The sequence below is a fragment of the Mustela nivalis genome (assembly GCF_964662115.1).
Source record: "Mustela nivalis genome assembly, chromosome: X".
NCBI lineage: Eukaryota > Metazoa > Chordata > Mammalia > Carnivora > Mustelidae > Mustela > Mustela nivalis.
In genome coordinates this window covers 30474121-30741872 of record NC_139040.1, presented here as the reverse complement: position 1 = coordinate 30741872, position 267752 = coordinate 30474121, and the positions used below count along the sequence as shown (strand labels likewise).

At 41.0% G+C, this 267752-nt stretch overlaps 1 protein-coding gene and 2 long non-coding RNA genes across 4 annotated transcripts; 2 read left to right on the top strand and 1 right to left on the bottom strand.

Moving 5' to 3' along the window:
• Window positions 1-71018: 71018 nt before the first annotated feature.
• LOC309855761 lies at window positions 71019-177088 on the bottom strand. The gene is made up of 4 exons (XR_014306979.1): window positions 177068-177088; window positions 175056-175203; window positions 122226-122257; window positions 71019-71141 (listed from the first exon to the last, which is right to left on the bottom strand). It is a non-coding gene; the product is annotated as an uncharacterized lncRNA (long non-coding RNA).
• Window positions 177089-177758: 670 nt separating this feature from the next.
• Window positions 177759-267348, top strand: WDR44 (WD repeat domain 44). Of its 2 annotated transcripts, XM_082716333.1 has the most exons (21): window positions 177759-178250; window positions 209405-209438; window positions 216144-216218; window positions 218766-218816; window positions 222418-223054; window positions 223482-223612; window positions 224693-224788; window positions 227350-227486; window positions 228314-228397; window positions 234010-234116; window positions 234886-235037; window positions 239121-239259; window positions 240506-240570; window positions 252976-253089; window positions 255379-255501; window positions 259601-259792; window positions 259973-260074; window positions 260295-260410; window positions 261267-261394; window positions 262357-262491; window positions 266212-267348. In XM_082716333.1, the coding sequence occupies exons 1-21, from the start codon at window positions 178174-178176 to the stop codon at window positions 266304-266306; spliced, it is 2790 nt and encodes a 929-aa protein (XP_082572459.1). In that variant the 5' UTR covers window positions 177759-178173; the 3' UTR covers window positions 266307-267348. The 2 variants fall into 2 exon arrangements, with proteins under 2 accessions (XP_082572459.1, XP_082572460.1); XM_082716334.1 differs by lacking the exon at window positions 218766-218816.
• Window positions 187983-189919, top strand: LOC309855763. Its single transcript, XR_014306982.1, has 2 exons — window positions 187983-189107; window positions 189344-189919. It is a non-coding gene; the product is annotated as an uncharacterized lncRNA (long non-coding RNA).
• Window positions 267349-267752: the final 404 nt, after the last annotated feature.

Sequence of the window (267752 nt, the reverse complement as noted above, 5' to 3'; positions counted from 1 at the left end):
GTACTTGTACAGAATCTTTGAGTTCATGAAATATAGTTAGAAGTCCTTGCCATAAAAAGAAAGTGCTTGCTGATCTGGCCTCCATATATTCTTCCAAACTTATTGTCCTCTACCGCCTTTCACACATTTTTTAAAAAAGATTTTATTTATTTATTAAAGACAGAGAGACCACAAATGGAGGGGAGAGGCGGGGAGAAACAGGCTCCCTGCCCAGTGCAGGGCTCAATCCCAGGATTCTGGGATCATGACCTGAGCCAAAGGCAGACGGATGCTCAACTGACTGAACCACCCAGGCACCCAACTTTCACACATTTTTAAAGGCAAGAAAACTTGTTTATGTTTTTCAGATGATCAATATTAGTGGTTGTAGAAGAAAATCTGCTGCATACAGAAAAGAATGAATTACAGATGGTCACCAACTTCCAATGGTCAGACTTACAATTTTTTGGTTTTACAATGGTGCCAAAGGGATATATTCAGTAGAAATCATACTGTAAATTTTGAATTTGGATCTTTTCCCAGGCTAGCAATATGGGGTATAAGGCTCTCTGGTGATGCCGGCCAGCAGCAAGCCCCAGCTCCCAGTCAGCTACACAATCCCAAGGGTCAACAAATGTAACCATTTTGTGTTTCACTTTGGGTACAGGATTCCATAAAGTACATGAGATAGTCAACATTTATTTTAAAATGATTTTTGTGTTAGCTGATTTTGTTCAACTGTAAGCTAACATAGGTGTCTGGTAAGCTATGCCAAGCTTTGTTCCTAGCTGTATTAAATGCATTTTTGACTTTGGTATTTTCAACTTACAATGAGTTTATTGGGACCTACCCGCATTGTTAGTTGACAAAGATATGTAGAGAAAAACCACCCATTATCGTTCAAAGGAAAGATAGCTACTATAAATATTTTTGTGTAATTTTTTTTGGAGTCTTTTACCTTTCATAGTAAGACTAATAGGTTATGGGGAATAGTGCCAAGTGCTTAAATAGATGATCTCATTGAATACTCACAAACACCCTATCATGCAGTTCATTTTATTATTTCCGTTTGACATTGAGGAAAGAGAAGACGAAACAGGTGGAGCAAACTGGCCAGTCACAGAGTACCTGGCAGACCAGTCTGCATCTGACTCCACAGACCAAGGACTTAACTGCACCACGGTACCAACTGCCTTTTCATGCCCTCTTTCTCTTCTTTGATGCTCTGCCCTCTTGAACTTCAACTTGTTGAAGACCTCTTCCTCTGCCCATGCCATTCCCTTTGCTCAGACAGCCCTTTTCCATCTTTCTGCCTAGCCAAAGCCTACTGGTCATTCAATGCCACCTACTCCTCAAAGCTTCTCTGACGCTCAGCTCTCCTTCTAGAAGTCCCAATATTCTCTCCTGTACTCCTCCCTCCTGTCTCAACCTCTTCCCCTTCCTCTGCCTCCCACACTAACATAGACAGCAGGAGATTACTATATTTGTCAGTGCTGAGTGACTAGTGGCTCTGCTCCAGTTCCCACGCTTTGGACCTGGGGCTAAGCACTTGCTCTGGGATGCAGCCACTGGGCAAGAGGGAGCTGGCTTGGCCTTCTGATCCTGAGAGAAACCAACGTTCCCATACACGCAAGTCAAAAAAAAAAAAATCATTTCTTCTGTGATCTAGGTAAAGCCGATCTGCCACCCCTCTTCCCAGGGTTGCCTGTTGCATTTTTCACTGCTTTTCCCCTCAAGGCTGCCCTTTGAAGCTGATTTCCTCCTGACAAAGTCGCTTACAGTGTGGGATAGTGCCAGCTTTCTGATCTGCCCTGGGTTCTGAAAAGGGAGCCTTGGTGGCTGAACAAGTTTTTGTTGTTGTTGCTGTTTATTCCCAAGTTTCTGTGCCCTCTCCCTCCCCCAAAGAGGCCATTGCAATGGAAAACCAAGGTTCTGGATCCTTGATGACGAAACTTCGTTCCATGGAACTGGGTTTCCAAGCTTCACAAGTCACCCCTAGGGGTCCTTGAAAGAAAGTGTGGCCATGTTTATCTAACCCACATGCTGAAAGGTGAAAGCCAGAGATTGTCTGTCCCCATGCCAACTGGAATGTGGCCTCAAGAGATGGGCCTGGAAGCCCTGAGCCCCCCGGAGGCAGGCCACCTTGAGAAAGACAGTTTGCTGATGGATCTCAGATGCAGCCCATCCTTCCTACAGGGATGGGGGAAATGGGACTCTCCAGCCAGAACTGTGCCCTCACTCAAGATCCACGTCTAGCAGACATCTTTACGTAGGTGTAGGCCAGACACAGCAAACTTCGCAGGGTCTAAGTAAGCCCCTGATATTCCCTCAACCTCTACACTCTCACCCCGGCAACCCCATCCTTCCAACTGCTCACATCAAAACCTTAGGGCATTCCTGGGCCTTCGCTTTTTTTCTCCTGCGCCATTTATGGCCCAGAGCAAATCCTGTTGACCCTCCTGCCCAAGTCTGACCACTGTTCACCGTCCCATTGCCATCACAGTGTCCCAAGTCACCGCCATTCCTCTCTTGGCTTTTTGCAGGCCTCCTGCCAGGTCTCCCCACCCTGGCCCATGCCGTGTTTTCAGTCTCTTCTGCATCCAGCAGCCAGAGTGATATTGTTGGCACTAAACAGAATCTCCTCGAAACCCTCCAGGGACTTTCCATTTGGCTCCTAATGAAAGCCTTGCTGTTCTCAAACATGCCAAGCACACGCCCACCTCGGGGCTTTGCACTTGCTCTTTCTTCCACCTGGAAGGCTTTTCTTAAACCAGATCTCCATGGGAGTAGAGGGGAAGGGGTCTTCTTCATTTCCTTTGGGTCTTTACTTAAAATTAATCTTTTCATGCAGGCCTTCCTTAGTCACCCTGCAAAACTGAAATAGAAATATCCTAGCAGGGGACCCTGGGTGGCTCAGTCCGTTAAGCATCTGCCTTTGGCTCAGGTCATGATTTCAGGGTCCTGGGATCAAGACCCGCATTGGGCAACCTGCTCAGTGCAGAGCCTGCTTCCCCCCCTCTCTGCCTGATGCTCCCCCTGCTTGTGCTCTCTCTCTCCCCTTCTCTGTCAAATGAATAAATAAATAATCTTTTAAAAAAGAGAAATATCTGAGAACCTCAGATCTATGTTCCCTGTTTTACAGTTCTCTGTAGGACTATCACTGGTGAGCAAACTATACATTTCACTTACCTATCATGTCAGTTGCTTGAGGACTTCATGTGAACATTAATTCCATGAGGGGAGAAAATTTGACCTGTTTCATTCAAGGCTGTATCAACACTGTCTGTCACAAAGTGGTCACTCAACAAATGTTTGTTCAGTAAACAGATGTTGAATGAGGAAAACATACCAGACCTGGATGAAGAATGGATTAACCCTAGTTTAATGATTTTCCAACTACTTTCAGAGTTCCAGTGTCCCCTTTACAAGAAGAAGGAACCCAAAGAGGTAAGGCTCTAGACACCCAGTCCCCTTCTTTAACCTGAATCTTACATATTGGCCTTCCATGACAGCTTTGTTTTAATGAAAACATAAGTTGGATGGGATTCTTTTTTTTTTTAAGAGAAACAGAGAGAGGGTAAGCACACAAGAGCTAGGGTAGGGGTAGGGAGAGGCACAGGGAGAGGGAGAGAGAATCTTAAGCAGGCTCCATGCACAGTCTGGAGCCCCACACAGGGCTCAGTCTAACAACCCTGAGATCATGTTATGAGCCAAAATCAAGAACTGGATGCTTAACTGACTGAGCCACCCAGGTGCCCCTACTTGGATGGGTTTTTAAGAACCGTTTGAAAATAACTGCCCTAAATCTAAAGAAATCAGAGAGCATAACCTCCTCAGGCTAAGAACAATGACCTGCTCCAGGGGATGGATACATTGGGTACTCTCTGTTCCACCTTCCTAAAATTGGGCTCTGACAAATTGGCCCGGGTGTCCCTGAGAAGGCCATAGGATATAAACATAGCACATTAATCTGAGCAGCTACTTTAGCTTAAATCTGGGAGCAAAAACTATGGGTGCCTGGGTGGCTCAGTTAAGCATCTGACTCTTGATTTCAGCTTAGGTCATGATTTCAAGGTTGTGGGATCGAGCCCCACATCAGGTTCCATGCTGAGTGAGGAGCCTGCTTAAGATTCCCTCCTTCACTCTCTCTCTCTCTCTCAAAAAAAAAAATACCAACTAGGAGTGCCTGGGTGTCTCAGGCAGTTAAGCCTCTGACTTTGGCTCAGGTCAGGATCTTAGAGTCCTAAGATAGAGCCCCATGTTGGGTTCCCTACTCAGCACGGGGGAGGGGGTCCACTTGTCCCTCTCCCTCTGCTCCTTACCCCTGCTCATGATCTCTCTTGAAGCTTTCTCTCTCTCTCTCAAATAAATAAATAAAATCTTCCTAAAACCAACTAATTTTCTACTGAAATAAGGCCGTAGCTGAATAAAAACTTCTAATGAATTTACAAAACAAAACACAAGCTTTTACAGAAATTCTGTCCATGTAAGATGCTACTTCAAATGACTTCATGACTTGCCAAGGTCCACATGTAACTCTTCTCCACTATAAAGACAAGCAGAATTGTTTGAGAAGCACCATACCCAGCTGATCTTCTATACCTTGGGAAGAACAGAGGAGCTAAGAAATAAAGAAGTGTCATCAAGACGGCCTAAAACTATATGACATGCTTACCTATGGACACTCCTTACAATAATGTTTTAACATCAGCCTGGAACACTTGCTGATCAGGCAGGATGGGCTAAGCCCTGTTTATATGGTGTACAGATGCTGTTAGAAAATATTCAAGTCGGAGCCCTTTGCTGTTGTGACTGCTCTAGAAAGTAGCGTCGGATTTCCTGCAGCTCAGGCCGTGTGTCCCCCTTCTCCTGGAAGTTCAGGACCAAAGGACAAAAACAAAAGCTAGAATCACAGTGAACTGTTTATTTCATCAACTATTTATTTCATCTATCCATATTTATTGAAAAGCTACTCCATACTCAATACCAAGATTTTTTTTTAAAGTATGACAGTGTTTTTCAAATCTAAGATTTTTTTTAAACCATTACCATGATCGTAGTTTTCTAACCAACTAAAAACTGTTGTAATAATAATTAGGGATGGTGAGACTTGTAAAATGTATATATATATATATATATATATATATATATATGTGTGTGTGTATCTTACAAAATGTGTGTGTATATATATGTATATGTGTGTGTGTATATACATATACACATATAAACGGTTCCCACTGATTATTAAGTCTGATGACTCTCCATTGGATGTGATCAGCTAGCAGCTAGGAAACAATTTTCACCAGCAACATTTTCTGGAATAGCTATCATTCTTGTGGGATTTCCAATATTTATGGGCTTCTTAGGAAGGCAAGTACCAGAGTCATGAATGAGGGGATGGCTGATCTCCACAAATGATCTATGAAACCATGACACATTAGGAAATAATAAAGACAAATAGCTCTGGATTGAAAAAAAAAATAAAATAACAGGAGCTCTGCATTCTATGAGCTCTGCCACAAAAACACTCGGCTACTTCTCTTCCCTGGGCCTCAACTTCCTCATCTGAAAAGTGAGGGCTCTGGTGGATAGTGTTCCTTCAAGATCTGAGATTTTCTGGAGTCTATAAAACCTGCATTCAGGGGTGCCCGGCTGGCTTAGTCAGTAGAGCATGTGACTGTTGATCTTGGGGTTGGAAGTTCATGCCCCACGTTAGGTGTAGATTACTTAAAAATAAAATCCTTAAAAAAAAATAAAAACAGGGGCACCTGGGTGGCTCAGTGGGTTAAGGTCATGATCAGGTCATGATCTCAGGGTCCTGGGATCGAGCCCTGCATGAGGCTCTCTGCGCCATGGGGAGCCTGCTTCCCCCTCTCTTTCTCTGCCTGCCTCTCTGCCTCCTTGTGATCTCTGTCTCTGTCAAATAAATAAATAAAATCTTAAAAAAATACCATTGACTATATTCCCAGTGCTGTACCTTAAAAAATAAATAAATAAAAACAGACAAAAAACCCACATTCATCACCAGGCCACTCAGCGCATATAAGCATTCTGAAAAAGTCAACAAACACCACCAACATGTAAGGACTAGAAGTGAGTCAATAAGCTGTCAGGGAAAGCCCCATTAAATGGACCTTGCTCCTCATTCTCATTTTCAACAGACATGAGTAAGAATTCAAAGTCCACGAAACTATGCTGCCCAACCCTTCCTCATACCACATTCCAATGCCAAATTACGCTCCAGGGCTTCAGAAGTCAAATCAGGGATTGACTTCACATCCAAATCCAATCCCATCTGCTGGCTGGCAGCTATGGTGACAAGCACTGAATAGATGTGAACTATACTCTTAAAGATTTGGATATGATTGGATTTAAGGCTATCTTGGAGAAGACTGGTCTAAATAAGAGGTCTGGAAGATCACTGGGACCAAGGAGGAGTTCAAGGAGACCTTCATGGAAAAGAAGTATAGGGGTGTCTGGGTGGCTCAGTCAGTTAGGCATCTGCCTTCGGCTCAGGTCATGGTCCTGGGATCAAGCCCCTCGTCAGGCTCCATGCTCAGTGGGGAGGCTGCTCCTCCCTCTCCCTCTGCCCCCTCCACACCACTCGTGCTCTTTCTCATTCTCAAATAAATTTTTAAAAAAAATTTTTTTAAAGAGAAAAGTAGATGCCTGCCCAGAACAGGTTCCTCTCCAGTTTTCTCTGGGAACAACAGCATTTATTTCTAGATGCTGTCTGGCTACATATTTACTTGGCCTCCTTTCAGTTTGGGTTTTAAAAGTACTACCAAATAATGAAAGGCCAGAGCTGGAGGGCTCTCAGAGAGAGGATCTAGGCCGAGGTGCCTGCCAACTGTTAGCAGGTGAGCCTAATTCAGCACACGGTTTGTGAGAACAGGATGGACCCCAAATCACTGTCATTTTGGAATACCTTTGGAAGGAGCATATACTCTCCCATTTCTGTAGGCAGCCCCCACTCCTGGACTTACACAGAGCAGACTGGCCCCAAAACACTCTTCAGTTTGAACTAAGACTCAAGAGACCAGACCTTTCCATGACACCATTGCTGCTTTCCAGTTTCCCTCTACCCATCTGCCCTATGAAGGATCAGCCTCAGCCTGGTCTCCAGCAGCCACCCAAAGCTAAACAACCCCAAAGTCAAATCAGTCTGAACCTTCTCTTTGAAAGCATTTCATTCAAATGTAAGAGAGTTTCGCCTGCACTAGCAACCCAGCCAACAGAGGGAGCACTTGGAAGTGGGCCTGCATACCAAGCAGTGGGCATTTCTTGCCACTGAAGATGGGGACTAGGAAAACAGGGAACTATCACAGGCAAGGGTGGGGTCAGCCAGGTTTTTCAGTGCCTTGAAGAAGAGCCAGAGTGCCCGAATCTCTATGTATCTGCAATTCACTAGAAGGCAGGTCCACGCAAAGGGTTTTCATTGCTGAGGTATTAAAAACCCAAACCACAAAAGAACCCAGGTGGTAGGAGACTACCACCTGGAAAGAAGGCAAAACAGTAAATCCCCAGGAGGTAACTCAAATGGGTTTTTATAAAACGTCTACCATGTGTCCTATATTGTCCTAAACATGCCCACACTCAAACACTATGTCTCACTGTCAGATCACGTGTCCCAACTTTTTGTTCAAGAAGTGTAATTCGTAGGGCACCTGGGTGGCACAGTAGGTTGAGTAGACAACTCTTGCTTTGGGCTCAGGTCATGATCTTGGGGTCATGAGATCCAGCCCCGCATCAGACTCCACGCTCAGCACAGAGTCCGCTTGGGATTTTTTCTCCCTTTCCTTCTGATCCTCGCCCCCATGTTCTCTCTCTCACTTGCTCTCAAATCAATAAATAAATCTTTAAAAAATTAAAATGAAAAGAATGAGGGGCGCCTGGGTGGCTCAATTTGGTTAAGCGTCCAACTCATGATCTTAGCTCAGGTCTTGATCTCAGGGTCATGAATTTGAGCCCCATTTTATTTCCATCTTTTCTTGAAAAATCAGAAAATCTGGCAATGTTGGGCCCATACATTCATGTGGTAATGATCAGCCAGACAGAGCTGACCAGAAGCTGCCCCTGTTGTGGGGACATGCAGTCTCTTAGTGGCCATGTTCCTCACCATTCCCTACTGCCTTCTCTACTCCTCTCCTGCAGATGGATATAGAGGGCCATTTATCATGACATTTGAGCTACTGTTTTTCTTCCGGTAAAGGAGATGAGGAGCACCTGGGTGGCTTAGTTGGTTGGGCGCTCCACTCTTGATTTCAGCTCTGGTTGTGATCTTGGGGTTATGAGACTGGGCCCCGCGTCAGGCTCTGCACTCAGCATGGAGTATGCTTGGGATTCTCTGTCTCCTTTTTCCCCTCCCCCTACTCCCACACTCCTTCTCTATCAAAAAAATAAATAAAAATCTTTTTTTAAAAAAGATGAACTATTTCTCCTATCTGTGTTTAACAGGTAGATAAACAAATGCTAAATATATGCCACTTGTTTCCAGAAAAACAAAGAATTTTTGGCAAAAACGAAGAATATCTATGTACTCAATAGGCCAAACGAATGTGTCTCTCAATAAAAATGTGTGTCCCGCTTTATTTACTTAAATCACATGTCTGCACCTCCAGTCATATGAGCTGCCACTTCTGCTTAAAATAAACAAATATTCAAACATGAGTCTGTAGGCAAGGAAAATGGATTTTTTCTACTACCTTCCCTGGTTCTTCAGCTGGAATTCCGGAAATTTGACTTGCAAAAGGCAGATTAACAAGAGAAAGCAAACAGGTAATAAATAACACACATAGCAAAAATACACATAGGGGAAACTCAGTGATGAGTAACTCAAAGAGGTGGTTAAATCTTGCTCTTATATAGTATCTTAACAAAGAACAATGAGTTTATACAGAAGGGACAAGACAAAGGAAAAGGGCTTCAGGCTCCCAAGGGCAGCAAACTGTGGAGATGCAAATAGATGAAGGAAATGAATGAAATAAGATATTTTTGGGAAGGCCCACGCTGGCCTCAACTTTCTGCCTTTTTCATGGCCAGAATCCTTCCTGGGAGATGGGACTTAGGGTTGTACTTATTCCTTAGAAGTTGCTCCTTTTAGTTAGATAAGGGAAACTCTGGAAGGTTCTTTCTGTATCTGTTGAATCTTACATGCCTTCAGCTCAAAATAATCCTTATGTTTTTATGCCAATTTGTCATGCCAAAGTGACACATTTTGGGGTGGCAGATTATGATCCCCTATAAATCCTAATGCCCTTTGAGGCTAGGAGGACTGTGGCTACTTAGATCCCAGGATCTTCTTCTGTTCTGTTAGCTAGACAGAGGCTAACTCAGGATATCAGGCAATAATCTTCTTTCCTTTTTAAGATGTCCCGGTAATATAGATGTATATAATCCATGCTGGGAATGCCATAGGAATACACACACACACACACACACCCTCCAGTTGATTTTATCTGTACGATAAATTTTCACCCTGAGGATAGATTTTAGATGATATTATGATGCCGTCTGGTGAGTATCTTCCAAGGTAACATGATACAAAGTACTGGGCAGGCACTGATATTTCTTTTTTTTTTTTTTAAGATTTTATTTATTTATTTATTTGACAGAGAGATATCACAAGCAGATGGAGAGGCAGGCAGAGAGAGAGAGAGAGAGAGAAGGCTCTCTGCTCAGCAGAGATACGGGACTCGATCCCAGGACCCTGAGATCATGACCTGAGCCGAAGGCAGCGGCTTAACCCACTGAGCCACACAGGCGCCCGGCACTGATATTTCTACACACTGTCCATACTTCTTTTATGGCGCACATCCCTGTTTATAATATAGTAGACACATTTTGTAACTCTCTCACTTTAAATTAAGTTCCTTCAGAATAAAATATCATCTAGTTCATTTTGATATTCCATGGAACATAAAACAGAGCCTTGCCCTGAGCAAGTACTCAAACCATATTTGCTGGCTGACTGACTGGCTGGCTGGCTAGATAACAGGATGAACCAGCTTCTCCCATAGTCTTTTCACTACTTAACCATTCTGATCTCTTTCTTCACCATTTCTCCTTCGGGGGCCTGCAGGTGGAGTTTAGCATCTAGCTATAAAGGGAAGTGAAGGTAGTAATTTTTTAAAAAAATTTTGGACACTTAAACCAGGCATGCATATAGCTCATTAGTCCAACATGGGTCCGGACATATAAGACCATTTGGTCATGATCAAAGCTGTTCTGGCAACCCTGAGGCCCACCCTCACCCCAGCAGACTGATCGGCAACCACCCTCCTGACTAGTTCAACCTCAAGACTATCTCCTATGAACTTCTGTCCTTAAAGGCACTGCCTAGAATTCTGGGCTCCACCTCCTATTCTACTCAGATCTGGCCCCAAAGACTTAAAATCCAATTAAGGATATAAATTCTGGAGACAACATGGTTTAATGGTGTTCATCTTCTGTCTTTTGATTCCTTTGAGAACAGATCACTATAAAGTTTGTGGATATTAATATACGCTTATTTTTATAGGTGACTTTATCTCTAATACAATCTTTTTTTAATTATTGGCCAACTCTGCCATGTGTGGACAAAACTGTAAGCAGTCATCAAGAATAAACCTAGTTCCTAGTTCTCATATTCCTTTCCAATCAATTTAGATGGTGCCTGTTTCCCTCCACTGAAATGTATATTCTAAATTAATCCTACATCATAGACCACAAGAGCTAGAAATAGCCTCAGAGATTGCCAAGCCCAACTCCTTCATTTTATAATGTCTCAGTTTCCTTTTGCTGCTATAACAAATAACCACAAATTTTATGACTTAAAATAACACCAATTCATTCTCTTGTAGCTCACCAAGACAGAAGTCCAAAATCAGTCTCACTGGGCTAAAGTCAGGGTGTTGGCAGGGCTGCTTTCCTCTGGAGGTTCTAGAAGAGGGAAGCATCCTTCCTTCTTCTTATCTTTTTCAGCTCCTAGTGATATGTATTCCTTGGCTTGTAGCACCTGCCACCGTCTTCAGAGCACATCACTCTAACCTCTGTTCCATCATCACACAGCCACTAACTCCTCCTCCCCTGAATCCTCCTGTGTCTTCTAATGATCACTATAATTACACTGGGCTTGCCCAGCTAATCCTGGATGATCACGCCATATGAAGATCCTTAACTTAATCATACTTGTGAAGTTTCATTTGACAAATAAGATAACATTCATAGCTTCTGGTGTGTTCCACAGGGAGCGGAACATTTTCCAGTTTACTACAATAAATGAGAGTATTGGGGCCCCGAGGCAGTGATCTAGCCCAGGTCACATACCTATTTAGCGGCAGAACTTATACTTTGTTTCTTGGCTTTCCAACCACCATTCACTACAGAGCCAATCTTCCCAGATTAGAAGGTCACATACCTATTTAGAGCAGAACTTAAACTTTGTTTCTTGGCTTTCCAACTACCATTCGCTACAGAGCCAATCTTCCCAGATTGGAAGGTTAACCCCTGTACCTTCCAATGTAACAATGAGTTCATCTGATAAGCCATCTTCAAATGGCTAGAATATGACAATCCTCCTCCCTTTTCCAGACAATGTTTGTATATTTTAGCATATCCTTCCAGAGTTATTTTAATGGTAGAAATTTCAGAGCAGATCAAGAAGAGAGGGTCAATAAAAGCAACATAGAGGAGCACCTGGATGGTTCTGTCTGTTAAGCATCCAAAACCCTTGGATTTCAGCCTGGGACATGATCTCAGGGTCATGAGATGGAGCTCTATGTTGTCCTCCATGCTGAGCTTGGAGCCTGCTTAAGATCCTCTCTCCCTCTCCCTCTGTCCCTCCCCCAACTCATGAACATACTCTCCATCTCTTATAAATGAATGAATGAATAAATAAATAAACAAATAAATAAAGGCAACATAGAGATGAGGTGGGCCAGACTAGAGTTTTCAGAATGATCTAAACTGAGAGAGGCTAAATCAATTAACAGGATTGCATAATTCTGAAAATTACTTTACACAAGTGGACTACAGTGTGTATTACTACCAATATATGAACAAATTAATAAATAGTATCTACTTTCCCCATTAGCATTCCTGAGAGAGCTGAGGAAATAAGTATGTTTCAGCAGGAAACACATAAAATAAAACACAAAAGGGAAGTGACTTCTATCCAGGGACAGTGAATCAAATTGATATAATTAAGCTCTTATCAAGACAGAGGTACTTTTCTCTTAATGATAGTTAATGAGAAAATTTTTAAATATTTTGAAATACAGTAGCAAGGCAAGTACCATATTCCTGAAAAATCTCCATCATACTGAAGTGGAATCCATAAATCTCATATTCATGAGATATTGAATTCTATGCCTCTTAACCCAGCTGTGACTTTGCTGAGAGCATAGTAGGAATACCAAAAACTCATTTTCCATTCATTCTGATTACCGCAGAGAAAGCATAAATTCCATTTACAATATAAAGCCATGACAAAGAAGCACTCCATCTCTTGGTTACAGTTAAATTCACACTAAATATAAAATTATTGATTGCTGCCCAGATGTACACTACAAAGCATAACTCTAAAGATCAATAAATTTAAATGGCACCAACTATAATGAGCATCAAATCAGCCAATACATTTAGTACAGTGCCTCCCTAAAGGGGAATTATTGTCAGACTCAACACTTTATCTCCGTAGGCAAACATGTCCCTACAGAAATGGTGCATTCCTCTCTATAGGCAAGCCACAGAAATCCACTTGATGTATTCCGTTACTGACAAAGAATTCACAATAAAAACAAAAAGTAATCTTTTGTACAAAATGATGGGGACTCTAAACCAAACCAAACCAAGTTTATACCTTCTCACGTATGTCTGATTCCCAAACATTAGATTCTTTTTGTTTCTGCTCCAAGTTCATCATCAGCTACTACTTACCTGTCATCAAAGATACTCAACCCTTACTTTGAGGGTTCCAGGTCCCAACCAAGTTTCAAAACCACGGTATACTCTCTTCAGTCACCTCAAGCCCAATCCACATGGTTCCAGGAGCTTCTTTATCCTACATGAGCCAAGTCATTTCCTCCATTTCCTTATCTGAAAAATGGGGATAAGAGAATAATAATATCTCATAGGTTTAGGGTAAGAATGAAAGATATAACTAATATAGGGAGCCAGGCTGGGCACTTGTTACCCCAGGGGTGATTATTAAAAAAAAAAAAAAAAAAACCTAGCCATAATAACAACACTAATAATCATAATGAGTTTGCTCCATTTAACTTCTCCCCTGTTGGACAGATGAGATCTTCACACTTGCTTGTGTTTCCAACAACTTAGATACAATCATCCCTCTCTTTAATTCCAGTTAATTCCAGTTTATCTGCAGAGCTTTTTACTTGGCAAGCCCTATTCCCTGTATCTGCCCTAAACATACCTTCTGACTAACTGCAACTCAGTCTTTACAGGATGAAATGAATGCTTCTCATGCCTACGTTTACAATGCAACAAAATCATGGGAATTTTAGAGTAGGAAGGGACCTGAGGACAACTCCAACCATCCTGTGGCCTATGACAGTGTTGACATTCTTTACCACAGAGAGAAGGAATAAGAAAGAGAAGGTGGGGGAAGGGCAAGACAGAAGTCAGGAGTCAGTTTGAAGTTCTCCTTTAACTGATTATGGAAAGTTCAGTCAAGCCCAGCTTCTTCCCATTACACAAAAAGAATCTAGGAGCCAGAGAGGTTAAGTGATTTGCTCCAAAAGTTAGCGGCACAACAAATTGAGTAACAGAGCTTAAATTAGCATCCAAATCTTCCAGCTCCCAGTTCAGGGTTCCATGTTCTTCCTCAGGCCCCTTGCTATGTCAGGGCATATCCTTATACTTGAATAGACGATACTGAGCTCAAGACTGTAAACAATGCTTACTATGACTGGCCTAACCCATTAGAGGTGCATGTTTACACAATTAAGGCACTTTTAAGCAGCCAAGTCAACCACAAATCAAACCAACTCCACACATAAGAAGGGAAATAATCAAGATTAGAGCAGAGATCAATGAGGTAGAAACCAGAGATACAATAGAACGTATCAATGAAACTAGAAGCTGGTTTTTTGAAAAAATCAATAAGATCGATAAACCATTGGCCACACTAATCCAAAAGAAAAGAGAGAAAGCCCAAATTCATAAAATTATGAATGAAAAGGGAGACATCACAACTAACACCAAGGAAGTAGAAACAATCATCAGAAGTTATTATCAACAGTTATATGCCAATAAGCTAAGCAACCTAGATGAAATGGATGCATTCCTGGAAAACTATAAACTCCCAAAATTGAACCAGGAAGAAATTGACAACCTGAATAGACTGATATCTAGTAACGAGATTGAAGCAGTGATCAAAAACCTCCCAAAAAACAAGAGCCCAGTACCTGATGGATTCCCTGGGGAATTCTACGAAACTTTCAAAGAAGAAATAACACCTATTCTCCTGAAGCTGTTTCAAAACATTAAAGCAGAGGGAAAACTTTCAGACTCTTTCTATGAAGCCAGAATTACCCTGATCCCCAAACCAGGCAAAGACCCTACCAAAAAGGAGAATTTCAGACCAATATCACTGATGAATATGGATGCTAAAATTCTCAACAAGATCCTAGCCAACAGGATCCAATAGCACATTAAAAAGATTATCCACCATGATCAGGTGGGATTCATCCCTGGGCTACAAGGATGGTTCAACATTCGCAAATCAATCGATGTGATAGAACAAATCATCAAGAGAAGACAGAAGAACCACATGGTCCTCTCAATAGATGCAGAAAAAGCATTTGACAAAATCCAGCATCCGTTCCTGATTAAAATGCTTCAAAGTATAGGGATACAGGGAACATTCCTGAACTTCATCAAATCTATGAAAGACCCACAGCAAATATCATCCTCAATGGGAAAAAGCTTGCAGCCTTCCCGTTGAGATCAGGAAAACGACAAGGATGCCCACTCTCACCACTCTTGTTCAACATAGTATTAGAAGTCCTAGCAACAGCAATCAGACAACAAAGAAAAATAAAAGGTATCCAAATTGGCAATGAAGAAGTCAAACTCTCTCTCTTCACAGATGACATGACTCTTTATATGGAAAACCCAAAAGACTCCATCCCCAAACTACTAGAACTCATACAAAAATTCAGCAATGTGGCAGGATATAAAGTCAATGTACAGAAATCAGTGGCTTTCTTATACACTAACAATGAAAATACAGAAAGGGTAATTAGAGAATTGATTCCATTTACTATAGCTTAGTAAATTCCATTTACTATGGAAATGGTTTCCATTTACTATGGAATTTACTATAACCATACTATGGTATGGTTCTTAAACCAAGAACCATAAGATAACTGGGAATAAACCTAACCAAAGAGGTAAAGGATCTGTACTCGAGGAACTACAGAACACTCATGAAAGAAATTGAAGAAGACACAAAAAGATGGAAGACCATTCCATGCTCTTGGATCAGAAGAATAAACATTGTTAAAATGTCTATACTGCCTAGAGCAATCTATACTTTTAATGCCATTCCGATCAAAATTCCACCGGTATTTTTCAAAGAGCTGGAGCAAATAATCCTAAAATTTTTATGGAATCAGAAGAGACCCCAAATCACTAAGGAAATGTTAAAAAACAAAAATAAAACTGGGGGCATCACATTACCTGATTTCAAGCTTTACTACAAAGCTATGATCACCAAGACAGCATGGTACTGGCATAAAAACAGACACATAGACCAGTGGAACAGAGTAGAGAGCCCAGATAGGGACCCTCAACTCTATGGTCAAATAATCCTCGACAAAACAGGAAAAAATATACAGTGGAAAAAAGACAGTCTCTTCAATAAATGGTGCTGGGAAAACTGGACAGTTATATGTAGAAGAATCAAACTTGACCATTCTCTTACACCATACACAAAAACAAACTCAAAATGGATACAAGACCTCAACATGAGACAGGAATCCATCAGAATCCTAGAGGAGAACATAGGCAGTAAACTCTTCGATATCAACCACAGCAACTTCTTTCAAGATATGTCTCCAAAGGCAAAGGAGACAAAAGCGAAGATGAACTTTTGGGACTTCATCAAAATCAAAAGCTTCTGCACAGCAAAGGAAACAGTCAAGAAAACAAAGAGGCAACCCACGGAATGGGAGAAGATATTTGCAAATGACAGTACAGACAAAAGGTTGATATCCAGGATCTATAAAGAACTCCTCAAACTCAACACATACAAAACAGACAATCATATAAAAAAATGGGCAGAAGATATGGACAGACACTTCTCCAATGAAGACATACAAATGGCTATCAGACACATGAAAAAAATATTAATCATCACTAGCCATCAGTGAGATTCAAATTAAAACTACATTGAGATACCACCTTACACCAGTTAGAATGGCCAAAATTAGCAAGACAGGAAACAACATGTGTTGTAGAGGATGCGGAGAAAGGGGAACCCTCTTGTTGGCGGGAATGCAAGTTGGTGCAGCCACTTTCCAAACAGTGTGGAGATTCCTCAAGAAATTAAAAATAGAGCTTCCCTATGACCCTGCCATTGCACTCCTGGGTATTTACCCCAAAGATACAGATGTAGTGAATGTACCCCAATGTTTATAGCAGCAATGGCCACAATCGCCAAACTGTGGAAAGAACCAAGATGCCCTTCAACTGACGAATGGATAAGGAAGATGTGGTCCATATACACTATGGAGTATTATGCCTCCATCAGAAAGGACGAATATCCAACTTTTGTATCAGCATGGACAGGACTGGAAGAGGTTATGCTGAGTGAAATAAATCAAGCAGAGAGAGTCAATTATCATAGGGTTTCACTTGTTTGTGGAGCATAACATATAGCATGGAGGACAAGGGGCAATGGAGAGGAGAAGAGAGTTGAGGGAAATTGGAAGGGGAGGTGAGCCATGAGAGACTATGGACTCTGAAAAACAATCTGAGGGTTTTGAAGGGGCAGGGGGTGGGAGGTTGGGGGAACCAGGTGGTGGATATTGCAGAGGGCACAGATTGCATGGAGCACTGGGTGTGGTGCAAAAACAACAAATACTGTTACGCTGAAACGAAATTTAAAAAAAAATTTTAAAAAAAGGATAAACTCTCAAATGCTTGGCTTCTGCACACCAGGACCCTAATCTGTTCCACTCCAAACTATGTTGGCCACTGGTTTTGCCACTCTTCCATTCTGTACCTGACTCCTCCTTTATAGCTGCACAATGGTATTTTCTTCCTAACAATAACCTACGGTTTTTTATCTCCAAGTTATGTAGCATAGTATCTGGCCTTCAGTAATATTTGATGCATAACTGCAGACTAAGTGACCAAATGAGGATCTCCAATGCTGACTCCTCACACTGGAAATGGAGTCTCATGTCTCCTTGGATAACAGCAAGTCTAGACTGACCCAGTTCCCAAGACCTCCTACCACTTGAGCAACTGTGAGGGCTAGAGGGCAGAGTCTCAGAAGCTCATGGTTTCAGGCAGGCAATGCTGATGTCACATACCGATGACTGTTAGGTAAGCTCCCAAGATACTTACTTGTTTGGATCCTGCAGGGTTGACACATTTAGGCGGGGTGATCTCTGGAGTCTACAGTCTTCTTTAAAGGCTGACCAGTTTAGCTTCTGCCTGATTTCCTCATTCTACCCGTCCTCTCAAAGCACTGTTAGCAGACCTCCTTGCAAATAGCAGGCATGTGCCCCACAAAGATTCAGTGAACTCAACTTCCCCTTTGTATCTGAAATCTGCTCCACCAACCTGCCCCTACTCCCTGCCCCCGCCAACATATGTGACTTGTTGTCATGTGCACTCCAGTTCTCCCTGAATTAAAACGAAAAAGAAAAGTGGTCTTTAGTATTAACTACCTTTGATGTGTTCAATTTTCAGCAGAACTGAGCTGTAATTTTTGCAGTGTTGACTGGGGAGTTTTATGTTCTACACTGCCTGATACCCAGGGCCTTGCCTGCCCTAAGCAGTGGAGGTGTGGAGAGCCCTCCAAGTTTCAACAATCCTTCCCTCCAATCTCCACCAGGCCATACACTCTGTGGCTTAAGCAGCAAGCTATTGAAATGCAGGGCTCTGAAGGCGGCCTGATGGGGGTCCTATTTTAGCTCTATCACTTACTTCCCAGCTAAGTTAATTTACTTCTTTACGCCTATGATTCCTTACCTGAAAAATAAAGATAGCAATCCCTGCCAATAGTAAAATAAAAAATCTATTTGGCCTTCTTCCCCATTTCTGGTCACCAAGCTCCTAACTGTTCCTGGAATTGTCAGAGGGATAAGAGTGTCTTTTGTTATTCTCCATGAGACCCTTTTACCTTTGAGTTAATGCCATTGGTTGACTCAAGGTGCACACTCAGACGGGGCATGGAAGCCCCGTGTTCCCCCGCCATGCCTTGCCCTGTTGCTTCTCTTTCATTTGGCTATTCCTGAGTTCTACCCATCATAAGAAACCGGTAAATCTAAGTCAGGTACTTTCCTGAGTTCTGTGAGTCATTTTACGGAACTATCAAACCTGGTGGAGAAGTCATGGGAACGTTTGAATTGGTTATCAGCTGCGCAGAACTATGAGTCACCTGCGGACCCCCCACCAATGGCAGCGGGTCTCTGAAGTGAGAGCAACCACGTGGGGCTGAGCCCTTCACCTCCGAAGTCGGAACTAACTGTGGTGTAGCAAGTGTCAAAATTGAATTGAATTGTTGGACACCCTGTTAGTGTCAGAGAATTGTAGAGTTAGTTGGTGTTGGAAAAGACAGCACGTATCTGATGTCAGAAGGAAAAACCAGCAGACCGTCTCATAGAGTTGTTCTGAGGATTAAGTAAAATAATCTGCGGCATGTGGTAGTAAGGGATTAATAAGAAGCAGCTTTTACTACTCCTTTCATGATTGTGTTTTCTTCCATAGTTTGTGAATCATATCCAGGGTCTTAGACTAGACCTGGAATCCTACCTAGAACCCCAACCAGCTTGGCTAGATCCCTCAGTCCCCGTCTGGCTGGCCATTCCTTCTCCTCTTATATTAGACCTGTCCTATTCTCCCTAGCTACTAGCTGAAATCCTATTAAAACCAGAAAGACAATCATACCCACCCACCTACCGCAAAGCATGGTATTTCCACGTGCTTAACTCTTCATTCTGCTTGCACTACTAGGCCCAAACCATGAGATGAAACCCTCAGGACACAAATACCTGTCCAATTCAAGGTGAATTTTGTCCCATCTCTTTAGATGCTGGGATTTGGATAGTTGGCCATCCTCCTTGGATGAAACCCTCAACCTCAACCCTCAACCCTCAACCGAGATTCAGCTCAATCTTCTCCTCCTCCCCATTCTAGTCTCAGTGTGCCTCACACTGAGGCATATAGGTTTGACTTAAAAGGCAGAACAAGACAGTAAGGTAATGACGGTCTCATGACTTTCAGAGCAACTTACATCCCAAGGGTCTTAATATTGACTTCGATTAGAATTCAAGATGCAGTACTAATCTTCCTGGGATGTTCAAGGAGGTCACCTTTTGTGTAAAAATGGCAGATCTTCTCCATGTGATTCACACACTACCAGAGGTTTCTGACTTCTTTTTGAGAATCTCAATATTCCAGCAAAAACTTTAAATACCACACTTTCTGTTAACACACCCCATGGAAGAAGTGAATAGAAAGGACCATTGAGACCATTAAGACTCCCATGTAACAAGAGTCTGCTTGTCTGAGACCACCACAGGAGTCAGAATGAATGGGACTTCTCAGTTGATTTTTTTTTTTTTAAAGAATCCTAATCCAATTACCTTCAGCTACCAAAGTCAAAATAAGACTTTCCTGGACTAAGATAGAAGTGAATTCATCTGGACAAGTGAAGTCTGTTAAATCCAAAACCAAACCCCAAACCATCATGCATATGTATCTTTCTTTATATAACAGACTTGTTTCTAAATGTGCTGCACGTGAAAAGCCTTTTTAAAAATAAATTGACCCATATTTTAAGCACACCAAGAGAAGCTTGCTATTCAAAGGAGTCTCTGTGAGTCATTTTGTAGAGCAAATAACCACTCATTAATTTATTTGTGAAATCTGATTTCCACACACTTGACTCTAAGAGAAAAATGGTAAGCACAAAGTCATAACCAATAGATCATGCCAGAATCTTGCCATCTCTACATTGTAGCTATAGTCAGCTGAAAGATCTGGATTCCCAGTCATTGACTCATAATGTCATCGAGTCTGCAAGGACCTTGGAGATCAGGAGCCTACTCTGTGACATATCAAAATAAGATGCCACCTCTTGGTCAAGATCATGAAAAATGACCAAGCTGGGCCAACAATATTTTTATGCCTACTTTCAAGCACACAGATCTGCAGATCATATACCAACTAAAGGCATATATTCTGATCCCGGAGATAAAGTGCTGGGCATGTGTGACAAAGGTGGCCCCCAACACGGTTCCGGGGCCCTCCCGTTCTAGTGCAATTGAGAGTGTGTGACCAAGTAAACATATGCCAGCATCTCCAGGAAACTGCAGCTATAAAAAAGTGTCTATAGGGTTACCTGGGTGGCTCAGTCGGTTAAGCACCCCTCTCTTGATTTCAGCTCAGGTCATTATCTTGGGGTCGTGGGATTGAGCCTCAGGTTGGGCTCTGCACTCAGCATGGAGTCTGCTTGTCCCTACCCTGCTGGTGCTCTCATGATCTTACTCTCAAATAAATAAATAAATCTTTCAAAAAAGAAAAGTGTCTCTAGGAGGCCTTATGAAGCCAGTAGGACAGCAGCAGCCCAATTTAGGGCCACAGAGATTGGGGACATTTAGAAGGGACGAGATGGAGGGAGAATATTCTCACCCCCTTTCCCAAGCAGCTGGTACCCTGCCACAGTCACAGCCCTAAACGTTCCTGTTTTTCACAACTTCCTCGTACTTCTTAGCACTTCAGAAAGCCTAAGTATCCACTGTTTCACACTTTGCCACAGCTATCTCTGCCTGCTCCAAGCCCACCCAATCAACTAACCCTTTGCTTTCCTCATCCTCGTTAACACAGACGTGGCACGAATTACAGAGCCACTCATTTTGTCTGCCCGAAACAGGAACACGCTTGAATTATGTCCGCACCTGTCCGCTCCATCCATCAAAGATCTGAGATAGCTTTCATGTAAACACACGATACAACAGACGCAAAATATAACCCAAGGTTATAAAGACAATTTTAAGAGGTGGGGAGGAGGGGAAGAGACCAGAGCCAAATGGCTTAGCACTGAGCTTTTCTGGCAATCCAACTGGATACAGACATAGAGCTTAGAGGATCCTGGGAACTAGATGGTTAATTTATAGTTTGGCCTCTCCCTCGGAAATATCAACTATCTCCACCAGACTTCTACTGGGAGAACATGGTTGTGCTTGGAACAGGCCTATAATTGCGGAGGGAGATTTTCACCTTAGGCAGTATATAATTAAGTGCCAAACTGAGTGGCAGGTAGGGCTCTCGAGTGATCAGAGGGAGCTGTAGTGACCGCAGAGGCTTTCTGGAGCAGCCGGAGGAAAGGCTGAGACTCTGCACATCTCAATTGCTCTCTGTCAATGAAGAGTGAGCTTCTAGTACTTACCTTCCACTGCTGTTTCTCAATGGTCACACCTACCCTTGGCCCCAAGGGGGCCTGCTCCCCATCTGGGAACCCGGGAATAAAAGAGCATCCACTCCCTTGACAATTTCACGGCATTAAATATAAATGTTCACACATGCAAGGTGAAACATTCTGTCCTTTGGGGTCCAGAGGAGCACTGCTCTATCATGTGACTTGGTGGTTATAATGACACGCCCCTCACTGGGAGGGAAGCCACTCTGGAAATAAGCTGCCATCATCTGTGGCCTAGGAAAATGATACTTCTCACTTCCTCTGGTGCATTGACTCTTGGCAAAATGAATATTCCAGAGCCCTGAGGGGCATACGGGATCAGAGATCCCCGAACAACCTGTGGATCTTCCCAAAGATGCCATTCTCACCCTACCTGATTTGGCATCCCTGGGAACACTCGTATTTACACATTTATCCCACATGGTTCTCACCAGAAGGATATATAATAATACAAATGCTGCCAATAGGAGCGCCTGTGTGGCTCAGTCAGTTAAGTATCTGCCTTTGGCAGGTCCTGATCCCAGAGTCCTGGGATCATGGCTCAGGTAATGATCCCAGAGTCCTGGGATTGAGTCCTGTCTTGGGCTCCCTGCTCGGCAGGGAACTTGCTTCTTCCTCTGCCTGCCCTTCCCCCTCCTCGTGCGCTCTCTCTTGTGCACAAATGAATGAAATCTAAAAAAACAAAAACAAATGCTGCCAATAATTTTTAAAACAACCCAAGTAACACTTCTGTAGCATTTACTATATGCCAAGAACTGTTCTACGGTATTTACATATGTTAAATCATCTAATCCTTGTGAGGGAAATGCTGCTATTATTGCCCATCTCACAGATGACAAAACTGAGGCCCAGAGAAGGAAAGGAACTTGCCCAGAATTCCACAGTTAGTACATGTCAGAGATGCAACTCCACCCCACAACTGGTTCCAGAGTCTTTGCTTTTACGATCCTGCTGTACTGCCTGATCTGCAGAGCAAGAGACAAAGGATGACCCTTTTCTACCACCCACAGAGGCCCAGGTGGAGGTAACATAAAGTCCAGATAGCAGGGCTATTCTCAGGAGAACACAGACTAGGCTGCCAACTATATGTTACCATTTGGGAACAACCATGCAGAATCTCCTGACCGAAAACATCCCCCACCTTCTGTAAAAATTCCCCAAATTTCCACCATTCAAAAGTCACTTCTCTACTTCTGAAAGGCTTTCACATTTTCAAGAATCCCTTACGAAAAGGTAAATATCAAAGGGCAAGGTAATCCCCTAAATCCTTATCAGACATCTGCAGTGTAATTAAAAAAAAAAAAAAAAGTTCATTGAACTTGCACTCCTAAGAGTTGGCTTCCGGCTCTAATGCTAATTACTACTTGTATGACTTCGGGCAAGACACTTAACTTCTCTGAGTCTCGGTTTCCTTATCTGTTCAGTGGCAATGGTATCAGTCTCTGTGACTCCCTTGTAGGGTCACTACAGGAATTTAATGCTTGCAAAAGCATTTTGCAGACTTTAAAGGACTCTACTACTATAAGCTGTTCTTATGATCGGCTAAACCCCTGGTGGGAAGATATGAGTTAGCAGACAACCAAAGAAATGTATGCAGCCAGGGCAAGACGGACAGACAAGGCATAAACTGAAATGAATCATAGCCCAGCCAACTCAGAACTGTCAACCTGGGCAGCTGAGCCTCTTTGGGGCTTGATCACAGCTGACCACGAATCTCCCCTGGCTTAGCTCTGGCTCTTCTTGACTTTGACTCCTGCGGCAGAACACTCCTTGGCTTGGCATTCCAGGCCCCAGGGCCCCAGACTTGGCTCTAGTTTCTGGGCCCTGGTACTTTTTCTTGACTTTCTTTTCTAGTATGTTGCTGCTGGCAGCACCTGTCCTCAGCTCCATTTCCACCTGTGACCTAACACACCTTCCCGCTGTCTGATATCCTCAACTCGCTCAACCCCCGCAGTTACACCAGCACCCGGGAACCTTGCTTCTCTGCCTCAGTCATGAAGTGTCTACTGAGCACCTAATATGGGACAGGCATAGCCCCCCTCCACCAGGCAAGTGGTTCCTCTGGCTACAATAGCAGGGAGCTGGGGGGTGACAGGCAGGGCACATGGGCACTGAAATGGAGGAGAGGAACACGGAAAACTAGGATGGAAGCTGAAAGGATAGTCTTCGTCTGCTTAGTCTTTTGCAGGAAAGAGTATTAACTGTCATAAAGAGGCCTGTTGATTAAGCACTCACTCTGCATCATGCATTTGGAATGCATACGTGAAAGGCACAATCCCTGACCTCAAAAAGCTTGACATACAATGAGGATGATGGGCAGGCAAAGAGACAAGGGTCTTTGCAGGGGCCCAAGCGCCTCTAAGGAAATACTGTTGGAAGGAAACTCTGTTCCTTTGGTCACCAATTTGTCCTCCACAGGCCTTAGGTAAAACATGATTACAATACAGCAGTTTGAACATGGGTGCCAAGCTTTGTTTGAAATATAAATTGTGATGGGCTACTTTTTCTGTTACATATATTTTCCCTTCAGTTTCTCTCTCTCTCTCTCTTTTTAAAATGGGATATAATATACACACAGTAAAGTGTACAAGGCTTATGTGAATCACTCAATAAATTTTTATTTATGTATATGCCAATGTAACCACCACCCAGACCAATATATAAAATGCAACAGCATACCAGAAGCTTCTCCTGTAACACAAGATTAATCACACCCCACCGCAATGAGGTTACCACTATTTTGATTTTCATGTAATAGGCTCTTTCGAATTTTTCAAAGTACTGATGAGCTATATGTGTTTGGAGAACTCAACTCTTGCCTCTAAATGCTGGATCTCCCCTGATAGACTTGAGCATCCCAGCCCTGAAATATTTACTTATCCTTATGCCCAATATGCTTATTATGCATATTATATATATCATATAATGTATAAATAGTGTATGTATATATATCACATATATAATATTTAGTTATCCTTATGCCTAATATGCTTATTATGCATATTATATATATGTATGTATTACGCCTAATATGTATCCCAGACCCTAAATATTTAGTCATCCTTAGCCTAATATACTTGGGCTACCCAGACCCTAGCAGTCTGGCTATCCCTCCTCCCCCATAATAACTAGGACAACACCTATGATTTAAAGAAGGGACACCTGATTCCTTTTACTATAGCACCAAGAACCATACGATACCTGGGAATAAACCTAACCAAAGAGGTAAAGGATCTGTACTCGAGGAACTACAGAACACTCATGAAAGAAATTGAAGAAGATAGAAAAAGATGGAAGACCATTCCATGCTCTTGGATCAGAAGAATAAACATTGTTAAAATGTCTATACTGCCTAGAGCAATCTATACTTTTAATGCTATTCCAATCAAAATTCCACCGGTATTCTTCAAAGAGCTAGAGCAAATAATCTTAAAATTTTTATGGAATCAGAAGAGACCCCAACTCGCTAAGGAAATGTTGAAAAACAAAAATAAAACTGGGGGCATCAAGTTACCTGATTTCAAGCTTTACTACAAAGCTGTGATCACCAAGACAGCATGGTACTGGCATAAAAACAGACACATAGACCAGTGGAACAGAGTAGAGAGCCCAGATATGGACACTCAACTCTATGGTCAAATAATCCTCGACAAAACAGGAAAAAATATACAGTGGAAAAAAGACCGTCTCTTCAATAAATGGTGCTGGGAAAACTGGGCAGCTATATGTAGAAGAATGAAACTCGACCATTCTCTTACACTGTACACAATGATAAACTCAAAATGGATAAAAGACCTCAACGTGAGGCAGGAATCCATCAGAATCCTAGAGGAGAACATAGACAGTAATCTCTTCGATATCAGTCACAGCAACTTCTTTCAAGATATGTCTCCAAAGGCAAAGGAGACAAAAGCGAAGATGAACTTTTGGGACTTCATCAAAATCAAAAGCTTCTGCACAGCAAAGGAAACAGTCAAGAAAACAAAGAGGCAACCCACGGAATGGGAGAAGATATTTGCAAATGACAGTACAGACAAAAGGTTGATATCCAGGATCTATAAAGAACTCCTCAAACTCAACACATACAAAACAGACAATCATATAAAAAAAATGGGCAGAAGATATGGACAGACACTTCTCCAATAAAGACATACAAATGGCTATCAGACACATGAAAAAATGTTCATCATCACTAGCCATCAGTGAGATTCAAATTAAAACTACATTGAGATACCACCTTACACCAGTTAGAATGGCCAAAATTAGCAAGACAGGAAACAACGTGTGTTGTAGAGGATGCGGAGAAAGGGGAACCCTCTTACACTGTTGGTGGGGATGCAAGTTGGTGCAGCCACTTTCCAAACAGTGTGGAGATTCCTCAAGAAATTAAAAATAGAGCTTCCCTATGACCCTGCCATTGCACTCCTGGGTATTTACCCCAAAGATACAGATGTAGTGAAAAGAAGGGCCATCTGTACCCCAATGTTTATAGCAGCAATGGCCACGGTCACCAAACTGTGGAAAGAACCAAGATGCCCTTCAACTGACGAATGGATAAGGAAGATGTGGTCCATATACACTATGGAGTATTATGCCTCCATCAGAAAGGACGAATATCCAACTTTTGTATCAACATGGACAGGACTGGAAGAGATTATGCTGAGTGAAATAAGTCAAGCAGAGAGAGTCAATTATCATATGGTTTCACTTGTTTGTGGAGCATAACAAAAAGCATGGAGGACATGGGGAGTTAGAGAGAAGGGGGTTGGGGTAAATTCGAAGGGGAGGTGAACCATGAGAGACTATGGACTCTGAAAAACAATCTGAGGGGTTTGAAGTGGTGGGGGGGTGGGAGGTCGGGGTACCAGGTAGTGGGTATTATAGAGGGCACGGATTGCATGGAACACTGGGTGTGGTGAAAAAATAATGATACTGTTATGCTGAAAATAAATAAATTTAAAAAAAAGAAAAGGGACATCCGGAACAACAGGACACAAATAGGGGACATACCATTGCTGGAACCCACTGACAAAGGTTATCACTTGGCCAGATGGCCAAGATAGGACTCAGCTTTGTTGAGAGCCCATGGGCTATTAGGACAAGTCCACTTCGCCTGTTATTCTGCTAACACCATGACTTACTCGGAGCAAAACTACAATGTCGCCCTTACTCCTCCGCCTCGGTTGAGGAATGTACCCTTATCTTCCCCAAGGGAACTCAGAAGAATGGAAAGTATTATCAGTGCCTGCTACTCTTCCATCCATAGACTGGAAATCTATGACCTGCCCTAAAGGTACACTCACCTAACAAGAAAGACTGCCCCTCACTTCATCTTTAAAACTAGGAAATGAGGGCGCCTAGGAGGCTCAGTCCATTAAGGGTCTGCCTTCGGCTCAGGTCGTGATCCCAGGGTCCTGGGATCGAGTCCTGTGTCAGGAGAACAACGAAATAATGTCGAGCTGGAGAGTGGCCTTATCAGATTTGGAGTTTTAGAAATGACTCAGCCGGAAGTGTGGAGAATAGAATAAGGAAGAGACAGAAGATGGCGGCAACAATCTAGGTGGGACATGGTGAGGAACCTCTAGGGCGTCCAGGGGCTGATATGCGGTCATCAGTTAAATATGTAGATTATGAATGAATACGGAGCTTAGAAGAGAAATCTAGGTTCAAGGTGAGGTTTTGGATCATCTGTACATAAATGGCAGTGGTTTAGGGGCACCTGGCTGGCTCAGTCAGTGGAGCATGAGACTCCTGATCTCAGGGTTGTGAGTTCAAGGCCCACATTGGGCATGGAGCCTACTAAAAATTTTTTTAAAAGAAATAAAAAAATAAATCAAATGGTAGTGGTTTAGACTGTCTAGGAAAAGCATACAGGACAGAGTACAAGGTCAAGATTAGAGCCTTGGGAAACAACAACACTGAAGAGTCCAGCCAAGGAAACAGAGCCAGAGGATGAGGTAAGAGGTAAGAAGAAAAAAACAAAGACAGTGGATTGGCATAGTAGTCAAAGGAAGGAAGATTTCAAGGAGGGAGTGGTTATTACTTCATACACTGTAAAGTGCTGCAAGATAAGTATACATTGGTTTGGCAGTCGAGGTGGCCCATGACCTTAGGGCGAACGGTGTCATTGCTGAATCACACCACATGGAGGAGTGAATGGGGGAGTGAGTTGGGAGCATGGAAGTGGAAGCTACCAGTTTAGAAGCTTTAGATGGAGCAGGAAGAAAAAAAATGGATGAGCGGGGGAATCTGCTATAGACCGAATGTGTGAATCACTCCAAAATTACTTTGTGGAACCCTAACTCCCAAGGAGACAGTATTTGGAGGTGGGGCCCTTGGCAGATGATGAGATCATGAAGGTGAGGCTCTCATGAATGGAATTTGTGCCTTTGTAACCGGGGCCCCAGAGAGCTCCCTCGCCCCTCCTGCCATCTGAGGACACGGCGAGAAGACAGCCATCGAGAAACCACAAAGCAGCCTCTTGCCAGACACTGAGTGGGCCAGGGCCTTGATCTTGGCCTTCCCGGTCTCCAGAACTGTGAGAAATACTTCTCTGTTGTTAATAAGCCACGCAGTCCACGGTATTCTGTTGTAGCCACCTGAACTAAGAACCGTAGTTAAGAGAGGTCGTTTATAAGATAAGAGAGACCTGAACCATTGCCAGAAAGTACTGTTCCGTTGGAAATATTGTCAGAGGGAATCAAGCATCAGAAGACAGACTGACCAAAATAACTTTTACGACTTAGACTCAGAGGTTTTATTATTCCTGCTGATAAGGGATAGAGCTTCCAACATAAAGGCTCTGCTCAGGTTCAGAGGAGCTTCCTCAACTTTCTATGCGCAACAGAAAAATCAAATATTTAAATAATGCTTTTCTCTTTTTCCATAAATATAGAGAGATGAATGGAAAGTTAGATGGTGACAAAAAGCATTTTTCAGGCCTTTGGCTGTTACATCCAGGTTAAGTAAAACCACACAACTTATGCTGAGGAAAGATACAAATTATTGCTGTCCCTAGGACTTTACCTAATTGGTGTATAGATAATAATTTTAAAAATCCCTCATGGAGGGGCGCCTGGGTGGCTCAGTTGGTTAAGTGTCAGCCTTCGGCTCAGGTCATGATCTTAGGGTCCTGGGATGGAGCCCCACGTCTGGCTCCCTGCTCCACTGGGAGTCTGCTTCTCCCTCTCCCTCTGCCCCTCCCCACTCATGCTCCCTCAAATGCACACACTCTCTCTCCTCTCAAATAAATTTTTAAAAAAAGAAACAAATGAACAAACAGGAGCACCAGGGTGGCTCAGTCGTTAAGCGTCTACTTTTGGCTTGGGTTGTGGTCCTGGGATCAGAGTCCTTCATCAGGCTCCCAACTGCTTCTCCCTCTCCTCCTGCCTGCTGCTCCATCTGCTTGTGCGCTCTCTCTCTCTCTCTCTGCCAAATAAGTAAAGAAATAAATAAATTTTTAAAAAGAGTTTTCATGCCTTTTTTTTAAAAGATTTTATTTATTTTAAAGATTTATTTATTTATTTTTTAAAGATTTTATTAAAGAGAGGCAGGCAGAGAGAGAGGAAGGGAAGCAGGCTCCCTGCTGAGCAGAGAGCCCCATGCGGGGCTCAATCCCAGGACCTGGGATCATGACCTGAGCCGAAGCAGAGGCTTTAACCCACTGAGCCACCCAGGTGGCCCTAAATTATTATTTTTTTTAAAAAAGGGGGCACCTGGGTGGCTCAGTTGTTAAGCCTCTGCCTTCAGCTCAGGTCATGATCCCAGGGTTCTGGGATCGAGTCCCACATCTGGCTCCCTGCTCAGCAGGGAGTCTGCTTCTTCCTCTCCCTCTCCTCTGCCTCTCTCTCCAGCTTGTCCTCTCTCAAATAAATAAATAAATAAAATCTTTTTTAAAAATTAAGATTAAAAAAAAGAAAGAAAGAAACAGAGTTAAAATTTTCTAGAATAGTCATATGCTCAGCCAATAAATATTTATTGAGCACCTAATATGAGCCAGGCATTGTCTAATAACTAGATATTAACAAAAAAAAATGTGTCAACTTACGTAATTCCTTCTGGAGCCTCAGCTGGAAGAACTGCCCTCATTTCCAAACTGTTTAAATTTGTGGCCATTTCTATCCTCAAGCCATATTTATCTTCCTATGGAAAGACATGGAATGTTACCGATGGAGGAACCTGAAAGGATTACGGCCTTGCCTATCCCATTTCACGAATGGCAAAGTTGAACAAAGGAGAAGATGAAAATAAATTTTTAATGAATAGAGCCAGGGCTAGATCTCAGAATTCCTGAATTCTGATTCAGTGTTTGCTCTACCAATGGAATCACATCATCAAAACCACATCTCTTCCCCAAAACCTACACCTACCTCTTTTGATCAGCTTTTCAATAATCAATCCTGCCTTTTTCTCTAAAACAGTGAAGTTTCTACGACCTGTGGGCACTCGGCCCAGATTTAAACATCAAGCCTAAGGACTGCAAATGTCTCTCATCCACGGGAGGCTAGGGGCGGGGGCAGCTAGCAAAGATCACCTAGCTTTGGGCATTTTGTTAAAGCGTCCAAAATTCCAGGATGATATTGCGTATGTTTTTTCTCTATTGTCTGGCTGCTAGGGAGAAGAATGTGTCGTCTTAAAATTTCTATTCAGAATTTTAATTAAATGGTGGCCTGTGGCAAAATAGAAAGGCATTAAAATCAAATGCTAGTGTCTCTCTGTTTATTTTATGAGCTCCCATCTCTAACTAGTTCTTGCTGAAATAATTAAATGTCTTTTCAGCAAATGGACTGTACAGGCTGTTTGGTTTAATGTTTCCTATAACCTGGTAAGTGTGTGCTTTATAATTCAGTTATTTCTGCCCTTCTCCACCCTGCCCCCCCCCCACCACTTTTCTCCTCTCTCACCACACAGGCTGACTCAAAGGTTTCTGAGGATCGGAATGGCATTAATGCACCTGCAGGCCAAAGCATGCTCGCACAGGCTAGCGGAGGCTGCTGGAGGCTGAGCGCACTGCCTTTGACATTAATAGGTCAGAGGCACTTCTAGATTGAAATTGCTAAAGGTGGAGAGGACACACAGGGTAGTCAATGAGGCCTCTTGGTCTGACACTGATGCATGAAATCTCTTATTTACTGACTCACTCTATCGCAGGAAAGGAAAATTGCTTTTTAAAAATTATAGAATCGACATGGAGCAGAGGACCACAGACACTGCTAACATTAACAATGACAATGGAGTTAACAATGACAATGACTGGAGACTGTGTGTGTGTGTGTGTGTGTCTGTCTGTCTGTCTTAAGAGGAGGGGTATGCTATTCTTCTGCTTCATAAAACACAGTTATGGATCCTTTGGGGATAAAAGCCTAAGCCTAGGGCAGAGTCTGAAATGGAGAGATTTAGTCAAAAGGGATATAATTGCCTACATAATAAAGTAGAAAAGACTTCTTTCTAGGAATAAGGAGATTGTTCCTGGGAGCAAGTATTTTCGGCTTCCTCTAAACAGAGCCCCACCCCAGAAATAGGAGATAGAAAGGGAGTGTGTGAGGGGACAGAGAGCTTAGGAAAGGAACTTTGTCATTCTGACAGCTAACTTGCAATGCATGTTCTCCGTGTTCTTCCAGGTACCAGGCTAAGTGCCTTTCCGCAACTGTGCCATGTAATCTTCCCAACAGTCTTATGAAATTGGTGCCATCAGTCTCCCCATTTTATAAATCTCACTGTTGAGGTTTAGCCATATTAAATGACTTACCAAAGGCACATAGCTACTAAGTCTCCAAGTTGGCCTTTCCAAAGAAAGGGGAAAATGGTGTGAACTAGTAAAATCTGAGCCTCCAAGCTTTTAGGCTCACGTAAACTGAATGACAGTGGTGCTGATAACACGGGGGAAGGGGACAGATATTGGGCACTTACAATATTCCAGGCACGGTGCTAAGCCCTTTATAGGAGTCAGGTCATTTAATCCTTATGACAACATTTGGAGAAAAATATTTGTCTTCGCTCTATTTTGCAAGTGAATAAACACTGTCTTCAAGGTTAAGGAACTTGTCCAAGGCTACCTAGTTAGAAAACAGAACAGCTGTAGAGTAAGAACAGATCTCCACAACTTGGGGGGAGGGGAGAGACACCAGGGCCTAAGGAGAGAGCGGTCTACCAGTAGGCCAGTCTCTCCTGTGAGCTGTGGCCTGGTGTATTTTGGAACCCTGATAGTTGAACACATTTTACACTGCTCCCTGTTTTATGCTGAGACCTAGCCTGGAAAGGGAAGCCATGGAATACTTATGTGTCACTCAGTGGGGATGTTATAAAGTCAAAAAATATTTGGTGAATACATGAATGGAGCCTGCTGTGTAGGTTTTAATTTTTTTCTTCTTGTGGCCCTATACGTTCCGTGTCTCTAGGATGAGCTGAATGTTTTCATTCGAGTTTTGAGTGTACCAAAGTCTGGAATAATAAAAGATAATGAGTAAGAGAAAGGACTTGTTTGAGTTTAGATAAATGGGAAGTGGAAAACTTTAAAAAGAAATCATCTCTCAAGGCCCTCATTGTTTTGGGAAGAGCAAATGTGCTGTGGGGCTAGGCGTCCAGGGAAGTAAAAAAGAGTTAAGAATGACAAGAGGAAGGGTGGTATGGGAGTTGAAAGGGTTCTGGCATTTTCCATAGCTACTATGTACTAGGTCCTTTAGTATGCTCTAGGTCATTTAATCTTCACATCTATCCTGGGAGGCAGGTGTTATTAACTGTTTTAAAATATGAAAATTGAAGCTTATAATTAAGTTAACTTGCCCAAAGTCTCACATAAAGGAAGAGGTGTGGAGCTAAGATCCCTTCTCTGATCTGATTCTCTCTAGAATATTCACTGCCCCTTCAAGTCAAGTTCAAAACAGAAGGGCATTTTAAATTGAGTGTGCAAAACAAAAGATTTCAGGTTTAGGAAGACAAAAAATATGGCACAGAATTTGTGGAAAGGCCCAAACCGAGATCAATGAGTTTTGAGGAACCTGTAAGAGAGGCCCTGACTGGATGAGATAATCTTCTGGAAAGAGGTATTCTATGTTCTCTACTAAATTACCCGTATTTCCTTGGGTAATTACTCGGCAATTGTAGCAACAATCTGGAGCAAGAGGGAAAGCTGTAGCCAGGAAGACAGACGAGAGGCAGCAATGCAGGATGGTGGGAAATAAAGATAACAGTGTCCCCAAGACCCCTGCTCGGAGAGCTTTCCCCAGCTTCTGGATGGTAGAAGGGCATGGCGGGACTTGCTGCTAACCCCCAACAGCCCCCAACAATGAGTTTTTGGAAGCTTCACAGCTTTCGGTCTTCTTTTACGTCATGCAAGTCAGATCTAGGCCCAGGAAGTAATGAAACCCTGTGATTCGAATGCCCACTCTTACGCGCGTGCTCTTAGGTCCTCCCCAGAAGCACATGTCAAGACAAAACTAACCATGGTAAGATTTTCACAAGAGAAGTGAGCATGTGTAAGGAAAGAGGAAGGGAGTTGTGACGAAAGCCAGACCCTGAGGAAGGGAGACAGGAGGGACGGTGGAATGGAAGTGGTCCGGACTACCATGCGGTTTACGGAAGCTTCTCCAAGTCCTGGAGCCAAAGGTGGCCAACAAAGCAGTCCACTTATCTCCCGGCAGTAAATGTGCCTTAGGCTCCCCAGTGGATGCAATGACGGGAGAGAACAGCCCATGGGAAGGGCCAGAACACAGCAGCTGAGGCCCGCAGGCAATTTACCTGTTCAAGGCAGTCTGCCAGTCACACTCGAAGGGCCCCCAACACACACCCCACCCCCCACTCCTCTATTCATAACAACATGGGCATATCTCAGCCAAAGGGTCATTTCCCAAGGGAAGTCTTTCCTCATCCCAACGCCCCCCACCCCAGTCAAGGTAAATTTACCTTTTTTTAAAATATTTATGTATTTATTTGACAGACAGAGATCACAAGGAGGCAGAAAGGCAGGCAGAGAGAGAGAGAGGAGGAAGCAGGCTCCCTACCAAGAAGAGAGCCCAATGTGCAGCTCCATCCCAGGACCCTGAGATCATGACCTGAGCCGAAGGCAGAGGCTTTAACCCACTGAACCACCCAGGTGCCCCTAAACTTACCTTTTTATATACCTTCATGAAAACCTGCTCCTTTCCTTCGGAGCACCTGTCTCAGTTTTGCTTCCATATTCATGGGTGTGGTTATAAGATTAATGAGCCCCTCTCTTGCTAAATCCCAAACTCCATGAGAACAGGAACCATACACTGACTCGTGCACCGCTTTATCCTCAGTGCCTCCCACGGGGACTAACAGTAGATGCTCAACGAATACATACATTTGGAATAAATGGGTGCAAATGAATACACGCCAGAGAGCAAATCTGAGCTGTACAATCAGTCCGAATCCCCCAACAATCGGCAAGGACACAGGACCCGGGGATGGGATCAGAGCTGGAATGGGTGAGAGTGAAGAGACAGGTTCAAGGCTAGGGCGGCCACAGAGGATCCTTAAATGGGCAAAGGAATTAAGGGAAGAAAAGAAAGAGTGAGGGGCACCTGGGTGGCTCAGTCAGCTAAGCATCTGCCTTTGGCTCAGGTCATGAACCCAGCGTCCTGGGATCGAGTCCTGCATCAGGCTCCCTGCTCATCAGGGACTCTGCTTCTCCCTCTCCCTCTACCTTTCCCCGTGCCTGTGCTCTCTCTCTCTCTCATGCTCTCTCTTTCTCTCTCTCTCCCTGTCTCTCATGCTCTCTCTTTCAAATAAAATGAAATGAAAAAGTGAATATACTTGGGAAGGGAGACAGATCATGAACATTAACCAAATAAGCACCCTTTTCTTGATCAAGCAGTCTGGTTCTGGAAATGTGGGGCCAGGGTTAGAGCAAACACAGGGGGAACCAGGGAAGTGGAAACCCTAGCAAGGCAGGAACCCAGCCACACAAAACAGCCTCAAGGGCTTCTCCGGAGAAGCGAGGTTGTGTCAACAAGGTCTTCGGATATTGGCCAGGTTTTCTGCTCAGGTCCTCTCTGGGAGACTCTCCTAGTCTTAAAGGGACCACATCCTCTGAGGACTCTGGCTGGGTTTGTGGGAGAAGCTCGGTGCCTCACAGCTGTTTCAGGTGACAGCCCTATAATCCTCCAAGGCCACTTGAAATTCTGCCTCTCTAAGCCTTGGCTTTTTCCTTTCAAACAGTGGGATAAAATTTAACCTCAGAGGATGAGGAGGACGAGAGAGAAGAGTATGAGATTACTCATAATAATATGGATGGGGTCCAACATGGTTTCTTGCAGACTCTCAGGATTTTTACACCAAAAAATAAAATTGAAATTAAGCAAAGCAAAAATTTCCCTGTACTCCGCTGGTGATAAAAAAAAAAAAAATGGCTTTGGACACACGACATACACAAAATCTTTAAGAAAATCTTTTCAAAACGGATAGTCCCTGATCTAGTCGACTCAGGAATAGCCTACGGGTCAGAAGATGGAGAAAATCATAGAATTCTGGGATTTCTGAGCTCTGGATTAGTCCAGTTTGCAGGAGGCAGCTGTGAGAATGCTGGGGATAATCACTGATTGTCAAATCCCACGAATCTGTGCATCTTCACTGAATTTCACTAAGTGGGACTTTGGAAGACCATTGTTACAATTCACTACCTTCTAGCGAGCTGGGGCAAAACGTACATTTGTTCCAGAGCCAGGTGTAACACAAATGAAGCAAATTTCGTTTGGCTTGAGACTAGGGTTTTAAACCCATGCATATTTGTTTGAAAAGTCAACCTGGATCATTCAGGTAACGAGTCAGTCAAAGCTGTTGTAAATCACAGTTCATCTCTTCTCATTTCTTTTTTTCCCCAGATTTTATGCATTTATTTATTTTTAGAAAGAGAGTGTGCCCACATACAGCGGGAGGGGCAGAGGGAGAATCTCAGCTGACTCCCTGCTGAACATGGAGCCCCATTGGGGACTCGATCCCACAACCCTGAGATCATGACATGAGCCGAAATCAAGAGCTTGAAGCTTAACCGACTGAGTCACCCAGTTGCCCCAATCTCTCAATTTCTGATTGTAGCTGAGTGGTTACATGGTCCTAGAAGTCAGAGTCTTGCTGTATTCTTGCCTGTTTTCCTGCCTCACTGAGTTGAGGGTGCTCACTCACTTAACCTTTCTGTATCTCCTATCTCATTTGTAAAATCTGGGCTACAATTACTTAACTGTATACAAAGCCTTTTTTTTTTTTTTTAACTTCACCACTGTCATTCACAGCATAACATTCCACCTCCTCAGTCAAAACAATCCTGCTTTTGTGAAAACACATTAACTCCAAAGATAGACTTCAACTGAATTTGATGATTATCTCTTGGAGCCTTTGCACAATGGGAAGACAAGTCAGAATAAAACACAGTTCTTGTCCTAAAATAGTGAATCCCAAACACCACTCCACGTACTGGGACTAGTACCTAACAGTTTACACAAGTCCGTGGCAAAACAAAAAGAAAAAAAAAGAGGATAATACAAGGAATGTTCCGTGACTCTACACTTCTATTCAATTTGAACGAATTTCCTTTATTATAAGTTTCTTATGAATATTTCCCTTTTAATATTTTCTAGGCACTGAAATGTTTTGTTTTATCCTATGGCGGGAGGATATACTTGGCCCCACTTCGCAAAACCAAAAAAAGAAAAAGGCAAAAGATCAGTTCCTTTTTGTCTTTTAATTTTATTGGACGGATAATTCAGAATGAATGAGACTTGCTAAATAACTTCCACCTACTTAAGTCACAAGATCAATCCAGTTTATAGTTTAGTCAAGAAAATTGCTTAAATTTGTTCTATAGAAGTTTCTGTTCTGGAAATTGTTTGAATTTATAATTAGAAGCTCCAAAAAAAGAAAACAGATTTGGAGCTCAAGCTTCGGCGAAAAACAAAACACAACAAAAGGAGCAAAGCCAGTAATAACCAAATGGTGCCTGGCACAAAGAAGGCCTTCAACAAATATTTGCTGAATAAGTAAATAAATTATCAAACAAATACAGATTTGAGTAGTACCTAGTCAGCACTACAAAAATGAACAAAAAACCCACAACAATAAAAAACAAAGAAACAACAACAATAACAACAAATACCGATAAGGGGATTTTCACTCTTCGGTCAGAATAACATGTAAAACGGCTTTTCTTTTCTAAGTTTTCTTTTCGGTTAGAGAGAACTCGTAAGTATTACATGCCTTCAGCCTAGGAAAGACCTATAGCTCACTTTTCTCTCTTGCCAAGAGGAAATAAAAAGGCAGTGAGGGGCGCCTGGCTGACTCAGTCACAAAAGCATGCAACTCTTGATCTCAGGGTTCTTAGTTCAAGTCCCACTTGGGTGTAGAGATCACTAAAAAAAGAAAACTTTAAAAAAAAAAAGGTGGTCAGAGGAAACTGAAAACAATTAGGAAATTATATAAACTCATAGAAGTTAGAGACCGAGAGTTAGAAATCACCAACCCATTCTTTTCAATTTATAGATAAGGAAACAGGCTCCGAGAAACCTGCCCAAGTCACCCATGATTTTATATTTGGACCTTGAGAACAAAACTAAGATACTTCTTTTTTTTTTTTTTAGGATTTACTTTTTTTTTTTTTTTTAAGATTTTATTTATTTATTTGACAGAGAGAGATCACAGTAGGAGAGAGGAAAGGAAGAGATCACAGAGAGGGGAAGGGAAGCAGGCCCCCTGCTGAGCAGAGAGCCCGATGTGGGACTCGATCCCAGGACCCTGAGATCATGACCCGAGCCGAAGGCAGCGGCTTAACCCACTGAGCCACCCAGGCGCCCCTAGGATTTACTTACTTATTTAAGAGAGAGAGAGAGAGAGAGAGAGAGCTTGCAAGAGCAGGGCGAGGGGCAGAGGAAGAAGGAGAGGAAATCCCAAGCAGATCCCCCCACCGCCCCACATGAGCCCCAATCCCATGATCCCAAGACCGTGACCCGAGCCAGAATCAAGAGTCGGACACACAATCAACTGAGCCACTTAAGTGCCCTAAAACCAAGATACTTCTGCCATTTAACAGCAGTATATCCTAATTGCAGAAAGAAGATAAGCATCATTGAAGACACCTTGGATAGTCAAACTACAAACTTAAAAGCTTTAAAATACATTCAGAGGACAGAGGAAACAAAACAGTAAGCTAGGAAAGGTTCACGTTAGAATTCATGTTGGAGGGTAAGAATTCTAGGGGCAATGGGCTGTGGAAGAACAAAGGTCCAAAGACTAGAGGGGGTACGATGCACTTGGGGGAAACTGAGAGACAGCAAGTTTTAAGTGACTTGTGTATATATCTGCTATCTTTAGGATTACTCCTGTGCCAGAATTCATCAACACTAGATTGGCAAAGAGCTTTTACGATTGACCAGCTACGAGGATATGGAAATAGTCTTGCTCAGCTGAAGCTCACATTAGTTAAGTACAGCCATGTTATTACACACAGACTGACAAAACCAAAATAGTATATGTGTAAGGCCATATGATGGAGAATCATTTGTAGTAGCAAAACACTGGAAGCAACTCAAAAGTCTGCCAGCTGGGGACTGCTTAAATAAACTATGGCACATACACACAAAGGGTACACTATTCAGCTATTTTAAAAAATTAAAGAATGAGGAAGACTTCCATATTCTGATGTGGCATATCAACAGGATCTATTACTAGGGGAAAAAGCAAGAGTAAAACAATGCTTCTATTATGACACCTTTTTAGTAGGCTAATCTGAAGGGAAACATACATACACCCCCATATACACACATTCACTTATAGTTTCAAAATGATACAACATAAAGAGGCCCCAGGTGGTTCGGTTGGTTAAGCATCTGCCTTTAGCTCAGGTCATGATCTCAGGGTCGTGGGATCAAGCCCCACATCAGACTCCCCACTCAGCAGGGAGTCTGCCTGTCCCTCTCCACTGTACCTCCTCAGGTTCACTCTCTGTATCTCCCCAGTGAATAAAATCTTTTAAAAAAATGATACAACAGAAGGATAAACAATAACTAATAAAGATGCTTGGGGGGTAGGGTAGACAACACAGGGATGATGTTGGGATTTCTTTAAATATACCTTGTTATATATGTTGACTTTGGAACTAAATTAATCAAAAAGAAAAAAATCCCTAAAAATAGAAAGCAAATGGAAACAAATGAACTGAACTTTATAATAAATTGGTGACAAAACAATATGGAGAAAAGAATTATTTCACCTTGACTTCAAAACACAGAATTTTGACTGGACACCGCAAACTGGATATACTGTCAGGACATAGAGAGCTACAAAGAAATTCTAAACTGCATTTGGTAGTTTATAATGGTGTTATTTTTATTTTTATAAGGAGTTATAGGCAACTACGTTAATGATGTTAAGAACCAAGATGTTCAAAATAAGAGAAAGGAGATACATATACAAATTCGAAGCTAGATAAAAACCCTGCAATGTTCAATTTGAATTGGAAATATCACCATAAATTCAGGTTTGTTAGACAAAAAGGTCATTTCTTCCCTGACCACTGAGGAGTCCCATTAGCAATGACCTCCTGATAGCAATGAGGAGCCGGACACAAATTATGATCTCTGAATATCATCCCCCACTAAATAAACAGGATTCCTTAGAGAAATCGCTGACTCCAGGTCTGGGACAGGGACTGTCCTAGATGAGCTGGGGAGGTCTTCTTGTGCAGGAAAGCAAGGAAGCTATCAACAACTGTTATGATCATGTCAAGAGGTCTCATGAGTCAACTTCTAAAGGGGCTCCCACTAGCCTACTATGGAACAATTGGGGTATCAAAGTGGAAAAAAAAATTACTGACTTACTGAGACACATCCAATATATAAAAATCTCTGAATTCATCATGAGCTGATAAAAATATGTTAGTCGCCACTGAAACTTACTTGGAAGCCAAAATCATTCCGAAGATTGGTAACCACAAGGCAAAAATCAAATAGTTGTCCTACCTTTCCTATAAAAACTGCATTTCAAGATAGACACTATGTTGATGAGGGAAATTTCTTCTTTATAGGGGCGCTTGGAGGGCTCAGTTGGTTAAGAGTCTGCCTTCGGCTCAGGTCATGATCCCAGAGTCCTGAGATCAAGCCCCACGTTGGGCTCCCTGCTCAAGGTGGGGGGAGGGCTGATTTTTCCTCTCCCTCTGTCACTCCCTCTGCTTGTGCTCTATCTCTCTGTCAAATAAATTTTTAAAATCTTTTTTTTTTAATTTCTTCTTTGTAGAGTTCTAGCTAATGCAGAAGAAATGATGGCATTGGAAAATAATCTCCTCCTTCTAATGAAATAATGGACCTAGGTCATGATCTTTGGTGACTGCTAAAATCAGCTTGAAGCTTGATAGGATACTATAATGCAAAAATCAGCCTGAACCACCTGAGTGAACCCCACTCATCAACCCTAGTATTATAAAAAGTGAGACCCCAGACAGTATAGGCCTCCTGATGTCAAGATCCAAAATAGGATAAAGAGCACCACCCACAAGGGATTCTTAAAAAGTGAGCCCAAGTCTAATCAAATCTCTAGAAAAAAACATACAGTTATGAAAAGTGTTTGATTTATACTCGAGAAGTAAAAAAGCAAACCAATTCGCATAGCTGAAGCCACTTGAGTAACCCAACCCCATGCCTATAGATTCAGCCAGCCCCCCAAGTTCTGGAACAAATCCTACTTATTTGTTAAGGGGAAATTAAGGAGCCTGAGTTCCATAACTCACATGACTGCATACAGTCAACCTAGCCATTGACCCTGCTAGAACACTGTGACTTATACCCCAGACCCAATTATTAGTTGCCTGCATTGGGTCCCGTGACTACGTTTCTATCTGGTTAACTTACCTATTGTGACAGTTGTTCTGAACCACGGACTCAGCTTTATTCTTACCATATTCCTAATTTGGGCCCTGACCTTGAATTCCAACCCAGCTCCTGGGCCCCACTCCATATTGCTAAGCACCTCCTTATACCTTGTTTCTTGCCTGCTCCCAGGCTGTCTGTTTTTAACTCCTTGCTATCTTATTAGGTGTTTCCTGACCTAGAAATCTTGTGTTAATTTGATCCATACTGGGTCATATTGGCTCAGTGGGTTAAGCGTCTGCCTTTGGCTCAGGTCATGACCCCAGGGTTCTGGGATCGAGTCCCTCATTGGGCTCCTTGCTCAGCAGGGAGCCTCCTTCTCCCTCTCCCTCTGCTTGCTGCTCCCCCTGCTTGTGCTCTCTCTCTCCCACAAATAAATAAATAAAATCTTTTTTAAAAATTTGAGCCATATGTTAAAATTCAGAGTGAAATTTAGAATAAATATCAGACTGTGTATTATTGCTAATTCGTAACATCCTCAGGAAGGTTAGGGACACTATCCTTGTTTGGAAATGGAACAAAAACATGTGAAACACTCGTTTCTGGCCCCAGAAGATATCCGGGGCAGCGCCGCTATAAACATCCTCAATCTATGTTACCTGGATTTGGCCCCAAACTACTGTCACTGCTGGCCCACTCCAACCATCTTTTCCTTCTCCACGCCACTCTACCCCTGCTCCAAGGGGAATGCTTTTTCCCTTCCTTTGAAAGCTTCCACAACCAGGTCAGTCCCCAGGGGTCTAGCTTAGCGCTTTGACTCTGTGGATAGGCCCTTCTTGCATTTTTCAATGCTTTATATTTTAAAGTAAAACAGATAAAGAACGCCACACAGGCATATGGCTTAATGAGTTCATATAAAGCAACACTCTTGCAACCGTCATCAGGTCAAGAACTAGACCTTTGTCAGTGACCCCAGGAGTCCCTTCCATATGAGGTGGCCGGATCACAAGTTTCTCCTTTACTCATACATACCATTGTCTAAACTTCTTAAAAAATATTTTATGTATTTATGCATTTATTTATTTATTTGAGAAGGAGGAACAGACTCCCCGCAGAGCAGGGAGCCTGACATAGGACTTGATCCTAGGACCTCATGACCCAAGCCGAAGGCAGGCACTTAACTGACTGAGCCACCCAGGCACCCCTTGTCTAGACTTTTACAGTCATCACGTCCATGCTTTTCTTTAGAAAGTTTTCTCACTTATGCGTGCATTCCTAGACACTATACGTTAGTCTTACCCATTTAAAAAATTACGTATGTCTTTCATGTGTCTTGTAATCTGTAGGTTCTCCGTGCATTCCCCTTTACCTCCTAAATATCTGTTGAAATACCCAGGCCTTTTGACTACTAGTTTCTCAGCCTGGATTTTGCTAATCAGCGTGCCAGCCTGGGGGCACCTGGGTGGCTCAGTCAGTTAAGAGTCTGCCTTCCGCTCAGGTCTTGACTCCCAGGATCCTGGGATCGAATCCCATGTTGGGGAACCTGTTTCTCCCTTTGCCTTTGCCTCTGCCTCTGTGTGTGTGTGTGTATGTGTGTGTGTTTCTCATGAATAAATAAAGTCATAAGAAAAAAATCAGTGTGCCAGTCCATTGGTATTTTAATGAACTTACTTTCCTCTCATCTCACTAGAGCAGGTCGGCAGCTCCGGCAGCTCTGTGGGAGCTGTCCTCACTGAACTCCACAGCATGACTGACTGAAAGAAGCCAGCTTCCCTGCTCACAGATGCTGCCAGCTAGGGCTCCGTCTGGCTGTTTGGGTGGCTAGCTGACACCAGATACGCTAGTGCTAAAGCTACCCCAGTCCACCTCATTCTGTCCCTTCTTGGTGAGAAGATCCCTGAGACCTAGAAATCCCTTTGATCCCTTTGATCCCTGAGACCTAGAAAAGCAGAAACAGATGCATCCAGGGTGCCCAGGTGGCTCAGTTGGTTGAGCCACTGCCTTCAGCTCGGGTCATGATCCAGGAGTCCAGGGATGGAGTCCTACATCTGGCTCCCTACACAGCAGGGGGTCTGCCTCTCCCTCTGACCTTCCCCCTCTCATGCTCGCTCTCATTCTCTCTCTGTCTCAAATAAATAAAATCTGAAAAAAAAGGAAAGAAACAGAAGCATCTGGACTATGGTTGAAACTTGAGGTCCAGGAACCATCGTTCCTTCCAATTGCTAGTCAATTTCTCGCAGTGCTTTTTGGGGAACTGAGCAATGTACAATACGCCAGCTGAGTTCCCAGATTGGGGCCAGGCTACTTAGGCTCCTGAGTATTTGGTATCTTTTGAAGGGATTTTGTACCCTTAAATGTACTTTAAAAAACTTAAATAAAGTTTAAAATCATAAAAAAAAAGTTTAAAATCATAGATGCAACAATATTTCAGTCACGCTGTGGGTGAAATTGAGTTTCTGTAGGCCCACCTTGAACCCTAATCAAATACAGCATTATTTCTGTGGGAAACCAAATGCCAAATTCCAAACATGGAACTTAAAAAGTATGGGAATAGATCTCTGCAAATTTGAGGGTTAGCTGTGCAGACAACTACAACATTTTAGACTCTGGTTTATACAAGCATAATGTGATATTACCTTCTTGAGATCTTCTCCTAAAGAAGGTTTACATAGTCTTAACCCTAACCACCCTCTCAAATGATTTAGAATACCATTTCTTCGTCTACTTCCAAATAACAAATAATAATAATGATGATGATGATGATGATTCCCTTTTTGTGATCTAGAAGAAAGGCCAAGAAAAGTATTGCTTCAGGCAGCTAATGTCCAAAATCTGACCGGCATACAGAAAGCCACAACACTGGCCAATCCCTAAAAATTCTAGAAGCTAACACAGTGATTATACAAACTGAGCCTCTCGTCACAGAAACAAACCCACCCCCAAACCTTCTAAATTTCCAAGCAATATATGGAATTATTTAAGACATAAATGTGAATCACTGGCAGCTGGGAAATTTTTAGATTTTGAAATGTGATAGTCTCCATTTGCTGGCATCCGGTTAATATTCTCTGTTCTACTTTAAAAGCATCACATCAAAGATAGAGGCAAAATATAATAACACCAAAAAAAGATCTATTTTATTCTGGAGCCCTATGGTAATGATTCTTTAGATTCTTAGACTCATTACAAATTAAATTGGGTCCAAGAAGACCAACGCATTTTGTAAGGCCTTTCAAAGTAGCCAAATAAGGGTATTCAGCCAAGACTCATTCATACTCAGATTTCTAGGACACTCTGATTTGTTAATGTATGTCCCATACAATGCAGTGATAGTTAAATCAGGGGTCTACTGAGGGTTGAGCCTCCCGGAGCAGAGCTGCAATTTAAAGCAACACTGTTCTGAAGGTTTCTATTTTACTAAATTTTCACTTCAAGTTCTAGCCCTGTTTAATAGTTTTATAATGTAAGAAGGGAGCAAAATACTTCAGCAAAGCTAGGAAGATTCAAAATTCGCTATGAGAGTTGGTTTAAGCCTCATGTTGGGTGTAGAGATTACTTAACAAAAAATAATTTGCTATGAGAAAATATTACGGTGGAAATATAAACATGTCATGATAACAAATACAAAAGTGTAGATACTTAAAAAACTCTTTGACATGTGCATGTAAATCATCACATCCATGCGTTTAAAAAAAACAATTAGATAAAAGTACACACAATTTCTGTATTGAACTAGCTGGAATTTAAATAAAATCTTGAAAGAAAAAAGTATAAAAAAACACATTTAGTAACTTAAATAAATTAAATACTTTGTGATCAGCAAAGGTGACATGCTTACACAAACAAGTAACTGAGGCTTCAAAGCTAGATTTTCAGAACCTAATAATTATGTTGAAGAAGTGAACTAATAATCATACTTTTAAAAGTACATATTTATATAATTTTGAACATAACAATTAAAAAATAAATTCATTTCAAGTACATATGAAACATAAAAAATTGACCCTATCTAGCTGTAGCAATCAGACAAGAAAAAGAAATAAAAGGTAACCAAAGTGGTAAGAAAGAAAGAAAACAGTCACTATTCTCAGATTATGACAAAATCCCTAAAGACTCCACCAAAAAAAAAAAAGATTAGAACTAATAAATGAATTCAGTGAAGTTGCAGAATACAAAATCAATATACAAAAGTCTACACTAAAATGAAGTGGACAAAAAAGAAATTAAGAAAATAATCCCATTTACAATTGTATCAAAAAGAATAAAATATTTAGGAATCAATTAAACCAAGGAAGTAAATGGCCTACCTTCTTAGAACTATAAGACATTGGCTAATGAAAAAGAAGATGACACAAAGGGAAAGATATACCATGTTCATGGACTGGAAGAATATTTTTATAATGTCCACACTACCCAAAGCAATCTACAGATTCCATGCAATCCCTATCAAAATGCCAACCGTTGGAGCACCTGGTTGGCTCAATCAGGTAAGGGTCTGCCTTTGGCTCAGGTCATGATCTCAGGATCCTGGGATCAAGCCCCACATAGGGCTCCCTACTCAGCAGGGAGTCTGCTTGTTCCTCTCCCTCTGCACCTCAACCCCACCACACACACACTCTTTCTCTCAGAAATAAATAAAATCTGTTCTTAAAAATCCCAACTGTATTTTTCACAAAACTATATTAGAAAAGTAATCCTAAAATTTGTATGGAACCACAAAAGACTCCTAATAGCCAAAGCAATCTCGAAAAAGAAAAACAGGGACGCCTGGGTGGGTCAGTCAGTTAAGCATCTGCATTCAGCTCAGATCATGATCCCATGGTCCCAGGATCAAGCCAGGATCCCTCTGCCTGCCACTTCCCCCATTTGTGCGTGCTCTCTCTCTCTCTCTTCTTCTCTATCAAATAAATAAATAAAATCTTTTAAAAAAAGAAAAACAAAGCTGGAGGTATCACCATCCTAGGCATCAAGCAATACTACAAAGCTATAGGACTCTAAAAAGTATGGTGCTTGTGTAAAATAGACACATAGCTCAACAAGACAGAACACAGATCCCAAAAATAAACATACGCTTATATGATCAATTAATCTGTGACAATGGAGGCAAGAATGTAAAATGGATGAAAGACAGTCTCTTTAATAAATGGTGCTGGGAAAACTGGATAGCTACAAGCAAAAGAATGAAACCCCCGGACCACTTTTTTATATCAGACACAAAAATAAATTCCAGATAGATTAAAGACCTAAATGTGGGCACTTGGCTGGCTCAGTTGGAAGTGTGTGCAATTGTTGATCTAGAGGTCATGAGTTCAAACCTTACACTGGGTGTTGAGATTACTTAAATAAATAAACTTGGAAAAAAAAGTTTTTAAAAAAGATCTAAATGTAAGACCTGAAACCATAAAACTTCTTTTTTTTTTAAAGATTTTATTTTATTTATTTGTCATAGAGAGAAGCGAGAGCAAGCACAGGCAGACAGAGTGGCAGGCAGAGGCAGAGGGAGAAGCAGGCTCCCTGCCAAGCAAGGAGCCCGATGTGGGACTCGATCCCAGTACGCTGGGATCATGACCTGAGCCGAAGGCAGCCGCTTAACCAACTGAGCCACCCAGGCGTCCCAATGAAACCATAAAACTTCTAAATGTAAGTATAGACAATTATCTCTTAGACATTGGCTTTAGTAATATTTTTCTGAATAGGTCTCTTCCAGCAATGGAAACAAAAGCAAAATTAAACTACTGGAACTACATCAAACTAAAAACTTTTTGCATAGGAGAGGAAACCATCAACAAAATGAAAAGGTAACCTGAATGGGACAAGATATTTCCAAATTATATATCTGATAAGGGGTTAATATCCAAAATATATAAAGAACTCATACAACTTAATACCAAAGAAACAAATAATTCATTTATAAAACACTGGATCTGAATAGAGGATCTGAATGGACATTTTTCAAAGGAAGACACAGATGGCCAACAGACACATGAAAAGATGTTCAATATCACTAATTGTCAGGGAACTGCAAATCAAAACCACAATGGGATATCATTTTATACCAGTCAGAATGGCCAGTATCAAAAAGACAAGTAACAAATGCTGGAGAGGATGTGGCAAAAAGGGGAACTTGTGCCCTGCTGGTGGAAAGGTAAATTGATACAGCCACTGTGGAAAACAGCATGGAGGTTCCTGAAAAAACTGAAAACAGAAATGCCATATAATCTAGTAATTATACTGCTAGGTACTTACCCAAAGAAAACAAAAACACCAAGATTAATGAATAAAGAAGATGTGGTATATACACAGACTGGAATATTACTTAGCTGTAAAAAAGAATGAACTCTTGCCTTTGCAACCACCTGGATAGTCCTAGAGAGTATCATGGCAAGTGAAATAGGTCAGAGAAAGACAAATACCATACAATTTCACTTATATGAAGAATCTAAAGAACAAACAAAAAACAGAAACAGACTCATAAATAAGGAGGGAAAAACTCGTGGTTGCCAGAGGGGAGGGGGTAGGGGAATGCATATGCGAAAGGGATTAAGGTACAATCTTCCAGTTATAAAATAAATAAATCACAGGGATATAATGTACAACACATGGATATAGTTGACAATATTGTCAACATTTTGTATGGTCATGTATGGTAACTGTCCTTATGGTGATCACTTCATAATGTATATACATATCAAATCACTATGTTGTACACCTGAAACTAATATAGTAATTGCATGTCGACTACACTTCAATAAAAAAGATTTCTGGGGTACCTGGCTGGCTCAGTCACAAGAGCATGGGACTCTTGATCTCGCAGTCCTGAGTTCAAGGCCCAAACTGGGTATAGAGATTACCTAAATAAATAAAACCTTAAAAAATTATTTTGGTGGGATGTTATAAAAGCCATATGGAAGAACAAAGAGCCAAGACGAGTGAGAATATTTATGAAGAAAAGCAAAATAGAAGAAATTTTGCTTTACAGATTTTCTATAGAAGTAGAGTTCTGGGGTGCCTAGGTGGCTCATTTGGGTAAGTGACTGCCTGGAGTCCTAGGATAGAGTCCCACATAGGGCTCCCTGCTCAGAGGGGATTCTGCTTCTCCCTCTGACCCTCCCCTATCTTGTGCACTCTCTCTCTCTCTCTCTCAAATAAATAAATAAAATCTTTTTTTAAGGTTTCGTGCTAGCAGGCTTCGTGCTGAGCAGAGAGCCCATATGGGGCTCGATCCCACGACCCTGGGATCATGATCTGAGCCAAAGGCATAGGCTTTAACCCACTGAGCCACCCAGGTGCACCAAATAAATAAAATCTTAAAAAAAAAAAGGAACTAGAGTTGTGACAGTATGGTAATAGTACGGGGAAAAATAGCCCAAAATAACCAAATAGAAAACTATAAAACAGACCTACACCAACTTAAAACACAACAGAAGTGAAATTACATAGCAATGGGGAAAGGATGACCCCTATGCAGTAAACGGGGCCAGTTATCCTCTGGGAAAACAAACAAACAAACTACAATTCCTACCTCATGCCACACACAAAAATAAAGTGCATGTACATGTAAAAATATAAATGTGAAAAATGAAACCTGAATTTGTTTATAAGAGAAGAGAGGAGATTATCTTAAGGCACCTGGGTGGCTCAGTCAGTTAAGCGTCAGACTCGGTTTCGGCTCGGGCCACGAGCTCAGGGTTGTGTGATCAAGTCCTGTGTCAGGCTGATGCTCAGCAGGAAGATTCTCTCTCTCTCAACTAAATAAATTATTAAAAAAAGAAAAGAGACAGGACTGTCTTTATGAAGTCATGGTAGAGATTTTAACAGGACACAAACTTATGAAAACATATAGGAAAATTATGAATTTGACTCACTGAAATCTAAAATGTATGCAACACTATAAAAAATGACAATATAAGCTACAGACTCAGAGAAAATATTTGCAACTCACGTAAGAAAGGATTTATATACAAATATGTAATAACTACAGATCAATAGCAATCCAATAGGAAAACAGGCAAATAATGCTAGCTAACACATACTGTGTACGTTCTCCTAGGCATTGTTCCAATTGCTTTACTTATATTATTTCATTTTATCCTTAAGGGACATGAATAAGTAAGCCACAGAGGAGGAAACTCAAATGCTCAATAAATTCATGAAAATATACTCAACCTCTCCAACAATTATTATATTTAAAAAAAATCAAAATCACAAAATAATGAAATTAATAGAAAAAGATAATTCTTAGTTATTAGCTTGACAAATGTTGTAAGATCTGACAATACCAACTGTTGATAAGGATGTGAAACAGCCTTAACTCACACACCACTGGTGGATTAAGTACATGAGTACAATTATGTTAAACTAGTACAATTAATTCGGAGAGCAATTTGTCAGTACCTGACAGAGTTGAGGATGCACAATTCCCACTGCTGCATATTTCCTAGAGAAACTCTGGCGCTCTGCACTATGTACAAGAATGTTTGTTGCAGCAACAGCAGCAACAGCAAAATTTTAGAAAAATCCTAAAAAAATCCATTAATTGGGGAAAAGATAAATTGTGGTATCTTTATACAATGGAATTTCATTTTAAACTACTGAAATTAATGAATGAAGCTCCATATATTGGCATGGATAAATTCTATAACAAAGGGCTGATTTTTTAAAAATATTTTTTATTTTTTATAAACATATTTTTATCCCCAGGGATACAGGTCTGTGAATCGCCAGGTTTACACACTTCACAGCACTCACCAAAGCACATACCTTCCCCAATGTCCATAACCCCACCCCCCTTCTCCCAACCCCCCTTCCCCCAGCAACCCTCAGTTTGTTTTGTGAGATTAAGAGTCACTTATGGTTTGTCTCCCTCCCAATCCCATCTTGTTTCATTTATTCTTCTCCTACCCACTTAAGCCCCCATGTTGCATCACCAGGGTTCATTTTTTTTTAAAAGATTTACTTGATATAGAGAGCAGGCAAGTGAGTGAGTGGGGGAGGGGCAGAGAGAAAGGGGGTGAATGTCAAGCAGACTCCCCGCTGAGCGCAGAGCCCCACCTGAGTCTTGATCCCACGACCTTGTTCTCAGGGTCAAATCAAAGCGGAATGCTCCACCAACTGAGCGACCCAGGGGTCCCAGAGTGGTGATTTAAAAAAAAATCAAGAGGCCCCTGGGTGGCTCAGTGGGTTAAGCCTCTGCCTTCAGCCCAGGTCATGATCATCAGGCTTCCTGCTTGGCGGGGAGCCTGCTTCCCCCTTCTCTCTGCCTGCTTGTGATCTCTCTCTCTCTCTCTCTCTCTGTGTCAAATAAATAAATAAAATCTCAAAAAAAAAAAAAAGAAAGAAAAATAAATAAATAAATAAATAAAATCTCAAAAAAAAAAAAAAAAAGAAAAAGTTGTAGAAGGTTCAGTACAGAGCAGTACCACTAGCAAGGCTTAAACCTATAAAAGAATATCATTTAGGGATATGGTCTTAGGTGTTAAAAGTACAAAAACATGCAAAAGAATGACAAACATCTAACTCTGGGTCCAGTACTGCTATTGTACATTTCCAGGGAGCGTAATTGACATTGTATTCCATAGAACTGTATTCTGGAAAGAGGCATTCACAGACTGGAAGGGAGGAGAAAGTCTCCAGCAAGCTTCCATTGTATGTACAATGTCCCCCCGCCACCAAAGTAAGTAAATAAAAAGTAGTAAAGAAAATAAAACAAATTAAGATTTTATAGAATTGAGTGGTGGACACATAGGTGTTCATGATGTTTTTCTCTATGCTTTTCTGCATTCTTATAATTTGTCATAATAAAAGATAAATGGGAATGGGGATAGGCACTCACTCAGTGGCACGGTTGCTAAACACAGTGCCAAACCATGAGACAGAAAGAGCAACAGTGAAATGAGGACTGCTCATCATTGATGGAATTAATTTCAAAAGCTATTTTTCCTTGATTGTCTTCCAGGAACTTTGTTAATTTCATTCTGTCTATGCGTACTCCCTCCTACAGACCTAGTCTTCCTCCCCAGAGCCACCCAGATATTTCCAGCCTGGGTGTTCCCAAGGTCCCCTCCTTCTGGTCTCCCTCTTCCTTTCAGTAGTTAGAAAAACAGTGTTTTGAGCCCCCGTTCCACAAACTGCTGGACGCCCCATGCTCTTTCCCAGAGCTAATACTCACCATGCACTGAATTATGTGTCTGGGGTGGTTCCAAACATTTTCTGACCATGATGTCACTTACTCATCACACAGAGAAGCTTGAGGAGATAGGTCCTATCTTTGTCCCCACTTTTAAGATGAAGAAATTGAGGCTTAAGAGGTCAGTTGACTTCCCAAAAAGCCACACTCTTAATGAGTAGCAGTCCCCCACTGGTCTTACTCCAGGACTCTGAGACTTCGATTTCTTTTTTCTACTAAGCTCATGGTCTCAGAAACATCTCGCTTCCGGTAGTCGTTTTTGTCTGCCCCATATAGACCTACCTAACCCAGAATGCAGCTCCTCCATGAATCTCCCTAGACACCACAATCAAGGGGATATTACACAGAGAAGCCTTTTGGAAGGAAGGAATCACATGACTCACAATATAATACATCCCCATCTACTGCCATTAACCCAAATTGTCCAGCTTCATTCCTTAATCTTCCTGTCATGTTTTACTTCTCCTTTCTCTTACCCATTCATTATACTCAACTTCTTTTCTTCTTCTTCTTCTTTTTTTTAATGATTTAGGTATGTGGTTTTTATTGTTAAAGATTGTATTTATTTATTTATTTGAGAGAGAGAGAGAAAGAGAGCATGAGCAACAGGAGGGCCAGAAGGAGAGGGAGAAGCAGACTCCCTGCTCAGTGGGGCTCGATCCTAGGACCCTGAGATCACGACCAGAGCCAAAGTCAGACGCTTAACCAACTAAGCCATCCAAGTGCCCCTATTTATTTATTTTTTAGAAGCAGGGGGGAAGGAGGGGCAGAGGTTGAGGGAGAGAAAGAATCGAGAGAGAGAGAGAGAGAGAGAGAGAGAGCGTTCAGGGGAAGGGGCAGAGGGGGAAGGAGAAAGAGATTCTCAAAAAGACTCCTCACTGAGTGTGGACTCTGACTCTGGGCTTGATCCCATGACCCTGAGATCATGACCCAACCTGAAATCAAGAGTCGGGAGCCAAACCAACTGAGCTGCGCAGGCTCCCCTCACATTCCTTTCTTCTTACACTATCTCCATTTGACCCACATTTTTCAAAGTCAACCTTTAGTATAGCGAGAACTTTCATTATTTGTTTTACTCTCTCCTTTCACACACAGTGCCCCCAGCAGGGGTAAGGGATGTGTGGCTCACCATTCAAACTCAAATATGCCATCAAGACATTTTTATGTGCTACTTTGTTTCAGGAGTACTAGAAAACTAATATGGTATCTTCAGCTTGGAACTCGGAGACCACTAAAATGTGGATGCAACAGCTCTGTTCAGTCTTCTCTTCCCCTATAGCTCTTTGACTACCGGAAACTCCAAGCAAACCACACCTCTTGCTTTTCCTGCACTTGGCTCCACCCCTTACCCCGGGACAAGCCTGTGCTCAGACTCTGCCCTCTTGCTTAGCAAGATCTTTGCCTACAGCTAACTACCCATCCTTTAGGGTCCATCTCAAATGTCACCTACTTCATAAAGACTATACTAAGTCACCTACCTAGAAACTTTGAGGTCAACCAGACAGATCTAGATATGAATCTAGCTCTATAGCTTACTAGCTGTGTGGCCTTAGCCAAGATGCTGAACTCAGGGTTATCCATGGGCATGAGAAAAAGTTCCCACTTCAATAATGTAAGCGTGGCAGGGACTGAGTGAGATGAATGAAGCATATAAAGCATTCAGCGTATTGCTTGGCACAGAGAAAGCATTCTGGAACTACAAGCTTTCATCATTTCTTTGACTGGAACCCCAAAGGCTTATATTCCCTCTCTTGCTGTCTTTCTCCCTCTATCAAATAAATAAATAAAATCTTAAAAAAATTAAATTAATAAAGATGCCATTATCATATTTCTTCTAATTCTTAGTAGAATACAGGAAATATATGTGTACATAGTATACTCTATGGAAGTTCGTTGAATTAAGTTCTGAATTTTGATTTAAACAACCCTGAAATGCTCATATCCACAGCATTGATCTTGGGGGGAAACCACATTTCTGTATGAAGTTAGAAGTGCAATTTTTTCAATAAGAACAAGTTTAAGGGACACCTGGCTGGCTCAGGCAGTTAAGCATCTACCATGGACTCAGATCATGATTCCCGGGTCATGGGATCAAGTACCGCATTGGGAGCCTGCTTCTCCCTCTGCCTGCTGCTCCGCTGCTTGTGCCCTCTCTCTGACAAATAGACAAAAATCTTTTTTTTTAAAAAAAAAAAACGTTTAAGCTATAATACTGTCAACAGCGCTAACAAAATGGGTTGGAACTATTCAGTGTGTATTCACTATTCCTAGAACCAATGAAAAGTGTTGAGAAATAATTCACTGGGTTGTTTTATTTGAGCTTCGTTTTCACAGGAGAAAATACGACCACTTAAAATTTTATAGTCTTTTCCTGGTGATCTGCAGCCAGACCTGGTAACACGAACTAGCCTCTATTTTTAATATCCTTTTTTTTTTCAATCTTTGGCATTGTCAGTGCGCCTTTCCTCTCACAGAGCTTCACAAGCAAAAAAAGCCTTTATGATATAATGTTACAAATGCAGGGGAGAAACTGAGCCAGCGCAGTTGCCTGGTAAGTAGCAAAGGGTCTCCGGGCTACAGTATTCCAAGGGGGGCCCATCTGAAAACCTAAACTCCTAAGAGACTTTTTTTTTTTTTTAATCTCAGTGGATAAAGCTGACAAGGAAGAAACACAGCAACAACAAAATGTCATTTCCACGCTAAAAGCAATTTCTTTCTAGTAAGTGGTGGGGTTGCCCATGCTCCTTTAAAGGGGGCTCTTCCTTTGTTCTGAGAGAAAAAAAAAAACAACACCCAGATATTAAACAAAGACTCTCTTCTGAAATGGAAATGGGAATTCAGTTTCCCCATTTAGGGATGACAATGTGAAAGTTACCCTGTCTGGGGCACCTGCCGGCTCAGTTCATAGAATGTGACTCTCGACCTCTAGAGGTCACAAGTTCAAGCCCCATGTTGAGCGCAGAGCTTACTTTAAAAAATTAAAAATAATAAAGGTGCCCTCTTTGGAAAGCAGAGCTGCATCTGTGGAGCAGGATACTTTGGGAAAAAATGTGTCTCTGGCATAAGAGGGAGAGGTGACATAGCATCAGTTTGCTCCCTGCCTGGTTCCCTGGACTTGGTTTAAGTCTTGTGTTTAGAGGAGAATCACAGTCACATTGTGACTTTTTCTGGAAAGGATTTGGAGAAAAGGGAACCCTCCTACATGGCTGGTGGGAATGCAAGCTGGTGCAGTCACTCTGGAAAATAGCATGGAGGTTCCTCAAAGAGATGAAAATAGAGCTACGCTACGACCCAGCAGTAGCATTACTGGGTATTTACCATAAAGATACAAATGCAGTGATCTGAAGGGGCACAAGCACCCAAATGTTTACAGCAGCAATGTCCACAATAGCCAAACTATGGAAAGAACCTAGATGTCCGTCATCAAATGAATGGATAAAGAAGAGGTGGTATATACATATACAATGGAATATTGTGCAGCCATCAAAAGACATGAAATCTTGCCATTTGCAACGATGTGGATGGAACTAGACGCTATTACTCTAAGTGAAATAAATCAATCAGAGAAAGACAATTATTATACGATCTCACTGATATGAGGATTTGAGAAACAAGACAGAGGATTATAGGGAGAGGGAGGGGAAAATGAAACAAGATGAAACCAGAGAGAGAGACAAACCATAAAAGACTCTTAATTTTAGAAAACAAACTGAGGGTTGCTGGAGGGGAGGGGGGCGGGGGGGGTGATGAGGTGGCTGGGGAGGAACAACAGGGAGGGTATGTGCTGTGGTGAGTGCTGTGAAGTGTGTAAATCTGACGATTCACAGACCTGTACCCCTGAAACAAATAATACATTATATGTTAATTTAAAAAAAGATGTGTAATTATTACAAATGACCTTTAGCAAAAGGAAATAAACCCAGTGGTAAATTGTTTTAGTGATGGGCACATACAGGTCCATGACAGAAGGTTTTCAAATTGGATAATGAAATTTGGTCATTTAGTCGGCTTTCTTTGTGGCCCTCTAGCAACTATTCTGATAGCGATGGTGAGGGCTAGCCATACTTATTTTGTATTTACTACGTTTTTAATATCGATAATCAGTGTTGCTCAACTTTCAGTTTTTCTTTTACAGTTTACAGAGAGAAATCAAAGTGTCAGCAAATAACGACCACTTCCGACTCCACTTTTGTCAATAGCTAGATCTTTTAGTCTGATTCTTGGTTTATTAACATTGGCTATAATGTAAGCGCTATGAAAATTAGTTTTCTTGAGTAAATAAAAACACATATGTTTTTAGATGGAAAATCTAACTAAAATAAAAATCATTTTAATTCCTCCAAAATGAATATATATATATATATAATTTTTTTTTTTGAGAAAGCTAGAACAAGCACAAGTTGGCGGGGGGTGGGGGGGTGCAGAGAGAAAATTTTAAGCAGGCTCTACACCCAGCACAGAGCCTGATGTGCGGCTTGATCTCACGACTCTGAGATCATGACCTGAGCCAAAAGTCAAGAGTCAGACACTTAACCAACTAAGCCACCCAGGCACTCCCCAAAATGAGTATATAAACTTAATGCAATTATAATTAGGATTCCATAATTTTTGTTTGCCTTATTTTATTATTTTTTTAAATATCTTATTTATTTGCCAGAGAGAGAGAGCACAAGCAGTGGGGAAGAGCAGAGGGAGATGGAAAAGCAGGCTCCCCATTCAGCAGGGAGCCTGATGTAGGGCTATGTAGGGCTCCATTCCAGGACCCCAAGATCACGATCTAAGCCAAAGGCTAACATTTAACCAACTGAGCCACCCAGATTCCCCTTATTTTATAAACAGAGCACATGATCTTAAAGCTTCAGTGGAAAAATACATACCTAAGAATAGCTAATAAAGTTATAGACAATAAAAACAGTATGAGATAGCTGGTTTTTGTTTTTTTTGTTTTTTTTTAAATTAGGCTCCAAGCTCAATATGGGGCCCAGAGTCAAGATCCCGAAATCAAGATTTGCGTGCTCCAAGGACCAAGCCAGTCTGCTGCCCCTATGCGATATCTGCTTTAAAACATTTTATATATATCATGAAGTCATTATAAACAAAATAGTATAATATTGGCATAGGAATAGACTAATAGATCAGTGGAACAAAACAAAACATAGAAACAGAGATGAGTATATGTGGGTCTTTGATATATGACAAAGCTGGTAATTCAATTCAGCAGAAAAAGGGCAATTTATTTAATAAAAAGAGACTGGCACAATTGCCTACCAATCTAGAATAAAATTAAACTCTCTACAATATGCCACTTGAAAAAATTTGAGACATAATAAAAACACAAGTTTAAACACTAAAACAAGAAAAACTGCAAGAACTTTTAGACAAACACATGTTTAACTTAATAGTTTCGGAACTCTTTTAACTGATATGGACCACCCGGAAGCTATAAAGAAAATTTTAAACTTATTTACTATGTGCTGTTCTTTTCAAACATTTCCATGCAAAAAAAAAAAAAAAAAAAAAAAGAACAACCATAAAAAAGGACAAATGATACACTGAGAAATAAAACTTACCATACATAGGCCAGATAAGAGGTCAATATCTGTAAGGCTCAAATAGCTCCTTGAAACTAATAAGACAAAAAAAAAAAGTAGGAAAATTAACAAGGAATATGAAGTAGAAATCCAAATGGTAATTAAACAATAGCCGTTCAAGAAACACAAATTAAAAACAAAATAATGAGGTATTTCTCACCCATTAGATTGGCAAATATTTAAGTACCAAAACCTACCAGTGGCAGGATAGGGAAGGAAGAGTGTATTTTCATAAAACTGCTTATGTTCATGTGACTGTTCTCAGCCTTTCGGGAAAGCAGTCTGAGAATATCTATAAAAATTAAAACTACATATACCTTTGTCTCAGAAATTCCACACCTGTGACTCTATCCCAAAGAAATATAAATACCAGTTTAAGGAGACTTAAATAAATACGTACACAATGATGTTGATAGCAGAAACAATGTCCTTCCATGGAGAAATAAGTGACTGAGTTATATATCCATACCATGGAATACTGTGCAGACATTAAAAGGAATTAATTAGACCTTACCATTCAAGTCGGAGAGTTCACTGTTGAGCAAGAAATGTTAAGAGATCAAAAAAAAAAAAAACATTTTATCACGTGATACCTCTTTAAAAATGAATAATGGTTTTTAATCCTCTATATGTGTCTGTGTCTGTGTCTAATTATTTTTAGCATAGTTATATGAACCTGAATAAAGAGCTAAAGGAAAGGTGCCTGGGTGGCTCAGTCTGAAGAGCATGTGACTCTTGATCTCGGGGTCATGAGTGTAAGCCCCATGTTGGGTGTGAAGATTACTTAAAAACAAAATCCTTGGGGCGCCTGGGTGGCTCAGTGGGTTAAAGCCTCTGCTTTCGGCTCGGGTCATGATCCCAGGGTCCTGGGATCGAGCCCCGCATCGGGCTCTCTGCTCAGCAGGGAGACTGCTTTCCTTCCTCTCTCTCTCTGCCTGCCTCTCTGCCTACTTGTGATCTCTGTCTGTCAAATAAATTAAAAAAAAAATTTAAAAAACAAAACAAAATCCTTAAAAAATGGGGCATTTTGGTGGTTCAATCGGTTAAGCCTCAGACTCTTGATTTCAGCTGAGTGTGGAGCCTCCTTAAGATTCTCACTCCCTCTCCCCCTACCCTTCCTTACTCACCCCACCCATGCATGCTTGCTCTCTCAGGAAGGAAGGAAGGGATGGAGGGAGGGAGAGAGAGAGAAAGAGGAGAGAAAGAGAGAGAGAGAGAGGAAGGAAGGAAGGATGGATGGATGGATGAATGAATTGTAGGGAGGCATGGGTGACTCAGTTGGTGAAGCATCTTCCTCTGGCTCAAGTCATGATCTTAGGGTCCTTGGATCAAGTCCTGCATCAGGCTCCATGCTCAGTGAGGAGCCTGCTTCTACCTCTCCCTCTGCCCCTCCCCCTGCTTGTTCTTTCTGTCAAATAAATAAAATCTTTTAAAAAAAAAAGAACTGTAAAATTGGGGTGCTTGGTGGGCTCAGTCAGTAGAGCATGCAACTCTTGATCTTGGAATTATAGGTTCAGAGGCCCACACTGGGGGCAGAGATTACTTAAAAATAAAATCCTTTAAAAAACATACAAATAAATAAAAAGAAAATCTTTTGAAAAAGAATTGTAAAATTACATTTATGTGTAAATATAAGAAATGAATGAAGGGATGATAGTCAATATATTAAAGGCAGTTATCCCAGGGTGGTGAAACTCAGGTGATGTTTTACTTTATTCTTTATATTTTCTGTATTTTATTTTTGCATACTGTGAATAAAGAGGGTTTTTTTTCCTTTTAGACAGAGAGAAAGTGGGGGGGAGGGTAGGGAGGCAGAGGGAGAGGGAAAGAATCTTAAGCAGGCTCCACACCCAGCTCAGAGCCTAACCAGGGGCTCAGTCTCTTGACCCAGAGATCATGACCTGAGCCGAAATCAAGACTCCAACATTTAATCAACTGAGCCACTAAACATGTTATTTTTCTAATCAGAAAAAGAATACACCTATTTTCATCGAATGAAAGACAGCTGGGAAGGAGAAAGTAGGGTTCAGTTTTTGAATAGCCACACACAGATGGATTTGGAAACAGCTAGAAACAGAACAATGTAACAGCTACCACAATAGTCTCCAGGTGCTTTGGGGATGATACAGGCTAGGATTATGGCCAATAGAAAAGAAAGAACTGGATATGTTTAAAAGTTATTTCAGGTAAGGGGTTAAGAATGGTTAGCAATTTGGGGGTGCGTATGTGTGTTCAAACCTACCACTTCGAAGCTTTAAACTAGTAGCCTCCAGGGGAGGGGGTTTTCAGCTCTGTGATTAACAAACAAATTGGGGCACCTGGCTGGCTCAGTCGGTAGAGCATATGATGCTTGATCTTGGGGTTGGGAGTTCCAGCCCCACATTGGGTATATGCTTTACTTAAAAAGAAATAAAAAGAAATAAATAAAAATAAAACCAATAACATAGGATTAACCCATAAAACTGTCTATATTTAAGGTGTACAACTTGATGTCTTCATATACATATACACTACAAAATGATCACCACAATCAAGCTAATTAACATACCCAACACCTCCCATAGGTACCATTTTCTTTTATTTTCTCCTCTCATATGTGGTGAGAACACCTAAGATCTACTTTCTTGGGGCGCCTGGGTGGCTCAGTCGGTTAAACATCTATTTTTAACTCAGGTCATGATCTCAGGGTCCTGGGATCCAGCCCCACATCAGGCTCCCTGCTCAGCGGGGGGCCTGCTTCTCCCTCTGTCTGCCACTCCCCCTGCTTGTGCTCTCTCTTGCTCTCTCAAATAAATGAATAAAATCTTAAAAAAAAACTACCTTCTTAACAAATGTCGAGTATACAATACTGTAGTGTTAACTATAGTGACCATGCTACATGTTAGACTTCTAGAACTCATTCATCTTGAGTTACTGAAACTTTGTACTCTTCGACCACCAGCTCCCCACGGAGAAAGACACAAGGAAATTCTTTAGTTGTGTGGGTCTCTGGAACCGTTGTCCCTGGCACTGAGGTTTCTGCCTCCACTAATATTCAACAAATTTGTTCCCATCAGCACAATGAACAAGGTTACATTATTTTTCCTTTCACTAACAACCTCAACAGTCCTCAGTCAAATATATTCCCTTTGCTCAAAGGAAAAAAAGGGGAAGTTTTTGTTTTTGTTTGGTGGGGTAGGGAACTACTCCAGTAGATTTTGCTTCGGGGTCATTTTTATCCATTAAGCCAATGTACAGATGCTAATTCATTACCTACTCATGTATGCCTATAGGAATGTATGGGAGTGCATAGATGTTGGCTTTTCCCATCATTTATCTATCTGCATACCTATCTATTTACTCACACCATTGCTTACTTGAGAAGGGATTTTAAGGGGTCATTAAATATACAACATTTTGTACTTTCAAGAGAGCTACTTCTTGAAAAATAAGTTCTTTCAGCCTTTACTTTCAGGCCATGCCCCCCTCTGTGTAAGGACCAGGAAATAGCATCATCAATCTGGTGACTTTGGCTAACCCAAGAGCTCAAGTGAGTCTTCTGAGAATCGCTCCCATCTATCACTGTCCAAAGGATTGTGAAGATGGTCAAACAGTCCAAATCCTTTGTGGAGCAGCCATTTCTGTCAATAAATGCTTGCTGAACTGAGCATTACAGTTACTGTAAGCAGGCATAACAACCCCTCTGCAAAAGCACATCTAAAAGGACATAATCATCCCTGAAGTACTTGGAAGTCAGGCAATCATGTTCAGAACTGAAAGGCAACTGTGCTGACCCAAATTCTGTCCCTGCCCAGCAAATCTTTTGCTTCTGCCTAGAGCATGTCTTTCCACGTCTGCACTGGCCCCTGCTTCTCCCTCATAAAGGCAGCTTGATAGAGCAGACCCAGAGATGCTCAAGTTCAAGACCTCACTGACAATGACGAGGTCCGTGGCCTTATTTGAGTCACTTAGTCTCTCTGAGCTTCAGTGTCCTCATCTGCAAACTAGAAACAAGAGTAGTATCAGGATCGCAAGTTCCACTGTAGGTCAAGTACATGGCTCTTGGCTCTGATTAATGTTAATTCACTCCATTCCCCCTTTGCCTTGAGAAATCCTACTCACTCTTCATGGCCCACTAAAAATGTCACCTCCCTTATGAAACCTTCCCTCACTCTCTTTACAGATTAAACCACTCCCTCCTCTGCACATTTATAGCACTCTGATCGGACCCTATTAGACCACTTTCCACATTAAATAGATTTCACAGGGGTGCATGGCAGGCTCGTTCGGAAGAGCACGCAACTCTTGATCTCGGGGTCATGAGTTCCAGCCACACGTTGGGTGTAGCCATGACTTAAATAAAACTTTCAAAAAATAAACCAATAGATTTCATTGCTGTCTCCATAGATCAGAGGCTTTTTGAGAGCCTGATCTATATCATATTCATATTAATATGCCCCAACCTCTTGTAACAATGCCAGTACTTGGCATATAAGAGATGCTTCGTAAATATTTGCCAGATTAATGTTTGCTGTGAGCAAAGAAATGATATCAGTTCAATAGTTCAAGTAAGTCTGGTGTCATGACCAAGTTAAGTGTCTTACTGTGGGGTTTTAGTGGTCTGTGTCATCATTCATCTCCAGAGTTCTCAAAGAGGGTAAATAGATCTCTTGGCCAAAGAGGAACCAGTGTGTCTACTTGATTTAGACTTTCAAAAGGCCTTTGACAACTAGGCACAATTCCAAGGGAAATATTTCCTGCAGGCAGAGAGCTGTCCCTGAAGCCTCTGCTATTCTGCAGGCTGAAATCCTAGCCCTCTCAACGTATCTTTGCTATCATCTCCTTCAGGAACCCCTTTTTGGTTCCTCCAAGCTCATGGGGCCCATCCCTCTTTTGAATGCCAAGGGTGTTTTTGCCTGTCCTCTCTTGTGGCACAGTATCATTTTCTTGGCATCTATTATAACACCGTGAATGTATGTTTAGCCCCTCTACGAGGCAGAGAGTGAGAGGCAGGAACCGGATCTTACTTCTGGTGTCCCTGCAGTGCCTACTGCGGGGCTGTACACATAACAGGCCAGTAATAGGCAATCAATGGACTGATTACGTAGACAAGTGTGCTACTGAGTAGGAGAGAGTGTGCGGGCAAAGCCCTGTGATCAAGGTCAGAAGGGAACTTCCCCGGGACACAGCAGAGAAAGAAAAAAGGGAAGGAAGGGACCCGCTTTTGTTGAGTGCCTCCTCCTTAAGCATTTTCATGTGCAGGAAGGGAAAACTGATCTGCACATCTGCTGTGTGCTAGGCTCTGTGTTACGTAGTTTGATGTACCTCGCCTCATCTGGTTCTCCCAGCCGCAAAGACAAGCCGCCTTACTTCTTTCCGGTACTTTTCCCCCTTCAACAGATGTGTATATTCAGCACCTTCAGTTATTTCAGACCCAAAGCCAAGGAAAAGGCACAGAACCAGAGGGGTTCATGAGATGAGCAAGAAGGATATCCACGTAAACAGACAATCATAATACAGAGCATTGAGAAGTTATTTTATAAAAGGTCTTGGAGAGGGTTCCATGCTTAAGAAAAAAAATTTTTTTAAGATTTTCTTTACTTATTTGAGAGAGAGACTAAGACAACGAGTGGGGGTAGAGGGAGAGGGGGAAGCAGGCTCCCCGCTGAGCAGGGAGCCCGATGTGGGGCTCAATCCCAGGACCCTGAGATCATGATCTGAGCTGAAGGCAGACATTTAACTGACTGAGCCACCTGGGTACCCCAAGGGGAAAAAAAAATGATTAAGCCTAGAATGTTTACAGCATCATGACAACATTTAAAAAAGTCCAGTCCCCCTTCCTGAAACCCTATCCTTCCTCTATTAGCTTTATTCTCAGATGATGACCTAGTCTCTTCACTATGAAGATAAGGACCATCCTGTCTGAGCAATCTAGTTGCCTTAAATCCCCTTCCACGCCTGGCCCGAGATAACCTGAGAATCACAAACTGGAAGCCTGCACAGGCCAAGGGGGCCACAGAAGAGTGCGAGGGTGGGTTCATGGTGGATTGGAGGGCAACTACTACATCTAGAGGGAGCAATAGCTACTCGGTTCCAGCTGACTGTGACCGTGAACATCCGAAGGCCCAGAGCAACCAGAACTTTGAGACTCTCACGAGAAAGCAGAATTTGGGAATTTCAAAATGTAAACTCTCCTGGCTTCTTTTTTTTAAGTTTATTGTTTTATTATTATTATTATTAGTAGTAGTAGTAGTAGTAGTAGTAATCTCTACACCCAATGTGGGGCTCGAACTCACAACCCTGAGATCAACAGTCGTAGGCTCTTCCAGCGGAGCCAGCCAGGTGCCCCAAAACCTCCTGGTTGTTAACTGTTGTCTCAAAATGCTTAGAATGTTGTATAGGCCAAAATAAGCACAAACACTGGTTTGTGTTCTTTAACACAAGCGAAGTGACACAAAAAATTAACTCGATTTCATTAACCTCTATGTTCTGCACCTGCTAAAGTTCTCTTGAACTCTACACACGAAAGCAGTGCTATCACTACTTCCTGCTATCCTTGCCCTGAGTCCTGGCATCAGTGACTTCCTTTGAGACAAATTCAGGGCCGTTTCTCAGCCCTTCCATGCCTTGACCTCTACAGCATTTAGCCAGCGCTATCCTCAGTCCCTGGTTAGTACTGCTTCAACAGGGCCAAGTTTGAATCTCCGTCTCTCCCCTGCTGGAACCTTATAGCCAAACACCTTGCCGTCTCCTGGACAAAAACTGGGGGTTTCTCCCACACTTTCTAACTGGTCTCTTGCATTGTGCTGGGGCATTCTGACTTCTCTTTCAATACTGTATTCTCAAAAACACTAACCTGATCATGTTGACTCCCTACTTAAAACCCTTCCCTAGTTTCCTGCTCTTTTCTGGCATGGTGTCCAAGGCCCTTCACCATCCTGTCTCTGCTTATCTCTCCAGCCTCATGTCCCACTACCACACCTCCTAATTCCTTTCCTTGCATCAGCTGAGCCATTGCAGCTCTAGAAATGCCATGCTCTCCGTGCCCCAGTGCCTTGGCACCGCTGTGTCCTCTACCTGGAAAAACCGACTCCCAACCCCCTGATCCAAGGATACAACAACTACTCCCATCATCTTCGGCTCGGAGGGCTGTCTTCCTTGAACGAGCCCCACCTCCAACTGCAACAATGCTGGCTGCTCCCCTGGCACCCTTTGTGAAATGATCAGAGCACTTACCTCACTATTCTCATTGTCTGGTTCCTCTACTAAACCATAAGTTCCTTAAAAAAAAGGAACTTATTTTTTAAAACCCTGTATCCTCCCTCTCTAGCTCAGTGCACTGCAGGACACAGAGCAAACACTTATCATTTGCCAAATGACTGTATTGATAAATGAGGGTCCCCATACACCCCCCCCAAAAAAAAAGCACACCTCTACTTCCCAGAGCAGCTGGGCATGAGAACAAAACATGGGACACATGGAAGAGGACTTGTAAGGCTTAGACAGGAAGAAAAGTATCAAAAACCCAGAGTGGTCAAAAACAGCAACAATCTCGAAGCCACACTCAGTTCAACGTTTCCCTGAATTCCTTATTGAAGAGGAAATTGGAAATTCACATCAGAATCCAACACTATTGGAACTGTAGTTTGATACAGATCATTATGCCTCAGTTTAAATTACATTAAAAGAGTTTATAATCCTTGGCTACATCGAGTCATTTCAGTTAAGTCTTTTTGTTGTCTTCAGGTAGAGTTAGCAGGACTACAAGGAACCCATCCGACACGGGCAGTTAAGATCTGTGTCCCCAGGGATGCACAGGGGGCTCAGTCGGTGAAGCATCTGCCTTTGGCTCAGGTCATGATCCCAGGATCCTGGGATCGAGTCTCACGTGGGGCTCCCTGCTCAGTGGGGAGCCTGCCTCTTCCTCTACCTGCTGTTCCCTCTGCTTGTGCTTTCTCTCTCTGTCAAATCAATAAATAAAATCCTTTAAAAAAAAAAAAAAAGGAAAGAAAAAGAAATCATCTGGCTCAAGCCTTCCTGTTCCACAGGACTCCTATTTCCAGAGCTTCTGTCAGCCTGAGGGAGAAAGAGCAAAGGAGACTAGCAAGAGACCAGCTCCTTAAATGCCTCAGTTTCCCCAGTGGGGGCCCTGGGGCCATCATTGGCACTCACTGGCCAAGCCTGTCTTCTTCTGTAGTTGCTGGTATCCATCCACTCTGTCCCTAACCTGCACTCAGCTCTGATGCTGGGGCCCAGAGCCTCCATGTATTGAGATAACAGAAACTGACACCCGGAGCCGTGATGTGACCTGCCCTAGGACCCCAAGGAAGCAAGGGGGCAGATCCGGGACTTGACACCAGACCTTGCACTGCAGACTTCTGTCTCCTACACTCCCAAAAGGGAGCAGACAATGGGGACAGGTAGAACAGTATCTGATTCCATGAAGAGCTTTGGTTGCCACAGATTTGAATACCACCGACTCAAATACGCCCCTCTTTGTTGAAGCTGTAAGAGGCAATCTCAACATCCTTAGAGCATGGAGAAATTTTGAAATCAAAAAGACTGCCTGTAAAGAAAGAAAAATGCAACCAGATATCTAAAGAGGAAAATTAGAGCCCAGGCACTGCTCTGGAAAGAGGGTGTGAGACCAACCACAAAATCACGTTATCAGTAAAACCACTCCTCTTAATTCTAGCTCCAGGAACCCTTTGCAACAGAAACAAGAAACACTGCACATGCTGCTGCCAGGGAGAGCCCGGGTGAGAAGTCAGCCCAGCTCATGGAAGGGGCAGGCCAAGAAGTCACAAGCTGTTAGCTTGAAGGGAACGGAGGACTACAGCTCTAAGCAGGAAGTGACAGAGCTCTGAGTCAATCTGGAGAGATTAACTGTGTCCTCATTAATTTCTGCTCGTTATAGTCCAGTAAGCGTTGTCAAGGGTTTTAAAGTAGATCATGACAGTGGCGCTGGGCCGTGCAGTGCTGCAGACATCAGCTGGCCCATCAGTGTCTCAGGAAGAGAAGGTAGCACAGGGCTATTTAATAGATATTTTATAAATATAACACCTGCGGGGGTGTCTGGTTGGCTCCGGCAGAAGAGCACAAGACTCTTGATCTTGCGGTCGTGGGTTCAAGCCCCATGCAGAATGTAGACATTATCTAAAAAAACAGACTTTTAATTAAAAAAAAAAAAATAGGGGCTCCTGGGTGGCTCAGTCATTAAGCGTCTGCCTTAGGCTCAGGCCATGACCCCGGGGTCCTGGGATTGAGTCCAGTGTCGGCCTCCCTGCTGGGTAGGAAGCCTGTTTCTCCCTCTCCCACTCCCCTGGCTTGTGTTCCCTCTCTTGCTGTCTCTCTCACTCTTTGTGTGTTAAATAAATAAAATCTTTTTAAAAATAAAATAAACAATAATAAATAAAAATAATGAATATATATATACATATATATATATACGATGCCTATAGATGAGAAAGTACATGTGTGTAATCATCTACAGACATTTTATCTATAAAATATCCATTAAATAGCTCTGGAGGTCCTAGTTCACAGAAGACACTAAATTGACACAGTATTAATAATAGCCAATACTAACTGAGCATTTTTCCATGCAGTATCTCCTTTAATCCTCCCATTAACCCCGTGAAGCCTTGCACTGTCATTACACTCATTCTACTGCTGCCATAGGAAGGTGAAATGACTTGCCCAGAGTCACACAGCTAGGGAGAAACTGAATTAGAGACTCACCCACTGGCTCCAAAGCCAAGGCTCTAAACGACTATGCCAGAAGGCTCTTCCCCTTTCTGGCTTTGACTTCTGCCTAAATACATTCTTCTCTACTTCTAAAAGAGACTGAAACGTAAAGGTTTTTTTTTCTTTATTTTTATACAGCATTGCTTCCAGGGGTGTCTGGCTGTCTCACTCGGTATAGTGTGCGACTCTTGACGGTGGGGTCATGAGTTCTAGTGCCACGTTGGGTGTAGAGCCTACTTAAAAAAAAAAAAAAAGTATAGCTTCCATTTATTGAGCATGTACTATATACCAGGCACTTTTCTAAGTCCTGCAGTATTTAATCTAACCCTTACAATGACCCAAAGAGGTATGTACTGTTCAAATCCACAAGTTACAAATGAGGATACTGAGGCCCAGGGTGGTAAAGAAACGATGAGAGACACACGAAGAGAAAACAGTAGGTTTGCATGAAAGCAATGTGAGAGATCACAGAAGGAATCGCCTTACTTAGAGTCACAGTTGATACAGTCAGCCAGGAGCCTGCTGATGAAGAGCAACGGGCTCTTCAGCGAAAAAACAAAGAGCCCTCTGTTCCAGACAGCAAGATGGAGTAAGCATACCCGCCCTGTCGCATCCACTTAGTGCGGCTACAAATGCAAGACCGATTCACAAGGCAGCTATTTGAAGACGCTGAAAAGCACGCGGTAACAGGCAGATTGAAGGAGAAAATCAGAAGGATGCCTGGGTGGCTCAGTTGGTTAAGCATTTGCCTCCGGCTCAGGCTGAGATCCCGGGGTCCTGGGATGGAGCCCTGCGTTAGGCTCCCTGCTCAGCGGGGAGCCTGCTTCTCCCTCTCCCTCTGCCTCTCCAGCCCCCCCACCCTCCCCTGCTCTTGTAGGCACACATTCTGTCTCTCAAGTAAATAAATCTTTTAAAAAGGAAGAAGAAGAGGAGGAGGAAGGAGGAGGAGGGAGGAGGGAGAAGAAGGAGGAGGAGCAGGAAGAAGAAAGAAGAAGGAAGAAGGCCAGAATCCAAAGATATCACCAAATAGTGGTGCGTTCACCATCTTCCCCCTGCAGCATTCCCCAGCCTAAACAAAACCGGAAAGTGAGCATCGGCAGGAACACAGAAAGCTCCAGGAGAAACCCTCTAGCCCGGGCTCCAGGACCAGGAAGAGAAACTCCTAATGGTCAGAAAGGTTTTCTTTTCTCTCTCCTTCGTCTCGTGGCTCAGACACCAAACAACTCAGCCGTAACAGTGGCAGAAGAGCCTGCATGAGCCAAACCCGTCCTCTGCGATCAGCCGAGCTGGGGTCCCAACAGGGTGGGCCAAACCCCCACTGCTTCTTGGCGGCTTGTGGGCACAGGCACAGAAGTACAAATTAGAAAGAGGGAACTAAAACCTCTGACTTCTGGCTGAAGGGATGAAAAAACGTAATGGTCCCAGAGAGGGCAGAGAGGGAGGAACTCAGGAAAATGACCTCATAGGGTCGTTTATAAACCCCCGAGCACCTGATCCCAATCACCCTGAACCTACTGACCACGATGACAACTTTGAGAACAGAACCATAAGAGAGATCACTGTTCAGGTCCTATACCGTGTACCACCGGGAGGCCCATAGCTGAGATCCAAACAGCTTTAAAAAATCAAACTAAAATTGGAACTACAGCCCACAGAGGTGGGTTAGAAATTATAGCCCAAACCTAACCAGATTGATTGCCGACTAAATATTAACATCTTTTATAGGACTAAATACCGAGCATCTTATAAACACAATAATCAAAATGTCCAGGATGCAATCTAAAAAATATTCAGCATACAAAACACAAAAAACAGGAAAATATCAATTCACACGGGAATAGCCAACCAACAGACGCCAATGTCAGAATGACATAGATGTTGTAATTATCTGACAATAATCTTAGAACAGCTATTATAGAGAAGGCTCAAGCAAAGCACTCATGAACGTTCTTGGAACAACCTGAAAAATGGAAAGTCTCAAAAAAGGAACAGAAGATATGAAGACATGTAACGTTTCAAATTGAAAAATACAATAACCACAAGTCAAAAACCCACTCTACAGGGTCAAGAGCAGATTGGAGAGGACAGAGGAAGGAGACAATAAACTTTAGGTCAACAGAAGGTATCCATTCTGAATGAGAGGGGGAACAAAAGATTGAAAAACTAAACGCCCCTGATTAGGAGTTTGCCAATTACCATAGTGCAAATAGTTTATCCTGGCTAAAGTTAGGGCACCACCTGGACATCACGGAATGCAGAGTTGGGGGACAGATGAGCATAATTGCGTCTTACCACAAACACCTGTCATCCCCTAAGGCAAAACCAACAGGGCTAGAGTCTTTCACCTTCTAACAACACACTCCCCGGGGCCGCTGATCACCCTTTTAGGCACGCCCAAGCCCATCTGAGCTGCATTGCAGTTCTCCCCGACCTAATTTGAAATGGATAAGCCTGTGCAGGGGGCATACAATGAAACCTCCAGGGGCCAGTCCCCCAGGCTCTCCGGGAGGCCCGTAAGTGTGAGACATTTCTCCACAAGGGAAACTAGGTAAATGAGCCCCGCTAAAACCAACACAGTATTTCTCAAACTGACAGACTGAGGGCTGACACAAATGGGAAAAAACGTAACCTAGATGAGCAAGTTCAGGGTAGGAACACGCCCTATACGGAGTGACAAAGCTGAGCTTTGAATTGATCCTCGGGTTCCATATTTTCATTTTTGGGCTTTTTCCCAAAAGCTGCTGGAACCTTCTGAATACAACCCTGTGTTAGGATTTTGCAACACCCTCCAAGAAAGGCTGGAAAGCAAGGAAGGCTGAAAGTTTCAAGGACAGGGATCCCATTTTGCCTAAGAATTTGCTTATTCAACAATGAGCAAGTTCAAGGTGGGGACAGTTCTGAGATTCTATTTTTTTTTTAAAGATTTTATTTATTTGAGAGAGAAAGAATGATGGGAGGGGCAAAGGGAGAGAGAGAATCTCAAGCAGACTCCCACTGAGTGCTGAGTTCAAAACAGGGCTTGATCTCAGGACTCTGAGATCATGACCTGAGCAGAAACCAAGACTAAAGACTGAGCCACTCAAGACCCTAGTTCTGAGATTCTTTTTTTTTTTTTCAAAGATTTTATTTATTTATTTATTTGACAGAGAGATCACAAGTAGGCAGAGAAGCAGGCAGAGAGAGAGAGGAAGCAGGCTCCCCGCCGAGCAAGGAGCCCGACGTGTGACTCGATCCCAGGACCCTGAGATCGTGACCTGAGCCGAAGGCAGCGGCTCAACCCACTGAGCCACCCAGGCGCCCCTAGTTCCGAGATTCTTAAACGAGGTTCTACTACATCTAAGGTCCATGATCCAGAGTTCCCAGGATGGCTTCTGACTGATAGATCCCCCAAAATCACTAATAGTCCCAAAAATAAACCGAACAGTCTTATTTGTACACATTAAGAAACAAAGTTGCAGAGAATAAACGACTTTCTCAATGTCACGTTACTCATGAGCTCCAAGAAAAAAAGGAGGTCTCCTGATTCCCAACCCCGTGCCTCTTTCTTGACATCACACTTCCTCTTACACTTCCTTCTCCGCCCCCGCCCCCCCCCAATTCATTTATCTAGCCAGTTGTAACAGTGCTCAAAAAACACTTCGTGTGGTTTGAGGACAAATAAAAAACGAGAGAGTGGGGCCAGTCGCAGCTGAGTTCGATCGCATGGAGGGCAAGCTCGTAGGACTGTTGTTAAGTCAGCTAGAGAATGCTAACTGATGACAAACCTCAGAATCTGGATGGTTCCTTCTAAGAGATTAGCAGGCATGCAGCTTTGGAAGGTGCTTGGGGTACAGCTGCAGGGTTATTAGAGCTATGGGGAAAGCTCGGCGCCCAAGGTGGCGAATGTAGCCTGGGTCCTCCCTGCCACCGCCCCGCCTCTGCCGCCCTCACTGCCAAGTCTGGCCAATTGTCTGGCAGGCAGCTGTGTGTGTGCCTGTTAATTACACTGTGGGGCACCAAAGTGCAGTGTCAGGCAGCTGCCTAGAATATCAAATGACTGCTCATGGAATAGGCCGGCTTGAAGGGTTCTCTTCAGCAAGGTCCAGGCGGCAGCTGATTTCCCCCTCCTCCCTCCTCCGCTGGTGCAGCCCCCTTGGAAGTCCTATTATGAAGTCTGCCCTGATGGATTTGCAGTTAGATTAGAATCCATAATGGGGCTAGTGTTGCTGATCTTTCTGACATGCCTGGGTGGGATGGATGTCCATGTGATCTTACGTTCCTGCGTCTCCTAACAGTAACAGCCCCTTCAAACCAACACACCCTTTGAATTAACGTAGTTAGTCCCATCTGATTTGAATGAGTTGGAAGGATTAAAGTTGCTTCCGAAAATAATGATGGCCAACATTTACACGAGGTTCCCTAGATGCCAAGCCCTTGATGCAGAGTAATTCATTTACTCCCTACGATGACCCCAGGTAGGTGCTATTCTTACTTCCATTTTACAAATAAAGAAATTGAGGCTTCAAGGTTAAATAATTTTGTTTAATATAACACAACTGGTACATAGTAGAGCTGATATTCAAACCCAGGCCATGTGGCATCTCCAAGCTCTTGACTCCACAGACAAAGCTCACAGTCTGGGACCATCATTCAATATTTATCCGGCATCTGTAATGTGACTATTGGTTCTTCTGTTCTACTTGCAATAAGCATTTTCTGTGATTCTACCCAGTACAACGAGGGAAAATTCACTTTGCAACAGGGTGATCATGTAAAGCTTCACAAAGGAGGCTGCTTTGGATTTGGATCTTGAAAGATCGGTTCAGTTTCACCTAGCAGAGATCAGGGAAGTCATGGGGCAAAAAGACAACTGTGAGCAAATTCACACAGGTAGGGAATGTTCATAGAAAAAATAGCAAAGCTGGGAGGCTGGGCTGCTGGATGTGGGCCTGGATCACAAGAGTTGGCTTCAGTATGAAGGATGGACTGATACACTGGTGAGGAAGAGGAGGAGGAGGAAGAAAAGGTAGCATGTACATCTGTGTGTGTCCGTGTGCTTCTGTATGTGTATGAAATAAAGAGAAACCAGAGAAGCTGATGGTCCTTTATTCACAATTGTTCCTCTCTCCCCGCTTCTTCTACCATGACTCTGTCTATCACATGAGTAATTCACTGCTAAGCAAAGGCCCAATGCTGCTGCATTCACAATTTCCCTGCAAATTAAAATCCAGGGGATCATAATTTAACTCGTGTTCCTCTAGAAACAAGATTAAGTTCTTATAGAGTTCTGATGGTGAACTGCACGCACTAGCTCCCTGAACACCCCCAAGACGTAGCCACGATAGTGTATTTTCCACCATTTTGCCCGTTTTTATTTTTATTTTCCAACATTTTGAAGCTTGCTTCTTGTTGATACGCCCACGTCTTTTTCTATTTTCCTTTCTAAAAACTGAGGTACGGGGGTGCCCGGCTGGCTCAGTAGAGCAAGCGATCATTGATCTCAGGGTTGCTAGTTCAAGCCCCACACTGGGGGAAGTTTACTTTAAATAAAAATTGGTTAAAATCAGAGGTATAATTTTCAAGAGTAAAGTTTACCATTTGTGATGTTAGTGTTGTGAGTGTTGACAAACCACGAACAAAATCAATAAATAGAATACTTCCTTCACCCTTCAAATGTCCTTCCTGCTGCCCCCTTTGTGGGCAACCTCTATCCCCTGACCCCATGAACTCCTGAAAACCACAGATCTTTTCTCGTCCCTATAGTTTCACCTTTTCCAGGATGTCACATAAATGGAAACACGATAGTCTATAGCGACTGGAACCTGCATTCTTCCACTTACACATAAAGCATTGGAGCGTCATCCATATTATGTGAATCGGGTATTTTTTCCCTCTCATTGCTGATTAGTATTCCATTTTGTAGATGCACTACAATTTTTTTGACCATTCAGAAGTTGCAAGATCGTTGGATTATTTCCAGTTTTCAGCAATTATGACTAAAGCCACTATAAACACCTGTGTACAGGTTTTTGCATGAACAAAAGTTTTCATTCCATTTCAGTAAATGCTTATCTGATAAAAGGCTTAGACCTGGAATATATGAAGACCTCTGAAAACTCAGTAATGTGGAAAAAGTAATCCAACTTTTAAAAAGGCAAAATAAGGACTCCTGGGTGTCTGTCAGGTAAGCATCTGACTTTGGCTCGGGTCACGATCCCAGGGTCCTAGGATCGAGCCCCATGTCGGGCTCCCTGCTCAGTGGGGAGTCTGCGTCTCCCACTGCCTGCTGCTCTCCCTGCTTGTGCTCTCTTTCTCTCTGTCAAATAAATAAATACAATCTTTTAAAATTTTTTTTAAATAAAAATGTTAAAACATAAAACGGCAAAATATATAGACACTTCACAAAAAAAGACCTACAGATGGCAAATAAGCACATGGAGAGATTCAACATTACGAATCAGGGAAATGCAAATTAAAACCAAAATGACATACCATTGTGCATCTATTAGAATATTAGAATGTTTAAAAATGGACAATACCAAGGGCTGACGAGGACATAGGCCAACAGAAACTCTCAAACATGGCTGGTGGAAATGCAAAATGACACAGCCACTTTGGAAAACTGTTCAGTCGTGTCGTATAAAGTTAAATGTAAACCTTCCATACAGTTCTGCAATCCTGTATCCAGATATTTACTCGAGTGCTTTTCACTTAATTTTTTAGGGTGGAATTTTTTTCCCGGCCTTCTAAATCAGATGAGGAATATAATCGTGTTACTTTTTGATGAGTTGAGTTTAGCATTAATCCAGCAATACTGGATTATACTGGGATCCTGCTTTCATGTCGACCTTCTCCAAATAGCTGAGTGTCTTTGTTTTTGTTTTGGGGTTTTTTTTTTTAAGGTTTTATTTATTTATTTGACAGACAGAGACCACAAGTAGGCGGAGAAGCAGGCAGAGAGGGAGGAGGAAGCAGTCTCTCTGCTGAGCAGACAGCCCTATGCATGGCTTGATCCCAGGACCCTGAGCTCATGACCTGAGCCAAAGGCAGAGGCTTTAACCCACTGAGACACCCAGGCGCCCCAAGCTGAGTGTTACAGGCTGTGTGCTGGGAATACATACAGAGAGGCAAGACAATTTCTATTCTTTTTTTTTTTAAGAATAGACATATTTTATTTTTTACTGAAGTATAATTCATATGCGATATTATAATGTTTCAGGTGTACAACATACTGATTTCACAATTCTATATATGACTCAGTGCTCACCACGAAAAGGGTAGACACCAATATTGACTACGTTCCCTATGCTGTACTTTTCATCTCCATGACTTACTTACTTTATAACTGGAAGCTTCTACCTCTTAATCCCCTTTAGCTATTTCATCCCTGCCCTCCATCTACCTCCCCCTCTGATATTTCCTATTCTTAAAAGCAGAGAGGCACTCAAGGCGTTGTGGGCCCACATGCTGGTTTGCGCCTTCACTCAATGGTCTCGGACTGCTGAGATTTTCTCAGCTTATATATATATATCTTCTAAAATTAGACTCCTCCTTTGAATTCAAACTTTCGGCCATTATTTCTTCTGGCTCGTAGTGGACCTGCCGCTGATACACTCTCATCTAATTTGCTGTGGGCCAGCAAGACAGATAATGAGGTCTATTAGAATGGTGTACAAAATAAGGTTACTGATTAAAGGTAGAATCTGACTGCCTCTCCTGATGGTAAAGGTAAAGTCCATGGTCTTTGGGATAGTTCTTTCAAACTCCCAAAGGCGTTCTTTGTTTCCTTGCGGACTCTGGCCACCTTCCAGAGAGGTCAGTTAAGATGGCTGGAAGTCTTAACTACAGATAAAGGCGATATTACCAGAGTTTACATCGATCTAGTCTAATCTGCTGCAATGTTTGCTCTTGCTCCGTGCTAGACAGAAGGACCAATGAACCTTCTAATCTGGGAGAACTAGGTTTGCAGAAGCTTAATGTAGTCAGCAACGGAACAATGGAGAACAAGCCATAACCCAAAGACTGAAAGCAAGCCTGTTTGAACAAGAATTTAAGGAAAGATAAAATAGGTGCCAAGTTCTGCCTCCTACACTCAGAAGCCTCTATTTCTCATTGGGAATACTGTATTTCAAAGGAAGTGCAGGGTGTTTTTTTTTTTTTTTTAAGTATGTGTATCCCACTTGTATCCAACTCAAATTGAAAGTCCTTCAGCACACATCAGCCTCTCACTATAACTCACAACTGTCCTCTTTCGATCAGAATGGCAAAGCCTCACAGAGGGGCTGAATTACAATTAAAATTTAGCAGTAGAAACAGTTGTTCTAACAGATGCTTTTTTTTTTTCCTCTTCCAGCTTGTTAGAGAAGAGTAAGTCTTCAGAAAATAAATTTGAAATAAAGAAAACATTTACCTACTAAAACAAACTCCACTCTACCAAACCCATTCAGACCTTCTGTTGTCTTTTTTTTTTTTTTTTTTAATCAGCAGGCTTTGGGCAAGGTCTGCTAGAAAAAAAAAGAACCTAAGACTCATCCTTGCTTTGTGCCAAATACGTGGTCTCAAATACATCAGCGATTTCCATTCCAAAGAAGGGTTCCGTCACTTGCTGAATAAAATAATTTTCCACAGCACAGGAAATGAGGAGATTGGATATTTTATCAGATGGGCAACTGAACAAACAGGGCTCCAGGTGGCTAATGTCACACGGATGAAGGCACCAGGGGAATAAACAGGCTTCTGGGTTTCGATGGCCTTCCCCTCCATCAACATCCAACATAATATAACTGCATTTCCACCATGAGAGCCTTTTTCCAACCAACCCCCAGAGAATAATCTATTCTAATATAATGCAGTTTCTTTAGAAGGACACAATTTATTGGGATACAAAGCCATTTTTTTCCTTCCTCTTTTTTATTCTCTCTCTTTAATCTTAGTCTTTAAAACAAACAAACAAAGAAAAAAAAAACCCACTCTTTCTTGGGCAGTTCCAGGAAAAAAGATGCCAAAGAGCCAAAGAAATAGACCCCTGTTATTTCCATGAAAGACTTTAAAAGGTTCAAAAATTATTTTGTCAGCTTTATTTTAATGAAAATCGACAATGCCATTTTCCCTTCTGAGAAACATCATTTCCAAGAGCTCTGGCTCTGATATAATCACAAGCTTTCTTTAAAAAAAAAAAAAATCTCTTAATGACTTTGTGTCAGTGAAGTGACTTACAGCATTCGCCACTCATAAAAAATGGTTCATTTCCATTATCTGCATTTAGGTAACTCTCTACACAACATCAAGTTCTTTCAATTAAATAAGGCAGCATTTTATACTTGGAAAGGCAGCCATCTTCTTTTCGGGGTTAGCACTGCCCTGTTCATGGCCTGCTTTCTTCAAAACCCTTAAATTATTTTTAGGAAATACTGTGGGTTCTTTTAAGTGTGGTTATGGTTTGGTATCGTGGTTATGTTTGTGTAAAGAATCCTTATATTTTAGGGCACCTGGGTGGCTCAGTTGGTTGGGCGACTGCCTTCAGCTCAGGCTGTGGGCCTAGAGTCCTGCATGGGGCTCCCACCTCCATGAGGAGTCTGCTTCTCCCTCTAACCTTCTCCCCTCTCCTGCTCTCTCTCACTCTGTCTCTCTCTTTCACACACACACATAAATAAACAAATAAATAAAATCTTAAAAAAAGGAATCCTTGTGTATTAGAGATACATACTGAAATATTTATGTATGAAATGATAGGTTGTCTGAGATGTCCATCAACATGATATGGCAGAAATGGAGCCTGTGGATGAAACGAGAGTGGCCATAAGAGCATGACTGCTGAGGCAGGGTGAAGGCTACAAAAGGAGAAGACAACATACTCTTCTGTTTACTTTTGTATATCCTTCTCATTCTTCATACTTAAAAGGCAAAGCCTTTTATCACTCTAATGCCTAGAGAAGTAGCAACCACTCAGTCTGTCTTTCCAAGCTTTCATGAAGCTTTGTATTTACAAAGTTAACTCTCTTTGAGGGATCTCTACACCCAACATGGGACTCGAACTCATAACCCCAAGATCAAGAATCTCATTCTCTACCGACCGAGCCACCCAGAGGCCCCTACAAGGCTAATTTTGGAACCTACTATCTCCCTATTCCCACTCACACAACCTATGCACCAACCCAACCGGACTACTGATAATTTGCAGAAGATACCCAGTCCATCCACACTTTCGGATTTTAGCACATTTTATTCCGTTGGCCAGAATGTCTTGCCTTTCCCACCTCTATTTCTTTCTTTTTTTTTTAAGATTTTATTTATTTATTTTACAGAGAGAGATCACAAGTAGACAGAGAGGCAGGCAGAGAGAGAGAGAGGGAAGCAGGCTCTCCGCTGAGCAGAGAGCCCGACGTGGGACTCGATCCCAGGACCCTGAGATCATGACCTGAGCTGAAGGCAGTGGCCCAACCCACTGAGCCACCCAGGCACCCTCCCACCTCTATTTTTACCTGTCAGATTCCAACCACTTGTTATATACCACTTGTTCCAAGAAGACTTTTATGATACACACATTAGAAATTGAATCTTACCACACCATTTTCCCTATGCATTATCTGTTTAGGTGACTCTTAGATGATTATCCTATTGAGTGGTAGATAAGTTTAATAGTAAATAGATCACAGAAAATAATGATTTGGTGTGGTTAAGTAGTCAAATGATATTATATCAAAATATTACCAATGGGACACCCGGGTGGCTCAGTCGGTTAAGCATCTGACTCTTGGTTTCTGCGCAGGTCATGATCTCAGTGCTTGAGATAGAGCCCTATGATAGGCTTTGCCCTCTGCACAGAGTCTGCTTCCCTTCTCCCTCTCTTTCTGCTCCTCCTCTGGTTCACCAACACATGAGTATGCATGCTTTCATACACTCTCTCTCACTAATAAATAAATAAATCTTTAAAAATACACATACACACACATATATATAATCAAATAGATATCAGACAAATGTCACTGTGACTCATTCCTGAAGCATTATATAAAGAACAGAATTTGGTCTCAAAATAAGCACATTTACATTTAACTTTTAATCAAGAATTTGAATGATGGGAGGAAAAGCATGATATTACCAATGAACATTTCCTAGATACCAATCAAAAATTATAAGACTTCCCAAAGAATAATCATAACCATTTGTACAAAAGTAGTTTCTATCACTTCAGAGCTCTTAAACTAAGCCTCAAAATAGATGCAGATGGGACAGACTCAGACAAAAAAAGCACTCAGATTTCAAGAATAAGCACATTTGATATGGGAAATTTTCTCATGATATAATATTAAGTTGAAGAAAAACAGGATACAGTGGCGCCTGGGTCACTCGGGCGGTGAAGCGTCTGCCTTCAGCTCAGGTCATGATCCCGCGGTCCTGGGATCAAGCCCCCCATAGGGCTCCCTGCTCAGCGGAAGTCTGCATCTCCTTCTTCCCCTTTCCCATATGTTCTCGCTCTCTCTCTCAAATAAATAAATAAAATCTTTTTTAAAAAAAAAGAAAAAAAACAGGATATAGAACTGTATATATAATATGATCCTGACTTTTGTAAGAAAAGAAGCTATGTTTCTATAAATACATAAAAAAAGAAAGAAAATATATTAACAGTAGATACCTCTAAATAATGGAATAATAGGTGATTTTTCTTTCTTTCTGCTCTTCTGTATCTCTAAGGTTTTTAAAATGAGCAGCTATCACTTACATAACCAGGGGACAGTTAAAAAGTATAAATTTATACTTTATGAAGAAGTTAAAAAGTATATTTGGGAAATTAAATCACCACACCATTCCTTATACCAAATGAATTAAATATTTTTATTATTTTTGAATTAAATATTTAAATCTGAAATGGCAGACCATAGAAATACTAGAGGAAAATATGGGTAAAATTTTTTTTAAGATTTTATTTATTTATTTGACAGAGAGAGAGAGAGAGAGATCACAAGTAGGCAGAGAGGCAGGCAGAGAGAGAGGGGAAAGCAAGCTCCCTGCTGAGCAGAGAGCCCGATGCGGGCCTCAATCCCAGGACCCTGGGATCGTGACCTGAGTCGAAGGCAGAGGCTTTAACCCACTGAGCCACCCAGGTGCCCAAAATTTTTAATAATTCCAGGGAGGGGTAAGACCTAACATGCCCTATAAACCAGAACCCATAAAAGCAAAGACTGGTTAATTTGACGATATAATCTAAAGTTACTGTGTCACGCACGCGCGCGCACACACACACACACAATCAGGAAATTAAGACAAACTGGAAAAAAACAGCAATATACAACAAAGACAAAAGACTACTTTTCTTAATATGTGAAGTACTCCTACAAATCAATAAAACTAAGATCAACAACCCAGTTAAAAATTGGTCGATGGATACATATAGATAATTCACAAAAAATGTAACACAAATTTCTCTTAAAATGTATGTAATATGTTCATTTTTACTCATAAGGGAAATGCAAGCTGAATCTAGAACATACAGATCTATGGGGACACCTGGCTGGCTCAGTCAGGGGAGCACACAACTCTTGTTCTTGGGGTTGTAGGTTTGGACCCCATGTTAGGTGTAGAGATTACTTAAAAATCCTATGACCCTGCAATTGCACTACTGGGTATTAACCCCAAAGATGCAGATGTAGTGAAAAGAAGGGTCATCTGTACCCCAATGTTCATAGCAGCAATGGCTACAGTCACCAAACTGTGGAAAGAACCAAGATGCCCTTCAACGGACAAATGGATAAGGAAGACGTGGTCCATATACACTATGGAGTATTATGCCTCCATCAGAAAGGATGAATACCCAACTTTTGTAGCAACATGAACACAACTGGAGGAGATTATGCGGAGTGAAGTAAGTCAAGCAGACAGAGTCAATTATCATATGGTTTCACTTACTTGTGGAGCATAAGGAATAACATGGAGGACATTGGGAGAAGGAGAGGAGAAGTGAGTTGGGGGAAATCGGAGGAGACAAACCATGAGAGACTGTGGACTCTGAGAAACAAACTGAGGGTTTTGGAGGAGAGGAGGGTGGAAGGTTGGTGGTGGGTATTAAGGAGGGCACATATTGCATGGAGCACTGGGTGTGGTGCATAAACAATGAATGCTGGAACAATGAAAAGAAATAAAATAAAATGGAAAAAAATAAAATCTTTACAATATATAGATCTATAACATACCCAAGATAAAGAAAGATAAAGGGTTAGGATAATACATTCTGTTACAAAACAGTAAGGAAATAGGCAATCCCATACATTCCTGATGGGATTAATAACTCTTCATCTCAATGGAGACAATTTGGCGATTTCTGTAAGAACTAAAAGTGCACCTACCTTTTAACCCAGTAATTCCCTATCTGGGGATTTATGCTTTAGATATACTCCCACATGTGTAAAAAGACTTTATAAAAATATGTATTATAACGATGTCTATAATAGCCAAAGATTGGAAACCATCTAGATGTCTGTCAACAAATTATCGATCAATCAAGCATTTCTATGCATACAATACAAACTACTTCCAAAATAATATTAAATGATAACGTTGGGTGTAGAAGAGCATATAAAGCATGTTATTGCTTGAATTGTATAAATGTTTAGAATGCCTTTGGAGAATAAGCAAGAAATTAATATTAGTTATTATTTCTGGGGGGAAGGGAACTGAATGCCTGGGATTAGGATGGGAAGAAAACTTTTCACTTTTTGAGTTTTTAAATTTTTTTTAAACTTACTTATTTTTTACTGTTTAGGTTTTGCACTAAGTGTAGATATTACTGATTCTGAAATTATGTTAAAATGCATAGAGGTTAGAGGCATCTGGATGTCTCGGTCGGTTGAACAGCTGACTCTTGATTTTGGCCCGGTCATGGCATTGGGCCCTGAGTCGGGCTCCACACTCTGCAGGGAGCCTGCTTGGGATTCTCTCTCCTTCCCTCTCCCTCTGCGCATCCTCCTCATCCTCCTCCTCCTCCTCCTCCTCCTCCTCCTCCTCCTCTCTCCCTCTAAAATAAATAAATAAATCTTTAAGGGGGAAAAATAGATAGAAGTTAAAAGATCACTAAAAAAAGTACATAGGGGAGAAGAATATCTCAAGCTCTGGAGGAAAGTATGAAAGCTTAAGCCTGCTGATCACAGATTTGTAGTAAAGCTTGAAATCAGGCAACGTGATGCCCCCAGTTTTGTCTTTCTTTTCCAACATTTCCTTAGCAATTCGAGGTCTCTTCTAGTTCCATACAAATTTAGGGATTGTTTGTTCCAGCTCTTTGAAAAATGCCGGTGGAATTTTGATCAGGATGGCACTGAAAGCATAGAAGGCTCTAGGCAGTATAGACATTTTAACAATGTTTATTCTTCTGATTCATGAGCATGGAATGTTCTTCCATCTTTTTGTGTCTTCTTCAATTTCTTTCATGAGTGTTCAGTAGTTCCTTGAGTACAGATCCTTTAACTCTTTGGTTAGGTTTATTCCAAGGTATCTTATGGTTCTTGGTGCTATAGTAAATGGAATAGATTCTCTAAATTTCCCTTTCTGTATTTTCATTGTTAGTGTATAAGAAAGCAACTGATTTCTGTGCATTGATTTTGTATCCTGCCATATTACTGGATTGCTGTATGAGTTCTAGTACTTTGGGGGTGGAATCTTTGGGTTTTCCATATAAAGTATCATGTCATCTGTGAAGAGAGAGAGTTTGACTTCTTTGCCAATTTGAATACCTTTTATTTCTCTTCGTTGTCTGATTGCTGTTGCTAGGACTTCTAATACTATGTTGAACAAGAGTGGTGAGAGTGGGCATCCTTGTCGTGTTCTTGATCTCAAAGGGAAGGCTGCCAGCTTTTCCCCACTGAGAATGATATTCGCTGTGGGTTTTTTTTTTTAAGATTTTTTTAAATTTATTTATCAGAGAGAGAGAGGGGGAGAGAGCGAGCACAGGCAGACAGAATGGCAGGCAGAGGGAGAAGCAAGCTCCCTGCTGAGCAAGGAGCCCGATGTGGGACTTGATCCCAGGACGCTGGGATCATGACCTGAGCCGAAGGCAGCTGCTTAACCAACTGAGCCACCCAGGCGTCCCTCGCTATGGGTTTTTAATAGATTTTAGAAGTTGAGGAATATCCCTTCTATCCCTATACTTTGAATCATTTTAATCAGGAACGGATGCTGTACTTTGTCAGATGCTTTTTCTGCATCAATTGAGAGAACCCTGTGGGTCTTCTCTCTTCTCTTAATGATTTGTTCTATCACCTTAATTGATTTGCAAATGTTGAACCACCCTTGCATCCCAGGGATAAATCTCACCTGGTCATGGTGGATAATCTTTTTAATGTGCTGTTGGATCCTATTAGCTAGGATCTTGTTGAGAATCTTAGCATCCATATTCATCAGGGATATTGGTTTGAAATTCTCCTTTTTGGTGGGGTCTTTGTCTGGTTTAGGGATCAGGTCGGTTGAACAACTGACTCTTGATTTTGGCCCCGGTCATGGCAATACTGGCATACTGACTTCATAAAAAGTCTGGAAGTTTTACTTCTGTTTTTATTTTTTGAAACAGCTTCAGGAGAATAGGTATTATTTCTTCTTTGAATGTTTGGTAGAATTCCCCACGGAATCCATCAGGTCCTCGGCTCTTCCTTGTTTTTTGGGAGGTTTTTGATCAGGGCTTCAATCCCATTACTAGATATTGGTCTATTCAGGTTGTCAGTTTCTTCCTGATTCAGTTTTGGAAGTTTATAGTTTTCCAGGAATGCATCCATTTCATCGAGGTTGCTTACCTTATTGGCATATAAAGCTTAAGCCTGCAGATGGAAGGTGGGGTCACTGAGTCCTCGGAATATTGAAAAGAGAATGTTAAGCTATAGATGACTTAAAGTTAAACAAAGATGATCTGAGAGTGTGTTATCGGAGACCACATGACACGAATGACACTGAGATGTAATAAGAGGAATTAAAGAGGCCACAACTTCCCACTGTATTTGGTATTGATATAACCTGCTTTAGGAGCTCTGACCCAATTCACTGCTCCAGGCCAATTCTATAATCAATGGGCAGTTCAGTTCTTCAGTGATTTGTGGTCAGACATGCCATGGAAAAATCTGTGATTTTTCTTTTTTCCCCTGGGGAATCAACCAAATGGCTGGCGCACGCGTACACACACACACACACACGCAAAATTCAATTTACTTTACTTTTTCAGTTGTTTTTATTTTTGCTCTCTTGACTCCAATGCCATGCACACGAGTCATGTCACACCACCACTGCCTTTAACCTTTGCTATGATCCTTAATAGAGTCTGACCCTTCTGTTCTCTCCTGCCAGATCCACCCAGTCTGACCCAGGAGCAAACCAAAAGAAGTGGAACTTAAAGGGAGAGCGGTAGTCCATCGGAAGGAAGCCAGTCTGTCTGAAAACAGAAAGCAGGTAGGATCTAGGGCAAGTGCTTTAAAGCTTCTAAATAAGCAAATTAAATATCACTGAAGACACAAAGGCTTCTTTCACATGAAGCCTAAGGCAGCTAGAAACAGGTATTCAGAAGAGCCACAAAAATTATCTAACTTACACAAAACCAATTAATAAAATTCCCTTGAGCTAGGCTGCTAAGAAGCTTTCTAGGTGAAGTGTGGTCTAAAAGAGCAAAAAGTACAGATTAAGCCTCAAGCCACTGGGAAATGCCCCACATACCCTCAATGGGCCACCATAAACCGTTTGAAAGAGCTGGCAGTATTTCATTTGGCCTAATGAGGACTCAGACTATGAATATGTACTTTTGTACTTATTCCCCCCAAATGGAGCATATTTATTATATCCCGTCTGCATTTTACATGTCAATTATGATGTCCTTTCTGCAGTTTTTGCTCTTGTTTCATCAGGAATGCTACCCCAGGAAAAGACTGACGCAGCCGGTAGGAGCCTTGACGTTGTCTCTGCTGACATCTAGTGGAGAGATACCAGATACCACAGTAACTCTATTTTTAGAGCCTCTGTTCTGAGTTAGGTGAACAGTAAATGTGTATCTTTATCCCTCTCATGGTTTCTAAAGATGATCTAAGATCTGATCCGATTTCGAGGTGAAAAGCAAAACTACGTATCTGCAACTGACAGGTCTGAATTTTACATATGTGTACACACACACACACACACACACACACTGTTTAAGTGTGTACCTACCAAATGGCCACATTTTCCTGTTTTTTCCTTAGCATGGCACTGTAATTCCATCAGCTCTCCTTTTGTAGGTATACAAGACAGCAAGACCTAGTAATCAAGCATTCATTTCCTGTGGTTGCCGTAAGAAATCATGACAAACTGGGTGGCTTAAAACAACATGTTTATTATCTTACAGTTCTGAAAGTCAGAAGTCCTAAACTTGAAGTGTTAGCAAGGGCTAAATTTCTGGAAGTTCCAGGGAGCTCTTTCCAGCTTCTAGAAGCTGCACACATCCCTTGACTCATGGACTCATAAGTCCATTGCCCCAACTTCATATTTCAGGACGCATATTTCAGGCAGTCACCCTCTCTTCAATGACACAGCAGCATTCGCTCGTCTTGGACCAATATCCAGCTTGCAGTGATCAATTAAATCATGAGGACATTCCTGAGGGGGCAGGCAATGCTCTGCTAGAGAACATTATCTTTAGCCCCTAAATGCTGTGTTTTTAAGCAAGTTTTTGAGGTATATAAGCCATTACACTGAGGTTCAGGAAATCTGGCCTCCTATTTCTAGATTTTCTATTTAACAGGACATGTGGATGGAATATGCAATGGCCTGACATGGCAGGTACCAGGAGAATTGCTGCTTACCTTCTCATCTCTCCACTAATTATTTCATGATAGCTGAATTTGAAGGAAAAAAAAGAAAAGGCAGTCGGCAGAAAGCCATTTATTCAGCAAATGGATAGAAGACTTAATATGGGGGCACCTGGGTGGTTCAGTTGGTTGAGCGTCTGCCTTCAGCTCGGGTCATGATCTCTGGGTTCTGGGATTGAGCCCCGCGTCGGGAATCCCTGCTCAGCGGGGAGCCTGCTTCTCCCTCTCCCTCTGCCTGCCTCTCTTTCTCTCTCTGTCAAGTGAATGAATAAAATCTTTTTAAAAAGACTTAATATGATAATAATCCTATAAAAAGATGACATTGATGCCCTCATGCAAATAAGAAATGACCTATATAAGGTTCTTTTCTGCAAAACGTGTTGATACAGAAGAAAGAGGCAGTCTGACTACCTGAGGGCCTACAGGCGTGAAGCTTTGGTAGAAGAGAGGTGAGGACCACTCACAAGCTAGTCAACTTCACACGGGTGCACATGGCTAGCCCCGTACAAGGAAATGGGGGCTGTGGAGATCTTCAGAAATAGTACGACAAATATAAAATCCTTATTGCTCCTGCGACAGGGACTCTGGGTATGAATGTCAATGTGAGGAGACATTCATTTGGGACTTCAGCAAGAAGTCCCTTGGCCACACCGAGAGAGCCAGAATTGTGGCAAAATTGGGGAATGACAATCAGAAAGACCCAATTACTTGTCCCACTGTAAGGAAAAAAATGGACTTTTGCAGGACAGGTGGCTTTCCCTGAATAGAGATCTTGGCAAAGTTTAATCAAAACAAAAGCTTTCACCCCGTCTAAAGTGAAGTCCACTTAGAGATGGAAAGGAGAGGCATTTCAGTCTTTCCTTGGCACACCAATTACTAAGTGTGACAGTGGCCTAGGAAAAAATATTCCTTCCCCAAGGCCTAATGTCTACCGGGGCTCAGGAGGACAGCTTCCAAAGCAACAATCTAGGTCTTCAGCCACCCCAAGGTTGTTCCATTCTGTACAAAGTTGCAAAGATCATGAGACCTACTGGGACTCGAATTCTGGGACAATTAAAATGGTAGAAAGTGTGGTTTCAGGGCATTCACCTCTTTTACAGGCCAACAGTCAGGCCCATTAGTGTGACAAACCAGTCAGCACTGACCAGACAATGGGGACCCCCGTCTGCGCTATCATTCACCAGGACGTTCATTATTCCGCAGCGAATGACTCCACAGTCCAGGAATGGAGCCAGACTCTGGGTGATCAAGGTGAACAAACTGCCGTCAGGGAGGGAAGGACAACTGCTCACAAATCCAGTAGGAGGTGGTGGGTGCCAGAAAAGCAGTAGGCACTGAGAGGCGAAGCAATGTCAAAGCAGGAATGACTCCTGCCCCGGCAAGAAGGAGAGGAGAACTACAGGAAGCTTAACTTAGAAGCAGGTTGCTTCGGAGTGGAACGCTGAAAGTGAGAGCACTCTGGGTGACTATTTGTTCTCGTTTGTTACTTTACTAGCTTGCTTCACTGACTAGTTCTGACCCAGCCCCAATACCTCGATCACTCTGCTGCACACACCGCCTAAAGCCTTTCGTTCTCCACCCGTTGGTTCGTTGGTTCGTTCCTACCTACCCTTACTGCGAGCTTCCCAGCGGCTTAGAGCAACACTCCCCACTCTCAAAAGATCCTTGCATCTCCTTATGGCATCAGACAAATGTACCACAACTGAAGATGATTGGAGAGTGAAAGGGTCCAAGTTTCAAGATGCAATAAGAAAAAAAAAAGGGGGGGGGGACAATAGAGGAAAAGGTCTTTCTTTCTCCATTTTGGACTTAGAGGACGATAAATAAGTAAAGATAAAAATATCCTCCTGTGGGTTGTCTACCTTACTCAGAAGAGCATGTGGTTCTTTTTTTTTTTTTTTTTAAAGATTTGTATATTTATTTGAGAGAGAGAGAGCACTGAGCAGGGGGAGCAGCAGAGGCAGAGGGAGAAGCAGGCTTCCTGCCGAGCAGGAAGCCCAATGCGGGGCTGGATCCCAGGACCCTGAGATCATGACCTGAGCCAAAGGCAGACGTTTAACTGACTAAGCCACCCTGGCGCCCTAAGCATGTGATTCTTGATCACAGGGTCACGAGTTTGAGCCCCATATTGGGTGCAGAGATTACTAAAAATGTAAATAAATAAATAAATTTTATTTTTCAAAACTCTAATAGAGATAGGAAAAGAGGATTTTTCAGGAACTAGGGATGAAATAATTATCACAGTTGAGCATTCAGTTTACTTCTGAGTATCCTGAGAACTGAGACTAGCCAAGCCAAGCCAAAAAACCCCATCTATAGCTCCTGCTGTCTCAACACCTCCACTTCTTACACAGAAACAAATTTTTTCCTGGTACTAAATTCTAGATGGCATTTTTCTTTTTTCTTTTTTAAAAAAATTTTATTTATTTATTCAACGGGGAGATAGAGAGGGAGAGCACAAGTAGACAGCACGGCAGGCATAGGGAGAGAGAGAAGCAGGCTCTCTACTGAGCAGGGAGCCTGATGCGGGGCTCGATTCTAGGACCCTGGGATCATGACCTGAGCCAAAGGCAGATGCCTAACAACTGAGCCACCCAGGCACCCCTGTATGGTATTTTTCTTAAGAGTTATTAGTTAAAAGATAACGAGTAGTACAATCATTTTTGACACATTATACTCTGAAAAATGGAGAATTTCTTTATGTGACTATTTTCTTAATACTATCTCTCAATAAAAGTCATCTGACCCAAAGGAGTATATGTTTCTCATTACAGTGACAGTCTCTCAGATATATTCAGTTATTCCTTGACCTAAGCTGACTGGAAGTAATTTCAAGATGGACTTCTCTTGTAAGCACCTCAAACACAATATTGGTGTGGAAGTGAGTGGGAAGGTTGGTAGGCTTTATATAACAGAAAGGTGGGGACCAAGGTGGTGAAAATCAAGGAACACAACGTACATTTTATGAAAGACACTGCTGGATGACGGGACCAACTTTTTTTGGTTAATATTTTTTTCTTTTTTAGCATGAACAATGATTCTGATCAAAATGTTAGAAGAACCTGGAACCATCCAGGGCAAAGCTATGTGCCCCATGACTCCCTTCTCCAGAACTTTTCCTGCCTTTCTTTTCCATCAAATCTTGCTGCTCCTATTTCTGTCAGTATGATTCTGCTTATTACCAATTATCCTGTAAAAATAGTTTTAGTTTCCTGGGTCACCTGGGTGGCTCAGGCGGTTAAGCATCTGCCTTCAGCTCAGGTCATGATCCTGGGTTTCTGGGATCAAGTCAGCATCAGGCTCCCTGCTCAGTGGGAAGTCTGCTTCTCCCTCTCCTCCCCACTCATGTTCTCTGTTGCTATCTCTCTCTCTCAAACAAACAAAATCTTAAAAAGAATAAAATAAAATAGTTTTAGTTTTCCAATAGAGTTTCAAATCAACAGATAACGATTAATCAGTATCTGAGAAAGCAGATCTCAATGTATTACCACACTATAAAAGTGCTACCAACATCCTAATTCCAAATAAGATAAATTAAGAGCATCTTTGGTTCAACATTCCCTGCCTTATTCATATACAGTCAGCTTGACCCTGAGAAATGACTAGACCACAAGTCTTCCTTGAGTGGTACTTCCTATCATCAGGGGGAAGAACAGTGCGTAAATACCAGTGGTATAACAGATGGTACAGGGGCGGTAGGTCTAATTGTGTCTTCTTTGAATGAAATGTAACAGTAATTCTGTTGACTCATATCCCCAACCACAGTTCATTCCGATATGCCACCTAGCCTTTCAGTCTTCCAAACGGAAGATAAAATTGGATCCATTCCTCATACCACAAACCAGGACACATTCTAAATGGATCAGATATTTCAGTGTAAAAATTGAAACTATTTGTTAAAAATGAACTCTTTCTGGGCACCTGCCTGGCTCAGTTGATAGAACACGCAAATCTTGATCTCATGGCTGTGAGTTGGAGCCCCACGCTGGGTGTAGACATTACTTAAAAATAAAATCTTTAGGGGTGTCTAGGTGGCTCAGTCAGTTAAGCATCTGACTCTTGATCTCAGCTCAGGTCTTGATCTTGGGGTCATGAGTTCAAGCCCCACATTGGGTTCCATGATGGCTGTGGAGTCTACTTAAAATAAATAATAAAAAATTAAAAAATAGGGGCACCTGGGTGGCTCAGTGGGTTAAAGCCTCTGCCCTTCACTCAGGTCATGATCCCAGGGTCCTCAGATCAAGCCCCACATTGGGCTCCCTGCTCAGTGGGGAGTCTCCTTCACCCTCTGCCACTCCCTCTGCTTATGTTGTCTCTATCTCTCTCTCCATCAAATAAATTTAAAAAAAATCTTTAAAAAGAAAATATGGATATATGCCTCCATAACCTTAGAGTTAGGAAATCTAATTACAACTCGAACTCTGAAAGCAAAAAGAGAAGATATCCAGGATCTATAAAGAACTCCTCAAACTCAACACACACAAAACAGACAATCATATCAAAAAATGGGCAGAAGATATGAACAGACACTTCTCCAATGAAGACATACAAATGGCTATCAGACACATGAAAAAATGTTCATCATCACTAGCCCTCAGGGAGATTCAAATTAAAACCACATTGAGATATCACCTTACACAGTTAGAATGGCCAAAATAAGCAAGACAGGAAACAACGTGTGTTGGAGGGGATGTGGAGAAAGGGGAACCCTCTTACACTGTTGGTGGGAATGCAAGTTGGTGCAGCCTCTTTGGAGAACAGTGTGGAGATTACTCAAGAAATTAAAAATAGAACTTCCCTATGACCCTGCAATTGCACTACTGGGTATTTACCCCAAAGATACAGATGTAGTGAAAAGAAGGGCCATCTGTACCCCAATGTTTATAGCAGCAATGGCCACGGTCACCAAACTGTGGAAAGAACCAAGATGCCCTTCAATGGATGAATGGATAAGGAAGATGTGATCCATATACACTATGGAGTATTATGCTTCCATCAGAAAGGATGAATACCCAACTTCTGTAGCAACATGGACCGGACTGGAAGAGATTATGCTGAGTGAAATAAGTCAAGCAGAGAGAGTCAACTATCATATGGTTTCACTTATTTGTGGAGCATAATAAATAGCATGGAGGACATGGGGAGTTAGAGAGGAGAAGGGAGTTTGGGGAAATTGGAAGGGGAGGTGAACCATGAGAGACTATGGGCTCTGAAAAACAATCTGAGGGCTTTGAAGGGGTAGGGGGGTGGGAGGTCAGGGTACCAGGTGGTGGGTACTATAGAGGGCACGGATTGCATGGAGCCCTGGGTGTGGTGCAAAAATAATGAATACTGTTATGGTGAAAATAAATAAAAAATAAATTTAAAAAAAAGAAGATAAATCTAATTACATAAAAACTTTCAAACTTCAGCATGTTGTAAAACAATAAGGAAAGTAAAAAGACATAAGATAGAAGACATTAACACACTGTCCTGAATTTTAATTGAGAACGGAACATCTTACCATACTAGACAGAATGGAAGCTATCTGAAACCACTAGGACTGTGTCTAAAGGACTCAAGATGCCAGATTGGAAGGTCCCAATGTTCAGAGATGGGACAATTAAAGTATCAGTGAAAAGATTAGCTTCAGTGTACTGAAATCCATGACATTAGTGATCCATCCATTAGTTCATAATTTGGATAAAGGAAAAAATTGGTCACTATTGAAGGATGCTAATAAACCAATTCATTGTTTTGAAAGATGATAAATAAGGGGAAGAACTCAAATATTTTTCCTGCTTTTCCTACACATATTTGTCCTCAGGGTAACCAAATAATAGATACGAGGAAGTCATACTCTTTCTAGAAGTATTCCAGCTAATAAATGACTTCTTCATTTAGTTAGAATTAGATAATCACCATTTTGCAGACTTTAATGAGTTAATATATCAAGGTACTGATCAATGGTGGGTGACCAACATTTTTTTAAGAGAGAGAGCAGAAGGGGGGATGGAGAAGAGAGTGGGAGGGGGTGAGGGCGGGCAGGGAAGGAGAGAGAGAATCTTAAGTAGGCTCCATGCCCAGTGTGAGCCCGATATGGGGCTTGATTTCACGACAGAGATCATGACCTGAGCTGAAATCAAGAGTTGGACCTTAATGACTAAGGCACCCAGGTTCCCCAGCTGACTAACATTCTAAAAGAGACAACCAGACCTTCTGGGCTTTCTCATAGAAAATCTATATGATCACACAGTAGGGAACTCTACAGGAGAAAGGAACTACTTTCTTTAACAAATAAATTGCAATAAATTAAGAGATGGAAAGAGAATATATAGATGAAAAGAATTAAGACACCTAGGAAATAATCATAATGTGTGGTCTTTTTTGATTCATGAGTCAAACAAGCAGTGGGGGGAAAAAGGCCAACCTAGGATGCAATTGGAAGTATGAACATAGACCTGATACTCGATTACAGTAAGAAAACAACTTTTTCAGGCGTTAACAAAAGTATGGTGGTTATTTTAACTGTCCTTATCATTTAGAGATTCACATTAAAATATTACCAGTGAAATTTCTTTCATCAAATCTAATTCCTCAAAATATTATTTGCCTCAAAATAATATAGGTGGTAAAAAATAGTAAGCGGAGAGATGAAACAAGGCTAACCAGAAACTGATCATTGTTGAAGCTGGGTGATGGGTACACAGGGGCACACTACACAAGCAGTGGTATACTGAATCTGGTTAGTACCTGCTCATGAAAGCCCACCATTGATCTTCTGGGCATTTTTCACATCAACCTGGGAGCTTGCAGTTGACCACAGTGTGGGTATGTCATCTGGAAAATCAGCACACGCTACAAATCAGCTCCCCGACCCAGAATTGGATGTTAAAACAGTCATCAGTACACCACTGTTATTCTGCCTACTCCTGTATAGTTTGAGCTATTTTCATTCAACAAATATTGATTGCATGCCAACCACATGCTAGGTACTGGACAGGATGCTAAGCATACAGCAGTAAACGAAAAAGACATCATCCCATATTGATTTCCTAAGGCTGCCACAGCCTTAGGAAATCTTAGGTACAGTTAAAGTACCATTAACTGGGTGCCTTGACACAATAGAAATGTATTCTCTCAGGAGCGCCTGGGTGGCTCAGTCAGTTAAGTGTTTACCTTCAGCTCAGGTCATGATCCCAGGGTCCTGGGATCAAGCCCCATGCTTCTCCCTCTCCCACCCCCCCTGCTTGTGTTCCCTCTCTTGCTGTCTCTTTCTGTGTGTCAAATAAATAAATAAAAGCTGGGAAAAAAAGAAATGTATTCTCTCAGAGTTGTGGAGCCTCAAAGTCTGAAAATAAAGGGGTTGGCAGGACCATGCTCCTTCTGAAAACTGGAGGGGGATCCTTTTCTGCCTCTTCCTAGCTTCTGGTGGTTGCCTGGCCGGAATCTGGTACTCCTTGGTTTCCAGCTGCCTTAACTCCAGTCTCTCAGTCATCAGATAGCATTTCCCTTCATGTGACTGTGCCTTCATAGGGCCAGCACCTTATAAAGGACACCAGTCATATTGGATTACAGGCCCACCCGACTCCAGTAGGACTTCACCATATTTGCATTTTTCTTAAACTGTGTTAAAAAACATACAATATAAAATTTCCCACTGTAACCACTTTGAAGCAGCACTGTTCAGTTATGTTAAGTCTATTCACATTGTTGTGTAACAGAGCTCTAGAACTTTCTCTTCTTGCAAAACTGAAGCTCTACCCATTTTCCCTTCCTCTTAGTCCTGGCAACCATCATCCTACTATCTCTCTCTCTCTCTCTTTTTTTTTTTTTTTTAAGATTTTATTTGTCAGAGAGAGAGGGAGAAGCAGGCTTCTTGCCAAGCAAGGACCCCCACGAGACTTGAACCCAGGACTGTGGGATCATGATGGAGCCGAAGGCAGATGCTTAACTCACTGAGTCACCCAGGCACTCCTCCTACTGTCTATTTCTATGAGTTGGACCACTTAAGATATCTCATGTGAGAGAAATCATATAGTACTTGGTTTTTTGTGACTGGGTTATTTTACTAACCATAATATTCTCAAGGTTCATCAATGTACCTTGTGACATAATTTCCTCCTTTTTGAAAGCTGAATATCCCACTGTGTGTATACACCACACTTTCTTTTTTTAAGATTTTATTTATTTGACAGAGAGAAAGATAGCAAGAGAGGGAACGCAAGTGGAGGGAGTGGGAGAGGGAGAAGCAGGCTTCCCGTTGAGTAGGGAGCCCAATGCGGGTCTCGATCCCATGATCCTGGGATCATGACCTGAGCCAAAGGCAGATGCTTAACAACTGAGCCACCCAGGCATCCCTATATACCACATTTTCTTTATCCATTCATCAATCCATGGACACTGGGTTGCTTCTGCCTCTTGCCTATTGTGAATACAGCCATAATAAACTTGGTATGCAAATAACTCTGAAATCCTGCTTTGAATTGTTTTCTTCTGCATGCATTTTAATATTCCAATCATAAAACTTGTAAAAATATGTGAAGTAGGAAAAGGACTGTATCTCAGGGAATAAAATACATGAAAAGCATAACCAAATTATGTTACAGATGGGATTTTTGTAAATATTATTTAAACCCAATGTTTAGTCAATCTTTTCAACAATTAAATAGCGACTTCATCTAGAAATAGACTCAGGACTAAATTACATTTTCTAGGTAAACATGGCTTTTTATAAAATAAATATAATTAGTGTACTTATATCAAACAGCAGTTCTTCACTCTAGCACATAAATCAATGAAAGGAAGAATATATTTTCCTCCCATATTCATTTCCAAGCACATATGTTTGTATTTTCTATTATGTTTACAGGAACAAACACTTGGACTCCTAATGTTTCTTTTGATTATGAACACTGAATTGTAATTAAGTTGCATACACTTAGCTGCAATATTTGTGTTGTCTCAGAATTTGTGAGGATGTAAATTCAGACACTCTTCAGTTTCAAAGTAATTGTGGTTATTAGACTTGAAGTGGCCCTTTTAGTCTTCGCATTTTGCCTGGCTTTATGTCACTATAAATTAGCAGAAGGTAGGTAGCAAGCGATAGGATTGAAATATGGTTACTCTTTTCATCTAATGCATTACAATGGAGGAAAATGAAACAATAATTAGTGGGTGAATGGGAAATCAGAAGGAAGAGAAACATGTATTCTGTGTTTCAATAGTTAAGGACCAGATGTATGCTTCAGAATTATAAAGACGTGTTTCCATGGAGAGTTTTTTTCCAAGGCTGCCCTTTGTTTATATGACTTGTTCTCACGTTTGTTAATTTTCTACAAGTTGTAAGTAATAATGTGATTCCAGAAACCATACTGGCTTGTTCTTCTTGGTCTTGCCTCCCTTCACAGTCTACGCACGCCAATCACATATAGGTATAGAGAGATCATGGATTGGTATTAGAATTCATGCCTTCAGCCAAGTTTTTTTTTTCTTGGATGGGACTACTTATTTGGTCTCCATTCCACTGGAAACCTAGTACTAGGATTTGGAGCTACAAGATGGCCACAGAGATCTGAAAGCTTAAACTGAATGGGTAAATATATTTCAGCATGAGCAATCATGTCAATACGCCTTTCTGTATCAATGTGGCCGGGGGTCCAGACACAACCCACAACATTCTGGAGGCACTAAGTCAGCTGCTGGGAATACACAACAAGCTTATTGGAGATGCATCACACACCTCCTCCAGTCTTTACCCTGACCCACTGTGGACCATTGCCCTCCGCTGCATAGATATAATGGCAGCACAAAAATTCTAAAATAAGGTGGGAACAAGCAGCAGCTAGAGGTTAGAGAAGAGAACTTGGAGCCCCTGTGAGTCTGGCCCAGGGAACAAGCAGCAGCTAGAGGTTAGAGAAGAGAACTTGGAGCCCCTGTGAGTCTGGCCCGGAGAACGCCAACATGTAATTTTTCTGGGTACTGTACAGTGGAAACAAGCTCTAATTCTTCTCCCGGGGGGACAGACTTGCCACCTGTGCTCTCCTCTAATTATCTCTGATCAGGCTTATGTGGTAGGAAGTTATGTTTTGGTGGCTGTGATTGGGCCCAGGACATTGCTAAGTCTGTAATTACTAGCTGGTTTAAATCACAGCTCGTCTGGAACTTCACAGCCATTTGTGTAAATTGCCTCAATATTTTTTGACTGTAAGCTTGTCCTTTTATACCTCCACACGAACTCAGAGACGAGCAAGTAACAGTGAAGGAAAAGCAAATCTGTTAAGTGAATTAAGAAATGTGCAAAAATGGGGCGCCTGGGTGGCTCAGTCTTTTAAGCATCTGCCTTTGGCTCTGGTCATGATCTCAGGGTCCTAAAATTGAGCCCCGCATCGGGCTCTCTGCTCAGCAGGGAGCTTGCTTCCCCCTCTCTCTCTCTGCCAGCCTCTCTGCCTACTTGTGATCCCTCTCTCTGTCAAATAAATAAATACAATCTTAAAAAAAAAAAGCACAAAATGAAGATAGCTAGCCATGGGCAGGAAAAATGAGTCATCCCTGTAGAGAGAGGTATATGCTCTTGCTCAGTAACCTTACATGAGGTAGAAAGAGAGGCCAAAACTTTAGAATGAGTCCCCCCAACTGACCACTGAGAATATCAGCAGTCAGAAGACCTGGATTCGGATTCCTGGCTTTCCCACTTATTTCCGGGCTGTATGATGGTACGGGAAACTACTGAACCTCTGTGATCATGAGGTTTCCCATTAAGAAGAAACAAAACTTCCTCGTCACACAATATGGCTGTCGTGAAAAATCAAACAAAATAACAAAAAGAAAATTTCACATCCCCATCAGCAGAGTAATGGCATTTAGTAAGCCCTTAGTAATAATAGCAATGATCATTACTGTTACTGAAGTAACTTGGTTTTCCGGGCCCTACAGGGAAGAAGAGAGATTCCTTTGCCCATGCCCCAAGTCTCCATTCCATCCAACTGCTAATCAGAACTACATGGCAGAATAAGGAAAGGGAACTGTGCTCGGGAGAAATGAGGGCGCCATCCTCCTCCTGGAGATGAAGAAAGGTTACTCTGCAATGGTGTTTCTTCCCCCTCTCTCTCCAGCATGCCCCTGAGACGTTACAGTTGATGAAGTCCAAGAAAATGGTGCGTAAACAAGCTAATTATTTCCAAAGGAAATGAATACTCATAATAATTTAATGCAGGTGGTGCTTAATAAACAACCCTTTCGCTGAGTAAACAAAAGAGGGAAACTGTGAGTAATTTACAGGCACGTAAGTGAAATCGCTTGACGGTGCCTTCCACGCAGCGGTCCTAAGAACTATATGCTGTTCTACCGTTCACCTCTGAGATATGTGTCAATGGAAGAGTCTGACAATGCGAACACGAAAATATCCTTAATCAAGCACATATGTGTGGATCCTGCACTTTGCTTAGCGAGGTGGATGAAAAGAATCAGAGCCACTCGCTTATACACTCGGCCAGCTGTGCAGTTGGACCCCTGCCAGCCTGATTCCCCACTGAAACAAAGGAAGCAAACGCTGTGTTCGAGAACAGAAAGCCTCACGCCTCACACTCTGGCCAAACAGTTGTCTCCAAATGTTACCCTCCTTTTAAAGAACACTATAATAATTACGAGTGTGTGATTACACGGCATTTGGAAAGATTACCTGTGGGCGTGCGAGATTTAACTTTTCTCATTTGAAGCCATGGTACTATGGCCATTTCCCTGGGCTTTAAAGGGCAACGTCTGACATTTGGTCTGTGGTAGATTTAACAGGCCGCTTGTAAGCTTAAAGGTTTTGCCTGGTTAAATCGGGTTTTATCACAGAGGCTATTTGCAACTTTATGCTCTGTCTCACAGAAATGTCAGTGTTTGCCTTTACTCGGAACTGGACATGGAAACCCAAGGGTGGTCCCTGAGCAGCTCGAAAATAGAAGATCCTCGGCTTTGGGCCCCATGCTCTTACCACCCACTGACAACCTCAGCGAAGCCTCCATTTTCGCTGAGGGTGCTAGAAGGCTTCTGGACGACTGAGCAGCCGCCACCTTTTGAGAAAAACTAAATGCTTCTAATTCTCTGCCACACTGTAAGTTGCCTGAACGTTTTCTTTTATTCTCTTCTGGTGGGGGAAAAAAACCATTTGGATAATAAGCTTGAGAAATACATTTTCTATGGATTCTGTGGAAATAACTATGTCATTCGGTATGGGAATTCGGACCTCAGCTGGACTGGCACCGAAGGCTTGGCAGGCTTCTTGTTGACTCCCTCGGGAATTTCTTAAACAGTTGTTCGAAATCCAAACTGTTTACACTGCTCTCAAGTCCCCGGTCCTACCCCAGCTGTCCCTCCTCTCGCGATGACCTCACCGGCTACTTCACTGCAAAGACCGCGACCATGTAGGCTCCCTTGTTCCCTGTCTTTCTTCAAGCCACACAGTGAGGATGGTGCTTCTCCCTGTATTCTCCCACAACCCTCCTGTCCCCAAGAAAGCCATGTCTCTCTTTTTGGGGCCACAGCCATGTCCTCTCCTTGGACACTTGATGCAAACCCCTCTCCACTCCTGAGAAAAATCGTGCCATGAGCTATTTTTCCTGGTCCATAAACACATTCAGGGCTCCTCTGACTTTGACCCAAGTCACCATTCTATCTATGTCTCCTCTTCCTTTCACTGTCACCTGTCACAGGTTCAACTTCTCACAGATGTAGCCCTGGCTCAACCAACCCCTTGTTCAGCACCTGTTCACTCCCCAACCCCTGGGAACCCAGCTTCCACTCCACACTCTATTATACTCCATTGAAACTGCTGTCCTGAAAGTCAGCAATGACCTCATAACTGGCAGATTCTATGGGCTTTTTCTTAGAATTCACCCCACCTGACCTAGCTGCAGCTTTGACCAATGTTGACCAGTTCTTCCCTCCTACAATGGTCTCCCTCGCTTCCATGAAATCACTACACTGGATCTGTGGACTATTTCCTCTATCTATCCCTTAAATGTGAGCATTCCCCATAGGTCCTGTCCATGACCCCTGTATCATCTAGTCTCTCCCTTTGGATGAACTTACCAATTCTACAGGTTCCATTACCTTCTCTGTGGGGACAGCCACCTAACCTCTATCATTCATTCATGTATACATCCATCAACTATCCGCTAAATGTAGGCCACATGAGCAGAGCGACTATAGAATTTATCATCCCCCTTTTTTGAAGATTTTACTTTTAAGTACTCTCTACACCCAACATGGGGCTCAAATTCACAACCCTGAAATCAAGAGTCACACACTCCACTGACTAAGCCGGCCAGATGCCCCTGTAATTTATCATTCTAACAGGGACATTTTGAGTGTGAAAGGGGGCACTGTTAATACTTACATCAGAGAGGGTGTAAACCTGTATCATCTTAGACAAACCAAGACATGTGGTAACCTAAGCGTAAGGTACTCTGCCAAGTATTATGACACTATGGAAGCAAATCATAAATGCATCCAGCCTTCAAAGAGCACCAAGTCTAGTACAATGATAGAAATGAACATAAGGAAATGGAATACCATTAGAAGGCGATAACCGGGGCACCTGGGCGGCTCTGTCGTTGGGTGTCTGTCTTCAGCTCAGGTCATGATCCCAGCATCCTGGGATTGAGTCCCACATTGGGTCCCTTGCTCGGGGGGTGGGGGGGGAGCATCCTTCTCTCTCTGCCTGCCACTCCCCCTGATTGTGCTCTCTCTCTCCAACAAATAAATAAATAAAATCTTTAAAACAAAACAAAACAAACAAAAAGAAAAATGGGATAGTGGCAGGTGATTGGCCATGTCTACAAAGGAGGTGAACTCTAGAAGATTGAGAGGGAAAGCCAGGGGGGAAAAGAGATGTCAAGGATGACAAGTTTTCTAGCCTAGGTAGTTAGACAAAGAGTTTTTCCTCTTATTTGAAACTAAACCCAATCTTGATATGGACCAGAGTGGATTTGTGTATTTTAAAGAAGAATTTTATTTATTTATTTTTATTTGACAGAAAGAAAAAACAAGCAGGGGGAACAGCAGAGGCAGAGGGAGAAGCAGGCTTTCTGCTGAGCAGGGGGCCCGATGTGGGGCTTGATCCCAGGACCTCAGGATCATGACCTGAGCCAAAGGTAGACACGGAACTGACTCAGCTACCCAAGCATCTCTAAAGAAGAATTTTAAAATGTTCTTCCTATTTAGAGCAACTCAGAAGACACTACTACTCTAGTCTCACTAGCAGATTTGATTATAGCCATGCAAAGAGCCACCTGGAGTCCTGGCTATTCTAGGCCGTGTCAGCAGTTGTCATAATCTACACCACCAGACTCTCAAACACACGTTATAAGACGGTAGCCATGTTTTGTTATGATGATGCCTTCAAATGTATTTCCAAGGAGTTCAAATACATTACTGCTTCTTATCACTTTTAATCTAATATACATGATAGGCATAATGGGAGTTACAAAGAAGACAAATAATTTAATCTCCGGGTTATTAACAGGGTCTGTAATAAACTGATGTTCACGGTCAGAGGGTCATAGTGTTTCTCAGATGGCTTCAACAACCAGTTCTCTTTCAGGCTTTCTAGCAAGCAAAGTCTTTTTTCCCAAACAGGTTGGTGACCCCAGCCTTCCCTTCTATTACCCCTCTAAAGGGGACTGGGTGCATACCTTTAACCCTAAATAGGACTGAGGGACACCTGGGTGGCTCAAATGGTTAAGCGTCTGTCTTCAGCTCAGGTCATGATCTCCCGGTCCTGGAACTGGGCACCACGTTGGGCTCCCAGCTCAGTAGGGAGTCTGCTTCTCCATTTCCCTCTGCCTCTCCCCCTGCTCATGCTCTCTCTCTCTCTCTGTCTCAAATGAATAAATACAATCTTTAAAAAATAAAAAATAAATAAATAGGACTGAGATTAGGCCTAGCTCCCTCAACATACCCAGTATAGCTCTACACGGGCCAGGTAAGATGACTGAAAACAAGTTATGTGTCCTCAAATAGAACTCCCCATTTTCAAAGACCAAGCACCCCAATGTATCCAGAAAGTGCTGTCAGATTAGTCAAGAACCCAGACCAAGAGGCATGAGAGACATCTTGGAGAGAAACCTTCCCTACTCTGGACTTGATCAACAGATACAGGAACCGAGAGAAATGTGGAGAGAATATGGGGCGGGGGGGGGGCTTATTTTGTGTTTTGCTTTGCTTTCCTTTGCTTTTGGGTAAAAAAGATATACTGTACCTAAATAATGTCTTAATGAGGCAGGTCAGTATTTACGGTCCTTCAAACCCCATTTAACCTTTCTGTGTCTCATCTGTTAAGCATGCTGGCCAAGATCACATACCAAATCACTGACACAGTCATCATGAGGCCCCCAGTGCCTTGTTCCCAGTTTCATATTTTAAATAAGCCAAGCGACAAAATAGAGGGGAAAACTGGGTCAGAGAAACAAACTTGGCCTTTAAAAAAAAATCTGCATTTCAAAATAAAGGCAATTACACAAAGACATGACATTCCTTATCCAAACAGAAAAATAAGCTGGAGCCCTAACATCTTTCTTTTCCAACAGGATATACAGAGGCACTTTTAACGATAAGAAGAGCAAAATGATGGGCCTACCATCGTTGTCAATTCTTTTAGCTGATGAGGCTTTATTTCTTAGAAAATTTTAGTGGAGTTACAGACACAAACAAGGTAAAGAACTAGCTAATATAACACAGCTATAAAGATTCAAAAAAAATTTTAAGAAGGGTATATATGCTGAACAAAGCATGTTCAACACCGGAGATAGATTTTTTTAAAAATGCTAGTTGTTGGTATCCATCCTTTAGAATCCTGTTCATCTAGACTGTTTTAAACCAATTTCTTGTTTCCTTAACTTTAAATTCCTAGATTTGTACTCCAACTTTGATGGCTGCCTCTAATCCCATAAATCATGGTGCCCTGTTCATAATTTTTTGAATCTTGGCTTCTGGCTCCATTGTCTATCTGTCTGTCTGTCTGTCTCTCTCTCTCTCTCTTTCTCACACGCACGCATGCACGCACACACACACACACACACACCCATGCACAAAGGGGAAACTACAGCAGGTCAGGCAGCTTTCCAGAACTTTCTATCAGGCACCTGGGGAATATGGAAGAGGCCCAATTTTTCTTACTCCTGGGACTCAAGCACTGTGAGGAAAAAATGCAGTAACGGGCCCACATAGTTTTACTTAAGAGAGAGCAAACTAAAGCCAAGGCCAAGTTGCTGCAGTGACTCGGAGTACGCCTACCTGACTCGGCTTCTCCACCCAGACCGAGGCCACTCCAGCAAAATGTCCAGGTTTTCTCCCAAACCTGTAGCTGTTCAGAGATACCAGACTCACAGCAGGCCTGGGAAAGGGGAGGAGAGGACTGGACAGATGAATTGTCTCAGGTCCTCCCTTAACCAAAGTGATTGTTCATCAACCAGAGATCCCCTCTGGGGGACTACGCAGCACGCTGGCATATGGAGAATGCGGGCATGTTGCCAAAACCTCCCACCCTCCAGTTCACCTGTTGGGAACGGCCAAGTACTCCAGAAGAAGGGAGGGGCCTGCACCTGGACCATCAAGACTCAGCCTGCCACCCTCCAGCTCTGACGCACCCCAACAACTCCAGGCCAGAAACCTGAGTACTGGCCTCCCTCCTGCAACTCCAGGGTATGGACCGAGAGACAGGTTGGGGAACTTGCCTTCTGCTTCAAGCACACCACAGAAACTTGTCAGGCACCACGCTGACCTTGGGAAGATGTGGCCTTACCCACCCAAAAAGGGATGGATTCCTGCCTCTCTAAGCACTTACTCAGGATGACCCATGGCCACTGTCCTTATTGTCCTCAAATCAATTGATGTTTGCCAACAACACCCAGAACCCGGACTCTTGGCTCCCTACCCCAATGTCAACGTTCATATTTAGCCCCCTTCACTTTTAGTGAGGTTTGGATGATCTCATCTAGTTTTTGACTTGGCCTGTTTGTCCTTCCAAAGTTGAAATTGGGTTATTTTATTTTGATTATAAAAATACTATGGACTCAGGGCACCTGGATGGCTCAGTGGGTTAAAGCCTCTGCCTTCGGCTTGGGTCATGATCTCAGGGTCCTGGGATCAAGCCCCATGTCGGGCTCTCTGCTTAGCAGGGAGCCTGCTTCCTGCCTGCCTCTCTGCCTACTTGTGATCTCTCTCTCTGTCAAATAAATAAATAAAATATTTTTTAAAAAATACTATAGACTCACTGTAAAAAATACATTTACCAAGATCAGCCAACAGAAAATGTATAGAGATGAAACAAATTATTCATGGCCCCACCACCCAGATGATGCCCTCTTCTGACTCAGCCAAGAATTTCCTGATCGAGGAACCCTACCCATCCAAGTTATACCAGCCTCTGATATTCCCCCATGATTAGGTTTGGTCCATTAGACACAAAATGAAAGGATCCAGAACTTCAGCCATGAGCAGAGTGAGGATATTTGGAAATGTCTCTCTCCCTGTTTGCTGGCCACAAGATATATTGGTAAGGCCATCATCCTTATCGGCATTCAAGGCCTAAAAGCCATGTTGGACACCGGCAGATACCTGTGATATGTAAGCAAATGGTTTCAGACAAATGAGCTGGAGCTCCTCAATTCTCCCCAAAGCAAGCACATTCGGGTATCAATTTGAGACTCTTTAGCACTCTTTCGGAGATAGACATGAATGCATACACACACACACACACACACACACACACACACACGATATTCATATGTAAAGTGATTTATATTATGCAACTCATTTTAGATTGCCCCATTTTTAAAATAATTTCTCCTGTTTCTGGTTTAAATCTAAAATCTTCAAATAGGGATACGTGGGTGGCTCAGTCGTTAAGCCTCTGCCTTCGGCTCAGGTCATGATCCCAGGCTCCTGGAATCAGGCCCCACGTCGGGCTCCCTGCTCAGCAGGAAACCTGCTTCTCCCTCTCCCACTCCCCCTGCTTGTTTCTCTCTCTCGCTGTGTCTCTGTCAAATAAATAAATAAAATGTTTAAAAATATATATATAAAACCTTCAAATAGATGTTTTGATTTTTCTGGAAGCAAGCATTTGCCTATCACAAAATATTTAAAGCTCACTCTTATGCAACGTTTTTCTTTTAAAGAACATGACTACTTTTAGTGTACCAAGTCTATAATCAACTTTAAGTGGCTTTCATTATTATCCCACCATGTACTCAAGTCTTAAAAAAGTTAAATTTGAAAGCTCTGGTGATTTTAGAGTAAGGGAAGAGCTCCACCTTATGGTGATGTTTTGAAGTACACAAAGAAAAGGCCGTTAAGCTCTCGGAACCCAATTTTCTGTCCTCTCTGTCACTCCACCCTCAAGATTTTTAGAATTCTCCTAGAAATTTCTAGGGGGAAGGAATAAAAGAACGCAGACCACATCTTCCAACAAACAGCAAATCCTCTTCCACAATATGCTCAAAGTGCCAAAATGGCCAGGACTGAGTTAAGGTTAGGCAAAACGTTTCACTTGGTTGTCAGACGGGGTACTAGATAAGAAGCTACGTGTAAAACACTGGAGCCTTTTTTACTTGATACCGAATAATAATAATACTAGTAATATCTAGTGATTATTGAGTACTTACTGTGTGTCAGGTTATGTGCCATATATATGCATGAGTGTGTATGTGTGTGTGTGTGTGTGTGTGTGTGTATAAAATATAACATATATATATATATATACTAATGTAATACTCATACAACCTTATACGGTAGATACTATTATTAACTCTAATTTATGGATGAAGAAACTGAAGCCTAGAGAAGTTACATGAAACTGTTCAGGCCACATAGCTAGTAAGTGCTATTAAGAGCCAGGTACTTGAAACTCACCAGCCCAGACTCTAAAGCACTGTGCCATACTTCCCCTCTTTATAACTCAAATTTGGTATAAGCGCTCTTGAAATAAACAACTTGAGGCCATGGTCTTGTCCACATTCTTTGTCAAAATTAGCAAAGGTAGGACAAGACCCCTGGTTCGATTTCTATTCCTTCCATGGTCATCACAAATTTCTAATTATTTGGCTTACCTCCTATGTTCTTTCTCTACTCTGGCAAAGATTGTTTGTGATTTTGAGTAGGAAGTCTTGTAGCAGAATGCTATACATTGAATGTTTGCGTCCCTCCAAAATGCATGGGAGCCATGTCCCATGACATAGGTTATGTTGAAACCTACTCTCCTCTACGATGGTGTTAGCTGGTGGAACCTTTAGAAAGTGCTGAGGTCATGAGAATGGAACCCTCATGAATGGGACTAATGCCCCTCTAAGACACCCGGGAGAGCTCTGTTGCCCCTATACCTCCCTGTGAGGACACAGCCGGAAGTCAGCCTTCTATGAACTAGGAATTGGGCTCTCAGCAGACTGAATCTACTTGATCTTAGATTTTCTGCCTCCAGACCATGAGAAATAAATGTTTGTTGTTTGTGTCACCCAGTCTTTGGTATTTCTTTCTTTTTTTTTTTTTTAAGATTTTATTTATTTATTTGTCAGAGAGAGACAGCAAGAGAGAGCACAAGCAGGGGGACCAGCAAGCAGAGGGAGAAGCAGGTTTCCCACTGAGCAAGGAGCCCGATGCGGGCCTCAATCCCAGGACCTAAGATCATCACATAAGCTGAAAGCAGACACTTAACTGACTGAGCCACCCAGGCGTCCTCAGTCTTTGGTATTTCTGTAACAACAGTGTGGATTGACTAAGGCACTGAGAGTCTAGATTTTCTGTCCTTTCACCATTTATTTTACACATTTTCCTACTCCCCATCTCAGACCGCTCAAACATCATTCATTTAAAACCATGTTGACGGGACGCCTGGGTGGCTCAGTGGGTTAAAGCCTCTGCCTTCGGCTCAGGTCATGGTCTTAGGGTCCTGGGACCGAGCCTCACATCAGGCTCTCTGCTCAGTGGGGAACCTGCTTCCTCTTCTCTCTCTGCCTGCCTCTCTGACTACTTGTGATCTCTATCAGATAAATAAATAAAATCTTTTAAATAAATAAATAAAACCATGTTGAAAATCACACATTTCTAAAAAATCCACCAGTGTTAATTCAATTCAAATCAGGATTTTTCTGAAAGCACTTATTTCTGAGACAAAATTGGTCTCCTGTGCTATTTTTTTAAAATTTGGTAAAATCTATAAGCCTGGTGTTTGTTTTCAGTTTGAAGAAGCACTAGTTTTTGTTAGTTTTAAAGTAAGCTTTACTGGGGCACCTGGGTGGCTCAGTTGGTTAAGCGTCTGCCTTGGGCTCAGATCATGATCCCAGGGCTCCCTGCTCAGCAGGGAGCCTGTTTCTCCCTCTCCCTCTGCCCCACCCCCTGCTTGAGCTCTCTTTCAAATAAATAAATAAAATCTTAAAAAATAAAATTAAATAAGCTTTATTAAGGAGGGCACTTGATATAATAAGCACTGGGTGTTATATCCAACTGATGAATCACTAAATTCTACCCCTGAAACTGACAATACAGTACATGTTAACTAAATTGAATTTAAATACAATTAAATTAATTTAATACAATTTTTTAAAAACTTTATTTTGGAATAATTTTAGAATAAAGAAAAGTTGCAAAGATGATGGGGAATTCCTGTATGTCCCTCACCCAGTTGCCCTAATCTTACATAAGTATGACCCAGTACTATGGTACATTATTACTAATTAAACCACGGATTTTAGGTGGATTTTTAAAAAGATCTTATTTATTTATTTGACAGAGAGAGACACAGTTGGAGAGGGAACACAAGCAGGGGGAGTGGGAGAGGGAGAAGCAGGCCTCCCACTGAACAAGGAGACCTATGCAGGGCTGGATCCCAGGACTGAAGGTGGACACTTAACAACTGAGCCACCGAGGCGTCCCTTTAGGTGGATTTTATCAGTTTTTCCATGAATGTTCTATTTATCACTCTAGGATCCAACCCCAGATATCACCACAGTTAGTGTAATGACATTTTTCACATCTACCAAAAATGACTTCATTCCTCATCAAATACCCAATCATTAGCCCCACTTCCCTGGCTGGCAAATATGGCTTTTAAGTTTCTTGGAGTCTATAACAGTTCTGCCTCCTTTGTGTTTTCTTGCCACTTGTTTATGGAAGGAACTGGATCATTTGTTCTGGAGACCATTCCACATTTGGGGTTAGGCTGACTGCCTCCCAACGGTGTTGGTTAAGGATACTCCTCTGTCCTCCATATTTCCTGTAAATAGGTATCTAGATCTAGCATGGAAGTTGGTCAAATTTTTCCTCTAAAGATCCAGATAATAAACATTCTAAGCTCTGCAGTTCATATGGTTTCAACTCTGCCATTGCGGTGCAAAAGCAGCCATTGACAATAGGTAAACAAATGGATGTGGTTGGGTCTCAATGAAACTGTATTTATAAAATCAGGTAAAGGGCTGAATTTGGCTGGGAGACCACAGTTTGATGATCCTTATCTAGAGGATCAGTCAGACCGGACTTTAGTGGTTTGGTTTTGTTTTTGTAAGAATAATTCTTTGACAGCACTGGGTATCTCCTGTGGCTTCATCAGGTGGCATATCACATCTGGTTGTGTCTTTTAGTGATGTTGCATTTGGAGGGGTTCAGATGTTACCAGCTTGATCCATCCATCATGAAGGTCTCCTTCAGTGGGCTGTATTTCAACCTTCCTCTCTCTTCTGTGGTCGGGAGCACTTGTGCAGTGCTTGCCTTGAACAACCACTCATGAGCACCTCTGCCCAACATTTGTTATTCCCCTTGGCATCTTTGGTTTCAAACAGCACATAAAATAGTAGCCCTAAACTTTCTTAGAGTGCCACAAACTCTACCACTTGGTAAAGAAGTCTTCAGGGGGGTACCTGGCTGGCTCAGTCAGTGGAGAGTGAGACTTGATCTTGGGGTTGGGAGTTCTGGCCCCCTGGGTGGGTGTAGAGATTATGTAAAAATAAAATCTTAGAGGCACGTGGGTGGCTCAGTCAGTTAAGCATCCTACTTTATTTCGCCTCAGGTCATATCAAGGTCATGAGATCAAGCCCCACGTGAGGCTCTGCACTCAGCACGGAGCCTGCTTGAGATTCTCTCTCTCCCTCTCCCTCTGCTCCTCCCCAGCTCATGCTCACACGCATGCTCTCTCTCTCTAAACAAATAAATAAAATCTTCTAAAAAATAAATAAAATCTCTTTAAAAAAATGAAAAAGTTTCCAGATTTCTTGAGGCACAGATTCTGGACTCCTCTAGATCAGAGGTTGTGTACAGACTGCAGGCTTTTTTCCCCCAAAGATTTGTTTATTTATTTGAGAGAGAGAAAGAGAAAGAGAGAGGAGGGAAGATCAGAGGGAGAGAATCTTCAAGCAGACTACCTGCTGAGAGCTGAGCAGGGAGCCTGAAGTGGGACTTCTCCTTGAGATCATGACATAAACCAAAACAAAGAGCTGGACGCTCAACAGACTGAGCTACCCAGCTGCCCCCAGGCTGCAGTTTTCACTTTCTACAAAAATGAATTCCTTGCTAACTTCTCAAATCTGGAATATTTTCCATAAAAAATCTGGCTTTTCCAGTCCTCTTGGAAAATAAAGGAATCTGGCCACTTTGGACCAGGAGTGGCAAGAACTGACTGGAACTTCAAGCGCCTGCCCCCTTTATATGAGGCCTCCATATTAGGTGCACACTAAGGAATGGTGGGGATTGTGGCCTCCTGTGAAGGCACATCCCCTGCTATTTACCACTTGAGCACCTGTGAGCTTCTCTGGCAACTTCCAAATGAGTTGCTTGTTTCCATATTTAATATATTTACTTTATGCACCCTTCTCCAAGTTGTCCCATTCTCCTTCCCACTTATATCTCCCACACCCCCAACCTTCACTGGTTTCTTATATGTCTTTCCAGAGTTACTTCATTACAAACAAATGAAGTGTGCAGCAAGCACTAGTTTTCATGGAAAATATGAAATGGTATTTTTCCAATACTTCCAACACTATTACCAAAGTCATATTCCATTAAGAGGAAACCCCTTTCTTACTCATTCATCCAACAAAAATTTATTGAGCTTTTAACTACTCCTAAGCTCTGGGGACACAATAATGAAAAAGCCAAATATGGTCCCTGGTCTGATGGAATTTATGGTTTGGAATATAATTCAAAATAGAAAAGAGAGAAGATGACTGACCCAGGGATGCCTTCTAGATATATATATTTTAATAATGTACTACCTTCAAAGAAGAGTTATCAGCATGCAATTCTCTATGTGACAAAAAAGTATGTTTATAATCTTTGTAATGCATCAATAGAAAGTAAAACCTATGAATATTCCAATGGGTAAAAACAGGATCATGTTCTATATTCGAAAATTACCAGATGACATTTTTCGTAGCCTGCCAAAACAAGGGAATTAGAGAGGTCTAGGGCTGCCCTCGAGGCCACCCTGCCATGGGCATCTTGCCTTTGGAATCTGGAATTCTTTACTAAGCTAGGGACAATCTGAAAGCAGCTCAGCCTGACCCAAATGAGAACCTTGGGTAAATTCCTCCTTGCCTTTTTATGCCTGTGATCCCCAGGCACCACCCAAATTGCAAATGCTGGCTGGCCATCAAGAATCCAACAATGTGTTCAATGCCATTCCACTCCTCCTCCCTTCTTTATCCATTTCTTGCCACTTTTCTCTCTCTCATTTCCACTGCGCAGTCTGGAACTCTTAGTCCATAATAAACAAAGTCTACTCCTATGTCTGCCACGTCTTCCCTGAATACTCACTCTACCTCCTGCTGCTAACTGAAAGCAGGCTCTCTCCTCTACAACACTATGTCCCATAAAGCCGTCTCAAGGCAATTTTTTCTTCGAGAGCTTGCATACTGGGCTGGAGTGAGGGTTAGGGAAAGCCGATTTACCATTCTCCTCATTCCAACCCCCCTGCCCTCACCCCCACACACTGCATTTTCTAAACCAGGGGTTGGCAAACATTTACTTTCAAATACCCGATAGTAGATATTTTAGGCATTGTGGGATCTACTGGCCCTGTTGCAACTACCTAACTCTACTGTTGTAACTTGAAAGCAGCCATAGACAATATGCAAACAAATGTGTCCCAATAAAACTTTATTTACAAAAACAGGCACCAAAACTAGATCTGACCCAAGAAAAGTTTGCTGACTTTGTATTCTAAACTATTACTCTTTCCAACTCCTGCAAAACAAAACAAATCCCTTCTTACTTGAAAATCACATTAACTGGGGCGCCTGGGTGGCTCAGTGGGTTAAGCCGCTGCCTTCGGCTCAGGTCATGATCTCAGGGTCCTGGGATCGAGCCCCGCATCGGGCTCTCTGCTCAGCAGGGAGCCTGCTTCCCTCTCTGTCTCTCTGCCTGCCTCTCCATCTACTTGTGATTTCTCTCTGTCAAATAAACAAATAAAATCTTTAAAAAAAAAAAAAAAAAGAAAAGAAAATCACATTAACTATATACCCCATCTTACCTCTCCCTTGTTCCTGTCATGTACTCACCTTCCGGTCCAGCCATGTTTACTAAGGATCCTAGCATCTGGTTTATAGGTCACTCCTAGTCCCACCATCATCCTGGATGATTCCTAAATCCAGAAGTATAATCAATGGAACACGACAGCCTCACAGTGCCTTGACTTCCTCAATTCTAATGACTGTCACCCCTATTCCATTTCAGTAACTTACTCCTTTGGGAAATATTACATACTTGATACCTCCAGACCAATATCCCAAGCTGACCACAATTCTTATCCTACAGACTTCCCAACTCTTTGCTCCCCAATAAATCTGCTCTTTGACCTGAGAACCCCTCCATTTTTTCCCAGTTAGTTGGCCCCCACCTGGCCTCACTTTCCTCCTCCCCACTATTCCTTCCTCCTCCTCCTCCTCCCCACCATTCCTTAGTGTGTGCCTAATATGGAGCCCTCATGTAAAGGGGGCAGTCGCTTGAAGTTCCAGTCAGTTCTTGCTGCATCTCAATCTCCTTGTACTCCCTTCTTTGTTTTTTTTTTTAATATTTTATTTATTTATTTGACAGACAGAGATCACAAGTAGACAAAGAGGCAGGCCAGAGAGAGAAAGGGAAGCAGGCCCCACGCTGAGCAGAGAGCCCGATGCGGGGCTCGATCCCAGGACCCTGAGATCATGACCTGAGCTGAAGGCAGAGGCTTTAACCCACTGAGCCACCCAGGTGCCCCACCTTGTACTCCCTTCCTTTCACTGTTCTTCTTTTACTCTTAACACCATACCCCCCTCCTCAATCAATTCAACCCCCAAATTTCTCTGATCCTGTAGCCAAATGGCTGAAGGTACTTGGAGAACACTATACCACTGTATGAATGTGAGCCACAGAAACTTACGATTTTAAATGTTATCTGGTCCCTCACTACCTCTAGTCTATCTTTTTCAGTGGTTTAACTCCCCTATCACATTAAGCTTAGACAAGACAACATAATGCTATAAGGAGATTGCAAATAAATAAATAATCTTAAGAGAGACAGAGAGAGAGATTGATTGCAGGCTTAAAAACCAGAGTCTGAAATCTGATTCCACTCATTAGATGTATGATCTTGAGCAGATTATCTAACTTCCAATCACATCAGGTTTTTCATGAGGAAAATGGAAATACTTCCTACTTTATATATTAAATAAGATTACATATGTAAAACCATTAGTACAGTGCCTTACCCCCAGCAGATGCTCAATCAATGATAGCTATTAATACAAGCTCACATTCAGCAGGAGACTACAAGTACTTCGCCAAGACCCTTGAGTGTTTCTTAGCCCAAGTTCCCCAGAAAGCAGAGAGCAATGGCTGAGGTCCTATTTGATTGAATCATACGAAATTGCTGACATTCAGCTGTTGTGACATTCAGAAACCAAAGGCTTCAGCCTAATCTATTATTAGAGAGTGCAATCCCAGGAAAGCAGTGGGAGAGGTGGCGGGGTGCGGGTGGTATGAAGGAATAAGAGAATCAATACGAAGGTGCACTGGTATCACACTTGAGCTCATGGGGCCATTTCTTGAAAGATCATAAATACATGACTTACAACTCTGATCGGTCGACAAGGAAGATAGAAAGAGAATTTAACAGCTAGCTCTCAGCTTTCATCAGCCAAAGCTTTGCACCGCTGGATCAGGTTAGCTCCTCTATACTGTGCATGGCGTCTGGGCACCCACAGGAAAGCCCCAGGGCACGTGGTGAGATGCTGGTAGATGGCACTGGTCTGAGCTGATCAGAGCCTACTCAGAGAAGGGGCTAGGACACAAGCAGTAGACCAAAGGCCACTGAAACAGACAAGGCCAAGAGGATCTGGACTGGTAAGAGGTGGCTGATACCACACATGAATTCCCTCCATTTCTTTTTACTCTGCACTTTCCTATAACTGTAATTCACTCTTTCTTTCTGTCAGAGGAAAGGATATCCCTCCACTCATTCAGGCCTAAAGCCCACTCCCACTTGTGCTCTCAATCTCTATCCCTCCCACCTCGGACGCTTTACCTTCTTCAACTTCTCCCACTTTCCCGATCCCTTCCCCTCTACCTTTGTACCATCTTTGGGCTTTCCTTAACATCTCCTTCCTTTACTTCACACAGGCTTCCAGCTATTTCCTTCTCTCTTTCCTTTCTTTCTCAGCAAAATATCTTCAATGAACTCCAAAATTACTATCTCTACTTTCTCACCTTAGAACCACATGAACCGATCTCATCGCTGTCCTATAACACATTTGCTGAGGTCACCAACGACATCCATCTGACCAGATCCCTTAGACATGATGCTGGCTCTATCTATCTTGGTTTGGCTGCAGCATTTGGTCCTGTGGATCCCTCCATTCTTACTGAAATTCTTGGTTCAGTTACCACACCACCATTATTTGCTGCTTCTCCTAATTCCTTGGCTGGTCTCTTTCCTCTCAGCCTCTATCTGGTCCTTAAGAGTTGGTGCTCCCAGGAATACTTTCCTCAGCCTCCTTCTTCTCTTGCTCCACACACGCTCCCAGGAGGTCATCATCTAGGCCTCGGATTTCAAGTATGACCATGCGCTGATGGCTTCCAGATTCGTATCTCCAGCCAGAGCTCTCTACACGCTCATCTTGGAAATGCCCACCAAGCAGCTGGATGTAGCCACCAAAGCAAGATACATCCAGCTGCTTGAGGGGCCCCTCGAACTCCACATATTAACACCTGAACTCATTATATTCCCAACCATCTCCACTCTAATCTTGCCCACCGAGTTCAGCTGCAGACCATGCCTGCTATCCTCATTCCACTTTGCATTTCATGCAACAGTCAATGCCTAGGCATCTACTCTAGGCCATACAGTGTTCTGGATGCTTGCTCTGACCTCTTCTGGCTCGCCATACCCCAGCACTTGCTTTTTGTTCCTGGACCCTTCATTTGAGCTACCCTTTAAGTTCCTCTACCAATGAAGGATTTGGGCACTGGAAACACGAGTTTTTCATAGAAAAAAACCCTGGACCCCTGGCAGCACTAAGGTCAGCTGAAGTACCTGCCCCAGGGTAGGACTGTAGTCCAAGGGCCATACTCTCTGCATCACCCAGCTCAGGGCATAGGGGCACGTGCAGTGGGGGTTGGATAGAGAGGAGGCTATCCTTTCCTCTGAGCAAAAAAAAAGAGTGAATTACAGTTATAGGAAAGTGCAGAGTAAAAAGAAATAGAGGGAATTCATGTGTTGTATCAGCCACCTCTTACCAGTCCAGATCTTCTTGGCCTTATCTGTCTCAGTGAACTTTGGTCTACTGCTTGAGGTGGCTCTTTGAACAAGCTATACCTCCTCCTTCCAGGAAGTACTAGGGACTACAGAAAATATGTAGCCAGTAACTTTTACCATACTTCATTCAAAGATTAAATCCTGAAATTCCTAGCCTAACACACACCTTCCATTCCATTCTAAGCCTTCCAGCCATAGACTTCAGTCTTTGTCCGTACTATGTCTGGGACATGGATACAAATAGTTGAATCCCAGGTCACGGTTTGGGCACTTTCAAGTTAAAACTCTTTTACCAGGGCACCTGGGTGGCTCAGTCAGTTAAACATCTGCCTTTGGCTCAGACAGGGTCCTGGGATCGAGCCCCACATAGGGCTCTCTGCCCAGCAGGGAGCCTCCTTCTCCCTCTCCCTCTTCCCCCTCTCCCTCTTCCCCTCCCCGCTGCTCCTGCCTTCACACACTCTCTCTCTCATGCTGTCTCCCTCTCTCAAATAAATACATAAAATCTTTCCCAAAAAAATAGCCCTTGTTACTGGTTCCAACTCTGTTCTGACCTAGATGTCCTGGCTGAATGGCTGACACTCCAAAACAAGTGAGTGAAATGGTTGGTTAGACAAGATCCTGAAGGGCCTTGAACATGAGATTGTGTAGCCAAACTATGGAAAGAACCTAGATGTCCATCAACAGATGAATGGATAAACAAGATATGGTATATATATATATATATATATATATATATATATATATATATGAATACTATGCAGCCATCAAAAGAAATGAAATCTTGTCATTTGCAACAACGTGGATGGAACTAGAGAATATCATGCTTAGCGAAATAAGTTAATTGGAGAAAGACAACTATCATATGATCTCCTGATATAAGGAAGTAGAGATGCAACATGGGGGGTGTGGGGGGTAGGAAAAGAATAAATGAGACAAGATGGGATCGGGAGGGAGACAAACCATAAGGGACTCTTAATCTCACAAAACAAACTGAGGGTTGCTGGGGGGAGGGGGGTCGGGAGAGGAGGGTGGGGTTATGGACATTGGAGAGGGTATGTGCTATGGTGAGTACTGTGAAGTGTGTAAACCTGGCGATTCACAGACCTGTATCCCTGGGAATAAAAATACATTATATGTTTATTAAAAAATTTAAAAAATTAAATAAAAAAAAAGAAAGGAAAAAAAAAAAAACATGAGATTGTGAACCATGGACTTAAACTACTAGGAAGTAAGGAGTCTTTCTTGCAGTTTCTAAGCCAGAAAGCAAGAAGATGAAAACAAAAGCCACGCTTTAGAATCTGGTACAAAGAAACAGTAGCGAAGACTGACTGAGGAGGAAAACTGAATGCAAGGAAATCTATTAGAAAGCTATTTCTGGAATCCAGAAATGAGGTAATCAGCCCAGCCAAGGCAACCACACCTGCCTCATCTCTTCACTCCTAATCCCTTGTCCAACAGAATCTAAATGAGGAACCACAGCCAGCATGAGAGGACAGATGGCTATATTTGGAATAAGTTCAGAGCATCATAATGACCAATAATGATGGACATCGCTACAGGTCGCTCTTTCGATGGTTTGGATTTTTAAAAAGAGGTCCTTTGCCAATTCAACATAAATGTCGAAAGTGTCCCCTTCACTTTGAGCACTAAAATTTCAGGCTATTTACTAGGGCACTGCCAAAAAGAGGATGACTGTCTCCTAAATTGCCCATGCCTTACTTTGCCAATTGTCCTTCATTAGCCTCTCAGTTTCTAATTGAAAACCCTTTTTTAAAAAAATTCTCTAAAGGCTCACACAGCTTTCATAGTTACAGCCCTGAAACAGAGATGTTAATTATACCTCTAGTGCTGACAAAAACTAATATGAAAATGTTTGTAATGACATTTAGCCAATCAACTAGAGTTTTATTTACTCATTTAAGGAAAGACATTTTACTCATTTGTTCCTATATACAACTGACTTCTCATGTGAATCTTACCACCAACAGTCCAGGTCTACTGTAAAAATATAAAATGTGGAGATGGAAAGAGTGTTAAACAATTTTATAGCCAAGGATTATAAGCTTTTATTTTAATAGTTCCTAGGAAACCAGTGTGATAAACTATAAGACTAAGAAGATAATTAGAACTAGGAAAGAAATATCCATAATTCACTAAAACAAAATATCTTGAACTCCCGAGAAAATTTAATAAAGGTATTGAAATATATTATTGTTCCTCAGCTGTAATGTATCTAAAAGTCTCAAAGATATTTTACATTATATGCAACAAATTAGCATGATATTCAATTTAATAACACCATCTACCTAGGAATAGAAAGAATTTTTATTTAAATTTCAAGAAATAAAATAGGCTAGCATATTTTCCTTAATCACTACACTGCAAAATAGAACAATGCTATGCCCAATCCCACAAGACAGGATCATAATCAAATGCCATTTAAAATAAAGATTTGGGGCAACTGGGTGGCTCAGTTGGTTAAGAGTTTGCCTTCAGTTCAGGTCATGATCCCAGGGTCCTGGGATTGATCCCCACATCAGGCTCCTTACTCAGCAAGAAGCCTGCTTCTCCCTCTCCCTCTCCCTCTGCTTTCTGCTCTGCCTACTTGTGCATGCATGCTCTCTCTCTCTCTCTCAAATAAATAAATAAAATTGTTAAAAACAAAAAATAAAATAAAGAGTTATAGTGCTTGCTTTGGCAGCACATATACTAAAATTGGAATAACACAGAGAAGATTAGCACAGCCCCTGCACAAAGATGATATACAAATTCATGAAGCATTCCATATTTTAAAAATAAAGAGTTACAAAAATTGAGTACTTTTACTATTTAATACTAAGTCTTGGATGGTCAGAAAATCAGTTGAATTATGAAAAAATTCAAAAGTAAATCAAAATCCAAGGCAAGACCTATTATTTTTCTGACCATGCTAATGCATATTATTAACTATTTTAAACCTTACTCTTCTTAAATGTAAGGGAAGACACATCTCTGAACATTGAGCCCTGGCATGTCAGTTTCCAAACAGTTTTCTGAGATTTCTTCAATATTAGCTACATACAATTTTATTCTGCCTCTAAGAGGTCAGTGGTTTGGTATGGTCTGAGGTTTTCAACATTGTTTCCAGAGCTTAAAATTTTTAGGTCAACCAAAAGATCTAACAAGTGATACAAGTAGCAGATAAATCCTGTATCTGAGTCTCATGGTAGGCAACTGTTTTTCATGTCGCTGTGTCCACGCTTGCAGAAAAGGAACTCTTAATCCTTTGACTTTCATTTTGGGGTTTAAACAAAGTCAAAATAATAGGTGATGTCAGCATGGACAGAGATACAAAGTGAGATCAGAGGTTGCTTAATAATTATTTGATCTCTATATTTCATCAATCAAAAATATATTCTAAAAAATGTATGGAGGGGCATCTGGCTAACTCAGTCAGTAGAGCATGTGACTCTTGATCTCAGGGTTATGAGTTCTAGTCCCATGTTGGGGGTGGAGCCTACTTCAAAAACAAATGTATGCAGAGGCCAGACTGTGCTTAGTGCTAGAAGGAAATTGAGCTGAACCAGTCACTTCTCCCATTTACCAGTGGGAAAGAAATACAGAGAGAGATCACTACAATATAAAATAAGTGCCATAAAAAGTCTCATTGGTGGGGCGCCTGGGTGGCTCAGTGGGTTAAAGCCTCTGCCTTCAGCTCAGGTCATGATCCCAGGGTCCTGGGATCAAGCCCCACATCAGGCTCTCTGCTCAGCGGGGAGCCTGTTTCCCTTCCTCTCTCTCTGCCTGCCTCTCTGCCTACTTGTGATCTCTGTCTGTCAAATAAATAAATAAAAATCTTAAAAAAAAGTCTCATTGGATTTCAGGGTGGAAGTAAATGACTACTATTTAAAGAATAAGAGGGGTGCCTTGGTGCCTCAGTGGGTTAAGCATCTGCCTTTGGCTCAGGTCACGATCTTGGGATCCTGGAATCAAGCCCCAGGTCAGGCTCTGTGCTCAGCAAGGAGTCTGTTTTTCCCTCTCCCTCTGCTCCTCTCCCAGCTTGTGCTCTCTGTCTCTCAAATAAGTGAAATCTTGTTTTGAAACTTTGTTTTAAAAAAAGAAAGAATCACAAGACAGGGGCACCTGGTTGGCTCAGCTGGAAGAGCATCCAGCTCTTGATCTCAGGGTCATGAGTTTGAGCCCCACCTTGGGTGTAGAGATTCCTGGGGAAAAAAAAAATCTTTGAAAAATAACAAGACATACCCTTGAAAATATAAAAAACCCTCTAGTTCATCAGTAGCCTTTATTCAAGGAATAAACCATGGACATTAAAAGTCCATTAAGGGAGGATGAGAGATTAGCCACTGGCCAGTAGATGAGTATGATTTCAACATCAGCCCCTCATTAGGAGCAAAATCTTCCAGATTGGGCCATCCTGGATGGATAACTTGATATGGAGTATTTTCTGGGTCATCAGAAATGTCCCTCACTTTAAAAAAAATTCTCCCTGGAAACCAACCTCCAGGACTCTTTAGAGATTCCTTACTTTGCTTTAAGTCATTGCATTTCTAGAAAATAAGAGGCAAGTACCTCTAGGAGAAATAGTGCATTAGGTGTAATCAATAGAAACTAGCTTCTTTTGAACATGAAGGGAGATGGGTGAAAATGAATACTTGACACAGACAGGACTTCCTAAACAGCATGGGCAAGCATGGGATCGTGCAGAGCTTTTAAGAAAGCAAAATGACAGCACAAGAGCATTACGCAACTGGACCTAAGGGCGCTTCATGAGAGGAGATGAGGCCACATGCTCGTTTCACAATTTTGCCAAAGGCCATCCTGCTTCCAGACATACAAAACAGAAAAATTACTGCCTAATTGTAACAATTCTACACACCTTTCCTAGAGATAATCTTGGTATTAGAAAAATTTTTATCTTTAGCTCAGTAAGATTGGTCAAGATTAAAATGTAAAAACAAGTGGAGCACCTGGCTGGCTCAGTAGGTAGAGCATGCGACTCTTGATCTCAGAGTTATGAGTTCGAGCCCCACATTCGATGTAGAGATTTCTTGAAAATAAAATCTTAAAAATAAAATGTAACAACACATGAAATTCTGAGTATTGGATTATATTTTTGAGGGGCAAAGGTCTTTCTAAACAGGATGCAAAGCACAAAGCCGTAACATAAAAGACTGATAAGTATGACTCAGAAATAAACAAACCATATAAAGGACTAAAAGAAACACAAAGTCAAAGATAAGAACTAGGACTTAGGTTTAGACTATATGTGCCACTCTTACAACTCAATAAAAAAAATTACCCAATTTTAAAATGGGTAGAGATACTTTCAGTTTCCAAACAGCCACATGAGGAACTTAGAAGTTATAACTCTATCCTAACAATCAAAAAGCCGACCAAACTGAAAAACCAACAACTCTTCCTAGATCCATCAAAGAAGTGAGGTCACAGGGCAAACTGCCGCCCCAACATCAGAAAGACTGCCAGGCAAATACAGAGGCTTGAATACTCCTGGAGCAGGAACCCATAAGCAGAAACCTCCATGGAAACCAGTACCAGTGAAGGAAAACCTGTACTATAACTCACAAATTGCTGGAGGCTCAAGCATAGACAACTCTCAGTGCTTAAAACTCCAGGGTTCCAGCCCGGGTGGCTCAGTGGGATAAGCCTCTGCCTTCAGCTCGGGTCATGATCCTAGGGTCCTGGGATCGAGCCCTGCATTGGTCTCTCTGCTCAGCGGGGAGCCTGCTTCCCTCTCTCTCTCTGCCTGCCTCTCTGCCTACTTGTGATTTCTGTCTGTAAAATAAATAAATAAAATCTTTAAAAAAAAACCAACTCCAGGGTTCCAGTCATAGGGGAGCCCTGATGCTTTTGTGAGTTTTATCCCTAGAAGCTCTAGAAGGTTCTCACAGTGACTATGGAGGAAAGTCCCTCAAGCATCCCTCAGGAGAGGGAAAAAAATAACCATTTTGAAACCTATCAGAGGATTCTGTTCTTAAAAAGGCCTGCTCTCAAAAGAAACTATTTTACCAAAGCCTAAACTACTGGAGTCTTAGCAGAGTCTAACCAACTCCGGGAAAGGGGAAAACCCAACTCCAGACCACTCCAGACATCCTATACTATTTAAAGGGAAATGAAACAGAAGGCCACAGTCTAAGGGCATAGGCTTACCAATCATAGCCCCATAGAACACTTCCCCTCTCCTCACACCTTATCACCACACCACTAAAGTCCTATTTACCAGAGATCCTTTTAACAAATACATCATGTCCACCTTGCAACAGAAAATTACAAGGCATACTAAAAGCAAAACAAAACAAAACCCCCAAAATATGAAGATAGAATAAGCAACAGAACCAAATTCAGATATTGCAGGCATGTTGGACTGAACAGATCAGGATTTAAAACAAGCATGATTGGGGCGCCTGGGTGCCTCAGTTGTTAAGCAGCTAACTTCAGCTCAGGTCATGATCCCAGGGTCCTGGGATTGAGCCCTGCACTGGGCTCTCTGCCCTGCAGTAAGCCTGCTTCTCCCTCTCCTGCTCCTCCTGTTTCTGTTCCTTCCCTCTTTCTCTCTCTGTCAAATAAATAAATAAAATTTTTTAAAAAATAAAATAACTATGATTAAGGCAACTATGATTATGGTAAGGGGCCTAGTGGCAAAGTAGACAATATGCAAAAACAATCAGAGAATGTAAGCAGAAAGATGAAAATTCTAAGAATTGGAAGAAAATGCTAAAAATAAAAAACATCATAGCAGAAGTATAGGATGTCTTTCATGGTTTATTAGTAGACTGGACATAGCTGAAGAAAGATTCTCTGATCTTGATCTCAATAGAAATGTTTTTAGTTTTTTTGTTTTTCTTTGGGGGGATGGGCAGAGAGAGAACCTTAATCAGGCTCCAGCTCAGCAGGGAACTGATGCGGGGCTCAATCTCATGACTCTGAGACCATGATCTGAGCTGAAACCAAGAGTCGGAGTCGGACACTTAACCGACTGAGCCACCCAAGCGCCCCAGTGGAAATTTCTAAAACTGAAAAAGCAAAGGGGGAAAAAAAACAGCTAAAAAAAAAACCTAAGATCCAAGAACTGTGGGACAACTACAAAAGGAGTAACATGTATGACGGGACAGCCAGAAGAACGAGAGAAAGGAACAGGATAAATATTTAAAGCAATAATAACTGAGTATTTGAAACACCAAACCACAGATCCAAGGAAGCTCAGAGTATACCAAGAAGAATAAATGCCCAAAAAAACTATACCTAGGTATATCATATTCACACTGCAGAAAATCAACAATAAAAGAAAAAAATCTTGAAATAAGCCAGAGGAAAAAAACACCTTATCTATAGAGGGGCAAAGGTAAGAATTACATCCAACTTTTCAGAAATCATGAAAGCAAGTGGAGTAAAATATTTAAAGTGTTGGGACAAAAAATCCCACCAACGAAAAATTTTGTACTCTGAAATTATCCTTCATGCACTGTCGTGATGAGCACAGGGTGATGTACGGAAGGGTTGAATCACTATTGCATACGTGAAACTAATACTACACCAAATGTTAACTAACTGGAATTTGAATAAAAACTTATAAAAACTTGGGGTGCCTGGGTGGCTCAGTGGGTTAAAGCCGCATCTCAGGGTCCTGGGATCGAGCCCTGCATCAGGCTCTCTGCTCAGCAGGGAGCCTGCTTCTCCTCCTCTCTCTCTCTCTGCCTGCCTCTCTGCCTACTTGTGATCTCTGTCTGTCAGGTAAATAAACAAAATCTTTTAAAAAAAAAACTTATAAAAACTAAATTTTTAAAATAAAGGAGAAATGAAGATTTTTCTCAAACAAAAATTGAGGGAATTTTTTGCCAGCAGACCTGCCTTGCAAGAAATGTTAGAAGTTCTTCAGAGAGATGGAAAATGATAGAGGTCAGGTCATCACAAAGAAAAGAACAGCATCAGGGCACCTGGGTAGCTCAGTTGGTTAAGCATCTGACTCTTGATCTCAACTCGGGTCTTGATCTCAGGGTTATAAGTTCAAGTCCCACACTGGGCTCCACACTGGGCATGGAGCCTACCTAAAAGAAAAAAAAGGAAAGAACAGCATTGAAGAAGTAAGTGAAGGTAAAATAAAAACGTTTATCTTTCTTATTCTTAATCGATTTAACAGATAATACTTTGTTCAAAGTAATAATAGCAACAATCTATTCAGTTATACATGCAGTTGACCCTTGAATAAGGCAGGGGTTAGGGATGCCAACCTCCAGCCCAGCTGGAAATCCGTACAAATTTGACTCTCCAAACCTTAACCACTAATAACCTACTGTTGACCAGAAGCCTTACTGATATCATAAACAATGAACACATATTTTGTATATGTATTATATACTGCATTAATACAATAAAGTAGGCTAGAGGAAAGAAAATATTATTAAGAAAATCAAAAAGAGCAGATACAGAACTGTACTGTATTTATTGAAAAAAATCTGCATACTTGGGGTGCCTGGGTGGCTCAGTCAGTTAAGCATCCAACTCTCGATTTTGGCTCAGGTCATGATCTCAGGGTCACGGCATTGAGCCGCGCACCAAGCTCCACGCTCAGTGGGAAGTCTGCTTGAGATTCTCTCCCTCTCCCTTTGCCCCTCATCCTATTCACACGCTCTCTCCCTAAAAATAAATAAATAAATTTTTTTTTAAAAATACACATATCTAGGGATGCTTATATATAAATGAAATGAGTGAGAAGCAATGATACAAGGGCAAAAGGAAGGGATTAAAATTATTTTGTTATTGGAAGGTATGCACACTACCTATGAAGTGGTACAGCATTACTTGAAAGTGGACTTAGATAAGTTATAAATGTACACCGCAAACTCTAGGTTAACCACTAAAAAAATACAGCAAGTGTAACTGAGGGGTGCTTGGTTGTCTTAGTTTGTAGAGCGTGCAACTCATGACCTCGGGGTTTTGAGTCTGAGCCCCACCTTAGGTGTGAAAATTACTTAAAAAATAAAAATCTTGAAAAAAATATTAAAGTCACCTGGGTGGCTCATTTGGTTAAGTGTCTGCCTTTGGTCAGGTCATGATCCCAGGGTCCTGCAATCAAGCCGGTGCAGCTCTCTGCTCAGTGGGCAGTCAGCTTTTCATTCTTCCTCTCCCTCCGTCCCTGCCCCCTGTTCATGTTCTCTCTCTCTCTGTCCTAAATAAATAAAATCTTCAAAAAAAATTCTTTGAGAAATAAAACTGATGGGATGCCTGGGTGGCTCAGTGAGTTAAGCATCTGCCTTTTGCTCAGGTTGTGATCCCACAGTCCTGGAACCGGATCCTGCATCAGGCTCCTTGCTCAGCAGGGAGCCTGCTTCTCCCTCTATCTGCCACTCCCCACTGCTTGTGCTCTGTCTCTCTCGCTCTCTGACAAATAAATAAATAAATAAAAGCTTTACTAAAAAAAAAAAAAAAGAAGAAAGCAAGCTAAAATGCTAAGAAAGAAAACAGAATCATGTTAATATTCTCCAATAAAACCAACAAGGCATTAGAAAGTACAGAAGACAAAAGTAGGAACAAATAGAAAACACTAACAAATATGGTGAATGTTAATCCAACTGCGCTTTAAAAGTCAGTGGTCTAAATACACCAATTAAAAGGCAAAGACTATCAAAGGGGATCAAAACACAAGACCCAACTATATGTTGTCTACAAGAAATCCACTTTAAATATAAAGATACATATAGGTTAGAAGTAAAGGAATAGAGAAAGATATATCATATATATGCAAATAATCATACAAAAAGATGCTCAACATCATTTACCATCAGGGAATTGCAAATTAAGATAATGAGAGTCCCCTACACACCTATTAGAATGACCAAAATCCAAAATAATGACAACACCAAATGCTGGGGAGGATGTGGAGCAACAGGAATTCTCATTCATTGCTGCCATAGTCACCTGGATAACAGTTTGGCAGTTTCTTATAAAACTAAACATACTCAGGGCCCCTGGGTGGCTTGGTAGGTTAACTGGCTGCCTAGAGTCCTGGGATCAGGCCCCATGTAGGGCTCTTTGCTCAGCGGGGACCCTGCTTCTCCCTCTCCCTCTGCTGTTCCCCCTGCTTGTGCTCTCTGTCCCTCTCTCTCTATAATAAGTAAATAAGATATTAAAAAAAAAACTAAACATACTCATGCCATGCAAATGAACAGTTGTGCTCTTTGGTATTCACCCAAATGAGTTGAAAACTTATGCCCACACAAAAACCTGCACACAGGGGCACCTGCGTGGCTCAGTCGTTGGGTGGGCATCTGCCTTTGGCTCTGCTGTGGGACGTTGACAGTTGGGGAGGCTGTGCACGCATGGAGAACAGTTCAAATAACAACACAGGGGAAAAATAGATGAATAAAGCATGTGCAGATCCCTGTAGCAGTGATCAAAATGACAGGACCAGTGAATAATTTGTTGACGCTATAAGAAAAAGTATATTTAAGTATCATTAAATGTTAAGGGGTGAACAGATAAAAATACAATACATAGCTTTTCAACCAGCAGAAAAAATAAAGGGAACATAGAAAGATTTATTAATCCACCCAAAGGTTGGAGAGCAGGAGTGGGGTAGGGAGGGGAAGAAGCAAGGAAAAATGGTTGAGAAGTGGAATGAAAACTAAGTGCAAAGATGTGAGCTGCAGAAATACACACACACACATAAATAGACACAATTCACATGAAGTCCAAAAATTCCCAGAAAACCAAACTACTTAATGTTTATAGGTACCTACATGATAAACACAAAATTTGTGACAGCAGTTATCTATGGAGAAAAAGAAGAATAGGCTGAATGAATAATATAAAGAGTACAGAAACACTGAACATGTTCATTTCTATTTTCTAAATCTTTTTTTAAATATTAAAACATAGGGGTGCCTGCGTGGCTCAGTCGGTTAGGCATCTGCCTTCGGCTCAGGTCATGATTCTGGCGTCCTGAGACTGAGTCCCACATCAGGTTCCCTGCTCGGCAGGGAAGCCTGCTTCTCCCTCTCCCTCTCCCCCTGCTTGTGTTCCCTCTCTCGCTGTCTCTCTCCCTCTGTCAAATAGATGAATAAAATCTTTTAAAAAAGCGGGGAGGACCTGGGTGGTGCGGTTGTTAAGTGTCTGCCTTCAGCTCAGCTCATGGTCCCAGGGTCCTGGGATTGAGTCCCGCATCAGGCTCCCTGCTCAGCCAGGAGTCTGTTTCTCCCTCTCCCACTCCCCCCACTGGCATTCCCTCCCTCGCTGTCTCTCTCTGTGTCAAATAAATAAAATCTTAAAAGTAATTATAATAAAATAATAAATAAATAAATAAATATTGAAACATCATATTAAGACTTAATGAAGAGGGGCATGTGGGTAGCTACGTTGGTTGAGTGTCTGCCTCTTGATTTTCGGCTCCGGTTGTGATCGCGGGGTCATGGGATCCAGCCCGTTGTCAGGCTTCCCACTCAGGAGGGAGTCTGCTTCTCTCCCTCCTTCTCCTTCTGCCCTTTTCCCAGCTTGTTCTCTCTTGCTCACTAAAATGGATAAATAAATCTTAAAAAAAAAAAAAGATGAAGCTAGGTGGTGCGTTACCCAGGTATTCATTATTTTACTTCCTATTCTTGTCTCCATGTTTGAAATAATTCCTATTTTAAAAAGTAAGTTAAAAAAAAGGAGGGCAAGGCATAAAAATTCATGTATATGTACATATTTTATATGAATACTTAAAGTAATGTGGATGTTGGGATAAGCACACAAAAAATGCACCCTCAACTGTTAAGAGGGTGCATTGCAATCTAGAGCACACAAAAAATGCACCCTCAACTGTTAAGAGGGTGCATTGCAATCTAGAGGATTGCATTGCAACCTACTTTCAATATCTGTTATATATTGTAATTTTTTGTTTCATTTTACAATAAGCAGGCATTACGATGGTAAACAGTAACAATAGTTGTTGTTATTTTTTTTAAGAAGTAGGGACAATATGGGGTGCCTGGGTGGTTCAGTGGGTTAAGCCTCTGCGTTCAGCTCAGCTCACGATCTCAGGGTCTGGGGATGGAGCCCCACATCGGGCGCTCTGCTCAGCAGGGAGCCTGCTTCCCCCACCCAACTCTGCCTGCCTCTCTGCCTGCTTGTGATCTCTGTCAAATAAATAAATAAAATCTTAAAAATTAAAAAGAAATAGGGACAATAAAAAAGAAATTAAGGGAGTCTGAACACAACTTTAGTCTTCTTTTGGAAAACTCAAAGTAACAACAGTTAAGACAAAAGGGGGAAAAAAAAAACTTCCAGAGAAATGCTATTTCCGAGTAAATGCCCTCTGAATGTATTGTCAAAATGCTGGGAGAAGCAATAAACAAATCAGTGCAAAATGTAGATATTTTCTTGTATTCTTGCTCAGCATTTCCATTATTACAAGGGGCAAATATGAAAGAAGAAAATGTCACAATTTTGATGAAAGGGGTGCCTATGCTATCCTATGGCAGCTGGTCTTGAAGATTAGGCCATTCTTGGGCCATAATCGGATAATGCTGGCCTTGCTGATTTGAAGTAGAAGGCTAATCTCGGCAGTTTACGGTGACAAGGAAACTGTTAAGATTGCTGGCACGGTAACAGGAAAAGAAAAAAACAAAATGTAATGAAATAGTGGCAGCTATCATTCATTGCACATTGGGTTTCAAGTATGTTTATATTCCATATAAATATTGTATATTTGCAAGTATAAAAGTCTTAGCATAGATCATGAACATATTGTATCACGAATACAGTGACATGCAATCACAAAGACTACATACTATGATTCCATTATATGGTATGTCCAGAATTGGCAAATATATACAGATATTAGTATTTGCCTAAACCTGATGACCTTAGAGAGAAATTAGGAATGACCACTAATGACCACAGTGTTTCTTCTGGGGGTGTGTCCTGAAAATTGTCCTTTGTGTCTTAAATGTCTCCAAAAATTGATTGTGGCACTGGCTGTAGATCTCTGTGAACACACTGAAACTATTATAGTGTACACTTTGGATACATTTGGAAACACAATACAATGGATGAATTGTACTGTGAACCACATCTCATGAAAACTGTTCTTTGTTTGTTTTAAAGATTTTATTTACTTAGTGGGTGCCTGGGTGGCTCAGTGGGTTAAAGTCTCTGCCTTTAGCACAGGTCATGATCTCAAGGTCCTGGAATCGAGCCCCACATCAGGCTCTCTGCTCATCAGGGAGCCTGCTTCCCCCTCTCTTTCTCTGCCTGCCTCTCTGCCTACTTGTAATCTCTCTCTGTCAAATAAATAAATAAAATCTTTTTTTAAAAAAGACTTTTTAAAGGGCGCCTGGGTGGCTCAGTGGGTTAAAAAAGATTTTTTAAAAAAAGATTTTTAAAATCTTTAAATCTTTAAAAAAACATTATATTTTAAAAAATCTTTTTTAAAAAAAGATTTTATTTATTTAGTAAAAAGAGAGAGCGCACAAGCAGGGGGAGCAGCAGAGGGAGAGGGAGAAGCAGGCTCCCTGCCAAGCAGGGAGCCTGATGCGGACTCAATCCCAGGATCCTGGGATCATGAGCTGAGCCAAAGACAGAAGCCCACCCAACTGAGCCACCCAAGCACTCCATGAAAACTATTTTTAAAACACCATTTTATAGACATAGATAAAAATAACAAAATTAAAAAGAGAGAAGTATGCATAGAGATGAAATCAAAAGAATTACTATATAATAATTTACTCAATTCTATACAAATAAATTTGAAAACTTATGTGAAATGGATAATTTCCTAGGAAAATTTGAATCACCAAAATTAGCCCAATAAGAGATGAAAAATAAACTAATTACTATGAAAGAAACTGGAAATGTTGTTAATGGATACCCTAACAATCGAGGAAGCCCAGAAGTATCAGGTAAATTTGACCAAATCTTCAAGTACTGAATAACTCTGATAGGATTGTTTCACGGCAGGGAAGAATCCAAATTACCTTCTTCAAATTTCAAGGAAAGCTTGAGCTAAATCTCATTTATGAGTAACAAGGCAAACAGATTATGCCAGATGTAAACAAATTACATAGCCTATTGAAAGAATTATACCACCAATCACCAAGTGGTCTATTTATGAAAGTAAAAAATATTAATGTCAGGAAATCCATTAATATAATTCACTATATTCATAGATCAGGGAGGAAAAATAATACGATCATCTTCATAGATGCCAAAATGTATCTGATAAAATTCAACATTGACTGTGTATTTCAAATGCTCTTAATAAACTCGGGATAGATAGTTAAGCAACCTGTTGCTTAACATGGTATTTAAAACCTTTGGATACTGATACATAAACAGAAAGACAGACATAGCAACAGAACAGAATATAGTCCAGAAATAGAGACAAACATATATGGGACTTTAGGAATAAAAGCCACATTTCCAATCAGTGGAGGAAACACTAATATTCAACAAATGGCATAGTAACAACTGGCTGGGCCTACACTAGATCCCTACTACATTCCTTGTACCAAAATAAATTACAGATGGGATTAGTTCTGAAGAAACTAAAATATATTAGGAAAAATTAACGGGCTATGCTTATCACTTTGGAATAAGAAGAGTCCATTTAAACAAAGCACAAATTCAAAAGCCCTAAGGAAAATTTTCATATACTTGACATCAATAAAAATTAAAATTCTCTGCAGGAAAAAACACTCCTTACCTCACAATGGTTCCAGATGGATCAAAGATTTAAACATTTTTTAAAAATCATTAAAAAAATAGACAGTTTCTTAAAAATAATCCCAAAGTGGGGAAGAAGTTTCAACAGTGCATAAAATCTAGAAGCCATAAAGAAAATACTGAACAATTTGCATGCATAAAAATTTAAAAGGTCTGCCTAGAAAAAAACACTATAACCAAACTTAAGACAGGCTTGACAAATATTAGCAATTCATATCACACACATCACTAGTTTCCTTAATATATAAAGAAGCCCTACAACTCAAAAAGGAAAAGATCAATAAAGAGACAAAGGATATGGACTGACAGTTCACAAAAAAGAAAATTGCTTTTAGAATGTCAAAATCACTAGAGCTCACTCATTAAAAAGACACACGCTTACAGTGAGATACCATTTTCACCTATTAAGTTGTGAAAGATCTGAAGTCTTAATAACACTATTTTTTATGAGGGAGTAAGAAAAATAGGCACTCTTAAATATCTTTTCTTTTTAAGATTTTATTTATTTGAGAGGAGAGAGAGAGAAAGAGAGAGCACGAGCAGGGGGAAGGGGCAGAGAGAGAGGAAGAGGGACAACCAGACTCTCTGCTGAGCACAGGGCTCCATCCCAGGACTTCAAGGTCACGACCTGAGCTGAAGTTGGACACTTGACCAACTGAGCTACCCAGGCGCCCCACCCTTTTATTTCTGATGGCAGTGTAAATTGGTGCAACCAGCGTAAAGAACAATTTAGCAATACCTAGGAAGATTTAAAATAATTGACCTGGCAATTATATTTCAGGGAATTTATACTACTGTTATATTCTGACATTTATGAAATGACATATGTAGGGGGTTATTTACTGTAGCACTGTTCGCAACAGTAAGAGTTGGAAACAACCAAATGCCCATCAAATAGAGGACAGTATAAATAAAAGATGAGGGTACCTGGCTGGCTCAGTCAGTAGAGCATGGAATTCTTGATCTCAGTGCCATGAGCTCATGCCCCACATCAGGCATAGAGCTGACCTAAAGAATAAAATAATAATAATAAATATATACGGGGCCTGGGTGGTTCATTTGGTTAAGCATCCAACTCTTAATCTCAGCTCAGTCATCATCTGGGGTCAGCGTAGGTCATGATCTAGGGGTCCTGGGATCGAGCCCTGCATTGGGTTCCCTGCTCAGCAGGCAGTCTGCTTGAGATTCTTTATCTTCCTCTCCTTCCACCCCTTCCCCTGCACTCATTCTCTCACTCTCTAGAATAAATAAATCTTCAAAAAATTTTTTAAAAAAAGATCTATATGATTATATACACGATCTCTAGAGGACACATAAAAAATGGTAGAAGTGGCTATTTCTGAGGCAGGAAACTGATGGACTAGGGTTCAGTGATTACAAAGAGATTTACTTCCTTTAGAATACATTTATCAAAATATTCCTTGAGTTTTTTACTATGTCCATAATTTACCTATTTTTGAAACTATTTTTATGTATTTAATAACCAATGAGAAATTGACATGTGCCTGGGGGGACCTGGATGGCTCAGTGGTTAAGCATCTGACTCTTAATTTTGGCTCAAGTTGATTTCAGCTCAGATCATGATCTCAAGGTCTTGAGATTGAGCCCCCTGCTGGGCTCCACCCTCAGCAGGGTGTCTGCTTCTCTCTCCCCCCTCCCACGTGCGCATGCGCGCGCATCTGTGCCTCCTCTGCCTACCCTCCCAACAGGCTCTTTCTCTCTCTCTCAAAAAAAAAAAAAAGAAAGAAAGAAAAAAGAAACCGGCATGTGCCAAACACTATCAGCTTTCTAAATATTAATTTCAGGTATTTTCCATAACAACCCTATGACGTAGGTACTATTATTGTCTCCACAGATGATAAACCCCAGGCACATAGGGTCACATTATGACTTCCATGGGCCCTAGATAGCATAAATAAATACTGAAAATTATATTTTAAATATGTTTTTATATATAACAAATATAAATCAGGCTGGATTCATTATTATATACTCATTAGTTTTATAGTCTTTTTTTTACTTCTGTTTTTTTAAAAGATTTATTATTTGAGAGGGAGAAAGCAGGTGCAAATGAATACATAAGCCGGCGAGGGGCAGAAGGAGAGGGAGACAGAGAATCTCCAGCAGATTTCCCACTGAGCTCACATGGAGCCTCATGCGGGGCTCGATCCCAGGACCCTGAGATCATGACCTGAACTGAAATCAAGAGTCAGATTTTTAACCAGATGAGCCACCCAGGCACCCGTGCTTCTGATTTTAAAAGAATTAAAACATTTCATAGGCTCCTAAAGGTATAACAAATCCTAGGCAAGGTGTCTCCTGCAGGCAACAGAAAAGTTAAGTAATTTGCCCAAGGTCACAGAGCCAATAAGTGGTAAATCTGGAATCTGAATCCAGGTAGTGTGGTTTCAGAATCTGTGCTTTTAATCTGTACATTAGATAAATAAAGCAAATCACAGGGGGGAAATGTATAGATAGATAGATAGAGAGAGAGAGAGACAGACATGGAATTATCTCAAGACAAATCAAATGAAAAAAATCATGGAGGAAAATAGTGTACATATTATGTTTTGTAAAAAGAAGGTTTCTACATACGCACTATATCTGGAAGAATTTTTTTTTTTTTTAAGAGAGAGAGTGCACAAGCAGAGGAGGGAAGAGAGAGGAGAGGGACAGCAGACTCCCCGTTGAGCACAGAACCGGAATTGGGACTCTAACTCAGGACCCTAATATGGTGATCTGAGCCCAAGTCAGCTGCTTAACAGACTGAGCCATCCAGGCACCCATGGAAGAATGCATTTTAAATGTCTGGAGAAAAGGACTGGGGAACTGGGGGCTCAAGGAACTTACTTTTTCACTGTATGTCCCTTTGCACTATTGGATTTTTTTAAAACCATAAGCATATATTTACCAATGAGGAAACTGAGGCTCAAACAAGGTTAAGTAACTTGCCCAAAGCTACACAGGTGGTAATGAAACTAACTGTATAGAAGTATGAACCATTCAGCCAATCAATAAGACAGAGCTATTTCTAAGTATAGACCTTTGAACGTATCCCTGTTAAATTTCATCATTTGTATCCATAGGACCAGTTGGCCAAGCTCTCTTTGAGTCATGATTCTGGATCCATTTCATTCATCTTTATGATACCCTTAAATCTGGCAAGCATGCTTTTCAAGTTTCCACCCACATTATTGATGAAAATGTTTAACACATGACAAGGCTTTAGCAGAGCTCTGCTGGTGAAGCTAGGATCCCTCCAGGATCTCATCAATCCATCTCTTTGGGTAATGAGCTGGCTACCAGTCCAAATGAGTGAGCCATCTATCAATTCCACTCACATCCCCCCATTTCCCCGTGCTCAAAGGTTATCTGAAGAGCCAAACATTTTACTGCAAAGTGTCCACAGCCTTCCTTTGCTCAGTGAGCTATTCTGAAACCTCTTCTACAGTGGTAAATGATTGGTTTCCTTATTATGTTCTGCAGGCTTCTGAAGTTTACAACCTAGCCAATCCCCCGGAACTCAGACGGTTTCAGGAAGACTGATCTCCACCCCCAAATTTCTCATAATACATTTGAACAGAACATTTTAAAAAGCAGAGATATACAACTGTTTTCCCACTGGAATCAGCCCACTGCCACCCAAAATAACCCAGACAACTGAACACAACAGCTGGCAAAAGGACAGCCGTCTCTAGTCATGGGGGGAAGGGAGTGAAATGCACGCTAGGGAAGAAGCGCTCTTTGCAACAAACCCTTGCTCTATTTCTAGCTAAAACACACAGGCTGTAGTCAAAGTGTTGAGGAAGACCATAGTTTCTGCCTTCCCCTGTCATCACACACCATGGCATTGAATGGACATGGGTAACCTTCATAGAACACAACTGCTACGTTTCTGGTAAGTTTACTGCAAAGCAGAATTTAAGGAATTCATTTTTTTCCTTGACTTGCCCACCACATTGGAGCCATACTGCCCTGCAAAGAATTTGGTTTCCTGACTATTAAAAAAAATGATACACATGCAGCAGAATTTTCAATTACATATTTTAGAGAAAAACAACGTGATTAACACTAAAATAATAAGTAACATGGTTTACTCAAAATGTCACAGAGTAGGATGACTAAGAGCAAAAGCACTGTAAAATGTCAAATTCCAGTCATAGGATGACTTAGCTAATATTGCCTCATATGTTTTTCCGCTATGAGAGCTCAGTTTTGTGCCATTGCTAATGCTTTCCCCATTTTAGATCTGCCATTCCCCTTCTCAGACCGCTTCATCAGATTAAGTCTGTATCATTTGTTAAACAATTCGCTTAAGGGGTGCCTGGGTGGCTCAGTTGGATAGGTATCTGCCTTCGGCTCCGGCTGTGGCCTCGGGGTCCTGGGATCGAGTCATTGGGCTCCCTGCTCAGCGGGGAGTCTGCCTCTCCCTCTGCCCCACACCCCCGCCTTGTGCGCAAGCACATGAGTGCATACACACACACTCTCTCAAATAAATAAATAAAATCTTTTTTAAAAAATCTATTTGATGGGAATCTGGGTGGCTCAGTGGGTTAAAGCGTCTGCCTTTGGCTCAGGTCATGATCCAGAATCATGACTCAAAAAGAGCTTGGCCAACTGGTCCTACGAATACAAATGATGAAATTTAACAGGGTTCCGGGATCCAGCCCCAATTCGGGCTTCATGCTTAGCAGGAAATCTGCTTCTCCTTCTACCCCTCTCCCACAACTTGTGCTCTCTCTCTCATTCTCTGTCTGAAATAAAATATTTTTAAAAACATTATTCGCTTTGATGGAAAATAACAATGTATAAAGTAGGTCTGTTTAGGGACACCTAGGTGGCTCAGTCGGTTAAGCATCTGCCTTCCAGTGGGGTCATGATCCCAAGGTCTTGGGATGGAGTCCCACAGAAGCCTGCTTCTGCTTCTCCCTCTGCCTGCTATTCCCCTTGCTTGTGCTCTCTCTCTCTGACAAGAAAATGAAATCATTTTCAAAAATTAAATAAATAAAATAAGAATTTTTTTAAAAAACTAAAGTAGATCTGTTTAAATATGCAGTTGACTGGCAGCTGCTTAATGTCCCAAAAATTATGAGTAAACTAAACTGTGACTCTACTATTCCCAATCTAATGGTTAAAATGGTTGTATTGCTCACTGAGCCATGTTAATGTATCAAAACAGTGGCCATTGAGACACAAAATGCTGATCAAAGTAACTCTTTGCTGTCTTTTATCATTCCAGAATAGAGCAAGGAAAGCTAACTTTACTGAGCATTCACTATATACTATATCCTAAATACCATGTGAAGTGTTTAATGTGCATTTTCATATTTAAGGCTGATAACAACCCTACAAAATAGAAAGCATTGCTTTCCCCATTTCACAGAAGAAACTGAGGCACAGAGGGGCTAAGCAATTTGACAAAGATCACATGGGAGGTAGCAGAATCTCGTATGAAGCCACATTAATTTCAGAGCCTAAACTCAGCCACTACCCTAGGAAAAGAATGGGGCCTTTCTTCCTTTCTTTCTTTTTTTGAAGATCTCATTTTTAAGTAATCTCTACACCGACTCAAACTCACAACCCTGAGACCAAGAGTCGCACACTCTACCAACTGAGCCAGCCATGCATCTCCAAATTGGGCACATTTGTTGATGATGGATGGGGGGGAATAGATATAAAAGCAGCAACTTTGTTGTTTTTTTTAAACAATGAGGTTGTAAAAAAAAAAATACGTGCACAAAAATGAGGTTGCTGTTTGTATTTACTAAATGAATTTCTTGATTTCGGTGTTTCTCTAAATCCATGAATGACAAATGAGAGACACCTATCTACTTCAGTTGGACTCTGTACACTTACCAGGAACCCATTAATTAGTTCAGTGCTCTTGATTCAACTCTCTTAAAGGGAACCCTCCTGCACTGTTGGTGGGGTGCGAACTGGTGCAGCCACTCTGGATAACAGCATGGAGGTTCCTCAAGATGGTAAAAATAGTTACCCTATGACCCAGAAAGATATTTACCCCAAAGATACAAATGTAGTGATCCGAAGGGGCACAGGCACCCCAATGTTTATAGCAGCAATGTCCACAATAGCCAAACTATGTAAAGAGCCTAGATGCCCATCGACAGATGAATGGATAAAGAAGATGTGGTACATATACGCAATGGAATACTATGCAACCATCAAAAAAGAAAGCTTGCCATTTGCAACTATGTGGATGGAACTAGAGGGCATTATGCTAAGCAAAATAAGTCAATCAGAGAAAGACAATTATATGATCTCACTGATATGGACAATTTGACAAACAAGGCAGAGGATAACAGGGGAAGAGAGGAAAAAATGAAATAAGACGAAACCAGAGAGGGAGATAAACCATAAGAGACTCTTAATCTCAGGAAATAAACTGAGGTTTGCTGGAGGGGAGGGGGCTAGGAGGGATAGGGTGGCTGGATGATGGACATTGGGGAAGGTATGTGCTATGGTGGTCACTGTGAATTATGGAAGACTGGAGAATCACAGACCTGTACTCCTGAAACAAATAATACATTATATGTTAATAAAATTAACAAACAAAAAAGACTGAATTCTCTTTTGCATATAAATTATTGAAAATCCCAATGTGGGGCTCGTTTCCAGGACCTCGGGACCATGACCTGAGCTGAAGGCAGATGCTTAACTGACTAAGCCACCCAGGCATCCCTAACATTGATATTTTACATTATTGTTTTATAGTTAAACAGTCATATTAGAAAATAAGGATTCTAAAACAATGATCCTCTGTTTTAAGTGTACTTAAAATATATATATATACTAAATATATATATACCAACCAGGGCACCAGGATGGCTCAGTCTGACTCTTGATTTTAGCTCAGATCCTGCTCTCAGGGTGGTGAGATCGAGCCCTGCATTGGACTCCACACTGGACATGGAGCCTATTTAAGATTCTCTCTCTCCCTCTCCCCCTCCCCTTCTCTCCCTCTCCAAAAAAAAAAAAAAAGAAGAAGAATAAACATACACACACACACAGACACACACACACACTAACCAAATGAGCTGCACCCCGACCTCTGAATTATACACAGGTCCTTCTCCCAACCCTCTATAACCTCTCTTCTCTATAAAGTCTCTCACAGTCCCTCTTGAGTAACAACTGCCTGATTATCACAAAACCAGTCCTACATCTTTTCCCCTGAAATATGTGCAAATTACCAATCTTTCACTCTCACTCTAAAATAAATCTCCTGTCCACATCCCAAATCAGTTACTGCTTTTATGCTGTGTCTCTTGATTTAGGAGAGGTAACAATTATTATTATTTCTAGTATTAGTCATGGTTTCCAGAGAAGAGCAAGGCTATAATTCATGCTTTATTGCAACTGGTAAATCGGGCAAGTGAAAAACAGCAGAAGCCCATAATTTAAATCCTCTTTAAGTTCTTAATCTAAGCCTCTGACATTTGAATTAGGAACAATAATATATGGTTAAAATTAAACCATGAAGCAAGCCTATATAAATTACTATAAAATCTAATTCTATCACCCAGAATCTCATAAATTAAGATGTGAGATTAAAACTCTGCTCTTAATTCTTAGTATTATGCCTTAATACTGCAATATATAACATGTTAAATAGATGTATGTTTTGGTTTCATTTAAATTGCCTGTTATATAGAGTAAGGCCTTTTGATCTTAACTAAAAACCAGTAATTTGTGGCTGACAAGTTATTCCTCTGAAAACATATTTTTCCAATTAATGAAATTCCAGAAAGCATTTTTATATCATTAATTCTACACTCCACTTATTCTCAGTAACAGAAATTATATCCTCTTTTCTCTTAATTGTGATTTAAGTCTAGACACTTTTTCTCATCCCCTACTGTTTCCCTTTGATGCTGGTTTTCTAAGAATCAGCTAAGATTAGCTAAATTGCATGAGACTGGAAATATAGCTTACAAAAAGAAAAACTACCACACTACTTCGGAGGGTGCAAGGGTAGGTGGTCTTTGATGCTGTGTCCCCAGATTTTTTTTCTTTTTTTTTAAATATTTTATTTATTTATTTGACAGAAATCACAAGTAGGCAGAGAGGCAGGCAGAGAGAGAGGGAAGCGGGCTCCCTGCTGAGCAGAGAGCCTGATACAGGGCTCAACCCCAGGACCCTGAGATCATGACCTGAGCTGAAGACAGAGGCTTAACCCACTGAGCCACCCAGACACCCTCTGTGCTCTGTGTCCCCAGATTACGTATGAATGGCCACCGCATTGGGGTGGCAGTCACCATTTCCCCTTAGTTCTATTGCAGGCCACTCTCCCTCTCTTACTAGTTCCTTCTTGTCCTGGGGTTAGTAGTACCTCTTCCATTTAGCCCTGGTCCCATCTTGCCTAAGTGCTGACAGACAAATGGACACCTAAAAAAGAAAGGTATGCCACTAACGTTCCTCGAATCCTTTTTGGTGCCAGGCGCTGGGCCAAGCATTTTTACATGTCCCGCCACTTAATTCTATTATCAGCCCTGCAAAACTGGAGTTATTATCCCCGTTGGACAGGTGATACCCACGGGGTAAACTATCAGCTTCGCACACCAGAGCAGAGAGGCCTGATCTGAATTGCAATGAAGTGTGTCACTCCCAATTGTTCTGCAGCTAGTAGGAGAGACATTGCTAGTTTCATGAGTGCCTTGGGCCCGCGGTATCTAGAACCAGGCTTCCTCCCTTTGTGCCCACAAAGCCAAGCTCAAGGGAGTATAATCTGTGCAATCACAGGGAGCTCACACTCACAAGGGCCAGTGCTTGATTTAAAGCTCTGCTGTTGTCATCTTGAAATTCTTAATAATTTTATCTTTGGATTTATGTGTTGTAAGTTAAGTTCAACGGGACAATGGATCATTCATGTGAGCCAAGAAGATATTGTGGAAGAAAAAAGCTTTGTATTTTAGTACTTTTAACAGTCTTTTTTTTTTTCTTGCTTTTGAAAAAATCATTTTCATTTTGCGCTGGGCTGGGCCAATGAGGTAGCCAGTCGCACATGGCCGCCCCATTTTTCCTGCAAGACACATCAGCAACTACCACAAATCTGCCAAACAGATACCCTAGCTCTGCTTCAAGGAACCTGAAACTTTAGGACCCTTATTGCCTTTTTTCCCCTTCATTTCACAAAGTACGCTCACTAGAAGGAAATCAGAAAATATGTTTCATCAAAAAGAAAAATATAGGGGTGCCTGTGTGGCTCAGTCGGTTTGCTAAGCATCTGCCTTTGGCTCAGGTCATGACCCCGGGGTCCTGGATCAAGCCTCACATGGGGCTCCCTGCTCATCAGAGAGTCTGCTTCTCCCTCTGCCTGCTGTCCCCCCTGCTCGTGTTCTCTCTCCCTCTCTCTCTCTATCTGATAAATAAATAAATAAATAAATAAAATCTTAAAATTAAAAAAAAAAATAAATTTTACTATTAGGTGACGGGGTGTGGGCCTATTCTTATTGATTTTGAGGGGCATTCTCTGAACCTCCTGAATTTTGATGCTCATTCCCTTTGCCATATTGGGGAAATTCTCCCCAATAATTCTCTCCAGTATACCTTCTGCTCCCCTCTCTCTTTCTTCTTCTTCTGGAATCCCAATTATTCTAATATTGTTTCGTCTTATGGTGTCACTTATCTCTCGAATTCTCCCCTCGTGGTCCAGTAGCTGTTTGTCCCTCTTTTGCTCAGCTTCTTTATTCTCTGTCATTTGGTCTTCTATATCGCTAATTCTTTCTTCTGCCTCATTTATCCTAGCAGTGAGAGCCTCCATTTTTGATTGCACCTCATTAATAGCTTTTTTTATTTCAACTTGGTTAGATTTTAGTTCTTTTATTTCTCCAGAAAGGGCTTTTATATCTCTCGAGAGGGTTTCTCTAATATCTTCCATGCCTTTTTCGAGCCCGGCTAGAACCTTGAGAATTGTCATTCTGAACTCTAGATCTGACATATTACCGATGTCTGTATTGATTAGGTCCCTAGCCTTCGGTACTGCCTCTTGTTCTTTTTTTTTGTGTTTACAAGTCTCAGTGACAAAGAGAAAATCCTGCAAGCAGCCCGGGAAAAGAAGTCTGTAACATACAATGGTAAAAATATTAGATTGGCAGCTGACTTATCCACAGAGACCTGGCAGGCCAGAAAGAGCTGGCATGATATTTTCAGAGCACTAAACGAGAAAAACATGCAGCCAAGAATACTATATCCAGCTAGGCTATCATTGAAAATAGAAGGAGAGATTAAAAGCTTCCAGGACAAACAACAACTGAAAGAATTTGCAAATACCAAACCAGCTCTACAGGAAATATTGAAAGGGGTCCTCTAAGCAAAGAGAGAGCCTACAAGTGGTAGATCAGAAAGGAACAGAGACCATATACAGTAACAGTCACCTTACAGGCAATACAATGTCACTAAATTCATATCTCTCAATAGTTACCTTGAATGTTAATGGGCTAAATGCCCCTGTCAAAAGACACAGGGTATCAGAATGGATAAAAAAACAAAACCCATCTATATGTTGCCTACAAGAAACTCATTTTAAGCCCAAAGACACCTCCAGATTTAAAGTGAGGGGGTGGAAAAGAATTTACCATGCTAATGGACATCAGAAGAAAGCAGGAGTGGCAATCCTTATATCAGATCAATTAGATTTTAAGCCAAAAACTATAATAAGAGATGAGGAAGGACACTATATCATACTCAAAGGGTCTGTCCAACAAGAAGATTCAACAATTTTAAATATCTATGCCCCCAACGTGGGAGCAGCCAACTATATAAACCAATTAATAACAAAATCAAAGAAACACATCAACAATAATACAATAATAGTAGGGGACTTTAACACTCCCCTCACTGAAATGGACAGGTCATCCAAGCAAAAGATCAGCAAGGAAATAAAGGCCTTAAACTACACACTGGACCAGATGGACATCACAGATATATTCAGAATATTTCATCCCAAAGCAACAGAATACACATTCTTCTCTAGTGCACATGGAACATTCTCCAGAATAGATCACATCCTCGGTCCTAAATCAGGACTCAACCGGTATCAAAAGATTGGGATCATTCCCTGCATATTTTCAGACCACAATGCTCTAAAGCTAGAACTCAACCACAAAAGGAAGTTTGGAAAGAACCCAAATACATGGAGACTAAATAGTATCCTTCTAAAGAATGAATGGGTCAACCGGGAAATTAAAGAAGAATTGAAAAAAATCATGGAAACAAATGATAATGAAAATACAACGGTTCAAAATCTGTGGGACACAACAAAGGCAGTCCTGAGAGGAAAATATATAGCGGTACAAGCCTTTCTCAAGAAACAAGAAAGGTCTCAGGTACACAACCTAACCCTACACCTAAAGGAGCTGGAGAAAGAACAAGAAAGAAACCCTAAGCGCAACAGGAGAAGAGAAATCATAAAGATCAGAGCAGAAATCAATGAAATAGAAACCAAAAAAACAATAGAACAAATCAAAGAAACTAGGAGCTGGTTCTTTGAAAGAATTAATAAAATTGATAAACCCCTGGCCCGACTTATCAAAAAGAAAAGAGAAAGGACCCAAATAAATAAAATCATGAATGAAAGAGGAGAGATCACAACTAACACCAAAGAAATACAAACTATTATAAGAACATACTATGAGCAACTCTACGGCAATAAATTTGACAATCTGGAAGAAATGGATGCATTCCTAGAAACATATAAACTACCACAACTGAACCAGGAAGAAATAGAAAGCCTGAACAGACCCATAACCAGTAAGGAGATTGAAACAGTCATTAAAAATCTCCAAACAAACAAAAGCCCAGGGCCAGACGGCTTCCCGGGGGAATTCTACCAAACATTTAAGGAAGAACTAATTCCTATTCTCCTGAAACTGTTCCAAAAAATAGAAATGGAAGGAAAACTTCCAAACTCATTTTATGAAGCCAGCATCACCTTGATCCCAAAACCAGACAAGGATCCCACCAAAAAAGAGAGCTATAGACCAATATCCTTGATGAACACAGATGTGAAAATACTCACCAAAATACTAGCCAATAGGATTCAACAGTACATTAAAAAGATTATTCACCACGACCAAGTGGGATTTATTCCAGGGCTGCAAGGTTGGTTCAACATCCGCAAATCAGTCAATGTGATACAACACATCAATAAAAGAAAGAACAAGAACCATATGATACTCTCAATAGATGCTGAAAAAGCATTTGACAAAGTACAGCATCCCTTCCTGATCAAAACTCTTCAAAGTGTAGGGATAGAGGGCACATACCTCAATATCATCAAAGCCATCTATGAAAAACCCACCGCAAATATCATTCTCAATGGAGAAAAACTGAAAGCTTTTCCGCTAAGGTCAGGAACACGGCAGGGATGTCCATTATCACCACTGCTATTCAACATAGTACTAGAGGTCCTAGCCTCAGCAATCAGACAACAAAAGGAAATTAAAGGCATCCAAATTGGCAAATAAGAAGTCAAATTATCACTCTTCGCAGATGATATGATACTATATGTGGAAAACCCAAAAGACTCCACTCCAAAACTGCTAGAACTTATACAGGAATTCAGTAAAGTGTCAGGATATAAAATCAATGCACAGAAATCAGTTGCATTTCTCTACACCAACAGCAAGACAGAAGAAAGAGATATTAAGGAGTCAATCCCATTTACAATTGCATCCAAAACCATAAGATACCTAGGAATAAACCTAACCAAAGAGACACAGAATCTATACTCAGAAAACTATAAAGTACTCATGAAAGAAATTGAGGAAGACACAAAGAAATGGAAAAATGTTCCATGCTCCTGGATTGGAAGAATAAATATTGTGAAAATGTCTATGCTACCTAAAGCAATCTACACATTTAATGCAATTCCTATCAAAGTACCATCCATCGTTTTCAAAGAAATGGAACAAATAATGCTAAAATTTATATGGAACCAGAAAAGACCTCGAATAGCCAAAGGGATATTGAAAAAGAAAGCCAACGTTGGTGGCATCACAATTCCGGATTTCAAGCTCTATTATAAAGCTGTCATCATCAAAACAGCATGGTACTGGCACAAAAACAGACACATAGATCAATGGAACAGAATAGAGAGCCCAGAAATAGACCCTCAAATCTATGGTCAACTAATCTTCGACAAAGCAGGAAAGAATGTCCAATGGAAAAAAGACAGCCTCTTCAATAAATGGTGCTGGGAAAATTGGACAGCCACATGCAGAAAAATGAAATTGGACCATTTCCTTACACCACACACGAAAATAGACTCAAAATGGATGAAGGACCTCAATGTGCGAAAGGAATCCATCAAAATCCTTGAGGAGAACACGGGCAGCAACCTCTTCGACCTCTGCCGCAGCAACATCTTCCTAGGAACAACGCAAAAGGCAAGGGAAGCAAGGGAAAAAATGAACTATTGGGATTTCATCAAGATCAAAAGCTTTTGCACAGCAAAGGAAACAGTTAACAAAATCAAAAGACAACTGACAGAATGGGAGAAGATATTTGCAAACGACATATCAGATAAAGGACTAGTGTCCAGAATCTATAAAGAACTTAGCAAACTCAACACCCAAAGAACAAATAATCCAATCAAGAAATGGGCAGAGGACATGAACAGACATTTCTGCAAAGAAGACATCCAGATGGCCAACAGACACATGAAAAAGTGCTCCATATCACTCGGCATCAGGGAAATACAAATCAAAACCACAATGAGATATCACCTCACACCAGTCAGAATGGCTAAAATCAACAAGTCAGGAAATGACAGATGCTGGCGAGGATGTGGAGAAAGGGGAACCCTCCTACACTGTTGGTGGGAATGCAAGCTGGTGCAGCCACTCTGGAAAACAGCATGGAGGTTCCTCAAAATGTTGAAAATAGAACTGCCCTATGACCCAGCAATTGCACTATTGTGTATTTACCCTAAAGATACAAACGTAGTAATCCAAAGGGGCACATGCACCCGAATGTTTATAGCAGCAATGTCCACAATAGCCAAACTATGGAAAGAACCTAGATGTCCATCAACAGATGAATGGATCAAGAAGATGTGGTATATATACACAATGGAATACTATGCAGCCATCAAAAGAAATGAAATCTTGCCATTTGCGACAACATGGATGGAACTAGAGCGTATCATGCTTAGCGAAATAAGTCAAGCAGAGAAAGACAACTATCATATAATCTCCCTGATATGAGGAAGTGGTGATGCAACATGGAGGCTTAAGTGGGTAGGAGAAGAATAAATGAAACAAGATGGGATTGCGAGGGAGACAAACCATAAGTGACTCTTAATCTCACAAAACAAACTGAGGGTTGCTGGGGGGAGGGGGTTTGGGAGAAGGGGGTGGGATTATGGACATTGGGGAGGGTATGTGCTTTGGTGAGTGCTGTGAAGTGTGTAAACCTGGTGATTCACAGACCTGTACCCCTGGGGATAAAAATATATGTTTATAAAAAATAAAAAATTTAAAAAAAATTTAAAAAAAGAAAAGAAAAATATACAAAGATCATTGTAAATCCCGAGATCCAGAGAAAAATACTTCAATATATTGGCATCTCATTCCAGTGTTATTTGGAGAGTGAGCTGGCCCAGGTTCCAGGAACTTTCCAGAGCCTTCTGTAGGTCCCAGCTACATCAATCTAAGTGTCATAGGAAACTAGGGGATGATTTTTTTCTTTCTTTCAATTCACCATCCCATCACACTCTTTTTAAACTTTTATCTCAATAGGATCATGTTGAACCTGATACTTCTCTAGGGGAGCCTACTGTTTCCCTAGCCTACATTTAGAGATGCAGGCCCTACTTACTGCTCTAAGCATCTCTCAAACTTCTTTGGGACCACTCCACTCTCCTTCTGAGGCCATTGCCTACAGGAACAGAAAGGGTTTATATTTTACTTCTTCCTATGTGGACAAGACAAAATGTCCCTTCTCAAAGTGGCATTCACTCTCTCCATTTCCTAGAGACTTAGTGGTGGAAAGGTATCACAGTATCAAAAATGAGACACACTGAGAGGTATTTCAAAAATTATCCATGTCACACACATTTTAAGGCCTCAAGACTTATTACCAAACGACCCTACAAAATACAGTACCAATTTAAACTGCTAGTAGCAACATATGAAGTGCCCTTTCTCATAGTTCTTGAACAATGGACACCTAACTTGGCCAAAATGTGCAAAATCTCGTTATTTCAATCTTTTAGTTTGCATTTCTTCAAGTACTAGTGAAATTGACAGACTGTGTTATGTTTATTTGTTCTTTTGTGTATTCCCTGCTCAAGCTCTTTGACTATTATTCTACTCATCTTTTTATATTTTTCTTATTGATTTATGAGTACTCCTTATGTTACCAACTAGACCCTAAGATCTGGCCTTCACTACCCACCTGCTTGTACCCACTAATCTTTGTCTTACATTTTCCTCTAAGCTCTTCATTCCGGCTTTCCTCTTGACTCTGGGCAAATGAAACCCAAAAGCACCCCCAGGGTAAGTGGCAACCTCTTGACAACACCTCACTGGCCCAGACCACCCAGATGCCTTTGAGCTAAACATGACGTGCACCTGTGCAGATAGACCATGAAGTGAGGCCTTAAAATGTGTGTGGAGGTCTGGAATGACCTCCAATTATCTTTACCTCATTATAGTACTAAAATCTCTTACATAACATACAATGCATATATAGGCATGCGGGACTTTCTGCCGGCCTCTACACTGGATGCCAAGGCTTCCCTATCTAAATATTCATTCTAACACTAAACGGAAGGAACCCATTCACCCTCTCTTGGGGAGTCAGAGCTTTGGAAGCCATTCCCCATGATCTCATTTGCTGCAAATAAGGTTTCCTCTGTGGGACCACTCAACCTGGTGCCATTGGACTCACGGAGGAGCGAACCCACATTGGTTCACTAACACTTATATATACAAATGCTGACAAGTTTGCCATTTGTCTTTCAATTTTATTTATGGTATGTTTTCCTTTTCAGGATTTAAAAAAATTTATGAAGTCAAATCTATCATTTTTTTCTTTTTATATTTTCTTTGTCTTTGTATTTAGAAGGGCCTCTACACACTGATTATATGAATATGTAACATTTTGTACCATACTTTTGTGTTTTCTGTTTCCATTTAAGTATATATTTTGGTGCAAGATGTGAGGTAAGGCTCTTTGTTTCACCAAATGATTAACAAGTGGTCATAATGTCCTGGTGTTCTTTGTAAAGAAGAAAAATGGAGTGTTCTTGATTTTCTAGGGCACTGTGTCTTCAATGTATTAAGTGTAAATGACCACCATAAATGTATTTTCTCAAATGACACCCACTCTGAGGCATCTAGGTCTAACCTAAATTCAGTCTCCTAAGGTACATGATCATCTGGACTTGAATGAATGGGGTATATAGAAAGTGACCTTCCAGATGTATCTTAGAGAGGCAGAATATCTGCTGATGCCCTCTGCCCCAACCATTTTCCAAAGACCAATCGCTGGGATTTCTCCCAGTGTCCTGGCCAGAGTCTCACTGGTCTTGAGGAACTCTCTGTGTTTCTGCTATCATAATGTACCATTCCTGAGCCGATCCAGAAATGTTTCTTTTAGAAGGCTTAGAGCTACAAAGCACAAATTCTTCAGGGTTGCACTATCTCCAGGATGCTGGACAAAGTATCATTATCTTGGGAGTGGAAACCCCCCTAAACTCTTAAGGACATCAAACAATTACTGGAGTTCCCCCAATTTTCTATCACCACCCTAGTCACCTTCCTAGCAGCCCTTGAGAAAGAAAGCTTCTACCCAATCCTTGGCTGCAGTCATGACATGCCAGCAACTGAAATCATTGTTTTCCTCTGCCTTTACCCTTGCCTCCCATACCCCAACATGCTCCTAAGTTATTAAAACCAACCTCCAATTTAGGGTACCCAACTGGCTCAGTCAGAAGAGCATGCCACTCTGGATCTCCAGGTCCTAAGTTTGAGCCTCACGTTGGGTATAGAGATCACTCAAAAAACAAACTTTTTTAAAAAATCAAAGAGGCACCAGGGTGGCTCAGTTGGTTTAGCATAGGACACTTGATCTTGGCTCTGGTCATGATCTCAGGATTGTGAGACTGAGCCTCCACATCAGGCTCCGTGATCCAGCGGGAGTCAGCTTGGATGTCTCTCCTTTTCCCTCTGCCCCTCCTCCCTGCACTCTCTCTCTCTCTCAACCTCTCTCTCCCTCCTCTCTCTTTCTTTCAAATAAATAAACCTTTAAAAAAATTTTTTTAAATAATAAAACCAACCTCCAATTCTATGGAGAGATGCATTAATCCCAGGTTTCCTCCAAAATGTATTACCTTACTCTTGTACCTACATCTTAAAGCATCTGGCTTCGGCTGAATTTAAGAACATAGTATAGAAACAACAATTCTGGTCTTTTAACTGTAAACCTACTACTTCAAAGTACTCAATTCCTTGGGGCCCTAAGGTTAGAACACCATTGGCTCAAGTAACCAGGGAAATCAGAAAACTGTTTTGATAAATAAGGAGGGCAATATTTGTAGATATATATTTGTTTCACATCCAATAGAGGCAGGACCACTCACCCAATGCCCTACCACATAAGCCAGAATACCAGGGAGCCTCAGAGTTCACTCCATCCCCAAAGATCCCCAGTCTAAAAAATTATATCCACCTAGTATCATGTGGAATTACAACACACTAGGGAAAGCAGAAGAACACTAAGTAGACTGATGTATGGCTGAGGCGCAGAGCTTCCCAGGGCATCATTTGTTGAGATGGAAAGCAAACGGGAGGTTGGGAGGATAGATACACTCTTTCCTAAGGACTTTCCATAGGTCTGAGAGGAGCCCACATGTAACTGATGTACATTCGCCACAAGTAACACCCCAGTTCTGCAAAAATGACCTCCCCAAAGACCCTCCCATGCACCCACACTTGTGAAACATGTACCCAGATCAAGAATGCATTAATTCCACAAACACTGCGCGTTGTTTCTGTGCCATATTCCAGGAGAGAGGGTGAGGGTGCAATGAGGAACCAACCAGTCGTGTTTCCAGTCCTCATGGTTTCGGGGATAGTGAAAGTAAGGAGATATTAGACACATCATTACAATAGAGTTGATCGTACTCCTATGATTCAGAAAGTATAAGAGAGATCCAGAAGGCCCAAAGGGTTCCTATTTGGGGTCCTGCTCCCAATTTTAATGTGTGTGTTGGGGATGAGGGACGGTTCCTCCATACCACCAACAAACAATGCTCCAGACATCAGCTGGGTATCTTACCACTCACCTCAATTCAGATACTATCTACGCGGAGATGACATGGGGTCTCACAGGTTAAGGGTTCAGTCCCACAAGACTGCACCCCCCCCCAACACACACACATACACACATACTCTTCAGAGAGCAGAAGTGAGCCCAGGTTGTTATCTGTGCTTCTGAACAACAGGATACAACAACCCTCTACCAACTCAGGATACCAGTTACAAGTCCAGGTTCTTTCCTGTACATCTGATGGCTATAAATCAGAAATTCCCCTGACCCTCTCCTTGGGTCCCTTTAATTTGCTAGAGCAGCTCTCAGAACTCAGGAAACCTGTGGTATCTCTCCCAGTGGGATGGGGGGGGGCCAAATGTGGGGCAACGGGTCAGGTGGGAGCCAGTGCCATGGATAGCGAAAGGACTCACCCAAAACAAAACAAAGGAGATGGAAGTTTATCGAATACACCGGGAGGGAGCTAGAGGCAGGACAGCAAAGGAGAAACTCTCTGCAACAGGGCACTGGGCGGGGGCTGTATTTAAAGTGGGAAGTTGAGAAGGAGGTATGGAACCATATGGAATTTTCCTCGTTTTGGCCACTGTGCCTGGTTGTGAGTAGCCCATTGGTCAGTTCAGGCTGGATATACTGTGGTGGGGTGACAGATGGGCCTGTCTGGATTCAGTCACCAGGGGGTTGCTGTGGGCCCTTTCTACATTCCATCACTCAAGCCTGTGGCCTGAAAGTGGCCTCTACAAGCCCCATTTACTTCTAGATTATTGGTTTAGTATGAAAGGATTTAATTCGGAAGCAGCCATATGGAAGGGATGCACCAGACAAAGCCTGGGGAGAGGGCAAGGAGCCTTCCATGCACTCCCAGTGTGCCACTCTCCCCAGTTCTCCACAAGTTCAAAACCCCAGAAGCTCTCCAAACCCTGTCCTTCTGGATTTTTATAGAGGCTCCATTACGTAGGCATGACTGATTGAATGGTTGGCCACTGGAGATGGAGTCCACCTCCAGCTCCTCTCCTCTCTCTGGAAATCAGGGGGTGGGACTGAAAGTTCCAATCTCTCTCCTATTCCAGGCTGATTTCCCTGGCAACCAGCCCCCATTCTTAGGTGCATTCTGAAACTCGCCTGCTTAACATGAGCCGTTTCACCTTTATTGCTCTGAAAAGATGTCAAGCACTGAGGTAAGAGACCAAATATTATAATAAAAGATGTTCCCATTACCCTTACGTTCAGGAAATTCTGAGGGTTTTGGCAGCTGTAAGCCAGGAACCCGGAAAAGAAAAAAACAAGTATTTATGAGAATTATATTTTGATCATCTGCATGACCAATTTTTTTACAATTTTATTTTTAACTAATCTCTACACCCAACATAGGGTTGAAACTTCCAACCCCAAGATCAAGAGTCATATGGTCCACTGGCTAAGCTAGGCACCCCTTTATTTCTTATAAATCACAGTACCCTAGTTCCCCTACTTATTCTTAATTTCCGAACATTCCAGAAAATTGTCTCTATTGATAATACCATGTAGCTCTCCCTAAAGCTATGATTCATTGTGCTGTTAGCAGAATCATCTCTCTAAAACAAATCTCTCTCTAAAACAAAGCAGAATCATCTCTCTAAAACAAATCTGGTCATGATACAAATTTATTTCAAATTTTTTGGTGCCAACCAAATACATCAAGCTCCTTGGTTAGCTTGACAACGAACATCCTTCACAATCCACCCCTCTAGCCCACACTGAGCTCCTCCCAAGAGATACTGTCAGGGAGTTAAGACCTTCCTTGGCCCTATGGTTCTTTTAGCTCAACTTAGAAACATAGTGATATGAGACAGAGTAACAGGAGAAAATCAAATTTAATGGGCGTACCTACATGCGAGTCCACAAACGTTTGGAAATTCCCAAAACAGTTAGGCAAAACAAAAAGCTTCTTTGAGCTGAGGAGAGGGGTAAGGCCCTGAGGACTGCAAGGTGAAAGGAAGTATCTGGAAAAACAAAGTTGGCCTGATTATGCAGATAAGTTCCTTAGGTAAAGGGCGGGTCTCAGTGAACAGCTCACTTCCTGGTACAGCCTCTCCTTTCCAAAGTCAATCTAGGCAGACGTGGGGAGGCAGAGAGCTTGTCTGGCATCAGTTGGGTTTTAATTACTTTTCACTCAAAATAATCCTTATGCCAAAGTGGCAGGTTCTGAGGTGTCTCACCCTGCACCCCTTCAACACCATGGACTTTCAGGTTCCCAGCCAATCCTATCCTAGGGGTGGTAGGGATTGATCATTGCTGCTGTTGTTTGACTTCTACTCTAATCTAGCCTCAGCACAGTGAACATGACTGGAAATGGGCGTCTGACCAAGTAATTGCCCAGTGGTTCCCCTGCCTGTGTAGGATAAAATTCCCACCTTTTAACACGGCCTACAAGGCCATCCATGATCCCGCCTCCTCTGACTTCTTGAATGCCCCACCACTCTCTGCAATGTATTTCATGCTCTGGCAGCTCAAAGTGCTTATAATTCCCCACTTGGTATTTTTCTCTCTGACTTACTGGTGCTCTTCCCTCTAAGAATGCCTCAGCCCTTCCTCCCCACAACCCCTTCATCTGCTTAATTCCTACAGGTTTCTTAACACTTAGCTCAGCTGTCATTCCCTCCAGGAAATCTTCCCTGGTTGCCTTCTCAAGCATCTCTTGTTCCTCCTCCTAGAATACAGAATGTAAAGTCCTATTAAAGTTTGTTGTTCGCTGTATTATAATCGTATTTTTGAGCATGCTGAGGACAAAGAAGAAGCTGACACCCCCACAACCCTCCCCTCCCCACGGGATATATGTGACAGTCCTCATGCGCTCCTGGCCACCCTAAAGTTAAGGACAGGAAAAACAAATAGTTCACTTGTAGAGCTCACAATCCTGCAAGACCTGAGTCTCCCTCAGTTTACAAATGTCTTGGTGATCTACAAGAACAAAAGCATTTCTTTTTTTTTTAATTTTCAGCATAACAGTATTCATTGTTTATATACCACACCCAGTGCTCCATGCAATCCATGCCCTCTATAATACCCACCACCTGGTACCCCGACCTCCAACCCCCCGCCCCTTCAAAACCCTCAGATTTTGAGAGTCCATAGTCTCTCATGGTTCACCTCCCCTTCCAATTTTCCCCAACTCCCTTCTCCTCTCTATCTCCCCATGTCCTCCATGCTATTTGTTATGCTCCACAAATAAGTGAAACCATATGATAATTGACTCTCTCTGCTTGACTTATTTCACTCAGCATAATCTATTCCAGTCCCATCCATGTTGCTACAAAAGTTGGGTATTCATCCTTTCTGATGGAGGAATGATACTTCATAGTGTATATGGACCACATCTTCCTTATCCGTTCATCTGTTGAAGGGTACCTTGGTTCTTTCCACAGTTTGGTCACCGTGGCCATTGCTGCTATAAACAATGGGGTACAGATGGCCCTTCTTTTCACTACATCTGTATCTTTGGGGTAAATACTCAGTAGTGCAATTGCAGGGTCATAGGGAAGTTCTATTTTTAATTTCTTGAGTAATCTCCACACTGTTCTCCAAAGAGGCTGCACCAACTTGCATTCCCACCAACAATGGAAGAGGGTTCCCCTTTCTCCACATCCCCTCCACCACATGTTGTTTCCTGTCTTGCTCATTTTGGCCATTCTACCTGATGTAAGGTGATATCTCAATGTGGTTTTAATTTGAATCTCCCTGATGGCTAGTGATGATGAACATTTTTTCATGTGTCTGATAGCCATTTGTATGTCTTCATTGGAGAAATGTCTGTTCATATCTTCTGCCCATTTTTTGATATGATTGTCTGTTTTGTGTGTGTTGAGTTTGAGGAGTTCTTTATAGATCCTGGATATCAATCTTTTGTCTGTACTGTCATTTGCAAATATCTTCTCCCATTCTGTGGGTTGCCTCTTTGTTTTCTTGACTATTTCCTTTGCTGTGCAGAAGCTTTTGATTTTGATGAAGTCCCAAAAGTTCATTTTCGCTTTGAACAAAAGCATTTCTATCAATAACCTCGCTTCCAGAAGGAAATGCAGACACAATTAAATGTCATAACCTGCAGTCCATTGACAGATACTTGAAGTGGGCACAGTGGAAGGTTCCTCCAGGAAGCTCCCTACTATCTTCAAGTTAATGCCTTGCTAGAGAGGAAAACAACCTTAACTCGACAATGGCAAGGCCTACAGTATCTTACAGGTGATCTTTAGTGTATGAAAGTTCTTTTAAAACCTCCCTTTTCCCCTACCTCCCCCAACCTCTGAATCAGCCATCACTCAGAATCTGAGCTTCTGCCCATGGGCCCTGTCCCCGTGCTTTCATAAACTACCATTTTGCTCCTAAGATGTCTCAAGAATTCCTTCTTGGTCATGGGCTCTGAACTCCACCCTATCGAACCTCACCTATATTCCAAAACCACATCACCGTGAGCCCACCTGATTGTAGTTTTCTCTAAAGGGAGACACTGTCATACCCTCCCAGTACCCCAAAGTCTAACAATATGTGGCACACAATAGGCCTACAGTAAATGCTTATTGATTAAATTAACAAATAAATAGACTGTGTCCTATCAATTGCTTGGCGAATGAATCTCCCTGCCCCAATCCAAAACTGAAAAAGTGCTTTGGAGGAGGGGGGAAATCAGCTACAAACTCAGTCACAAACACATTTTGAGAAACCTCTCAAATTTGGTTAAGATTCTTTAGCATAGCCCATATATAGCATCTCTACCCAAATATTTGGCCAAAGGGACATCTTCATTGAGGGAACAGACTGTCCTAATGAAGAATCATTTGTATTTTACATAATGGCTTGTTGTGCTGATCTGTTCCTGTATCTCTGTCTCAAGGCTGTCAACAACCCTTAACAAACAGTAAGCACTCAATAAATGCTTATTGAATAAATCATATAAGACATATACTCATGCTGTCTCCTCTACCAGAAATGCCCCTTCTCCCTCTCCTTTTCCATCTACAAAAATTATACCTTGTCCTTCAGGGTTCAGCTGAAATGTCAACCTTTCTAACTCAGCAAAAACCAGAAATAATTGCCTTCTCAGAACTACTTTAGTTCTTTAAACATAGTTTTCTCTTTTAAGTCTTTTTTTCTTTTTAAAGTAATTTCTAATCCCAATGTGGGGCTCGAACCCATGACCTTGAGATCAAAAGTCATGTGCTCCTCTGACTGAGCCAGCCAGGCACGCCTATACCTATAGTACTTGTAGCATCTACTACATGGTACTGTAATCAGTTAAATTTAAGACCCATTGCCCACTCTTTGTAAATTCCTCAAGAGCAGAAACTATCTTATATACATTTTTTTAAAGATTTTATTTATTTATTTGAGAGAAAGAGAGAGAAAACAAGCAGGGGGAGTGGAAGAGGGAGAAGCAGGCTTCCCTGCAGATCAGGGAGGCTGATGTGGGTCTTGATCCCAGGACCCTGGGATCACGACCTGAGCTGAAGGCAGACACTTAACGACTGAGCCACCCAGGTGCCCCTATCTTATTTACATTTGTATCTCCATGTGGGTACCTAAAAATTGAAGGCCCTAATTAATTAATTTTTTGTTAAATTAGATTGAAGGGGGGGTAATAGTAAGAACAGAAAAGAGGAGATATGTGTGATAACAATTGGTCAAGACCAAAGCAAGAGAAATTTCTTTAAAGATTTTATTTATTTATTTGACAGAGAGACACAGTGAGAGAGAGAACACAAACAGAGGGGAGTGGGAGAGGGAGAAGCAGGCTTCCCGCTGAGCAGGGAGCCCCATGCCGGGCTCGATCCCAGGACCCTAAGATCATGACCTGACCTGAAGACAGAGGCTTAACCCACTGAGCCACCCAGGTGCCCGTACATTTGATTTTGGACGTGCTGAGTTTAAGGTTCCAGGAAATATCCAGCCAACATTTAAAAACCCAAATCTTAATTTAAAATGCAAGAGAGCAGGGTGCCTGGGTGGCTCAGTCGGTGAAGCATCTGCCTTCAGCTCAGGTCATGACCCATGGGTCCTGGGATCAAGTCCTTCATCAGGCTCCCTGCTCATCAGAGAGCCTGCTTCTCTCCCTCACTCTACTGCTCCCCCTGCTTGTGCTTGCTCTCTCTCTCTGTCAAATGAATAAGTAAAATCTTAAAAATAAATAAATAAATAAAATGCAAGAGGGGCAGAGTGCCCAGGTGGCTTAGTCAGTTAAGCTTCCTTTTTTTTTTTTTCTTAAGATTTATTTATTTCAGAGATTGGGGGGCAGTGGGTGGTGGAGAAGGGGCAGAAGGGAGGCAGACTCCCCACTGAGTGCAGAACCCCACTCTGGGTTCAATGCAGAGCTTGATCTCCAGACATGGAGATCATGACCTGAGCCAAAACCAGGAGTCAGATGCTTAGCCAACCAACTGAACCACACAGGAAGCCCAAGCATCTGACTCTTGATTTCGGTTGAGGTCATGATCTCTGTGTTGTGAGATCAAGCCCCACTTATTGGGCTCTGTGATCAGCAGGGAGTCTGCTTCTCTCCCTCAGTCTCCACTCTGTAGTCTCTCTGTTTCTCTCTAAAATAAATGAGGGGCACCTGGGTGGCTCAGTTGTTAATCATCTGCCTTCGGCTCAGGTCATGATCCTAGGGTCCTAGGATCAAGCCCCACATCAGGCTCCCTGCTCAAAAAGAAGCCTGCTTCTCCCTCTCCCTCTGCTTGTATTTCCTCTCTCGCTGTGTCTCTCTCTGTCAAATAAATAAATAAAATCTTTAGTAATTAATTAAAGAAATAAATCTAAGAAACAAGTAAATAAAATAAAATAAAACAAAATGCAAGAGAGGAGTGCCTAGCTGGCTCAGTCAGTGGAGCGCATAACTCTTGATCTCAGTCATGAGTTCAAGCTCCACGTTGAGCCTAGAGCTTATTTTAAAATAATCTAAAAAATAAAATGCAAGAGATGCAAGCTTAACAGTCATCTCTGCTTAGAATTATTAGGATTAAGTGACAAGAAAAAAATACCCACTTTCACCATATTGATCTTAGTAAAAAAAATTAAAAGGAAGAAAATTGAGTGCTAAATATTGGAAAGTAAGAGACAGCTTATTTGCTGATAATACGATGGCCTAACTTGAAAAGGTATAAAGTAAAATAAAAACTAATAAAATTACAGGAGTCAAGATAAAACATGAAGACACAAAATCAATTGTTTTCAGTATAATGATAATCACTAACCAAAAATGCACTGAAAAAAGCCCATATTCATGACAACAGCAAAACTATAATAGGTATAAAATACCTAGAAAAACTGTGTAAAATCGATATCAAGAAAACTATAAAATTCACTGAAGCACATAAAAGAACATCTTCAAAATTAAAAAACAGGGACACCTGGGCAGCTCAGTCGGTTAAGCCTTTGTCTTCAGCTCAGGTCATGACCCCAAAGTCCTGGGATTGAGGCCCACATCAGGCTCTCTGCTCAGTGGAGAGAGAGTCTGTTTTTCCCTCTCCCACTCCCCCTGCTTGTGTTCTCTCTTGTTGTCTCTCTCTCTGTCAAATAAATAAATAAAATCTTCTTGAAAAATAAAATTTTTAAAAATTGAGATGTAGGGACATCTGGGTGGCTCAGGTGGTTAAGCATCTGCCTTCAGCTCAAGTCATGGTCCCAGGGTCCTGGGGTTGAGGCCCAGGTCAAGCTCCTAGCTCAGAGGGCAGTCTGCTTCTCCCTCTCCTGCTGCCCCTCCATCCCCACCCTCTTGTGTGCGTGCTCTTTCTCTCTCGCAAATAAATAAATAAAATCTTTAAAAAAAAACCCAAATCAAAGGACTAGAATACTTAAAGAACAGCATTTCCTCAAATCAATAGGAAACAACCATCCAAAGGAAAAAATAGGCAAACAGGCAAAAAGATGAAAAGTAGGGATTTCTAGTAAGACATTAATTAAATATTATTATTTTTTAAGATTTTATTTATTAATTTGAGAGAGAGAAAGAGTGAGAGAGAGCATGCGTGTGAGTGCTTGAGTGGGGGAGAAGGATGGAGGGACAGAGACCAGTGGACTCTGTGCTGAGCAGGGAGCCACGCACAGGGTTCAGTTCCAGGACTCTGAAATCATGACCTGAGCTGAAGTCAGTTGCTTAACCGTCTGAGCCACACAGGTGCCCCACCAGTAAGAGTTTTTTTTAATTTTTATTTAAGTAATCTCTACCCAACATGGGGCTCGAACTCATGACCCCGAGATCAAGAGTCACATGTTCTTCTCACCGAGCCAACCCACCCAACAAAGCATTTTCCAAATGATCAGCCTTCCTAATAATGAAAACATGCAAATAAAAACAGTGAGGCCTCTTCTTTTTACCATCACATTGGCAAAAATGAAAACAATCATGTTAACTAACCAGAATTTAAAGAAAAACTAAAAAAAAGGAAAGAAGAAAAAAAAAAGAACACTCATGCGCTTGTTAATATCCAGTGGTACTGATGAGGGTGTGGAGAAATGAACTCTATTAAACTCTACTGGTGAGAGTGACTAGAAATTGCTTCGAACTTTTCAGAAGGCAAATTACTGACTATTAAAGCTCTACAATAAATTCTATTAAAATGTTCATAGGAGGGGTGCCTGGGTGGCGAGGTCAGTAAGTACCACATCCAACTCTTGGCTGCCGCTCAGGGTCATGGGCTCGAGCCCCAGGTCAGCCTGTGCGCTCAGCAGGGAGTCTGCTAAAGGTTCCCTCTCCATCTCCCTCTGCCCTTTTCTACCCTTTCACTGCTCTTTCTCTCTCTCTCTGTAAAATAAATAAATAAATATTTTTTAAAAGCAAATAAAATGTTCATTATATATTATCTATTTCAATTGTTCATATGTGTACCCATCCATCCAGCAATTATGGTGTGCCTCATAGATCCTGATTCCTTCAGTCACAGCAGCCATCCAAACCTCTTGTTTATCATAATTTATATTATAATTTGCATACTGCACTCCTCCTCTTCTAAGAAAACCAAATCTCTCGCTCTCCTTACCCTCCCAAATTCTTCTACTGTGTCCTCTAAAACTCAATTATTACCAACATGAAACTTTGCTAAATCTCAGCCTCTCCCCTAAATGTTTCCTTCCCCTTGTTCTCACTGAAACCTCACACTTCCCTAAGCACGATGCTTTCCCCAAAGCCCTGTCAAGCGGAAGTTGTTTCCCTTCCACAGAAGTTACACGACTGGACATGGAGGTAAAGTGCTCTCCTTGTTGCCCATTGTCCTAGTGGCCATCTCCACTTCCTTCCTCATTCAAAATCACCAGTTCCACGCATTGTGACTGTCTTCTAGCCCTCAGTCACGATGACTCTGCCATCAGTCTGACATCTTGCTCTCTAAAACCATTGCATCATTCTTGGTGACTTTGATATTCCCATGGATGACCACTGAATCCCTCTACTTGCTCAGTTCCTTGGCCTGGTCACATCCAGTGATGTTTTTCTCCAGGCTAGCTCAGCTGCCCACTTCTACCGCCATAACCTAAACCTTGTAATGACTTTAACTGAACCACCTGTCAGTGTTAACACTGGAAACTGAAACACAATAGAGCAAAGCTGGGGCACCACCTGGGTGGCTCAGTTGGTTAGGCATCTGCCTTCGGCTCAGGTCACCATCCCAGGGTCCTGGGATCAAGCCCCGAATTGGGCTCCCTGCTCAGTGGGGAGCCTGCTTCTCTCTCTTCCACTCCTGCTGCTTGTGTTCCCTCTCTCCCTATGTTTCTCTATCAAATAAATAAAATCCTAAAAAAAAAAAAGACAAAACAATAGAGCAATGCCTTCAAAATTTGAAGGAAGACTACTTCCAAACCAAAATTCTGTACATGGCCAAACCATTAATCAAGTGACAGGGTAGAGTAAAAACATTTTTTTTTAAGATTTTTATTTATTTATTTGACAGACTGATCACAAGTAGGCAGAGAGAGAGAGGAGGAAGTAGGCTCCCCGCTGAGCAGAGAGCCCAATGCGGGGCTTGATCCCAGGACCCTGGGATCATGATCTGAGCCAAAGGTAAATGCTTTAACCCACTGAGCCACCCAGGCGCCCTGAGTAAAAACATTTTAAACAGGCAAGATCTAAAGTAACCTCTGATGACCCGAGCAGATAAAGATTCTCATTCCCCTTCTCCCAAGGCACACACACAGAAGTGTTACCTTAGTTTTCCTTTGTTTTGTCTGCTTTTAAAGATTTTATCTCTCCATTCGACAGAGAAAGAGAGTGTGAGGGTGCACACAAAAGCAGCATGAGGAGCGGCAGGCAGAGGGAGAGGGAGAAGCAGACTCCCCACTGAGCAGGGAGCCCAATGTGGGGCTAAATCCCAGGACCCTGGGATCATGACCTGAGCCAAAGGCAGACGCTTACCTGACTGAGCCACCCAGGTACCCTGAAGTATTATGTTTTGATCTGAAGAGCTGGAGGGTTGACCATGGTGAGCTTAAAAAAATACAGGGCAGCCTGGATGCCTGGGTGGCTCAGTCCATTAAGCATCTACCTTTGGCTCAGGTAGATAAGCCTGGGGGTCCTGGGATTGGGCCCCCTATCCTGCTCCCTGCTCAGGGATGTGTATGCGTTTTTTTTAGTATGTGTTTTTCAATACACTTCTATATGTGTATAAATATATACTGTATATATTTATATTATATATATTTTATATTGTATATTATAATTTATATAAATTTATATCTACATAAATTTATATTTATATTATATATTGTATATTAATGTATAAGCTTTTATATCTGTATGAAAGCATAATATATATTAATATTATAATATATAATAAAAATACATATTATATGTATTAAAAAGCATATCAGAAAGCATATACACATACACGTATTATATAAAAGCATGGAACATTTTGAAGGCAACTCACTAAACTCTTATAGTTACCACATGTTGGGGAATGTGACTGGAAAAGAGCCAGGGGAAGACTAACAATTACAACATTTAACTTCTGTATTGTATGAATCTTCATAAGCATGTACCTGAAGATTTCTTGTACAATTATAATATAAAATGTTAATATTTGCATAGTTGGTAGTGAAATTTTTACAAAAATATATGTTTAATAATGCTTAATTTAGTATCGATTTGACTGGGACCTCTTTTTTCTTAAGATTTTATTTTCTTATTTGAGAGAGAGAGAGAGAACGAGAGAGGGGAAGAGCAGAGGGAGAGAGAAGCAGACTCCCCACTGAGCAGGAAAACTGATGTAGGGCTTTATCCCAGGACCCTGAGATCATGACCTGAGCTGAAGGCAGACATTTGACTGAGCCACCCTGGTACCCTAACTGGGACCTCTTTTTTTTTTTTTAAGATTTTTATTTATTTATTTATTTATTTATTTGACAGAAGGAGACAGAAAGAGAGGGAACACAAGCAAGGGGAGTTGGGAGAAGGGAAAGCAGGCCTCTCACAGAGTGGGTAGCCAGATGTGGAGCTCGATCCCAGGACCCAGGGATCACGACCTGAGCTGAAGGCGAACACTTAATGACTGAGCCACCCAGGTGCTCCTGGACCTCTTCTAACAGTAATCCAGATTAGTTCTGTCAAAGCAGCTTATGGATAATATGAAATCACAATCACAAAATAGCATATCTCTGACTCCACTTCCTCTGCTCTGCAGAAGTTATAAATAACCTTTCTTAAGTTTTTCTCAAATATTTCTGGCAGTAAGTCCTCTGAGGCTATCTCACATATGCTCTGTAAATGAGTATGCTTTGCTGCTATGTGGTGCCTGCCATTTTTCTCCAGTAATGATGTCTCCTGTTCCTTTCATGACCAAGAGCGGCTTGTATGGTAACAATGCTCATGAAGGCCACGTGAGCTGATGTCTGAGCTGAAGCCACCGATGCTGGTTGTCAAAGACACTGAAGGTACCGGGGCACCTGGGTGGCTCAGTTGTTAAGCATCTGCCTTTGGCTCAGGTCATGATCCAAGGGTCCTGGGACCAGGCCCCACATCGGGCTCCCTGCTCAGCAGGAAAGTCTGCTTCTCTCTCCCACTCCCCCTGCTTGTGTCCCATCTCTCACTGTGTCTCTCTCTGTCCTATAAATAAATAAAATTTAAAAAAACAACAAGACACTGAAGGTACCATTACTGAAAGAGTTACTGTCCTCAACAATGACACTACCAAAACTGCTGCCATCATCGCCATCATCCAAGACCCCATATCCCATTTATCGATAAGTTGTATGGATTCCGGTGCCTGGGTGGCTCAGTCGGTTAAGCGTCTGCCTTTGGCTCAGCTCATGATCTCGGTGTCCTGGGATTGCGCCCTGTGTTGGGCTCCCTGCTCAGATGGGAGTCTATTTCTCCCTCTGCGCCTCCTCACACTAGTTCTCTCAACCTCTCTCTTCCTCTCAAATAAAATCTTTAAAATATATATACATATATGTACGTGTGTGTGTATATATATATATACATATATATACATGCACAAAGTTGTATGAAGTCAATGTCCAAAACATATCTCAAATAGGCCAACTTTTCTCCAAGTCCACTATCATCACCCCATCCCAAGCCACTACCATATCTTATTTGTGTTCTCGTAATTACCCCAGTAAGTGTTCTCCCCATTTCCTTTCTTTCTCCAATCCAATCCATTTCCCACAACAGTAGTAGGAATGGTCCTTTAAAATATAAAGTAGGTTTTATCATTTCCTTGCTCAGAACCATTCAGTGACTCTCCATCACACTTAGATCACAATTCAGACTTCAGCAACAACAGCAAAAACCAAATTTCAGAGTTTACCATGACCTATTCGACCGTACATGATCTGGTTTGTGACTTGCGCCAGAGGCTCATCGTGCACTGCTCTCTCCTCCGTCAATCCAGTCCAGCCCCATAGCCTCCATTCTGTTCCTCAAGTGTGAAAGCAGCTCCTACCTTTGGGTCATTATATTTGCTATTGCCCTTGCCTACAGTGTTCTTCTCCCTGAGTTTTCTACGGCTCCCTCCTTCTTGTCATTCACACATTATAATGTCCTCCCTGCAGACAGCAACCTCCTTGACCTACCAAACCAAGGAGACACTCACTCTATCATATAGCTCCATTTAATATCCTGCATAGTACTTCTCTCTCTGTGATGGTTTATCAATCCTTCTGGACCAACACAACTACTACAGTCCATGATCCAAGAGAGAGGCCCTGGTCAATCCTCTTTGCCTAGCACACAGGACAAGCTCTCAAGAAAATGTTGCTAAAGGAATCACCATCACCATTACTACCGGTGTTGCTGCCAATGCCATAGCTGTTAACTCCTTATGTTCTTACTACTATCCTGCTGAGTTTTAGAGGACACCATGTTTTGGCTTTTACTCTTTTTTTTTAAGATTTTATTTGTAACATAATCTCGATGCCCAATATGGGGCTCGAACTCACAACCCCCAAGATCGAGAGTTGAATGCTCTACAGACTGAATCATCCAGGCGCCCCAGGGTTGATGCTTTTGTAGCTCCTTAGATGTAGGTCTCAAGGACGGCAATTCAGGTGTGGCCACAGGTAGGAACCCCCACCACCCCCACCCCACGCCCCGTGGGAGCTGAACCCAGGGGTAATTGGATTGGTAGACCCTGGCTGCACCCAGAACCACTCCTCCTCTTGCCAATATCCAATATCAGCCAAGGATATCAGCCAATATCCTTATCTCAGCCCTGTGTATTGGTATGTTCTTATCCTCTACAGCAGCCGTTTCTCAATGTTGGCTGTACAAAGAATTATCTGAGGAAGCTTAATAAATATTAATGCCTGGCCAATTAATTCTGATTAATTGGTCTGGGATGCATTGTGGGCATCAAAATTTTTTTTAAGCTCTCCAAGTGATTCTTTGTAGCCGAAAGTGATGACCACAGGAGTAGAATACATTCTTCCATGGAGGACTCCTTGATTTTTCACATAAATAGATTCCTGGTAGCTCAATTTCAAATCCTCTTGACTCTCCCAGAATTAGTGTAAATAACAACTTTTTTTTAAAGATTTTATTTATTTGACAGAGAGAGACAGTGAGAGAGAGAACACAAGCAGGGGAAGAGGGAGAAGGAGAAGCAGACTCCCCACCGAGCAGGGAGCCTGATGCAGGGCTCGATCCCAGGACCCTGGGATCAGGACCTGAGCTGATGACTGAGCCACCCAGGCACCTCCAAATACATCTTTCGTAGACCCTTCTTTTGCATACTAGCATCTGATGTCACCAGCCTTGCAGTTCTCCCACCTGCACCTTTGCAAGCAAAATTTCTTCACCCTATAAGGCCCTTCCTCTTCTTTTTTTTTTTTCCAAAGATTTTATTTATTTATTTGACAGAGAAATCACAAGTAGGCAGAGAAGCAGACAGAGAGAGAGGAGGAAGCAGGCTCCCCGCTGAGAAGAGAGCCTGATGCGGGGCTCGATCCCAGGACCCTGAGATCATGACCTGAGCTAAAGGCAGAGGCTTTAACCCACTGAGCCACCCAGGCGCCCCCCTCTTCTTTTTAACCTGGTGGAATACTCCCCCTTCAAAATTCAGCTACAGAGTGTCCTTCTCTTCCCAGGCAAAGGCCATCCCTCTGGTGCCATCTGGGCATCAGAATTTTTCACAGCTCTCCAAGTGATTCTGATGTGTGTCTAATGTTGAGAACCACTGTCACCATATATTGCCAATACTACACTGTATTTCAATCACTTTTCAGCCTATTTGTCCTCTTTTCTACACTCTAAGGTCTGCGAGGAAATAAACCAAGTCTTACTCAGTTTTGTAATCCCATGCTGAATGAATGAATGAATGAACCTTATAAGTAATAGAAAAACACAAGTTTCCATTAATATTGTTTTTTTTTAAAGATTTTATTTATTTGTCAGAGAGAGAGGGAGAGAGAGCGAGCACAGGCAGACAGAATGGCAGGCAGAGGCAGAGGGAGAAGCAGACTCCCTGCTGAGCAAGGAGCCCGATGTGGGACTCGATCCCAGGACGCTGGGATCATGACCTGAGCCGAAGGCAGTTGCTTAACCAACTGAGCCACCCAGGCGTACCTAATATTGGTTTTTAAGTGAGCTTCACACCCAACATGGGTCTTGAACTCATAACCCTGAGATCAAGAGTTGGATGCTCTACCAACTGAGCCAGCCAGGCACCCCTCCATTACTACTTTTGTTATAACCATGTAAAGTTCTCTTTTCTAAAAATATGAAGCAATGTTACCTTGTAAGAATGTAAGAACTGTCTTGCTCATTTAAATATTGTCACTAATAGTATAAAGAACATGATTGTCCTCACTGACAATATCTCAATCTGCTCAAAGATATGGCTGTAATAATTCTAGCTTCCTGTAATAATTTATCATCAAACCATTGTAGGTAAATTAATAAATCTCTTTAGCAGCTATTTATAATTCCAGCTAGTCTTGTTTTGTGGGGATAGATTTACTATTGGCATGCAAGAACGTTCCAGGGCCCGGTATTTGACACAGAGTGCAATGAAGCCACCTAAAATTTTCTTTTTTAGACAGAACTTGATCCTGGGACCGAGGACAATTTATCCCCAGAGCAGCTTCCTTGGATGCCTTCATTACACCATCACATTCTTATCAACAGCTGCTTAGATAAAAAGTCCTGAGGACAGCTCAGCCAGCCTAGCCCAAGGAACCTGAAGATATTTCTGGGATTAGAAGAGAGATAGTTGACAGACCATGGAAATAGAGGACATCTGTTGTTGTCATTCCACAACAAAGAAGACACCAGAAAACTGCGGCCTTTATCCTAGGTGGGAGTGCCTAACCGTGATTTGGAGGTCTCTAGCCATGGGGAAATGTGAAGGCCCGACCCAGGCTGGGTCTGCAACTCTAATCTGCGCCCTGCTTTGGCAGGGGTGTCCTACTAAATGGCCCTCTCGAATCCTTTCACCCCGTTTCCCTAGACACACACACGGTATTTGTGGACCAGGACCATTACCCCTCTCTAAAAGAACAGATCCCTGAATATTCAAGAAGGCCGTGAACTGGCAGTAAGAAAGTGCCTTGGTGCGTGTGTGGTCAGAACAACAAAGCCAGTGTTCAGAAGGAGTTGGGGCACATATCCACAAACGCACACAGGAGCATAAACTAAAGCTACAAACAGCTGGGAGCCTAGTTGTTGGCCGCAGACCTGGTCTAAGGAGGACTGTTTGGATATAAAGGCATTCTTCCTCTTTTCAAGACTTAAGGGGTGAGCATCCTGTTCTTCAAATGAAGGGTCTGTGGGGGCTGTTGATTGAATGAAATGGACCTGGAGGCGTACCTGGGTGGCTCAGTCGGTTAAGTGTCTGCCTTCAGTTCAGGTCATGATCCCAGGGTCCTGGGATCAAGACCCTTATCAGGCTGCCTGCTCAGTGGGGAGCCTGCTTCTCCTGGTCCCTCTCCCTCTGCCCCTCTGCCCCTGGCTCGTGTGCTCTCTCTCTCTCTCTCTCTCTCTCAAATATGTTAAAAATCTTGAAAAGAAAAGAAAGAAGGAAGGAGCCTGCATACCCTCCAGCTGGGGTCCTCATTGTTGTTTCTCTACTGACCAGGTCCCTTGGTCTATTCCTGATGCAAGTAAATCTAAAGCAGTTAGAGGAAAATCCGGGTGGGGGAGGGAGCTATTTACATTTGTAGTGATGGCAAAGTACAACTCAACTCCGCATAGCCTGAGCTACTAACTAGGTCTTTCCGGTAGTCCTGCTAACATTCCTTATAGTATAAGGACTCCCCATAGTGAATAAACCCTTACCAGAAGACCAGTTTTGCTAATTAATTTTCCCTACTTGCACTTTTTAATCCCAGATTACGATATAAGCCTTTTGGTCTTTTGAGGAGCAAAGTTCTTTCTTTTTTCTTTTTCTTTTCTTTTCTTTCTTTTTTTTTTTTTAAAGATTTTATTCATTTATCTGACAGACAGAGATCACAAGTAGGCAGAGAGGCAGGCAGAGAGAAAGAGGAGGAAGCAGGCTCCCTGCTGAGCAAAGAGCCCAATGCGGGGCTCCATCCCAGGACCCTGAAATCATGACCTGAGCCGAAGGCAAATGCTTTAACCCACTGAGCCACTCAGGTGCCCCTTCTTTTTTTTTTTTTTTAAGATTTTATTTATTTATTTGACAGAGAGAGACACAACAAGGGAGGGAACACAAGCAGGGGGAGTGGCAGAGAGAGAAGCAGGCCTCCCATGGAGGAGGAAGCCTAATCCCAGGACCCTGGGATCATGACCTGAGCCCAAGGCAGCCACTTAATGACTGAGCCATCCAGGGGCCCCAAGCAAAGTCCTTTCTTGTCTAGCCTTCAGCAGACATGGTTTTGGGCTTTGAACTGAAGCAGCACTAACTTTCTGCCCACCTCTCAACACCCAGAGGGCTAGTTTCCCTCTGGCTGCTCACAGGATGTCCTGTTTCTATCTCTTCCTCCCTGAGGCCCTAAACCCACACTGTTCCTACCCCTGCCCCTAGGATTAGAGCATCCTGAATGGTCCGCAGTCTTTCTCTCTGTTGTCTCTCTCCCTGGCTGCTGCACCTTCCAACTTCCAACATATATTCTGTACCTAGCTTTCTAAAGCTTCTCCCTGTCCCTGACTCTGGTTGTCCTGCACATTTTCTGTCTCTTCTTTTTCAATAAACACTTTAGAATTTTGGATCTGTTTTTTTTCCCAAATCTGCCCCTAGGGAATACACCCACCTCCCCCAACATTTCCTTACCTCCCTCTAGTTCAATTTTTCCCCCCATTCAGGCTTGAATAACATTTATCTTCAGAACCATCCCACATATATATGCTAACTGCCATCAAGCATTTGCAAAGACTTAAAATACTTATATTTATATTTTAATAGTCCTGGGATGCCCGGCTGGCTCAGTTGGTGGAGCATGTGACTCCCCCACAGTGGTGTAGAGATTACTAATCTATATATATTTATTTATTACTAACATGTATGTATATATATATTTACACTAATATATATAAAAGAAGTATGTTTATAAGTACATAAGTATATTTCTATATAAATATATGTAATATATTTGTTATATATAACATACATATATATTAGAGTATACATATACACTAAAATATATATATATTTTTAATAGTCCCACTATTAGACCCCTCCTCCCCACTGTCACAGTCACTTAGAGAAAAGAAGGCATTTCTTCTATAAACATCTCTGAGTATTTATGGCTGGGATCTTCAGTCCAATGGCCAAATGGCAATCCTTAGGTATGAAAACATAACATGAAGCTTCTTCAAATCAACCTTGTTTAAAGTGTTGCCAAAGCACCACCTGCATCACAGTAAAATGCTGATTTCAGGGGTGCGTGGCCAGCTCATTCGGTAGAGCACGTAGCTCTTGATCTCCGGGTTGTGAGTTTGAGCCCCACACTGGGTGTCGAGATCACTTAAATAACTTTTTTTAACTTTTAAAAAATAAATAAATAAAATGCTGATTTCAGGGTCTTCTCAGAGATCAGATTTGACAGGTCTAGGGTAAAGTCCCAGAATCTATATTTCAACAGGCTCCCCACATGAGTATATAGCTTGGAAAGCACTGCAGTAAGACATGCTGCTTCACGGCTTTATTTCCTTCAGGTGTCAGGACCTTGACTGTGGCCATCATGACAAACCCGTTAACAGGTGTTTGTTAGAGAGAGAGGCAGTGTGACCAGCAGAGGTGGGGGGCAGAGGGAGAGGGAGAGAGAGAATCTTAACCAGGCTCTACGCCCAGCACAGAGCCTGACTGGGGCTCCATCTCACATCTCTGAGATCATGACTGGAGCCAAAATGAAGTACTGGGCGCTTAACTGGCTGAGCCACCCAGGCACCCTGTGGTGTTGTTTTTTCAAAGATTTTCTTTTTTTTTTTAAGATTTTATTTATTTATTTATTTGTCAGGGAGAGAGAGGGCACAAGCAGGCAGAGCAGCAGGCAGAGGCAGAGAGAGAAGCAGGCTCCCTGCTGAGCAAGGAGTCCGATGTGAGACTTGATTCCAGGACCCTGACCATAGCTGACGGTAGACACTTCACCAACTGAGTCACCCAGGCGTCCCAAGATTTTCTTTTTGAAATCAGTTTCTAACAGATTGAACCTCCATTACTTCCTAGACAGACTAGATACCCTTATACTCTTCCGGAGAGAATGGAGTCTCACTTTCTGCCCAAACAGTGCTCAAACCCCTTTCTGCAATTCTCCAGTCCAGAAAAGTAGCCTCTTCAGAACCAGCTGCTGGGTGAAGTAGTTGACACACTACCTGATCCAGGGCCTCAAACATCCTTATTTTTTCAGAGACACTGTAAAATCTGTTGATAACATCTCCGCCACCACAGCTATGTTATAGCCTGATCAAGAGAAACCCAAAGGCTGAGCTTCTGTATAGTCACTTTTACTATCTGCTGGACAGACCGCATCCATGACAATTCTCCCAGGACTGAATCCCCCTCTCCAAAGCCCTATCTTTCCGTGGAACAGAACTGAACAGAGATAATAGAGCAGCGGAGATGGCTGGAGAAATACCTGTAATACAGCGCATCTTAAAATGAGAGATGATTATGCTGAGTGAAATAAGTCAAGCAGAGAGAGTCAATTATCATATGGTTTCACTTATTTGTGGAGCATAACGAATAACATGGAGGACAAGGGGTGTTAGAGAGGAGAAGGGAGTTGGGGTAAATTGGAAGGGGAGGTGAACCATAAGAGACTATGGACTCTGAAAAACAATCTGAGGGTTTTGAAGTGGCGAGGGGGGGGTGGGAGGTTGGGGTACCAGGTGGTGGGTATTAGAGAGGGCACAGATTGCATGGAGCACTGGGTTTGGTGCAAAAATAATGAATACTGTTATGCTGAAAATAAATAAATTTTTAAAAATTGGGGGGGAAAAAACGAGAGATGAGACAGAGAGAGGACAGAGAGACTATGTCCTTTTAAAGATTTTATTTATTTGAGAGACAGAGAGCGCGCGTGATCACCCACGCCGGGTGCGGGGGTAGGGAAGGCAGAGGCAGAGGCAGAAGCAGAGAAACAACCCTAAGCAGGCTCCATGCTCAGCATGGAGCCCCCCCATGCAGGGCGTGATCTCAAGACCCTGAGATCATGACCTGAGCCAAAATCAAGAGTCAGAGGCTTAACCAACTGTGCCACCCAGACACCCCAGACAGTGTCCTCTTAAATGCGGGGCTGATGGTTGAGATGGTGGGAAAATAAGAGCCAATAAGAAGACATGAGCACTAATCCAGAGGAAACAAAGGAAGCTATAAAGCTATTTACCCTTTTACTGCTTCTTCAGGATCCCGGAGAGTAGTTTTAATGGGTCAATCAAGTGCAAGGGACAAAAGGAACAAATGGCCCAGGCAAGGTTACAAGCTGGGTCAGGCACACAGCATCTCCCTCCTTCTCTGCTTAAAGTCACATCTCCAGGGATGATGTCCTTAATGGATGAAAAGGGGGGAGGGACCAATAACTACAACAAAACAGTACCTAGAGGCAGATGGAAGAGATATGTGCTGGTCTTGGTTTTGTCTCTGGGTAGAATAGAAAAAGGGTGGGGGAGAGAAATTCCCTTTAGACATCATAACCCCAAACTTGTACTCAGACATGTTTGGGTCCAGAATTCACATTACATATGCAGTCAAAACCCCACACATCAGAAATGTAGCTTAAAATAGGTTGTATTGGCAGTGCAATTGATCCTTGAACAACACAGGTTTGAACAGCAAAGGTCCACTTACATGCAGATTTTTTTAAATAAATACAATATAGTACTGTAAATGTATTTTCTCTTCCTTATGATTTTTTTAAAAGATTTTATTTATTTATTTGTGAGACAGAGAGCACAAGCAGGGGGAGGGGCCCAGGGAGAGGGAGAAGCAGGCTCTCCTCTGAGCAGGGAGCCCGACGTGAGACTCGATCCTGGGACCCTGGGATCATGAACTGAGCTGAAGGCAGACGTCCAATAGACTGAGCCTCCCTAGGTGCCCCATCTTCCTTATGATTATTTTTTAAATAAGCTCTACATCCATGTGGGGCTTTGAACTCAGGACCCTGAGATCAAGAGTCGCATGCTCTATTGACTGAGCCAGCCAGGCGACCGTCCTATGATTTTCTTTCTTTCTTTCTTTTTTATGATTTTTATTTATTTGACACAGAGAGAAAGAGTACACACAGGGGAAGTGGGAGAGGGAGGTTTTATTAATAGGCTTTCATGCTGAGCAGGGAGCCCGATGCAGGGCTCGATCCCAGGACCCTGCGATCACAACTCGAGCTAAAGGCAGATGCCCAACCAGCTGAGCCACCAGGCACCCCTTGTGATTTTCTTAACATTTTCCTTTCTCTAACTTACTTTACTGTAAAATACAGTGTATAATACACAAAACATACAAAATATGCGTTAATTGGCTGTTTATGGTATCAATAAGTCTTCTGGCCAACAGCAACCTATTAGTAGTTAACTTTTTTAGGGTGGCAAAAGTTATACAAATTTTTACCACATGGGGGTTGGTACCCCTAACTCCCACATTGTTCAAGGGTCAAGTGGATTTCCAGGTGACTCGTAGGAGGAAATACAACTCTCTTCTGGAAGAATTCACTTCAAACCCAGATCTCAAAGAATCTCCGAAGAGAAGGGTCCAGTAAAGGTATGCTCTCGAATAAATATCACATCCACGAAAGGAAAAACGTGAAGCACAGGTTAAAACATATAAAGGATCTAATGAGAAGGACCAACATGCATCTAATAGGAATTCCAGAAGGAAATATTAAAGAAAATAAGAGAGGTGGGGCACCTGGCTGGCTCAGTCAGTAAAGTATGTACCTCTTGATCTTGGGGCCATGAGTTCAAGCCCCATATTGGGTGTGAAGATTAATTTTTTTGAGACTTTTTTTTTAATTAAGAGAGAGAGAGAGAGCAAGAGAGAGAGACAGTATCTAAAGACAATGGCTGAGGAGGTTCCAAAAGTAATGAAATGAAAAAATCCTCAGATGTAGGCCACATTTAGTTAGCAGCCTTACTCTGTCTACTAAACTTACTAGGCTAAAGCCAACCCTTCACTTGCCCACATGAGGTACCCAGTCATGTCTCATCCCCAAAAGGAGCTAAGGACAATTAGCATAGTTGCTTGAGTAAGTCTCAGAAGGACTAGGCCGTACCATTGTCATCCTACCACATGGCACATAGTAAGCCCTTAATAAATGTCTGCTGAATGAATGAATGGATGATCAAGCCACCATGGGGAAGCCGGAGAACAATACTGAAAGGTCATAGTAACAGTAACAGTGAAACTCAACCCAGATTCTGAATGCAAGGAGGTTCCTTCAAGGGTAAAAGACCACAGAAGCAGGGGCTCCTAGTCCCTAATATCACATGGGTAGCAGGATTACAAGGCTTCAGAGATTTTGCAAATGGGGTTGAATTTGGGGGTGTAGTCTGGGTGGGAGTGTACATGAAGCAAGATACTTCTTTTATATTGTAAATGCATATTGGGTTATTTTTTTCTAAATTCACTGTTTTTCTCTTCTGTTGCATTACACCTGAATGTTCGCTCCAGCATGAACATTCATTTCTGAGTGCGCTCAAGGACTTCAGAAAGCAAACAACATCTGTTGACCTATTACACTTGTTTTACCATGACCTACTTAGATCTGTTGTCCTTTTTTTTTTTTTTTTTTTTAGATTTTATTTTTTAAGTAATCTCTGCACCCAATGTGGGGCTCGAATTTACAACCCAGGGATCAAGAGTTGCATGTTCTGCTCACTGAGCCTGCAAAGCACCCCTAGATCTGTCGTTCTTAACTGGCAGAGGGAGAATAGGGATATTTATCCCTGTAATTGTTTTTTGTTCTTTTTTTTAAGTAATCTCTATGCCCAACGTTTGAGCTCACGACCCTGAGATCAAGAGTCACAAGCTCTACCCACTGAGCCAGTCAGGTGGCCCTCCCTGTAATAGTTTCTATTGCTTTGTAACAAATTACCCAAAAGTTAGTGGCTTTGAAAAATACAAATTTGTTATCTTGCAGTTCTGTAAATCAGAAGTCTTGGGGACAGTGGTGGCCAGGCTCGGCTCAGGGTCTCACAAGGCTGAAATAAGGGTGTTGGCCTGGCTGCATTCTTCTAAGGAGCTTGGGGTCCCTTTCCCAGCTTGTTCAGACTGCTGGCCGAATTCAGTTCCTTGCAACCACAAGACTGAGGGCTCCAATTCCTTCCTATCAGCAAGGGGTCATTCTCAGTTGGTAGAGGCCACATTCCACACCTCATCAGCAGTTCACAGCATGTTTGCTTTCTTCCAAGCCAGCCAGAGTGCATTGCTCTGACTTCCTCTTCCCCACCAGCCAGAGAAAACTTGGCTTTTATAGGGCTCATGTGATTAGGTCAAATCTATCTGTATAATCTCCCTATCTTAAAGTCAACTGATTTAGGACTTTAATGACATATGCAAAATCCCTTCCTAGCAGCACCTAGATGAGCATTGAATTGAATAACTGGGAGGAAGAGTGAGTCTACTGGAGCTAGGAAATCTTGGGGTCTATCCCACAATTCTGCTGACCACCACACCCAATGTTGAGATGTACCCATTTAGATTCGGAATACATAAAAATAGAAGAAAGAAAGAAACATCAACTAGTTGCTTTAACCTTTTCATTGTAAGTTTATCATTTCTGACACTTCGCTCGTTAACATGGCTCAGTTGCTACAGGCTAGTAAAACTACAGGAAACTCTGGGGAGATAATGAATAAAATCGAATAAAAGTGTGACCTTAGGCTCAAATCTTGACCACTAAATGCCAACTGTGGGCAAGTTACTTAATTGCTCTAAATTTGTTTTCCTAATTATAAAATAGTATATTCTTCATACATTATGTGGATTAAGTGAAATAATACATGTAAAGTACTTAATAAAGTACCTAGAACTAACTTAATGAGAGCTATTATTATTATATTATCATTGAATGATGTAAGAGATGTGAAACTATCTATATAATAAGTATAGTTATTCTAATGTAATATATTATTACTAGGTACACACAGAGAGCATACTGTTAGGCAGGTACCCTACATATGGGTAGACATGTATAGCATGTACACATATTAGCCTATACTTCTTTTTTTTTAAAGATTTATTTATTTGACAGAGAGAGACATAGTGAGAGAGGGAGCACAAGCAGAGGGAGAGGGAACATAAGCAGAGGGAGAGGGAGAAGCAGCTTCCCACCGAGCAGAGTACCCGACGTGGGGCTTGATCCCAGGACCCTGGGATCATGACCTGAGCCCAAGGCAGACGCTTAACGACTGAGCCACCCAGGTGTCCCTGTCCCCTACTTCTTTAATGTACATTTGTGCATTTGAAATTCCCATTTGTCTTTGTCTCCGAACACATTTAGTGTAAACACATCAGTGCATATTCTCAAAATAAAAAATAATAGAGGACGGATAACTATGTTTAAATAGATTAAAGGTTTTATATAGACTTACTAACCAGAATTATAACCAGTAGATGTAAATTAGAAACACAGATTGTTAACATTTATCAAAAAGTGGGTTAGGAAAAAAAGAACAAAAAACTGGATTGGGTAAGTTTGTCCTGGTGGGCTCAGTCAGTAGAGCATGTGACTCTTGATCTTTAGGTCATGAGCTCAAGCCCCACATTGGGTGTACAGATTAGCTAAAAAATAAAATAGTAGGGGCGCCTGGGTGGCTCAGTGGTTTGGGCTGCTGCCTTCGGCTCGGGTCATGATCTCGGGGTCCTGGGATCGAGCCCCGCATCGGGCTCCCTGCTCCGCAGGAAGCCTGCTTCCCCCTCTCTCTCTGCCTGCCTCTCTGCCTACTTGTGATCTCTGTCTGTCAAATAAATAAATAAAATCTTTAAAAAAAATAAAAAATAAAAAATAATAAAATAGTAAAAAATAAAATAAAATAAATAAAATAAAATAAAATCAGGGGCACCTGGGTGATTCAGTAGGTTAAGTGTCTGCCTTTGGCTCAGGTCATGATCCCCAGGTCCCAGGATGGAGCTCTGCATTGGGCTCCCTGCCCACTGGGGAGTCTGCTTCTCTATGCCCCTCTGCCCCTCTCATTCTACATCTCTCCATGCTCGTGCATGCTCTCTCTCTCTCCCTCTCTCTCTGTCTCTTTCTTGCAAATAAATAAATAAATAAAATCTTTTTTAAAAAGTTAAAAAAAAAAAGTGGATTGGGTAAATAGTAAACTCCATGTCCCTGAACAACCATTTATCATGAAGACTTGTAAAAGGAATTCATGTTTCAGATATGAGGTCTGGACTAGTGATTTTTAAAGTCCCTTCCTGTTGTAAGAGTCCATGAAATTCTAATTGTTGTTATTGAGTGTGTCTGTGTGTATGCACGCACTTGTGTGTATTAGCCTGATGACTAAGATTTCTAAATAAATGTTTGTCATCTGATTCAGGTTTAGCAATTAAAAATACATGTAGGGGAGCCTGGGTGGCTCAGTGGGTTAAGCCTCTGCCTTTGGCTCAGGTCATGATCAGGGTCCTGGGATTGAGTCCTGCATCAGGCTCTCTGCTCAGTGGGGAGCCTGCTTCCTCCTCTTTCTCTGCCTGCCTCTCTGCATAGTTGTGATCTGTCTCTGTCAAAAAAATAAATAAATTCTTTAAAAGAAAATACATGTAAATGTCAAGGTGAGGAAAAAAATCCTCTTCTCTAGTTCTTGACCTTAAGTAATATTTGAAGCATAAAATTTGTATGTTTTAGTTTACCCCTGTTTAGATCAGGCCATATATATTGCTTGTTGTTCTGAAAAACAAAATTATGGTTGGTTCATATTATTAAAAGTGAACCTCTAATATTATACTTTGCCTCTAGAAGCTTCACATCAATCCATCATTTCGTAGCTGCTTTGGAAATTTCTATTATCATTCTCTGTGTGTCAGGCCTGCAGTGCAAAAAAATAGTACTTTTTACTGGTAGACTAACTATATTCCAAGATTTGCTTTATGGGTATTTTTTCCAAGTTAAGCTTTAGTGGCACTTACTGAACTAGTCTTGAAGCTAAGTGTGACACCTTCAATAGGCCCAGGACTCATAGTTGTGTATTATACAGGCAACAAATCTCAGCTCTTGATTTTGTATTTAAGTCTACCTTGGATATGATCGGTTATTATTTCTTTCACGATTTTCCCTCATTTATTTTATTTTTTTAATTTCTGAAAAGATTATTTATTTTTTTATTTATTTGAGAGAGAGTGAGAGAGACAGAGGGAGAGAGCATGAGCAGGGAGAGGAAGAAGTAGACTCCCCTGCGGAAAAGGGATTCCAACTTAGGGCTCAAACCCAGAACCCTGGGATCACGATCTGAGCTGAAGGCAAACGTCCAACTGACTGAGCCACCCAGGCGTCCTTATTTTCCCTCATTTAAAAAGTAATATAGGGCACCTGGCTAGCTCAGTCAGTGGAACATATGACCCTTGATCTCAGGGTTGTGAATTCAAGCCCTGCTCTGGGTGCAGAGATTACTTAAAAGTAAAAATCTTAAAAACAAAAAATAAAAAGTAATATACATTCACTATAGAAAATGCAATCATTATATGAAGATATAAATAAGGCAAATATCTCATTATTTTAATTAGCAGCCAAAGACCATCATCACCAATCATTTCTGAACACTCTTCCAAAATTCTCTATGCTTATACATGCATATACATAGATAAATGATTTTACATAAATGGGATTATTCCACATGCAGTATTTTATAACATTTGTTTTCAATTAACACATCATGACCTTTTGTCATGTCAATGACTACAGAGACCAAGCCATTAATAACTGTGGTTAGCACATTGTTCCTGTAGGCTAGTAACCCTCTTTTGGAAAAAACAACCACTGCATATTCCATGTGGTCCTAGTGAGAAAGATACTCACAGTCGTCTCTTCCCACTTGGTGTGTAGCAGGGAATCAGCCTGCCTTAGCCTGACAAATAAGAGTTCTCTATGCCTTTATCTAGAGGAATTTCCTAAGGCCAATCAACATCATCTCTGAGACTTAATATATGAACACTGGGCCAAAAAAGTCTCACTTCTTTTAGGATTATTAGGACATTATAAACTCAAGCTGCCTGTAGCCCTCTTCACTGACTTCAAAAAGGAAGCTGTCTGTGATAGGAAAATTGAAGCTACATGACAAAAAGAAGCAGAGATAGGGACGCCTGGGTGGCTCAGTTGGTTAAGCAGCTGCCTTCGGCTCAGGTCATGATCCCAGCGTCCTGGGATCGAGTCCCACATCGGACTCTTTGCTCCGCAGGGAGCCTGCTTCTCCCTCTGACTCTGCCTTCCACTCTGTCTGCCTATGCTCGCTCTCGCTCACTCTCTCTCTGACAAATAAATAAAAAATCTTAAAAAAAAAAAAAAGAAGCAGAGATAAGCAAAGATGAGAAATGGGTAAGAGGAGAGAGTACTCATATATTGCACCCTGGATCCCACTATATCTAAAGCTACTTCATCTGGACTACAGTCAGTGCTGCCATGTGGTGACATATGCTTTCCTAAAAATCACTCCACTATACAAAGTTGTTCAGTAAGAACCCCAGGGTTTATGTGGAAAATGCGGCTAGGAGTACACCATTCAAAAACTTCATTTATAGACAGGGTGCCTGGGTGCCTCGGTCGGTTAGGCATCTGCCTTTGGCTCAGGTCATGATCTCGGGGTCCTGGGACTAAGCCCCACATTGGGCTCCCTGCTCAGCTGGGAGTCTGTTTCTCCCTCTAATCCTCCTCCCTGCTCATTCTCTTTCTCCTTCACGCTCTCTCTCAAGTAAATAAAAAGTGTTTTAAAAAAACAACTTTGGGGGCGCCTGGGTGGCTCAGTGGGTTAAGCCGCTGCCTTCGGCTCAGGTCATGATCTCAGGGTTCTGGGATCGAGTCCTGCATCGGGCTCTCTGCTCAGCGGGGAGCCTGCTTCCTCCTCTCTCTCTCTCTGCCTCTCTGCCTACTTATGATCTCTCTCTGTCAAATAAATAAATAAAATCTTTAAAAAAAAACAACAAAAAAAAACACAACTTTGTGTATAGAGATGTGAAGTCACTATATTGTGCACCTGAATCTAATGTAATACTGTTAACTATACTCAAATAAAACAATTTTAAAAAATCATACCAAGAAAATATGTTTCTGAAAACTGAATAACACCTAACTGCTCTAAAAAAAAACCCCAAAAAACCCACACCAAAAACCTTTGTCAGTGGCACATACCCCAAAACATACAAACCTAATAAAAACTACCAGTGGCAGGATTTTACACTTCCTAAGTGGTTATGAAATAAACAGATAAATAATGAAACAAATAGGGCACTTTATTTTGAAAAAGACCCGAAGTTTGCTTGTGAAAATGGGTATCAGAGGGGCTGTAGCTTATGAGTTATTGTGAATGGGTAGAAGGAGGGTTCTCTGAAATCAGACTCAGAAGGAAAGTTCTAGTGCTTCGATATGGATGGGTGGTGACTCAAAACACACACAATGATCTGAGGTAGGGTGGTTGTCTGAGGTAGATGGGTGTGTATTTTGTGCATTCCTATGGGAATTGATTGAGCTGGCTGTACTTTTCTGCTTTTACCTAGTGCTGACAAAAATCTGGCTGACAAAAATCACACTTAAGGAAATGAAAACTTTGCTTTATGCTCAAATTCTTTTCTAATATATTAATCACAAAGGAACAGACAAGTGTTATCCCAGTCTATGTTTGATTATGCGAATGAATAAATTCCTTTTTTTGTTGTTTTGTTTTGTTTATGATAATCCCAGTTAGTTCGATTCCAGAGTCCTGAACAGAATACACAGCTACTTAGTACTCCACTACATAACAGTAAGACAATTTAAATCCCAAGCTGACTTTCCTGCATCTCTCTTTCTTTTTCCTGCCTCTCGTAACACATTTCTAGACATTTCTCTACTTTCAGTTCTTGTGTGTGCAGATATTGAAAATTCACTTTAATATTAATATCAAGAAAACATCATTAAGAAGGTGGTATGGACCTAAAAAAGGTATAAAGATTCCAAAGCCAAATAGAAAGGATTTTTTTTTAATATTTACCATCATAATCTGGAACACAGCTGATCTTTCCAACATAACTGGTGGTTGATGATTACAGAATTTTAGCTTGGTTGGTCCCGAGAAATTTTGGCCAGTTTCAGAATTATTTTCTTTTACGGATTCTGATACTCCAAAATCCATAAAAACTCTCACAGAGATTGCAATATTAAATCAGGTCATGTCAATATTGTATTTCAAATCCTGACCCTGTGTATAAAGTTTCTCCCTGCGTTATCACTTTAACTCCTGTTTGTAACAAAAGCCTACCCCCTGTGACAGTCTTGTCACTGATCTTCCCAGTGATTACCCTTGAGGTTAGAGCAAAGTTGGCCCCAAGTATACTTCTGGTTTGTATTATCCTTGCCAAGTGAAGACAGAGAGCATCCCACAGACAAACTGTTTAATACCTTGACTGTAACTTCTCGCTTTTTAACTCCTAAGTAGAGTTTATGCTGTGCAGATGAGACAGAAAAAGCTTCCTTAAACCCACTTTAACCTTAGACCCAGGTAGTTTTTATTTTATTTTATTTTTTAAATATTTTATTTATTTGAGAGAGAGAAAATGAGAGAGAGAAAGAGAATGAGAAAGAGAGAGACCATGAGAAGTAGAGGGTCAGAGGGAGAAGCCGACTCCCTGCTGAGTGAAGCCTGATAGGGGACTTGATTACGACCTGAGCCAAAGGCAGTCACCTAACCGACTGAGCCACCCAGGTGCCCCTAGACCTGAGTAGTTTTTTTTTTTTTTTTTAAGATTTTTATTTATTTATTTGACAGCTAGAGATCACAATTAGGCAGAGAGGCAGGCAGAGAGAGAGGAGGAAGCAGGCTCCCTGCTGAGCACAGAGCCCGATGCTGGACTCAATCCCAGAACCCTGGGATCATGACCTGAGCCAAAGGCAGAGGCTTTAACCCACTGAGCCACCCAGGTGCCCCTAGACCTGAGTAGTTTTTAAAGCTACTAGGAATGAGCCGGGGGGGGGGGGACGTTTTATCCTCATTCTTATTTGTATATATGATTTTGTGGCATTGTACAATTCTGTTTTGAAACGAATTCAAATAACCATTTAATATGCATGTACTTTCAGTTCTGGGGTACCTTAGACAGTAGCATCCTATGGACCAAAGGTGGGCAAAATGTTGTGTAAAGAGCCTGGTAGTAAATATTTTAGTCTTTGTGGTGGGCCATGGAGTCTCTGTCCCAATTACTCAACTCTGCCCTAAAAGCAGACATACAATACGTAGACAACTAGGCCTGGCTGTGTTCCAATAAAATTTTACAGTAGTCCTGCTTTATCCATGGGGAATATGTCCGAGGACCCCCTGAGAAACTGAACCCTGCAGTACTTGAAACTACATATAGGACTGAACCCCATATATACTCTGTTTTTTCCTATACACACATACCTACGATAAAGTTTAATTCATAAATTGGGCCTCGGCAGAAGATTAACAACAATAACTAATGATACCGTAGAATTATGATAACAAGATAGTGTAAGAAAAGTTATGTGAATGCGGGCTATCTCAAAATACCGTATTGCATTGTACTCACCCTTCTTGTGGTGGTATGAAATGATAAAATGTCTATGTGATGAGATAAAGGGAGGTAAACGATGGAGATGTTCTGATGTACTGTTAGGTGACATGTCAGAAGGAAGAGCATCGGCTTCTGAACCACAGTTGATCTTGGGCAACTGAAACTGCAGAAAAGCAAAACCACAGATAAGGGGGGAATTGCTGTTTTTACAAAAACAGACAGTGGGAAAGATTTGTCCAGTGTACCATCATTTGCCAATACCTGCTTTAGATCAGTAGCCTCTGATTTTTTTTAATGGTGCCCTGGGGCAGTCTCTGGACCCTCAGGGACCTGAACTATTTCTGCTTCAACTGGAGCAGTTTTTCTTTCTATGGTAAGTAGACTTTAGGTTTAATTAAAAAGTTTCATTTCTAATAAGGAGAAAAGCTTTAAAACTACTCCCTTGGACTAAACCTAAAACCTGCTGCTTTAAAACTTTAGATGATTCAGGCAAAACATCTTTAAAAATGATGACACGGGGTGGGGAGAGGTGGCTGGCTGGTTCCGCTGGTGGGAGTGTGCGACTGTTGGTCTCAGGTCTGTGAGTTCAAGCCCCATGTGTACAGATTACTTAAAAGTCAAATCTTAAAAACAGTTATGAGGGGCACCTGGGTGGCTCAGTGAGTTGTGCATCCAACTGTTGGTTTGGGTTCAGGTCATGATTTCAGGGTTACTGGATCAAGTCACTGGCCAAGCCCCTGCCCCTCCCCCAACTTGTGCTCTCTTTCTAAATAAATAAATCTTTTTTTAAAAAATTATGACACGTAGTACACATGTGTTTTGATTTTACCAGAAACTCACTGTCTCACATAACTGATAAAAGCATTTAAACAGGCAACTTTAATAGCTCTAATATGTTTTCTGTTTATCATTTCTCCACTTTAATTTTTTCTAAGCATAATGTTTATGGTAACTGAAAAGGTCCAAGAGGAAAAGAAAGATCCAAGAAAGGTGATATGGTGTAGTGAAAAAAAAGGGCACCAAATTAGGAATCCATATTTGGATCTCTTGCTAGATTGTGAGCTCCTGGAAGACAGGAACTAAAATATCTTACTCATATATTTTTTTAAATGATCTCTACGCCCAAGGTGGGGCTCAAACTCAGGACCCCAAGATCAAAAGCCATATGCTCTACCAACTGAACCAGTCAGGCACCCCCAACACCAAACTTAATTTTTAAGGCAAACATAAATTCACTACTAGATGACTAGGAGGAGAATACACTCAAGTAGTTTATCTTCCCATAATCCGTAAGGAAAAAAGCATATCTTTCCTAGTGAGCAATAAAACACATAAAAGCTAATAATTACTAGATTGTGACAAAAGGACACAAGGACCCAGAAATCTGCTATTTTGAAATCCAATAAACTCTGGAAACTAAGAATCCTCTTTGTAGTTTTAGTAACTTATTTGACAGTCTAATTAATCTTACCTAAACTTATTCAGCAGTACTATCTGACCTGAGCCGAATGAGGTTATTCACTGCTATTCATTTACTCCATATGAATTATTATATGGTTTGCTGAAAAAAATTACCATATTTGAACATGCAGTGTTTCCCCTGAATTCCCTGGGATGTTACAGAAGTTACAGTATATGGCATTTGGTTTTACTCCAGTACACCAACAACGCCAGGTCTTTCCCTGGTTGCTTTACAAGGAGAAATTTAGAACTTCACTGTAGCCTCTCAGGCCAAGTGCCCAGACCCAATCCAGTCTTTCCTGCTGCCATCTTGAGCAGTAGTTGAGTCTGAGCAAACAGTCCTGAGAGCCTTCCTGTGATGACGTCAATGGTAAACAAATGTGTTTCAGCGATCATATAGAAAGTCAATGTTATCACTTTGGCGGTTAATGATCCGGTAAGAAAGAACATCTTGGTCTTTCAAAAACAATTTTTCTATTTTCATCACTGGACATTGGGCAATCAAGGGTCAGAATAAAGTTACTAGCTCTTAGCTTTGCAACGGTATCTGTTCAATGTATATTTACCATTGACTGATCCACCTCTTGGCCGGTTTAAGAATTTCTCTCCCATTAAGCATGGGCAGCAACAAATATTTGTAGAAGAGAGTAACTGGAGGCCCTATGCTGGCTCTGATCCAGCAATAAATCCATCATTACTTCATGGAATTGGCACACTCCCCACGTATTTCTCTTGGACCCCACCCTCTGGCCCGCAGAATATTATCTAGGGGTCTCAACTAGAGATCCTGTAGTAAATAGGGAGAATTATTCCCTTAACGTTAGAGAAGGTGGACCTGCCTATGCCCTAGGGTGGGATATTCTGGGCTTGGATAAATTAAGACGACCTAAATAAATGTAAACCACAATGCCAATGCTTCCAGACAGCATTTCCTCTCAAGGGAAAAAAGCAAACTCAAAACCACCCCTCCGCAGATGCCTCTCTTTGAAACTGCAAAGTTACAGTATAAGATCATCTGCCGGACCCCACCTACGTCGGGCTCGCTCGCTCAGCTCTAAGGTACCACGCCGCTCCTGCGCAGGTTGTAGGCTCCACCCTCCTCGGCTACTTCCGGCCTTCACCGAACGCCCTCAACGCGCTTGCGCCGTTATGATAGGCCTCTCGGGTAGAAGAAATCTGAGCTCTGCCGCTTTGGAACCGCCCCCGCCTCTTCGTCGCCCCGCCCACGCTTTAACCGGCCCCTCCCGAAATCTCGCGAGGTTGGGTGCGCGTCCGTATTTTGCGGGCAACTGACTCTCGGCTGCTGTAATTGCTGCTGCGGGAGAAATTGGAGCTGCTGTCGTCGGCGCGCCCGCCCTCCCCCACAGAGAGCCACCGCCTCTTCTCTCGCTCTCCTTGTACACCTATCGCCGGGAGCGGCGACTGCAACTGTCCGTGGACCTACCGCCGCCTTCTCAGGCTGCCGCTCGGCCGGTCATTCCCGCAGCCCGGCAGCTGACGGCGGCCCCTGCCCCTCGTCGGCTCCTCACTCTAGATCGTCTCCCCGGTCCCTGTCCTCGCTCGGGACCCACCACCCCACGGTCTCGCCGGAGCGGAGGACGACGAGGAGGAGACGAAAGTCACCCTCCCTCCAGGCGGCGCCGGCCCCCTCACCCGCGGGTGTGTCCTATAAATGGCGTCGGAAAGCGACACCGAGGAATTCTTTGATGCCTCTGAAGATGTGCACCTGGGGGGCGGCTACGCTGTGGGGTAAGTAACTGGAGCTATGGCCCAGAAGCCGCGCGCTCCAGCCCCCGGGCTTCCCCGGTGCCTTCCTCCGGCACCCCTCCCAGGTCCCGCTGTGTCTGCCACCGCTGCTCCTGTGTCTCACTCGGGCACTTCAGAGGGAGTCGGGGGAGGGGGAATCGCCCACCTCGGCCAAACCCCCGCCTTTCTTTGGTGAGCGGCCCCTGGGGCTAAGGATCCCCTCTCTCGTCTAGTCCCCCTTTCTTCGAGGTGGGACAGCTTACGTGCCCGAGAGCCGGCGATTTGTATTTGTGGGGTTTCTGCGCTTTACCTTCAAAACATCCGTTTTGGCCCTGGGGACCACAGATTAAAGGAGCAGTAACAGGACAAATTGCATTTCCCATGGGTTTTTTTCTTTTGCCGCTAACTTACCTGTTCGTTTCAGAGGTAGCTGTAACTATCTGCCGTCCTCTTAGTTGCACCGAAAGAAAAGGAGCGGGGGAATGGTTGGGTATTTTACTTGGGAAAGTCCTCTAGCTGATGTACTGTAGATCAACAGTGTTTAATTAAAATAGCACCTTACGGTGAGGCAAAGGAAATAAAAGACAAGGTCCTTACCATTAAGGGAGAATGCCGTCTTAAGAGTAGCTGGACTCAGTTGTACATAACCAACTACAGAGATACAAACAAGTGCTGAGTAATCTGGTGGTTGGAAGGAGAGCCACAGCTTTGTGTTATTTATCTAATTCTGCAAGATGTTTTAGTGATGATTCGAATGAGAGATTCTGCTTAAGGAAGCGCAGTAGTTGGAATGCTTCGCTTGACTGGGACTTCTACTTACCCACTCCTCCACTTTTCAAAGTTGAAACAGGATTTAAAGCTATTTTGCCGAACTCTTCTACCGACTTTTGTGGAAGTAGAGGCAGTGAAATATATTTTCATGCTGTAAGAACTTAAGAATTGGTAAAATTTGAATGTTAATGTAAGTAGACAGTAATACGGTTACAAGAGTTCCACTGCCTTCAATTCCCACACTTACCCCCTGGAAGAAATACCGTGTTTGATGCAAATAAAATTTATCTGTACTTTCTAGAAATCATTCTAAAGCCTAATATATTTTATATATAACATACACCGAAAAAGTTGGGACAGCAAAATCAGAAAGAAATGTACATTCGTGGATCGCAGATGTGTTTCCACCAACCTCCTATCACTATTATGAGATTTTTGGGTGGCAGTGACCAGTCTTGAGGTGGTACTGAGTCTCCAAGTTCAGTATCTGAAACGAGTTCATAGCTAGATGGTATAGGATTGAAAATACTTTTGAATTTCCAAATAGATTGAATTCCCTTGAAATTAAATTTTGTTTCCCCTCAAAGTAATGAATTGTTGAACTGTCGATTTAGGTTAAATGACAGACCTAATGGTTTAATGCTTTTGAGTGTGCGTTTGTGGAGTGGGGGAAGGAAATAACTATATGATCTTAATCAGTTTAGAAATTTGTGAATATTGTTCCTTTTCAATGAATGAAACATTTAATTTTGAAGGACAGTTATATCAGGAGTGTATATTGTCTAGCCTAGAACCTGGCACAGAGAAAGAACCCAAATGTCCATTCCCTTCCTTCTTTCTTGGAATTAAAAAATTTAACTTCACACAGTGGTTACTTTGGGAGGAAGTATGCAGAAGTGGAGCTGTTTAACTTATTTAAACTCAGTGAGTCATTTTGATAGAATTGATAGAATCACTTCTTGCTTCTTGGGATAATAGAGCTTGTCAGGCACTTTGATCCTTTGATATTAGGTGAAAAGTAAAAACGTCTCTCCCATGGGACCCAGCCTTCTAATTTTAACTCTGACCTCTCCAACCTCTCCAAATACTAATGGTGTTGAGCTCTATGGGTAAAGCTTTAGTGTCAGTCTGTGAATTTCATGGCTCCATTCTGTATTAGTTGGGGGAGGGGGTTGAAAGAGAATTAGATTCATCTAGAGAATTGCATCTGAAAAGAACTAGCTGGGAGGACTGAAAAAGTTGGCATCATTAACATTTCCTCTGTCCTTTGTGACTGCTTTTGTCTTTTGCATAAGGTACCGTGAAGAGAAAGGCGGTGAGAAATCTTAATTTGTGGAAACAGGTGGTATCACTAGATATGTGGTCATCAGAAGTATCTTCTGTCTCTTGATAATGAATTGGAGTGGCACACCATACAAACTCTGAAAGGTTAACAGACTGAGTTTGCAAACTTTAATAAATGTTCCTTGCTGTTGGGTGTGCCACAGTACACAGACCATTTCATCAAATTGTAGTAAACGGATGGGCAAGTGAGAGTTCTCATATATTTTGTTAATCAGAATCCAAATACACAATCCTTTGTGTTCCCTGAAATTTATTTATTTCTTCTGTTCCCCTCCATTGGTGTCTTCAGCTTTGTTGTTCTACTCTTTGAAAGTTCAAAATCAGCCCAGTTTTTTAATAGAAAGACTTGATTCCAGTACAGCCTACTTTTCCACAGTGGCAGATCTCCAGTCACCCAGTTTTGGAATATTACCATGTTAATTTTTTTTTAATTTTTAAAAAGATTTTAATTTATTATTTATTTGAGAGAGAGAGCACAAGCAGGGGGGTGTGTTGTGGGGGAAGAAAGAGAGAAGCAGGCTTCCCACTGAGCAGGGAGCCTGAAGGGAGACTCGATTCCAGGACCCTGGGATCATGACCTCCTCTGAAGGCAGAGGCTTAAATGGCTGAGCCACCCAGGCGCCCCTTGTACCACATTTATAATGCTTTATTTTGATTTATATTTTGGGTCGGATTTCCTTGTTTTCTCCATTTTTACCTGTGAGGAGCCTTTGGCTCAGAGAGGTTAATGAATTGGCCCAAGAGACACAGTTTGTAAGTGACAGAACTAGGATTTGAAGCCAGTTCTTCAGATTCCTCGTCCAGTATTTTTTTTTCCAGTACATTATAGCTGTCCCACACTGTGTGTATGCATTTGTTTGTAGAGATTCCGGAGTAAAATGCTTTAGGACCAGTTTGCTGAATTGAACTGATAATTTCTGTATATAAATTATTGTGAAAATCGAAGCCCAGGGACTTGTCCAAGGTGCCACAGCAAATTAATGGCAATTAGAACCAGAATTCAGGTCAGTTTCAGTCTAGCATTCTTTTTGCTACTATGCTGTCTTTTGATAAAGCAGGAAAGGGAGGAGGAAGTGTGGTATAATAGAAAAAAGCCCTGCATTCTGAGTCATTTCATTTCTTCATCTTTAAATTGAGATTACACTGAGAACTCTTCTTAATTCTAAAAGTCTCTCATCGTGTTGAGGTTTAATAGTGTGCTTTTAATGATAAGTTTTTGTTCTTGGGAAATCTTTCCATTTTTTAAAAAATATTTTGTTTATTTGACAGAGAGAGAGACAGGGAGAGAGGGAACACAAGCAGGGGGAGTGCGAGGGGGGAGAAGCAGGCTTCCCGCTGAGCAGGGAGCCCAATGTGGGACTCAAACCCAGGACCTTGGGATCATGACCTGAGCCGAAGGCTGATGCTTAATGACTGAGCCACCCAGGCGTGCCCCTATTTTCTTAAAGTTTTTTTTTTTTTTTTTAAGATTTTTTATTTATTTATCAGAGAGAGAGAAGGGGAGAGAGCGAGCACAGGCAGACAGAATGGCAGGCAGAGGCAGAGGGAGAAGCAGGCTCCCCGCTGAGCAAGGAGCCCGATGTGGGACTCGATCCCAGGACGCTGGGATCATGACCTGAGCCGAAGGCAGCTGCTTAACCAACTGAGCCACCCAGGTGTCCCTTCTTAAAGTTTTTGAAAAAATATTTATTTGAGAAAGAGAGAACGCACAAGCAGTGGGAGTGGGAGCCAGAGAAGCAGGCTCTCCGCTGAGCAAGGAGCCAGATTCGGGGCTCCATACCAGGACCCCGGGATGATGATCTGAGCTGAACACAGCCATTTAGCGGACTGAGCCACTCGGGCACCCTTTTTTTAGTTTTCAGTTTAACAAATCTGATACTATTTAGTACATGATTCAGGACCCATAGACTTTATTTTTTGTTATTTTAAGATCAATAGATTTTATTTTTATTTAAAAATTTTTTAAAAAGATTTTTTTTGAGAGAGAGAGCGTGCATGTGCAAGAAGGAAGAGGAGCAGAGGGAGAGGCGAAGCCGACTTCCCGCTGAGCAGGGAGTCCCACATAGAGACCAGATCCCAGGACCCTGAGATGGTGACCTAAGCCAAAGTCAGGTGTTTAACCACTCAGGTGCCCCCAGACCCATAGATTTTTAAATTAAATGTTTATTGGGTAAATTATAGATGACATGAATGCTCCTCCTAGTTTGTGTGAATTATACATACACATACTAAAGGCTGGCAGTGAGAACATGTTATAAAAATGAATGTGACATTTTGAGCAGTCTTTATTTTTTTAGTGGCAACCAAAATATTTTTGAGGCCTTGAAAGGATGGATAGAATGGTAACATTTTTATTTTAATGGAACACAAGCAGGGGGAGTGGGAGAGGGAGAAGCAGGCTTCCCACTGAGCAGGAAGCTTGATGAGGGGCTCCGTCCCAGGAGCCTGGGATCATGACCTGAGCCAAAGGTAGGCGCTTGACGACTGAGCCACCCAGGCACCCCTGATGGTAACATTTTTAGAGAGGAAAGAATCAGAGATCATTCAGTCGAACTGTCCCATTTAACTGAAAGAGAAACCTAGGCTCAGAGAGGGGAAGTCAACACATTGCTGATTAATGGCAGACTTGAAACTGGAACCCAAGTCTCCTGATTCCTCATTTATACCATGCTGCCTTTTCTCTGGAAGGAGGGAAGTATTGATGGCTATTCCTGCTCTAGGTTATTGGCACTTAACCTGTTAGTGGGGCTCTGTTTGTTTGGTTTTTTTCTTTCTTCTTTTTTTTTTTTTTCCTGTTAGTGGGGATCTTAAGGTGGTCTTCTATCCAACGTGATTTTGTTTTGTTGCTGTCAGAGGACATGGACTGTTCTGTCTAAGGTTCTAACTTTTGCTCACTAATTTTCTCCGAATCAGGATGGTGGCAGAATATTTGATCTAAGAACAGTGATTATTATCTAGTTCAGTTCCAGGAGTCTATAATTAGTATGAACCCCACACTTTTTTTTTTTTTTTTAAGTAGGCTCCATGCCCAACATGGGGGCTTGAACTCAAGACCCCGAGATCAAGAGTTGCATGCTCTCCCAACTGAGTCAGCCAGGCGCCCCACTAGTCTGTCATAATGGGTGAAATCTTGATTTTCAAGTCACGAGAACCGAGATCAGACTGTCCTGAAGAATTGTTCAATCTGAAAACAAAAAGTTGCATAGCCGCCTCTGTTGAAAACGTAGCTTCTCACTTTCTTAGGTATTAGAAAGATTTCCCTCTGAAGTGAAAATTGATACAAGTTTGAATTTAAAAAACGTTTGTGCAAATAGGTTGCTTTAAGAATGTTTACTTCAAATGGCTGTTCAGGGGTTGGATTTAATCAGATTATATTTATAAATCCTGGATTATTGTTGATTGCTTTTGGCTTTGTGGATTGATAGAAATACATTTGTAAAAGCTGTTTATCACACCCACATAACATCATGTTGAAGTGAGGGGAACCTACATATAAGGTAAATTCAGGCTCTAAATTTAGTGTCCTCCAACTGTCAATTGGTGACTCATGGAGACAGGATAGTCCTTATTAGTATGGCAATTTGGGGGTTCTCAATTTGAATCCATACAAACTCCTATAAACTAAAAATTTTACTCTGTTCTTGTGATAACCTACTGCATAAAATAGAGTAGATAAAATTTAATTTTGGGGGGCACCCAGGTGGCTCAGTGGGTTAATGCCTCTACCTTCAGCTCGGGTCGTTATCCCAGGGTCCTGGGATCAGCCCCGCATCGGGCTCTCTGCTCAGTGGGGAGCCTGCTTCCCCCTCTTTCTCTGCCAGCCTCTCTGCCTACTTGTGATCTGTCAAGTAAATAAATAAAATCTTTTAAAAATTTTTGATATTTGGAATGTATTTAGTTTTAGGATGTTGACAGTTCAGTGGTGGACCTACAGAACAGAAAGAAGATTGTAATTGTTGGTATTTTAGACTTACTGTGTAACCTTTACATTACACAGCCATCCATGTGTTCTCTACATTATTTTAACTTTGAAAAAGTCAGGTGAATTTGCCAGGCAAGCCCCTTAAAGACGCTGTTTGTTTCCCCCTCATAGTGGGCTGCAGTTCTGGTAATTACCTCCTGGGGTAGTGTAGGTGGAGGATGGGTTTGGTTGGTGGGGGTGTGGTGATGGAGGTAGAGGTGGTGGAGGTAGGCCCAGCAGCCGTCATGGAGACCAGGTTATAAGGCTGCTTCCTGGAGTGTAGATAACTGAGATAAAACAAAGCACACCATTTAGTATTGTTTTAGATTCACACCTACACAGTGCGAATTAAAAAATCCTTTTTGTAAGAGATTAAGAGCCCACAAGGAATAACTCAAAATTTAAAGTAACAAAAATTAATAGGTACTTTAGGATGTTCTCCTGATAACTAACTTGATAAATAACCTACAGTCTGGTTTTCTAACCAGAGCTAAACTAATTTCTACAGACTTTCACAAGGCCTGTTCTCTTTTAGCTGTGGGATATTAATGAGCTAAACAGCTAAACCTTTAATTGGGTGCTTTCTTTACTCTTCAGAGCAGAAGCCCATTCTCTTCTTTCAAACCGAGTGGTCTTTGTGTTAGTTTGTCATCTTGTGATTGAAAATTGAGGAAAGAAGCACATGAAACATAATGTGGGTCTCATACCTGATGGCAACCCCAGTGTTTTTCCCAAGTCAGTATACAAATTTACCTTGGTTACCCTGGCAACCAGCCTATCAGTTATTCTTCCAGCTCCTTTGCCTTGTCTCAGATACTGGGATTACCATATAATCAGGTTCTGCTAAAGCTCTTCAGTTTTCAGCGTTTTATTACCAGCTGCAGCTGTCCCGCAGTTTACAGTTTGGCATTCCATCAGGGTCAGTTAGTTTTAAGTCCACAAAACCTTTTTGTCTCCCAATATTTTAAGCATACAGAATTTAACAAGAATGCATTTAGGCAACAGTTCCTCACTCTCATGTTCCCAGTTCCATTGTTAGTCCTTGTCCTTGTCACGGATATCCAGTGGCCATCCTTTTGTAATATCAGCTAGAGTAAGTTTCAAGATCAAGAGTGGCCATGTAAGAAATAGTATTTGCAAATGTGATTTTTAGACTAAGTATCATCAGAAGCTAGCTCAAGTGATTTAAAAGCCACCTTGATTCATCAGCAGCTACCAAATAAGTAATCTGGCTTATAACAAAAATAATTTCTGTAGGTTATAGAAAGAATGGCCCTTAGATTAATTCATTCTAATTTGAGAAAATTGTTTAGATATGTAATAGGAAAGGTTATCTTTCTTTTTCAGCCTTTGAATAAACAGGAAAGGTAAAGACTGACTGTGGGTCATTATTATGAGCCTTTCTATTTACTTGACAAGCGCATTTTTTATTTCTCAAAAACCTCGGAATTCATATAAATATATTAGTTTTGAATTACAAATGTTCACTTGTCTTGCTAAAAATAAGAATATTGAAGGGGCATCTGGATGGCTTTGTTGTTTGTAGAGGGTGTGACTCGATCTCAGGGTCATGAGTTCAAGCCCCACATTGTGTAGAGTTTATTTTAGAAAAAAAAAAGGATATTGAAATATTTAGGATTTATAAATGGTTGGTTTATGTATTAGTGTTTGTGTTACTGTTTGTCTTTGGTGCTAATGCTTGTTAATACTGTATGGTGTAGTAGTGACTTCTAAATATGCGCAATTAATCTCTTGGGTTACCTGAATTGGACATGGTTAATCTGCTAATGATTTAGCTAATACTGGTATCTGTTTCTGTATATAAGTAATGTCAATTTAAAAATCAAAGTAGAGTGACACCTTGGTGGCTCAGTCGGCTAAGCTGCTTGCTGCCTTGGGCTGAGGTCATGATCCCTGGGTCCTGGGATCGAGTCCCACATCAGGCTCCTTGCTCAGTGGGGAGCCTGCTTCTCTCTCTCTGCCTCTGCCTGCTTGTGCTCTCGCTCTCTCTCTGACAAATAAATAAAATCTTTAAAAAAAAAAAGTAGAATTTCAGTCTTAGGATTTTTTTTTTTTTTTTTTTTTTTTTTTTTTTTTTTACTTTTCAAAACATGTTTATCTTGTTGAACTAGAAAATTACATACTAGGATTGTATATTTGTGAAATGATTACATCTTCCTGGTTTGAATTTTTGTTGAAATCATGATTTGAATGGCTTCATCTTAGGACTGGTGTATCTTAATCAAAACTGTGGTTGAAGTTTGATAATTCTCCAAGGAGAACTTTATTTTAATTGCACAGATAGATTTAGGGGCAGTAGAAGTTTTACTTTCTCCACAGGGCCCTAATCCTGAACATTGTTTTATAGAAAGCGGGGGGTAGGGGGGTTCAGGGGGGTGGAGTGGGGAGGAAGATAAATAGTTGTGTTTTGTTTTGTTTTGTTTTGTTTTAGAAGCGTGAAGGGGGTGCCTGGGTGGCCCAGGTTGTGGTTGCAGGGTTCTGGGATCGAGCCCCGAATCCAGTCGAGAATCGGGCTCCCTGCTCAGCGAGAAGTCTGCTTCTCCCTCTCCCATTCCTCCTGCTTGTGTTCCCTCTGTCTCTCTGTCTCTGTCAAATAAATAAATAAAGTCTTTAAAAGTATATAAATGGGGTGCCTGGGTGGCTCAGTGGGTTAAGCCTCTGCCTTCGGCTCAGGTCATAATCTCAGGGTGGGATTGAGCCCCGCATGGGGCTCTCTGCTCAGCAGGGAGCCTGCTCCCCCCCCCCTGCCTGCCTCTCTGCCTACTTGTGATCTCTCTCTCTCTCTCTCTCTCTGTCAAAAAAAAAAGTATATAAATAAAAGCATGAAGCATAAAATTTTTGGAACTTCTGACTGAAAACCTTAATATTTTCTAGTAGGCAGCCTGTATAGAGCAAGCCATTCCTGTGTAAAACCTACCTGAGCACTACTAATTGTCATAGACTGTTCCAGTGCAAACTAATTGAACTGTGGGCATTCTTTTGAACCACAGGTCAGACTTTCTAGAGAACCAATAAATAGAATGTAGAGCTGTATTCAAACCCACTTTCTCAGAAGCAAGCATTCTGGTTACTAAGTAGGTTCATGAGAAGAGGTAGGAGTGTTTTGTTTTGTTTTTCCTGGCATTGCTCTTGAACTGGAAAAATTAGCCATGGATGAATTTAATATCAATAGTTCTCTTTTAAATTGGTTCCTGAAAGTGTGTTAAATTGGAAGACTGAGGGAATCATCTTTCTGGTTATTAGCAGTACTATTAATAATTTGTGTGTTTTTATTTATTTTTTTAAAATTTATTTATTTATTGATAAACATATAATGTATTATTAGCCCCAGGTGTACAGATCTGTGAATTGATAATTTATTTATTTTTAAAGATTTTATTTATTTATTTGACAGAGATCACAAGTAGGCAGAGAGGCAGGCAGAGAGAGAGAGAGGGAAGCAGGCTCCCCGTGGAGCAGAGAGCCCGATGCGGGACTCGATCCCAGGACCCTGAGATCATGACCTGAGCTGAAGGCAGCGGCTTAACCCACTGAGCCACCCAGGCGCCCCGATATTTATTCATTTTTAAAAAGATTTTTTTTTAATGTGCTTATCTACTCGTGTCAGACTGAAAATGTCAGGTTGTTTGAACATTACTCCAGCCCCAGTCTTACCCCTTTTACCCCCATCTTTCTCCTTTGCTTACCCAATGTCATTAATACAGAGATTCACTACATATAATTACTTACTGTCCCTTAGGATGGAAAAGGGGCCCCGATGGCTGAAATATAGTGGGTGGGTCTTTGGGAAGAGGTAGAGAAAGATTAGTTAAATAGGGTATAGTGAATGTGTTGGTAAGTGGGATAGGTTAGCATCACAGGTTGGGTAGATTTATTGGGTTAGTGTAAGATAGGTGAACGGAGTGAATAAATAGGTAGTTTGATAAAACTAGGACATTTGTGAGTGAAAGTGAGTAGTTTGTCAATATTTTGCAATTGGTATTTTATCTTTATTGGGTTGGCTTTAGAGATTACGGCTAATGACTGAGATCAGTTTTTTTTCCCTTTAGGTGAACTTTACTATCCGTATTTTGTTTCAGGTCATAGCTCTTGGCTATTGACTTTTAACCTTTGCCTTATTTCCCAGCACAGAGAGATGTCTACAGCTGCTGTGTAGTAGCAACAAAGGGTTTAGATGGTGATAGGGATGGTGAGTAGGCATGCTCTGTGGTGTTCCACTTCTTTTCCCATTTTCTTCTACTTTTGAACTTCCTGGTTCCCTCAAATCTGCACTCCTACCCCCACCCCAGTTCCTTTAAGAGCAAAGAGGGAGGAAAAGGAGGGGGCTGAGGCAAGGACAGTGGTTTGGATTTATGGAACCTTTGTAATTTGATGACATCCTGTACTCAGAGAATATTAAATGTTAACAGTGAAGCCGTGGGAGGTTTTGCCAGTTATCCTGTAGTCCTATCAATTTCTTGTTTTCAACTTTTTCTTCCAGTGATGAATGGGTTCATAATAAGAACCCGTAATAAGAATATAGCCCTACGTGTTGTTACATGTAAAGAATGATGGTATACCATCAACCAGTGTTGGTCATTAGTTTACAAGGTACTTCTTTAGTCTCATTATCTCTTCTGATTTCTTGCAGCTGCGTGAGACAAAAGGACAATTTTTGTGAGATAGGCAGGGCAATTATTATGCTAATTTTGCAAATAAAACTCACCTGGGGTAGATTAAGGCCAGCCAGCAGAAGTGGAACTTCACTACTTTGTGATAATTAGGTGATGGTTTTTTTTTTGTTTGTTTTGTTTTTTTTTTTAAATATTTTATTCATCTACTTGACAGAGAGAGATCACAAGCAGGCATAGAGGCGGGCAGAGAGAGAGAGAGAGAGGAGGAAGCAGGCCTCCCCCCGCCGAGCAGAGAGCCCGACGTGTGACTCGATCCCAGGACCCTGAGATCATGACCCGAGCCGAAGGCAGTGGCTTAACCCACTGAGCCACCCAGACGCCCCTAGGTGATGGTTTTGAATGAAGTTCTAAAACATTAGATCTCAAGGCTCCTGGGTGGCTCAATTGGTTAAGCATCTGCCTTCAGCTCAGGCCATGATCCCAGGGACCTGCGATTGAGAGTCTTGGCATCAAGCTCCCAGCATCGCAGGGAGCCTGCTTCTTCTGCCTCTGCCTTCCTCTCTTTCTCTCTGTCTCTCATGAATAAATACATAAAATCTAAAAAAAAAAAAAAAAAAAGATTAGGTCTCTCCTTATTTTGCTTTTCTAAACTATAAACATTTGTGATGTCATTTTTTTAAGATTTCATTTATTTATGTGGCAGAGAGAGATCATAAGTAGGCCAAGAGGCAGGCAGAGAGAGAGGAGGAAGCAGGCTCCCTGCTGAGCAGAGGGGCTCGATCTCAGGACCCTCGAGACCATGACCCGAGCCGAAGGCAGAGGCTTTAACCCACTAAACCACCCAGGCGCCCGTCATGTCATGTTTTAAATGTGAATTATTAGAATGATGAGACTAACTCTTCTGCCATTTGGGTATGTATAATTTATTGTTTAAAACAATAAAAAGCAGTATTTTTTAAAAAGATTTTATTAGAGACCGAGAGAAAGAGAAAGGGCACACGCACACACAAGCAGGGGGAGTGGCAGGCAGAGGAAGAGAAAGAAGCAGGCTCCAGGCTGAGCAGAGCCTAGATCTGAGCCAAAGGCAGATGTTTAACCTACCGAGCCACCCAGGCTCCCCTAAAAAGGAGTATTTTTAATGTTATTTTCAAACTTTGACGGAATTAATTATGGTACAGTAGCTAGGTCAGAAAATGACCTTGCTACTACAAGAGCTGGAATTCCAGATACTGCAAACTACATTTCTTAGGGTATTGTTCCTAAGGGAAAACCCCTCAAGATGTGAGCCACTGCTGATTGGGCTTCTGTGCCTCATCAAAGAAGTCTTAATCCTAGATTTTTTCCCCCTGTATTTGTTTTATAGCTTGTTGTCAGTTGTTTACTTAGACCACAGTTGGGGGGGGCAGGGGTTAGGTCTTTTGTTTTTTGTTTTTTAGTATAACTGATTCATATTTTTGGCTACAAGCCACTAATTGGAAACACAATGCTTCTTTTTTTCCCCTTTCCCTTCAGAGGTGTTTTCTAGCAGTCACAATGAATGCATGTGGTAGTTATTAATTTTTTCCACCTAATCAAACCCCTGTTGGCTGTCAAATTAATGGGGAAAATGCATTCCTCATAGCTAAGTAATTAGAAAAATAACATTATCAGTAATTACTATTTAAGATCTAAATAAGATTGAATAACCATTTTTATGATAAATAATAAACTTGCCACTCAGAATGTTATTTTTTTTTTTTAAGATTTTTAGTTATTTGACAGAGAGAGATCACAAGTAGGCAGAGAGGCAGGCAGAGAGAGAGGAGGAAGCAGGCTCCCTGCTGAGTAGAGAGCCCCATGCGGGACTCGATTCTGGGACCCTGAGATCATGACCTGAGCTGAAGGCAGCGGCTTAACCCACTGAGCCACCCAGGTGCCCCCAGAATGTTATTTTAAAGATTTTATTTATTTATTTGAGAAAGAGCGAGAGAGCATGAGAAGGGGCAGAGGGAGAAGCCAACTCTCTGCAGAGCAGGAAGCTGGATGCGGGACTCGATCCCATCCCGGGACTCGATCCCATCCCAGGACTCCAGGCAGTCGCTTAACCAACTGAACCACCCAGGTGCTCCCACTCAGAATGTTTATGTAGGTAAGCATTCTAGGTGATTCGATATTTTTCTAGAGAATTATCAAGTCTTTAATACATATTTCATTAAAGAATGCAAAAGTAGAAATTCAAATACATAAAGCATAGTAATCAAATTTATAAAATAAAATGCTTACTATTAAATGTACTGAAATCTGATCATTTTTCTATTATTCATGATATGGGTGGAGAACATGAACAATTAAAAACTATCAGTTACGGGACGCCTGGGTGGCTCAGTTGGTTAAGCAGCTGCCTTCGGCTCAGGTCATGATCCCAGTGTCCTGGGGTCGAGTCCCACATCAGGCTCCTTGCTCGGCGGGGAGCCTGCTTCTCCCTCTGCCTGCCATTCTGTCTGCCTGTGCTCGCTCGCTCTCCCTCTCTCTCTCTGACAAATAAATAAAAAAAATCTTTAAAAAAAAAAAACTATGTTACACCAACGCCTCAGTTCACTCATTAGTTTACAACCTCCTTTCCCATCAACCTTTTATCACAGATAGCAGTAAATTTTAAAAAAATTAAAAACAAAATAAATGGTTTCGTTTGATTTTTGTCCCTCTGCCCATCTTTGGTGATAAGCAGTAAACTCAGAGAAAAGTGAAGAATCTCAAAGTCTGAATAAACCTGTTCACTGATCATAGAATTGATTTATGTAAAACTTTTTAAAGGGGGGATTGTGACAGATTTTTTTAAAAGATTTTATTTATTTATTTGACACAGAGATAGAGAAAGAGCACAAGTAGGCAGAGCATCAGGGGCAGAGGGAGGAGAAGCAGGCTCTCCACTGAGCAGGAAGTCCGACGCAGGGTTCATTCTCAGGATCCTGGGATCATGACCTGAGCCGAAGGCAGACTCCTAACGGACTGAGCCAGTCAGGTGCTTCATGACAGATTCTTTAAAGCTCTAATTTTTATATAGGGTGACCTTAGATGTTATAGGGATTTACTTTTTTTTTTTTTTTAAAGTAAGCTCTGCCTAACATGGGACTTTTATTAGAGAGAGAGAAAGACCAAGGATCAAGAATCGCCTGCTCCACTGACGAAGCCAGACAGGCACCCCTGGCATTTACTTTTTAAGATTAGTACACTACTGGATGTTTTAGATAACTTGCAAAATCATATTAGCACATCAACTTGCTAAAGCTTTTGATATAACCTGTAGACCAACCTCTTGTTAACTTTTTAAAAAGTAGGTTGCAAAGTGATTTAGCATGACTGCATTAGTAATGACTTCTCTAGGCAGTCAAAAATTTAGTTACCTGTTTCTATTATGGTTTTACTAAAAATTACTTGAAATCATTAAGAGATGTGATTTTATCTAACCCACTCTGACAAATTGGGACATTGTGAGATAGATGCCCTCTCCTTGAATTACTGTTTTAATGTGGGTATTTATTGAAAGTCTGTAAATCTGCAAAGTAGAATGTTTTTAGTTTAGAATTCTTGAGTAGGCCCAGGGAGCGGATATATTTTTCTGTTATTTTTGTCAGTAAATAGATTATCAAGATATTCTTTCAGGAATATGGCATAAAACTACATGGATTATGTAAATTAGTTTTGAAAAATCAGGTTGTCATTTTAGAAAAAATACATATCATTAAGGATCTACTTTAAGTTTGTAATTACTTCACATGTGATTAGATTTATATTTATGAAGTTTTCTTTTATTATAGATTGTTTATAAATGTAACCACAAAAATACACTTTGGAAAAACAGAGCCATTGTGCCAAATTTTTTTCACTATCTATTCCCATTAATATCATGGATAAAATAGTTATATTAGGTATTTTAGATATATTCTACTTCACTTTCTTAGTATTTAAAACTTAAAATGGTCTTTCAAAGAATAATAGAAATAATAATTCACATCTCAAAGATTCAGTTAATTCCCTATTTGATAATTATAACTATATTCTTGGCTTTTGTTAATGTTAATAAATCAGTGTTGCCATGTATCTAGGGAAATATGAGTCCTATTTTCAACTGCTTAGTTAAAACATGCCATTATAGATTGTACTAGGAAAATTGACTCATTTGTGATTGCCTAACATTTTTTTTCTGCTATTCCTAGACTTTTCCGGTTGGGATTTTCACTTTTGGTAGCAGCCAACTTAAAATAGAGCTGTGAGAATGGGTGTGGTACTGTCACAAATTATTTTTTTTATTTTTACAAATGATTCGATTTTGAAAGGCCAGCAAATAATTTTCTCTTAGATCTCATTTCTTTAGTTCGAGTACTATTATTAGTTGAAGGTGTTCTTTGACTTACCACTTTCTGTGGATGATTTTATTGCTTCATATTTGATTAGTAAAACTTACCATAAGAATCTGCCTGGGCAGCTGGGTGGCTCAGTAGGTTGGATGTCTGACTCTTGATTTGGGCTTGGGTCATGATCTCAGGGTTGTGGGATTGGGCCCTGCATTGGGCTCCACACTCAACGTGGAATCTGCTTGTCCCTCTTTCTCTGCTCCTCCCCAAGTGCGCTCACATGCGTGCTCCATCTCTCAAATAAATATTTTAAAAATCTTTTTAAAATGTGATTAATAGGGACGCCTGGGTGGCTCAGTTGGTTAAGCAGCTGCCTTCGGCTCAGGTCATGATCCCAGCGTCCTGGGATCAAGTCCCACATCGGGCTCCTTGCTTGGCAGGGAGCCTGCTTCTCCCTCTGCCTCTGCCTGCCACTCTATCTGCCTGTGCTCACTCTCTCTGTCAAATAAATAAATAAAATCTTTAAAATGTGATTAATAAAATCAGTGTATATACCTCAAGTCCAATGAATAATACTGCACACCAAATTTTATTTATTTATTTATTTTTAAGATTTTATTTATTTATTTGACAGAGATCACAAGTAGGTGGAGAGGCAGGCTGAGAGAGAGAGAGAGAGAGAGAGGAGGAAGCAGGCTCCCTCCTAAGCAGAGAACCCAAAATGGGGCTTGATCCCAGGACCCTGGTATCATGACCTGAGCCAAAGGCAGAGGCTTAGCCGACTGAGCCACCCAGGCGCCCCTATTTATTTATTTTTTAAGATTTTATTTATTTGACAGAGAGAGAGACAGAGGGAGAGGGAACACAACCAGGGAGTAGGGGAAAGGGAGAAGCAGGCTTTCCGCTGAGCAGGGAGCCCGATGCGGGGCTTGATCCCAGGACCCTGGGATCATGACCTGAGCCCAAGGCAGATGCTTAACCAACTGAGCCACCCAGTCACCCGCCTCTCCCTTTAAGATTTTATTTATAGAGTAAGATTTTAAAGATAAAACTATATCTTATCTATTTGAACTGTTTTCAATTTTTGTTCAACCCTGGGTTTTTGTTTTTGTCTTTGGCTTTCTGTTTGATGTTCTTTTCCTGCCTGACCTAAGTGGGGAGAAAATCTTCATGTCAAGGTTTTCTGATCACCAGAACCCTTCTGATTCCTAATTTAGACTTAGCCACTTGGGTGTTGGTCTTAGTTTACCATCATATCTTCCTGTTTCAGCTTACTGGGTTTTAGAAAGCAAAACTCTTTAATACCTGTTTATTTGAATGACTTGGTAAGGCCTTATCTATGCTCATATCCTATTCACCTCAAGGACCTTAGAATCCCAGCACCCACTTTGTACAGGCCAGCTGTTCTTTGTTCTGCTTGATTTGATTCCCTGAAAAACTGCTTAAGCTCATTTTACTTTTATATTTTCCTGATGGCAAAGGCAAAAAGAAGAGGAGGATAAAAACAAGATCAAGCTATAGGGTAATTCTCTCTTAAGCCGTTGGTAGCCACCTTCTTATAAGAAAAATGTTCTTATGTCCCAGCTTTGTTCCAGTTGATTCACTCTATATTCCTTCTTTCATGTCATTGCTGCTTTTTACCCCTTTAAGACTCTGCCAGGAATTTTGCAACCTGACAAGAGGCTTCTTCAGAGCCAACCACCTTTTTTTTTTCCTCAGAGCCTAGAAAAAGGTGCATCCTCTTACTGACAGAAAAAGACTTTGTTCATCCATTTTTCTTTGTGTTGCAAAATTGTTTTGGTATATTCTTTTCATCTAGTATAGTATAAAGTCTGGAAATGTGAATGTTAAGTATGAGATTGCTTTTAATATTTTATTTGTGTGCTTTAGGAAGTGGATCTTTGAGTTCCTAGTCGTTTAGTTGACTATGAAGCAGGTGGCAAATGTAGGTTTAGTTTGCACTCTCCTTCCTTCCTATTGTCAGAAGGCTTACAGATTGTGTTTGTTTGCTTTTCAGATAACCCTCAGGTAAGAGGTAGAGGAACAGCAAGCCCAAAGGCATGATCTGTAACTAAAGGATGAGAAACTAGAGGTAGGGTGGTTTGTGGTATCTGGTTTTTTGAAACCACAGAAATGCAGTATTCTTTTCTAAAACAGACTTAAGCACTTGCACCATGATTTTAAGGCCTGATTACCATAAAGCCATAGCATGTGAGTGATGAAGATTTAAGTTTAAAATTGGAAAAAGTGGGGCGCCTTGGTGGCTCAGTGTGTTAAAGCCTCTGCCTTCGGCTCAGGTCATAATCCCAGGGTCCTGGGATTGAGAGCCTGCATCAGGCGCTCTGCTTCTCAGGGAGCCTGCTTCCCTTCCCCTCTCTGCCTGCCTCTCTGCCTACTTGTGGTCTCTGTCTGTCAAATAAATAAAGTCTTTCAAAAAAAAAATTGGAAAAGGTGATCCAGTGATTGCCTGGAGAGAAACCACTTGCTGAAGCTCTGAAAAACCAAGACTCCTATCTATAATCACACAGGTCAATACCTGATTTCAAAACGTGGGTTTTGCAGTAAGCCAGGCAAAACAGTACATGCAACTAGCTTCTATTTGGGGAATTTAATCTATAAAGGTTCTTAATACACACTTGTATTGATTGCCATTCAAATCTAGGGGCTATTAGTGCTTGTGGTTATGGAAGGATTTTGAGATTATGTAATGACAGACTTGGGAAGCAAATCCTTCATATTGCAGAAGACTGCAAAAAAAATTTTTTTGGTTGACAAATAATGTATCTGAAATATTTCTAGTATCCTTTTTATAAAATGAAGAGTGTCCTGGGGTGCCTGGGTAGCTCAGTGGGTTAAAGCCTCTGCCTTCAAATTCAGCTCAGGTCATGATCCCAGGGTCCCGGGGTCAAGCCCCGCATCGGGTTCTCTGCTTGGCGGGGAGCCTGCTTCCCCCGCTCTCTCTGCCTGCTTCTCTGCCTACTTGTGATCTCTGTCTGTCAAATAAATAGGTAAAATCTTTTAAAAAAAAATGAAGAGTGTCCTAAAAAGATATTGTATATATAATAATTGAATCCCCCCCTTTTTAAAAAGATTTTATTTATTTGGGAGAGAGGGAGAGAGAGAGGGCATGAACAGGAGGAAGCTGCAGAGGGAGAAGCAGATTCCCTGCTGAGTGGATCATGACCTGAGTTAAAGGCAGATGCCTACGGATTGAGCCACCCAGGCACCCTGAGAGAATCTTAAGCAGTCTCCATGCCCAGCACCGAGCCCAAGCAGGGCTTAATCTCACAAACCTGAGATCATGACCTGGGCCAAAATCAAGAGTCGGACACTTAACTAACTGAGCCATTCAGGTGCCCCTTATTTATTTATTTTTAAGGGTTTTAGTTATTTAAGTAATCTTTATACCCAATTGTGGGGCTTGAACTCAAAACCCCAAGATCAAGAGTCATATGCTCCACCTACTTAGCCATCTAGGTGCCACTTGGATCCCTTTTAACCCACTGAGCCACCCAGGCGCCCCTGGATCCCTTTTAAATGGCAACATAATTTTAACTGATACTGATCTAGAAAGTTGGCTGTTGATGTTTATTCGAACTATATAGGTTACCCTCACTTTGAACATGTTGACTGAGAACAGCTTCAAAATGATATAAATATCTTTAAATAATGGTTATAAGTCAATTTGCATATCTAGAGGTTTTGTCAATTTGTTATAGTAGCCATCTTGTTTTTTTATTTATTTTTTGATTTTTGGGGAAGGTGATAATCTAAGCCAAAATAATTAAGCTATTAATATGCCTTCGTACTCTTTGCTGAGCACTTTTGAAAAACGTACTTAACTACATATATACAGTAGTATTTGCTTTTGGGCATATGCACTGAATGCATTGTGGGAAAGCTTTAAATTCACACATGTGCAAGGTTTTTTTTTCTTTTTTTCTGGTCAGTGAACACTATTGAATACTTCGATGAATATTTATGCAATGATAGTGACCATTCAATTCCTCCCACTTTTTCCCTTTACCACACACTAAAAGATCATAGGATTAGTTGTCCACTTAATTAACTTGTCCAAATAAAATATAGGACTGTCAGTGAAATTCCAGTTTTAGGTCAATATACCAAAAATGTATTTGTTATTTATCTGAAATTGGAATTTAACTGGACAGCCTATATTTGTAGTTGCTAAATCTGGCAGCCCTTGGTGGGAGAGAAGCAGAAAATGACTGGTGGTTATGGGCACAGTTGTGAGATTTAAATACAACTAGAGTATGCAATGATAAAGGTAGCCTTCACTCTAACAGGAATACTAAAATTTTTGAGTGCAGTGTTTAATTTTGAGTCCAACACTTTTTTCTTTGGAAGTGCATCAGTGAAAACAAAGCTCAGAAACAATAATGTATTGTTTAGGGATACCTTACTTTTTTTTTTTTTTTAAGATTTTGTTTATTTACTTGACAGAGAGAGATCACAAGCAGGCAGAGAGGCGGCAGAGAGGGAGGGGGAAGCAGGCTCCCCGCTGAGCAGAGAGCCTGATGCCGGGCTGGATCCCAGGACTCTGGGATCATGACCCGAGCCGAAGGCAGAGGCTTAACCCACTGAACCACCCAGTCGCCCCGATACCTTACATTTTTAAATGATAAAGTAAGGGAACAATAAATCAAATCTGGGCTAGTGGTTTCCTCAGAGGGAAAGGCAGCAGATAGAATAGAGCAACACAGTAGCTGTACTGGTCTTGATGCTATTCTTGTTCTCAGGTGACATGGGGAATCATTGTTCATTGTATTTGTTATGCTTCAGGATTACATGCATATGCTACATGTACTTTTTTGTACATATCAAAAATAAAGTAAGAGTTTAGAATATGTTTCAGTGAGAAAATTAGACTATATGCAGAGTTTCACTGCCTGTACTTTCCAAAATAAATTCCAGATCCAAAAAGTAGAGTCATTCATTTCCTTCCTTATCTTCTCCAGGTTAGCATCTTTAGTTTTATGTATAATTCTGCTTGGTTTCTAGAACATTCACTAAATTGTTTCTCTTTTTCAAATATGTTCTGTTTCATCAGTGTTTCTCTTAAATTGTGGTATCCCAATTGTACACAATATTCTTATTTATTTATTTATTTAACAGAGGGAGAAAGAGAGTAGAGTGGGTGGGCGGAGGGAGAGGGAGAGAGAATCTCAAGCAGACTCCCCGCTGAGTGCAGAGCCTGATGCAGGGCTTGATATGACCCTGAGATCATGACCTGATACCTAAATGTTTTTACCTGGTTTGCTTTTAAATCACATCTCCCCAATGATTCATTTTACCATTATCCCTACTACACTGCAGTCTTTTAAGATTTGGTTTATTGTTCTAATGTGTTATAAAATATTTTGGGGCCTTGTCAGCTAGTATATTCCTTATCCCTCACTTTGTGTCATCTGTAAATTTGGTAGATAGGCCCTCAGTGTCCACGTTCAAGACATTAATAAGAATAAATAGGATGGAGTGCCTGGCTTGCTCAGTTGGTAGAGCATGAGACTCTTGATCTCAGGGTTGTAAATTCAAGCCACACATCGGGTGTCAAGATTACTTTAAAAAAAAAAAAAGGAAGGAAGACAGAGCACAGGAGAAATTATTTAATAGTTCCTTATGATTTTTCATTGATTCGTTAATCAGCATACCTTGAGTAATGTTTAACCAGTTACAAACCTACCTAAGTGTATTCTAGCCTACATCTCTTTGCTGTCTATAAGGATATCATGGCTGGCTCAGTGGGTCAAGCATGTGACTTTTGATCTCAGGGTTATGGGTTTGAGCCCCACATTGGATATAGAGATTACTTAAAAATAAAACATTTATTTATTTATTTATTTATTTATTTATTTATTTATTTCAAGATTTTATTTATTTGACAGAGAGATATAGCGATATAGGGAACACAAGCAGGGGGAGTGGGAAAGGGAGAAGCAGGCTGCCCACCAAGCAGGGAACCTGATGCAGGGCTTGATCCCAGGATTTTGGGATCATGACCTGAGCCAGAGGCAGATGCTTAAGGACTGAGCCACCCAGACACCCTTAAAATCTCTTTTTTAAGAAAAGGGATTTAGTGCTTAAATCCAGATTTTTTTGTATGTATAGGGTATTCCTTTATATTGTAGGCCAGTAACCCTATCAGAAAAGGAAATTAGGTTAATCTCATATGATTGGCTTTCTGTGAATGCTTACTGACTCTTAATTATCTTTTACCCACACCTAGGGCCCTTAATCCATTTAATGGTATACTGAAGAATTTTGCTTAGAATTGACTCTGTTTATAGTTTTTAGCATCTACCTGCTTTCCAATGTTGACTATCTAGTGTTTTTCTCATTTTCTTCTTCCAGACTCTTGATTCTTTAAAGGTTTTAGATAAGGAAGTAAGCTGTGTAAATTCTTGGGGGTATGCTAGGGTATAATTTGTCTGGGACAGGAAAACTGAACTCATTTAGATTATCTAGGTACTTTTATCTCCTTGAATGCTTTGGGATCAAATTTCTCATTCTGCAGTTTTGCTTTTCTTTTTCTGGTTTGACGGTCAGTAATCTTGATTGGAAAAAGAAGAAGAATTAAGGCAGCCTTTTACATTATACTATTTGTCTATACATATAAGCAGACCTGTACCTTTTCTTGTTCTTGTTCTGAATATAAATTAAAATAAAATTTGTGTCTGTTTTTTTTAAATCCTAGCACATTTTGAGCATCAGTTTTTGTGATATTGTTCTTACAGGTGTTTGCAGTTTTCTTTGGACAAGTACCCGTTTCCTCCTTCCAATTTCTTCTGCATGTTTTCCTTTATTGTTTTAAAGATTTTATTTATTTATTTGACAAAGATCACAAGTAGGCAGAGAGGCAGGCAGACAAAGAGAGGAGGAAGCAGGCTCCCCACCCTGCAGAGAGCCCAACGTGGGGCTCGATCCCAGGACCCTGGGATCATGACAGGAGCTGAAGGCAGAGGCTTTAACCCACTGAGCCACCCAGGCGCCCCCTGCATATTTTCCTTTAAAATATGTTTTATGATATGACATTGTGGAAATGCAGTCAACAAAATTCAGACCATAAGAATTTCTACAGGATGAACAGCGTAGTTTCTTTTTTTGTTGTTGTTTGATTGGTTGATTTAAGCCCTTTTTTTTAAAGAGCAGTTATAGGTTCACAACAAAATTGAGAGGAAGGTACAGAGATTCCCCATTTACCTCCTCCCACTCACACAGGCGTAACCTCCCACATTATCAGCATACCTTACCAGAGTGGTACACTTGTTACAATTGAGGAGTCTGCATTGACACATCATAATCACCCAAAGTCCATAGTTTACTTGAGGGTTCACCCTTGGTGTTAGACATGCTACAGGTTTGGACAAATGTATGACATGTACTCCTCATTATGGTATCATAAAGAGTAGTTTAACTGCCCTGAAAATCCTCTTCAGGATGAATAACCTATTTCTTCCAATACATGAACTGCAAGAAATAAGAGATTGAAGGGGACCCTACTGATTGAGAGAGACGTATCAACTGATTATAACACATGGACCTTATTTGGATATTAATTGAAAGAAACCAACTGTAAAAACTAATTGAGACAATCTGGGTAATATGAATTCGTGACTGTATACTAGAGTATTGTTAAATTTGATAATAGTATTGTGGTTATGTTTTATTTTTTAATATGTTTTTTTAAAGAATTATTTATTTATTTGACAGAGAGAGAGAGACAGAGTGAGCGCAAGCAGGCAGAGTAGCAGGTAGAGGGAGAGGGAAAGGAGAAGCAGGCTCCCTGTTGAGCCAGGAGCCAGATGTGGGACTCCATCCCAGGACCAATCATGATCTGAGTCGATGGCAGTCACCAAACCAACTGAGCCACCCAGGTGCCCCTGTGGTGTTATGTTTAAATAGAAGTCTCTTTTAGATACATAACATTTTTCTGGGTAAAAATAAAACAGTTTCTGGGATTTGCTTCAGAATAATCTGGCAGGGGTGTGGGGGAAGAGTATTGGTATCATTATTGAACATGGTCAATATATTGTACATGTAGGTTCATAATATTATCCAATTTTGTATATGTTTGAAATGGCCGTAATTGAAAGTTGGAAAAACTCCCCCAGAATATGTTTTTATGGTCAGTCACATTGTTACTAGCAGATCCAGGACTAAAAGTCCTATCTCTTGGTTCTAGCTCATGTTATAAACTTCTAGCCCTTCAACTTCCAAATTGATGTTATGTTGCCTTCTCAGTCTCTGGGCCCCCCCGTGTCTTCCCCAGGCAATTTGTGGTGGCACTTTGGATTATCAAAGCTGTAATAAGTGGCCAGTTCTACTTGGTTGGCTACATACCCATGTGAAACCATGGTTTTTAGAATTATTAGGGTAAGTTCACAGGCTGCATGGGTTGTTAGAATCAGCAAAGAGGCTTGTGTCCTAGTCCTAACTAGGCCTTTGATCTTAGGTTAAGCTCTACAGTGGTTGGGATCATGTTGGCTTTGTTCATTGTTTTACACCCAGGGCTTAGCACTGTGCTGGTACATGGTAAACAGTAGGTAAATGTTAAATGAATGGGTTAATGTCTCCTTATTTATCCTCATTTTCCTCACATATAAAATGAGATAATTAGTATAAATGGTTCTTAAACTTCCTTCAGACACTTTTAAAAAATTATTTTTCCCATGGTACCTGAGTGGCTCGATTGGCCAAGCGTCTGATTTAGGCTCAGGTCATGATCTCAGGGTTGGGAGATTGAGCCCCGTGTTGGACTCCGTGCTTAGTGGGGAGTCTGCTCCCTCTTCCTCTGCTCCGAACCCTGCTTGCTTGCCCGCTCGCTCTCTCAAATAAATAAAATCTTCAAAACAATTATTCTTCCCTTTTAAAAAAAATCCTTTTAGGATTTCAGGGTTTGGTTTTGTTCTGTTTACTTTTTAGGATTTTGAAAAGAATTACTATAAATTTCTTTAACACCAGGCAACATCAATAGATAGGTATATGCACTTCTGTGCCCTGTGACAGAAAACCCACAGTTATGTTGCATCCACATCTCTTAAAAATAGCCTGCTGCTCTGCATTTTCTATAAGACTGATTTTGTTTTTCCAAAGTAAATGAGTATGTTCTTACAGTTACTAGAGTCAGGTTTAGCGAGTTACAAAGTCAAGGTATCTAGGAGGATTAACAAAGTGTTGTTTGCTTGCATATTTGTTAAGCTTTCACTGAAATTGTATTGAATGCAGTATTATTGTGTCAGAGCTTATAAAGGATTGGACATTGTGCTTCCCATGTACACTTGGTGAGCAATTTTTAGGTAAGTTGCAGTTATTGTCCTCAGATCCAAGTCTAGTGACTGGGCACAGGAAGTGTGACCTTATTATTCTAATGAAATTGTGCTGAAGGTATGTATAGGCTATCGCTGGATCAGGTCAGAGTTTATAAAAGAAAAGTAACTCCTGTATTGTCTTGCACAATCACCAAAGCAATGTTTTGAAGCCATGTAAATTTTAAAAATAATGAATATTGTGCAGACATTAAAATGAATTGTTCTAAACACAAATACCCTAGCTGCAAAAGGAAAACTATAATTAAAATGCTAAATGGATAGGGACTTAGAGAAACCATCTGTCACATTTATTTTATATACAAACATGAACTTTGTTAGTGTAAGCTCAACATAGTAAGTACATGAAAATAACTTTCTTATACAGAACAGAATATAATGAGGGGTGCCTGGGTGGCTCAGTACATTAAGTATCTACCTTTGGCTCAGGTCATGCATGATACAGGGGTCCTAGGATGAAGCCCTGTGCTGGACTCCCTGCTCAGCAGTGAGTTTGCTTCTCCCTCCTCCTCTCCCTCTGTGATCTCGTTCACTCTCACTTTCTCTCAAATAAAATCTTTTTAAAAAGTGTTTAATGACGTGAGATACTCTCTCTGTATTGAAAATTACTGAAGTTCTAGTTTGATAATTTTATTTTTATTCAAAACCCAAGTGGAAGCCACAGTAAAAATAATTTTAATCTTTGATCTGTAAGCCCCGTGGGGTTTTTTTTTAGTAGAATACCAGTAATTTTTTTTTACAACAGCCTTTATTATAAAGCTATTTTAGAAATTGCTTGTTTTTCATGTTTAAATTTAATAGTGTCATTGGTAGATATTGTCTTCAATTTCAGAAACTTGCAAACTCAAAGATTTTCTTTCTTTGTAACTAGTATTATTAGTATGTTTGAAGTTTTACTTATGCTATTAGGTAGTCAAGGAAGTTTAGCTTTTATGTTTTTGTTCAACTTTATAAGAAACACATTTATTATTTAAATTAAACTTTGTCAATCAGATATTTAAATATGTTGAAAATATTTCATTTAAAAATACTCTGTTGGGGCACCTGAGTGGCTCAGTCAGTTAAGCATCTGCCTTTGGCTCAGGTCATGATCCCAGGGTCCCGGGATTGAGCCCTGCATCAGATTCTCTACTCAGCGGAGCCTGCTTCTCCCTCTCCCCCTGCCTGCCACTCCGTGTACTTGTGCTCTATCTCTGTGTCAAATGAATAAAAAAGTCTTTGAAAAAAATAAAAATAAATAAAATTACCCTATGATAAAACTTTTCAAATGAAAAAATGAACTTTTGAAGCTCTCATTTTGGTTTGTTAGGTTTTATTTAAGTAGGGGTATACTACCAATACATAAGTATGTCTACTTATTTGGAGTTTGGTTTGGTTTGGTTTGGTTTTTTTTTTAAGCAGGCTCCATACCCAGTGTGGGTCTTGGATTCAGGACTCAAAGACTTAAAGTCCTTGCTCTAGGGGCGCCTGGGTGGCTCAGTGGGTTAAGCCGCTGCCTTCGGCTCAGGTCATGATCTCAGGGTCCTGGGATCGAGTCCCGCATCGGGCTCTCTGCTCAGCAGGGAGCCTGCTTCCCTCTCTCTCTCTCTCTGCCTGCCTTTCCATCTACTTGTGATTTCTCTCTGTCAAATAAATAAATAAAATCTTAAAAAAAAAAAAGTCCTTGCTCTACTGACCAAGTCAGCCAGGTGCCCCATTTTAGAATTTCTTTAAGATTTCACTTGTGTGGGGTGCAGTAAAAGTTATTTTTATGTAGGCATTTAGACTTTTCCTGGGGGAAAAGGTACTGACCTTAACCTGTAAAAACAATGAATCTAATTTATGATATTTAGCGTCTACAAAATTTTGAAGGAATATTTTTCTAGTTAACTAGATGTATAAAGTAATACTGGCTGTTTCTGGATGTGTGTGTTGGATTATGTCATTGTTTCCTACAGTATATCTCAAGTTTAAGGGAAATCTGAGGGTATAAGATTTAGATCATTAATCATGATATAAATCAGCATCTTCTCTCCTAAGCTAATGAACGGTCTTAAAATTTCCTAAAATTACAGGAACTCTAAAAAAAACTCCTGCTTGGGTGCCTGGGTGGCTCAGTGGGTTAAGCCGCTGCCTTCGGCTCAGGTCATGATCTCAGGGTCCTGGGATCGAGTCCCGCATCGGGCTCTCTGCTCGGCAGGGAGCCTACTTCCCTCTCTCTCTCTCTCTCTCTCTCTGGCTGCCTCTCTATCTACTTGTGATTTCTCTCTGTCAAATTAATAAATAAAATCTTAAAAAAAAAAAAAAAAACTCCTGCTTAAAGGTCATGCAGCTGTTTGTTGGGAATACCTAAAGTAGAACTTAATTTTCTTGACCTCTAGACACCCATTTCTCCTGTCCCCAAACTTGAACATGAATAGTTTAGGCCCATAATCGCCTTGATATAGTATAGTGTTATCTCTACTTTGAAGTTAGAGACTGAGAAATAGAGGCTGAGTTGAGCTATTGTCCAGAGATACTTAAGATTACAGACTCCTCCCTTACCTGGCAGCCACTTCTTTGGAAATGGATTCTCTAGTACAGCTGAAAATAAGAAGTAATAACTTAAGCAGTCTGAACAATCAAAAAAAGTGCCACAAAGTCCACAGTAAAATCGTGTACAAAAATTCTCATGGGGAGACCCCCACTCAGAATTTCTGGATTCTTCCTTTAGATTTACAATTCCAGTTTTGAAAACCTGGTTTCCCCTCTCAATGAGGATTAGAAGCAAAAATTAGGAGGGGATGGGGTGCCTGGGTGGCTTAGTCAGTTAAGTATCTGCCTTTGGCGCAGCTCATCATCCCAGGACTCCTGGCGTTAAGCTCTGCTTGGGCTCCCTGCTCCCAAGGGGGAGCCTGCCTCTCCCTCTCCCACTGCCTGCCACTCCCTGTGCTTGGACTTGCTCACTTTCTCTCTCTGTCACAAAAATAAATAAAATCTTTTAAAAAAATTAGAAGGGGATGGGGAGAGAAGCTTTTAAAGACAGGTACATGGCCAACTGTAAGAAGTGACCAATTAAAATGACCACTTAAATTGAGGAAAGAGATTCAAAACTGTAAAACAGAAATTCCAACCATAATAGCCTAGGGTCCTATAGTGTGAAGGCAAATAAAGTCCCTGCAAATAAGTGTCCCTGGAGGGTAGTACTATATTAAAATGTAGTGTGGTATTTAAGCATAATTACTCTAAGTCAGTAAGAAAGGGAAAATTTTATATCCTTTTAAGAAGGTATTTTCAAGGGGAAGATTACTGAAATGGCAAGACTTAGCCCATGATGTGCTTATTTACAAACAGCTTTTGAAATGGAAATTCAAAAATAATTAAAATACTTTCAAAAAATTGGCACTGAAAGAGAACCTTCATCTCTTGAAATATTATATATAGAATGTTTCATTATTTTATTCCCTAGCAGTGCCAAATCAATTAGGTGTTAATTGTAATTGTAAAAGGCACATTAGGATTCAGAGCTTTTGACTTAATCAATCTGGTCCAACTCAAGAAGCAGCACTAATTGCTTTTACTTCGATGTTCATTCATAACACCAATTAGGATATTTTCATAATCATCATCTTAACACCTTACCCAGAAAGGAGGCAGTATTGCGAAGTATTTTAGAGCGTGGGCTCTCAGCATCAAACTGCCTGGGATCTAATTCTGGCCCAACTATTTATTAGCAGTGCAATTTAAATGACCTCATCTGACCCAAGCCTCAAGTTTTGTTGTGTAAAATAGGGAAGGTAATAAAACTACCTCATAGGAAAGTTGTGAGGACGAAAGAAGCTGGAACAAGTCAAGTCTTAGCAATGTTTGGGGCACATGCTTAATAAATGTTGGCCATTGTTTTATTATTATTACAATGCCCCATTAGGAACACTTCCTGTGGGAATACTAAGTAATGATTTACTGTTTCTTAGGTTGAAACTAATTGTCCTTTTATAAACTTGGCACATAATACAAATCATTTTAGCTAAGATTTTATTTATTTGACAGAGATCACAAGTAGACAGAGAGGCAGGCAGAGAGGGGAGGGAAAGCAGGCTCCCCGCAGAGCAGAGAGCACGACTCGGGGCTCGATCCCAGGACCCCAAGATCACGACCCGAGCCGAAGGCAGAGGCCCAACCTACTGAGCCACCCAGATGCCACTACTTTCACTTTTTACTAGATGCCAATGTTCTATAAATGGTTCCAAAAAATGTATCATAAAAGAATTCTGGTCTTACCTGCAGGCTACCCTGGTAAAGACCATCTTAGGCTTGATTAGCCTAGAAGAAGGTATAGTAGTCTGAAATGTTTTACTGCCTACCAAGACCATAACAACTTCATAACACTTAAAATAATGTTTCAAACATGAGTGTCTTTTGTTACTAGTTTTTTGTTTAATGGCATCACAGAATGTAAGCCAGATCCATTTTAATCACCAGCTCAGTATAATCTGATTTTTTTCATATTCCCTGTTGGTAAGTGGGCTGGAGTTTGACAGCCTTTAGGGTATCTTTTCTGTGTTCAAAAACTGGACTCGGGCTCCCCGCTGCTGACAAACTGCCAGAGTATCTTGGAGGCACTTGCTGAAGCTCATCATTTGTGAGTTTGGATGAAGCAGTTTAAAGCTGCTAAAGAAACTCCCACTTACTGTGGGTGCCCTATGGCTCTCACTTAGTCCTTACAGAAGTTCTGTGAAATAGAGTGCTTTTACCCTTTTACAGAGGAGATTGAGGTTTGGAGAAATTAAATGATTTGATCAAGATCACATGTAGAGTAAATGGTAGAAAGACTATTGAAGCAGAGTCCATATGCTTTTGAAAGCTCTTGCTCTTTTCATTATGTCCCCTTGGCTCTCAGAAGGAAGTAATAAATTACTCTTTACAGTTTGTACATCGCTATATGTAAAGTCCTGTTAGAACCAATCTGGACTATTTCCATGTGTGTCAACAATTGGCCCATAATTTAGATCCTGTGACTAAACGGCCAGAAAGCGTTCTTTATGAAATCGGTTACGTAACAGATAAATGTGGCTCCACATTCTGTGTGTATTTTTTTTTCTTTGACAGCTAAAAAACCTGGTTAGATTTCTCAAAGTGAAGGCCATAGGGAAAGTAGATTTTCTTTTTCTTCCCTTTTCTACCTCATACGGGGCTTAAGTTTTGTTTTTTGTTTTTTGTTTTTTTTTTTAATCTTACTTCATTTTGCATCTACACCTCTGAGGCGGGTGATTTTTTTTTTTTTTTCCTAATTGGCATTCAGAATATATGCCACAGGGGCGCCTGGGTGGCTCAGTGGGTTAAAACCTCTGCCTTAGGCTCGGGTCATGATCTCAGGATCCTGGAATCGAGCCCCGCATTGGGCTCTCTGCTCAGTGGGGAGCCTGCTTCCTCCTCTCTCTCTGCCTGCCTCTCTGCCTACTTGTGATCTCTCTCTGTCAAATAAATAAATAAAAATCTTTAATAAAAAATAAATTTAGGGACGCCTGGGTGGCTCAGTTGGTTGGACGACTGCCTTCGGCTCAGGTCATGATCCTGGAGTACCGGGATCGAGTCCCGCATCGGACTCCCAGCTCCACAGGGAGTCTGCTTCTCTCTCTGACCTTCTCCTCATTCATGCTCTCTCTCACTGTCTCTCTCTCAAGTAAATAAATAAAATCTAATAAATAAATAAATAAATAAATAAATAAATTTTAAAGAATAAAAAATTAAAAAAAAATTAGAATATATGCCACATAGAAATTCAAGCCCCTTCAAGGTTTTTGTTTTTATTTTTGTAATTTTGATTGCACTTACATTGTTCTAGACATCCTTTGTGTGGAATCTTTTTTCTTTTTTAAAGATTTATTTATTTGAGAGACCGTGTGCTTGAATGGGGGGGTAGAGGGAAAAGGAGAAAAGCAGACTCTCCATGGAGGGTAGAGCCGAATGTGGGGCTTGATCTCACCATCGTGAGATCAGATCAAGAGTCCAAGGCTTAACCTACTGAGCCACCCAAGCACCGCTCTTTTTTCCTTTTTTTAAAAATCATAATGGCCTTGGTCCTAATCACCTCTGGATAAAGAGAATTTTGTTACATAGCAGTATAGGTTTGCCCAGGAAGCCAAATAATTAGGAATATATTTTTCATTTCTGGAAATTGTCCTTTGTTAATATGGAATTATATTGTCCAGGTACTACAGTTACATGGTGCACATTATTTTATATAGCTACTGGGGTTTTTGTTTGTTTGTTTTGGGTTTTGTTTTAAGATTTACTTACTTTTAGAGAGAGAGAAAATACACATGACATGGGGAGGGGGGGTGAAGGGAGAGGGAGAGAGAGACTCTTAAGCAGGCTTCATGCCCAATGTGGAGCCCGACTGTGGTCTTGATCTCACAAACCTGAGATCATGACCCAAGCTGAAATCAAGAGTTGGGAGCTGAACCGACTGAGCCACCCAGGCACCCATAGAAAATTTACTTTAAAGACATTTATCATGGAAGAGCACAGAATTTTATTTCCAAGGATACTTATTATAGTGTTAAACATCATAAGTACCTGGGAAGAGAAAAGGTATATACTCAAATCTTTAGATTGTAGGATTATGGGTCACTTGTATTTTCTTCTCTACTTCTTTATGTTTTCTACATTTTCTATGTGCACAGAAGACTTTTTTCAATCACAAACTATATAAATTTTTTTTATGTGGGCTTCTCTTGAATAAATGTATAGAAGTATTTCCTTTCTTGATTCCACTATTCACCTCCTTCCTTTTATTTCTGTACAGGTCTCCAGGAAAGGTTGGAATTTCAACATTAAAGGTAAGTTGTGTTTTCTGAGAGTTATATTTCTACAAGTAGTGTACACTTCTCATTCATTTTTCTATTTTATGTAAATCTTCATTTTCTTGCTTTTGCTGTTACTTATTTTTTGGTAAATAATATTGTCCCTGTGTCTTATTAGGTTTTATTAGGTACTCTAGAAATAACAAATACTCTGCTATAAGGAAGGGACTGTTAATTTTTAGATTTCCACTAATTTTGTTTTATAATTTTTAGAATAGAAGAATACTATAAAATACATGTGTATGTTAATTGAAAAAATAATTCTTGCGTGACAGAAATGCAGAATAACCAAAACAATTGTATATTTCTTATAGGCACATGCCTTAGCATCATCAATCTATATAAAAATCAATCCCAGCTTTATTTCCAAGCAAAGGAGTTTGATATTGAGATGTTATGCAAGTGAGAGCCATTTTAGGTCCAAGAATATCACCAAACAAAACTGTTTCCATCAAACAGAATTTATACTGTATGTGTATGTTTGAGTATGTCTGTGTATAATATATATATAATTTCAAACATGCTATATATTTTTTTAGTACCAGTGTCCCTACCTTCTATTTATACACATTGGATACTGATCTCTTTTATAAATTGTGATATGTTCATATGGCATATTCTATAGCAGCAGATATGAATGAATTGGTAATATACAGTGACATAGATGAATTTCAGCACCATAGTGTTAAGTGGGGGAAAAACAAGTCACAGTAAGATACATACAGTAAGATTCCATTTATATTAAGTTCAAAAACACGTGAAAGAATATATTCTTTAGAATGTAATGTTTAGCGATAGAAACCTGGTAAAACTGTAAAGAACGGCAAGCGATGATAAACACAAAATTCAAGGGATCCGACATCTCTGGGGGGAAAGAATGTAATAAAAATGAAGAAGGATATGCAAGAGGTTGAAAGCTAATGGTAATGTTCTTTTTCTTAAACTGAGTGTTTAAGGGTGTTCTTCATTCCTTATATTTTTTAATAAAAGTTCTCGTATTTACTCTATTTGATGAAAACAGTTTTTAAAAATAATTCCTGACATGGTTAAAATCTGCTCAGTACAAAAAGTAGATGGTTGAAAATGTAGCTTCTCTCCCATTCCTCATCCTCCACTTCCCAGTCCCCACACCCAGAGACAATTGCTGTTTATGCCTATACGTTTTAAAAGCCACTTAGCTCTAAGATATTTATAGGTTATAAGAAATAGGTTTGCGAGAAAAAAAAAATAGGTTTGCGAAATTTACTTTGTCTCAGTAATTATAGATTGTGCTTAACTTGAATAAAATTAAAAAATATACATATTTAGTAAAAAAAAAAAAGTTGGATGGTGTTCTTTTTTACTTTTTATTTTGAAATAATTACAGATTATAAGAAGCTGCAAACAGAGTACAGAGAACTCCTGTGTATCTGTCATGCATTTCACCCAGTGGTTAGATCTTAATTATAGTACCATATCAAAATCAGAAATTTAACATTGGTACAATATGAATGTATGGTTTTGCTTCAGTTTATTACATATATATATATTTGTGTAACTACCACCACAAGGTGCAGATCTATTTCATCACCATAAAGATCTCCCTTGTGCCACCCTTTTATAAAGTCACGCCCACCCCCTCCCTCACATTATCCCTAACCCCAGGCAGCCACTAAGCTGTTTTCCATTCCGGTAATCTTGTCATTTGAGAATATCCTATAAATGTAATTATATAGTGTGTGACCTTTTGAGACTGGCTCAAAGGATTGTGAGCCAAATCGTTGCTTGTATCAACAGTTTATTCCTTTTTATTAAATAGTAGTCTGTGGTATGAATGTACTCAGACTATTGAGTGCATATCATGTATAACAGCGTATCTATTGATATTAAGCAGTCCAAAGACAGATTTGGTATAGTCCTGATTTTTTTCTGATTTTACAGTCTCACAGAAGAGGAATGTATATGAGGTATTGGCGTTTGTAGAATAGAGTACACTTTAAGTGCTCCAAGCAGTTTGGAAGAGGAAGGGGGTGATAGAACAACAGGAGAGAGCATGGGTACCAGGAATTGCAAAGAAAAGTTTTCAGGAAGGAGGAAGAACTTGGGCTGGCTTTGAAAATTGGGAGAGAACTGCGTAGGCAGATAAAGAAAAATTGGGAAAGCATTATATGTTAGGCAATAGCATAAGCTCATTAATATGCAAAAGTATAGAATTTGCTGGGAGCATTGAAAAGCTGGTGTGACCTATATAAATGTTTCATCAGTGAAATGATGGAAAAGTAAAGTGGGGGCAGATTTGATGAACCTCAAATGTCAGTTTAAGAACTCTGGGCTTTGGAACACCTGGGTGGCTCAGTCAGTTAAGCTTCCAACATTTGGTTTCTGTTCAGGTCATGATTGAGCCAGGGCTCTGTATGGAGTCAACTTGTCCCTTTCTCCCCTACCCCCCACTTTCCGATAAATAAAATCCTTAAAAAAAAAAAACTCTTGGCTTTAAAATTTTGAAGCAAGACATTTTAAAAGTCAATTTTTATATGTCTTAACAGTTGTGCTCTTCAGAGTTTTTTGGCTGGGGGAAAGGTGGAAGGGTGGGAGATAGTTTGGAGGAAAGAGACTAAGTGCAGGGAGAGCTGTTAAGAGGCATTTAGAATGTCACGACTTGAGACTTGGACAAAGGATCTGTGTTGATAGGAATTGATGGATGGACATGACCACTATTTTAAGAATTATTCTTGGTTGTTTTTCTTTTTTCCTCTTTGCAGCAAAAGAGAGTAGAGGTCATGTCTCTAAATAAAATGTTTTTTATTTATTTTTTATTTTTTTTTAAAGATTTTATTTATCTGACAGAGAGGGACACAGCCAGAGAGGGACACAAGCAGGGGGAGTGGGAGAAGGAGAAGCAGGCTTCCCGCTGAGCAGAGAGCCCGATGTGGGGCTCAAACCCAGGACCCTGGGATTATGACCTGAGCCGAAGGCAGAGGCTTAATGACTGAGCCACCCAGGCGCCCCTAAAATATTTTTTTTAATTTCACTTTTGGGGCATGTAACTGCTTCAGTCGGAAGAGCATGCGACTCTTGGCTTGATCTGAGAGTCATGAGTTGGAGCCCCACACTGGGGGTAAAGGTTAACAAAAAATAAAAACAATAAATAAACTTTTAAAAAGTTAAGTAAATACATAAAATTTTACTTCAGTTGCTGTTAATAGCTTCCCCTTCCTCACTAGTAAGAACTAGAAGTGACCTGAATTTTTTAATAACTGACATTTTGAGCTTACTGTTCTTTAGTAGATAATAATGAAAATCTCCTAGAGTGTAGATTACTTTTTTTTTTAAGATCTTATTTATTTGGGGCACCTGGGTGGCTCAGTCGGTTAAAGCCTCTGCCTTCGGCTCGGGTCATAATCTCAGGATCTTGGGATCAAGTTCCACATCGGGCTCTCTGCTGGGCAGGGAGCCTGCTTCCCTGCCCGCGCCCCCCCCCCCCCGCCTGCCTCTCTGCCTACTTGTGATCTCTGCCTGCCAAATAAATAAAATCTTTTTTTAAAAGATTTTATTTATTTGACAGAGCACAAGGAGGGGGAGCAGCGGAGGAAGAGAGAGAAGCAGGCTCTCTGCTGAGCTGGGAGTCAGATGCAGGACTCAATCCCTGGACCCTGGGATCATGACCTGAACCCAAGCAGACACTTAACAGACTGAGCCACCCAGGCACCCCAGGTATAGATTACTCTTGTACAAATTATTTGTTAAAATGATTAGTCTTTTATTGGATGTGCTCATTAAAATTAAAAAGCTCAAACTGTAGAACTGAGTACTGTGAGGAGGGTACAAGTGGCTTTCTAATATCCAACAGAGATGGAGGGAAACCATGGACTGAATTGCTAGACACTGAATGATCCTACCATACCTCTTTTTTTTTTTAGGTTTTATTTATTTATTTGAGAAAGAGAGCATGATCAGGGTGGGAGGGTGGATGTGGGGAAGGGACAAAGTATGAGGGAGAAGCAGACTCCCCACTGAGCATGGAGCAGGATGCAGGACTCAGTCCCAAGGCCTTGAGATTATGACCTGAGCTGAAGGCAGATGTTTAACCAGCTGAGCCACCACCCATGCACCACCCCTCCCCCAACTATACCTCTTAAGGAAATCTATTCCTGGGGTTGTGATAGGCATGGGTTAAAGCAATGGCCTGATGGTGGGAAGCTGGGATTTGGTAGGCCTTGTGCTTTGGTAATGCAGCAGCGCATCTTCTGAAGGAGGTAATAACTGAGGTGTGTCTGAACTTCTAGTTGGTGTTGGTTGTCTGCAGACACACTCTTGGCTTCCATTGCTTTACCTCCACAGCCTGATCAGGGTGCTAGGGGAAAGACCTGAACCTTAGACATACCCGAGAGAGAATCACAGCTGACTATATATGTGCTGGATCAGGTTTTACTAAGAAACCTTCTGATGAACTTCTCTAGAGATTAGATCCTCTGGTAGGTGCCATATCACTCCATTAAACTTGTGACTTAACTGCAGTTTACCTTATAGAGGTTGATACCTTTCAAAGGTTCAAAGTCCAGGAGAGTTTTGTTAAAGCTAGATAAAATAGAAGTCTCACCACTGCTTGGCAGTTTTGATCAGTGTGACAATGTTAATCTGTGATGGTTGTAAGTACTTAATTCAAACAAATTAAATTGAGGCACAGGAATTATTAGTGTGTATGTTTGCTAGGTTTAATTTAGGGAACATACCCATGGAATTAATGTTGTATAGTGCTTCTGATTTTCCTACTAATGAACAGTTATTGGAGGATAATTGTATAAATGTACTTAATTCGTAAGATAGTTGAAGCTGGTTCTCTAATATGCATTAACTGTACTTGATGACCATCAGCCTTTCAAGTATTCTCTGTCCTTCATCTTATCAATATTATCTTACCTAATTGGTTTTGATCAGAGTTCTTTTTCTTTTAGTTTAAAACCAGAATTTAATTAAAGATACATAAACTTAAGGTATGTGTATTTACTAAAGAAATGCCAGAGCCACGCATTATTCAGCATTCATTTAGCAAATGCTTACCTTTCCTGGCACTGCTTTAGGTGCTGGGTACATAGTGGTAGACAGAGCACAGCCCCTGCTCTCATGGAGCTTACATTCTAGCGGGGCAGGGAAGAGATAAAAAAAATAAGCAAGTTAACAGGGTCGTTTCAGATGGAGATAAGTACGATGAAGAAATGGAAAATATAGATAATGTGATAGAAAGTTAAGCAGGTAAGGATATTTTAAGGTGGTCAGGGAAGGTTTTTCTAATGTGATAACACGTGAGCTGTCACCCTAAGGCGGTAAAAAACCATCCAGTTGGCCACAGTGTGATTGTAGGGTTATGGTGGCCAAGGGAGATGAGAAATACAGAAGGTGTCAAAGATGTAGGCCTTCATGGGTTGTGGTAGAGTTAGGATTTTTTTAACCTGACACTTTAAACTCCATGAAACAACTTTTCAGCTTGAAGATATCGGAAATCCTAAGGAAATGTCTCTAACACATTAAATCTTCAGCATTATGTTGATCTGGAGTAATTTTATCACATCACTTATCATGATCATATCCTAATACTTGTATAAGTGCTACCTTCATATGTACATCGTTATGTGCCTTGGGTTGCTTATCTGTCAAAAATGGTTATTGTGACCTTCTCTGACTCAATCATGTGTACCAAGAATTATGAAAAGTTTTTTTTTTCTCAGTATCATTAATAGCATTCAAATTGCTATACTTCTGTAAACATAATGACATTTTAGAATGGAGACAAATACTATGTTTACATTTGCAAATGTGTAATTGTCTTATTTTACCAGAATTTTTTTCCCAACAGAAAAGCCATACCCATTTCTATGTTGTCTGACCTCCCAGATATATATATATATGTACGTATGTGTATATGAATGTATACGTAGATATATATGTATTTTTGGTGGGTTTAATTTTCATCTGTTACTGTTTGGAGGACTTTATTTAACTTCTGTTGTCTTGATTCCTTTCATCTAAAGCATGTAGCATTTTTAAGAAAACTGTTCTCTGAATGTGGTTTTTTACATAATGTACTTTTATATTTATGCATATTTATGGAGCAATACTCTGGGAAAAATAGGAATTCTGATTCTTGCTTTAAATCCTTCATCCTTTTTTTAAAAAATCCTCCATCTTTTTAAACTACAGAGGTACTCAGTAGTTTTTACCTTCCTGTATGGTTCTTAATGTTAAAAAGATGGGCACAGTTATAGGAAAATAACTTATTGCCATAGAAATCCGAAAATTGGGTGCTTGGGTGGCTCAGTGGGTTAAGCCTCAGGTCATGATCTCGGGGTCCTGGGATGGAATCCTGCATCGGGCTCTTCGCTCAGTGGGGAGCCTGCTTCCTTCTCTCTCTCTCTCTCTCTCTCTCTCTCTGCCAGCCTCTCTGCCTGCTTGTGATCTCTCTCTGTCAAATAAATAAATAAAATCTTAAAAAAAAAATACCAAAAATTGCTGACCAGTAGTAACCTTATACAAATCACATTTTCCTACTTAGCATAAAATACCTGGCCATCTTCCTCAGACAAACATCTAAGCCCTTTATGGGCCTTTGCTTTATTAATGCTGTGTTTTCTAATTTGTACCCATCTTAAGCAGAATTTTAAAGAAGTCATCATTTGATCTGTTTTTCTTTTCTTTTTAATATAGGAAACTGAGAACACTGCACACCAAGTTGGAAATGAGTCTCCTGTGCAAGAACTCAAACAAGATGTGTCTAAAAAGGTTGGTAAGATATAATGCCAGTATTAGTTTAACAGATGTCATATGTATATGTTGTATTTAAAGTGGAAAACTTTCTATATCATTTTAGTACAGTGCTGTGTACTTGGCAGATGTTCAGTAAATGTTCTTTGAATCTTGAGTTTGAGATTAAAGACATATCAGACTTTTTAGAGGTCATTTCAGAAGCAAACTAGTCTATCATTGTTCCTTTAAACAATATTTTGAAAAATGTTTTGTAATGTATTTTTATTTTTTATGCTCTGTTTTTATAGAATAAGCTGTGGCTATTCTTGAAGTTACTATCCAGAGTTTAAAAGGTTTTGAAAAGCTCAGTGCAGCAAATTCTGATGTCTTTAGGAGCTAGAGGTTACAAGAAGTCATTACTCTGATAATGCCTTTGATACCTTTTAAAGAATTAATGCTTTAAAGCTTTAGAGTTCAGTTTACTAGAAGAGACTGAGCACAAGATAAAAATTTTGACAATGGGTAGTTCATAGAATCAGGAGAAAACCCGAGGAGAAAGGGTGCCTTGTGTTCATTCAGTTATACTTCTTGTGAGTACTTTCTGGGCCTCTGGCCCCGTATTAGTCAGTGGGTTTCTGGAGACAAGGAACATGACACATTCTCTGTCCCAGAGTTTCTCAATAGTAACACTTTGGGCTGAATTATTTTTTATTGCAGAGGGAAGGAGACACTTTTCTGTGCATCATAGGATATTTAGCAGCGTCCCTGGCTTCTACCCACTAGACATCAGTAGATTCCTCCCTACCTGCACCCTACCGTGACAACTAAAAATGTCCTACAGACATCACCGGAATTTTGGGAAGGAGTACTAGGCCAGATCACCCTTGATGAAGATCCATTGTTCTTCCCTTATGGAATTTATAAATTTAATGAACTCCATATTTTAAGTGTTATTTTATTTTATTTATTAGGGAGGGAGAAAGAGTGGGGAGGAGCAGAGAGAGAGAGCGAATCTTAAGCAGACTCCATGCCCAGCATGGAGCCCAATTCCACAACCCTGAGATCATGATCTGGGCCAAAATCAAGAGTCAGATGCTGAGGAATGCCTGAGTGGCTCAGTCAGTTGAGCGTCTGCCTTCAGGTCAGGGTCATGATGCCAGGGTCCTGGGATCAAGTCCCACAGTGGATGCCTTGCTTGCCAGGGGGCCTGCTTCTCCTGTCTGCCATTCCTCTTGCTGTCCTCTCTCTGTCTTCCTCTCTGACAAATAAATAAATAAAGTTTAAAAAAAAAAAGAGTCTGATGCTGAACCAACTGAGAGACCCAGGTGCCCCATTGGACTCTATATTTTAATATTGATCAGCTTTTTTCCTTTAAAAGGAATTTTGGGGGGAGAAATGGTATTGTGTATCAGCATAAATAAGACAACAAAACTAATACCATTTTTTTCCTTTTTAGATCAGAAGTTGCCCACAGTTCTACACTGTAACAGTGGTCTTAATTTTTCAGCATTCCTCTCACGCATTTGCATGCATTTTTGTTTTTTTCGGTTTTCTTTGCTTAGTAATAGTGTAGAAAGAATTCTGTATTTTACTTTTTCCTCTTACCATTATTAGTTTTCATCATATTTCTACACAATTTCAATATTCAATTTTCATCTGATAATGTCAGTTTCTGTCTAATGTATTATAAGGCATCTAGCCATTTTTATTGTTGAAAACTTGAAATGTTTCTATTTTTTCCACTAGAGTTCTTCTTTTCCTTCTTAAGAATTTTTTTTTAGGATAAATAATAGTGTTCAAAAAAGGTGATTTTTAAGGAGACTTTAGAAACTGAAAAAATAGTAAACATTATGGAACAGTTGAGTGAAGCTTAAGGCTAAGTCTCACTTTAAGTTCTAGTCTTTTCAGTTGATTTAAGTATCACATCTGAATGATTAAAGCTGTGGGAATATACACTGCTCCAGGCAGGACATAGTCCCTGTCTCCAGGAGCTGCTTATGTTTTAGTAGAGGCAATTAGTTAAACACAAAACTGAATGTAAAGTGTTTATATAAACTTACAAAACTGTAATAAGAACAGAAAGGGAGACTTAACTTCCTGCTTGAGGATAGGAATGGGGAAGACCTCATGGAGGAAGTAACGTCTGAGCTGGTTCTTGATGAATGGATAAGATTTACACAGGCAGGGGTGAGAGTTGAAAGGCATAACCAAAGGCATGGGGAAGAGAAAATGAGCAGAATGGTTGCAGATGAGACTAGAGCCCCAGCTTAGGGCCAAACTATGGGAATGCCTCTTATATCATTCTAAAACATCTGGTTTTATAGTCACTGGAAAATCAGTTTTTTGAAGCAGGGGAGTTGTTGTGGAGCTAACAGTTGCTTTAACATGTTTATCTCTATGTTGGTCTCTTTTTTTAAATTTCATTTGTCATTATGTTCATTATGCCTTTATTAAATATAAACAACAAAACAATTTGGGGACTGACTCAAGCACCATTTGCCATAGAGATCCTTTTAGTTTAAAGAAAGTACATTTTGGAAGTATGTCCAGGGGAGAATATGATAATTGTTTTGTAATACAAAGGGTGAAGTGATGGAGTTCGTATCACAGAAGATGAGAAGGGAAGATAAGAGGGTATGTCCCCTGTTAGTGTGTCTTTTTTCCTCTTCTATTTTTTAAATTAACATATAATGTATTATTTGTTTCAGGGGTACAGGTGTGTGATTTATCAGTCTTACACAATACACAGAGCTCACCACTACACAAACGCTCCCCAATGTCCATCATCCAGCCACCCCATCCCCCTCCACCCCCTTCTGCTCCAGCAATCCTCAGTTTGTTTCCTGAGATTAAGGTTTGTCTCCCTCTCTGGTTTGGTCTTGCTTCATTTTCCCTTCCCTTCCTCTATGATCCTTTGTCTTGTTTCTCAAATTCTTCATATCAGTGAGATCGTATGATAGTTATCTTTCTCTGATTGACTTATTTCACTTAGCATAATAACCTCTAGTTCCATCCACATCTTGCAAATGGCAAAAGTTCATTTCTTTTTTGATGGCTGCATAATATTTGTGTGTGTGTGTGTGTGTGTGTGTACACACATATATACACATGCACACACACACCACATTTTCTTTATCCATTGATCTGTCGATAGAATTCTAGGTTCTTTCCAGTTTGGCTATTGTGGACATGCTGTTAGAAACCTTGGGGTGCACATGCCCCTTCACATCACTATGTTTGTATCTTTGGAGTAAATACTCAGTAGTGCAATTGCTGGGTCATAGAGTAGCTCTATTTTCAGCTTTCTGAGGAAGCTCCATGCTGTTATCCAGAGTGGCTTCACCAGCTGGGATTCCCACCAACAGTGTTGCATCCTCACCAACATCTGTCATTTCCTGACTTGTTAATTTTAGCCATTCTGACTGGTGTGAGGTGGCATCTCATTGAGGTTTTGATTTGGATTTCCCTGATACTGGGTGATGCTGAGCACTTTTTCATGTGTCTGTTGGCCATTTGGATATCTTCTTCACAGAAATGTTGGTTCATGCCTTCTACCCATTTATGGATGGGATTATTTGTTCTTTGGGTGTTGAGTTTGATAAGTTCTTTATAGTTTTTGGATACTAGCCCTTTTTATCCAATATGTCGCTTGCAGATACCTTCTCCCATTCTGTCAGTTGTCGTTAGGTTTTGTTGACTATTTCCTTTGCTGTGCAAAAACTTTTGATCTTGAAGTCCCAATCTATGTTGGTCTTGATTCTCACTGTTCTTTTGGTCTTTCCCTGCTTGCTACCTCCTGAAGCCCAGAAAATAAAAATTACAGGGTTAGGTACCACACGTAGGTGCCATGAGGGCTTGTGGAGAGGGGGAAAATATGGGCCTTGTGTTTCAAAAGCTAGTATCTGCTATGGAGAATATATAGAAAGAGCTAGCCCATATACTACTTTGTGTTTATATTATAGTTCATACTCTAGTGAATGGTAAGATTGATACAAGTTTAGTGAAGGGATAAGGGATTGGGGAAGACTTATGGTTTTTTACCTCATTTTAACCCCTCTTCTGGCATTAGCCTTTCCATTATGCATTTCAGACCTTTACAGTCACTTCATGCTCACTGCGCCCACATGTATCCTGTTCACTTTCAGCAGATAACCTTGTTTCTGACTGCAGGAAGACATTAGAGACTAAGAAGCCTGAATTTACACCGTTTCTGCTCTCACTTCCCTTGTCTGCAAATTCATTTTTATCTTTTGCCTCTTTTTCAAGTCTGAGAATATAGTATTTTTTTTTTCTGTCCAAAGTAGCATGGTATAATATAAAAAACACTGGATTTTTGGGAAAAACCTGGATTTCAGATTCGACTTTGTAGTTTACTAGCTGTAGGACCTTGGACAAAATTTTTTTTCTTGGTCAAAATTCCTAATGCCTTTACCTCAGATTCTTGTTTCTATAGAAGGGAGATAATCTAGCTATCTCAAGGCCTGTGTGATGATTAAATAGAAAATATGTGTGCAGGCCTAATACACAATAGACCCTCTTTCTTTTGTTCTTTAGAACTTTGTTATCTTACTTTACATTGGCTCCTTCCCCTCAGCTTGTGAAAATGCTGGGTCACTTTCTTGCAGCCTCTTCCATTTATAGTCAAGCCTTTTGAAAACATGGGTTGTGCTGGCTATCTCTATGTTGTCACCTCTTACTCATTCTTAAACCCACTGGCTTCTGTTATCACTGAGGTACTCAGTAACCACCTAATTGACAAAGTAGGTGGATCCTAGTTAATATTCCTGTGTTAAAAGTGTGATCAAAACTAAGATAAGAGGCGCCTGGGGGGCTCAGTTGTTTAAGTGACTGCTTTCCACTCAGGTGGCCCTGGGATCCAGCCCCATGTTGGGCTCCTTGCTCAGTGGGGAGCCTGCTTCTCCCTCTCCCTCTCTCTCTGCCTGCCACTCTACCTCCCTCCCTCCCCCCTCCCCAGCTTATGTTCTCTCTCTCTCTCTCTCTCTCTCTCTCGGATAAATCTTTTTTTTTTTTTTAAAAGACTAAGGTAAAAATTTGAAGGTTGAGAAAAATTATGTAGACTATGCTGGGAAATCAGAGAGGAATATTCTTGAGCAGCAGTTATGTTGGGTTCAAGTCAGCAAGAATTTGTGGTAAGCGAGATCAGGATGGCTCTGTGATACGTTCTGTTAACTTTCTGGAGCCAAGGAATTGAGAAAGCAGAAGTCATCCGTAGTTGGGCATGGTGGAAATATAAGTGGACTGAGAGATTTTATGTGGTAATAATGACAGTACTGGGTAGAAAATACCTTTTCTTTTAAATGTTGGTAGAACATATAGAAACCCCATCTTTAAGTTTCAGCTACAGAGAAGAAATAAAAAGGGAAAGGCCAAGGTGAGCTGAGGGTTTGAACTCTTTTCGTGGTCCTGCCGCTTCTCTGAATGGTGCAATATTACGTGTAGTTTGTTTAAGAATGTTAATCTCCCTGCATCTGCTGGCTTTTTCTGTCTTAGGCTTGAGTTCAGAAGTAAACAATTCTTTGTGCTAGGTGGTTTTGAGTCTTATGGTTTTGTTAACTAGGCTCAAAGCAGTAGGTTGTTACTGGAACTAACTTGGCATAAATATGTAAATGAAGAATGACATGAAGAGTCTGAATGTAAATTTAGGTCTGAACTTTATTTTACAAGGTTGGTTGAACTTTGTGATTATACATGCTAACAGATTCCCTATTATAATGGCTAAAAGTTCAGATTCTGGAACCAAACTCCCAGGATTTTTGCCAACTTCATCGCTTACAAGCTCTGTGTCCTGGGACAAATCACTTGATCCCTCTATGCCTTTGTTCCTTCATTTGTGTAATGATGATATTAAGAATGCAATCGCATATGGTTATTTGTGAAGATTAAAAATGTAGGGGCGCCGGGGTGGCTCAGTGGGTTAAGCCTCTGCCTTTGGCTCAGGTCATCATCTCAGGGTCCTGGGATCAAGCCCCATATCAGGCTCTCTGCTCAGCAGGGAGCCAGCTTCCTCTTCTCTCTCTGCCTGCCTCTCTGCCTACTTGTGACCTCTCTCTCTCTCTCTCTGTCAAATAAATAAAATCTTTAAAAAAAAGATTAAAAATGTAAAGTGTTAAGAACATTCCCTAGCACATAGTAAGTACTATGTAAATGGTTAGCTGTTGTGTTCTTGTAAATAGCCTCATTTTTTTAAAGCTGTTTTTTTTTAACCTTTCATCAGATTATTGAAAGTATTATAGAGGAGACTCAGAAAGTACTACACCTGGAAGATGACTCCTCAGATTCTAAAGGAAAAGGGCACTCTGACCAGGCTACTGCCAGTTCTGTCGTGGCTGGAACAGATCTTAGCAATATACCTGGACTATTAGCCATAGATCAAGTACTGCAGGAAGATTCCAAAAAGGCAGAGAGTCAGAATGCAACAGAAGAAACTGAATTAAAATCAAAAAGACGTTTTCCTTCTGATGAATCCTATGAGAAGTCAGTAGATGAAATCACTAAGTTAACTGAAGTAAGTTCAACTGAGCCACATCATGTGCCTGAAACGGAAACAGAAGTATTGAACAAGGAAGCCATGGAAGTCAAAGGAAGTGAGGTTCTAGAACCTGTGTCCTCAGACTCTTCATCTGCTAAAGATTTTGCTGCCATGGAAGAAGTGGCTCCCGCCAAACCCCCTAGACAGCTCACTCCAGAGCCTGACATTGTGGCTAGCACAAAGAAGCCTGTTCCAGCGCGCCCTCCCCCTCCAGCTAACTTCCCGCCTCCGAGACCCCCACCTCCGTCTCGGCCTGCTCCGCCACCAAGAAAAAAGAAAAGTGAATTGGAGTTTGAGGCCCTTAAAACGCCTGATCTCGATGGCAAGTATTTAACTGAGAAAGAACTTTTTGTGGAGAGATTCTGGAGTTGAAACTGTGACTTTCTGGTTTTGTTTCAGTTTATGCTATATACAACCACATCATGACCATGCCCAAGTTTTAAAAGTTATTTTAGTGATGAAAAGTGAGAATGTTTACATTGGTAGTAACTATGTTCTAACATTTTAGTAGACTTCAAACTTTCAAATCTGTTACTATGGGAGACTTAAGAGGAATTGAAATGACTTGTTTGAACCCTGGTTTCTCCATATATAAAATGAGAGTAATAAAACCACTTTCCTCATGGGATTGTTGGTAAGAATCAGACAAAGGTTAAAACACTTTTCAAGCTCTATATAAGGTCCTGTATAGATACTACTTATTGCCATTATCCTCCTCCTCATTATTATTATCATCGTCGTCATTGCAGTTCCCAAAGAGAATATTGCATCTGACACTCTCCTAAGTTCGAACATGCCTTCAGAGAATACAGTCAAGGAGTCCCAGCCCTCTCTTGACTTGGCAAGTGCTACCAGTGGAGATAAAGTAGTTACTGCCCAGGTTGGTGAATTCATGTTATATTTGATAGAGGCTTTAACTTTCGGTAGCTGTCCAGTTTGTTGCTTTTTGAACCTTCTTCTCCAGGCAGAATATTTCCTTGTCCTTAAAATCTGGCCTTCTTAAACCCCTTTTTTAGCTCTGCTACTGCATAGCTAGGTGATTCTAACAAACTATTTAATATCTGAGTTTCAGATGTCCCGTTGATAAAATGATGGGAAAACCTTCCTTGGAAGTTGTCTTGCAAGGACGAAATGAGCTGAAGTATACCAAGTACTTGGCATGCAGTAGGCAATCAAAAAAATGAAAGATGCTGCTATTTGTAATATTATTATATTGTTAATAAACATCAACTATAGTCTTCATTTACCTTACCTGTGATGGTCAAAATTGAGGACTTTTATTTATAATATCCTCTACCTAATCATGAAACAAAACCTTCATATATAGGCTATATATCTATATATGAAGCAATAGAAAGCACCTGATAGCATGAATTTTTACCATAGCCCAATTTCTGGGACTGAAAGCTTACTTCTGTGGTAGCTGTGGTAGGGACAGGTTAGCAAACGGGGAGATATGGCACTTCAGTCTTGTCATAGCCTTAGCACAGAGACTGGCAGTAGTGTGTTTTTGTAGAGTCCCTGAACTAAGAATAGGCTTTACATTTTTAAAGAATTATAAGGGGAAAAAAAAAGGAATATGTGAAGCAGAAAGCCTAAAACATTTACTATCTGGCTCTTTATAGAAAAGGTTTGCCAATCCCTGCCTTCGAGATAAGCACAAGTATAACCCTGATTAATGGCACTCTTAGTGCTGGCATTCTACTAATAGAGAACTGCTTTTGGGTCAGGTTCAAATGGAACGTTTATTTGCTTTCAAGACGAAGACATGATTTCGTGGGCAGCAGTGTTTTTCAGCATGTTGGGAATAATAAAGGACTGAAATGGAGTATTTCATTTAAATTTTCAGTAGGCTCCATTATGTGAATTATGGAATTCTTTAGAGCTATGTGTGGTAATGAATAATTGAGTGTTTATAGAAATTGACTCCATCTACTTTCTGTTTATAACATAATTTTAGGAAAATGGAAAAGCACCTGATGGGCAGACCATAGCAGGGGAAGTGATGGGCCCTCAGAGACCTAGGTCCAACTCCGGGAGAGAGCTTACTGATGAGGTATAATTAGATTTGTATTGTTCTTAATGTAAAATATAAAAACCATAATGAGAAGATGAAGAAGTTCTTAAGATGAATGGTGGTGATGTTTGCACAGCATTGTGAATGTGCTTAATACTGCTGAACTATATACAACCTAAAAATATTTTACCATGATTAAAAAATTATTTTAAGTTTATTGCTGTTAAGCAAAAAAATATAAAGTAGAGCAAAAGATAAAAATTGATGATTTTCTTAGTTTTTAAACATTTATTTATTTATTTATTTATTTGCTGATTTATAATCACTACATCCAGTGTGGGGCTCAAACTCACAACCCTGAAATCAAGAGTTACGTGGTCTACTGACTGAGCCAGCCAGGCATCCCAGTTTGGGGGTTGTTTTTTTGGTTTTGTTTCTTTGTTTTTAAAGATTTTAGTTATTTATTTATTTGAGAGAGAGAGAGACAGAGATAGCAAATGGAGAGAGAGGAGCAGGCTCCCCACTGAGCAGGGAGCCTGACTCAAGGCTTAATCCCAGGACCCTGGGATCATGACCTGAATCAAAGGCAGACTCTTAACTGACTAAGCCACCCAGGTACCCCAGTTTTTGTTTTTTTAATATTTTGGAACTTGTAACTCTAACTTAAAACTACCTTTTTTATACCATTATGGGGTAGAAAAAATGTATTGAGAACAAAGACCAAATTTAATAGAGAGTGGGCTTAAAAAGAACTTGATGTTATAATTACATGTTTTTATACTTGCTGGGTGATAATACAGTGTTATACAGACTCAGTACTTACTTACCGTTAAAATTTAGTATATATTGATTGGCCAATTCTGAATAAAGTTTTTGAAGCAAAATCTTAGTTTTGTTTTGTTTTGTTTTGTTTTGTTTTGTTTTTTTAAAGATTTTATTTATTATTTATTTGTCAGAGAGAGAGCGAGCAAGAGCAAGCATAGGCAGACAGAGTGGAAGGCAGAGGCAGAGGGAGAAGCAGGCTTCCTGCGGAGCAAGGAGCCCGATGTGGGACTCGATCCCAGGACGCTGGGATCATGACCTGAGCCGAAGGCAGCTGCTTAACCAACTGAGCCACCCAGGCGTCCCTTGTTTTGTTTTTTAAGATTTTTTAAAAGTAATCTCTACACGCAATGTAGTGCTCAGACTCAACCCCAATATTGAAGCTGCATGCTCCACCGACTAAACCAGCCATGTGCCCCAGTTTTCATTTCTTTTAAATGATACATTTAAAAAAATTATTGTACTTTGGAAAACAGAATGGCAGTTCCTCAAAACCTTAGACATTGAGTTACCATGATCCAGCAGCTTTACTCCTATGTGTACACCAATAGAAATGAAAATATATGTCTACCCAGAAAACGGTACACAAGTGGGGTGCCTGGGTGGCTCAGTCAAGTGTCTGCCTTCGGCTCAGGTCATGGTCCCAAGAGTCCTGCATAGGGCTCCCTGCTCAGCGGGGAGTTTCCCTCTCCTTCTGCCCTTCTTTCACCCCTTGCCTGAGCTTGTGTGCTCTCTCTCCTCCCCTCTCTGTTAGATAAATAAAATCTTTTTTTAAAAAGTACAAAAGTGGGGCGCCTGCGTGGCTCAGTGGGTTAAGCGGCTGCCTTCGGCTCAGGTCATGATCTCAGAGTCCTGGGATCGAGCCCTGCATCGGGCTCTCTGCTCAGCAGGGAGCCTGCTTCCTCCTCTCTGCCTGCCTCTCTGCCTGCTTGTGATCTCCGTCTGTCAAATAAATAAATAAAATTTTTAAAAAAAAAATAAAAATAAATAAAAAAGTACAAAATATTTATAATAGCCAAGTGTGGAAACCACACAAGTATTCATCGCCCATGAATGGACAAATAAAATTTGGTATATCCAGTCCACATGGACTGTTTTTTGGCAATTTAAAGGAATGAAGGGGCGCCTGGATGGCTCAGTTGTTAAGCGTCTGCCTTTGGTTCAGGACTTGGGATCAAGCCCCGCATCAGGCTCCCAGCTCAGCAGGGAGCCTGCTTTTCCATCTCCCACTCCCCCTGCTTATGTTCCCTCTTTCGCTGTGTCTCTCTCTGTCAAATTAATAAATAAAATCTTTTAAAAAAATTAAAAGGGATGAAGTTCTGACACATGCTGCAGTATGGACAAACCTTGAAAACATGGTGCTGAGTGAAAGAAGCCAATCACAAAAGACCACATACAGGATGACTTTACTTATATGAAATGTCTGGAATAGGCAAACCATAGAAACAAAGAGTAAAATAGTCATTGCCAGGGGTGGGGAGGAGAGGGGAATGAGGTATGACATTTAATGAGTATGGCGTTTCTTTTCGACATAGTGGAAATACTCTTAAATAAAGTTGATTGTTGCACAACTTTGAATTTACTCAAAATCATTGAATTACACACTTTAAATGAGTACATTTTGCAGTGTATGGATTGTGTATCATGAAAAAAGTTAAAAATTACTGTACACAATACTGAATGTATCTAGAAAGTCCTTAGCTTAAATGTTTGAGGATTCTGAAGACTCAAAAAGATAATTAAATTATAGGTCCTCTTGGTGTTATTTTTTACCTCAGGAAATTTTAGCCAGTGTCATGATTAAGAACCTGGATACTGGAGAAGAAATACCTTTGAGTCTCGCGGAAGAGAAACTGCCAACAGGTATTAATCCTCTCACTCTACACATCATGAGAAGGACTAAGGAATATGTAAGGTATGGCCTATTGTTACTATTTATCATTCGTAGTATTTTAGAGTGTTGAAGATTTCTCTGTTAATGAACTACAACAGTTCCTAATTTGGTTTCACTCAGTCTTTTTTTAAATTTGGGGATTAAAATAGAGTTAGTTAATTTATGTATTCAACATTGTTCTCTCTTAAGAGCATACAGTTACTTGGGGGAGAACAGTATATATCCGAAATCTCTTAGTATTTCGTTTCTCTTTTAAAATGACATTATTTTTTTTTCTCCTTCTAAATCTGTACATTTTATTTATTTATTTATTTATTTTATTAATTTTTTTATTGAAGCATTTTGAGGGTAAAAAACCATGTGAAATGAAGACCTGGTTTCTGAAACCTAATTGTATTACAATTTTGTAATTGTATTATCTGTGTAGGTCAGAAAATGGCTTTAGAGTGAGGTGATTGACTTTACTGTGAGATCTGTGTAGATCGAAGAAATGATTATTGTGAAAGGAAATCTTAATAAAGTGTAATACATGATGTACCTGAAGAGCAAAGAGGAAGCTAATTTGTCATTTTTGTGCAGCACGTTTTATCCAGCAAAAAGCCTTGTTGGTAGTAGGTTTTCCATAAGTTCCTAAATTGTTTTCACTTGCATTTGTACATTACATCATGCTTAACGATTCTGTTCTTTGATCTCTCAAGTCTTACATTCTCAGGATCATCATTAAAATTAATGATGTTAATGTGTTAATGTAGTTTTATTCTGAGTACCTGAGTATATCGTATACATGGATTGTTGGGAGGTGTAGGGGAAATGGCTTCTTTTAAAATGACTTCTTCCCCTTCTTGTAGTAATGATGCAGCGCAGTCAGATGATGAAGAGAAGTTACAGTCTCAGACAACAGATACTGATGGTGGAAGGTTAAAACAGAAAACGTAAGTTACAATACATTCCTTTTCTTTATTTCACACATGAGTTATGGTACAACTCTTTATTTCAAGCATTTATTTAAAAAATATGTGACTTGCCATACTATTTTAAATCTGTTTTATCTAGTTTATATGTCCATTTGCCATCAGCGTTTCCTGTCCCCAGCCAAGGCATTAAGAGTTCTTCAAGGCTGTGTTGGTGGTCATTTCTATAATATCTGACAGATAGTAATAGATCAATAAATTTTGCATCATGCCTGCATTATTTTTCTGATGGTAGGTCCCAGAAGTGTTAGTAGAACATGATTGTTCTTGAAATTGCTTTCAAATCCTATTTGTTTTTCTAAACTCCACAATTTTTCCCAACTACTCCGTGTCCTAGTAAATTTCTTTCTCAATTTTAGTGACATCTGCAGTCTGCATAACTTACACTTAAATTTTACCTTTATGTTATCTTAAAGTGTTTTCTGAGTTTTTTAAATTTTTAAAAATATTTTATTATTTATTTATCTATCTACCAGAGAGAGAGAGAGAGACAGCAAGAGAGGGAATATAAGCAGGGGGAGTGGGAGAGGGAGAAGCAAGCTTCCCACTGAACTGGGAGCCAGATGTGGGGCTCAATCCCAGGACCCTGGGATCATGACCAGAGGTGAGGGCAGACGCTTGACTAAGCTACCCAGGCGCCCCTCCTGAGTTGTTTTTTTTTTTAAAGATTTTATTTATTTATTTGAGAGAAACAAACAGAGCATGAGTAGGGGGAGGGCAGAGGGAGAGGAAGAAGCAGACTCCCCGCATGAGCAGAGCGCAGGACTCAATCCCAGGACCCCAGGGTCATGACCTGAGCCAAAGGCCAACCCTTAACCAACTGAGCTGTCAGGCACCCTGTTTTCTGACTTTTATTTTTTTTTTAAGATTTTATTTATTTGTCAGAGAGAGAGAGTAAAGCAGGGGGAGAAGCAGGCTACCCGCTGAGCAGGGAGCCCGATGTAGGACTCGATCCCAGAACCCTAAGATCATGACCCAAGGTGAAGGCACATGCTTAACCGACTGAGCCACCCAGGCGTTCCTGTTTCCTGACTTTGAAAAGCAAGATAAATGGGTGCTAAATAACTAAATCATATGTTGCAAAAGGATTGTAATCATGACATCCTTCTGATTTCCTTACAAACATCCAGCAGAAATGGTGGGCATATAGATTTTGCTTGACTATACACTGGTCATTTATTTGACAGTAATTCCCCAAAGCAAATTCTCCACTATACTGATCTGTGCCTAGTGTGGGAACTGTATCAATGAAACCACTGGGAATTCTTATAAAAGATCTACCCACAATACAGGTGTATAGATGAAACCTCAGAGATCTGGAGCTCGGCTGTCCAGCAGTGGCAACTATCAGAAATCAGAATTATGAATGATTAAAGAGATAGGTAAACACCTAGGAGAACTGTCACTTATTCCATGCATTAAAGCTCATTCTTTTTCTTCTTTTTTTTATTTTAAGTCCTGCATGAGGCTTGAACTCAAAACCCCGAGACCAGGACCTAAGTTGAGAGCATGATTTCGTTAACCCATTGAGCCACCCCGGCACCCTGGCTTATTATTTTTCTAAAAGAAAAGCTCTTTAGGTTTATTCAAAGCCATTATACTTACTTTTTACATAATTTTTTAAAAATGTGGTCATCTGGTATCTGAGGTCAAAGCAAAATAGAAGTAGCAAACTGTGACAACATGTAAGTCGACACATAAGAATGTCAGGTAATATTTTGATCACACGAAGGGAATCCAGAAAATGATAAAAGGACTCATTACATAGAATAGCAATTCCATATGTTACTGCTTTCAACTTTTTCTCAACACACACAAAACACGGTAATAGTTCCTCTGAACACTGGGCAAGCTAATGAATCTGCTAATGGCCAGAGGAGTCTGCCCAGGGTTCTGGCTTCCCTGGATCCTGCTCTGTCACCTTGAAGGCTGAGGGGGAGCTAATATTATGGCCCACTTACAATCCATATGAAAGGCCCTGGATATATTAAAAGTGAAGGTGGTATCTGGCTGTTTTTAATAAGGAAAGCAATTTATCGAACATTGAGTGCCATTGAAGAAGTCACAAAAACACACATTTTAGAAATGTTCTCATCCAAAATGATTAAAATATGCTTTCTTGCCTAAATAGTAGTAAATCTATTATTATCCAGAAAATATAATTTCTGAGTTATAGGTAGCAGAGAACTTATAATGATTTTTTTTAAAAAGATTTTATTTATTCATTTGAGAGAATGCATGAGAGAGCGAGTGAGTGAGAGAAGGTGAGAGAACACAAGCAGCGAGAGGGGCAGAGGGAGAAGCAAGCTCCCTGCTAAGCAGGGAGCCTGATGTGGGGCTCGATCCCAGGACTCCGGGATCACAACGTGAGCTGAAGGCAGATGCTTAACTGACCAACCAAGCCACCCAGGAGCCCTATGATTTTTTTTTAAGATTTTATTTTTAAATAATCTCTACACCCAACATGGGGCTCTAAACCACAATCCTGGGATCAAGAGTCACATATTCCACCAAGCCAACCAGACACCCCAAGACCTTATAGTGTTGTTGTTTTTTTTTTTTTTTTTTTTTTTTTTTGAGCAAGAGAGATTGAGAGTGCACATGCAAGTGGCGGGGTGGGGGTTGTTAGGGGAGGGCAGAGGGAGAGAGAGGGCATGGAGCCTGATGTGGGATTGGATCTCATGATTCTGAGATAAAATCAAGAGTTGGACACTTAACCCGCTGTGCTACCCAGGCACCCCCTTATAGTAGTTTTAAAAATGGTTTATCATCTGTGTTTTCTTATTATCAAAACTAAAACAGAGACACCTGGCCGGGCTGGCTCAGTCAGTGGAGCTGCAACTCTTGATCTCAGGTTTGTGAGTATAAGCCCCATGCCAGGTGTAGAGATTACTTTAACAACAAGAACAGAAAAACTAATACAGAAATACGGAAAATGAGGGTCTCATACTCTCACCCCCAGAAATAACCAGTGTTAATTAAATAATTACGTGTATTCTCCACAGAATTTTTTTTTTCCTCACAAAAGTAGAATTAATACAGTGCCTGTAGTTTGTTGGCTCACTTTTTTTTTTTTGCAACCCCCACCCCCTGCTTTATTTTAAAGTAAACTCCATGACCAACGTGGTGCTTGAACTCACAACCCTGAGATCAAGAGCCACATGCTCTGCTGACTGAGCCAGCCAGGTGCCCCGTCAGCTTGTTTTTGTTTTTGTTTTTTAATTTTTATTATTTTATTTATTTATTTTAAAAGAATGATTTTATTTATTTGACAGAGAATGAGAGAGCACAAGCAGGGGTAGCAGCAGAGGGAGCAGGAGAAGCAGGCTCCCTGCTCAGCAGGGAGCCTGATGGGAGGCTTGATCCCAGGATTCCAGGATCATGACCTGAGCCAAAGGCAATCACTTAACCATCAGAGCCATCCACATGCCCCAAGCTTGCTTTTTTAAGAATATGTGATACATAATGTACATCTTTTCATACCAGTATCAACAGTAAATATATTATAGCCTTTCTGTCAGGCAGACATGGGAGTTCAGTGCTGTAAATATAATAGTTAAGACAGTCGTAGTCTCTGCCCTCCTAGAGCTTCCAGTTAAATAGGAGAAATACATAATTGCAATAAAAGAAATACATGGGGTACTCTTGGCATACAAAACAGGAAAACCTGCTCTGAAGAGTCAAGGAGGGCTTTTCTGAGAAATAATGTTTGGTCTGAGTCCTAATAGATGAGTAGAAATTAGCCAGGGGAGGAATGTTCCAGGCAGAAATAACATGTGCATTGGCCCTGAGGTGACTTGAGAGCTCAGTACTACGGAAGAACTGAGGTTTGCCTCATTTATTTTATTGCATTCCATTTTGAGAATATACTGGCGTTTATTTACGCATTGCTCTGTTAATGAAAAATCAGTTTGTCTCTACTTTTTATGCTTTTTTCCCTACTCTTTACACTTTGTAAATAATGCTGCAGTGAACATCTTTGTATATATAGCTTAGCAGCTTAATCAGGTAGTATCCTTTAATATCATGAACCCCCATGAATTGGTAAAAATTTCCTCCTATAAATTCTGTTTTGGTTTTAGAGATCATGTATATACTGTGTTTTTTATGATCTTAATATATGAAATTGGAGACTGAGATTATTAGAAAAGCAATAAGTAAGTCCTATTTATAGAAGCTTGAGATGCATCCTTGCATTACCTTGTGTTTGGGAATACTTCCCGGGAAAGCTCAACCTAACTGTATTGCATGCAAATACCCAAACTGAAAGAGAAGAAACAGACGGCCATCGTAGGGTACCAAACATTTTATTCTGTAGGTAAATACCTCTTTATAGTTTCTTTCTTTCTGTCTTTTTTTTAAAGATTTTATTTTTAAGTATTCCCTATACCCAAGATGGGGCTCAGACTCAGAACCCCAAGATCAAGAGTCACGTGCTCTTCTGACTGAGCCAGCCAGGCATCCCTATAGTTTTTTTATGGGTAGAAATGTGGTTTTAAGGATTACTCCTTTTTTTTTTTTTTTAAGATTTATTTACTTATTTTAGGAGGGAAAAGAGCTGGCACTCACAGTGGGCCGGGGAGGGGCCAAGGGAGAGGAGAAGCATCTCAAGGAGACTTGATGCTGAGCTCAGAGGCCAAAGTGGGACTCAGTATCATGACCGGAGATCATGACCTAAGCTGAAAGCAAGATTCAGACATTCAACCAACTGAGCCACCCAGGCACCCCAAGGATTATTCCTCTTTAAAGCAGTCTTCTCAAAGACATTCTCATTGCAGATTAATGGCCTGACCTGAGACACTCTAAATCATATGATCTGCAGATGGGTCTCAAGTTCCTATGCTTTAAACACTCCCCTCCCACCCCATCCCCACCAATTTTTTATTCACCGTTGAAAGCCAGTGCTTGAGGAGTGCCTGGGTGGTTCGGTCAGTTAAACGTTAGACTCCTGATTTCAGCTCATGTCATGATCTCAAGGTTGTGAGATCAAGCCCCTTGCTGGGGAGGGAACCTGCTTGGGATTCTCTCTTCCCCCTCTTCTTGTGACCCCTAACCTTTGCTTGAGCTCTTTCTCTCCCAAAGAAAGAAAGAAAGAGGGGGGAAAAGGGAAGGAAGAAGGGAAGAAAAGAAAAGAAGGAAAACCAGTGCTTTAGAGTATATGATGCTGTACATCCAGAAGTGTCTGTATTTTCTTTGTAGCCATATTGACTTGAATGTATTTATTCCATAGAACAAAGGATACAGGCATTCAAAGACCTATTTTTTATGTTAAAAAGGAGTTATTTCAAAATAATACACTATTCTTGTGGCCGTTATGAAATTATCTGTGAATTATTGAGCTTTTACAGTTAGTTAATAATTTTGGTTTTGGGGATCACCTGGGTGGCTCAGTTGGGTAGGTGTTCATGATCTCAGGATCCTGAGATGAAGCCCTGGGTCAGGCTTCTTGCCAGCAGGGAGTCTGCTTGTCCCTCCCCAGTGTCCCTCTCTCTGCTCATGAGCTTGCTCTCTCTCAAATAAATAGGTAAAATCTTTTTAAAAAAATAATTTTGGTTTTTTGTATTTTTGGTAAGGACTCAACTAAAGAAGTTCTTAGGAAAATCAGTAAAGAGAGCAAAGCACCTTGCAGAGGAATATGGTGAACGTGCTGTGAATAAAGTTAAAAGTGTTAGAGATGAAGGTAAGTGAAATAGAATATTGCAAGTGAATATTTAATTGATTTGTAATCATCCAAAGTTAGTCTATAATTTATAAGAGGCATTCTTCTTACTGAAATTAAGAAACCTTGGTAGCAGACATCTTAGCATTTCAGTAAATCATGTTATTCTAGGTATCACTTATCTTTATGAGCAGGAAGAAAAATAAATTTGTTCGTCTTGAACATGAATTTGTACATACTTTGTAAGTATGGCAACCTGGAAGAGATGAGTGTTCATTATTCAGTTGTAAATTAGTTTTGTAAGGTTAGTTTTTATAAATATTTTCCAAAATTTGGAAAATTTTCTAAATTTGTACAGATCTTCACTTCCTGTGTCATTTGTTGTAATTGTACTCATTTATTTTATTTAATAAACACTAATACAGTAATTATTTTGTGCTAGACACTGTTCTAAGCACTTGGTACTATATTCATTCATTTACCCTTCATAAAAACCCTATGAGGTAAGTACTATTATTATCTCCATTTTACAGATGAGAAAACCAAGGCACAAAAAGGTCCAGTGCTTTGGCTATGGTCACACAGAAAATAAATGACAGAGCTGGATTTGGACCCAGACAGTCTGGCATGAGATCCTGTGCTCTTAACTAATAAGCTATTTAGTAATAGACTGATACTGTTTTTCCATTTAATAAATTTTCTTGGTTAACAGTAGAGTGAAAATCTTGATAGTAACTTTATCTACATTTACATTAGCCAGTGATGATTTCTGTATTGCCTTTCTATTCAGTGTTTCATACTGATCAAGATGATCCTTCATCAAGTGATGATGAGGGAATGCCATATACAAGACCAGTCAAATTCAAAGCAGCACATGGTTTCAAAGGACCTTATGATTTTGATCAGATCAAAGTGGTGCAAGATCTTAGTGGTGAACATATGGTAAGCAGTCTTTATATTTTTCAGGATTGATTCTGTTTTCATTGAGAGAAGTACTTTGGCTTCTATAAAGCCAATCTCTTATGTACATAATTTTGCTAACCTGATTCAAGGAAAGTAAATTAATATTAATAATGATTTAATGCCTAGGTAATACAGAGTCTGTCTCTGGATTATTGTTTAAGAACTGAAAGGTTTTTAAAATTATTTTTAAAGATTTTATTATTTATTTATTTGAGAGAGAGAGGGGATGAGAGAGAGAAGGTCAGAGGGAGAAGCAGACTCCTCGTGGAGCTGGGAGCCCGATGCGGGACTCAATCCTGGGACTCCAGGATCATGACCTGAGCTGAAGGCAGCAGCTCAACCAACTGAGCCACCCAGGTGCCCCAGGTTTTTTAAATTTTTATTTAAATTTTAGTTCATGCAGTGCAGTACTGGTTTCAGGAGTAGAATTCAATAATTCATTACTTATATACAATACCCAGTGCTCATCAAAGCAAGTGCCCTCCTTAATACTCATCTAGCCCATCCCCCCTCCACCTCCCTCTGTCAATCTTCAATTTGTTCTCTATTGTGAGGAGTCTCTTAACGGTTTGGGGCACCTGGGTGGCTAAGTCAGTTGAGCGTCTGACTCTTGTTTTCAGCTCAGGTCATGATCTCGAGTTTTGGGATTGAGTCCCTTGCTGAGCTTTGTGTTCAGCAGGGAGTCTGCTTGAGATTCCCTCTGTTTCCTTCTCTCTCAGCCCCTCTCTCCACTTGTGCGTGCATGCGCTCTCTCTCTCTCTCTCTCTCTTGCTCTCCCGCTCTCTGTCTCTAAAATGAATGGATAAATCCTTAAAAAGAAGAGTCTCTTATGGTTTGTGTCCCCCCACCCCCGCAACTTCCCTACTGTTCATCTGTTTTGTTTTTTAAATTCCACATATGGGGGCATCTGGGTGGCTCAGTTGTTTCAGTGGCTGTGTTGGGCTCAGGTCATGATCCTAGAGTCCTGGGATTGGACCCCACATCAGACTCCTTGTTCAGTGGGGACTCTGCTTCTCCCTCCCCCTTCTCTTGTGCTTGCACCTGTGTTCTCTCTCTCTCTCTCTCTCTCTCTCTCCCCCCCTCAAATAAATACAAATAAAATCTTAAAAAATTAAATTCCACATATGAGTGTGAAATCATATGGTATTTGTCTTTCTCAGATTGACTTACTTTTACTTAGGATAATACATTCTGGCTCCATCCACGTCATTACAAATGGCAAGATATCATTTTTTCTGATGACTGAGTAGTATCCCATTGTATATATGTATATACCACATCTTCTTTTATCGTTCATCAGTCAGTGGACATTTCGGCTCTCTCCATAGGCTGTTGTTGATAATGCTGCTGTAAACATCGGGGTGTAAAAACCCTTCGAATCTCTATTTTTGTTTCCTTTGGATAAATACTTAGTAGTATACTTGCTGGATTATAGGGTAGTTTTATTTTTAGTTTTTTGAGGAACCTCCATATTGCTCTCTGGAGTGGCTCCACCAGTTTGCATTCCCACCAACAGTGCAAGAGGGCTGCCCTTGCTCCACATCCTTGCCAACACCTGTTGTTTCTTGTGTTAATTTTGGCCATTCTGACAGGTGTGAGATGGTATGTCAACATGGTTTTGATTTATATTTCCCTGATGATGAGCGACGTTGAACTTCTTTTTATGGGTCTATTAGCCATCTGGATATCTTCTATGGAAAAATGTCTATTCCTGTCTTTTGCCCATTTTTTAACTGTGTTATTTGTTTTTTGGGTGTTGAGTTTGATAAGTTCTTTATTTTGGATACTAACGCTTTATCAGATATGTTGCTTGCAGGGTGCCTGGCTGGCTCAGTCGTTAAGCCTCTGCCTTCGGCTCAGGTCATGATCCCAGGGTCCTGGGGTCAAGCCTCCCATGGGGCTCCCTGCTTCACAGGAAGCCTGTTCTCCCTCTCCAACTCTCCCTGCTTATGTTCCCTCTCTGGCTGTGTCTCTCTGTCAAATAAATAAAATCTTTTAAAAAATTTTAAAGATATGTTGCTTGCAACTATCAAGAAGTGAAAGTTTTTGTTTTTAAAGATTTTACTTATTTGAGAGAGAGAGAGCATGAGCAGGGAGAGGGGGCAGAGAGAGAGGGACAAGGAGACTGTGCTGAGCATGGAGCCCAATGCTGGGCTTGATCCCAGGACCCTGAGATCGTGATCAGAGCCGAAGTCAGACACATAACCAACTGAGCCACCCAGGCGCCCCTTAAGAAGTGAAAATGTTTGAATAAGTAAACTCTAGTCCCATATCATGAAGAAAGCTATGTAAAGGTACCAGACTTTAAAGGAGTTAAATTTGCAGGGTGGTCTGTGTCTTTGGAAACCATTTAAAATGTTCCCAGGGTATATTTTTAAAAGATTTTATTTATCGAGAGAGAGAGAGAGAGAGAGAGAACGAGTGAGCAGGGGGAGGAGCAGAGTGAGAGGAACGAGCAGATGCCATGCTGAGCCCAGGGTCCGATATGGGGCTCGATCTCACGACCAGAAGATCATGACCTGAGCCGAAATTGAGTTGGATGCTTAACTGACTGAGGCACCCAGACGCCCCTTCCTGGGTGTATTTTAAATAATGAACACAAATACTGCAGTAGGTTCGTGTATTTTGTAAAATGGCAGCTAAAACCAGGAGACATAGGTGTAAGTTTTCTACCAGAGTTAAAATGTACGAAAGTGGGGATAAAGTGCACAAGTGATATTGTAGTTATATCCCTTAAAAATGCCAGGAACACAGGGAAGCTGGTAATAAACTGCTGGACGGGATGATGATGCTGTCAGTCTTTGATCAGGGAATCTATTTTTCTATTTAGATTTTAAATCCAAGATGTGATTTAACTGGAAGGAAGCAACCATAAACACATCAGATGGCAGCCAGATTGGAATTTAAACTTCAGTGCTTATGATCTCCACATAAAATATTTGATTTGATTATAGTAACTTCCTTAAGGAACTGATGAACTTCCTTGTACTGTTTTGATTCACTTTCATTATTTCCAGTTTTAAGTAAAGTCTCATTGTAGTAGGTTCCCAATAACAAATTTCTTAATATGCTTGCATTTTATGGAAATGAATGTTATTTCATTATATGAACTATTGCCTCTAACTTGGATAATCTTTTTTTTCAAGTTTATATTTATTTTTAAGTAATCTCTACACCCAACATAGGGCTCAAACTCATGACCTAGAGACCAAGAGTTGCATGGTCTCCCAACCCAGCAGGCACCCCTAAAGTTAGATAATCTTTTTGATCTGCATACATATGTGTTGTAATAGGAGTTCAAACAACATTTGTTGTAATAGCATTTGGCTTTTCCAAGTTAAGGGTTCATGTTCTTAAATCATGCCACCTCCACCTCCCAACACATACCCACACACTTCCCTATTGCTAGCAGTTTCTGGGAATTCTAACCGTACACTGTAAAATCTTGTTTCTGGGGGAAAAACAGGTTGAGATCACACCATTCCAACACTTGCAAATGCCCAGTGCCACAAGGGTCACTGCTAACATGGGCCTGTTTTTCCCTCAGCCTTGGTCAAGGGTATTAGTTGCATCTTGAGGGCTCTGCCTCCTCCAGTGCCACTCCCTCTTCTGTTCAGCTAGGAGACTGAAATCCCCAACTAGGATCTCTGTTTTTACAATTATTTATGGCCTCCTCGGAACTCCGTTTCCATTAATTTGTAGACAAAGCTTGGGGCTTTGAACTTGTTAGTTTAGATTACAGTAAACTGCTGCTATCTTATCCTACTTTTCTCTTAGAAGTTGCTCTGTGTGCTGTTGTGTCATCATTGAATTGTTGGCCTTAAGTGGTATTAGTAATATTAGGATTATCTTAGTATCATTTGGAATAATTCTTTACTTTGGCTTTAAAATAATGTTTCAACTCTTAGGGGTGCCTGCTTGCTCAGTCGGTAGAGTATGCAACTCTTGATCTTGGACTTGTAAGTTCAAGCCCCACATTGGGTGTAGAGATTACTTAAAAATAAAATCTTAAGTGTTTCAACTTCTAAAGAAATAACTCTGAACCTTTCTTTGTTTTTATAGGGAGCTGTTTGGACCATGAAATTTTCTCACTGTGGCCGATTACTTGCCTCAGCTGGACAAGACAATGTAGTGAGAATATGGGCTTTAAAAAATGCTTTTGACTATTTCAACAATATGCGAATGAAATACAATACCGAAGGTATTTTTTATTTACTGTGGGCCTTAAAACTCTAGAGATACCTGGTATTTTTACATTTTAGGTATAATAATGCCCTCTTCTCTGACAACCGTTTGCAGCAACCACTATTTTTAATAGTGGCCACAAACCTAAAAGAACAGAAGTCAACACTGAAAAAGCGTCTGAATCCCATGGAAAACGCTACCATAGAGCTTTTGACTTTATCCCATTTGAAGTATTGTGCGGAGTTTAATTCATCAGCTATTGAGAACAAAGTTGCTTGGTTTCTCCTGACAACTTTTAGTTCTCTCCTGGGCTTAAAAGTGAAATAACCTGATTAATTTAGAAAAGGAATGAGAATAATAATATCCATCCAGTAAGGAAAGAAAAAAGGAGACCCAGCCATGAAAAGGAAATGTGATTTGTCAGTACATCAGAGGTATATGAAAAAAGGTTAAATGGCAGAGAGAAATTTCAGAATGTGATGTGTGTATACCATGAGTACAACTATATAAAATATTTCTGTATATTGGTAACTTACCAGGAAAGCATGTAGAACTGGTGTAGGTAAGAGCTTTATGTTTATGGGATTTTTTTTCTTATAATTATTTAACTACAATAAATTTTCTCCACAAACCCCTCCCTTCCACTCCCATCCTCACCCTAGCCCACTAAGACTGAAACCAAGAAGATAAGGGATAGGATAAAGGAGAATAGGTGGCCGGCCATGGGCTGGAGGATAGGGCATATTTAAAGCACCGATTGAGGAACATAGAAATCTGGGGAGATCCACTAAACTGGCAAATGATCCGTTTATACTTTAGTGGCCCTATGGGTATTGCTTGCATTATAATACATAATTGAAGATGAAATTGGGTTGGCATAAAGTTAAACTATGTTTACAATACATTTTTTTTATTGCCCTGCCTGGAGCAGACAGACTGTTCCGGCGGCCCTTGCAACTTCTACCACCCCAGACCCTTTGTGTCCCTTTATTGTTCATCTTGTTTGTATTCACTATGAATAATGAAGATTTAATAATATTTTATTAAATAGATGATATGGTTATTCTAGATTTTATGATAAAAATGATAAAACCTATTATTTTGGTGCCCAGAGAATTAATACTTCACTTATTTAGAAAATGTGTTTTTTCAGAATGTTACATTCTATGACTATTAATTAGGTGTTCATGTGTCATTATTTCTGATTGATGTGTGTGTGTGTGTGTGTACATGCCTGTTTATAATTATTATTTTGTTTTTAGGACGTGTATCCCCATCGCCTTCTCAGGAAAGTCTGAATTCATCAAAGTCTGATACAGATACAGGGGTATGTTCTGTATTTTATGGTTACTCTTGTTAAGTACTATAATTTGATTTATTTACCATGAACTACCTTGTTGTCTGTCAGAAATTACAGTTACATGAAAACAGTTAATTAAGTTATAGACAAGAGTTTCTTCTGTTAGAAGTGGTAAATGAAAAATTGTGTCGTACGGTGCATGATACTACTCCAGCGACCAAACTACTAATACAAACTTAATAAACAAAATCCCCTCCCCTCAAATCCATGTTACAATTTTAAAAAATATTGGATACTGAATAAGGAGTGATGGAGGAAAGAGAAAAAGTACAGAAATATTTTAATTTTTCCATCTTCTTGGTTTAATAAATGCTTCAACACAGTTTCAGGTAGTTTAAAATATTTGTTGGTTTTCATTTGGTCTGATAGCTGGAAGGTTAAATATAACCAATATTACACCTAAAAAGCAAACTGGAGAATATTATTCTAAGCTGTCCCTTGTGCTTCTTGTGTATTGACCTAGACAAGGGTGATGTAAAACGAAGAACCTAAAATGTCTACCTGCTCAACAGTATTTTCCTGAAATTTCACTGTCTTTATAGTATTTGACACTAATGTTTCCCTACTCTAAACACATTCCTCTCAGCTTTCGAAGGTTCTATTTTTCCTTGTTCTCTTCCTACACCCTTGCTGTCTCTTCCTCTTTCTCTCACTCAAATGATGCTGTTTTTCAGAGTTGTGTCCTTGGCCATCCTTGTCTGACATACTCATTTGTTGCCTCCAGACCTGAATTGGCTTTTACCTTCATAATTCTTGTTGCCTTTGAGAATAGCTGGTTTCTAAACAAGCAGAAGATCTTACTGGGCATGCTACCCTTTTCATGTAACAGTGTGTGTAGGATCTCTCCATCGGTGTATTCACCGTGCACACTGGCTGAAAGGTCTAAAACTAAACTCCCTCAACAAATGTTTTTTGAGTGCCTGTTAATGTGCCAGATACTGCTAGATTGTGCAAAGTCAAATGAGACATAGTCTCTGCCTGGGGACTGTGGTGACTGGTGAAGTCAGTGTATCCACAATTCTAGTATTGGATGGGAATATTCTACAGAAGGTACTACACAAGTACAGGAGTTTTAGTTATCCCAACACATCAGAGCGTGAGGAAAGTCTTCCTGGAGGCATTGTGTGTGAGCCAGGAGTTCGCTGTGTGAGAGAAGGCAGCAGCGCGTGGGAGTGATCAGCTAGTGCAGAGGCCTGGAGGCAGAGACGGCCCAGCAGGGTAAGGGTACTGCCGGAAGTTCCAGGTGGCTGGAGCCAAGCGGGCGCGTGTGAGAGTTGGAGGATTTTCAGTGGTCCTTTGTGTTAAACCAGGAAGTTCGAACTTTGTCCTGTAAACTGCGGGGGAGTGGGAAGGGGCTTTCAGGGGCTTCAATCAGGAGCTTAATTAAAATATTAAGATTTTTGTTTCCGGGAGCGCTTTCTGGTAAATACTGTAAAGGATCAGCTAGAATGGGGGCTCCAGGCTAGAGACAAGGGAGACTGCTTCAGAGGGTATTAACCCAGGAGAGAAACAGTACTTTGATTATGAAGCAGTGAGTCTAGAAACCATAATGATGGGCTGAATTTGAGAGACTGTGGAAGAGATAGGATCTCTGGCTCTTAATGACCGGCTCACTGGGTTGGCGGGTGAATAGTTTAGGAAGATTCCCAGCTGTCTGGCTTGAGTAACTGGCTAGATGTTAATGTTCACTCATGGAAATATTTTTATTACCTACCCAGAACCCTGCTTCCCTCTTTGAGTCTTTAATGGCATCACCATCCATAAGTTACTTTTTTAACGTTGTCAGAAGATACTCCATTATGTTCTTCCTTACCCAGATACCAAATGAGTTACAAATTTCTATCCACTCTGCCTCCATTTACAAATGCCTGTGGAATCTGTTCGCTCATTCTCTGTTGTCACTCACATTATCTAGGCCTTCATCATTCATTGAAATGTTTGCTGTAGCTTCCTAATTGCTTTTTCTGTCTCCGGTCTCTACGCAATTAAATTTTCTGTACTGCCACCAGCTTTTTTTCAAAATCCCAATCTGATGCCATTTTGTGGTTTAAAATCTTTTGATGCCTCCTTGTCACCTGCAGAATAAGGCCGTTCCTGATACTGCCTCATCTTACCCTTTTAAAAAAAATTTATGATAGCAAGTGCAATTTTTTTTTAAGATTTTATTTATTTATCAGAGAGAGAGAGCGAGCACAGGCAGACAGAGGCAGAGGGAGAAGCAGGCTCCCCGCCGAGCAAGGAGCCTGATGCGGGACTCGATTCCAGGATGCTGGGATCATGACCTAAGCCGAAGGCAGCTGCTTAACCAACTGAGCCACCCAGGCGTCCCAGCAAGTGCAATTTTTAAAAAAAGATTTTACCTATTTGAGAGTGAGAAAGAAAGAGCATGATCGGGGGAGGGGCAGAGGGAGAGGCAGACTCCCCGCTGAGCAGGGAGCCTAATGTGGGGCTCGATCCCAGGACCCCAGGATTATGACCTGAGCTGAAGTCGGAGGCTTAACTGACTGAGCCACCCAGGAGTCCCCTCATGTTACCTTTTTGACTCTGTTCTAATTCCCTGCTGCCTTTGCCCCGTACTCACCATGCTGGACATGGGTCTATACCCTAGCCATTCTTTTACTTTGCTGCCTTTGTCCGTGCTATTTGCTTTGCCCTGAGTGCCCTCCTTTTCTCACTGCCCTCCCTTTTCTCACTGGTCAGAGCCCTATTCATCCTTCAAGATTCAGTTCAAAAAAAAGAAAAAGGATATGGTTCAAATATCTTATCGTCTCAATATTTTCCCTGAATCAGGCAGGGAGAATTGTTCCTCATTTTTATTCCGACAGAATGTTATGGGTATTTTGACACTGATATTACTTACCATGTCTTCTTTGGCAGTTTGTCTCACTGGCTAGCCTCTGGGCTGATTTAAGGCAAAAAACTATACTTCACAGATCTTAGTGTCCTTGGAACCTAACCCATGCCTGACTGTATGCGCCTGAATCAGCGTGGAACTCCTCCTTCTGTGCCTTTGTTCCTATCTCCTTATCTGGAGGCCTGTAATCTTCTTTCTTTCTGTTCGAAGCTTGCTGTTCTTCAAGGCCCACTTCCTCCATAAAGCCTTCATTGACTAATGTAGCAGTAAAAATTTTAACCACTTTGCTTTGGGGGAAAGGTTTTGCTTTTATTAGTTTAATTCACCGTAAAGCTTCCAGGCATTGATGATTATTAAAAACCGGAACTATTTGTCCCAACATGTATTAAGCTTATTTCAGCAATCCTACTAACAGGTCATTTTATGTATTTTTTTTGCAAAGATTTTATTTATTTGACAGAGAGAGAGGGAGATCACAAGTACACAGAGAGGCAGGCAGAGAGAAGAGGAAGCAGGCTCTCCCCACTGAGCAGAGAGCCCGATGTGGGACTCCATCCCAGGACCCTGAGATCATGACCTGAGCCGAAGACAGAGGCTTAACCCACTGCACCCAGGCGCCCCGATCATTTTATGTATTTTTAATTTTTTTTAAAGCTTTTACTTATTTATTTGACAGAGATCACAAGTAGGCAGAGACGCAGACAGAGAGAGAGTGGGGGGGTGGGGTGGGGGAAGCAAGCTCCCTGCTGAGCAGAGAGCCCGATGCGGGGCTCGATCCCGGAACCCCGGGATCATGCCTTAAGCGGAAGGCAGAGGGTTTAACCCACTAAGCCACCCAGGCGCCCCCATTTTATGTAATTTTAAAGATTTTATTTATTACTTATTTTAGAGAGAGAGCACAAGTTGGGGGTAGGAGCAGAGGAACAGGGAGAAAGAGAATACTAAACCAGCTCTGAGCTGAGCTCCGAGGCTTCAATCCCAGGACCCTGAGATCATGACCTGAGGTGAAATCAAGAGTTGGAAGTTCAACTGACTAAGCCAGCCAGGCTCCCTCCTACTGAACAGATACTTAACTATGTCTATCTACCCCTCTTCATCCCTGCAAAAAGCCTAAGTAACTTCCCATCTTGTTTGAATACAGGCCTTTTATTATTTTTTGAAAGATTCATCTATTTGAGAAAGCGAGAGTGCAAGCCTGTGGGGTGTGGTGGGGCAGAGGGAGAGGGAGAAAGAAACTCCAGCAGATTGCATGCTGAGCACAGAGCCCAATGCGGGGTTTGATCTCACGACCCTGAGACCACAACCGGAGCCAAAAATAAGAATCGGACGCTCAGCCACCTGTGTCACCTGGGCACCCCAAATACAGGCCTTTTAAATGAGGAGCATAACAGTTCTTTGGCACAAAAAGTAGTGACCCCCCCGTATTACTGAGCTTTTTTCCTGTAGTAGTTGAGAATCATTTATATCTGTTGTTTCCAAGAGTAGATTTATTTCTTTCACTTCTGTCATTTTGATTGGGGATGGTTAGAAGAGGCCTGTATTTCATATGCCTTTGGATTATGGTACCTGCTGTGTTATCTGGGAACCTAGTGCTAGCTATAATGAGGGGTGGTATGTACAGTGTAGTTTATTCATTTATTAATTTTCCTGATGTGTGTGTGCTTTTTTTCTTTTCTCATGATAGTGATGTATTTATCTCTTTTTAACTATATCCTCACTCTTGTTAGCACTCATGTAAAATAGAGTACCTGAAAGTGTACCTATAGTACTGTAGAGTGGCACACCCAAGATCCCTAACTTATTCATTGGTCACACCAAGCCTAGAATTCTGCCTGCTGTGCTCTCTATTCCTACTGATTTCCAAAAGTAGCTCAGTGCATGTATGCAAGAAAGGAAGAGGGCCTGCCTAGCTTGCTCCATTATGGTAGATTTGTAAAATTTCTGCTGGAAACTAGAAGTTGTAACTATGCTGTTAACCTAGGAATTGGCACTTTGCTCGGGTTCGATCTGTGTTGGGTGTGCTTGACTAGTGGAAACATCAGTATGGGTGCCTCAGCATTTCACTGCTGCTCGGAATTCTTGAGAGAAGATTGTAGGGAGGGAAAAAATTTGCTCTACTCTCTTGGGTTCCACAGCAATGATTTTGCAGCTGAGATCCATGAATAACCTGACAAAAGACAGATTCACAGGAGAAACAGTTTAGTATGTATGTGTGTATATAGACACACACACACCCACCCACACACACACACACTATATGGAGGCCTTCATAGAAAACTTCTGAATGCAAAAAAAAAAAAAAAGTAAGAAAGAAAAATACTGAATGCCTAAAGAGGCAGTTAGACCCAGGGGTTTATATATAATTTTAATAAAGAATAATAAGTTTGTTGAGAAGTGACAAGAAAAAGAGGGGCGGTAGGCATTAAGGGCAGTATATTGTGACCAGGTAAAAATATTGGGGGAAACTAATGGAGGATAATAATTACTTAGTACTCTCTCCAGAGGTAAGATTATTTTCCCCTTCCTGGCAAGGAAGAGGTAAAGGGCACACACCTTCACAAAGAGAATTTCATGCCCTGCTTTCATGTAGAAGTAGGGAGGTCAAGGACTTTTTCTTGTGTCTGCTTATTCTCAGTTGCCTTCAGCCCAAAATGATCTTTATGCAAAGGGAATATTTTGGGGTGACATAGTCTGGTCTCCTTCAAGATTATTAGGATCTAAAACTTGGATGAAAGGAGTTAACTATAAGGGGGTGAGGTAGTTTTTGTGAAATTGTACATGTGCAACATTTTATTTAAAAAATATGTATTGATGGGGCACCTGGGTGGCTCGGGGTCGTTAAGTGGCTGCTTTCAGCTCAGGTCCTAATCCCAGTGTCCTGGGATCCTTGCTCAGCGGGAGGCGTGCTTCTCCCTTTCCTACTCCCCCGCTTGTGTTCCCTCTCTCGTTGTGTCTCTGTCAAATAAATAAAAAAAAAATATATAAATATCTATATATATACACATATATATATGTGTATATGTATATATTTTATAAATATATATATATATTTGTCTCTGTCAAGTAAATATAAAATATATATATATATATATATACACATACACATATATATGTATCGCTGGGCACCTGGGTAGCTCAGTTGGTTAAGCCTCCCACTCTTGATTTTTGGTTCAGGTCATTATCTCAGGGTCATAAGATCAAGCCCCTCATCAGGCTCTGCACTCAGTGCAGAATTTACTTAAAAATTATCTCTCTCGGGGCGCCTGGGTGGCTCAGTGGGTTAAAGCCTCTGCCTTCGGCTCAGGTCATGATCCCAGGGTCCTGGGATCGAGCCCTGCATCGGGCTCTCTGCTCAGCAGGGAGCTTGCTTCCTCCTCTCTCTCTGCCTGTCTCTCTGCCTCCTTGTGATCTCTGTCTGTCAAATAAATAAATGATGTCTTAAAAAAAACTTATCTCTCTCTTCCTCTGCCCACTCCCCACTTTCTCTTTAAAAAAAAAAAAAATTGGCTGCTCCCATATTGGGGGCATAGATATTTACAATTGTTAGATCATCTTTGTGGATAGTCCCTTTAAGAATTATGTAGTGTCCTTCTGTACCTCTGACTACAGTCTTTAGTTTAAAATCCAATTTATCTGATATGAGAATCGCTACCTACCCCTGCCTTATTTTGAGGCCCATTGGCATGAAAGATGCTTCTCCATCCCTTCACTTTCAGCCTGGGTGTATCCTTAGGTTAGAAATGGGTCTCTTGTAGACAACATATGGATGGGTCCTGTCATTTTATCCAGTCTGCAACCCTGTGTCGTTTTATGGGCACATTTAGGCCATTCACATTGAGAGTGATTATTAATAGATACGTTTTTATTGACATCATATTACCTTTGAAGTCTTTACTGCCTAGAGCCATATATACTTTTAATGCCATTCTGATCAAAATTCCACCGGTATTTTTCAAAGAGCTGGAGCAAATAATCCTAAAATTTGTATGGAATTAGAAGAGACCCCAAATTGCTAAGGAAATGTTGAAAAACAAAACTGGGGGCATCACATTAACCTGATGTCAAGCTTTACTACAAATCTGTGATCACCAAGACAGCATGGTACTGGCATAAAAACAGACGCACAGACCAGTGGAACAGAGTAGAGAGCCCAGATATGGACACTCAACTCTATGGTCAAATAATCTTCGACAAAGCAGGAAAAAATGTACAGTGGATAAAAGACAGTCTCTTCAATAAATGGTGCTGGGAAAATTGGACAGCTATATGTAGAAGAATGAAACTCGACCATTCTCTTACACCGAACACAAAGATAAACTCAAAATGGATAAAAGACCTCAACGTGAGACAAGAATCCATCAGAATCCTAGAGGAGAACATAGGCAGTAACCTCTTCGATATCAGCCACAGCAACTTCTTTCAAGATATGTCTCCAAAGGCAAAGAAAACAAAAGCGAAGATGAACTTTTGGGACTTCATCAAAATCAAAAGCTTCTGCACAGCAAAGGAAACAGTCAAGAAAACAAAGAAGCAACCCACTGAATGGGAGAAGATATTTGCAAATGACAATACAGACAAAAGGTTGATATCCAAGATCTATAAAAACTTCTCAAACTCAACACACACAAAATAGATAATCATGTCAAAAAATGGGCAGAAGACATGAACAGACACTTCTCTAATGAAGACATACAAATGGCTATCAGACACATGAAAAAATGTTCATCATCACTAGCCATCAGGGAGATTCAAATTAAAACCACATTGAGATACCACCTTATACCTGTTTGAATGGCCAAAATTAGCAAGACAGGAAACAACATGTGTTTGAGAGGATGCAGAGAAAGGGGAACCTTCTTACACTATTGGTGGGAATGCAAGTTGGTGCAGCCACTTTGGAAAACAGAGTGGAGATTCCTAAAGAAATTAAAAATAGAGCTTCCCTATGACCCTGCAGTTGCACTCCTGGGTATTTACCCCAAAGATACAGATGTAGAGAAAAGAAGGGCCATCTGTACCCCAGTGTTTATAGCAGCAATGGCCACGGTCGCCAAACTGTGGAAAGAACCAAGATGCCCTTCAACGGACAAATGGATAAGGAAGATGTGGTCCATATACACTATGGAGCATTATGCCTCCATCAGAAAGGATGAATACCTAACTTTTGTAGCAACATGGACGGGACTGGAAGAGATTATGCTGAGTGAAATAAGTCAAGCAGAGAGAGTCAATTATCACATGGTTTCACTTATTTGTGGAGCATAACAAATAACACGGAGGACATAGGGAGATGGGGAGGAGAGGGGAGTTGAGGGAAATTGGAGGGGGAGATGAACCATGAGAGACTATGGACTCTGAAAAACAATCTGAGTGTTTTGCAGGGGCGGGGGGTGGGAGGTTGGGGGAGCCAGGTGGTAGGTATTGTGGAGGGCACGGATTGCATGGAGCACTGGGTGTGGTGCATAAACAATGAATTCTGTTATACTGAAAATAAATTTTAAAAAGAAGAAGAAGAAAGTCACGGAGGTGTAGAAGGGGGAACAATGTGTAAGCCATTACAGGGATTGTGGCTTTTACTCTGAGAGAGATGGAAGCCAGTGGAGGGTCTTTGAACAGAGAATGACAAAATTTAACACATTTTAAATAGTGAGAATAGATAATTAGAAACTAAGAAATGTCTTATTTATTTTTTTATCTCAAATAACTAACACAGTATCTGGTATATAGTCAGTGTTAATAAATATCAAAAGGCTTAAAAGTTTTCATAGCAGTCCATCTTTAAAATGACGTTTTTAGATAACCAGGATACTTTAATATGGATTAGATATTAGATGATATAAATGGTATTTTTTAGGTGTGATACTAGTATAGTAGTTATATTTGAAAGAGGGCTTATTAGTTAGAAATACATAAAGAATATTTACTGATAAAATCAATAGTGTTTAGATCTTGCTTTCAGTGTTCCAGCAAAAATAAGCAAATATGTAAAAGTGGGAGGACTGATAAAACAAGATGAGTAAAATACTGATAACCATTAAAGCAGGTGACGGATGTATGGGATTCGTTCTACTATTACATCATTCTACTTCTGTGTATATTTGAAATGGCCATAATAAAGTTGTATATATGTTTATATAGAGACATAAACATATATTTATCTTTCTAGATACAGATACCTGTTTATAGAGATGTATATGTATAGATAAAACACATAATATTTTACTTGGTGATTATACCTTTAATAATTCTACCTTTAAAAATCTATCATAAAGAAATAATCAGATGGGGGTACCTGACTGGCTCAGTCAGTAGAGCAAGGGACACTTGACCTCAGGATCCTGAATTGAAGCCCCACCTTAGGTGTAGAACTTCCTTTTAAAAGAAAAGAGGAGGGGTGCCCGGGTGCCTCAGTTGGTTAAGTAGCTGCCTTTAGCTCAGGTGGTGATCCCAGGGTCCTGGGATCCAGCCCCCCCACCACTTCCTTCCTCAGCGGGTAGTCTTGTTCTCCCTCTCTCACTGCCCCTCCCCCCACTCGTGGGCATGCTGTCTCTCAAATAAATAAATAAAATCTTTTAGAAAAAAACCATCAGATAGGCTCGGATGTAAATAAAAAGATTTTCATCTTAGTGTTCTAAAAATAGCTAAAATTTAGAGGGACGCCTGGGTGGCTCAGTGGGCTAAAAATAGCTAAAATTTAAACAACTACATTTTTAACAGCTGGAAAATAAAAACTGGTGTTTTTGTTAAAGTAGAATACTCTGCAGTCCTTAGGTTGTTTTCAAAGACTAATGACTTTAAAAATATTCAAAATAAAATGTTAAGTGAAAAAAAAGAATGAAAAAGTGAAGAAAGCAGAATGAAAAATTGAATTATCCCAGTTTTTATTAAGCATATCTAAATACTTTGTAGATTAAAATTTCAAAGAAATACACTAAATTTGGGGCATCTGGCTGGCTCAGTCAGTAGAACATGTGACTCTGGATCTCAGGGTTGTGAGTTTAAGCCCCACATTGGGTGTAGAGAGTACTAAAAAACAATCTTTGGGAAAGAAAAGAAATATACTAAATTATTACTAGTATCAACTCTAGGTGCTCAAATTACTAGTATCAAATCTAGGTGGATTTTAGGTCTTCTTTTTTTCTTTTACTCTTTATACTTCTCTGTACTTCTAAGATTTTCGTTATTTTTAAGATTTTACTTATTTATATGACAGAGAAAGAGATAGAGGGAAGGCACAAGCAGTGGGAGCTGCAGGCCTAGATCCCAGGACCCTGGGATGATGACCTGAGCCAAAGGCAGATGCCTACTGACTGAGCCACCCAGGCACCCCTAAAATTGTCTTTAGTAAACATACCTGCTTTTATTAAAACAGATAACAGAAGATACTGTCAAAGTCTCAAGCTCAAAACCTTTTGACCATAATACCCTTTATATTAAGATAAATAAATAATAAAATAGACATAAAGATTCATGTTCCAGGATGTTCACTGAATTGCTATTTATGCTAGCAAGAAACTTGGAAATATCTAAATGACCAGTCAGTTGGAGAATGGTTAAATTATGGCACTTTGATGTGGAGCTAGTAAATGTTTTCAGAGAGTGAAGTACTGAAAATACTCATGGTATAGTAGGAAGATACTGAATCGTGTGTGATTTAAATTAATGTTTTTTAAAAAATGAAAGATGAAGGCGGTCATCATGTTAGCAAAATGTTGTTTTAATTTTTGTTTTATTACTTCCTGTGCTTTCTGAATTATCTACACTGGCCATGTATTTATAATCAAAAATGTAATTAAGTATTTTGAAACAAAATACAGAGTACAAGGAGAAGAACATGGATGTTTGAGGAGAAAAATAAGATCTGGAATCACTGCTAGAGGAATAATGCTGAGGACTTAATGAAATGTAAATGATTATTAAACAAAAAGTTGGACTTTATGTAATGGGTCAAGCCTGTTTAGTTTTATGTGTTCCAGCTGTGCTCACCAGGCTGGCAGCACAAGGAGAGGCCGGAGCCTAGTCCTCTAGGATTAGGAGTGCTTGGCAAAAGGTCAGGGCACCATTGTAGCTGCTGTACCTCCACAGTGGTATGAAGATGCTTTTCTACACTGTCAAGTTCTAGGCAAACAGTAATGGTAGTTCTCGTCTGTCCCTCGGCTCCAGGCCTAGTTGCAGCCCTCCTTATTCTTACTCACACTTACTGACTGCTCTTTCTGCCTCCACGCTTCCTCCCTACCATCTTTTACCTTCCTGCTTAGCTTTCTCTTTCTAAAGCACCAGTCACGTCATGTTATTCTCTTTTCAGAAGGCTGTGCTGGCTCTCCATCTCCTTAGAATATCTGAGCTTTTAAGCCACAAATGCGAGGCTCATTAAGATCTGGTCCCAAAGTACCTTTCCCGCCTGATCCTCTGCTGTATATCTCCGTACACCTTTTTCCTGGGCCGCACCATCCTACCTGTCCTTCCCTAAGTAAGCAAGGCTTGTTAGCTGACAACTCCGTATTTTTGCTCTTGCTACATCCTCTGGAACATTTGAGGGACAGTCTTTGAACTTACAGTTGTTATTTCTGCTTTGGTTCTGCCATTTACAGATGGCTGTGTGAGCTTTAATATGTTATTTTGATCTCTTTGAGCATCAGGTGTTTTTCTTAATTTCTTCATCTTCATAATGTTACTACCTACCTGACCGAGTTGTTAGGAATTCGCTCAGGTAATGAATACAAACGCATGTTGTAAGCTAAATGCACACACATATGGCATTATTTTCTACCTACTTCTGTCAGGATGCTTTTGACTTCAAATAACAGAAATCCAACTGAAAATGGCTTAAACAATGAGGAAGCAAGTCTGGAGGTAAGGCAGTTCCAAGGTTGGTTCATGCAGCAGCTCAGTAGTGTCATCAGGGACACAGGGTCCTGCCATCGTCCTGCTCTGCTCTTCTTTGTTATTCTTAGGTTTGTTCCCCTCATGGTAGTAAGATGGCAGCTACAGTGTTAGGTGTCACACAGATGGCTATGTTCAGAAGAAGGAGAGAACATCCCTTTAGTATGCCCCTTAGGAAATCTTTCTGGAAGCTTCTCCCCTGTCTCCACCCACCCTTTTCCCCCTATAAACTTCCCATCATGTCTGATTGAAAAAAACTGCCGCACATGCCCATGCCTAAACCAGTCATCGCTGGGAAAGGGAACGAGCTCATCTTAATTAGCTCAGACCAATCATGACTCACCCCCTGGTGCTGGCTCCCATCTCTCCAAAAGGAACCAATGCTCAGAAAAGGACAAAGTAGGGGCTGTGTTAGGGAGGGAAAGATTGCGATAGCACAGGCTTCAGGGATGATCCTGGTTTGTGGGAACAGGGAGGTAAATGAGTGATAAGTAGTAGATTCATCGTAAAGGGGAGTTTGTTTCTGGTCTATCAAGATTTTGGCCAGGCAGCAAATGATGAGAGGACAGACGGGGTGGGAAGAGTGTGAAGTTTTTGCTTTTCTAGTTTTAACATTTGTCTTTATATCTAAATAGGTGTGCAGTGGAGCTGATGAAGACCCTGACGATAAAAACGCACCGTTTCGGCAGCGGCCATTTTGCAAATATAAAGGACATACCGCTGATCTCCTTGATCTTTCATGGTCTAAAGTACGAAATTCTTACTTGGAGAGTGTATTAATTCTACATAACTAGGACTTCAGGATAAAAACAGATGTTTTGTTTTTCAAGTGTTTTGTTATGTATACTACATGGGAGTTACCTACAAAGTAATCGGTTAAAAGAGGAGAAACATTCAATTAGGCTAATACAGTGTTTATATTAAGAGTTTCTGTCTGGATCTGTCTTTATACCTGTATTTTTGGCTTCTTTAGAAACTAATTTTGTTTGCAAAGCTGCTGTTCTTACAAAATGAATATATGATTTCAGCTACAGTGCTGAAGTCAGATCTATCTAATCAAGACTGCTTTGGTTAATCTGCTATATTTATTAAATCATTAAGTTTAACAATATATGACTCTTTGATAAGTCATCAGTTTATGTGTTTTTTCCCTTAGAGCAAAATTATTTCAGAAGTAGAGGGCCTGTTTTGCCACTGAACAAATATCTTAGCAGTTTTGCAAAAATTTAAAGAGATACTTTAAATTTTATTTAAGGCATTTGAAGCATGAAGCAGTGTTTGGAATTCCATCTCCTACCCAGCTCCCCTCCAGCATCCCTCCGTTAGTTTCCTAGAGTTAAGATGTCTCTCTTTCTCAGACTGATGTAGTTCACTTAGCATAATACCCTCTAGTTCCATTCACATCGCTGCAAATGGTAAGGTTTCATTCTTTTTAATGGCTGAGTAATATTATACCAGAATTCTTTTTTTTTTAAGATTTTATTTATTTATTTGACAGACAGAGATCACAAGTAGGCAGAGAGGCAGGCAGAGAGAGAGGAGGAAGCAGGCTCCCTGCTGAGCAGGGAGCCTGATGCGGGGCTTGATCCCAGGACCCTGGGATCATAACCTGAGCCGAAGGCAGAGGCTTTAACCTACTGAGCCACCCAGGTGCCCCTTGTACCAGAATTCTATTTTTTGGTTGTATAATACACTATCTATTTATTTTTATTTTTTTAAAGATTTTATTTATTTGATAGATCACAAGTAGGCGGGGCGGGGTGGGGGGGAGCAGGCTCCCTGCTGAGCAGAGCCCAATGCAGGGCTTGATCTCAGAACCCTGAGATCATCACCTGAGCTAAAGGCAGAAGCTTAACCTGAGCCACCCAGGCACCCTTACACTATTTAAAAACAAGTAGGGGGGTACCTGTGTCACTCAGTTAAACATCAGACTCTTGATTTCTGAGAGTCTGCTTAAGGATTCTTTCTGTCTTCCTCTGCTCCTCCCCTCCATGTACGCAGGCAGCACATGTGCGCATGCTCTCTCTCTCAATTAATTAAATAAAAACAGGTATACCACATAAAACATACACTTTTATAGCTAGCCCCAAATATCATATATTTATCAGTGCAGTAACATAGCCAAATTGATATTTGCGCTTAGATTTTAACATCTCTGTGCCTCAATGTTCTCATTTGGGAAGGAGGATAATGATATACCTAGTTCATAGTATAGTGTTAACAATTTTTAGTACATTACAGGTACTCAATAAATGTCATCATTGCTTTGATTTGTTTAGCACCTTTAGGAATACCAGAGAATACTAGGGTCTCTTTGTGTTGCCTCATTCAGTATAACACATAGGTCTTAAATTATGCCAAAAAGTTAAAGAACTTCTGCCAACTGGAAACTTTTGACAGATGGATGTTTGGTTCCTGGGTGATGGGCCATCAGCATGACTAAAGCAGTTACACTCCCCTCTTGTAGCTTCTAGAAAATTCTATGATCTATTCTGAGATGTTTGACGATTTCTCTTCTCTCATTTTCTTGCCTTGGGTGTGACAGGTGCACAATAACTTTTCATTTCCATGCTGCATTATAGGGTAATCTTTTTGAAGGCATTTTAAGTGGCAGTTAGGGAATTCTTGTGAGTTAAAATTCACCAGTGTTGCCAATGTCAGAATAGCTAAAGTGACAATCATGTGAATGGATGTCTTATATTCATAGCCTGGTTTCACTATATGGGGATTATAAAAACTAAGGCACACCTTAGTCTTCTTGGTGCTTAGCAGATTTGTTTTAACATAGATCGTTAGGATAATCCTAATTTTAGAACAGGTCATATAAAAAAAGTCTTAGAACCAAAGGAGTATGGCATGTAATGGGGAGAAAAATGGGATCTTCCAAGTGAATTGGATAATCTTTTGTTCTTTCTAATGCTAGGTATAACAATAATAATAACAAAACTGTTGAGATACATAGAACTGAAAGTTTGCTTTTATTGTGCATGTCGTGTTTTCTTAGGGTGATAAAATGATCAATGTCAATTTCTCACTAGAACTACTTCCTGCTTTCTTCTTCGATGGATAAAACGGTCAGGTTATGGCACATTTCCAGAAGAGAATGCCTTTGCTGTTTCCAACATATAGATTTTGTCACTGCCATAGCTTTCCATCCAAGAGTAAGTAATTTTTTAAAAATTTTATTTATTTATTTGACAGAGAGAGAGATCACAAGTAGGCAGAGGCAGGCAGAGAGAGGGGGAAGCAGGCTCCCCACTGAGCAGACAGCCCAATGTGGGGCTCGATCCCAGGACCCTGAGATCATGACCTGAGCTGAAGGCAGAGGCTTTAATCCACTGAGCCACCCAGGTGCCCCAGAATTGTTTTTATATATTTTTTATTAGACCATAAGGAAGGTGAGGGAACCTGGTTTCTCTGGAGGGCTGTTGAACTATAGGAAAAAAATTAACAGCCACATAGTTAAGAATAACTTAATTTAGTATTTCTCTTTCTTTCCTTCTTTCCTCCCACCTCCCTTCCTCCCTTCCTCAATTTTTTATTTTAGAGTAGGTTCCACACCTAGCATGGAGCCCAGTATGGGGCTTTAGCTCACAACCCAGAGATGAAGACCTGAGCTGAGATCAAGAGTTGGACTCTTAACTGAGCCACCCAGGCAGCCTCTTTTTTTTTTTTTTTTTTTTTTCCGGTTAAGATTTATTTATTTTGAGAGAGAGAGAGAGACACCAGCATATGAGGTGGGGTGGGGAGGGAGGGGAGGGAAAGAGGGAGGAAGATTCTCCAGCAGACTCCCTTCTGAGCACAGAGCCCGACAATATGCGGCTCAATCTCACAACCCTGAGACTGTGACCTGAGCCAAAACCAGGAGTCAGATTGATGCTCAACCACCTGAGACCCCAGGCGCCCATTAAGCATCTGACTCTTGATCTCAGCTCAGGTCTTGAACTCCAGGTTGTGAGTTTAAGCCTCACCTTGGGTTACAAGCATGTAGCCTATTTAAAGAAAAGAGAAGAAAGGAAATATTCTGCTAATCTGTATTAGAACTAGAAATGTTAGTCTAACTATAATAATGAAAAGCCATCCCAAATCTTTAATAACATATGCAGGGTGTAAATAACGTATCCTGTTAAAGATGAGAGAGATTGGAGGTGGAGGAAGAAGAGGCAGCAGGTGGGTAAATAAGCGAGGGAAGCATGTAGGGGAGAATAGTTGGGGGGGGGGGGTGAGAAGAGACAAAGAAGAAAAGGTTGAAAGAGGTAAAGACCAAAATTCACTATAAGGTATACCGAATTCCTGTTTAATGTCTGGAAATACTGTTTTGGTTTTTTGGTTGGGTGTTGTGGGTTTTTGTTTTGTTTTGTTTTGTTTTGTTTTAGTGAGCTCTGCACCCAGCATGGGGCTTGAACTCAACGACCCCGAGATCAAGAGTCTCATGCTCTACCGACTGAACCAGCAGGCGCCCCTGGAAATACTGTTAATCATGAGATCCATGTTAATTCATTTTCAGTGTAGAAAATCCCTCCCAGTCTTTCCTCCGAAAAGGAAGTATTTCATATGATTTCAACCAAAGGAGGAAAATTCATCTTGGGATTGCTGACTTTATTATGTTCTTATAGGATAAAGCCACCAAATGAGTAAGGCTAAATTAATTTTCACTCTTTACAACTAGAAGCACAAGGGAAGGCTGGTGCCGGTGCTGCTCCACTAGCTGGGCTGAGATAAGTGGAGGACTTGAGCTGACCTGACTTACCCTCCCCCATGTTGATGTAATCCTATTTCTGTTCACATCCCCATCTCTGTATGTTTAACACCCAATATCATGTTAATGCAGCATTTTATTTACACTCACATTTCTTCTTCTTTTTCCCCAAATTAAGAGAGAAGAATGACTTTTTTCCCCTTTCAATATCATTTCCCTCCCAAGGCAGGCTTATAATATAGACCCTTAGAAGACTTTGGTTTAGAAGTTGGCAAATTAAAAATGCTTAATCTTTGCGGATACCTTATCAGTTTGGACCATCAAGCTTTTTGAGGCATCTTTCTGAATAACACCCCCATCCTGTCAGCCAAGGATGCAGCAAAAGAATGGCTTTGCTCCTGTCAGCAACTGTGAACAAAATCCTTCCCTCACCTCTATTTTAACTAATATGTCAGGGTGGAAAGGGAGAGGTATTAGTTGTGATAGTTACCTATGTAGTACTTTACTATTAAGGTTCTTGTTTAGTCATTACTTTTTCTATACTTACATTTGGTTTCATTTTTTGAAACCAAAAAGTCCTAATTCTAAAATTCCATAGATCTGAAGGGTTTTTAAGAGGGGCTGGGGTAGGATGGTATGGTGTTAACATTTTCTTAGGAAACGTGACTCTATTAAAATAATGTTATCTAGAAAGAAGGAAGCAGAATTATAAAAGAAATAGCAAAATGAAGATAATATATGCACACACATATACACACACATATGCATGTATGTAAATAAAATTCTGGTTTTAAGACCAACATGAAGTCTTTTTACTTGTTCTACTCTTCTACTGGTAGTCATCAAGTAGAGCCTACTATACCACAGCTAAAAAATGTCCTTTCTCTATAAATTGTCTTTGACAAGCCTCGGAGGTGAGTAAAAATGATAGTCTTAAGCAGAAGGGAATACTTCTTGTTTTGGCATTCCAATTATTTTACTCTTAATTCTTACGTTACCAACAGACCAGTTTAGGTGATATTTTGCCAACATATACAAATCTTGAATCATTGTGTTATACTTCGAAACTAATATAACATTGTCTGCCAATGATCTCTCATTAGACCAGCTTAGTAGGCCTGGTTTAGTGTATAGCAGGGTTTCTCATTCCTGGCGCTTGACATTTTGAGCTAGATCATTCTTTGTTGTAAAGGGAATAAATTCTGTCCTGTGCATTGCAGAGTGTTTAACAGGATTCCTGTCCTCTCCCCACTAGATGCCCAGAACATGCCACCCCCAGGTGTGACAGTCAAAAATGTCTCCAGGCATTTCTAGATGTCCTCTATGGAGCCAACTTGCCCCCTGTTGAGAAGCCCTGCTTTGGGATTGAGAATTTAAATACTGAAGCAATTTCCTACTGACATGGTGTCAAAATTAACCACAAAACAACTGGTTCTCTGGGCTAACCAGCTTTAGTCTTTTATCCAAGTACTATGTGGATCCCAGAGGAAGATCTGGACAAACATATCATTACAGGATAGTTTCTCCCAAAGCGTGTTCCTTGAGGGTGCTAACCCTGCTAGGTGTTCCTGCCAGCGCTCTCCCAACTGTAACACCCACCCACCCCGCAAAAAAAGGTCCCTGGTTATATAAGTTGGAAAATGCTACCTACCTTATTCCTCTTTTGGAGACCGAGAATGCATATTAACTGAGAATCCTCTCTAACTTTCTGTAACCCAGAATCTCTCAAACTTAAGTGAACCATTGTCCCACACAACCATTCTCCAGCACATTATCCATTAACATCCATACTTTGGGAAAAGCAGTTTAAGGATATGATAAAGTAAATAGAAAGTCATTTTTCTTTTTTGTTAAGATTTTATTTATATGACAGAGATCACAAGTAGGCAGAGAGTCAGGCAGAGAGAGAGAGAGAAGCAGACTCCCTGCTGAGCAGAGAGCCCAATGAGGGGCTCGATCCCAGGACCCTGAGCTCAGGACCTGAGCCGAAGGCAGAGGCTTTAACCCACTGAGCCACCCAGGCGCCCCTAGAAAGTCATTTTTCCAAAGCGAACACTGAAGTTTCTAATAGTTGTTTTTAGTGAATAAAATAATGCTTGCTTGGGGGTGCCTGGCTAGCTCAATCCATAGAGCATGTGACTCTTGATCTCCTTGGGGTTGTCAGTTCAGGCCCCACATTGGGTATAGAGATTACTTAAAAATAAAGTCTGGAAAAAAATACTTAAAGATTAGTATTTTATAAATGGGATCTAAATTTTTTTTTTAAGATTTTATTTATTTATTTGACAGAGAGAAATCACAAGTAGATGGAGAGGCAGGCAGAGAGAGCGAGAGGGAAGCAGGCTCTCTGCTGAGCAGAGAGCCCGATGTGGGACTCGATCCCAGGACTCTGAGATCATGACCTGAGCCGAAGGCAGCGGCTTAACCCACTGAGCCACCCAGGCGCCCGGGATCTAAATATTTTTAAAGCATTAATTCTAACAGGCTTTATGTTTTGACTTGCTAATGAATTTTTCTTGATCTGGTAAAATGAGAGCCTTTCTCTTTTGCAACATTTTTAGGATGACAGGTATTTTCTAAGTGGATCATTGGATGGAAAGCTCCGCCTTTGGAACATACCTGACAAAAAAGTCGCTTTGTGGAATGAAGTAGATGGTCAAACAAAATTGATCACAGCTGCAAATTTCTGTCAGAATGGCAAATACGCGGTGATTGGGACATATGATGGCAGATGTATTTTCTATGATACAGAGGTAAAGGATTATGTTGTGTAAATTGCATGATGGAATACTTAGCAGTTTCGTATAAGTTGGTATATCCTCTCTGGGCATATAAATTGGGGTGAACAGTACTCGGCCTCTCTGTAGGTTGTATCAGATGATCTTTGAGGTTCCTTCTAATCCTCGTATTTTAAATTTGTGTTTTCTTTTCAGCATTTGAAATACCACACACAAATACATGTCCGGTCTACCAGAGGACGCAACAAAGTTGGAAGAAAAATTACTGGCATTGAACCTCTACCTGGAGAAAATAAGGTACTAAGTATTCAAAACCATCTCTCCTCACACTGTATATAGACTCCTGAAAATTCTTACTGTCTTGGCTTAAGAATGTATTTTCTGTCATGTGGAATATAGGCTTTTCTAGTTTTGAGGTATATTCTCTCTGTATATGTGTATGTAATATCCTTTTTGGTTATACCTTAACTTAGATTAAAAGATGGCATTTTTAATTTTTCCTTTGATTTATTTTTAGATACTGGTAACCTCAAATGACTCCAGAATCAGACTATATGATCTTAGAGATTTGTCACTGTCCATGAAGTATAAGGGTTATGTCAACAGTAGCAGCCAGATCAAAGCAAGTTTCAGGTAAACTGGCAATGAGAAATTCCAAAAGAGATATTTCTCTTCTACTCCCATATTTTCTTTGATCTATGCCTTACACGTTTCTATGGTGTTTTTCCTTTCTTTGCACTTTTAAAACTGGCCACTCACCTTGTCACCCTGCAGTCCTAACCGTGTCCACCTGTTCAGTCAACAGAGTTGAGTTGCCCCTACTCTGCAGACAAAGAAACCGAGACTCAGAAAATGAAGTGATTTGTCTGAAGTCACTGGTAGTTGCAGAGCTGGGATTAGAAGACTCACTCCCAGCTCTGGAATTAGTGGTTTTGTACTTTTATGTCAGCTTTTCTAAGAGGAATCTTACCTGCCACCCACCATGGTCTTGATCCTTTTAGGTACTGAAGCTGATAAAGCATTTTAACACCCTGAAGTACGGCATCCTGTATTTATACCTTTACATCACGTTATTATTTGAACTCTTAATTGGGGGTCTGGAGGCGCTCCTGAAATTACTGCGTCTTCTTCCTCATAGCCCTCTTTCATTCAGCCCTTTCCTTAACAGTTTCCTTTCTTCTTGAATTGCCCAGTAATTACCAAGAAATTTAGTTGGTGAAGTGTTCTGCTTCTCTCTTTCATCTCTTAAGTAGGCGTTTCTCTCGGTGTGGGCTAACAGGCAGCACAGTTATCTAGAGCTTTCGTGAAAATCCTTGTGCCTCTGGGCTCCATGTTAGACCTGCATGTTCAGAACCTCTCGAGTGAGACTAGGAGTCTGTATGTCAACAAGCTCTCCTGGGTGTTCGCTTGGGATTCTTAAAGTAGGAAGGGCTGATAGAAGGAAACCTAAAACATCCAAAACTGACTTCTTTTTCTTTCCCAAATTTAGCCATGATTTTAGTTACCTCGTCAGTGGCTCAGAAGATAAGTATGTTTATATCTGGAGTACTTACCATGACCTCAGCAAGTTTACTTCAGTCAGGAGAGACCGGAATGATTTTTGGGAAGGTATTAAGGGTAAGTAAATGCCCGCTCCTGTGTGTCCTCCAAATGAGTAAAGTTAAGATGGAGATGTATTAGGGGCACCTGGGTGGCTTAGTGGGTTAAAGCCTCTGCCTTCGGCTCCGGTCATGATCCCAGGGTCCTGGGATCGAGCCCTGCATCGGGCTCTCTGCTCTGCAAGGAACCTGCTTCCTCCTCTCTCTCTGCCTGCCTCTCTGCCTACTTGTGATCTCTCTCTGTCAAATAAATAAATAGGGCACCTGGGTGGCTCTGCATTCGGCTCAGGTCACGGTCCTGGAGTCCCGGGATCGAGTCCCACATCGGGCTCCCAGCTCCATGGGGAGTCTGCCTCTCCCTCTGACCTTCTCGCCTCTCATGTTCTCTCTCACTGTCTCTCTCAAATAAATAAAATCTTTAAAAAAAAAAGAAAGAAATAAAAATATTTTTTTTAAAAAAAGATGGAGATGTCTTACAAGTGTGAATAGGCATTACTTCAGAGACAGTCTGGCAGCCATAACTGCTTTTGCTTTGTATTTGGCTTTGTTTGACTTTTCTATACCAAGGCCGAACTTATACAGGCACACCTCATTTTAATTAAGCTGGGTACGTTGTTTTTGTACCTAATTCTGTTGCACATTAATTGACTGAAGCACAGTATAGATACAATTTTTATATATGCACTGGCAAACAGAAAAATTAGTTTGACTTGCTTAACTGCAATGTCCGCTTTTTTACAATGATCCGAAGTAACCTGCAATATCTCTGAGGTATGCCTGTATGTGCTTTTTTTTTTTAAGCACATATATTTGGGTTTTAAATAGTTCTTAATTACTTATGTGCTAATTTTAAAGGATACTAGCTAATAACATATACTGTTTAAAAAACTACACTATTGTATTTTTTGCATATGATGCTTTCTGTCTGGATGTTTAGGATCAAGTTTATTAGTTATGCTGAAGTACATTTTTTTTCCCCAGCACATAATGCAGTTGTTACATCAGCCATCTTTGCTCCAAACCCAAGTTTGATGTTGTCTTTGGATATGCAATCCGAAAAAGCAGAAGGGAATGAAAAAGGTGAAGATGCTGAAGTTTTAGATACCATGCCCTCTGGTAGGTACTCATATTTTATTTGACCTACATTTTTTCTAGTCAGCACTTCCAGCTTCATTGACCTACGTTGGGTATTGTGAGGTTTTTGTGTGTATGAAGAAATATTGCTTGTTTATGACATAAGTGTGAGTTTCCCCTTCCAAACATTTCAGTAACCTTTTTGTTGCAAGTTTTACTTCATTTAGATTTACCTTTGAATTAAAAGTAAAAATTTTGGAAGTTCTTTTTCTTTTTAAAGGTTTTTTTTTTAAATTTTATTTATTTATTTGACAGAGAGATCACAAGTAAGCAGAGAGGCAGGCAGAGAGAGAGAGAGGGGAGGAAGCAGGCCCCCTGCTGAGCAGAGAGCCCGATGTGGGACTCGATCCCAGGACTCTGAGATCATGACCTGAGCCGAAGGTAGAGGCTTAACCCACTGAGCCACCCAGGTGCCCTTTTTTTTTTTTTGAAAGAGAGCACAAGCCAAGTGCTTGATTTCAGGACCCTAGGATCATGACCAGCCGAAGGTAGAACCACCCAGCTGCCCCCATCATTAATTATTTTTTTTTAAGATTTTATTTATTTTAGAGAGTGAGATCATGAGCAGGGGTGGGAGGATAGAGGGAGAAGCAGACCCCCCGCTGAGCAGGGAGCCCAGCGCAGGACTCAGTCCCATCATGACCTGAGCTGAAGGCAGATACTTAATTGACTGTGCCACCCAGACTCCCCAGAAGTTCATTATTTTTTTTTTATGGGCAGTTGTTCCCTTTGGAGAAGTACAAACAAGACATACAATACAAAATATCTTTGTTGTCTGTCTCTTCTAGCAGACTCTCATTCTGAGGACAGAGACTTATATATGTCCTATATATTATTCTAATGCCATTGCCTACATATAGTTGGTCCTAATAAGTATGTGTTGAGCAAATGAATTAAACCAAATAAAAGTAGCGTCCTTTTCTACTTGCCACAAACTGATAGCTTTATAACTTCCCAGGTAGCTATTTACAAGCCTGTGATTTCTTGTGATTTGCAGCATATGTTTAGGGAAATAAGGAGTAATTCCAGTTATATAAAATGGTCAGATTAGGAAGTAAAAAGAAAACACCAAAAAGTTGTACCGAGTGTCAATTATATAAAAATGGTTCCCGTTAGGGGTGCCTGGGTGACTCAGTCGGTTGAGCGTCTGACTCTTGATTTTGGCTCAGGTCATGATCTCAGGGTCGTGAGATCAGCAGAGAGTCTGCTGGAGAGCCTCTCCCTCTCCCTCCCACCCAGCTCTCTCCCAAATTAAAAAAAAAAAAAGAAGAAGAAGTCCCTGTTAGCCCTTAAGAGCGTGGTGAGACCATGTAAATTTGGAAAACAAATGTATTGTTGAAATGAATTTCAGAATAGTTTATTAAATGTTCTTTTTCTTTCTAGAGACTATAGCTAGACTTTTTAGAGAGTTTTAAACCACAACAAAAGTTACAGTATACAAACGGCTCTTCTAAAAGTATTTGAATACTTTAGAGTTCACAAGTATTTTATTTCATTTAATCTCAAGTAATTTCCCTTGCGGTATTATTTATACTGTGCACTACACTAAATACACTATTTCTTCTGTCTGTGATAGCAAAGATGAACTTCAGTCTAGCACTTCCTTCAGTTACAAGATTTAGAAATATACCAGGTCAGCATTATTAAACCTTTACTAAATACCTGTTTGGCAATTTTTCTTTTTCTTTCTTTTTTTCTCAGAACCAGATCCAGTGTTCTCCTTTAACTCATCATTTGGGCAATTTTTTCCCTCCCAGTGATACCTTTTTATACTCTATGCATCTCCCCTCCACATTTCACTGAAAATTCTAGCCTTTTTAAGGATTTTTTTTAAAAGATTTTATTTATTCATTTGACAGAGATCACAAGTAGGCAGAGAGGCAGGCAGAGAGAGAGGGGGAAGCAGGTTCCTTGCTGAGCAGAGAGCCTGATGTGGGGCTCAATCCCAGGACCCTGGGACTATGACCTGAGCCAAAGGCAGAGGCTTTAACCCACTGAGCCACCCAGGCACCCCTTAAGGATTTATTTTTTTAGAGAGAGTGTGAACTGGAGGGGAGAACCAGAGGGAGAGAGAGAAAATCCCAAGGAATCTCCATACCCGAGTGCAGAGCTCTCACAGAAGTCTCACAGCCCTGATATCATGATCTGAGCTGAAATCAAGAGTTGGATGCTTAACTGACTGAGCCATCCAGTTGCCTCTGAAAATTCTCATGATTAAAACAACTTGAAAGATGAAAAAGTCCTTTTTACAGAGGCACAACTTTTAATGAATTATACTCAGATTTGTGTTTGTGGTTTTGTACCCATCGAGGTAAAATGTAAAAAGAAAACTCTGAAAACTGGTATGAGATCATAAAATATATCTGATTGCCCTCTGTCTGACATAGTTGGCAATTTACGCTTCAGTTTTTCTTATGTATAAAGTCATGATAATCCCTAGTTTATAAGTTTATGATAAAAATTAAAGAGAATATATAAAGTGTCTAGCAAAATGCCTGCTGTGTAGGAGACGTCTTTATTGTTGTTGTATCTTACAGAGCATTTATCTGTACACTAGGAATTATATTCTTCTCCAGCCTTTCTCATCATCTCTTATCTCAAGTCCTTTGCTGCCTCCTACTGCCTAGCACAAGGTTGATATAGGCCAGAGAGTGGGAAGGAATGTTCACAGGCTTAGGATATGTTTTTAGCAGATCTAAATGAAGCCATTTTGTCTTAACCCATTCTGTACCCAAATTTCCAGTTAAAGTTTGGATTATTTTCTTCCTTACTAATCAGTCCTTCATAAATCTGTAGTTTTTACCCATGCATAATGGAATTGTGAATTTTGTTAAATGCTTTTTACTGGTAAATGTCAGAGGTAGGCATTTCGCCCTTCAGCATAGCTACATGGCTCTTCATACAAACCATGGAAGCAAGTTGCTGTCAGCATTCACAGAGGCATCATGTGTACTTCATTTCCTGGCAATTTCAGTATGTCTGCTGGACCATGAACCTTACTGTCCACCTCACTAGAGACCCCTGATAACAGCACACTTGGCCCAGCTGATGCCATTCTGCCTGCATTCCAGTCCTGGAGCTGAACGACATGCTATCCTCTTGCCGAGAAGTGAAGCACTGGACAGTTTAGAGGCCTAGGCTGCCTGGGAGTAAATCTAGGCATCCAGGCCCCAAGGGACTGTAATCTCCCCAAGCCAGGGAAAGACTGGCTAAGGCACCGGAAGTGGAAGTGAGCCTCAGAGAGGAGGAGAGTACAGGAGAATGAAAGGATTACTGGAGCGAGCTGGAAAAGAGACTGGCACCTGGCTGGCTCGGTCAGGGGAATGTATGACACTTAATCTTGGGGTTGTGAGTTTGAGCCCCACTTTGGGTATAGAGATTACTACAAAAAAAAATCTTGGGGCACCTGGGTGGCTCAGTGGGTTAATAAGCCTCTGCCTTCGGCTCAGGTCATGATCCCAGGGTCCTGGGATCAAGCCCCATGTTGGGCTCTCTGCTCGGGGAGCCTGCTTCCTTCTTTCTCTGTTTCTGCCTGCCTCTCTGCCTATTTGTGATCTCTGTCTGTGAAATAAATAAAATCTTTAAAAAAAATATTGGGAGGAAAGACTGAAAACATGGGGAAAATGTGTGGGGTCACGGGCACGTGACACTTCAAACAGCAGACTTTATATTCAACTAAAAACTTTTTTTTATGCTTTTAAGGTATCATGAAGACAGATAATACAGAAGTTCTTCTTTCTGCTGACTTCACTGGAGCAATCAAAGTGTTTATTAACAAAAGGAAAAATGTATCTTAATTTGAAATGACATTTAAGATAAACATATCAGTAAGTTTCTGTATGTATCAGAACTGAAAAAGTATATTCTAGTGTTTCAGGCTAACATCCTTTTTTTTGTTGTTTAATTTTTATTGGAAGTTGTTCAAATATAATATATTTTTTGAGCGGCAGTGTTAATGACCTATAAACCCTGGACTGATAGACTAGACAGAAATGTGGCTAGAATAACATTGCCAAACATTAGGCTTTATGTTTTGTTATATTTGTGTTTTTGTTACATAATTGTGAACATGCGCAGGTTTCTGCATGAAAATATATTAATATATTAATCACATGTGTGTGCCTTTTGGTTACATGCACTAAATCTAACAGAGTTAAGTTATTTCAGTGGCCCTTTTGGCCTCTTTTATGGTGGGAGGGGAGGAGTCTTGTTTCTAGCTTATAAAGTTTCTTTTGCACAAAACTTCATTTTTCAGAAAAGTGGTATTGACTGAGTTACTGTTTTGAAAATGTTATACAGGTTTTCAATAGGTCAACAACCGTGTGTAAATGGTTTTTATAAACTTCTCAATTTGGGGACAAGATTTTTTTTGTGTGTGGTCTAAATTGTGGACTTAAGATTCTTTTCTATGTATGTATATATATAATTTTTCTTCCTTTCTCTTTTCTTTATCTTCTTTTGTTTTTATTTTTCTCATTCTTTTTTTTTTTTTTTTTTTTTTTGCTACACTGGAGCACAATGTTTCTATGTAAAAAATTCTTTTCATTCATTATCCATGAGCACCAGGCTTTGCTCACTTAAAAAAATTAAGCCGCATTAAGGAGTGAGTCTTCTTTTTTACAATAATGTAAAAATGAACTGTTTACATTTTTTTAAAGCATTGTAGTTTTAAAAATTAAGCTGTTTTGTTTTGTGTTGTTGAATTTGAAAGCCTTTGTAAATATTGATATAATGTACCAATGAAATAACATCTGGGGCAATGGAACCCTTATCATGTTGTTGATGGTTAGCATATGTTTCTGAAAATTAAATATGTATTATTAAAAGTTGGTCACCAAACACTTGTTAAATATGTGACTTTATTTTCAGATGACCTTGGGAAACTGAGGAATGTAAGAAAAGCAAAGTCTTACTTTATACTTTGATTTTTAACAAGCAGAAGACCAGATTTTGGACCCCTGACTTACAGTGCATTAACCACATACCTTACAAAAAAATATTTTTCTAATTCTAAACTGATAAGAGTTTACCTGTGTGCATATGTGTTCTTTATTGCATTTGTTTTTGGTATCTGCGTGAGAAGCTGGAAAGCCATGATCAGATCCTTATTAATCAGCGTGGTCTTGGAGTGTTCTGGATATTCTGTTTCATTTCATGTTGTTTGCCTTGGTTTCACCCCTGTGCTGCTTTTTGTTTTTTTCCCTCCACTGTTGCCAGTGCTGTGCTCTCCCCCTTCTCTGCTC

Excerpts from the sequence above, each read along its gene's own strand:
- WDR44 (XM_082716333.1), top strand. The coding sequence starts at position 178,174 with ATGGCGTCGGAAAGCGACACCGAGGAATTCTTTGATGCCTCTGAAGAT. Across the intron at positions 235,038-239,120 it reads ATCTTAGTGGTGAACATATG|GGAGCTGTTTGGACCATGAA; the intron begins GTAAGCAGTCTT and ends TTGTTTTTATAG. Across the intron at positions 239,260-240,505 it reads AATGAAATACAATACCGAAG|GACGTGTATCCCCATCGCCT; the intron begins GTATTTTTTATT and ends TTTTGTTTTTAG.